General features: G+C 40.0%; 1 protein-coding gene and 2 pseudogenes across 3 annotated transcripts; all 3 read left to right on the top strand.

The window, feature by feature from the left end:
• Window positions 1–71,663: 71,663 nt before the first annotated feature.
• Window positions 71,664–88,942, top strand: LOC110566642 (serine/arginine-rich splicing factor 10-like; annotated as a pseudogene).
• A 35,488-nt stretch (window positions 88,943–124,430) lies between these two features.
• Window positions 124,431–125,419, top strand: LOC110561250 (AKT-interacting protein-like; annotated as a pseudogene).
• Window positions 125,420–156,460: 31,041 nt separating this feature from the next.
• Sphkap (SPHK1 interactor, AKAP domain containing) lies at window positions 156,461–286,226 on the top strand. 3 transcript variants are annotated; one of them, XM_021657576.2, is made up of 13 exons: window positions 156,461–156,876; window positions 181,099–181,177; window positions 193,337–193,436; window positions 212,813–212,920; window positions 249,199–249,258; window positions 251,542–251,676; window positions 259,155–259,410; window positions 260,398–264,139; window positions 274,220–274,405; window positions 276,181–276,267; window positions 278,420–278,472; window positions 278,566–278,750; window positions 284,384–286,226. In XM_021657576.2, exons 1-13 carry the CDS (start codon window positions 156,849–156,851, stop codon window positions 284,525–284,527), a joined length of 5,163 nt encoding a protein of 1,720 aa, XP_021513251.2. In that variant the 5' UTR covers window positions 156,461–156,848; the 3' UTR covers window positions 284,528–286,226. The 3 variants fall into 3 exon arrangements, with proteins under 3 accessions (XP_021513251.2, XP_021513252.2, XP_021513253.2); XM_021657577.2 differs by lacking the exon at window positions 181,099–181,177 and having other exon boundaries at window positions 156,462–156,876; XM_021657578.2 differs by lacking the exon at window positions 276,181–276,267 and having other exon boundaries at window positions 156,464–156,876.
• Window positions 286,227–288,358: the final 2,132 nt, after the last annotated feature.

Raw genomic sequence — 288,358 nt, 5'->3', positions numbered from 1 at the left:
TTCCTGGTGACTAAGGATGTTGAGCATTTCTTTAGATGTTTCTCCACCATTCAATAACCCTCTGTTGAGAATTTTCTGTTAAGTTCAGTATCCCATTTTTAACTGGGTTATTTGGTTTGTTGTAGTTTAATTTATTAAGTTCTTTACATATTTTGGCTATAACCCTCTGTCAAATGTAGGGTTGATGAAGATCTTTTGCTGGTTTGTAGGCTGTTGTTTTATTCTGTTGACAGTGCCTTTTGTTTTACAGAAGCTTTTCAGTTTCATGAGGTCCCATTTATTAATTGTTGATATTAGAGGCTGTGCTGTTGGTGTTCTGTTCAGGAAATTATCTCCTGTGCTAATGAGTTCAAGCTCTTCCCCACTTTTTCTTCCAACAGATTTACTGTGTCTGGTTTTATGCTGAGGTCTTTGATCCGCTTGGACTTCAGTTTAGTTTAGATAAATATGAATTTATTTGCATGTTTCTACATGTAGACAGTATTGTATGATTTTGGCTCCTCTGTCAAGTGTCTGTTGGTATGTGGGTGTATTTCTGGGTCTTTGTTTCTATTCCATTGATCTACCAGGCTGTTTCTATGCCAGTATCATGCAGTTGCAATATGGCATCTCCAGAATCCACTTATCCAGAGGCAACCAGTTCTGGTTCTCGTTTTTAAATGAAAATATACATTCATAAACTGTCTGACCAGTTTTGTAGTCAATAGGAATATGAGGCTAGAGGGCGTAGGATAGAATTCTGTCCTCCTTCTCAATGGTGTTGTGAACAAGACTATTAATGTCTCACCTAAGCATTTCTATTGTACCATATTACCAAGATATTTACACCAGAAATGTTGGGTACATCAATTGGAACAGAATAATTCAGTAGAGAAACATCCTCCTCACCTATGGCACATATTTTTTTATTTATTTTTATTTTATTTTATTTTTAATTAATTTTCAGTTTTATTTTTTATTTTTTTTTCAATGCAGTTTATTCAGGAACATTGAACAATCCTCGGACCCCGGGGAAAGCCAGCCCACAGCTTAAATAGCCTCTGGGTAGCCAACCCAGGCATGCCACGGGGGCAATGCAGATAGGTCCACATACATGGAAGCAAGCCAGATCCTCGGCCTTAGCCAAATGTGGAATTGTTCATGACAGAGAGCACTCACCATCGGGAAGGTGGAAGGCGGAAACCAGCTCCATCTTTAAGGCATAGCATTCCGCAGCTCTCTACAGTTCCCCCTTTTTGTTTTAGACGCATCAGGCAAGAGTAGAGGTCTGATCTCTGATATTAGAAATAAATTGGGATTTTATTTTTAATATTATTTAGCCCACTCCCTCATTCTCTCCCAATCCTACCCTCCCTCATCTCCTCCCTCTCCCTTTCCAAGTCCACTGATAGGGGAGGTCCTCTTCCCCTTCCATCTGACTCTAGCTTATCAGGTTTCTTCAGGACTGGCTGCAATGTCCTCCTCTGTGGCCTAGCAAGGCTGCTCCTCCCTCCGGGGGTGGGGTGGAAAAATAGACAGCCATTAAGTTCCTGTCAGAAATAGTCCCTGTTCCCTTTACTAGGGGAACCACTTGGATACTGGGCTACCATGGGCAACATCTGAGCAGGGGTTCTAGGTTATATCCATACATGGTCCTTGGTTGGAGTATCAGTCCCATAAAAGACCCCTGTGCCCAGATATATTTGGTCCTTGTGGAGCTCCTGTCTTCTCCAGGTCATACTAACTCTGCCTTCTTTCATTTGATTCCCTGAACTCTGCCAAAGATTTGGTCATGAGTCTCAGCATCTGCTTTGATTCACTGCTAGGTAGAGTCTTTCAGAGGCCCTCTGTGGTAGGCTCCTGTCTTCTTACTTGTTCTCTCCTATTTCCAATGTCCATCCCATTTGTCTTTCTAAGTGAAGATTGAGCATCTTACCCTGGGTCCTCTTTTCTTGTTTATCTTCTTTAGGTGTACAGATTTCAGTACGTTTATCCTATCTTATAGGTCTAGTACCCACTTATAAGTGAGTGTATACTGTCTGTGTTTTTCTGCTTCTGGGATACATCACTCAGGATGATCTTTTCTAGATCCCACCATTTTGCCTGCAAATTTCATGATTTCCTTGTTTTTAATTGCTGAGTAGTATTCCGTTGTGTAAAAGTACCACAATTTCTGTATCCATTCCTCCATTGATGGACATCTGGGTTTTTTACAGGTTCTGGCTATTACAGATAAAACTGCTACAAACATGGTTGAGCAAATGTCCTTGTTATGTACTTGAAAATATTTTGGATATATGCCTAGGAGTGGTATAGCTGGATCTTGAGGAAGCACTATCCCTAGTTTTCTGAGAAAGCACCAGATTGATTTCCAAAGTGGTTGTACAAATTTACATTCCCACCAGCAATGGAGGAGGGTTCCCCTTTCTCTACAACCTCTCCAGCATATGATATCACTTGAGTTTTTTATCTTAGCCATGGGTATAAGGTGAAATCTCAGGGTTGTTTTGATTTGCATCTCTCTGATGGCTAAGGACATTGAGAATCTCTTTAAGTGCTCTCTGCCATTCTATATTCCTCTACAGAGAATTGTCTGTTCAGCTCCATACCCCATTTTTTTTAATTGGATTGCTTTATTTGTTGCTTTTAAACTTCTTTAGTTCTTTATATATTCTGGATATCAGCCCTCTGTCAGATATAGGATAGGTGAAGATCCTTTCCCAGTCTGTAGGCTGTTGTTTTGTTCTGACGACAGTGTCTAACATACTACAATATTCAGTGTTTATTTGAAAGCTTTTAACATCATATGTTTCCAGAAACAGGAAAGTGAAAGGAAAATTAAAAGCACGCAACCAGGACATGCAGCAATGCAGTAATGAAGAGGAATCACGGATGGCTTTCCAGTAGGAGATGAAGGTGTGGTGTCTGTGTGCTCATATGTCCCAGGCACTATCCTTTCAGTTCTGCAATGCTGGTGCCAATATGTGAAATCTTTAGTATCATTTTTTTTTTGTTTACTCTTTCCTCAAAAAAAAAAAAAGAATTATATCCCATGCTATGTCACCCATATAAAGCAACATTTAAAAGTTCATGTCTATATTCCTCTCTGCAACTGTGAAGATAATTTGAAAGATAGGCATTTTCTTTTAAAGTGAAATGGAAAAATTCAAACAAAAGTTGTTTGGATTTATTAGTGTGAGGTGAAGCACAAGTTTTTTAGATTAAATTTTAAATTTTTTATATTAGTTACAGTTTATTTGCTTTGTGTTCCACTTGTAGCTCCCTCCTTCATTCTCTCCCAACCATACCCTCTCTCCTCCCTGCCCCTCTCTAAGTCCACTGATAGGGGAGGTCCTCCTCCCCTTCAAACTGACCCTAGCTTATCAGGTCTCCTCAGAACTGGCTGCAAAGCCCTCCTCTGTGGCCTGGCAAGGCTGCTCCTCCTTGGGGGGTTGGGGGGTGGGTAGTGTTAAAGACCCAGCCATTGAGTTCCTGTCAGAAACAGCCCCTGTTCCCCTTACTAGGGAACCCACTTGGATACTGAGCTGCCATGGGCTACATCTGAGCAGGGGTTCTAAGTTATATCCATACATGGTCCTTGGTTGGAGATCCCTGTGCCCAGTTAAAGATCAACAAATCAAGCAATCCAATTAAAAAATAGGATACGGAGCTAAACAGAGAAGTCTCTGTAGAAGAACAAGCTTAACACATTGAAACCTTTGCTGCCTCCATCATCCCGCCAGCTCAGCAAACCTTTCTTTGTGTGGTTTTAGTCCTTCTTTTTTCATTTTTTAAAATGTATTACAATTTATTCACTTTGTATCCCAGCTCTAGCCCCCTCCCAATCCTACCCATCATCCCTCTTCTCCTCCAATTCCCCTCCCCAAGTCCACTGATAGGGGAGGTCCTCCTCCCCTTCCATCTGACCCTAGCCTATCAGATCTCATCAGAACTGGCTGTATTATCTTCCTCTGTGGTCTGGTAAGGCTCCTCCCCCCTTAGGGGGAGTTGATCAAAGAGTCAGCCACTGAATTCATGTCAGAGACAGTCCCTGTTCCCATTATGATGGAACCCACTGGGAGACTGAGCTGCCATGGGCTACATTTGTGCAAGGGTTCTAGGTTATCTCTATTCATAGTCTTTATTTGTAATATCAGTCTCAGAAAAGACACCTTGGCCTAGCATTTTTGGTTCTGTTTGTTCTCCTGTCCCCTCCAGGTCTTTCATCTCCCTCTTCTTTCATAATGTTCCCTGCACTCTGCCTAAATTTTGGCTGAGTCACAGCATCTGCTTTAATACCCTGCTGGACAGAGTCTTTTAGAGGTCTTCTGTGGTAGGCTTCTGTCCTGTTCCCTGTTTTCTCCCTCTTCCAATGTCTCTCCCATTTGCCTTTCTGAATGAGGATTGAGCATCTTACCCAGGGTCCTCTATCTCTCAGCAGACATTTTAAGTTGGAGATATAGTAGCATACACCCAATAAACCAGCGGTAAGTTAAGATTATACCAGGCTTTCATAAAACTCTTGTAGATGAGAATCCCAGTTTCCCTAAGGGGATTTAGGCTAAAGGATGCAGCTGGGCAACCCTCTTCTGTCTCAATCTGAAGCTAACATAAAGTTTTCTGCAACAGAACCCTAACTTCTATTTTCTCATTTGGGACCAATGTCTTTTTGGGTACTTTACTTACATGACACCATTGTTTCTAGTTTAACTTTAACTTTTTAATCCATATTAGACTTGTCCCCTCTGAGATAGATGTCCATTGAACCTGTGTCAGAAATTATCAAAACTTTATTTTTTTTTCAGTTACTTCTATGTTCCTATCCACTGTCTTGTGCCTTGAGCTTTTCAGCAGTAGTTTGGTGAATGTTCATTTTAGTTCCCTCCCACTTGGTGTCCAGGGACTTAGCATGCTTGTCTATCAGTTCCCATTCTATCTCAGCTTCATAACAGGCTCCGGCTTTGTCTCGAAGCTTTCTGTCTTCACCCACTGAGTTCTTTTGTGGGCACTAATATCGGCATCATTGCCACAAAGCTTATGTTAAGTATTTGTAATATTCAAGACATGATACTCTGCCCTCAGACCAATGCAGATACACCAATAGTTATGCCAACTTGTATTGAGCTAAGACAAATTTGTCTTAGGTAGGTAGAAGGAAGTAAAAGTGTTCAGGATGAGAAAAGCATGCTGGCACTGTGAGGATCAGGGACTCCTAACCCTTAAAAATTCTGTCCTCATTGCTATCTTGTCACATGATCTCATCACTCAGTTGTCACCCTGAGCTCCACTCACCTAGAACACAGAGCACACACACACACACATCAATCTGGAGGGCTTTCCATCAAATGGCTTTCCATCCCTCTAGCCTCTCCTCACTTGCATTTCACAAGATTCCCTGGTGCTACCCACATCCTGAAAAAGGCCATGGACACTGCTATTTTTGATTCTGAGCAGGAAAGAGTCCTTTCTGTTTATTTTTGTAAGATTTCATTCAGTAAGTAAATGACCCTTTAATAGTGTTTAGATTTCTTTCCTTTAAAAAATTCATCTCATTCTTACCTTCTTATAAACTCTAGATTGTCACACCACACTATGGTCCCATCACACAGAGCAGATGGCCCCTTGTAGCAGTCTGTGCGCTTTCTTGCCCTGACACATGTCAGTTCATATTTGAGTTTGCCATGCTGCTTGGGTGAGAGCAGTGCTACATTCCGAAGATTGCTAAGTTCGAGTGGCCACACAGCAGTGTGCTGGTATATTTTGCGGAACCTTAGAGTGAACATATGCAAATACATCTATACATTTCAAGTGCACACACATATGCTGGTATCACACTCATGCACACACATACAGGACACACAAACAATCACATATACATATGTACCTCACATGCACACACACACCATTTTACACAGCTTTCACATAAAAACCCATCATATAAACATGTATGTTATATTCACACACCATCACACACTTGCTGTTATACACACACACACACACACACACACACACACACTTTTCCAAAAACCTCAAGTTGTATTTGTTACCAGTTTTTACATTTCATCTACTGTGATTACTATTTCAAGAAACATAGTTTTAATGTTTTTTCTTTCTGCCTGGCATGTATGATCCTTCATTATTTTGAATTTTCTCAGTTTATAGACAAATAAAACTAGCTATTCTAAAAGTCAATTGATACTATATTTCTGTAACTAATAATGTAAAATAAAAGCAGGTAGGCTAAAATTACTAAAATGCCCGAGTTTAGAGCAGATTTTATATTTTCTGCTCATATTTGCTACAACCATCCATTAGTTGGGTTCCCTGGGAACAATCTTGTTTGCTATTTTCTTACAAAAGAGCACAAGGGTGGGGGGGTCTTTTTCTTCCTTCTGATCCTAGTCTGTTAGGTCTCATCAGGAGTGGCTGCATTGTCTTCCTCTGTGGCCTGGTAAAACTGCTCAGGGGCAGGTGATCAAAGAGCAGGCCAATCAGTTCATGTCAGAAGCAGTCCCTGTTCCCATTACTATGGAACCCACTTGGACACTGAAATCCATGGGCTACATCTGTGCAGGGGTTCTAGGTTATCTCCATGCATGGTACTTGGTTGGAGTATGAGTCTCAGGAAAGACCCCTGTGCTCAAATTTTTTGGTTCTGTTGCTCTCCTTGTGGACCTCCTGTCCTCTCCAGATCTTACTATTATTTCCCACTTCTTTCATAAGATTCCCTGCATTCTGCCCAAAGTTTGGTCATAGTCTCAGCATCTGCTTTGATAGTCTGCAGGGCAGAGCCTTTCAGAGGCCCTCTGTGGGAGGCTCCTATCAGTGGACTGGGGAGGGGCATGTGTGGAGAAGGGGGAGGAAGGGAGGGATTGGGAGGGGAGGAGGGAGGGAGGGAACTAGAGGGGAGATACAAAGTAAATAAAGTATAATTAAAAATAAAATTAAATTTAAAAAAGAGGTTAAAGTGTACTGTGAAGATGTATCTGTAACTTGGGGATGGTATCCATAATTCCTTTTTAGGACGTCAGTTCTCAGGCTGGGCTTTCCACTTGTCTGTTGACCAAGCGCTCTAAATGCTCAAAGGACTATTCCAAACCCTTTCCCCACCCTTGGAACCTGCTGACTCCTGTGCTTTCTGTGCGCAGATCACATCTTGTGAGAGTCCCTTCCTTCCATTTACCTTAGACTAAAATATTGAGATAAGGAAAGTAGTAGAAATCAGGTCTGGCTTTAGCTTCCTTACCCCCTCCCACTGCACCCCTTCCCTGTCTTCTCTTCCCATCGCTTCCCCTTCTGTGTGGTACAGGAAAACAAATGGTGTGAGCACACGCAGTAAGCAACTATGAAAGGAGACTTTTGCTGAGTTACAAAGCCACTGACACAGAACAGTAAGATGGGGTACCACAGCCCATTTGTAGATTAACAAGAAAGACAATTGAAGTGGTCAATCCCCAGACATAGTTGAAATATTTAAACTGTTACACTAGCAAAGGCCTGCATTTGTATCTTTCTGCTTCTTTAAGTTCTACAGTGGATTCTAGCACTTAAAAATGATGCAAGAATTAAACCTTGTAACAGTTTTCAAGGTAGTTAATAAACTGTTTTATGTCCTTGTTATGTAAAAAACAAAAACAAAACAAAAGAGCACAAGGAAGCCTGAGGATTGATTAGCAGTAAAACAAAATGAAAAGAAAAAAAAAAGCCATGTAGGTAAGAAACTGTTAAATTGGCTATATGTACCATAAACCTCAGAAAATAAACAGTCTAACACTAGGGGCCCAGACCACACAAACAGGAAGCACATACTGTGACTTTACCAGTTCAGTCTTCTGCTGGCAATTGCTGTGCACCAAGGCCCCTGGAGCAGGCAGGGAGGGTAGGAAATATACCTTCCTTTTCTTTCTGTCTTCTGATGTTAAATATAATCTTGCTTTTTTTTTTTTACAAGAGATTCAAATCTTATGACTCAGGGTGTCTGTTTTCTTGACTCTCATGAAAGGTTGTGAAGAGCAGAAAGAGAGAAATTTTTCATCTGAGCACAGAACACATCTGACAGCCTCCTGAGCTGCACCTCTGTCCCCGCAGTGCAACTCTGAGGCCTGGCTGAGGTTTCCCAACGTGTTTTCACCCTGAGGGGAACATGCTCAGGAAAAGAAAACAAATGGACAGGGAGAACAGAGGTGGGAAACTTTGCATTGGGAAAGGGAAAGGTCAGAAGAAAATGCTAACTCTTTGTGAAGAATTGACATTCTAACCGGAAATAAATTCACTTTCTTCTCTGATGGCACCATGCCCTCTCCATGGGCACCTATGGATAATAAGGGGTTTTGAAGCATTGGGAGAACTTTCTTAGACATAGCAGTTATTTTTGTGTCACACGTTGTGTAAAATGTTCATGTATCAATGATGTGTAATTCAGAGAGTAAATGTGCTTTAAGACATGACCAACAATTTTTTTTAAATCCACATAAATAAAGTTTGATGGAGAAAAATATTATAAAATTTAAATATTTAAAGTACGAGGTGTTCCATTGTATAAAAATACCACAATTTCTGTACCCATTCCACCGTTGATGGACATCTGGGTTGTTTCCAGGTTCTGGCTATTACAAATAGAGCTGCTATAAACATGGTTGAGCAAGTGTCCTTTTTGTGTACTTGAACAAACTTTGGGTATATACCTAGCAGTGGTATAGCTGGGTCTGGAGGAAGCACTATTCCTATTTGTCTTAGAAAGCGCCAGATAGCTTTCCAGAGTGGTTGTACCAGTTTACATTCCCACCAGCAGTGGAGGAGGGTTCCCCTTTCTCCACAACCTCTCCAGCATGTGTTATTGCTTGAGTTTTTCATCTTGGCCATTCTGTTGGGTGTAAGGTGATATCTCAGGGTCGTTTTGATTTGCATTTCCCTGATGGCTAATGAGGATGAGCATTTCTTTAAGTGTTTTTCTGCCATTCGATATTCCTCTGTCCAGAATTCTCTGTTTAGCTCTGTTCCCCATTTTTTAATTGGATTACTTGGATTGCTGCTTTTCAGCTTCTTTAGTTCTTTGTATATACTGGATATTAGTCCTCTGTCAGATAAAGGGTTAGTGAAGATTCTTTCCCAATCTGTAGGCAGTCGTTTTGTTTTGATGACGGTATCCTTTGCTTTACAGAAACTTTTCAGTTTCATAAGGTCCCATTTATTGATTGTTGTTCTTAGAGCCTGTGCTGTTGGTGTTCTGTTCAGGAAGTTGTCTCCTGTGCCAATGAGTTCTAGGCTGTTCCCCACTTTTTTTTCCAATTGATTTAGGGTATCTGGTTTTATGTTGAGGTCCTTGATCCACTTTGACTTTAGTTTTGTGCCAATGAGTTCTAGGCTGTTCCCCACTTTTTTTTCCAATTGATTTAGGGTATCTGGTTTTATGTTGAGGTCCTTGATCCACTTTGACTTTAGTTTTGTGCAGGGTGATAAATATGGATCTATTTTCATTTTTCTGCATGTAGACATCCAGTTGGTCCAGCACCATTTGTTGAAGATGCTGTCTTTTTTCCATTGAATGGATTTGGCTTCTTTGTCAAATATCGAGTATTCATAGGTGTGTGGATTTATTTCTGGGTCTTCTATGCGGTTCCATTGATCCTCCTTTCTGTTTCTATGCCAATATCATGCAGTTTTTATTACTGTTGCCCTGTAGTACAGCTTGAGATCAGGAATGGAGATACCTCCAGATGATCTGTTGTTGTACAGGATCGTTTTGGACAGCAATCAAAAAGGAAGAAATCATGAAATTTGCAGGCAAATGGTGGGATCTAGAAAAGATCATTCTGAGTGAAATATCCCAGAAGGAGAAAGACAAACATGGGATAGACTCACTTATATAGACCTATAAGATCTGATAAACATAATGAAATCTATACACCTATAAACGATAATCAATTGAGTGGACATGGGGTGAGATGATCAATCCTCGTTTAGAAAGACAGATGGGATGTGCATTGAACGTATGACAGGAGTCTACTGAGCGCATCTGAAAGACTCTAACTAGCAGTGTTTTCAAAACAAAGACTCGTGACCAAACCTTTGGCAGAGTACAGGGAATCATAAGAAAGAAGGGGAGTTAGTCTGATGGGGAAAGGATAGGAGCTCCACAAGGACCAAATATATCTGGGCACAGGGTCTTTTCTGAGACTGACATTCAACCAAGGACCATGTATGGATATAACCTAGAACCACTCAGATGTAGCCTGTGGTAGCTCAGTAACCAATTGGTTTCCCAAAGTGAGGGGAACAAGGACTATTTCTAACAGGAACTCAAGGACTGGCTCTTTGGTCTCCCCCCCCCCCGAAGGGAGGAGCAGTCCTGTTAGGCCACAGAGGAGGGCTTTGCAGCCAGTCCTGAAGATACCTGATAAAACAGGATCAGATGAATGGGGAGGAGGTCCCCCCTATCAGTGGACTTGGAAAGGGGCACGGTGGAGATAAGGGAGGGAGGGAGGGCCTGGGAGGGAATGAGGGATCGGGACACGGCTGGGATACAGAGTTAATAAAATGTAACTGATAAAAAAATAAAAAAAATAAAGTACGAGGTGAATTTTAATGTTAAAAATATATTAACAAAATGCAATGTATGAGCTAAAATATTGAAAAATAAGTTCAAGCGACTAATTCTCACTAATCTCTAATGGATTTTAATGAGCCTTTTTTTTTTTTTTAAGATCACACTACCTTTTAGCTAAGTCTCCTATCTGGGTTTGTTTGTTTGTTTTGTTTTGAGAGGGGGTTTCTCTGTGTAGCCCTGGCTGTCTTGGAGTGTCTTCTGTAGACGAGAGTGGCCTTGAACTCACAGAAATCTCACTGTCTCTGCCTCCCAAGCTACGGGATCACCAGCAGGCACCACCATCACCCAGTTGCTCTGCCTCGTTTCTATGAGATTCCTTTTCTCTAAGTGAAAACTTATCCTAATTATAAAGATTGAGGCAAATCTTCAAAACTTCACACACTTACTGAGAACAAGGAAAGAGAGACACAAAACCACTCTCTGGTTTGGTAATTCTCCCCAAACTGTTAACTTAGAAGTCATAATTTTTAAATTAAAAGAGTCATACCAGTCCATCAGTGTCTCCCCTGTAGCATACCGTCACATATATATGGGATGTGTCGACGTTCATCAGAAGAATTCCCATATTAAGGTGGAAAGCGACTGAGACCATTGAGCAGACAAACATGCTGCTCACCCAAAGTGGCCATCTTGGAACTAGCTACAGCACTGACTCTCCACATACACAAGAGCTGTAGTGACCATGGGGGAAAATGGCTGCATTCACTGTCAACACGAATCTTTCAGGTGAGACAAAAGGCAGTACATCCCATTACGCACCTAGAAGTTCTTACTGATACACTTAACTACATTATATATATATTTTTTCCCTTAAAGACAACCTTTGATCTAGAACTCATAGTAGCATTCTTGGTCTCAGGACCTGGCTTAATGCAGTCAGGAAGCATAAGAATAGCGTAACCATGAGAAAGCCGAAGTAATGTGGGGGGAGTGGAAAAAAGAACACACATATAGTCTCATCCTGTTGCCCACTTACTCCTAATGCATCCCAAAGGGAGAGCAGTCCATCGGTGGGGATTTTCCCATTGCCAACCTCACAGTGAGACTGAGCACACTCATGAAGGCATGGTAATTACCATATTTTTAAACAGTAAATGTTCTAATTGACTCTATCCAACTTTTTCTTCAAGAAAGATTTTTCATTATCAACTATTGGACATTATGGGCCATGCAGTACGTTCTTTGGTATGATGAAAAAGGATTCAGTGGTCCAAATTTGTTCAGCATCTTCTATTCTGTACCTTTTACAGTGCTCAGATTTTTAAAATCTATTCCTGGTCATGAATCTATAGTAAGACTGTGTCAGGATCCACACCTGCCTTTTGATAGCTCTGACTGCCAGCCCAAATTGCCAGTTATATGAAAAGCCTTGCCTGCTCAATTTTCCCCATAGTTGTTTGCAATCCCCACCTCTTTCACTGGAAAATATAACACTATTTTATGAACATTTTCCTTTGTCATATGCAAGAGAAATATGTTGAGATTCAGCGCATATAAGCTTTGCTGTAGCTACTTCCAAGATAGAGACCGTGGGTAAGAAGGATATTTGTTAAATGATCTCATTCCCTTTCCTCTCTTGAATGGAAGTTCTTCTGATGAGCATTGACTCATATTACTGTGACAGATTTTATAAGACCCCATGATCTGTGGTCCATTTAAGAATCTAAAGAATATAACAATTTTTCTACTACCCTTTGGTCTGATTGCAAGGCTCATCAACTGATTATTGACTACCAGGCCAAAAACAAATATAAGGACCACTGGCAATAGGGTTTGATTTCCTGATATTCAATCTGATTTGCTTTTTAAAATTTTTTCTTCTTTCTGAGTGGTATCTTCCCAAATAAGATAGTCAAGTGTTCCATTTTTATGAAAGTATCTGTGTCAGCAGATCTGTCAAACAAATGTTAAGAAGAAATGACAATTCCAAGACCTACCAACCAATTAGCTAATTGCTAATTATATTTTGAAAAAAAGTGTTGAGTTATATAAGACTAAGGGTATTGTTTTTGCTAGCCTAGTGATTATCTTGACGGACAGATGAGAGAGAAAGATTAGTGAATGTGTGTTTCTGTTTTCCATTAGCTTTTCTCTGCCTCTCCCCTTGCAGATGGAATAAGAGATGAAGCATTTACAGTCAAGCCTGGCATGTATCATCCCCTTAGAAGCTTACATGCTGTTTTATAAATGAGGAATTGAAGGATAGGGATAACATAACAGTTACTTCATGCAGAAGCTTAGAAATATGAGCATTCATTCTGAGCTTTTCTCAGGACTGGGCACTGCTTGGGGCTGTTTCCTGCAATGTGATTATTTAATGTCCTTACAGGTGAGCTGATGAACTATTGAAGCATTTAAGACATAGACTTCCGACTGTAAGACTAAAATGAGAGTAGAGGGACTCCATCGTTGGCCACCTGTGTTGTCGTTAGAAGGTTGTACAACTGTCAACAGCATCCTCCATGCTGGAATGTTGCTGGTTTGATTATGTATACATACCCACAACTGTTTAGAGTTCATGGTCTTGTCATGCCTAGAAGATATTATTTCACCTAGTCCTCCAAGACGTCGGTTCCTATAACCTTTCTATACTCTTGTCTGTGTGGGTCCTTGAGAGTTGGGAGGAGGGGGTATGATACAGATGTTCCATTTGTGGTTGAACATTTCACAGATATTTATTTATGCACTATGACCAGTTGTGATTTTTCTAGTTAAGCATTAGCCACTGCGCAAAAAAAACACATCTCTGATAAAATCTGGGGGATGCACTAACCTGTGGATTAGACATACGGATTTGGAGAATCACTTAACTCTTATGTCCGTTCGGTAAAATAATAGGTGGTTTATGCTTGTGACCTCTGCGCTCTCCAGTGACAGGATCTTGGCCAAAGTAATAGTATAGGAACACACCTCTCCTGTAGAGGAGGCCTTAAATTCAATCATGGAGTAGCTGGTTACCTCTGTAATGTTCATGTCACTGTTTCACTTGCCCACAGGCATATCTTACCACCCTGCCTCTACCCTACATCCCAGCCTTTCTGTCAACTTCAAATTCCATTTCATTATCACCCGTTATTTACCCTTTACCCTCTCTGTCACTTGTGTTCTAATAGTCTCCCTCCTCTAAGATATTTTTTTTCCCTTTTCCATCACTGACTTCCTTTTCTCCTGAGTTCTAACAGGTATTTAAGACAAAAACACCAATATGAAGATCCAGTGCTAGGATCCATATGTAAGTGAGAACATGCAGAATTGGTCTTTCTGGGTGTGGGTACTCAGCCTACTGTTTTCCAATTCTACCCATTTACCTACAGATTTCATAATATTCATTCACGGCTTCTGGGGGAGAGATAGCCTGTTTTCTTTAAATATCTTGTCACTGGTAGATCAACCATGCCGTGTGGATGGTGCCACACCCATGAGTATCTGGGCAGCATAAGTCAGACTAAGAGATTTATAAAAAGAAAAAGAGTACACAAAGAAAGGATGGAGTAGTTGGATGAGAACAGGGCATGAATACATCAAAATATTGTGTGTAGGTATGAAATTCTCAAAGAATTACTAACAAATTTTTTAAGTTACTTACTACTTCTCTGCATCATTTTCCTCAGTTATAGAATAAGACTTGTCTGTATCTATTTCATTCATATTATCATCCATATTTTCATCTTATCATTCGTATTGATACAGTATAGATATCATATGCCCAACACAAACATTGTTTAACTGATTGAGCTATATAGCATTTATCGAAAATACAATACTGACAAATTCTAAAGCCATGTTAAAACTGCTCCTAACCACCCACAAACACTAATCACAGTTTGCAAACCTCTGTTGTAGCTCTTGGTACATTTTGGCTAAATCAATAACTTTAAGTGAGTTTGTTCTCAGATGCGTAAGTTGCACACAGGCCTCAAGGTAATGCCCGTGGTTTGTGTTGTAAGCAATATGCCAACGGTGTCTAATACAGTGCTGAACTGAATAACACAGATGCTCACAGCATCTTTGTCCAACCTTAATATTCCACAGCTAAAGAAGGAAAGATGAGGAAAGCTAAGTGACAGGAAAGCTAAGGGACACTTAATGTCTACCACAGAAAATGTTAAGAAACCAAAGTTGTGACATGTTAGCCAGTCTCAGTGCTGATATCTGCATCTATTTCATTCACAGAATGAAATGTGAGGATGGTGTGAGGGTAGTGAAGCTACACAGAATCCCACACTCAGAAGGGCACTTTTTCTTTAAATAACTCAAGGGTTGCTTTATTGAGATTCCTAATATTTTAAAATTTGTTTTCAATCTGTGTCTGCGTGTGTTTTGCTTGCATACGTGTGTAGTGTGTATCCTGTCTGGTGTCAACATGCCTGTCTTGTGTCAGCAGAGGTCAGAGCAGCACATCTTATCCCATGCAACTGGACTTAGAGATAGTTTTGAGCTACTATGTGGCCTCCCTATGAGATAGAGATCAGAGATAGAGAACTGATTCAACAAAACCCAAGAGCTTGTGCATCTGTCTCGTTCTTCTACATTGTGCTCTTTACTGAATTACAATCACCACAAAGTCTGAATTCCTTAAACATCTGATAAATTTATCCTGAAGTGTGACAGGGATGACCTGGGCTTTTGCTTGACCATTGGTCCTAGTATTAATTTATTATTTTGGGGGGTTCATATCATAAGGGCACTCATGCTTTTAAGATGTGAAAATATCAAAATGGATCAGAATGGAGAGATGCTGGGGTACCAAGTACTGACTCTAGAATCATCACTCTATGGCAGAAATGGACATTTGAGGCAACTCATTGTGTATAAAGCCTCCTTTAAAGCCAGCATTTCAGTCAGCCTTCTGCAACTGTGATGAATACTGTTAAGCTGACTTCCAAAGAGAAAATGTTACCTTGATTCACAGTTGTGGAGTTTTGAGGTCCATTGATTTTTAAGCCTCTGGCAACACAGCACATCATGCTCTGGAGACTGAGTTAAAGCAAAGACGCTCACACAGAGATAAGAAAGTGAAGGTCCTGCTGTCCTCTTTAAGAACACACCTAAAATAAGCAGAATGCCTCCCACCTCTTACAGTTTCCAGAACCTCGCAATGGTACCAGGCTGGGAGGACTTTACTAGCATAGGTCATGTGAGAAGTTTCACAACCATACTGCAGCATTCAGGGTTATCTCTCGGGAAGTTTAGGGTACCAGTTTCTCTTCCCGGAGCTTAGAAGAGTCTGTGTGTATTTGGTTGACTTAGTGGGAGGCAGCATTCAGATATCGGAAGCCTGGGCACTCTCTTAACTCTCTAAAATACCAGTGATGTTTTATGGAAGGAGATGCATGGAAAACAGAATAGAATTACATGGGAGGTTTAGAGGCTAAGGCAATGGCTGAAAGATGCTCCAAGTTTTATGTACAAAAACGATATTATTTATGATCAAAACCCTGTGATTTCAAGTGTGGCCTCAGGTGTCTGATGAAAGCAATCATGCTGTCAATTCACTGTGGAGCCAGAACTGCTAATGTAATTCAAGAGCAATACAACTGTCACTCAGCCCAACTTTCCCCTGCCAATTCCCTCAAGATGAATGCTGTTATCGTTCGAAGATCTGACAGGAGGGAGCTGAAGCCTTTCCTCCCTGTTTCTGTAGAATAGGCCTAAACCTAACAGTGCATTGATATGGAGGGATTTTTCCCAAGGCAAAATTCTCAAATCTTGTTTAAAAGCTTGCTTTATACAATTGCACAGTGCCCAAGACCACCTACATAATTTGCACGACCACCTGTGTAATTTGCAGGGGACAATGCAAAGAAAAATATAATTCTTATTTAAAACATCTCTGTGTTCACCTTTGACTACACTGCTATTATTTTCATCTTACCTACTTCTGTATCTGACCCCCTCTCTTCAAGACTTACAGAGAACCTTACCCCCATGTTGTGTTCTGCCTTGGGTGGGAAATATACCACCACAGACTTGTGTGTTTGAACACTCACTTCCTCACCTGGGGAAGTTTTGGAGTTTCTGGAGCCTTTCAGACATTAGCCATGCTGGCAAGCATCAGGCTATAGGGCAGATTTATGGGTCATTCTCTACTTGAGTTCCACTGAAATTTCTGCTTCCTAGTAGCCTGCTGTGTCATATACCCACCCACTTTAAGATCCCACCTCTGCAAAACTGGTGTGCCTTCCTCTACCAATTATGAACTGTCCCCCATGAACCATGAATCTGAATAAATAGCCCCCTCCTCGGACTTTTACCAGTAGATATTTTGTAACAGTAGCCATAAAAACAAGAAAAGTAACTAGTAAGACCTCTAGGCTTTACCTAGAAATCAGGTAGATGCTTCAAAAGACACTTCTCTGTCACATATACCCTGTGTTTCTGTGAAGCATAAACCTGAGCCTTACTCTCTAAATGGAATCTGAGCTTACTAAATGTTTAAAACACACAGATGAGTAGAGAAATAGACATTGTAGATGATAAAATCTTACTTTGAGCTCTATGCGGGTGAGACCATAGCTACTTGCAGACAGGGCCTCGAGCTTTTGGGAGCAGCACAGGGAGGATTATATATGCCAAGGAGAAATGAAATATCTCATTTTATGGTTTCATAAGATGTTTCAGCTTATGAATGTTCTCGGTTTTATATGCTGCAAAGCACACAGCTTTACTGATGGCCCCCTCCAAAGACATGACTGTAAAATGTCTGTGTGGCTCAGACAGTCTCTGTGGGGGCAAGTGTCTTGCTCCTAGGATGAAGTGGTATGTATTACTTTTATGTATGCCATAAAAATAAATCCCAGAGCCTCATGAGCTCAGAATATACCAGGTCAACTCACACAAAGGCTCCAGCAGACAGAGTCTTTGTGTCTGCAGTACTTTCTCTGCTGATGTGTGTTTCAAGGAGTTATCAATAGGACTTTAATTAATTTTCTATCATCCTCCCAGTCTCACTTTTTAACTATCTTCTTTTTATATTGAAAAAAGTAACAGTAATTACTTCCAAAACTTTCTACCAATAAAACCAATATCATTTTTTTAAGTTAGAGGTATCTTACTGAGTGATAACAGTTGTTTAGAGCAAACATACTCTTTCACATTTCAGTCAGTCTAATTTTCTTCCAGATCTTTCCTAAAGGATTAATTATACCAAATACAGCCCATTTGCAAGTTTAATCCATCAGCTTTTTCCTCTTAGTACAATGATGGTAAAAATGATGAAAAAATATAATATATTTTTTACATTGCTTCACATTGAAGGGTTATATGAAACATACTTCTAGGCTTTGAATATCAAATTCCAATGACTCAAGGTAAAAGGAAATTATAGTTAGTGAAAATATGGTGGCTGTACCATACATTCCTGTTACCACTAAAACAATAGTTGTATATGGAGGGCCAGGAGTCTTCTTGATAGGCCTCCCTTCCCAGAACAGGATCATTACAGAACGCAGCAGCACAGCTTAGAACATGTTTTCTGTCTTACCCTTTTATGCCTCCTTTATTCACTGAAATGTCACTTGTTAAGATTTAGGCATACAGTGCAGTGTTTAGTCATAAGTGAATGCCTATATTATACCCTTCACCAAGGCTCAAGGACCATTTTGCATAAGATGAGGCAGAAAGATGATTGGGGAGAACCAGAATGAAACACTGTCTTCTGGACATAAAAAAGATTGTTGCTTTCATGAACTCTCAGTGACTGTCGTTGGCCATACAAGACCTACTAAAGATCGAACCAGTCAAATTTATAACACAGAAAGAAAGAAGATCATGAGCCCCAACTCCTCAATGAAGAAGCTGTGGACAGCTAATGGCTTCTAGAGAGACACAGTCCTGGTAGGTGGAACAAACCTACCAGATGGCCCCACACCCATGAATATATGGGCAGCACAAAGTGGACTCAGTAGGTTATTTTCAAAATTATTTTAAAGCAGGCACAAAGTTACATGCACCCTAACAAGCTTTGTCAGGTACATGGATGATTCAGTCATTTGCATGTGTATTGATAACTGAAAGGGTTAGACTAACTTTGTAACCTGTATGTCTTCTAAAGCTTTGAGTTTTAGTTTCATGTTAAGCTAAAGCCTCTTAGTATCTTTCCAGAGAATGGAGAAATGTGACCCTATCTGTGGGGACAGATATTAAAAAGGGGGGCAAGCAAGCAATGACCTTCACTCAGCAAAAAGAATGACCAGACCCTTGTCTTAAAGATTGTGTTTCTTAGCAACGAACCCAGACGGCCTCAATCCTCCTTCTGAGTAGCTCCTGACCTCCAGCCAAAGGATGAGCTAACCACCCCCACCTTCAATTGCAGCTGCATCCACACTTAGCAGGACTGGCCAAGCTTGAGCACCTAAGACTAACCAATCATCTTACTTTATAGCTTCCTCATCCAATCCTAAATTGCCAAGACTGCAACTTCAAATCTCCCGCAATCTTTCTTTTAAAAACCTAAAGGCCTTTGTCTCCCGGTGCCAGTCTTTGCTGACCAGCAGGGGTGACCCCGTTGTGCAATGGTTAATAAACCTCTTGCTTTTGCAACGAGTCTTGGTCTGGGGGAGTTTCTGGGAAGGGCGCGATTGAACTCCTGAGCTGTGAGACCCCAGGTCTTACAATGACTACCGATACATGGTAAATTGTTACACAGAAAACTTGATAAAACCCCACAAGGAGTTTGTGCCCGGCATAGCAGGATCATCTAACGAGCGCCTCACGGGGCTTCAGTGGACGTGCCACGGTCTGCATCCCAGGCTGTAGGCTCAGCTGGGAGAGGGCCAGCTTCGGAGCTTGGAGAGGACTTTCGTGGACCCTGTTTCCTGCCGTTTTAGGGAGGAGGGCTGTGACTCTTTCCTAGCGATTGACTTGGGGCTTCCATCACATCCCAGAGGTGTTATCACCCCCTTAGCACGTGAGTCCCTCAACATGGCCCTCCCTCTGTGGACCCAGCAAAGGAGAGCCTCCACAGTGAAGGTGCCAACAGGATGGAACCTTCCTGACTTGGTGTCATCACAGCCGTGTACACTGGCTCCTTTATTGTTGCTGTGGCAAAATACTCTGCCAAAAATCAAGTTGAGAAAGAAAAGGTTTATGTTTGTTTGTCTTACAGTTCCAAAAGGGAGTATCATGGTGGGAAGGCATGGTGGCAGGAAAGAAGGGCCCAGGCAGCTGTGCTGCCGTGACAGGCTTCCTAAGATACTGTAGGCCCGAGTTTCTGTTTCCTGGTAAAGTTCCCACAGTTGCTTAGGTCATGTTTTGTAAGACCTGGGGTCTCACAGCTCAGGAGTTCAATCGCGCCCTTCCCAGAAACTCCCCCAGACCAAGACTCGTTGCAAAAGCAAGAGGTTTATTAACCATTGTACAACGGGGTCACCCCTGCTGGTCAGCAAAGAGTGGCACCGGGAGACAAAGGCCTTTAGGTTTTTAAAAGAAAAATTGCGGGAAATTTGAAGTTTAAGTTTTGGCAATTTAGGATTGGATGAGGAAGCTATAAAGTAAGATGATTGGTTAGGCTTAGATGCTCAAGCTTGGCCAGTCCTGCCAAGTGTGGATGCAGCTGCAATTTAAGGTGGGGGTGGTTAGCTCATCCTTGAAGATTAGGGGCTGCGGACTCTTGGCTGGAGGTCAAAAGCTAATCAGAAGAAGTCTAGGTTCGTTGCTAAGAAACGCTGTCTCAAGGACAAGGGTGTGGTCCTTCTTTTGCTGAGTGAAGGTCATTACTTGCTTGCCCTTTTTTTATATCTGTCCTCACGGATAGGGTCACATTTCTTTACTCTCTGGAAAGGTACTAAGAGGCTTTAGCTTAACCTGGACCTAAAACTCAAAACTATAGGCTTTAGAAGACATATAGGTTACAAAGTTAGCCTAACCCTTTCAGTTTCTATTTCTCAGAACATGGAACTGTACAATAGCTCCATAACCTCCCTCAAAATGAGAAACAATAGTCTAGTCACTGCCTTGAAAAGTCCCCAAGCACTTGACCAAGAGCTGCACACTTTCTGTTAGCAACCTTTGTTACCTGGGCACACCTTGTTTCTTAGTCACTCCCTGAAGTCCCCCACCCCACCCCCTAGATCAGCACCAACCAGTTAGTTTAGGACAAACTTGCTTCAGCTAAATCGCACCAATCATGTAACGGAAAGTCCTGTTCCTTGCTTAAACCATAATAAAAACCCAGCTTTGCAGCTACTTGGGGCTCCTTTCCTAATTCACTGTGTTGGGCAGTGGGGAGCCCTAGCTTAAGCCCATAATAAAGGCTCTTTGTTCTTGCATAACTGCTTGGTCCCCTGGTAGTCTTTTGGGTCTTTATGATCTGGGAATAACAGGATCAGGAGGCAGGCTTGGCAGTCAGGAAACCTACTGATACATTATACTCCCATAAGGAAGAAGAGGGTGGAAAAACAGGAAGTAGGGCCAAGCTGTAAAACTTCAAGGCATGCCCAATGCCTTAACCGCTCTGCCTTCACACTCCCCCTCACAGTGGACTAGTTGAAGGGAACAGGGGGGAGGAAAGAGGGAGGGTGGGACTGGGAGGAGCTGAGGGAGGGGGCTTCAATCGGGATATGTAATTAATAAATTGTAAAAAAAACCATAAAATTAACAAAAAAGGATTGCAAATTAAAACGTGTGTGATATCATCACACACCTACTTAAAAAAAAAAACTTCAAAGTGACACTACTTCCTTTAGTAAATTGCCTCCTCCTAAAACCTCAACACCCTTCTGAAACACTGCTACCAGCTGCAACAAAATACTCAAATAGCCACCCTGGGGGGATATTTTCTCATGCAAACCACCACAGCTTCTTCACCTTTGCTGTCTTTGTTGGATGGACACCGACTGGAGGAAGCAGGCAGGTCGGAAGCCAGTCATGAGTCTGTCTACAACCGCTCAGTTGCTGCAGGGATTGTTCTGCAATACCTCTTTCATGGCTTGCTTTCTATTCATTGATTTGTTTCTTCCAGTCTTCTTGTCAATCATTTGGGACTCACTGGGAAACGTTTAGTTGTTCTTAATCTTTCCTATTGTTTTGTTGGCTCTCTTCCCTTGATTTTCTTTTTAAAGCTTTTATTCCGGATGCTAAAATGTGCATCCTTAATTATCATAGTCTACCTAGAAGAGTTAACTATTATACAAATGAGGCATGAATCACTTAACCCCACACATATATTTCTTGCTATCAGTAAGATATTTTCCTATATTATAAACTGCACATTTCATTGTTTCACATCAAAAAGCCAGAGTCTCTTACAGAAATTGTTAAATGTATTTTAGACTTTTATGTGCATGCGTTATTGTCTTTGGCTCTTTAGTCTTCTCTCAACATTAGGCTTCTAGAAACATTTCCTTCCAGATGAAAGAATTTGCTGTGGCACTTACTGTAGGGCACATCGAACGGAGACAAACTATTTCACGTCTTTACTGAAATGTTGTTTCCTTTATTCTCAGTTTTAGGGGATAATTTTACAGGCTCCACCATTCTAGTTGTATTTATTTTATAGCAAGTTAAAGCCTTGATTCCATTGTTTTCTGGGGTCTATTGTTCCTGAGGAGGAACATTTTTTTTTTCTGTTCCACTGAGTACATTTCCTTATTGTATCAGCTATTTTAAATGTGTTTCTTTTATCTCCAGTTTTCAGCAGCTCATGTGGCTAGCGTGACTGTGACTGTCTTTCTATTTATTCTGGTGGCTCTGTGTCTTGATGTATGTTGTCAATTTTGTATAATCCCTAGGCACTATCTTTTCAAATATTGCCTTTCTACTCTTCTTTTTCTCTTTTTCATTTTGGAACTCCCATTGCTCGTGGGTTAAACCGCTTGCTATTTTTACACAAATCTCATTGTGTGTTGTTTTTCAGTCCTCCATTTTGACTCATCCTGTTTCAGTCGGATAATTTGTTTTGTCCTTCTGTCCACTGATTGCACATACAGGATGCAATCTGTCTTTAAGTCCACTTATTGAATTTCATGCTTCATGATTTTTACAGTTTCAGTACTAGACATGAGAAGCCCTCAGTCAAAGAAAGCTGGAGGTTGGAGAGGCAGCCCTGCCAAGGGAAGAGCATGCCAATTGGCTGTCAGTGCCAAAAGATCAGCCCTTAAAACATACATGTAAGTAGCACTATATGTATCGAATAAGTTATACTTAAGAATATATATGTACTTACACACACACACACACACACAAATAAACACACACCTACACACACATGTAGTGTGTGTAATAGCAGTGAAGAAAGAAAGAGCATAGATTTGAAGGAGAATGGGGAATTGTTATATAGCAAGGATTGGAGGGAGGAGGAGGAAGGGAAGAGTGTTCTGATTAAATTATAATCTCAAAACATTTAGTATAAAAGGAGAATCAAATAATATGAAATAAAAAGAAATGTGTTTTCCCATGGCTATTTAGAACAACCTTACTATTAGTTATTTCTCTCTCCACCACCTCTTCTGCTATACTCTCCCATTCCTCTCCACACTTAAACCTCGATTCAACTTAACCTACAGGAGATCTTGCATCCCAAAAAACAAAGCTAAACCATTTTAGGTTTCAACAACAATAATGTGAGGGACTTTTAAGTTTAGTTTTTCAATTAATTTTTATTTAAACATTTTGCACACGCATATACTACATTTTAATCAGATCAACCTTGCCTCCGAATCTTCCCTAATTGCACCCATACTTTCCCTTCTCACCTCCATATATATAAAGACCTGAGTCAACATATAGCTTCTTGTATGTCCATAGGCATAGGACCCTGTGCTGGGCATGTCCAGGCTCTGAAGGGCCACATCACTGAAAACAATGAGTTCTCTTTCCCCTGGTACCCTTCAATTGTCAACATGTCCTCTGATGATCCTGGGATTTTGGTTAGGTCAGTCTTGCACAGGTCTTTTACATGGAAGTCACATATCTTGTGAGTTCATGTTAACAGTGGTCCTATTATGCCCAGAAAGCATCGCTCACTGCTGACATTAACTGCTTCTGGCTCTTAGTCTTTCTAGACCTTTTACCTTCAGAGGAGGATGTGATTCGAAAGCATAATTCGTTTACTTCATTAGAAGATCTTTTTAAAAAACAGCTCTGGGAGAGTGAGTGAGGCAACTTGTACAGTCTTTTTATGTGTATTATTCTTCAAATCAAGAAAGAGATATAAAAAGAAATACATGCCCAAGAACCATTCACTGAGGACTATCACAGATAAACCTATTAAGTAAAGACTAATGCTGTCCTATTCATTACACTGTTTCCCTGACTTTTGCCGTCATGCTAAGTTCAGAATGAGCATAACATTTTATACCGTGTCTATGTACATGTGACCCCTCCTTAAAAGAATCATTAATCTTGTGGGGACATTCCATCCTTCTGAAACACATTTTTTTTTTCCTGGGAAAGTTAGATTTAATTTGCGCTTTTCACTTTACAGTGCCTTTTGTCAAAGATCATAATTATCTGTAAGTTTGATAAACTTCTGTACCTAGAGGAAAAAAAAAACTAATGAATATGAAGAACCAAAATGGATAAACAGAATTGAAGCTGTTAAAAATCAATGAAAACGGCACGTGCCTTAGCCAGTCTTGCAGGGTTCCCCACTTCAAGCTTTCATTTGATCATAGTTACTAAGAGACAAAACAGTGGGTTGCTTTGGGACTTTTTCAGACCCCTTAGTCTTAGCTAGTTCTTCCTTCATTTTAAAAGATTATGAATAAACTGAACAGTGGCAGAACATTTGTTTTTCATGTGTGAGGTATAAGGTTTAATTTTCCCTCACTACAAGCAAATAACCCCCAAATAATTGAAAGAAAGGAAGGAAGGAAGGAAGGAAGAAAGGAAGGAAGGAAGAAAGAAAGAAGCCTCCTTTTAGAGACTGAAAGTGGTCAAATTGGAAAAAAAATTAATAAAGCAAGATGAATAGCAAATTCAAGTACATGGACACAGGCTGATTTTGACAGATTCATTTCAAAGTCTCCAGAGGAAAAAGTGCTATCTCGGACCGGGGTGGGGAGGAGGATAAATTCTCACTAGAAAACAGCAAAGTCGATAAACATTACAAGAAGCTGAATGTTTTCCTAATGGTCTGTATGTAAATCCTAATAAATTTGATGGGATGTAAGTATTTCTATCCGCATGTTTTGGCTGAGAAACTAATTTCAGAATATAAAAAGCAACTTAACCAAAGTTATACACTTGATAAGGGGTAGAGTCAGACCTACAAGAATTTTATGACTGTCAAATTTTATATCTTAACTCTTACTTCAATGATTTGCCAAGGTTCAACTGATTATTTTCCACAAGGATGCACAGTAACCTTTTTCTTCTTCTTTTTTTTTTAACGTCTAAATGATTCAATATTTGTTTTTGTATTTACATCTTTGTTGGCAGAAATAATTGAATTATGTGATACTACAGCTACAGGACCATTGGTGTTCTCCTTATAAATTTTATTCTTGAAGCAACATGATGCATCAGTTCAAAATTTTTCTCTATTCTGAAACGTAGAAGAAAAAAAGACCATTTTCAATTAATCCTAGCATCCCCTGTTCTCTTCTGATAAGATTGTAATGAAAATGTACCCCTCTATTCCACAGAAATTCTCCCAGGAACATCTATTCTACCAAAGACATCAAGAACATTCTGTTAAAAAAAATGCTTAGAGGAAAATTTGAAGTTCTAATAGAAAATGATGTAAGAACGTTTCAAAGAAAGACACATTCTGTTCTTCGTAATAAGAAGCAAACACCGAACTCCATACAACCTAACTATGTATCTAAGACTCATTTGTGTCTCTTGGCTGTCATGTTAACGAGACATTTAGCTGTCATGTTAACGAGACATTTAGCTTTCATGGACACTTAGATACCAAGCAGTATCTTTGGCTTCACGTTTATTTCCATCTCTGCATCCCTCTTTCTCTCTCACACACACTCATAGTATATTGTATGTGGAGAATTCTATAAAGGTTCCAGAGGTGTTTGGAACCCCAGGTTTATGTGATGATCTTGATATGGTCTGAAAGTCTCCATACTTAGTCTGCTGATGAAGAGACTCATTTATTGTCTGTCTTAAAATATTTTAAGATATGACATTTAATTTTTTTCTACCCACAAATAAGAAAATGTAATAACCACATACAAGTATTGTAGTTGTATGTAATAAAAAAAATAGAAATTTTGTTTTTTTAAGTTTATTTTCATATTGTAGCCCATTGCAGCTCAGTATCCAAGTGGGTTCTCTAGTAATGAGAAGAGGGACTGTCTCTGACATGAACTCAGTGGCAGGCTCTTTGATCATCTCCCCCTGAGGAGAGAACAGACTTACCAGGCCACAGAGGAGGACAATGCAGCCAGTTCTGATGAGATCTGATAAGCTAGGGTCAGAGGGAAGGGGAAGAGGACCTCCCCTATCGGTGGACTTGGAGAGGGGCATGGGAGGAGATGAGGGAGGGAGGGTAGGATTGGGAGTGAATGAGGAAGGGGTTACAGCTGGAATACAAAGTGAATAAACTGTAATTAATATAAAAATAAAAATTTAATTAAAAAATGTCAAGGCACCATACTGTAGTCTTTAAGGTTCAGGGCTTTGCTTTGCTCTCTCCCTGCTGGAGGGAGCAGGTGGGCACATAAGACCCAAGAAGTAATGAAACATGCAAGTCTTGGAAAATAAACCAACCACCCCTAAGTCTCAGGAAGCTTCTAGAACACCTAAGATGTATAGAGCCTCAACCCAATGTTAGAGAGACAATGACAACATTGAGAAGAGACAGCTTTCGTGGGTTGTCACCTGCGCTAGGTTGGGCTTTTCATCTTTGAGTCCTTCATGTTCTTGTTAAGTAACCACCCACTCAACAGCTTGTAAGTAGCCTCAATAAAATCACTAGTTCACCAACCAAGATCTGAATGAAGTGATTGCTTCAGCTTGTCACTGGAGCCTTATTTGAGATGATAGCACTATTGTCACATGTCTCCAAGAGGTTTAACACAGCACAACAAGTTTGAGTGTTGCTCGCTGTCTTAATTTCTCTAATAATTACAGGTACTGAGAGAAACATTTTAATCAGCTGGCTAGAAACTCTTTGACCTGAGACATTTTCTTAAGTAACTTTGCCACAGACAAGATGCAAATCAGGCTGCCTCTGTTCTTCCCCCTTCAGAAGCCATATGCTGCTCACTACAGAAATGCTCTGGGGAGTGTCTGGGGGAATCTTGGCAGTCTCCTACATATGCTCTGTCATAAGACCAATACCCTTTCTTCTTACCATTCCTTGCTCCTCTGGCTCACAGTTGTGTTCCCAGATTTATGTCACACGAGCTTCGGGACTGTTCAATGGACCTGATTTTGCCTGAAGAATTATTATTGTTTCCATTTGCGTCATTATGAAATACCTGTGAAGTACCTACAAATTATACATGCTGACATAATAGGAAATGCCTTCAGTCCACTGGCTCTTTCATTTTGGTGATAGGCATTAGTTACATGATAAAGTCTTTTCACCCCAGAAAGTATCTTCTCTAAATTAGACAAAGAAAAGTTGTATATTCAAGTGAGCATTAAACAATATTGGGGTCCACTGCACATCCAATTGGTTAAAGAGGTGCCAGAACCTAAAGAAATCTAATCCTTTGGTACAGGCAGACAGACGGACTGTTACATGCATGTCATCAAGATGAACAAGACTCATTCCTCAAGTAAGGGGACTTGGCAGCATCGCTGGCCATGTATGGCTCATCTCAAATTCCTTTAATACTCAAACTAGCTGTCCATGTGTACAGGTTTTTATCAAAAGGATAAAAGTAAATTCCTGACCTCCAAATTGCTCTGACGGTCTTACATTGTTACGCCAGGCTCATATGGATAACCTGACCCTCTCTATATATTAAGAACCAATACCAATATTAACCAATATTAACTTCTGCTTAGACTTCATACTTATTTCAAGGGGACTAGCTTTGTATTTAACTGCATAACTAGAGACGGGGTCCTTGGGATGCAATTCATCCATTTGTTTTTTTCTTAATTTTTTTTTCCTTGCGCTCACCTTCAAGCTCACAATTCTAACACAGATAAGTCTTCATCTCTGCAGTGGGCAGTTCAGTGCCAGGCTAGCCCAGTAGTTATGGCCATGCAATACTCATTCAGCTATTCTTTTTATCAAATATATCTTGAGTTGCTAAATATGTAGCAGCAAACATAATAAATGAACATTTCTTCATGGAACTTACAGCTCAGCGTACACATTTATAGCTAATGTTTTCACAGGTTTTTTTGTAAATTTTGAATTTAATCATTGAATATTCCATATGTGTATACAATATGTCTTGATCGTATCCTGCATTTCTCCAAACCCCCTGCAGAACTTCCTTGTCACATCTCCTCCATGTTCCATGCCCTCTGGTTGTTGTTTATTTGTTTGCTTGTTATTTTTGTTGTTGAGCAAGGGTCTCAATATGAAGCCCTGATTGGCCTGAAATTCTGAAGTTCCAGGCTGGCCTCAAACTCAGAGAGACAAACTCTTTTTCCTAGGTGCTGGGCTTTAAAGGTATGTGCCATCAAACTGAGATCTTATCCAGTGCTAGCTCCTGCATGCTGCGGTACTGACCTGCCGGTGGTCAAGATGTGTCCAGTGGAGTAACAGCAGCAAGAAAATTTGAATGTTGGTTTGCTAAGAATCTAAAATCCTAGCAAGCTTTGAGATAATGATTGCAAATGGAGTCAAAACCGTGTTCATTCTTGCTTCTTACCTCTCTTAGTCATTATCTCACTAGGAAGAACAGAAATAAAAAAAAAATCTTCCTCTCTACAAAACTGCATTTTTCTTAAGCCTAGTTTGTTTTTGTTTTTCTTAGAATCTACTTCTCGTAGATTTTTTACTGGTAAAAATACTATACGTTAAAAAAATAATTTGGCCTTTCAGATATGCAACAAGGATACAGCAAATTCTTGTGCAAATAGCAACAACTTCTAAGAGTTCTCTCTCTGTTTCTCCCTCTCTCTTTCTGTTGGAGTGGAATGATTGAAGGATATATATATATATATATATATTCTGCATTGTTTTGTTGTAAGGGCCCTGATATGAATCCAGAATAACTTTCCATTTGACTCTCAGCTGTCATTCTTCTTTGTTAAAATAAGACCATAAGCATCTCACAAGGTTGGCATGCCCACAAAAAACAAACAAACAAACAAACAAAAAAAAAAAAACACACTCTGTGGATAGTCACATGACTCTTCTGTGCAAGAAAGGAAGGAGACTACATGTACTCTCTTCATTATCTGTATCTGGATTAAAAAAAATACATTTGCACACATCGCCAAAGAGTGCAACACAGTCAGCTTCTGTCTTCCTGTACACAGCAGGGAGACAGTTTCCCAGACACAATTTTCTATCCTTACCCCAAGCACAAAGCCCTTGGGGTCTGGCTCTCTAGCTGCCTGTGCATATGAAATACACAGAAAGGATTCATCCTCAGATCCAGAAAGGCTGCTGCACAATTATACAACCTTTGTGTGCAGTTCTAAATGTGAAGCAAAAAGAAATAGCTTTTGCCAACTGGACTTGTATCGTTACTTTCAGTCACTGAGTTCTGGTATTTGTTCAAGTAAAATAAACCAACCTGGATCTCCTCGCTCTGTAAGGTAAACTCCACCAGAGAAGACACGTGCACAGCAATGACAGGAAACAGATGTGAGCTGAGAGCTGTGAAGGTTAAAGTGGAAACAAAATGCCCGGGGAAAGTGAAGATGTGTCTGATGACTTAGGAGACGATGCCCCAAACAGGTTCTGTGAAGGCCGCAGCAAGGTTGTGCATGCTTAAATTATAGATTCATAAAGTTCAATGACTGTAAAGATGGGGTTTATTTATTTTCTTTTATTATTTTATTTTATTTTGGTTTTCTTTTGAGACAGGATTTCTCTGGGTAGCCTTGTTGGCCCTGGATTCCCTTTGTAGAGCACAGTGGCCTCAAACTCACAGAGATCCTCCTGCCTCTGCCTCCTGAGTGCTGGGATTACAGGCTTGCACCACCATCTATAGCTGAGATGAGCCTTTTCAATCTTAGGTTAGTGGCCACAGACATAACAGCGCTTTGTGTGCTGGTACAGCCCATGGACCACAGTTGGCACAGTGGTTAACTGTTTATCCACTCCAAAACACACAGACAGCACATAGCAACTTGGCCAGATCTCATTTGAAATGTTGCTATGAATATAAGGTGTGTTTTAGCCGAGAGGAATATTTAAATCAGAGTTTGGAGTGAAGCGGGTCACCTTTAGTGTTGTGGGTGGGCCTCATCTCCTCAGCTTTAGGAAGAATAAAAAGGCATAGCAATTAGCCGCTGAAAAAGTTGGCGCTGGACACTCTAGAGTCGTGTGCACGCCACTATGGTTATTAATTGCAGAACATCAGTAAAATGTAAGAATTCTCGCAACAAAGAAATTCACTAATTTCATTTTGCTAAATAATTCCAAGTAGTAAACATTGAATTGATCTAATGTTCTTAACAGCAGAAACCCAGCATCCTGAGAGTTCCTTCCAGATGTTTTTAGACATATTGTAGTCTATTTTCCTTTTATTTTTTTCATTGTTTTAGAAGAGGAAACATAAGCACAGCTTAAAAGCCAACTACGAGTGTAAGTTCCTAATGTTTTCATATCATGCTACACATTTTTTTCTCTCATATATGCATAAGCCCAGACTTTGTGTAGGCTGAGAAATCACGCCTACAAGATTTTCTGAATTCCCTCACTGACCTGCTTTCTTGCCCAGATGAATATGGTTAGACGAGGAAAATAAGCCAGTGCTCTAAGAATTATTTAACACGTCTGAGCTTGAACTTACATGAATATAGAAGTAAGAAAATGCCTTCTAAACTTTTTAATTAAATTTTTATTTTTTATGTTAACTACATTTTATTCACTTTGTATCCCAGCTGTAGCCCTCCCTCTTATTCCCTGCCAGTCCCACCCTTCCTCCCTCATCTCCTCCCATGCCTAGCTCCAAATCCACTGATAGAGGAGGTCTCTCTCCCCTTCCATCTGACCCTAGCTTATCAGGAGAGGACAGGAGCTCCACAAGGAGAGCAACAGAACAAAAAATTCTTGGCACAGGGGTCTTTTATGAGACTGATACTCCAACTAAGGACCACTCATGGAGATGGCCTGGAACCCCTGCTCAGATGTAGCCCATGGCAGCTCAGTATCCAAGTGTGTACCCTAGTAAGGAGAACAGGAAATGTCTCTTACATGAACTCAGTGGCTGGCTCTTTGATCACCTCCCCCTGAATGGGGAGCAGCCTTGCCAGGCCACAGAGGAAGACAATGCAGCCAGTCCTGATGAGACCTTTTAACTTTAATGTAAGTGGCGATAAAATCATTGACTAACAACAAAAAGTATTAATATATTATAAAGATTTGTTACATGTTTATTAGTAGGATATATATATATATATATATATATATATATATATATAATGCTTAACACATACAAAATTTCCCTCAGTATTCCCTTTTTTTCTATAGTGTACAGAAAAGATTAGCTATTCTTAAATTTCTCATCTAAAAGTGCAAATAGTTGAGTACATTTTTGTGAGTATGAATAATTTGCCTTCCTCTAATTCTGTACACTGTGTGCATGCTTGGTGCTTGAAAAGGCCAGACAAGGACATCAGCTCCCTTGGAACTGGAGTTACAGATGGTTGTGAGCTAACATGTTTGGGGAATGGACCCTAGGTCCTCTGAAGATCAGTACTCTTTACCAAAGAGCCATCTTTCCAGCCTCTTAAATACAAATTTAAGGCACTGTCTGCCCAGCCTTTCCATCCGTAGTAGAAGCAGTGTGATATCAAGTGCCTAAGCTTGAAATCATATCTCTATGTTTACATGATCTTCTTTCAGGATCATTTATTTTCACAGATAGCAATATTGATATCATTTGCAACAGACAAGTTCTCAGAGGAAAGAATTTCCTCAATTCTGTAGTTAATTTCAGACCAGAGATCAAACCCAATCCCAGGCTGGCTTTGTCCAGAGGATTGTCTTCACAAAGGATGACATATCCGGATCCTTGCTGCTTGCATTGGTGATGATGGTAGATAACACAGGTCTGAGTTTCCAAACAGGAAATTAGATGGATGGTGGGAGATGAGAAAGGCTGGGCATGACAAGCTCACATGTCAACTATTACACAAAAGGTTAACATGCTTCTGGATACCTTCCATATTGGTACACTTCCAAAAATTAAATTATAATAAGCTGAAGCAACTCCAAGCTCCACACACAGGAGTTCCTCCTTCATTGCCCACCCACTCTTCCTAAACTGTGTCATACACAAACTCATACAAGTTAATAAGTTCAACCTTTGGGATTTCTCAGTGAGTCATCGCTGGTTATGTACAAGGCAGCCTGGCTTGCTGTGAACACATACACACAACGGGAGCAGAACTCGCAGTCTGCTCAGATACTGACTTTAAAAAATATATTGGATGGCAGAAGCCACCTCACAGAGAAAAGAGAAGTTGTATGACAGTTTTAAAAATCCAAACTGGAGCCAGGTGGTGGTGGGTCACGTCTTTAATCTCAGCGCTCAGGGGCCAGAGGCAGATGGATCTCTGAGTTTGAGGCCAGCTTGGTCTCCAAAGTGAGTTACAGGACAGTCAGGTCTACACAGAGAAATGTTGTCTTGGAAAAAAAAAAGTAATAATAAGTAAAAAATAAAATAAAAATACAAACTGAAAATTCATGTTTTTTGTTGTGCTCTTAGTCTCTTAGTTATGTCTCACAGCCAACACACACAGTTCTCAGTTTCCCATATATACAAGAGGCTCCATGAAGAGGAGGCGTCTCAGTGGAGTGTAAACTGATATATGCTTGGATTTTGAGAGAAACTTGCTTTCCATATTAATCCCTCTGATTCCCTGTCTGGACTTCTCGAAGCCACTGTAAACCTGATGCTGTGGCCCTGGAGTAACAATCCCTCTCATCTAGCCATTCTTGGTAGAGTCCTTGGGAAAACTCCAGGTAACTGGAGGTCAGTAAACTGGTAAAAATCACGAGTCCTGGAGTCTAATTTCTTTAGACTATATCTCTAAGCCTCCCAGCTGTGACATTCATCAGTGATTTATACTCTCATTTCTTTAGTTTTGCAAAGTGAAAAACGGAGACATATGATTATCTAATGAAGTAATAGTGTGTTTATTTACACTCTAAAATTTTGATTTTAAGTGCTGACAAGGAGGTGACATCCATCAGCACACTTGGTGAGAATAGATCTGTTAGTTGGCTACTTTAATTAAGCCTATGACAGTGTATCCTGAAAGGATGGGGCACTGTAAATGTGAGCAGCAAACACCCCTAGAAGGAGAGGAATCAGAGCTCTGAACAGCTGGCCACATGTGTATCACAACCTAAGGTATATACACTAAAAAGAAAACACCTCTCTGGGGTTTGTGGCAGTTATACTTGGTTTGGGGGCAAATGCTGTCACTGAGGAGAAACAGAACTAGATGAAAAGTTGAGATTCTAAGGCATGACAATGCACAGGAAAGTGAGTAATCACTACAGACACAGTCTGCCCTTAAATTATTGGAGAAGTCATAAGACACATACGTACAGAAAAATAAAAAAATAAAAAAACAACAACTCATAGAAAAATTGCTCTGAAAGAAAAAAAAACAGAAAGTAAATGCTAATTGAATAATACCTAATTAGAGTCTTATGTGTTCTTATGTTAGTGAAACAAAACTGGGTTTGTGTCCAATACTGAAGGGGTTAGAATTTTAATAGATATTTCTCTCTTTATAAGTTTGAAGAAAAAACCACATATTAGTAAATTTCAGAGAGATAGTGGCTATGTCTCATTTCTTTGAATTGCACATTACAAAAATATTCTCTTTGCTGGAAGAAAGCCTTCCTGTCACTTAGAACTTTCCACATGTGATATTGATGGTTAGATAATGACAATAAGTCACAGTCCCTAGAGATGAAAAATTGAACACTAATAACATGCAGAAAATGAATATGCTAGACTCCTTATTGCAGATCACATAGGTGCTACAACAGTCAGACAGAATATCAAATGGTGAAAGTAGTATTTGTAGATATGCAAATATGGATAAATTCATATATTTTCATTAATTTATTCATTTTACACATCAGTCCTTGCCCCCTCCCTTGTCTCCTCCCGGTCCTACCCTCCCTCTTTCTTCCCCCCATCCCTGCCCACTAGTCCTCAGAAAAGAGGAGCCCTCCTCCCTTACCAACTGACCCCAGACTATCAATTCTCATCAGGACTGCCTACATCCTCTTCCTCTGTAGCCTGGCAGTGGGAAGTGATCAAAGAGTGGGCAACAGAGGCCATGTCAGAGACAGCCCCGTGCCCCCCTTACTAGGAAGCCTAATGAAGACTGGGTTGTCTATTGGATACATCTGGGTAGGAGGCCAGGGTCCTCTCTACACATGTTGACCTCAAATTTAATTTCTGGAACTAAAAACTTATAATAAAAACCTAAAAAAAACCCAAAACTTTAATAATTGACAGGTGTAGTGAGAGAAAGAGAGTTAGTGAACTGGAAAGCACAGATATAGTCGTGTCTAGAGCTACCATGACAAATTGCAAAGTGCCACAAACCTAGAGCTAAGCAATAGCAGCTTATCTTCTCAAAGTTTTAGGGCCTTGGCTTCCAAGATCAAAGTATTGATAGGTTTGGATTCAGCTGAGCCTCTTTCCTTGTCTTGCAGATAGCCTCATTTCCCTGCTCTTTTCTCTGGATACAGGCATCCTTGGTATCTCTGTGAGTTGATACCTCTTCTGATAAAAGGCTGCAACTCAGATTGTGGTATAGGCAATAATGACTCATTTTTGTCCTTTTTTTTTTCTTACTCCTTTAATTTTTTTTGAAGTTATAATTCATAATCCCCTCCCCCCTTTTTTTCTTTCCTTCTTCCAAGTCTTCCTATATACCCCTTCTTACTTTCTTTTAAATTCATGGTCTATTTTTCTTTCATTGTGTTATCAGCTAAGGCTCGGGAAGCTGGGGTGGAAAGATGGTAACAGTCAGAGGATCAGGGAGTTTATGATGAGATTGTTTCTCCTACTAATTCCAGAAGCTATACCCATCAAGCCTCCCTGACATAAAGCCCAAACATGAGCCAAACAAGGTCAATAGCAATAGATATGCTAGAGTGGATTAAAGATCATGAGTCCTCAACCCTACTGTTCTGTCCTGTTGACTGAATCATACCTCTACTCATTAGAAAAAGCCTTTTCCTCTCCTCCATCATACATGTTTTGAAAGCATTATAGCTTACATGATGGCTGCCTTTGTGAGCACTGACTGACAGGTTATGATGGTATTTCTGGGATACTGGGATATTCTCTTTGAGTATCAGGGCTTTGATGAGAGGGATGTGTTTGCTCTGTGAAAGATTACTTTCTCATAAGTATGCACTGTATACTTCAACAATGTTTTCTCAAGGTTTGGATTCAGACAAATAGTTTTGTAAGAGTCTTCACTGCTGGCTTTCATAGGACGCATAGCATTGAATATTTCCTCAATGAGAACATTGATAATGCTGCTAACATCCATAGCTCTGGCATGTTGTCCTATGAATAAGGTAGATAGGATCCACAATGCCATGCTTAGAACAAAGCCCAGGGCCCACATGCTCTACCTAATGCAGAGCTCACAGTGTTGATGCAATTGATGCGATCTATATTTGACAGTCTCTTTCACTTAATGTTCCCTTTTGGTTTTGGATAAGGAAGGCCATAGGACAAATATTTCCCTTCAGGTGCCATTTGAGAAGATGTGGTCTCTGCCTCTGTTCTTTCATTCTGTTTCCAAAATGGTTTTTGGTGAGCCTGGTTCTCTTATGCCAAGTAGTTGCCCACAACTGGGAAAACTCCAGTGCTATAGCCAGAATCAAGAGATTTCCACCAATGAAACTGCATCAATATCTTAGAATGTCTGGTAACTTACAAAGACGGAGTTCAAATCCTCAGAAGTCAATTGTTGTAACATTTACTAAATTGTGTGTTAAGGAACGGGCACAGCAACCAGTTAGGGAACAGCATCAAATTTAGAAAAGAGAAACCTCACAAGACATGTATGTGGTGTGGACATGGCGACCACTAATGTAAATTTGTGGCTTTTTAATGAGTTTCCACAGCCTTGCCCCCAAGGAAAGACATGATGCTGGGTAGTTTAGCTTTCATGGCTTGATCATTTGTTATGTTTGTTCAGGGTGTAAAAATGCCACACTGGGCAAAAAGCTGGCTTGGGCTGAAATTTGGCATCAAGGGTGACACCAGCTGCTCCTTGTAAAGCCGTGTGGGGCAGCTTCAAACTTAGCAGAGACACAGCTTTCCTTGGAAACACAGCATTTCTGTGGGTGGCTGCTATGGGAACGGGCCTAACAATACATGCAGCCTGGCCACCAACTTCTGGGAGCGTTTTCCAAAAACATTTTCCAAAACTGAGGTTTTCAGCCATAGCTATAAAGTAAGGGGACCTAGAAACTAGAGTAGCAAGAACCATAGGAGGCTCAGGCTAGAGATTGGCAGTTATTTACAGGATGAGGAGAGTCCACTCAGTTCCAGAGCACAGCCAAGTTCAAGGTCAGTAGGTGGAAATCACAACCCTGCAAGTCAGTGTTAGCTTTTATTTATCTTTTCTCTAAGTCACAGATACTTTCATTGGAAACAGATGAGCTGCAACAAAGTGACACTCAGTGTGTGTGGACCACCTGGTGAGGTGGGGGAGGGAGAATGGGCATCAGGGCTGGTGCAAGACCAGACCTCATCAACACTGGGCACCGTTTTAGAGCTTGACTGTATAGGCCCAATATAAAATACAAAACTAAACTCTGCGGTCCAGCTGTCCTGTCTGCGGCTGACTGTCGGTGCAGAGCAGCCATTTTTAAGTGTTAGCTTTCAAAGTAGCAGAAAGATGAAATTGGAACAGATGGGTGGTTGAAAAAGAATGGAAAGCTCTCATTGGATAGTTGTGTTTTGTATAAAATTGTGACCAGTAGTGTGCCATTGTGCAACATGAGATCATCAAAGTGTCACATTGTCACAGCTGGTACTCAGGCACTAAACTAAACCCTGTCACTTAGCATCCACTCCCCATGTACTGTGACAAGGACAGCCCAGGTATGTGTTCTGAAGGTGTTTTTTTTCCCCACTGTGAGATAATGACCCAGTGATAGGTATTTGGATTCTGATGGCCACTCATATACAGTGATTACTGCTGGTCTACAAAATATGTTGAATCTCCAGGGAGTGACTTGGGTGCCACCGCAGGTAGGGAATTGCACTAAAATAAGACTCCTGGGTCCTCTTCAGTGTTTTCTTATCCTCCAGGTGAGTGCTCCCTTTAGCTCCTGCTGTATGGTGCCACTTGCACTAACACTATACGCAGATAACCCTCAACATCAGCCTGCTTTTGATCTTTTCATCTCCAACAATTTGAGTTGCCAGGAATGGTGTCACAAGCCTGTAATCACAACACTCTGAAGGCAGAGTCCAGAGACTCAGGAGTTCAAGGTTAATCTCAACTACATAAAGAGACTAAGGCCAGCAAGGGCTACAAGAGACTTTGTCTCAAAAAATAAAATAAAATAAAATAAAGCCCAAAACAACCAAATAACAACCAAAAAAAAAAAAAAAAACTTTGCAATTAACAAACCTCTTTAGTTTATAGAGTATCCGGTATGCTGTATTTTGTTTTAATAATATAAAATGAATTAAATTACCACTTACCCTCCAACGCTTGGTCCGTCAGACAAACCACCGTGTGCCTTTACTTTGTCGAGCAGCAGAGCTCCAGTTTTCCGTTTGTCACAGTTCAGGTGTGCAAAGTTGTGGCACTGGCTGACTGGTTATTGGTTATTGGTTACTGGTTACTGGTAAGGACTCTTTTTGTGACTTGTAAACAGCGGCCTTTTCACTCTTTTCTCACTTGGCAGAGAACTCTCTTGTCCTAAAGGCATCGGCCCAAAAGGTTAGACTACATTTTTATAACATCCCTTGACTTCTATTCCCTTCAAGGTCCTACTCCCAGCATAATCCCACAGGGGCTGGGAGCTTCAACATACAGGTAAGTAGAACCCAGTGCCTGAGGCCATCTAAGATCCTATAAAATCACTTCTCTATACTGGTAAGAGGCGCTTTCCTGGTTACACTTTCTGTCTGCTTACAAAACTGAGGGAGGGAACTTAATAGTTCTCTAAGCCAGGTATTGCCTTTAATAGCTATCAGAGGGCATATGAAAATAAAGAGTCTTGGAGCCAACAGAGAAGGAGAGAGAAAGAAAGAGAGAGAGAGAGAGTAAAATCAGTACACTATGATGGTGGTAGCTCATGGTGTATTTTCAAGAGTTCCAACAGTCTCACTCAGTATTAGTGCTTGGAGATTCATTGTTTTTAATGTTTTACTTTAAAACTGTGCATCAGTGTGAGTGTATGCCACATGTGTGCAGGTGCCCGTGGAAGTCAGAGAAAAGGTAATGAAAGCACAAACTCCATCTTTATTGTAGTTTTTCGTAAAGACCCATTTCACCCCAAGTGCAAGAAGATGTTTATTTTCCTCTGATGGTTTAGAGAAGTGATCGTGCGTGTAACATAAAGCAAGCTTGACCCATTTGCCAACTACAAATTACAAACATTTCAAATTAGTGGCCTACAAGAAAGGGAGTAATTGCTTTCCTGCTTTTGAAAATGCCAGCTTCATTTTTGTCATCATTTTATAATGTACAGACTATGCTCCAGGCTTGCCCAGTTCAGTTTCAGCATTGGTGCTTGGAGGTTGATTTTTTATAATGTCTTACTCTTAAATTACATATCAGTGTCAGTGTAGGCCACATGTATGGTGGTGCCTCTGGAAGTCAGTAGAGGGTGTTAGCTTCCCAGGAGTCGGCAATTACAGGTGGTTGTGAGTCACCCCCCTTAAGTAGGTGCAGAAAATTGAACTCAGGTCCTCTAAGAGAGCAGAAAGCCCTTTAAAACTGAGCAAGCTTCCGACCCTCGCCTGAGATTATTCAATATCATTACTTGGTTCATAGATGACATAAAATACAAGCTATTTGCTAGGGGCTACACAAGCTGAGAGAGGTCTGGTATTTTCACAAATGGAAGAGCCTTCCTTAGTCTTTAATCTTAGAAATCTCATCACAAAATTTAAGACACGTTCACAAATAAAGAGTATATGAACATATATTATTAACGTATATTACATATTATAAAATGGATATGAATTTTGCTGCTCTTTGAGTAGAAAATCTTTATCAGTCAACTACATGTGTTTTCTTTCCCCAGACAGCCACAACACTTTATCGTCTCTTGGGACACACTCAAGACTAATTATTTCCCTGAGAATCAGCATTTTCTTCACATAGATTCGACTAAGTCAGAAAAAATTAAAAATGGCTCCATTTTTACCATCAGTTTCTAATGTTTTCTTGACTCCAGTCAGTGGCTCTTAATTGACATTCCCAATGGTGTTTATCAGGGAAAACACAAAATTTAATTAGTTGAGATGATGAGTGACAGCTCGGGGTCTCCACAGAGTGTCCTGAGCATGTAGGTTTTTTTTTTTTCAAGGAAGAAAAGACTCAGTTTTTGTGACAGGCAGCACACTGCTTCCCAGGATGATCTACCAACTGTCTAAGGGAAGAAAACCAGCACAGGCTCTACTGTTACCTCGATCTGAGACTATTATCCAGCCCCAGTCAAGAAACAGACACAAGGCTGCATGAGCAGTCCATGCCATTCTCAGTCTCCACTTGGATTTCAGGTAGGATTCCTGTCAATTTCATCATAAATGGAACTCCAAGTTATGACTTTCTAAGTGTTATTATTTTTTAGTCTTTAGTTGTTCATTTTCCCTTTGCAATTTCCAAAGCTAAAATCACACGTAGTTTTGAAAGCTTACAAAGACAGGAGAATCACAAGGGATACAAGAAGACTCACAGAATTAGACTGAAATTTTTCTTAAGAACCAGAAGTGCTTTCAACACGAAGACACACAGGCAACAAAGGAAGGAATATAGAAGGCAGATAAAATCATCAGTATGGATATTCCTTTCTTTTCAGCTTTTCAAAAAAAAAAAAAAAAAGTCTGATCAGCTGAAAGGTCCTGAGGCGTTTGAAGTCATTCTCTTCTGGCTTTCAAGAGGCCTGCAGAGACTGTAGCTCAGTTGTGCCCCTAGAAAGTAATGTGTGCTATTACAGCCTTGTAGATAAAATGGACTGAGAAGTCAGATTATCTTTAGTGATTCTCCGCTTCTATATTTTTGAACTATGCAAACTACCTGCCCCATACTTCAGATTTCTCAGTTATTACCTTGAAGCAGTTCATACATATCTTTCTTCAACAGTGTCGTGACTACTCCTCTGTTGGGAAGTAACAAGTGATTCAGAAAACAAGCTATGTGAACAAGGACACTCACACACACATACACACACAAGCATGTGTGTCCATGCTCACATATTTGTGTACTCTTAAAAGATTTTTGAAAGGATGCTCAACAAACTGTCGATGCTGGCAGCACGAAGGGTTTGGGATAGGAGGTGGTTTTTAATTATTATGAACTTTTAAAAGCTGAACTGTTGTGAATGTTTGAAGTGAATCAAAAAGTCATAATGCCAGCTGAGCACGGTGGTGCCTGCCTGTAATCCCAGCACTTAGGGAGGCAGAGGCAGGTGTATCTCTGTGAGTTTGAGGCCAGCCTGATCTACAAAGCAAGTGCAGGTAACCAGGGCTACACAGAGAAAACCCTGTCTCAAAAAATCAAAAATGAAAAAACCAAAACAGAAAACAAATATCATGATGCCCAAGGTAAAAGAATACCACTGACTGCCGAGTCCTACATGGCTTGGTCTTAGAAACCTGGCCAGCGCAGTAAAGAAATGAATAAAGGGTAAACACACAGACACACAGACACACAGACAGAAATGCCGGGGTGAGGTGGACCATGCCTGGCATGATGGTGTGGCACCAGCAACACAGAAACCCGGAACCTCAGCACATTTAGTTATATACAGTACAGTGGGAGGCATTTTAGTCTCAGTAGGAGGTGTCTGTAGCAGAGCCTATAAATGTCCCGGCCTATAAATCGTCCAGGAGTAGCGAGTACCTGCTAGGTTTTGCACACACTGCTAAGTTTGCAATTGGACCAGAGGAAGGATTTATCATCCCTCTTAAGCCCAGGGGAAGGAGCTTTGAAGATTCTCTGGGAGTCTGAAGCACTGATCCTCGACATGCCAGTGTCTGTGTCAGACAATACACATTCATTCAGGACTTCCTTGACTTCCACAACTGACTTCTTTCATGACATGAGCCCCTTCCCCACACGCTTCTTAGAATAAGACAAATGGCCTATAACCACTTGGGTGGGTCATAAACGCCAGAGGAGAAACGAATATGATTATCATGGTAAAGCGACATACGATTAAAATAATTCCTAATGACTTATATTATCATGCCTGTAGAACAGTGTGCCTCTCAAATCCTCATCGGGAAAGCTTATTTTTCAGAGGACAGCCAACATGGAGACCCTACATGGACAACATGCAGAGAATAATAGACTGTGAAGTCATATCTGTCATAGGCCACCACCACCGGGTCTCAGGGAACTGTGAGGACAAGGGAAAGGAAAAATCACAAGAGCCAGAAGTAGAGGATGAACTCAAACAAATGATGATTTCTTGACACAGCAGGGCAGCTGCGCAGATGCATTCACAGAAATTGCGACAGCAAGCGCAAGACTTGGGTCGGGTCAAGCCACAAGTCCCAGCGTGGAGGAAGACGGCAGACATATTGTCCCACCATCATCTGAAGCAGTCAATGTCTAATAGATACCAAGGGAGGGACAGCCAACTTCATTTAATGGCGTGGCTTCTGGTAGACCAATCACTGTCCAGGGAAGGCCCCATTTCTAAGAGGAGTTGAACAACACAAACTGGACTGGGTCGGGAGAAATGAAGAAAAACCGAAGTCGGGCGGGTGGAAAGGTAAGAGCAGCTATCATGGTTATGGAAGGAGTTGGCCTTGATGAAAATACATTGTATGATAGTCTCAAAAAACTGACAAAACTGTTATTAAGATGACAACAATAAAAGTGACCCCCTTGTTCATTGAAATGATATATTTAGTTGCCAGTTTCTTGCATTTTATAGGGTGTTTACAAACTGGCAAGAATAAAGTGAATTAATTGAGAAGTAAATTTGAAAACTTGTGAAGGAAAAAATTTTCACGAAATAACAGCAAACAAATGTCAGTGAAGGTGGCTGACATCACAGATACAGGGAACAGTTGATCAGATGTCAATCTGAGAAAAGAGAGCGGACCTGAAGGAGAAGGTAATCAATGCTTTAAAATGAGACCTTTTAAATATCAAAGGAAAAGAAAAGTTCTCTGGAGAAATGATTCAATCCTTAAATATATATTAGTAACATCTATTCATGGGATGCTTGGCCTTGGAGAGAAATACAAAAAGTTTCATCCTGTTAAATAACTGTAAGTTAAGTAACTGTTAAAAAAAAAACAAAAAACAAAAAACAAAAAACAAAAAAACAGTGCAATTAGAATGTAACAGGCCCCCAGACCTTAGCACTACTGACTGTATGATGGAAGTGCCATTAGGACCATAAAACTCAGCATGTGCATAGCACCACCTGCCAAAATGAAAACAAAGACCTAATCCTCCAAAGTCCATAGTCCTGGGAAAGTCTCTAAATGTACTAACTTTGAATTTTAGCTTCTATAGTTCCACTTCTGCATAACTCTTCTTGTTAAATAAAATATGTCAACCCTGAACATGGTTTTTGTGCTTAGAAGCTCACCGTGAGAAACGATCCATGCTACAGGGGATCCAGAACAGCCAATGTAGTTACTGTCTGGCTAATAAAGATTTCTTATTGGGTTAAAGCCATGCCTGAGGAAGCTTCTCAAGTGGCTATTATATAACATATTATTATATTTTTATTAAATATAAGACATTCAAACAAATAATTCACATCACATACTATAGAATTATCAATTTAAAAATATAACACAAATTTAAATTTCATAGAAAGGATGAAAATTGTTATTCTATACATCTTGTGCAATATTTGCATGGGACATACTTAATGCCAGAGTTATTATGACATACAAATATAACTGGATGTCTTACATATTTGCTAAATCTGGCAGTCTTGATACAATAATAAGCTAGTTCTAAATTTAGTCAGTTTTGTTTGTATCGTTTGCCTATGACCAATTGTCTTGGGAAATTAAGAACTTTCTAATACTCCTCTGTATAACCCAAAGTTTTAATAATAGGTATTACACTTACACTCAGAGATGATGGTTCCTCAAAGCAAATAACAAAATATCATAACTAGTGAAGAATGCCTGAAGCCTATAGGGAATTAATCCAATTATAAACACAATATGTTCAAAAGGAAAGAGACAATTTGAGGGGGAAGCAAACTCCTTTCATTGCATTGTTGTTATGGTTTCAGGGAGTGTTTTGGGTTGACATGCTTTTAAACTTATAAAACGTGACTGTGTTTTCACATAGTGATAAACTGAGAGGGAGAGAATATGAAGGCCGATGAAGGTCAACAGTAAGTGAGCATAAGCAAGAAGTAAAATTGTACAGATCAGCGTAGATAAAGGTTGTGTGTGAGAACTGATTTTTGAAAGCCTGAAGAAAAATGATATGAAGAGAGTAAAGGGTGTTTGTTGCTGTGCTTAGGTAGGAATCCCATGTGAGAGCTAATGTTGTCGGCTTGCAGGATCCACAGGAGACAACGCTCTGGGAATGTCTGGGAAGGGGATTCTAGATTGGATTGATTGAGGTGGGCAGGCCACTGTAAGTGTGCGTGGCGCTGCACCGAAGGCTGAGGTCCTGGAGTGAAAACAGACTGAGCGTGCACATCCTTCTCTGTTTCCTAAGTGATGGCGACAAGATGCCAGCTGTTCCTACTCACCTGTCCCCCTGCCATGATGCACTGCGCCCTCAAGCTAGAGGCTACTTGAGGCTTTTCTTTAAGTTGTCACCCCTGGCCCCCAGTAGCCTCACGCCAGGCCCATTGTGTGGTTCCCTCAGTGGTGCTCTAGTGTGTAACACTAAGTAAGAGTCTTGTAGAAAACAATAGCTTTCTTTTGTCAACTTGGGCTGTGTTTTCCCAGCCAGGAAAACATATTTTGTAAGCAACACCAATAAATGTGTTGATGCCTATGGATGCTATAATACAGCTTCTATAAAAGACTTCGGGATTGAAATTCAAGACACATATTTGACAATGGAAGTAAAATCTCAAGAATGAGGGTTTTATGGACTTACATCATTTGAGCAACTTTCTACAATTTAATTTTTTCATTTACTTTGTACTTTCCCATGTCAAATTGATTTCAATTAATTGAAAAAAAAATGCATTTTTTCTATGTATACTTTAATGAGCTACCATTAGGTAAGACATTGACTAGAAGAAGGGGAAATGATCCACCTGTATCTTAATGATCATTGCTCCATTCAGGCATTGATTACATGAATTGCCAATATTCCCATTTGTATATTGGATTTGGCTTGTCTTTTGAAGTGTCATGAAGAAAGAATAACTTTAAACAGATTTCAATAATATTGTTTACTATCTTTTAAAAGCGTAACATGTTAAGGACAGAGTATAGAAGAGATTTGTTTCTTAAGCTGGTACTAATATGTTTCCTGTGATCAGGAACCCATTTGCAAGCCACAGCTAAGACACAATGCCCACAGAACCACCAATGACTTGGGCTTTCTTCTATGCTTTGCTGTCTGAACACATGTCCCAGACACCAGCATCAACAGATATTTCTTCTTCTTTGGTGAAGCATGGAGCTTCAAGCTATGTCAGGCCATACAGTAAAAAGCAGGCAACGTGCAACCCCTCGTAGGCCAGAATATGCCTCACCAGAAGCATGTTTATCACTTGGTCCAAAGTCAAAATTCATTCCTATGAGAGAAGCGGTAACCATGGAGACTGTGAGCAATGTCCCCACATGAAGTACTAAAGCCATAACATACTGCACAAGTTTCTCATTATGGAATTCCAAAAGCCAAGGGTCAACACAAACCTGTTGACTGTGGAAGGGAGCAGGGGAACTCATGATTTAAGCTGTGTCCTCAGCAGCTTCTAAACATATGTGCTTATATATGTGGACTTACACATGAAATTAGTATTTATTTCAAGCTGGATATACAGACTGTGAGCAAGTCAAATATTATCTCAGCTCTGTTTTTACTCATATGAAATAAAAACTAGTTGTATAGTGAGATTTATTACCTTCTTGCTTAAAAATCAATGACTCATGAGTGTTAGGTCCAAGAATCGCTGAAGGAAGACCCTCAGACTTAGGTAGTATGGAAAAGCAAGGAGCCTTTATTTTGTAGACATTTCCAAAATGCAGAGGCCACCATTCCATAGAAGGGTGACCAGGAAGTGAGCAGGCAGGCTCAATTTAAGGACAGTTATGTGATTTCCCTAGCATGATTAGGTTATCTTTACATTGATTGGCTGAGGCTGAGGTGGATACTGGGGAACTCATGATTGGTTCTGCAGTTGGGCGACTTCATGGAGTATTCAGGTAACAAAAGTGTACCCAGGCAAAAAAGAGTGCCCAGGTAACAAAGTATCATTTTGACTAGCTAGACAAATTGCTTCTAACTGACATTTAATTTGATTGATCAAGTCCTTGGGGATTTTACTAAATTATTGTTTCTGTTTTTCAGGGAGGTTATTAAGTTATTGTATCTGGATTCCATGAATGTGGTTTCCTGTTCTGAGGAATAGAAACTCAGGCCTGTTCAATCTGAAGCCAGTTTTGAAGCCTGTCATGGAGTCAGACTGGCTTATTAAAATTCATCCTCCTTATGAGAGCCTTAAGAGTTACCTAAATATCCATTCTGTGGAGGATACTGTTGGAGTAAGAATTTTATTTTTCATCTGTTGCACCATGCCTAGGGTAATTTGTTGTATTCTACCACACAAATTAGTTTTTCAGACATTTTAAGTTAGCAAAAAGTAGAACTATTTCTTCATGGATATTTGACTTTTAGATGACCCTGCACCCCAAGGAAACACTGAAAGGGGAATTGACTGAAACTGTGCATATCAGCTCTAGTGCTACATTTTTAATAGTATTTAAAGCTTTAGAGGAAAAAGACACAGGCGTTGGAAGTAGAAAAAAATGGTTTGCCAGACATGGTGGTACTTGTTTTCAATCCCAGCACTCAGGAGGGAGAGGCAAGCAGATCTTTGAGTGTTTGTGACCAGTGTGGTCTACACAGTAAGTTCCAGAATAACCAGAGCTACATAGTAAAAGACCCTCTCTCAAGAAAAGGGAGGAGGAAGAAAGAAAAGAAAGGAGAGGGGGAAAGAAAGAGAGAAAGAAAGATGACAACCACACCAAGTAGAAAAGCATTGCTAGGTAGGAAGTTCTTCTTTAAGTAGATACACACGTGCGCATGCACACATGATACATGCTTGTGTATATGTGCACGTGTGTGTATGCATGTGTCACATCGCCATCTTTTTATGAAACACTCCTCTCTTTACTGTTACATTTCCATTTTTTTATGTTGAGGCTGGCCCAACTAATATTCTTTTTTAATTCATTTATTTTTTATTCATTACAATTTATTCACTTTGTACCCCAGCTGTAGCCCCTTCCCTCATCTCCACCCAATCCCATACTCCCTCCTTCATCTCCACCCATGCCCCTCCCCAAGTCGACTGATAGGGGAGGTCCTAGTCTATCAGGTCTAATCAAGATTGGCTTCCTCTGTGGCCTGGTAAGGTTGCTCTCCCTTCAGGGGGAGGTGATCAAAGAGCCAGCCACTGAGTTCATGCCAGAGATATCCTCTGTTCACCTTACTAGGGACACTGAACTGCCATGGGCTAATCTGTGCAGGGGTTCTAGGTTATCTCCATGCATGATCCTTGGTTGGAGTATGAGTCTCCTCAGAAAAGACCCCTGGGTCCAGATATTTTGATCCTGTTGCTCTCCTTGTGGAGCTCTTGTCCCCTCTAGGTCTTTCTATCTCCCCCTTCTTTCATAAGATTCCCTGCACTCTATCCAAAGTTTGGCTATGAGTCTCAGCATCTGCTTTGATACCCTGCAGGGTAGAGTCTTTCAGAGGTCCTCTTTGGTAGGCTCCTGTCTGTTCCCTGTTTTCTCCCTCTTCTTGCCTTTCTGAATGACGATTGAGCATCTTAACCAGCAGCCTCCTTCTGGCTTAGCTTCTTTAGGTGTACAGATTTTAGTATGTTTATTCTATATTATATGTCTAATATCCACTCATAAGTGAGTATATCCATGTGTGTCTTTCTGCTTCTGGGATACTTCACTCAGGATGATCTCTAGTTCCCAGTATTTGCCCCAAAATTTTATGATTTCCTTGTTTTTAATTGCTGAGTTGTATTTCATTGTGTAAATGTACCATAATTTCTGTATCCATTCCTTTGTTGAGGGACATTTGGGTCATTTCCAGATTCTGGCTATTACAAATAAAGCTGCTATGAACATGGTTGAGCAAATGTCCTTATTGTATACTTGAAAATATTTTGGATATATGCCTAGGAGTGGTATAGCTGGATCTTGAGGAAGCAGCAGTCCTGAATGCCTGGAAAAGCGCCAGATTGATTTCCAAAGTGGTTGTACAAGTTTACATTCCCACCAGCAGTGGAGGAGGGTTTCCCTTTCTCTACATCCTCTCCAGCATGTGTTGTCACTTGAGTTTTTGATCTTAGCCATTCTGATGGGTGTTAGGTGAAACCTCAGAATCGTTTTGATTTGCATTTCCCTGATGACTAAGGATGTTGAACATTTCTTTAAGTGTTTCTCTGCCATTTGTTATTCCTCTATTAAGAATTCTCTTTAGCTCTGTACTCCATTTTTTAATCAGATTACTTGATTTGTTGCTTTTTAATTTCTTGAGTTCTTTATATATTCTAGAGATGAGCCCTCTGTCAGATATAGGGTTGGTGAAGACCCTTTCCCAGTCTGTAGGTTGTCATTTTGTTCTGATGACAGTGTCTACTTTGCTCTGTTACATTTCTATGTCCCTATTTAAGCAAAATATCTTTTAGTACAGTAATCTGTTTATAGTTCCTGTCTCCACATGGTTCGTTTCATTTTCTCCTGAGTGCACTCTACTTAACCTTTAATTATAATTCCCCAGTAAAGCTAACTTGCTTAAAGTTATTAATGTTATATATTACTAAATCTAGTGATTCCCATTGCCTGTGTTTTTCAAAACCTAGTAATTATATATACAATAAAAAAGCCTCAAAACATATTCTAGTTGTCAAACAGTATGGAAATATGTATACCTTGACAGATCTACAATAATAAATAAATAAGTTCATAGTTATCCTGATAAAATTTTAAAATTACTACCCTTAGTAAGAAGGAGCTAAAGTAGAAAAAGTAAAAGCAAAAAATGTTATTAATATTTTGAACACCACCATTAAAAAAATGTACTGTAGAGGAAGTCTAATGCAGCAACATGGTTGCTCTGATTATGCCCAAAGATCTAGATCTGTGTGATGTAGCTAGAATGCAGACACATCCTTCCTGCACACTTTTAATCCCAAACACTGAAAGTAAAGTTAGTTGGTAGAAGGTAGCATTGATATTTAAAAGTGATGTCTAGCTGAGAGACAAAGTGACAAATCAGAGAAATATTTGACAGAATAGAATATGCCCAACTCTCACAAGAAGAAAGAGGAAAGAGAGAGAGAGCTGCACAGACAGAGGAAGGAGGCATTTTACTGGCAGAGTTTAACAGAGACAGGTTGAAGATGGAACAAACTAGACACAGGTGAAGACAGAATGAGAGAGAATAAGAAGGAGCCAGAAGATTAGAACAGACTGCTAGCAGTAGTTTGAGACCAAGCAGAGCAATTCAATCAGAAGCTAAGAGAAGCCAGTTTGAATCAGTCAACTTGAGTAAGAGCAGTTGAGTTTAACCACTCAACCAGGGTTCAGAAAAGAGCTAGAGAGGGCGAGCTTATTGAGCAGTAATTCTCAGAGATCAAAACATTCTAGGCCTAGATTAGATTGTTCAGAGGCTAGAACTTCCCAGGACTAGGCTCAGGTTAGGAAACAGAATTTTCAATTACTGGTTGAGATTATATACTATGAAATATCCACTGTTTCCAAGTATACAAAGAACATTTACTGAATCATGTATGATCTATTCAAGAGAGAAAAGCTTAAACCCTGGAAATAATTATAATAATTCTGAGTGTGCTTCTGACTGAGGAAAACAACAGCAAAATGATACTTTTATCAGAAATTTTTATCTAGGGAGCTACTGATTGTAAGAATTAATCAAATAGAATCTAGGAATGATTTCACATAAATATTTATAAAGGAATATCTAGCAAATGTGTAGATGGATCTATACATTGGTTTTAAAAGAAATATGATTAGTGCATAATTAGAGAAAAATAAGGCATAAAAAATCCCAATTACATAGGCCATCTCAAGAATTTAGAAAAGGAAATAAGTTAGGGGCTGGAGAGTTGGATCAGTGATCAAGACCACTGGATGTTCTTTCAGAGGATATGAGTTCAATTCCCAGCATCCACATGGAGGCTCACAACTTTCTGCAACTCTAGTTGCAAAGAATTCAATGTTCTCTTCTTGCCTCTTTGGGCACTAGCCACACAGACACAGATATTCATGCAGAAAAATACTCATACACATAAAATCATTAAATACTTTAAAAAAGTAAATCTAAAGTATGTAGACATAACAAAAGCAGAAACTAGTGAGGCAAACTGAGGCAAATGCATTTTCTGTACACAGGCAAAAAGAATAATGTTAAGTTATTTGCAGGAAAGGGGATGTTGTAAGAGATTGTTATAGCAACCCAAGTCTTAGAAAGACAGGAATCATGTTTTCTATCATTTTGTGACTCTAAGGTTTCAATCATATCGATAGATAAAACTACATGTTTGTACACACACACACACAAAGAGAGAGAGAGAGAGAGAGAGAGAGAGAGAGAGAGAGAGAGAGAGAGAGAGAAAGGGAGTGAGAGAGGGAGGGAGAATGAGAAAGGAGAAGGCAAACTCTCTAGAGGACCAAAAAAAAAAAAAAAACTAATAAGGAGGGTCGTGGCTATGGGGGGTATGTGCTCAGAGAATACTTAAATCTCTGATTACGTTTTCCAACACTAGTCGTTATTATGATTGCCAAGTTATTTACCGTCAAGTGATTTAATCAAGTTGGCACCCACTGACACATCCATTTCTGCCATTCAATTTCAGTCTGCTTTAAATAAACAACTGGGGAAAACTATGGGATTGCCTTTAATTTAAAAGCCTTTAGCCAGCACCAAAGACATCATTGAGACCCTGAGAGTTTTCCAGCTGTGTGAGTACTGAAATAAAAATCTGCTTGCAGTTGCTTTTGGTAAGAAATGAAGGTTTTTATATCTTTGAAAGAACTGTCGAGGATTTTCCAAGTCAATGCTTCTAACAAGTTTTCTTCCTCTTTTGGTAACTGTTCTTGTCCAAGAGGTAAATGAAGGCACTCTTCTGTGTCCTTTTCCACTAACAACTAAATACTTGGATTGGTGTCACTATATAAATGTCATAGATGTAAGTTGTGAGGAAAAAAACTATCTGTTTGTCTTCTATGTATGAAATATTTTACCTGCATCACTGTCCATAGTAAAGCTGACAAGCTGTTTAATCAAAGATCATGTGATGAAGCATGCCAGTTTAGATATCAACAATTTCATTGTTTTATCTATAAAGTCAAACAGCATATAGTCGCTACAGGCTGTGAAGAACATATTTTTTATTTAAAGAATAGACTATTCCTCTGTAAAATATACCAAGAGTCTTGCCCATCTCTGAACCCTGTAAGAAATGGTAAGGGTTAGGTATGCCCATTGGAGAAATAGTGCAATACATGTTATTGGGGAAACAAACATCTGTCTGTCTGTTTGGACTTATGATACATTCCATAGGAAGAAACTTGTGCCTGGTACTACAAACAGTCTTTGCCAGACGGGAGAGAGGCATTGCACACATGAACTCAAAATCATCCATTATAGCATGCACAATGCCTGCATGAGCTCAAACCAGCTCTGAAACCAGCACAGATGAGGTAGCACCTCCTAAGGTCCTACACTCTAATAACTAAGGTACTGTTTGGCAATTGATCCTGGATGGAGGAGGAAGGATTTGAAAGGTTCTGGAGATTAAAAATAACTGATTTTGAGGCCCGCATTCACATTTTAGAGGGTACTTTGAGTGCTTTTAAGATGAACTTGCAATTTCACTTTTGTTTAAACTAATACTCGCCCAGAACTTACAACATGTCCAATATAAGATTTCTTAGGTCCCATATTTCCCTCCACAAAGCTCCACAGACCAAAGAGCAAGACAGATGTACAAAAAATAATAATAATAATTACTGCAGTATTTTATGAAGGTTGGCAGTGAAATGAGATCAGAGGGAAAATTCACTTTTACAGAAGAAAAAATAAAAAACAGCAAAATTTCTCCAGACGGAGTGAAAACTCATTTTAGCCTTAAGGATTAAACAAAGTTCAGTATGTGAATAGTTGGAGGGTGAGTGAGAGTGATAGCAACGCCAACCCAAAGCATGCGGATAGAGGGTAGAGAGCACTGATGGATGGAGACCAGCTATAAAAGTAAGACATTCCACTCTCTCTGAGGGGCCAAAACTTGGAAAGATGTATCAGAGCAGATGCTGAGCTGATAACCAAATTTTGGGCAGCGTGCAGGGAATCTTATGAAAGAACGAGGGATGGTAAGACCTGGAGGGGACAGGAGCTCCACAAGGAGAGCAACAGAACCAAAAAATCTGTGCACGGGGGTCATTTCTGAGACTAATACTCCAACTAAGGACCATTCATGGAGATAACCTAGAACCCCTGCACAGATGTAACCCACGGCAGCTCAGTGTCCAAGTGGTTACCCTAATAAGGGGAACAGAGACTCTCTCTGACATGAACTCAGTAGCTGGCTCTTTGATCACCTCCCCCTGAAGGGGGGACAGAGTTACCAGGCCACAGAGGAAGACAACGCAGCCACTCCTGATGAGACCTGATGGGCTAGGGTCCGATGGAAGGGGAAGAGGACCTCCCCATCAGTGGACTTGGGGAGGGGAATGGGAGGAGATGAGAGAGGGAGGGAGGGGTTGGAAGGAAATGAGGGAGGGGGCTATAGCTGGGATACAAAGTGAATAAACTAATATAAAAAATAAAAATTAAAAAAATTGAAAAGAAATCATACTATTACAAAACCTTCACATTCGTCTTTTCAATATTGATTGAATTAAATCAGTGTGTGTGTGTGTGTACTCATTTTATGTGGTACGCAGAATAATGACTCCCAAGGATATCTACATCTGAATTCTTAAAACATTTTTCTATGGCTAAAATGACACTCCAGATGTGACTTATAATCTTGAACCAGTGGGTACCAGCTCAGGTAACCCATTTGGGTCTAATGTAATTGCAGAGATCCTGATTAATAAAAGGAGATTTAAAGTATACAGTATTAGACTGAAGCCTTGTGAAAAAGATCTCTAAAGCTGCTACCTTAGAAGATGCAGGATGGAGCACAGCTCCCATGGAATTCAGAAGGTCTACAGAAGCTGGGAAGCAGAAGATCCTGGAAGCCATTTCTGACCTCCTGGACCCTGGAATAATAATAATAATAAACCTAGGTTCTTTCATGACCCTAAGTATCTTCTAATTTGTTTCAACCATAATGAAAAAAAGAACATAATCTATGACCGAGCAAGCTACAGAGGAAAACAAATCTTAGTGGTTAAAAAAAAATAGTGAGACTCATTGAAAGATGCTTGCAGTGTTGCCTTTTGCAAACATGTAAAGAAATCTTTAAGCAGCTTACAGGTTGGGGCAGTTTAATTTTCTCCCAGTTGATCTTATGTATTGTGTCCCTCAGGACCCATTTAGCCTTCACATTTGAAAGTCAAGGTTCCTGGGATTCTCCTGACTGCAATACTAAAAATAAAAACAAAACCAAACAAAAACTGAAAATCTTGTGTGGATGTTTTCTTCATTTGTTGATGGTGAGTCTCCCGGAGCCTGCTGGCATTCTGCAATCACCATAGCAAGCTGAAATGAAGTATGAAATAACTCTGAGAGGCTGGCCAGCTGTGTTCACTTGGTCAGGAAGGGGAAGAAATTGAACCACTGTTTCCCATGAATCCAAATATAAACACTGCCATGAAAAGGCAGCTGCTGCCTGCTTTTGAAGTGGGTACACTGAAGTAAGGACATTCTAATATAAGATAATGTATGCCCTGTAAATGCTACCTATTTTACAATGCAACTCACAGTCTAATTTTGTCTAATGACTAGACAAAGATTACATTACCACATGATGCTAGTACCTGAACTTAAGTAAAATCCTTCACCTTTCTCACATATTTGAAGATAAGAGAAGGGGAAGAGTTATTCAACCAGAAACCAGCATGGAGCTGTTTTTTTTCTCTTGCAGAACACTGATAATTTCGTCCCAGGGTTCAGAGGACCCCAGTGTTATTCGTATAGCTGAGAGCAACACTGTCTCATTCCAGCTCAATCTGGGTTGCACATTAGATTTTCCCTTGGGAATTGTTTTGACCTGTGGACTCATAATCTGAGTTGTTCTTCTTGATCCACTAACCTCTGAACACTAGTTAATTTGCCATGTCTACTTCACTGCATTAAGAGACTTTTCAGATATCTGGTAAAGCATCATTTATTACTACATCCGTGAGGGTTTAGAGGAAGACATTGGCTTAATCAGTGATTAAGTTTGATGCTTCATGTTGATTATCAAGTTAATCAGATCTAGATTCATCTAGAGGACAGGTTTTGCTCATGCCTGTGAGAGAGTATCTAGATGTACCTAAAGAGGTAGGAAGACCCACCTTCACTGTGGAAGGACAGCACCATTCCAAGGTCTGGATTCCTGGACTACATAAAAGGAAAAAGCTACTTAAGCACCATCATTCATCTCTCTCCATGGCTGCAAGGTGACCAACAGGCTCCTGCTACCATGTCTTCCTTCTTTGGGGACCCACTGGACCATCATATCCACAAACTGCCACCCAAAACAAACCGTTCTTTCCTGAAACTATTTCTTCTTGGGTATTTTGCCACAGCAAGGAGAAAAGTGAGCGATACAATGGGCATAAGGCAGATCTGTCCTCATCTCGTGCCAGCACATACCATCCCATCTGCAGAGGAACAGGACAAGGCAGCGGGAGAGCCTTTGTCCTCTTGACCTTCCGAATCTGGAGGACAATGCGTTGCCATGTCTTGAACTGGACCTCTGAGTTGTTTAGTCTCCTGAGTTTATGTGTCAGCTCCTCTTTGACCCCAGGTCTCAGGCTGTTAGCCGATGACTGGCCGTAGCTCCACCATTGCCCTCTAGTCTAAAGTACTTCAATTATGCAATGTTATTTGCTTCTCTAGTTGTTCATCTTGCAGATGATCTAACCAGGGAATTCCTTGGTCTCTGAATTCACAGGAGCAAATAATCCTCATAAATCTCTTCTCATACACATCTGTATTTATCTGAGCAACTGCAAATAATACAGTTAAAGACAAACTTGTATAGCAGGGGTAACAAGTGTCAGGGCAAACTTACCTAAAATGACAACATGAAGGTTCTTTGCAAAGATGTGCACATTGTATCTCTTACAGCGTCTTATGAAATGTCATGTAATCCACTTCCCAGGGGTCTCATCATTGGGCTTGACAAGAGCTGACACCTTAAAAGAAATTTACTATGAATTGTTTCTCGATCTTCTTGTTCCCAACTGTCATAATTTCCTACTCAGTATCAGGATCTTTTTAATGCCTTATTTCTAGTTTCCTAAGTTTGGCAGACTTTATTATTATTATAAATAGTATTAATATATATTAAATAATGATTGTTGAAAAAAATAACAGCAGCAACAACAAACAATAGGAAGAGAATCAGTGAGTGATTGAGATATAGTAAATGGAAACTTATTAACATGAAAGGGGGACCATGATCAAAGTTCAGTGGTAGTCTTAAAAGACTTACAGTATACCAAATTATACTGTTACTTGTGTCCAGAAACTAACATTCAGTCATTATTTCTGAGCTCATCACAGTTGTGTCTATTTCTTTTTTATTATCATTTATTGCAAGTTATTCAATTTGTATGCTGGCTGTGGCCCCCACCCTCTTCCCCTCCCAATCCTACCTTCCCTCCATCTTTTCCTACCATACCCCTCCCCTAGTCTACTGATAGTGGAGGTCCTCCTCCCCTTCTATTTGACCCTAGCCTATCAGGTCTCATCAGGACTGGTTGCATTGTCTTCCTCTGTGGCCTGGCAAGGCTGCACCCCCAGGGGGTGGTGATTAGAGAGCTTACCAGTGAGTCTATTTCTTAATTGCTGAAAAGTTCTACTAAGAACATGAGAGGAGTCAAGATTTTCCTCCTACAGACCTAGACTCTCCAACCTGAGCTGGAAAGTCTGGTCAGTGATTACTACATCCGAAAACCTACGGCTGACACCAGTGGCTTTTGACTCAGCTACACAGAACACAGCTTTGTAGGTTTGCTTTACCTAAGAGATTTCACCAATGCAGGTGCCAGTTTTCATCTCAACCCAATTAAATCCTCATGCCAGTGTAGATCTCAAACATGGTGTTAGCTAGGTGTTCCAGAATTGCCCTGACATGCCTTGGTCCTCCTAGGAGAGTTCAGGGAGCAACCATGCTGGAAATTCTTTGAGCTCAGCACCATTTCATGACTTGTTGAGAAGCAATTACAGATCAAAACAGGGAGTGGATTTTGTCCCAGCCTACAGCAGAGTATAAGCTGTGTGTCTCAATCCATTTTGCCCTTCTCCTTGGCAGTTTACTTAAAGTTACTCTAACACTTAGCAGTAAAAATCTGGACCCCAAATAAAGTGTGATATTTGAAATTTAAAATGGGTCCTGTCACAGAGAAAGGTCATGAGTAAATAATTGCTTAAATCAGAATAGTGCCAAACTTTGAGCTAGATGTGTCAATAAAGTTGATGAGCTGTAATTATGCAGAGATCACAAGGAGATCTGTGCCAAAGCTATACAAGAAGTGTTTTGTTCTGCCCTGATCAGCTTTATTTCTATAAAACTTAATTTGTATTTAAATCAAGGATGTAATTAAAAAAAAAAAACACAAAGCCTGAATTAAATGGTCTGAGAGTAAGGGCCACATCAAGGCTTGTGCAGTGACACAGCTGAAGGACATGAATAAGCCTGGGCATATCTGATGCTAATCTCTGCTTCTACTCATCAAATAACTATAGTTTCCTATTAAAGTAGACAGCTCTAGATGCTGAAATAAAAAAGAATTCACAGTTGTTTATTTTAGTTGAAGGTTCAGAAATTAATTTATCCAAAGGCACATAGTTTTGTTTTAGTCAAACCATCTGCTCAGAATCCTTCGGAGAAAAGCATGCACACTCAAGCACCTGTAATTATGGAATCTCTTTAGTTGTGTGGAGATTGCCCTGGAGGGCAGCAAGTTTAGGGTGATTTCTTTATCCTTTAATGTCATTCTAGTGTTAATCTGTTCTATATGGATGATCTGCTTGTTGCCAGTGTGGATGTCTCTCTAGTTACCTGGCTGTTTGTAAAATCACATTAAAACATAACGATAACAGGACTATTATAAAGAAAGGAAAATAAGAACGGGATGTATCCAGATCTCTTAAAGGTGGAGTAGTCCATTGGTCTGTGGCTCACAAGGCTTGTCGCAATGTGCCAGGCTTTACTGAAAATTCTTAAATATTGTTTTTTCATTAAGCAGTATTTCTTATGCATACTAGCTTTCAGTTCTTCCTATTGTATGGTGTCTGTCCATATTAACCTGCGAAAGAAGGAATCGTGAGCTCAGAAAGCAGTCCTCCAAATCATGCTGTGATATGCAAGCCCATTGCTCATGAAGTTTATCCTCAGGACCACAGGTGCTCATTTCTCTGGAAATATGTTGCTTTCTAGAACTCTGACTGCATCATGATATTTCTACCAATATCATCTAGGAGTCAAATCCCCTCCTTGTGCTAGGAGCAGCAAATGGGAGGTGTGATAGAATCTTTGCTCTGCTGGGAAGGTCCACAGATGGTGACACTCAACACCACAATGGCCACCATCAGTCAATACTACTTCAATCCAAAGGCAAGTTGATTTAGTGAATGGAAATATTCAACTCAGTGGGAATTTCAGAAATGCTTTGCTTTAGCATAGTTTATGCCTATACTTAGACATCACTTGTTTACATTAAACATGTGTTTAAATGTATCTCATTTTTGTCTGTGCTCTTCTCATGCTAATTTGTGCTTTACGAAGAATGTTTTCCTGCATAGACTGGAACTTAGAACCTAACTGTCAAATAGTATTGGAAGCCAGCCTCCATGTCTAAAGATGAAATGTGGCCGTGAATGATGCATTTACTTTCTTTCACACTCTTCTCATAAGAGAAATTTGTTTTTGGTGCTTATGGAAGTACTATAGACAGCAACTTTGAAATATAATGAAATTAGTTTTCTTTTTATGTTAGGATAGAATTGCCCTCAAGCCCTCTAGACTACAGAGAAATACTTTTCCTGCATCCCTAAAACTAAATAATTTCTAAAAGTGCCTTCTCTAAAAAAATAATATGATAGAAAATGATTACAAAAAAATCATCACTAAAAATGAGGTCATCATATCTGGCTGCAGCAGGTGGTGTCTTTGTTTGGCTTTAAAACTTTAGCTTGTTTTCTAATTTTGTGAAGAAAGCTATAAATTGTTCTTGGCATATATATTTAAATTTAAATCAGAAGTTTAAGCAAATATGGCCATTGACTTTAAATTATCTTCTCTGACATTTTCCATTATGTTATAGAGAAGTGAACTATTATGTTTTATATATGTTATTTATCTGTCTAGTTGTAAAAAGATTCTACACATTTTTTCTTTAAATAAATATGACTGAAGATTAGGAAAATAAAAATAAACAATTATCCTTTAAAACATTTTTAGGGTATCTTGTATATTTTACTTTTTCATCTTTCTAATCTTCTGGTCCATTATATTTAATATTAGGAGTGACCTGGTATCATTAAGTTCATATTTTACAAAGTATTTCTCACAGCTGAGTTAAAACATACTAAAATTAGAATTATGTTTGGTACATGCAAACATGTTTTCATTGCTTCCCTTTTTCTCCCCATAATGATAGTACCAAACTTGAATGTTAAGCTGCTGCTTGAATTTGGATGGGATCATCTACATCCTTGAAACACCAACACATATTGAATTGCTCTTTTGATGTGGCTGAGCAATAAATCCTTATTCCAAGATACTCAACACATTGATCAGATTTAAAGACTAGGTGACAATGGAATGACAAATTCATAAATAACACTTAAGCGATAACAGTACCAAAATATTTTAATACCTGTAGACTTCCAATTAGCTTAGTTTTTCCAATGAACTATTTCATCAGAAACTAAAAGAGTGCACTCCCATTATTGTTTTTTAATACATGAAATCCCAGGCTCGGGGTGGTTAATGGTTTGTGCCTGAAGCTATCACATTAGTGAGAGATGGGCACGGTCAGGACTAGCACTCATTACCTTTGAACACTGGTCTGTATCCTTTCTCAAACTTCCAGGGGGATAATAAATGACCAAGATATGAGAAAAAGAGAATAAATAACTGTTTGCCTTGTAGAGAGACCAGCTTCTATCCACTGTGTAAGGAAATGAGGGAAACATCTTCTACTATACAAGCTTTAATACTGGAGCCTTCGTGTTCTGAGTAGAGCTTCCGTGTCACTCAATTCTAGGGATCTACATTTTAGACAGTATACACCCTGACAACAATAACCAAAGGCACCAAAGATAAAATTTACAGAGTCACCACTTGGAAAGTCTCTTCTCAGGAAAGTCTTTTTCAAGGCTCCCTCCCCAAAATGACTCCCATTCTACTCCAAACACCACAGCACTCAGCACTTATAAGATCCTCTTGAAAACAGCTGTTTGCTTTTTGCTGACTCAACTAAAACTGCATACACCCCCCCCCACACACACACACAAAAAAAAATGGTTGCTTATCTGCTAAAACAAACATCTCAGTCACACTTCCTGCACTAACTGGAGAAGTTTTTATGAAGCCTAAAGTTGAGGAGCTATTGGCTGCTGGTGGATTGTTTAAGATCCCAGATGATGACCCTACATCATCTATGCACATATAGATAACACTAACTGGAATCCGTGGGTTACAAGGGAGGGAGAGACAGAGATGGAGAGACACAGGCAGAGGCAGAGACAGAGGTTACAAAGAGCTGTGGTTATAGGGTCTGTGAGGAATTGGAGGAGGCAAAAGGAGATACATATAGTAGAAAGCATTGTGTATATTTATAAAATTCTCAAAGAATGAGAAAATTATAGTTTTTAAGGGTTTTCAGATAACTTAATGGGCAGCTAAGTTAAATAACTACCAGAAGGTTCATAATTCATCACTTACATTTAAGCAATGTTTTGGAGAAATTTTGTGCTTTCTTTTTTTACTTTTAATTTTTATTAATTACAATTTATTACTTTGTATCCCCCTTGTAGCTCCCTCTCTCTTCCCCTCCCAAACCCACCCTTCCTCCCTCTTCTCCACCCATGTCCCTTCCCCAGTCCACTGATAGGAAAGGTCTTCCTCCCCTTCCTTCTGATTCTGGTCTATCAGGTCACATCAGGACTGGCTGCATTATCTTCCTCTGTGGCCTGGTAAGGCTGCTCACCCCTCAAGGGGAAGGTGATTAAAGAGCCAGCCACTGAGTTCATGTCAGAGAGAGTCCCTGTTCCCCTTACTAGGGAACACACTTGAACACTGAGCTGCCATAGGCTACATCTGTGCAGGGGTTCTAGGTTATTCTCCATGCATGATCCTGGGTTGGAGTATCAGTCTCAGAAAAGGTTCCTGGGCCCAGATCTTTTGGTTCTGTTGCTCTCCTTGTGGAGCTCCTGTCCCCATGTGAGTGCTGTGGAGAGTTCTTTGTATCAGAAGTCAAAAGTCTTCTACTCCTAGAGACAAAGTTCCTATTTTTCTTCTTTGATTGATTGATTTTGTTATTTGAACTCAGAATACTGGTTCCTCCTACACTCTCTTATCTCCTCCCCCATCCTATCTAACTTCCCCAGGATCAAGAGTTCTGGTTTGGTTCTGTGACTCATTTAATCTAGTCCTTTTGTGTGACCACTGGCTTGAAACCATCCACTGGGAGATGGCAGGGTCATTGGTGGGTCCAGAACTAAACACAACGATTTCCTTCCTCCTTGAAATGATCAGGAGCCAACAGTACAGTAATGTAGCAAAGGTACAAAATTGTTACATGTGTTCTTTACTTCCATGTTTCAAAAAAAACAAAACCTTGCCTCACTCCTGTATTCTTTGAGTTTTGACTTAGATAACCTCTGCTTCTTAGCATAATTGCCCTTTTGATTCACCTATTTCTTCCCATATCTACAACAGTCATTTACAGTAAATTGCACAAAACTATTTACTGAGCCAATATTTGGTGTTTGCATTATTGTACCATGCAGATATATTAAAAAACCAAGACACTAATTCCTAATTTATTTGCATTTCTAAATTGTTTTTGTAGTGATTAACAATTGCCTGTTTTAGTTACATATCTTTATATGTGTATGTATTTTGTGTACATATAATACACATATCTTATATATAAATACATATATATTTCTGCTGAATTGGTTGCAAATTTAGCAGCTCACACTTAAAACCTATTTTATAGTGTTAAATGTTTAAAACTTATAACCAAGCAAATAAGATAAGTATTATGTTCCTCTATTTGTGGGAGACAAGCCCCTCCTTTCCCAAGATCATCCTTGTCATGTGTATTTGCTTTCTCATGTCTGCTCTACAAGAATGCATGAGCACACATCGTCCTGAGAATGTTCTTGGACTTCACCTGTGTTATATCTCTGTGTCTTTTCCTATCCTTGTTTATCTCCATCTTTTGGTGTATTGTTCTACCAGTTTCTAGAAAAAAATAGAAAACCTGAATATTTTTATTATACCTTTAGATTTTTTTGTTGATCATTTGGATTGATGTAGACTTCTAAGTTAGAATTATTTTTTCCATTTTGAGACTTTGCTTTCTTGCTTTTTGTTCACATTACTGTTTGAGCCTGATGTTCTCAGGTGCCCAGTTTTATGAAGTTATTGATATTTTTTCTATCTCCCTCAGAATATTATCTGGAATCTGAAAGTTCTTCCTACGAGTTTATGCATTTCCACTAGTTTAGACATTTCATGGGAAATTAATCATTGATATGCATGAATGTCCAAAGCTCTTCAACACCACTCCAAAATTCTAGTGTCATTGTCTGGGTAGTGTTGGGACAGCATTTTTCAACACCTTGGAAAAGTACATTGAATAGTCAGTGTTGAGAGGTAATTCTCTAGATCATTTGTTATCAAATACTCTGTCATCTGACTGAAATCCACCTTGACTCAGGAGATATGGAGAGGAGCTCAAGAGCCCTAGTAAGTGGTCTGACAGTTCTGCTGGTATTGCTCTGTTGGCTGGGGACCCATCCTGAGAGGGCACTCTGCTCCTGAGGAAAGCTGTACCTTGGCTCCAGAACTTCATGAATCACAGCCTGTTTTTGTTTTTGAGGGGGGTGGAATATTTCTTGAATGAGTTTTATGCTTGTGAAAGTTTAAGAAACTGTTCTGGGGGAGGGGGCTGGAAAGATGGCTAAGTGGTTAAGAGCATTATCTTCTCTTCCAAAGGACCCAGGCAGCACACACATGGCAGCCAATTCCAAGGGATTTGACACCTTCACACTAACAAACATAAAATAAAATTAATTAAAAAAAAAAGAAAGAAACTTTTCTGAAAGGCCTTCCATGAGAATGAAGATATGGTTCAGAGTCCGATAGACTCTCAACACAGTAATTGATTTGTTTTCTTTCAGTTCATGTGATAAACATCATTAGCAACAGCAACTTGAGGAGAAAAGGCTTTGCTTTATCTAACAGGTAATAGTCCATCTTCAGAGGACACCAAGGCAGGAGCCTTACATGAGGAATCTGGAGCAGAAACTATGAAGCAGCACTGTTTACTGGCTCACATTCTGCTACCTTTCTTATGTAGGCTTGGCCAACTGGTGTGAGGATGATATTACTGACAGTAAGCTGAGCCCTCGCAAATCAATCTGAAATTAAGAAAATGCCCCCACGGACATAGTTTCTGGCCAATCTGATGACAGCATTCTTCAGTTGCAGTCCACTCTTCCCACGTGTGTCAATTTTGCAACTAAGATTAGCCAGCACTGCAATGCATTTAAATTGTGAAATGGAACTTATTTCCCAGCCTGATTAAAAGACACATGTAATCCAACAGTAGGAAGCAGAGTATGAGGTGGAGTAGTGAGTGGTACATGAAGCTCTCTCCTGCTCAGTTTTGCTGTACAGGAAGTTCTAAATACCATGGGTGTTGACTGAAGTGATGGTGAAGATCGTATTGGAGCATATGACATCTGGATGATTCAATTGATTGACACTCCATGGTTGCACAGAAAACTTCCAGAATTTCAACTAGCGTCTCTAGGCACAGATACTAGCTGCTCTACCGTATGTCTGGTTCCCTTGTGGCTGCATTTTCTTTGTAAGTTCATGGTTATTTTCTCCATGGGCTTGAAGCTTTCTGTATGTCTATTGTGACGATGATTGGGGAATCTAGATTACTTATAACTTATATAAACAAGTACCTTGAACCAGTCTAATGACTTGATGCATAAAGTTGTCAAACACAAAAACCAAGTTCTATGTCTCACTCTGAGGAGGGACAGCATCCCCAAAGACACCGGGACGGTGTCTCACCTCACTGTACTCACATACCTGCTTTCTATATGTTTCTCTCCAAAACTCATCCAGAACTCTACCTAAAAACTTTTTATAAATGCTAAGCTTGTTCTATGCAATAAAACACATTTGCTTGAATTTGTTTACATAATACACACACTTAAAGGAAAGATGATGTAAAATGACTTTTGAGTTGTCCATATACAGTCACAAAAAAAGTGAGAAAAACAAACCATTGGGAAATAATTTTCTTTTCTCCTTAACCTCATTAGGTTTATGTGGCTTCGGAGACACCAGTGAAATTGCAGTCGCTGCTTCTCAAATGGTCCATCTGTTCCTGCTGTTCATTCTCCTACTTGAAGGCTGAATCCTTTGGCTTCCCAATTAGTCTCAGTGCCCAACTGTGATGATGGCAGAGGGAGTGGTAGAAGGAAGCATGTGGAACCAAGAAATGGTGATTGGCTCTCATGAAAATATGTCTAGTAGGAAATGCAAAGACAGGGAGAAGCAAAATTATAGCCAACATTGCTGGAGCACTGCAATTATCCCAAACTACATTTGAGTGTCTCGACTTCCAGAGGTTACTTTTCTGTGTACACATTTTTTTTTATTCTGTTTATGGCATCTGAATACATGGACCTTGTTTAAAAAAAATAGAATGGAAGGAGGCTGTCCGTGTTTTCTATCTGTTGCTGTGATTTAGACAGACTAAATAAAAGCTGCTTAAGGTAGAAAGGGCTGATTTAGCTACCAGTTCCAATTTCAGTCCATCATTGTGGGAAGTCAAGACAGGAGCTTCAAAGAGCTAGTCACATCACATCCACAGTCAAGAGCCAGGAGAAAAATGAGTGCACGCATGCTATTTGCTTGCCTGTGCTCAGATTGACCTTTCCATTCTTATACAACTCAGGGCCCTCGCCTAGAGCATAGTGACACCCACAGCGGGCTGAGTCTTCCCACATGAATGAACTTTATTAAGAAAACACATCTACAGAAATACCCAGAGGCCAGTTCAATGCTGATAACCCCTCATTGAGATTCTCTTTCCTGGCAACTCTAGGCTGTGTCAAGTTGATAATTAAAACTGATCGTCACAGGGGCTAAGATTTACTGTGTGCTCGCTATGAGTCAGAGATGATACACGCATTTTTGTTTCAACCACATCAAAAATTCTAAGCAAAATAATCAAAATTTCATGGGTAGCTAAGAGGGAGAGTTGGGATACAACACAAAATATGATTTTGTTGCTTATGCTCTTTATACTACCTAGATTCCATAGAAAAAAATCTAATTGCAATTTTAGGCCGAATATCACTTTGAATTAGTTTCCTCCTACATATAACACATCTAATAGTTATTACTACCATATAGACCAATTATGATGTTTATGTAATACAATGAATTTGGACTATTAAGCATATCAAATTGGTCTTCTTAAAAGAAAAAAAAAACACTAACCAAGAAATATGGTTAAAAGAAACTTAGAGCAGAGCATGAGCAGGCTAAATCATTGTAAGATATGACATACCAAAATTTAATGATCAGTATAAAATTGATCAGACCATATGGAGATCCTGTGGAAGGAAAACTCCTCTACGGGTTGTGAGAAATTCTAGTTTCTTCTCAATATACATGTGAGTGAATTGATCACATAATTAACCGGAAACATCACCTATGAGAAACAAAGCATAGACGTGACACCACAAAAGCATTCCCTTTGTCTCATATCTTCACTGTGTCCTTCAGTCCGTGCTCTGTTGGAGGCTAGTGTTTCTTTGATACAATAGTGCATACGTGTTATCTAAAATATTTGCTGGTTATAAAAACTCTTAACCCCTGTGTTTAGTTGAATGTACGCTGATCTACATGGTTTCAAATTACATATATTGTGTATATTATTGATATCCTTAACTCCACCCACAGACTTTATTAGCCATAGCTACATTAGCACATTGAGCCATCTGAGATACAGCATTTGCCTCATGGTTTTAATGTGATTTACTTGCATTTCCAGTCTCCAACCATAAACTACTGAAGAATACACTATGGGTAGAATATTTAAAATTTTTTGTCTTGTGCATGGATCATTACTAAAAGTATTCATTGAATAACTATGTGCTAATGATTCCAAGAACTATGTATTACATGCCTGTGCACAGATAATTGAATTCTCCTTTGAGAATCAAACTATTGAATCACTACAAAACAAGACTCAAGATTAATCAGATAAAATATTTCCTTCTGACAAGGGCAAGAATATGGACATTCTTCAATCTTAATAAATGTAAAATTATTCAACTGTCTGATCTAACACACACATTGTTCTAGGCAACAGTGAGTTTTACTTATCCACAGCTTGTGTTTTATTCATCTAGGTTTTACCTATCCACAGCACTCTCGTGTGATTCTTGCCTATATTAAATATGTCAAAGTGCTAGTGCCAAACATAGAAGTTTATTTAGATTTAATGAAATTGACAAGATGCTTGAAAAATACAGTTTTCCCCACTTTTCCAGTTGAGCGTTTCGTAGTAAGATTTTTTTTTTTTTTTTTGCTTTGCTATTGTTCATTTAGTGTTAGTCATTTTGAAAATTTAATGAATTTTGATTCGGTTGTACTCAGAATCGTTTTTTTAGCAGGGATGTGGCCCCCGGTGGGTTCTCCTGCTCCAGCGGATGGCCCCACACAAGCACATACAGGCAGCACTAACTGAGCTCAATGGCTTTGGAAAGGTTACAACAAGTTGGGGATGCATGCGGTGGTAGGGCTCTTGGAAGACGTGGGGAATAGTACTATAAACATGCATAAATTCCCAAGGAATAAATTAAAATATATTTTCAAAAATACAGTGATATTTAAAGGCAGCATCTGTAACTTAAATCCCTTTAAAATTTATAGACTGCATACTATGAAAGTTAGTCAGCCGTTGCTCTGCCCTCTCTTGAACATTGATGGACAGTCAGCATATTAATAACCTCATTTAATAGATCTATTCTGTGAATAGATAATATGATTACACATTTGTGGTGCTTCACATTTCACTGTGTTTGTAATTATATGAGCATTTGCATACACAAAATGCTACTGACTGGAATAATTTTTTTGATATCTAGTTGTTTATGATTTATGATGGCAGCTTGGATTTAAAGTTTAGTTTAAAATATAATTCTGCCCATTGCCTTGGTTGCAAGCACATTTATTTTATTGACATTTTTTATTACAGCTGTTTTCATGTAACGCGGCATTGGTAACAGAGAGGAAATAAATGCTGATGGAGTGCTGACCACATTTTTATTATCTTGCCATGTAAAGAAAAATACAAAAAGAAGGGGGGGGGAGGGGGAAAGTTGCCTGAAATTATACCTTGCCTTGGGTAACAAACATTCTGTGTTTAATAGTATGGCTTAAGCCTTCTCATTCCTCACTTTCCTCCCAGTACAGGGAAAACATAATGTGTGTCACATGAAACTTCACTTTTCCCCAAGACTGTTCTCTGCCAGTGGCACACCCACAAAGCAGATGCCCAAGAGAACACTCGCTGCTACATTCTGTAACTAAATCCTCCCCCTAGGGAAATCCTCTTCTAGGGCTGCTGTGTACAAAGAAATAAGCTGTTGTTCACCAGTTATCATTTAACAGACTAGAGGATGGGTCTAGCTTTATTTAATTGTACACCTTTAAAGTGGGAAGACAATCCTCTCTTTTAGGTATTTTAGTTCTCTTAATATCTTTCAGAAAATAGCACCCTATATACTGATTCACTTCCAGTCCAGGTTTTAGGTGCATTTAAGGTGAGACAGCCATATGTCAGGAAGGCATATTTGGAGAAAAGAAATGGCAGCTGTCAGTCATAAGCAAGAGTCCAGTTACTCAGCAGTCAGTTGCACGGATCCCAGTTAAACCTCTCATTTTATCTCTTTCAGCTTCCTCAGTTTCTCTCACCACCCCCTTTACAGTTTGTAAAAATTCTTGTTTTGTTGTTGCTGTTTATTGTTTGATTTTTTTTTTTTTTTGAGACAGGATTTCTCTGTGCAGCCTTGGCTGTCCTGGACTTGCTTTATAGAGCAGGCTGGCTTTGAACTCACAGAGATCTGCCTGCCTCTGCCTCTGCTAGTGCTGGGGTTACAGGCATGCACCATCGCATAGCAACAGTAGACATTCTTTTTTTTTATTTTTATTTTATTTTATTTTTTTTATCAGTTACATTTTATTAACTCTGTATCCCAGCCGTGTCCCGATCCCTCATTCCCTCCCAGTCCCTCCCTCCTTCCCTCCCTCATCTCCACCGTGCCCCTTTCCAAGTCCACTGATGGGGGGGACCTCCTCCCCATTCATCTGATCCTGTTTTATCAGGTATCTTCAGGACTGGCTGCAAAGCCCTCCTCTGTGGCCTAACAGGACTGCTCCTCCCTTCGGGGGTGGGGAGACCAAAGAGCCAGTCATCGAGTTCCTGTTAGAAATAGTCCCTGTTCCCCTCACTTTGGGAAACCAATTGGTTACTGAGCTACCACAGGCTACCTCTGAGTGGAGGTTCTAGGTTATATCCATACATGGTCCTTGGTTGAATGTCAGTCTCAGAAAAGACCCTGTGCCCAGATATATTTGGTCCTTGTGGAGCTCCTATCCTTTCCCCATCAGACTAACTCCCCTTCTTTCTTATGATTCCCTGTACTCTGCCAAAGGTTTGGTCATGAGTCTTTGCTTTGAAAACACTGCTAGAAAGACAAACATGGGATATACTCACTTATATAGACCTATAAGATATGATAAACATAATGAAATCTATACACCTAAAAAAGATAATCAATTGAGCGGACATGGGGTAAGATGATCAATCCTCGTTTAGAAAGACAGATGGGATGTGCATTGAACGTATGACAGGAGTCTACTGAGCGCATCTGAAAGACTCTAACCAGTAGACATTCTTAATCCTGAATCTCGAGGCTTTCTGTCTGGAGCTCTCTTCCCTCAGTATCTGTAGTAGCACTACTGCTCTTCACCAATGTTTAGTTCAAATGAACCCCAAAAGTCAAAATACATGACCCATCAAAATCTAGAGATCTTACTGTAACATTAGCCTCACTAGATTAAAGGTATTTGAGGGCCTTAGCATATTTAATCTTCCTTTCCATTTCTGTAGGTAAATAAGCATATCTGTCTTTATATACACACATTTACAGATCTATACTGTACAGATATATAAACGCACACAAATAAGATTTAAAATTTGCACAATTCATGCCACTATTAAACACTGCCTTTAAATGAATTCTAATTTATTTCCCTCAAAGCTGAAATGATTAGAAAGTTATAAAATTTCTTTGTATGTTAGCTTCTGTTTTTCACATAATTAAAGAGGTTTGTTTTATAAGGGCTGCTTCTAAATGACATATAAATTGCATTTTTTAAACAGATTTTATTATTTAAGTGTATGTCTTCAGCGATTTAAAATTAAATAAATCACTAGTAGAATCTGTGGGTGTCTGGTACTAAAAGTGACATATAAATTTCTTCTGTGAAGAAAGAGATGTCAAGGGAACATGTCCTCCCAGAATGGTCGTTGTAGCTAATAGGATCCACAGCTAGGTAAAGCTAATACTTGCTTTTCTCCTCTGGTAGCAGGCAGAGCACCTCCCAGTACTATGAGAGTTAGCTGGTCGGGACAAAAGCCCCAGCTCAGTACCAGGGTGACTTCTCCATGTTCTATGACTCAAGGATGAGGTATCTTCAGCAACAGCACATACAGCTAAAATGAAATGACAAGCTACAAAAGACGATGACTGGAGTTGTTGGATGTGCCTCCCTTCTTTTTTACATACAGCTGACAGTGACCAGAGTGGAGTTGCTATTGTATTAGGATAATATAATATTAGGATAATATAATAGCAAAACACATAATAGCATCACTGTGGAGAAACTGTAGACATCTTCCCTTTGATTTTCAGTTTGTTCACGTGAATGATGCTTTTGGTATTGGATTGTCAGAGGACACGACATGTGCTGAGGCCTTTAGACGGTTTCTTGCGCTCTTAGTTTTCTAGCTCTTGCTGTGAGAACAACATGCCACATTTATGCTTTGGCCCAAGAAAGATAGCAGACACATTGAACTGTCTCTGATGACCCCAAACATAGCTTGAGTTCAACCTAGACTGTCCTGCTTCCAGATGACACACAGATGTCACAGTGGGAAGCTGTCTAATAACATTTTGGAGGTCATCTGTGGAAGAGGATGACTATTAAAGTGATCCAGAACTTCTATTCCTAAACTGACCAGCAGAAAGTGCTTATGGTCTGTGCTATGCAAACACTATTTGAGTCCATGTTTCCAGGAAGTCTGCTCTGTATTGTTAAAGCTGCATGGCAGCATCATCTTTTGAGAGGACATCCACAGCACATCTTCATTGTTTCAGGATTCCGCCTACGTCTTGGGAATGAGACCTCATTACCGGACTCAGGGAGCTTGGTGATAATCATGGGGCTTGTGCGTAATTGAAAGTGGTGGACCAAAATCACAGCAATGGAAAACAACACACCAAATCATTAGCACACACATTGGAACAAGACACCACACTCATTTGACAAACAGTAAAAACATGTCTAGAACTTAGCTCAGGCTCTGACCCCTGGCTTTTTGGCCTATGCGGAAACCAGCCCACAGAGAGCTCCTCCTCAGGTCAACACAATGATTAATGGAGTTGTGTCCATGGAAGTTAGTTCTCTAGAAGACCTCTTTTCTTCAGAACACAGCTAAAATGCCAAGAAGAAACTCTTTCAGAGCTTCTGAACAAACAAGATAGTTGCCATAACTTTCATGTACCAAACTTCACATATTTCACTTATAATAGTTACTATGAGACTTCCCAGCCACCCAGAGAGCACTTGAAAAATTTTCACAGCAGATCCTAGTGTAGTCAGTGAGTGTGGTTCCAGATAATGGTGAGTGTAAGCACAGCTTACATGTGAACACAAAATGGAGATAAATGTGGCCTATAGATCCACAGAAAGTGTGTGGTTTCAGAGAAAAACCCAAGTCTATGACATATAGGACCAAGGCTTGGGTGGAGGAGGGGAAGAAAACTAACTCTTACAAAGGTGACCTTACAAATGCATTTGGAAGATACAAGATCTTGTAACCAGCATTTCTTTTCCCTCTTTGCTGTTTCACAGTGTTTTTCATCATCAACTTGACTATGTAATTTCTGACAAGGTCCCACCTCTGTTTCCTAAACCACTGCTCCTTTGAAGGCCACTGTTGTCATGCCCTTAACTTCTCACTCTGGGAGCCACCTGTACTTTTTCTTCTCAGAGTAAATGCTGCCTCCAGGGAGAATGAGAATAACAGCTTACTTTGTGGAGTTATGTTGAAGTGAGATGTCATACACATAAAAATTCCATTCCAGTACTGACATCTAGAATGGGTGAACAAAGCAAATTAAGTGTGTCTGAATGTCAAGATTCCTGAGCATGATTTTTCATGTAAGATTTAAGTAAAGTGAGTTCCCCAAATATTAAAATGTTTCTCCATCAAAATGTAACAATTATCACCTTTCATGTTGAAACTATCAAGGACCTTGAAGTTAGGCTTCAAGTAAGGAAACAAATCACTATTTTCAATTTGTCTAGTAAATAATGTTTTCCGAAATGGACATCATCTTTTTTGAATTTTTATTATTATCATTTATTCAATTTGTATCTCAGCTGTAGCCCCTCCTTTGTCTTCTCCCAATCCAACCCTCCCTCTTCTCCTCCTATGTCCTTCCCCTAGTCCACTGATAGGGGAGGTCCTCTTACCCTTCTATTTGACCATAGCATATAAGGTATCATCAGGGACTGGTTGCATTGTCTTCATCTGTGGCCTGGCAAGGCTAAACCCCCCTCAGGGGGAGGTGATCAAAGAGCCAGCCACTGAGTTCATGTAAGAAATGGTCCCTATTCCTCTTACTAGGGACCCCACTTGGAGACTGAGTCTATGGGCTACATGTGAGCTGGGGTTTTAGGTCCTCTTCATTCATTGTCCTTGGTTGGGGTGTCATTCTCTTCAGGGCCCCCAGGGCTCAGTTTTTTTTTTCTCTGTTGGCCTCCCTTTGGAGCTCCTGTCCCCTCCAGGTCTTTCTATCTCCCCTTCTTTCCTAAGATTCCCTGAACTCTGCCCAGTTTGGCTATGAGTCTCAGCATCTGCTTCGATACCTACATCAGTAGAGTCTTTCAGAAGCCATCTGTGGTAGGCTTCTGTCCTGTCTTCTCCTGTTTCCCATATCTAAATGTTCCCCCAAACCCCTCAACTGAGGGGGAAAGAAATGTTTGTTGTAGATTTTCTCACTTGAGCTACAGGCTCTGTGGGCTGATTTGTTTCATCATCTCAACTCTATTGACCTTCACACACATCAAAAGACTCAATCAGAGAAATGAAAGATGCCATTCACAGTTCATAAGAAGGCAAGTTGTGACAGATGCAGCGGCATCCTGCTTTCCTGAGCAATGGCCTGGTCCGACTGAGGATCTCTGCCCTGTAATTACTATGTCCTTTTAGGCATGATTGTAACCACAACAGATTTGTCATCTCTAGCAATAATCTGTGTTTTGTTCAGAAGACAAAACGGTTTGCTTGTTTCACAGCTAATGCATCCTTTGTGCTTTCTTTTCATTTGCCAGATGATCAAAACAATTTTTTTTTCTGCAGTTGTTTCTGTTAGCAGACATCAAGAGCAGTTTTCAAAGTTATTTTTTTAAGTAGTTCATAGCAGGAGGATTTAAAGGACTGTAATCTATTCCACAGTCACTAAGGAGTAAACTTTCCTTCTGAAAGGAGATGTTTTCTAGGTCAGGGATGCATTTGAAATGCCAGCACAGAGGTGGACATTGCAGCCAGTCCTGAAGAAACCTTCTAAGCTAGGGTCAGATGGAAGGGGAGGAGACCTCCCCTATCCATGGACTTGGAAAGGGGCAGGGAGGAGATGAGGGATGGGATTGGGAGGGAATGAGGGAGCAGGCTACAGATGGGATACAAAGTTAATAAACTGTAACTAATATTTTAAAAAAATAAAAAATAAAATAAAATAAAGAAATGCCAGCAATGAAGCTGTGGCTGTAACACAGAGGGATAGTACTCACTGGACATGCACAGGAACCTGGACTATTTCTAAGGCTGTGATAATGGAAACGGTGATGGTGATACTGGTGGTGGTGGCAGTGGTGGTGACAATGACAATGATAAATACAGCTAAGGTAAGAAAATTGCAATCCACTGTCTGATCTTCCAACATAAGGATGTCCTTGCCTCAGACTCTTCATCAGGCACCGAGAGCTTCTTGACTCAATTTATAAGACACAGACTGAAATTTCTAAGTACCGAATGTTTGCTACCAGAAGCTCCCCTACAATATGTGTCAGTTTCATCTCTTTGTGTCAAAATGAAGTTCAGATTTACAGACTGCAACATCTCAAGGGGCTGTCTACACACAACCCATCTGGGGAAGTGTGAGATGGCTGTGCTTCTGCAAAAGCTCCCTTCCCAAACCTCAAGTTTCTCAAGCCGCGCTCACCTTTATCATGCCACTTAATTATGACTTCATTCCTGCTCTCTGCATCTCCCTTTTGTCATTTATAAATTGCTTACTGAGTATAATTAGAAACTAATTATAGAGCAATTATTTCCCTTCTACAGGAAAACACAGAATTTAAGCTAATTGTCATACTATGGTTTCAAAACAATTGTCCTTACCTTCTTGTAACACACACACACACACACACACACACACACACACACTGCTACACAAGCACACAGATACCATACATATACACACATAGACCACAATGATTTATTTTCTCTCTCTGTCTTTCTGTCTCTCCTTGTTTCTGTGTCTCTCTTGCTACCCCTTCATCTGTCTCTGTCTCTCTGTCTGTGCCTGCTGTCCTTCGAAGGTGGAGGACTATTAAAGTCACCTCTATTTGGGTCACTTCTCTTTGCCATGGTAATTATATTCCAGTGTCCTGCCAGCTTCAGGTCCATCTCAAGATTGCAATTCTGCATAGGCATATGGAAGATACATATATGTATATGTATGTGTATATATATGTTTCCTACAAATTTCTGATTCCTTGTTGCTTATTACCCACTAAATGTTTTTGTCTTTATGAATAAAATGCTGCTTACCATATATTGGGTCAAAAGTCTTCAAATATTTTCTATAATGATTATGGGAAAAGTTTTTTAAGGTATGAAAGAATAGGTACTTTGATTAATATAGGATGTCCGAAAATCAATGCAAAAATCTGAAACGCTGGGCTTAATTTTTAACAGCGTATTATTTTAAAGCTTTGGTAGAATACATACTTTGAAAAGCTGAATTAATGGGGCCATGAGCTACTCTACATGAATCAACATACCTGTATCTACTTTGTTATATTTCCTTGCCCCTTACTAACATAGCATGTTACCACTTTAAAGAATGTTTATTGCATTCACATTTCTTTTGCTATCTGATGGCATGTAGCTTTTTGAGTGTTGTTTTTTTTTCTTTTCTGCTTTGTAGCTATGTCTACTAATTTTATTGAGATATTTTCTGTATTTTGTCATATTGGTATAGCAGAATTATTTTATTTTGACATCAAATGTGAATTAGTCAGTCAAACTGACAAAAAAAAGAGGTCTTAAATTTCTAAATTTTACATTGCTTTTTTATGCTTCAGCTCTGTCACAGAAATTCCTTGCTTGAACTACTCTATAGGAGTCCCAATAAAGCCAGACTGAGCTGGAGCCTTAAGCCCTACGGAAAGTGCTGGGCACAGTTTCTCGACTTTCTTTTTACCTCATATTCTACTATGAACCCCAGGACTGATTCCACTTTGGCCATAATTACACAGGGTCTTCATTTTAATCTTACCTGGTACGCACTTACATCAACTATGCCGGAGCAGATAGCTGAAGTAGCTGCCCACACACTATCTCTTGTAGCTCATGTGTGTCACTGCCCTGCAGTTCTTCATTAATGCTCCTCTCATTTTGAAATCTCTCTAACACCATGCTCCCTCCAGTACCAGATCTTGTCCATCCTGCTCACATTTCATCCTCACTGTTTCTTTCAGTGTGATCAGCTACTAATATTCACTGACGATATAAAACGAAGAAATGAGGGCTGGCAGGTTTCTACCATCTAAAACCAAAGCTGATTATGGCAATTGGTATTGAGTCTCTATGCTGCCACTGGGTCTCACATGTAGCTGGAAAACCGGCTGACATTTCAGCTACAGTTAGCACACTTTTAGGTGGCCTGTTTGTGGGTGGATTGACAAACATCCTATATATTCAACCAGTTTTCTCTACAGCATCTATAATCCTGATGCAAGACCCGAACAGTCATTGAAAATTGTCTTGAAATCCTATCAAGACCTACAAGAGACTCATAGCTCTAATGCGCCGAACAATTAGAACCATCTTGGGACAACTATTGAAGACCTCTTTAACTTGTAACTCTATAGTAATGCCCTTAGGAGCCAGTGACGTGTCCCAGAAGCAACAGTCATCTTGTTTTTTTTTTTCCTAGTTGTTGTTATTGTTGTTTCTTTCAAACAATATGCCCATAGTCCTCACATCTGGAATTAACTTCTGTAGTAATTTTTATTCCTCAAAACCAGGTATTTTTCTCTTTAGACATGTTTGCCTTAGACAAAGAGAAGGCTTTTGTTGAGTTTATGTATCAAGATTGTCTCAATAAAATAATAGATGTTTCATTGAAATCAGAATTTTAATTCCCAATAAACTGTCTCATATCTTGTCATTGGCTCACTAACAACTTGGATACTGCTTATGAAGCAAATCTCATCTTGCTGTGTTAGGCTTCCCAAACGTCAAAACCAAGTTTGCCAATGCCTTGGACTCTGGTCCCTAATGGGATATTTTTCCCCTCAGCTTAATAACCGTTTAGGCCCAAGATTTGGAAACATGGAGTTTTTCATTCTGCATCCGTGTTTGTTTTCATTTTCCCCATCTACAGCACAATTTTCTTTCCCTCGAATCTTCTGAGACTCCATTAAAATCACCAGCATACCCCATTCATCTTACAAATGGCAGTTTAGCTGGTTGTTCAGTCAAAACTGTGAAGTGCTTTAGTATAATAGCAGTAGTGGGAACTGACTTGTATTTTTAAGTACAGTAGCATATCCAGCAAGCCTAGAGCAAACAGAAACTGTGGTTACAGCAGGTATCCATCTCCTCTTATGTGCAGCAGGAAGTGTAGTTTTCATTTAGCAGGCAGACACACACACACACACACACACAGCACATTTGTGCTGGGGAAATACTGTTCTTGTTGGCTCTGCTTAGTTTTAGAATATGCCCTGAGTCTGCACAGGTAACTCCCCTTTCCTGACAACATTACAGAGTGCAAATGGGAAAACTCAGGAGATTTTGCTAACACATGTAGATGTATCAATGGCATGTGCACAGCCCTCCCGTGTTTTGTTTTTAGTAGTGGGAAATGGAGCAGTGTGCTGAGCTCCCAAGCCTGCCTTCCTGAGCATAGCAGAAGATGGTCATCCTTCTCTCTGCTGTATAGATACCATCTCCTCATACCACCCTTCGCACTAGCTGTTAAACGTTGTGAGACCTCCCTGTAAACTAATGCCTCTTAGACCCCTAACCACCCTTGATATATGATGATTGATCCATCATTGATGAAAAATCTTGCTATAATTATGCAATCTTGGTTTTCTTTGGGGGACGTGTCTAGGTGTCCAGGTCTCTAGGTGTTTCAGTCTCTGTGAGCCCCCATGGACCCAGGTTAGTTTACTCTGTAGGTCTTCTTGTGGTGTCCTTGACCCCTCCAGCTCCCACAATTCTTTCCCCTGACCGCACTCTTCCACAAGACTCCATGAGCTCCAGCCATTGTTCGGCTGTGGGTGTCTCAGCATTGGCATCTGTTTCCATGAGCTGCTAATGGAGCCTCCCAGAAGACGGTTATACTAGGCTCCTCTCTGCAAGCATAGCAAAGCATCTTTTATCAAGATTTGGCTCTCTCCCATGAGGTGGGTCTCAGGTTGGGCCAGTCATTGGTTTGCCATTCTTTCAAGCTCCATTCCCTCTTCATCCCAACACTTCCTATAATCAGGACAAACTCTGGGTACAAGGTTTTATGGGTGAATTGGTGCCCTCCCTTTACTGAAAATCACATCTGACTAAAGGAGGTGGCAACTTCAGGCTCTATGTCCCCCCCCACACCCCTGACTAGGAATCTCGGTCAGGGTCACCCCCTGTAGACTTCTGGGGGCCTGCCCTGTCTCAGAGATGCTCCCCCATGATTCCTATTCTCTCTCTCTCTCTCTCTCTCTCTCTCTCTCTCTCTCTCTCTCATTCTCTCTATGTCTCTTTATCTTTCTGTCTTCCTCTCTTTCTATCTCTTTCTCTCTCTCTCTCTTTCTCTCTCTCTCGTCTTCTCTGTCTTAGGATTTAAGCTTTTGGCTATTGCTCCAGTGCCTGCCTGCTTGTTCACATACTTTCTGCCATGATAGTCACGTGGCTAACCCTCTGAACCTATAAGCAAGCTCCCACTTAAATGCTTTCTAATCATGGTGTCTCTTCACAGCAATAGAATACTAACTAAGATAGCTTCCAACACTAGCCAGCAATAGCAAGTTCTAACATTCCAAGTCTTGGTTGGGACAGCTAAGCAGAAGAAAATTGCACTCAGACAGAGTCCAAATCCTTGTATATTCATGTGATGACACATGAAAGCCATTTTAAATTATAGTTATAGACACACACCTCTACTTCAAGAGACAAATATCGGCAGGAAATTTAAAACAGGGCCAAAGAGAAGAATAATTCTTTGAAAATTTTCAGTATTCTGTATACAGACAAGTAAAAAATAGTAAAATTGAAAATATAATAATAAAAAATCCAAGCAGAGAAGATAAAGGTACAGAGAAAGGAGAAAGGAGAATGATTCAACCCTAGGTGATAACATTGTTCTCCTGAGCACAGGCATAATTGTAGGGCTTTCTCAAGTTTCCATCTGACATCATAATTGATGCCTTGTACACAGTTCTAAGGCAAGATGAAACAATGAATATAGATCACAAATGAATAAACAAAATGATACTCTTTTCTGAAAAGATAATTGTATTGAAAATTTCCAAACGACTTAGGATCTTATAATAAATGAATTCGGTAAGATCGTGAAATGCAATATCAATACAGAAAATGATACATACTTCTCTACAGTTCGATACTTAAATTTGAAATTAAAATTCCACCTTAAATAGTACATAAAATATAGAACATTACATAGACATAAATATATAGATTCAAACAATGTGTACAGACAGTGTACCAAAAACTAGAAATCACTGACAGTCAGTAAAGAGTAAAGAAAGTGGATCTTGTACCACACCAGCTGGGAAAACCCTTATCTATGTAGTTCTCTGATCCTAAGTTAGGAGGCAGAGAACTTCTAGAATGGGAAAGCTTCCCAGAATTCCTTTCACATACTGACGGTTAAGTTATTTCCATAACTCTTACACATTCCAAATCTAACTTAACTGCATTATTCTCTAGAGGAAGGTGGCATAATAACATAAGGAGGACATAGAAAATGTGAAGTCATTTTTCAACGAAATCAAGCACTGAAAAATATTGAGAGAAACAGAACCAGTTTTTCATTAGTGTCATGTATAAGAAGAAAAGACTCCCATACATATATTGACAATAGTTGCCATTTCCTTTTGTAGGCTTACAAGCTTAAAATGTCAAGTACATGGAACTCAAATCTGAGCAGGAAATACTCAAATAATAAATATTTAAATTATGAGATCAGTATTAATGAGCAATGTTAAATTAACATATAAAATATAGACTTTTGACTAAACAATGAAAGTTACAACATGACTTGAATGCAGTTAAATTGAAAATTATTGTAAAGAATTTTGTGGCTACCATGTGTATTTTTATTAATTTACTGAAAGAAAAATGAATAATAAAACAAGAATGACCTTATTTTGTTATAGAGATTTACTTGGCTTTCTCAAATCACATTTGTGTCTAAGATTTGAGTTTCACTGTGATTGTTAGCAATAATAAATTAATTTTGCTTTCATTCTTTTATATATATGTACATATATATACACACACACAGAGATTTATATAATATATTGCATAAAGACTGATATGATGGAGTAAAATTTAACACTGATTTTTCTCAGTCACCGTTTCTATGGAAACATGGCTGCTGACAGAAACATAAAATCTGAATCTCCTTGCAATGACATTGGTATAATTTTCCCATCTTTTTTTCCTGACACACAGAATAGCCCTGTTCACGTGAAGGTCTACAAAATTACAGCTTCACAATCCAAACTAATGGTTCATTTAGAAGTCATCTACTTTCTAATTTAAGACAAACTCAATTTTTATTAAAGTTAATTTACTTCAAATTTCTCCTTGAAAACCATTAAATCAAACATAATATAATGCATATCAATTATAATCTGTGAATAAATTCTAGACTTCTAACAGCCTGGTATGCTTACAGAGGGTGCTCAGTATTCAATTTTAAAGTTAAAGATTTAAATGGTAAATGCTTAATATAGTCCTCAGGGTTGTATAAAAGAGCTCATCGATTTTAAAGCAGAAGTTGATAATAGCTTGAAATAAAATATCAAAACTGGATCTAAAGGGATACGTTAAACCAATGGCTATTGAGTATGTCCAAGAAATAATTTCATTAAATGTTTGAGTGCTTAGTCATTGTAAATGGCACACATCAAATAAATGTTAACTATCCAAACTCAACAAATTGTTTACAGTAATGGAAGGTTGGAGAGCTGGTTCAGAGGTCAAACATGAGGACTTGAGTTTGGTTCCCTGACACTTGTATAAAAAGCCAAACTCAAGGGCACATGCGTGTTACCCAACAATGGGGGGGGGTGCGGGGAGTCTGGAAACAGGCAGATGCCAGGGGTCTGCTGGCCACTGAATTTAGCTGAAATGGGGAGTAACAGATTCATTGTTTAGATACGGTGTACATTCTCACTCCCTTTTAGAAGGCCTGCAAATTATATGGGGTTGCAATTAAGGTTGTGGTCTCTGGAATCAACAGATATTTGGGGAGAATGGCCCCATCACGTGCCTCTGGGACCTTAATCCATAGAGAGGACACAACAGTGGGGTCTGAGGAGTTTGGGCAGAAAACCCTATGGCTTTCCATAAGCAGGAGAGGAGCTATTGTGAGGCTTTCATTTATTTGCCTTCCTACGTAGTTCACACTGTCAATGATTCTACCATATGCTGAGCGGCAGTGCACAGCTAGTACATATCTGTCATCTGTGCAATGATCTAGCTTAGATGCTATGAGCATCATCTATCTCTGATATACTCTGTTGCAAAGAAGAAAGACAACTGGTACCACTGGATGCTCCAGCAAGGTTGATCAACAATGCTTTCATGGAATCTGGAATTCAATCACCCCTACTTCCTTAATTCAATTGGTCTTTATAGACTATATAGAGTGAACTGATGTACTACAGGGATCATATAAAATCTTAATAAAAAATTGCATCACAGGCCAGCTCAATGCTCAATGGATAAAGGGACTTGGCACCAAGCCTGACAACCTAGGTTTGATTCCTGGGACATAAGGGAAAGAGAAGACTCCTATTAGCTGTCCTCAGTTGTTCTCCACATATGCACATGTGGATACACACACACACACACAAACACACGTGTGGGCACGAGTAAACACGCACAAGTGCATGCATGCAAAAAACATACATAGAAAGAAAACAGCCTCTCAGTGTAAGAGTTATATAAATACCCATATTGGCATGGAGAGACTTCTCTTTATACGTAATGATCATATTGGTTTGTTTCAGCATCTGTCACAAACAATGCACAATGGATAATTAATAAACACTGGTATTAACTCACAAATTTTTGGGAGCTGGGAAGAATCAGAGCGTGACGAGGCTAATTCCTCTTATACAGCACTGCCTGTGTCTTCTTCTGTTTTAAAAGTAAGCAAGATCCTCTCATTATCTTTTATAAGGTCACTAACATTAGCCACCTCCAAAAGACACCGTTGTGTAGTATGATCATTTTACGGTCTTGTTTCCACATATTACTTTCTGAGCACAGTAGTCATTTTATATATATGACCTATTTTTCTGTTTACTTACAATCTGGATAATAAAAAGCGAGTACAGGATTATACTGAACAGGGCTTTCTGGATATAAGGAAGACCACATCCAATGCTGTGCACTCTGTCCCATATTTACTGGTGTGGATGAACTGTATTATAGCTTCAATGTTGTGAGCAAGGAGGAAAAAGGAGCTAGATTAATATCAGAAACCTAAGTGGAGCAATTTCTCATACAAAGGTTGGAAAGTATGTGTGTGTGTGTGTGTGTGTGTATGAACTTCTTCACGTAATAAGAAACAATGAGGTAAAGGCATACTGTACTTGAGATAAAAGATGTCAAACATCTCACGCAGTGTAAGAGTCAAGCCCCAGCACATTGCTCACATTAAAAACTGAACACCATACCCTGTACCAATATATATTCTCCATTTAAAAAGACCAAATTTTGTATGCTATGATAGAAACTTTAAAAAATTAAAAAAGTGGAATGAACTAGATAAATAGGTAAATAGATACGTAGGCAGATACCTAGGTAGACAGACAGGCAGGCAGGCAGGCACACAGACAGATGGGCATTTCTATGGAATTACAATCTCGAAAACAAAATGAAGAGTGAAGAAAGCTAGTTAGATGATCCTGAAGTGTACAATTCAAGCAGAATTTTACTTACAACCTCAGTAACATGACACATCTACTTTCAAAAGTGCCTTTGATTAATATTTATCAACTTAAGTTCGATCTAGAACTTGAATTAGCTCAAGCACAATCTTACAAGTCAAACATGTAAAATATTTAAATGAGAAGATTAGATCTTTTCATGAATACATGGAGTATGAAATTCAAATTCTCTTGTCATCCCCAAATCACTTTAAAATTTAGTATAATTACAATACATCTTTCAACCCCTTGTCACACATTTATAGGCAACTACAAAGTTTATGTTGGAAATATAAAATGAATCCATAGGATATGCATGAAGACAAATTATTGAACCATTTTAAAGACCTACTAAACACACTTTTTGTCTGAGTCCAGGATAGAGTTACTAATACCTGAATTTTTTTTCCACCAAATGAGCTTGAGTTCTGCATCTACTAAGCTACCATTTTCATTTCCAATCTTTCATGTCATCATTTAACACTTAAAAATGTGTTATGTCATGCCGTATTGACAGGCTTATTGTATTTAATGGCCACATGTTTTCAACAAAAAAAGTGAGGTTGCACACTGGGTGGTTTTAGTGATTCTTGAGGTCACATCATCCCTTGTTTCCACAATGCTGTGAAGATCTATGAACTAGCATAAGTCCTTCAGTGGGATGTCATCCTGAAACTTTCCCTCTTGCTTGGTTTCCACCTTGCTCACTTCCTTTGTCAGACATTTTATGGACAGAAAGCTCCAAAATTCCAATCAGAGCTGTGAACGCTGACACTAGATGAGAACACCCCACTTCAAGCAACCCACACCACAGAGCAATGGGGCGTGCCTGGCGGCCAACATCTCATTGCCTCAGAGGAGATATGCTTTTTAAATTTATTTGTTATTAATTTATTTGTTATTTATCTTATTTATTCACTTTGTATCCCAGCTGTAGGACCCTCCCTTGTCCCCTCCCAATCTTGCCCTTCCTCCCTCTTCTCCTCCCATGCCCCTTTCCCGTCCACTGATAGAGGAGGTCCTCCTCCCTTCCATCTGATCCTAGCCTATCAGGTCTCATCAGGACTGGATGCATTGTCTTCCTCTGTGGCCTGGTAAGGCTGCTCCCTCGGGGGGAGATGATCAAAGAGCCAGCCCCCGAGTTCGCATTATAGTCAGCCTTGTTCCCTTCATTAGGGAACCCATTTGAGACCAGTTAAGAAGACATAATTTCATGAGTACACCAACAGAATAACTAAAGCCAACATGTCAGTCAGAAGGATGTGAACATCCAGCAAAGGCTTATTAAATTTGGCCTCTTCCAAAGTTCTGAATTTTATCCTTCTTACACTTTAAACTTACTACTTCACAATCTTTCCTTAGTTTGCCCAACATATGGATTAAAATCTAAAATAGCAGCTTATTTTCTGCTGTTTCTATGTTAGAAAGTCTCAGTAGGTGTTAAAAATCTGCATTTGCATTTTCTTCACCAACAATTTGAGATTATTTCTCCGCACTTCTCTGCTGGCAAACAAATTCAGTGTGATAAAATATTCCTGGTTATTAATGCCCTCTGTATTCCAAGTTGGCCCAAATAAAGGTTGTTTTCTTTTCCACTTGTATCAGACATATGTGGAAGGGCCTGCCTGACCGTGGATGGTAAAAATTGAACTTACATCTCCATCTGCTTATCATGAAAAGTATCCAAGCACTTCTGACCAACGCCATCGGGCCATGTCGCTCAGAATGAATTTCCAGGAAAGACTCGAGGACAAGAACAGTGTGCAGACTCTGAGAAGAGAACTGGGAGTTGCTCTTGAATGGCACCCGTAGAAACTTAAATGACCCGTGTAGAAGCTAATAGACTTGCTGCTGACATCTGAGTGCTAGCCAGCTCTGTGTAGACTGTGGAGCTGGGACAGAATTCAGTGTTACCTAAAATCACGAAAATGCGGTTGGACCTTTGTACCTCTTCATCAATGGAGAAGCTGATCAAGAACTCCTCCTGGCAGAGGTAGTTCTTACCTCTACATTTTTTGTAGACACAAAATTGTGCTCAGCCATGACATATCCAGATCTTTATGTGGGAAGGAAGTGTGGACTGCAGCCCTAAAGAAGAGAGCTCACATTCCATGCAGACTTCTGGAAAAAAGTTAGTTCCCAAGTGTGCTCTTAGCTTCTGTCCTGTGAGTTCACTAGTCACATGAGACTCAACAACCACAGAAGGAGATATGAAGCCAAACAACTATTTTCAGTGCTAAGAGCAACTGTTAAAATGGTAGAATTTATGTGTTGGTTATAGGATAAAAATTATAGAGGAGATGAAATCAACACTCTCAAATTATTTCTGAATGAAGATGTTGAAATTTCACAGTTATTTTTCTTTAGGTATTCTAAAACACAACTCTGCTGAGTAAAATAAATAATAAATCAAAATGAGCCAACCACACTTAGGCCTGTTATGGCCTGAAGAAAGAGTGAGAAGGGAGAAGGGGAAGAATGGAAGGAGAGCTAGAGTGTGTAGAATGGGAGAAAGGAAAAATTAAGGTAAAATAAGAATTTTATAAGGTAAAAAATAAATTAAAATTCATTACCAATAAACCTGTAGTTTAAAACCTGTAAAAGAACCCTGTTAGAAATAAGGTGTTTCTCAGTAGTTATCCTAGTTTGTGATATCTTCCTGTGATGGAACACTGGCAAAAATCAACTTGGAGAGGAAAGGATTTTATTTATGTTTCCACATGACAGCCTATCATCATGGGAAGCTATGTCAGGAACTTCAGGCAGGAAATCGAGGCAGGAACTAAAGAAGAGACCACAGAGAAAGAGTATTAACTGGATGGCTCTTCATGGCTTGCCTAGCTACCTTTCTGATACAACCCAGGACTTCCTGCCTAGGGCTGACACCACCTGCAGTGAGCTGGACCATCAATTACCAAAACCAATTACCAAACAAGGAAATATCCCACAGGACAATGTGATGAAGACAGTTCCTTGATTGTGGTTCCCTCTTCTCAGACTTGTCTAGGTTTGTGCCAAAACCTTACAAAAGTTAACCAGAACAGTAAAAATATGTCTCTACATAAACAAGCATAATAAAATGATATTACTTAATCTCTATTAATTAAACAAATTTTGGAAGCAAACAAAATATATTGTGAGAGTTACAACATTTGTAAAAGCAAAACGTCTGGTGACAAAAAGAATCCAGGTATGATGAGGAGAGAGAGCAACATCTGATATTTCTGTTACACGTGTTAGGAGGATCACACAGCTTGAAGGGAGACTGTGTGAGCTGAGTAGAAGCCATTACGAGCCCTGAAGTTGTCAGGTAAATTGGTACGAATGCAGTTATGTGCAGGAAGTTCACTGTAGGTGAGACTGAATTCCAAACACCAGTTCCTCTCATTGAACGCACTGATACAGCAGGTCAGAAGGATCGCTGTTGTTCCAGAATGGGTGTATTTGACCCTAATTAGGCATTAAGATTTACCAGCCTGTAAATTCCATGATTCCTGTCACTGGTAATAAAAATTCTGTCAAACAGACGTTGTTCCGTGTGATGGCGGAAGCAATTGTTTCCATGGTAACGTTGTGGTGAGCCTGCGACCCATGCCTTCTGCATCTGTGGGAGGGGGCGTGTTATTAGGCTCTGTAATCCAGCCTATCTGAGTTGAGCTTTGGGACAGTGTTGCATCTGTCAGGGGCGCTCTGTCAGCATAACTAAGCTGCACTTGTGCTACCCGGTGGTCTTGAGTGATGGGAATTGCACAGACAGAATTTCTGTGGAGTTGCTCCCAGGGAGTCTGCAGAAGTTACTGGAGAAAGAACTCACTTGAGAGGTACCTGTCTGTGTTGTCCCTACTGAGATTTCTTTGGAAGGTGGACTCATTGCTTTTTCACATGCTAGCTGAGAAAATTCCACCTGAACCAGGAGGAAATCTCGCTTTCCCAGCAGTGCTAACCTAGCATCTCGAAGAAACCTCAAATCTTGCCAACTACAGTATCACCCAACAATATATTGCAGAGTGTTTTTAGAGATGAGAGGAAATAAATTGGCAGTTGGTACTTAGGGTCCCTCCTATCTCTGACCATGACATCTCTAGACTGAGATGTACAAGATCAGTGTTATTTGAAGGTACATATTTTTTTAACAGAAAAACAATGTTGTGGTACAACAGTTCTCTATTAAGATCCTTGAAGTCAAGATATCAGGACATTTTGCTCTGGTGACCAGAACTTGTGACATAATTAAAGAATTGAGGTCATGGACTCTCAGCCCATATTGCCTTTCCTATAAAATGTGGTTCTTGGTGAGTTAGGTGTTCTGAGTCCTTATATGGCAGTGCTGGCACAAAATTTATGTCTATGGAAAGAGTATTACTGCCTGGAAGATGCTACAGTTTCTGATAAAGGTGAAAAGCGCCTCTTCTGGCCTGGAGCTCTCTACCAAAAGCTTTGTTTCATTAAGAGATAGGAACCCAAGAGTATTCCTTGTTAGAGCAAACAACTGAATCAGTGGAGGTTGCTAGATCAAGGTGGGTGATTAGGAGTGTCAACCATAGCCCTTATTTCTGCTATGATGGATGTTCTGTATGTGCCTACCATGTCACCATTAAGGCCACCAACAACAGAAACCAGACAGTTTTTCCAAGGGAATGATCTTATCCACTTGGTTATTTTGATCACCAATCACAGTTGGTGTTATGTTCTACGTAAAAATACACAATGCAAAAATTTCCACTTTGTACATGTACGTCACCGAGCATTGAACCTAGAGCCTTGTACTATAGAAATATGGGATAGTTGTGTTAAAGATTAGGGTAAAACAATAAACTAATTAAGTCAGGGTTGTAGTTGAGACTAGATTACTTTCCCAATATTTTTTTCCTCAAGAATACTGGTTCTAGATAGTTTGTATATACCCTTATGTAAACCTAGCACAATCATGATTTTGTTGTTGTTGTTGTTCGAAATTTACACCAAGCAACACTGTTTTTCTCTATCTGTTTTTCACCTATATTAAAGAAACGTAAGAATAGTAACCTTACTCTATGATGCTGCTTTGAAATCCAGGCTTCTTATGTAATTGAAATTGTGCAAAATACTTGGGGTTAGTAAATACTTCTTGAAGGGAGAGAATACACATGTGTACACAAACACACAGTATGGAATGTCTGGCTGGCTATTATAGTTTTTATTGTTGCATAATAAGCCATCATAAACTTCAGTAACAACAATGAAAGTTTATTAGTTTCAACCGTGGTTTTGTCCTTTGGCTGGGCTCAACAGGGCAGTTTTGGGTTCTCTATTTCACGAAGTTTTAATTACATACTGATGAAATTGTCATTATATGAAAGCCAGTCAAGTGTTGAGTTTGTATGAAGAGTTCGCATTGCTAGCAGCATCCAATAGATGAGTTTGGGAACTTAGCTATATGTACAGTGCTTTGTTTTGTGTTGTTGTTGTTTTTTTTTCGTTGTTGTTATCTTAAGGAACCTAACTTCTGAAATCAGGGCAGATGAATTCCCAAGGTGAGTATGCCATCAACAAGTTTTGCAGAAAGCAGGAGACTAAGCCTATCAGTTTTGCTAGGTTTAGGTTGTGCAAAAGCTACTTAGTGTCACTTCCCTCCATTCTGCTACTTAATTGAGAGGACTGCCAGCTCTTGGGGAGTGTAAGGGAATCAGAACTGTGAAGCCATCTTTGGAATGCGCTCAGCAACCATACAATCTGTGGCAATGAAAATTACTCTACAATGAGTTTACTTTATGCATAAAGCATAATATTTATGACATTTGTAACATGTGTTAGCAGAGAAAGACTTTTGTAGATAAGGTGCAACCATATGAAATTGTCAGATTCTCGCCAATCAATATGAAGCACCGCTATGTAAGTAGAAAAATTTTATAGGTCTTTGAGACCTACAGGTTGGTTTTCATCTTAGTGAAGACTGATATTTAAATATTCTGATTTTCCAATGCTTCTTGAAACAGACAACGTCTTGAAATGCTTATGAGAAAGGAAGGGGAATCTGTGGGTTGAGCAAAACACTCTATGAACACAGAAGAGGGAAGAATGGTCTTCATAGTAAGAATAGATTAGATTATCGAGAAAAAGAATACTATGGTTAAGACAGAGCTTTGGTTGCAGAACAGAACTTAAGTCTCAGTTCTGTGTACTCTGAGGTACAAGGGAGGGGGGAGATAGAAAGACCTGGAGGGGACAGGAGCTCCACAAGGGGAGCAACAGAACCAAGAAATCTGGGCTCAGGGGTCTTTTCTGAGATCGATATTCCAACCAAGGACCAGGCATGGAGATAACCTAGAACCCCTGTACAGATGTAACTCATGGCAGCTCAGTGTCAAAGTGGGTTTCCTAGTAATGGGAACATAGACTGTCTCTGACATGAACTCAGTGGCTGACTCTTTGACCACCCCAGGCCTCTTGTCAGACCACAGAGGAGGACAATGCAGCCAGTCCTGATGAGACCTGGTAGTCTAGGGTCAGAGGGAAGGGGAGGAGGACTTCCTCTATCAGTGGATTTGGAGATGGGCATGGGAGGAGATGAGGGAGGGAGGGTGGGATTGGGAAAGAATGAGGGAGGGGGCTACAGTTGAGACACAAAGTGAGCAAAATGTAATTAATAAAAATTAAACTAAAAAAAGAAAAAACAAAATAAAAACAGACATTCGTTTCATCATTACTTCTGCTAAGTAATAAAGGACAGTGTTTTTCTTATTTATTAGTTCCAACATTGCACTCTAGAAAATATGGAGTAGCTTGTGGCTTGTAAGAATGTAGCCACGTGAGCAGTCCAGTGTTGGGCACACTATGTGTATATTTTAAAGCTGTTTCTTTCTGAAAACCACAGAGATTGGAGTTCTATATTTAGAAAGGTTAGAATAAGTGATGCTTGCTTGGATGTGTTTCTCTAGACTTCTAGCTGCAAAGATTTTAAAACTGGCAACAATTACATCCTTGCCTTTTGTCACCTAGAATGAATGTGTTGGTGAAGACATGTAAGCCTGTCTTTGTACTGATCTATTTTCTTTTACTTTCCAATTTTTTAGTACTTACAATGGTACTCATGAGTGCTTTATGTATATTGGTAATTAAACAGATTTAGTTAATTCAAGAACTTTTAAATAATACTATTCATCATTATCACGTTGTACTCGAGAAATATTTTCTTCCAAATAAAGAAGAATTACACTGCTAAAAGAGGAATAACCCAAATCAATCTGGAATATTTTAATCACTATGCGTTATTTTCTTCTATGTCACTAAATTACCTTAGGAATTTGCACTGCTTTTCTACCCCATTCCTCCTCTGTCAGCCCTTAGCATTCTTAAGCAGATATCTGACCTTACAGTGAGACAGAAATAGCATTTGTTATAGCTGTGCATGGCCTGTTTTCATGCCAAGGATGATTTCTTAGCTGTTTGATAGTAACTGAATTTCACTTCTTACTGATTGAACTGAATAAATGTTTGTGTGGTAAACTTTCCTTTAGTTTGAAATATGGATTAATAACTTTTATCTGTGTAACAAGATTGTTCTCAGCACATAGTAGACCAATAACTTTAACAAGGTCCTATCCTTGGAAAATTTGTTACAGGGTTAATAAATGAAATCTGACAGAGCCTTGAGCTTAGCTCTGGCTTCAGTTGAAATGGGTCAGCAAAGTCTGATGGAGAAAGATGCTGGTTGTGACCAGTACTGTGAAAAAATAAATAAATAACTGCCCCCAAAGTTACTACAGCTATAATAATAATAATGATACTGTAGACATATTAGAAGTGGAAATTTAGGCTACATATGAAGAAATACATTTCATTACTTATGTGCAATAAGCCACTGCGCCTTGCTTTTATGGTTTTTGAAAAGTTCACACAACTACAACAAAGCATTGCAATCATTTCAACAACAGAGACATGGACACTAGGAAAGTGGAATGAGAAAGCGAGGCAGTAGTAGAAGGTCTCCCTTTCTGGCGGTGAGAGAGTAACTGTGTGTTAAAAAATGAAAATAAAAACCGGTGAGTGGCTATGAGCTGCTGCCGGAGCTGCGGGAGGTTTGCTGGAGCCTGTTAGTGCGGCTGGCCCAGAGTCCTGCTGCCACCATGCCCCGCTACCTGCCTCCCCCACCCCAACACATGCCTGTTCATCAGGAACGAGGCCAATGACACCAGGTCTGAAGATTTACGTCAGGGATTTGGTCATTATGGTCCAAGAGTAGATGGTTACGTTCCCCTTGACTGGTACACTCGACGTCCACAAGCTTGGATTGGATATGTTCAGTCTGAACATGTTGGTGATGCTGAAGATGCTTTACGTAATTTGGACAGAAAATGGATTAGTGGGCGTCAAACTGAAATACAGTCCGCGCACAGGGATCAGAAGGCACCAAATCAAATGAAAACCAAGGAACGGAGGAATGTATTCAGCTCTTCGCGATATGAATGATTCTGACAAGTTCTCGGAGCCGAAGTTATGAGAGCGGGAGATCAAGGAGTCTCTCTTTTGATTATCACTACAGGAACTCGTACAGTCCTAGAAACAGTAGACCGACTGGAAGACCACGGCATAGCTGAAGCCAGTCTGACAAGGATAGAGCCAACTGCAGCTGGACCGCCCAGCACAGTTCTATTTACTACAGTTCAAGAAAGGTCTGAAAGCAGAATAAAGAACCAAAGAAGGGCAGTTCAAGAGACCAAAGGGTGGGCGGGCTGAAGGAGCTGCAGTATGAATACCGTAAGAATATTTTGACTCTGGTCTGAAAAGATAAAAGAGTTATCAAAACTACATGGAATAATTGAAGTCCCTTCAAGTTTGAAAGTAAGCGTTTTAGGACAAATAAAAGGAAATTCAACTTTGTACGAACAGGCTTATATTGACTCAAGGGTTGCAGACCCATGGTAAGTTACTGGTAACTAGGATGCCCGAATATCAAGGAAGAGAGCCATAGTCTCTACCAGTCTCCGTTTATCTGCCTCAAACTAAATTGGATGGTAAAGGTATGGTCCAACACATAGTTTTTCTTGGTTATCTCCTAAAAGTCAACTCCACGTTTGCCAATGTTGGCAGGTCTCGCCTTTGTTTGTTCCGCTGCCAGTGTTTTCTGCTTACCTGTTTGTTTTGCTGGCATCTGAGGTTATTTGTATACCACATGCAGTTTCCATCTAACCACTCCTTCCCAGTGGTTAATTCCCCATATCCTGGCCATCCACTCATGACAGCCCGTCTCTTCACCTCTCGACTAGACAGTATGTTCAACAGATACTTATTGAATCCCTTACTGTGGGCAAAACCTACTGGATAATTGGTGAGAAGAACAGATAATAATTTAGTTAAATACCTACTGTGAATCATACATTCTAGTGAATCATCTTGAGGTTTGTTATGGTGATATTTCGTACCATTCATATCCTAATGCAACTATAAGACCCAATATACTATCAAAAAAGTAATGTTATTGTTCTCTGCCATTTAAAAGTATCTAGTATTTGTTATATCCCATTGCTACAAATAATGAAGAAAACCTGTGCTAAGCTGATTTGTTGTGCAGTGATTAACAAACTAGAGTAATATTAAGTTGTTAACTCTTTGGCTCAGTCAAATAAATAGATAAATCCCCCCAAATAACAGGTATTTACCTTTGCATTAAAGCAGGCCCTGGGTGCTAGAATTAGATTACTGAGAGGCAGACAGCTGTGACCCCAATGGACTTAGTATATTCTGTATTGAAGAAAATGGTTACCAGATTAGACTTTTCAGTGATCTACTTGTACATTTTATAGGGGACATATTCTGTGTATTGTTAATAAATAACTTTATAGTGTCACAAAATGTTATGGATTCCTTAGTTCCTTATTATGATATGAAGCTTGTTGATCAAAACATTGATTCCACCACATTCGAATTTTTGTTGTATTTTTGCCACATACTTAAAACTATGTCAAAATCTGAAATTTGGAAAGAGTAGTAAGACTTTGACCATATTAAAAACATAGTAGGATTGATTACACATAAATGAAGGGAAAGGTAAAATGAAGGTTGTGTTAAGAAGAAAAGAAAAACTTTTCAGCCTTCCCAAACTCAAAAAGGCATCAGGTACCAGGTGAGAATTATAAATGTTGGCTGCGTTTTTCTTGCTGTTTTTATTTTGAATCAAGTTGGAAATGCTTTTACACTTTTATTTTCAAGGGCACAATAAAAATTGATAAGAACTGAATTTAGCATTTATTTCAAGATTAAAAATTACTAAATGTATTTTATGCCATTACATAACCGTTATCATTGGATTGGTTTTAAAGGCAGTGGCCCTGTGTATTTAACAATGTATGGGCACTTTGTAGGTGTTCTGTATTCTCCTTCCCCTCTCCATTTCCTTTCAAATTGAGCTTAAGGCCCTCCAGAGGAGAGAATTAATTTGTGTTCAAATGAGGCTTTCTGGTTTTTTTTTTTTTTTTTTTTTTTTTTATTGAATACATTGTTTTATTTACTATTTGGGTTTCTTTGCTTTGGGGAACCTTGTTCATTTACAAGTACAGACACAGTAATTTTAAGTGTAGTGAATTAGAAAGGGCCCCTGGGGTTTGGGTAGCTGTTGAGTTAGGTAGGGTAATTGTTTTAGTCTGTCTACTGTGGCTTCCGTGTATTATTAAAGGCTGTCAATATTACCAAGCACTTGCTGTGCCAAGCTGTATGTTTTCCAGATACTCCACTTAACCTTAAGTCACTCGCAGGAAATGAGGACTTATCCTATTTTTAAAATGAGAAAATTGTCTTCTGCAGAATACCCACTGTGGACAGGAATTTTTGCATGCATGCCTTCTAACTTTACTAGGTTAGAAGTAGATTAAGTATATTCCAGGATTTATAGGTTGTTGGAGCTTGGTCACTCAGGACTTGATTTCTTTTGGGTCTTCATTGTATTGTTTTTGTTTGCTTGTTTGTTTTTTACCATATTCGTAAAAAAATACTGTGATTAAAGACTATAACTTCAGCAATAGCCAGAAATCAGGAGCGTCATCAGAGTCATTAGGGTGTCCCAGGAGGGAAATGTTCTCAATTTTCAATGATGACCTGACAGAATTACATAACTTACTTGTCTCCAACTATTGGTTTCATCAAGGTACTCTATTTATCATGGAAGAACACTCTCTTCTCTTGGGTGTTTTCCTGTCTCTTCTTCCATTTGTGTTAGTTATTATTGTTTGTGTATTTACAAAGCTGGTTCACCATTCACCCTGTGTTAAAAGTGTAGTTGTTGGATTTTACTTCTGTTGCTTTTCTTGTTTTGATTTTTTGTGGAGTTGGTGAGGATAAGAACTTGAGGCATGTAAATTGTTGTTAGTAATAGTAGTTTGTAAAGAAGTAAAGGCCTTTGTAATCCAGGCTTGGTTGTTTGTTTGTTTGCAGATCACATTTCTTTAAATGTTGGAGAGTAAAATAAACTTGTTTAGGAGCTCTTAAAAAAATAAAATTAAATTAAAACTTCACGTTCTGGTAATGCTGCTTCCCCCTCAGAGGGAAGTAATTAAAGAGCAGGCCAATCAGTTCATGTCAGAGACAATCCCTTCTCCTATTACAGTGGAACCCACTTGGATACTGAACTGCCATGGGCTACATCTGTGCAGGGGTCTTAGGTTATCTCCATGCATACAGAAGAAGACAATGCAGCCACTCCTGATGAGACCTAATGGACTAGGATCAGAAGGGAGGAAAAGAAGTCCTCCCCTATCAGTGGGCTTGGGGAGGGGCTTGCATGCAGAAGGTGGAGGAAGGGAGGGATTGGGAAGGGAGGAGGGAGGGAACCACAGGGGGGATACAAAGTGAATAAATTATAATTAATAAAGAAAAAAAATGTACCACTTAAAAAAATAAACAAAGTGTTGCATAAAAAACACCCTCACATTCTTGTCTGTGTGTGTGTGTGTGTATGTGTTTGTTGTGTATCACAAATGTCTAAAGTTATTTGGCTGTGATCAAAATTATGGCATTTGTTTTTATATGTATGCTTGTTTTGCCTGCGTCTATGGCTGTCTGCGTATGTCTATGCTATGTCTGCTCTCAGAGGCCAGAAAAGGTCATCAGAGTCCCTGGGACTGGAGTTCCAAACAGTGGTAAGCCATCAGTGTGTCTGGAAACTGAACCTGGTCCTATGGAAGTTCAGCAAGAACCCTTAACCACTGAGCCATCTCTCCAGTTCCAGCACTAAGTTTCTGAAGACAAAAAATAGGTGCTGTGGAGCTCCACTTCCATTCTGGCTTCCTTGCTCACACGTTTTTTATAATTAATAAAAGAAAGCAGAAAATGAGGGAAAAAACAAGAAGAGCTATCATAGAAATCAGATGGAAAACCTGAAAAATGCTATGATAGAAATTAAATGGGAAGTGAGCTACATCAGTGCGGGATAATCCTCCTTGAGCTGCCAAAACACAACAGTTCCATGATGCTACTCCAACTGTAGAATAAAAATCTGAAAGAACCAAATCCTAAGGGTCGTTTTATTTATTTTTTATTTAACAATTATTCTATTTTATTTTTTAAATATTAGTTTACAGTTCATCAACTTTGTATCCCAGCAGTAGCCCGCTCCCTCATTCCCTCCCAGTTCCACTCTCCCTCCCTCATCTCCTTCCTCCTCCTTTCCACGTCCACAGAGAGGGGAGGTCCTCCTCCCCTTCCATCTGACCCTAGCCTATCAGGTCTCTTCAGGACTGGCTGCACTGTCCTAAGGGTCATTTTAAATCTGGGCACAGCTTTGCACACCTATATTTCTAGCTCCAGAGAGGTGGAGGCAGGACGAGTTCAAGGCCTGCCTGGGCTTCACCACAGTTTTCTGTCTCTAATAAAGTAATGGATAAATACTTACTTAAATGCACAAATAAAAATACAATGGAAACCATTTAGGCACTTTAACACAATATTTTTTTTTAAATGGCAGTATATGATAATTCATGCCTGGCAAGGTCAGCCAAGGCTATATTAAGATACTATATCTTATTATGTTAAAAAAAAAGATACTATGTCTTTTTTAAGTGCATTTTTATTTTTGGTCTAAAGGCAATACTTGTTATTCTTGCACTTAGGATACAGGGAGATAGGGTGTTCAAAACCAGCCTTAGCTACGTGGAAAAGTTTTTCTCAGAAAAAGACAAGCAAAAGAAAGAAAATGCCTCAAATTAGCCTTCAGAAGATGGTTCAAGGCCTTCTGGTGTTGGTCTCCTTGGTTTGCCTGTGGTATATATGCAAGATTAGAGTCTCACAACAGCATAATGCAGCCATGATCATTCAGGCCTTTACAGCCATTGAAGCAGGACAGTCTCCCCAAGCATGGTTGGCTACCATAAAAAGCTAAAATGTTACGCTCAGGATGCGAGGCTAAGCACTGCACTCAGGGTCAGCCGCTTTCGACCCAGAGAAGAGCATGTCTGATTGCATGCCGGTTGATGCCCCAGGTCCCGCCTCTGAGAAAAAGGTATCAAACGGGTCTGATGCTCTTTGGGTGGATGACACCTAAATGAACATCAGTACAAAGTCCCAATTTATTTCTAATATCAGAGATCAGACCTCTACTCTTGCCTGATGTGTCTAAAACAAAAAGGGGGAACTGTAGAGAGCTGTGTAATGCCGCGCCTGAAAGATGGAGCTGGTTTCCACCTTCCACCTTCCTGATGGTGAGTGCTCTCTGTCACGAACAATTCCACATTTGGCTAAGGCCGAGGATCTGGCTTGCTTCCATGTATGTGGACCTATCTGCATTGCCCATGTGGCACGCTGAGGTTGGCTACCCAGAGGCTATTTAAGCTGTGGGCTGGCTTTCCCCAGGGCCAGATGATTGTTCAAGGTTCCTGAATAAACTGCATTGAAAAAAAATAAATAAATAAAATAAAGATGTGCCAGAAGTTCAAAAAAAAAAAAAGATGGTTAAAAATAAGAAGATTATAGATAAAGGCCATTAAGTGACAACTAACCAAAGTTGTCTGGACTGTATAATTAATAATTATACTCCCCTGCTGGACTGAAAGAAAATATAGCAAAGACAAGGATATTTTACAAACCAAGGGGTGAAACATCAGGATCCAACTTGCTCAAACCTCCACACACCTACACAAAATTCCCCAACAAGTGAGATGGTTCTGTAAACTCATTGGAGATAGCTTGTACACATTCACCTAAGCTTTATTGTGATCGAGTGAAAGAAATCAGCTATGGAAGGGCCTGCTTGTAGCACCGTTTCAAGTGCTAGTTGCCATATCATGAGGACATTAAGGAGCCACCAAACATCCTCTGGGCATAGACAGTAAAGTGTGAGAACCTTGCTGTAGCTCAGGAAAGCCCAGCTGCCAGCAGATGACCGGAAATCCTCAGCTTGTACGTGACAGAAATGAAGTTCTTCTAAGGTCAAGTTCAGTGCTTAAATTCTAAACTGAAAGTTTTGTTCGTTTCCTGTTTGCCTAAGTTTTTGAATTTGCAGCCTTGTGGAGTCGGGGTAACATGGGTCGTGGACAGTTGAAATGTCTTTCACAAAACTAAGTTCAGGTGCACTATTCAAAACTACTGAGGGGATCCAATGAGTCCTATATATACAGAATATATGTTTGGTTGAGAAAAGAAATGGTGGAGGTGTTTTTTCTTTTTCTTTTTCTTTTTCTAGTCTAGATGGCAAAGGTTAAATCTACAAAATATATTTGCTGATCATCAGTTCCATTTGTGTCTTTGTCCACATTCTGCTGATAGAACAAAATGCCAGAAACTGGAATTTTATAAGGAGCCAAAGCTTGTTCCTCACAGTTTTCCACGGGAAGCCCCTAGCAAAGGTGTCATTGGCTGGTATGAGCCTGCCTCCTGCTCTATACATGAACACCACTCTCTCTGTCCTTGCATAGTAGACAGGGTAAGGTCCTTCTGTGGGACTCCTGTTTCACAAGGACATTTATTTTATTCTTAAAGACTTTATCTCCAGTTCCTAATCCTCTACTGGCATCTCTACCAGCTGATAACACCACAATAAAGATTAGGCCTAAATTTAAGATCTTGATGGAGACATTAGATTCATGCCACAAGAGTTCAGAGGACAGACAGCACAAGATCTCATGGGGATGTCTGATGTAGAAAAATAAAGCATGCCCAATATTTGAATACCTTTCTTGAAAGTTCTTTAAACAAATGCCACTCAATAGGGAGGTTTTTATTAAGAACGTGCCCTGTGCGCAATGTTTGCATAAGTTGTGGGTAGGCAGGTTCTTGAAGTGATAAATTATTCAAATCTGTTCGGAGAATGGTCATATGCTAGCCTCCCCATAAGATGGTGGATGCATAGTGGCAGAAACGTTCGTTAATCTGCTACTAGAAACTCATGTTTCCAAAAATGCCTGATGCTGAAATACATGCTTAAAATAGCTTGTTGGAAAATTATGTAAACGTCTGTTTCTAGCTACACAGGTCAGTAAAGGAGACAAGGTATGGTTTACTTACTTCCTGTTAATGGTGTCATTAGAATGCATTTAGAACCATTGAAAATACATTTTGTGTGGTCTCATGTTCCTGCAGTTCAAAGGTGTTAAAGTTATGATATTACCAGAGCCGTGCTCCTTCTAGAACACTTAGGGGATTCATTTCCTTACTCTGCTACAGATAAGCAAGTAACTTAGGACCTCCTTACCTTCACAATATTCTTAGGTCATGTCTGCGACATCTCCATATTAACACATTTACAACTTTAGGAGTTTCTTATCTGTATTATTTACAGACAAGACATATGTCATTAACCTACGCAACCTGGTAAATTCTTCACACACTGGAGGCACAGATAACAATGCCAAACACGAATCAGGAGGTTATACGGGAGGTGCTCATGAGACTTTAGCATCGAGAAAGAACTTGTCAAATGCACACATCTTCTGCAGCCTTACAGCTTTGGCTTGATAAGCCCTCTGGGAGAACATCTTGCCAATGATTTAAGACAGAAAATGCATCTCAGGCCTTACCATTTCTAGCCAATACACGACTCCATTCTCAGGAAGTATTTGTTAGATCAGCATCAGAATCTACCCTGTCTTGCTTCCTTCCTCTCCCCCTTCACGGACTTGTCTACTCTTAACTTCATGCTCAAACCAGCAAAATGTTATTACAGCAACAGTCCCCATCTGACAACCAGTCTTCATGAGAGTTAGAAACAGAAGGTAAAGATTATGAATCAGGGAACAATCTGGAAGAATTTTACAGAGAGGGGTATTATACTTCTATTCATAGATCATAGGAAGGACTTTCAGTGAGAGACCCAAGAATGAGTTACAAAAGCATTAAGTACTTTTGAAGAATTACGTCTTTCTAAAATGCTCTATTGAAGAAAGCCACTAGCATAACAACTGTCAACTAGGTCAAGACCTCCTAGAAAAGGGGACTTATTCTTAAGTCTAAACCTGCCAGTTTTACTGTCTGTATGAGCGGTGTGTGTGTGTGTGTGTGTGTGTGTGTGTATTCACAATGATCAGGTTCAGGTGTACAGGCAGAAGCATGTATGTGCTCACATATGGAGGCCAAAGTTTGGCATTGGATGTCTTAATTGTTCTCCATTACAGTCCTTGAGGCACACTCTCACTGGAACTTTCTCAGCTAATGCAGTAGCTGGCTTTTCCTCGGGAGTCTCATCTCTGCCTCCTAAGCACCACAATACAGACCAACCAAGCCTGCCTGGTTTTTGAATGGGTGTCAGGCATCTAAACTTCTGTTCTCGTGCCTACCCAGCCAATGCTTTTCCCACCAAGCTACTTCTCCAGAGCCCTACTTTTTGTGTTCACAACAAAACTTCATCATATTCGTTAATTGGAAAAGAAAGTATAGATTAAACATTTTAGGCAAAAATGAAGCAACCTTTCTTGGCTGTTGTTGCCTTGAGTAGCACAGATAATGTTACATCCTTTGAGCTTCCTTTCTTATTTATTCTGAGAGTAAGCCACATCCTTAACAAACTATTAAGGCACAAATAAAATGGGACCTTACTCATTTATTTGTCTATCTCTTACTTATCTAAGACTATGGTTAATCTAATCAGTGAGCATTTATTTAATTTTGAAGGAAAAAGGTTTGTTTTAAAACTACATTTATAAATATTACTTCCAAATTTAAATTTTAGCTTCAGGGTAACATTATAGTTGTGGAAAAAAAACTGACATTTCGATTGTGTACTCTCATACCCAAGGATTATTTTTCAATATTATATTTTAAATTGACATGTTCCTTGCATACATATGATGGCTTGTGTGTGTGTGTGTGTGTGTGTAAAGCATGGTGTCCTCTACTTTTCTTTAATTATTTTATCATAATGTCAGATTTTAATATTTTATCTCCAATTCTAAGCAAACTCTAGTGTCTCCTAAAGTATATAATTCTTATCCCATCCCTATATTCTTTTCTAGTAGGAAAGAAATGGAATACAATGATGGAAAGTAGGTTCAGGGAGTTGCAGCTTTTATTTTATTTTAACCTTAAAAACAAGCTTGAAATTTGCTCTGCAAATGGATAAATTGAGTCCCAAAATAGTAACACACTTGTGCTGACAGATGGAGGTGTGGAGAGCGAAGAATATGCCTGGCAACTGCTGCCCGAGGCTTTTCCATCTGTCACTAGGTCCCTGTGATGCCCGTGCACTCAAAATTACCTGGTCCACTAATGGGCAGTGGTTCATGTTTCCACCATTCATTTTACTGGGAGGTGGGCTAAACCTCTCATAAGGATTTGTGAAGTTATGGGAATGGGAAATATAATCAGAGTCTGCATCTATGGCACTAAAATATTTTCATTAAAAAATAATCACCTTTCTTTTTTTATTCTAGATAATATACAAAGGACAAAGGAGGGATGATGATAAGAAAAATGGCAGGGAGAAAGAGAAGAAGAAAAAGGGAAGAGGGAAACCATCTACTCATGGGTATTTTTTAAAAGCATTTTCTTTTAAAAAAATGTTTATCTCTCTCCCCCTCAACTGAATAACAGTAAAAAAAAAGCCACTTAAACAATAAAAAAAAATCAAATTCGCTGTTCCTATTTTGTAGGTCACTTAGCTAATGTGATCTCAGGATCTATGACCACACCACTGGGTTTGAACCTAAGCCTCCTGACACCAACCGAACCTTTTAAGCCTCAATTTCTCAGCGTTAAATGAGACTTAATGATCATGGTTACGTCAGTGTTTGATGGGTGGTAAGCCACTGAATATGCACGAGGCTCTTAGAGATGTGCCTCTTACAAGATCACTGCTGATCAGCATCTTGCTAGACATTGAGCCACAGGATACCAACATGAATTTGCATGGGACCACCATGCGGACTAAAGCATAGTAAGAATGCAAGATGGGTTTCTTTTCTCCTTGAATTCAGGTAGGTTTGCCATGACCAAAGCAGATCATCTGTACCCAGACTTACCTCTTTGATCACAGTCCACAGCTTGGGCACAGTGCTTAAGACAATTGTATTTTTAACAGAAAGTCTGTTATGTTTTGGAATCAAGACTGAAGTCATTTTTCCTGTCCTGAACTTTATTATGAGATGTGAATGTCCATTTCTGGATTTGTAAGCAAAACCTCCCTTCATAGAGTCCTGTCTTTGTTTACTTGGTATTCACACACACACACATAAGCACGTGTGTGTGTTTCATATGCAAAATGTAAGTAATGTTTTAACTTATATAATTTGAAGACCAAAGAATAAAGCAACACCTAGGTTCAATGAATAGGAAAAAAAATGGGTTTTTAAATTTCACACCTAGAATTTTTTAAATTGAATGAGTAGGTAGTAGAAAAACTGTCCTGTTCATAGATATCTTGTTTACATACATATAAGTCAATACGTCAGCAGCTTGGTTAGCTTGACTCTGGTCAGGCACCCACTGCTCTCCTGCTTTTCTTTTATGAAATAGACCTGCTCAACAGAAAGTCACAAAATGTCTGGACTGATTTTAATTCCAACTGTAGTACATCAGGTAACATTCAAAATGTTGATCTTATTTAACAGTTTCCATAGTCAGTACTATGTGCCCAAACAGTAGCAACACACTGACCTGGACTTGATATGATAGATATTTTTTAGAGGGTGGGTACAGAGTGATATCTTTTTTCACATTCTTTCTTATCTCTTCAAAGCCCTGAGTACTTCAGATTCCAGAGTACTGCTATTCCAAGTTGAAGTTTGATTTCCCATCTTCATTCAGACCTTGACACCAAGATGGAGAGTGCATGTGTGAGAAATAATTGCTACCTCTTAGGATAAAATCATTGAGAATATAAAAACAATGACTCATTTCTCATTGTTCTCACTTCATTATGACCTCAGTTCCCTTGAAGAGTATTAAGTCAATAGACATCACTTGCATTGGAAACCTCAAACAAGCAAGCATAGCATAGCCAGGAGATTTAGCCATGGGTTTCAGTTTCTCTTTCTATTTGTTGCTTTCTATAAAAAGAAGAAGAATTCTCTGCATCAGGCAGGAAATTTCTAGATGTGTTAAGGCACTCGAGCATAAAGCGTAGGAAGAAGACAGAATCCTCCATGTGCTGAGCACAATGAAAAAGCTAAGGCTAAGGAGACACTTAATTGTAAATGTGTTGTTTTTATAATCCACCTGTGGCTGAGTGGCAATGGGAAAATATAATCAATAAAGTGATAAAGCTCTTTCTGGGTAGCCCTGACATGCTGCCCACTGTGTTGACTATTTTTCTGTTGCTGTGATAAAACACCATGACCAAGGAAACTTATGAAAGAAAGTTTATTGTGAGCTATGTGTCTGAACTAGTAAAAGCCCATCATGGAAAAAAAGCATGGCAGCAAGTAGTAGGATTGGTGGCAGGAGCAGGACTCGACAGGCCACATATTTAGCAGCAAATGTGAAGCACAGAGAGCAAGTGAAGATATGAACTCTTAAAGCCCATCCCCAGTGATACACTTCTTCCAACAAGGCTGCATCTCCTATTCCTCCCAAAGCAGCATCACTACTGGAAAACAAACATTCAAATGTCTGAGCCTGTGGAGGACATTCCTCATAGAAACCATAATACCCACTGACATCTCAATTTCCAGGTCTCCTCTAAACCCCGAAGTGTTACTGATCCCCAACCCTAGTACTTGGAGTCTAAGGCTAAATAGCCAGAATACATCAAAGTATGAATTTAGAGGTGAGAATGGAAACTTTACCTATTTTGTAAAAGCCATTCCATTCAGTGGTCTCTCTGATACCATTCTTGGTTGGCTGAAATAACTTTAAAAAAAACAAGTGACAATATTGCATGTTGGAGAACTACTTCAACAATATCTTGGCTACAAGAAGAACCTGCTTCCCTTCATGTGTGAAGTGTGTACTGACTCCCATATGTCGTGCTCTGTTCCCTGGTTATTTGAATTTTGCTGAACCAGCTATACTCTGTCACTTGATTGCCATAAGAACAAAGGTTCACCCTTGTCAGGATGCTGTCCAGGGCCTCCCTAGGCTTCTAGCTTGAGGGCTCACAACTAAAGGACCACCAAGGGGTTAGCTTATCCTTCTCCAGCAATGACTTTGTTTTCTAGCCAAAGAAACTAACCAGCTGTGTGTTGTCTTATATACATCTTTCTTTCTGTTTATTTCACATTGCCTTGAATCTTCTGAAAAAATTTTCTATAAGAACATTTTCTTGTTTTAAAGGCATATCAGTTGATAAAATACTTCCCATGTAAATATGAAGACTTGAATTTGCTCCCTAGAACTAACTTCAAAAGCTAGGATGAGAGATGCTTTGGTAAATCTTAGAACTAAAGAGGCAGAGAGACGTGGGTCCCTAGGGCTCCATGCCTAGGACAGTCTAACTTCTTGCATGTTCTAAGTCAATGAGACATCCTGTTTCCATAAAGAAGGTGATGGCTCCTGAGGAATGGCATCTGAGGCTGACCACTGGGCTCATGTGAGTATACACATGTGTGCATACTCACACACATCCACATGAACTCATGTGTGCACACACACATCCATGCACACATAATCACACATATACACACAAAACTAAATTACAAAAAACTTATTTTGGTAAATAATATAAATCACCTACAGTACTCTGACTCTTTCTTGTGCACATAACACAAACATGTTCATACAAATTTTTATTCATAAATATTTTATTTTTTTATTAACCTTTAATCAGCGAATAAGAAAATGAAACCACTAGAAGCAACTGACTAATTTAATGAACTCCCTGACTTGAGGTGGGTATCCTTATTGTCTAGCTGTTGCATAAACACACAAATCTAGGACATAAAGAGCATTGAAGATCGTATCCATTTAACAACAGTTTGTGTAGACTTCAGCCTTCCTGCTGTGAAATCGTTGCATGTCCCCGATGTTCAAGAAGGATGGCACTTAAAGGGTTAACAAGGCCCTATAAGCTGAGCAGCTTCTTGTGCACATCACGATCACGATCGTGTTCTAACGCGGAAGTCTTAAGAAAAGGAAGGGCATGAAAGTGTATGTCCAGTTCTCTGTTTGTGACCAGGACTCCTGGATGATTCTGGAACAAAGAAAGTGTGTGGGTGTGGACCCAGAAGAGAGAGGTGAGGCACCTGCCCACCCTTCTAAATAAGCCCCCTGTCCTCTTGCTGACTTTCTGTTTACACCTGTGTGAGGGCTTGCCGGTGAAAGCTGGCTGGCTGAGGAGCCCACACCTGCATATCAAGTAGACAGCCTTACAGCGCTTTTTCCACGCTTACCAGGAGAGAAGGCGCAAGATCAGTGCGCTCTAGATACCGAGCTCAGAAAGCCATTAGGCCTCGAGCCCACTTTAATACAGAACTAACCTGCTTTTCCAGAGGGAGAGGGGAAAGAAGCCTGCACGCTCATCCTCTTTGTTGGAATTATTGTAGGAGCCTCTGTCGTGCAGGCTCATAACGCTGCCTTCTGAAGTCAGACAACAGACAGTTCCTGAAAGACTGTCATTTTTAATAAACGGTTTTAGAAATAGTCTTTGTTTCTGTGTCCAGGATACATAAATATTTATGTATACTGTCTTTTGAGGTGGGGGCAGGGGTGGGGGTGAGGGGGTCCTCTCCTCTCCATGCTCGCTGATTGGAGCCTCACAGGCTTGTACTGTTCCTTCTTTCCTTCTCTCCTTTCTCTGCCTTTCTCCCTTACTATTAAATTTCCTTTCAAAGCTTTGCCTTTTGGGCAGCAAGGAAAGCTTCCAGCCCCAGCAGGTGAAGCGAGGTAAGCAGGCAGACACACTGTAGATGTCAGAAACATCTGAAAAAGGCAGCTGGGAACACCAGGGATAAATTGTTCCTATTTCACAGTCTCTCTCAGCCCAGAACTGTTGATATTTCTTGCTCAATAAAGCTTTCTTTGCCACACTGAATCAAGTCTCAAAACAGCCTCAACTCAGGGGTAGATGTGAAGAAGATAAAGGCAGCAATTTTTCTTTCCAACACCATTAACTCACCTTTCCAAAACAGGTGATAGTAAGTAGCTACAGCTATCTGTCTCTTTCTAGTCAGAGAAATCTTAAATTTAATCTTAAAAAACAGTTTCATTTCCCCCTGAATTCGAAAGATTCATTACATTAAACAAGTAGTTGTCTCTGTAGTTAAAGCCATAAATATCCAGATTCTATAAAGGTTTGAGTTGGATGCTATGACTTTTAAATCAGGCGCCCATAAGGCTATGCTGTATGGAAATATAAGCATATTCTCTTCTCTTCATATTTTCCTGTATATGAATTATTCATAAGTAAAAAATATGACATGTATTTTCCAGCATGAACGCAGAGGGAACTGTATCGTGATCCACAGAATTTGCATTTTAACAAATATCTTGGTATTTCAAAGGGGTAATAAGAAAAGCATAATGATTTTAACATGTTTTATTTTTAAATCAAATACTGTAAGAATGCCTGGACAGTCCATCACTGTAACAGATGCCCAGAGGAAATTAGTTTTTCATATTAAAAAGGGGGCTCAGACAAACTGTTAAGAACCACAGCAGAGCTCTACTTGTTGAGTTGAAAAGAACAGAAATAAATATTCTATCTAAATCCCATGCCAGTCGTTAAGCCACATTCGTCTTCCCTGAGTTGCATTTTTGGTTGTGGTTCCTGTGTGACTACTGATTGAAGGTCATATTTTACAGAGTACCACTCCTCCCCAATGCCTAGATAACCTTCCTCAGTAGACCTGCAGCTGTGCCTGCCTCAGTGCCTGAGGTAATTCTCACGCAGAAGATCCCTAGACCAAGAACACAGTGGAAGACCTCGTGACTCTAGTGATGAGGTCACAAGCAAGAAGAGGACAGAAATAAAACCACCCCATTTTTGTTAAGCTTAACTAGGTCATCCCTGGAGGTTAGCACAGATGGCCAATGCACCCCAAAGCAGGGTGAGGAATACTCATCGTTGGCAAGCTCTCTGTTGGCTGCAGGACAAAAGTGCCATCAGCACTGGAATGGATAAGGGCTCAGGATGGGGGAGTGCATCACTTAGAAATGTCCCCGAGAGATGACATCTCAGTGTAGTATGTGACTGGGCATAGGGTTCCTTAGAAGCCATTCTTATACCTGGGTTGCTTAAAGCGACAAATACAAAGAAATCACTACAAACCATGCTACCCAACAAGCCATCCCGAGCCAATTAAATGCACTCCCACCTCAGTTCACTTTATCAGGGCTCTTAAATGCCCATAGTCAATTTCAACAACCTAAGGCACTATGGAGGCTACAACAATGGAGAAGTTGCATAGTGATCTCCAGTAATCATAATCAAGTGTGGTTAAAACATCTTACATTTCAAGTATGTAATGACCTAAACTTATTATTGGGGTTCTACTGAGAAGAAAAAAAAATGAAAACCATGGATACAGATAACCCATTGAAGGCATTTTGCCCTAATGATGTGAACAAAGGAAATGAACGAGGAGGCATACAGGTATTTACTCTGATTTTAATTTTATTATTATCTTATGTGTAGTAATGATTTGCCTGCATGTTTGCTCACCTACAGAGGCTAGAAGGAGGTATTATATTTCCCAGTAACTGGAGCTACAGATGGTTATAAAGGCTAGGAGTCAAACATGAATCCTCTAGAAAATTATCTCGAGCTTTTAACAACTGAGCCATCTCTCCTTCTCAGCTATTTTTTTTTTTGCTTTGCTTTTTAGTAAAAGATAGTACATATGTATGGTGACTAAGACAATCAAATAAAGATTATTTATATCACTGAGAATATAAATAACATTTGTAAAGAATAGTTGCAGGGAATGGGCCCATTTGTTGGCCAGAGGTACTAGGAACCCAGGAAATGAACAGAAGTCTTGTTCTTGCATAAAAGCCTAAAACTATATAATCTACACTTTAACCATAGAATATCACATATATTAAAATACTAGATATTCACTTATGATGATTAATAAATGGGATCAATGTGATATAGTATATCCAGGTGAGTGACAGTTGAATGAGAGAACAGATGAAAGATCATTGTCTAGAAAAATGTGTGCACGTGTAAAGGGAGGAGTTGATTAGGAAAGTTGAAGTCTTGCTTGGAAGCAGTGTTGCCTATTTGAACATTATGATGATAAATTTAAGTAGAGAAAATTGTAATTATTGTATGTTTTTTTTTTTTTATCAGACTTTGTAGTGAGTTGGTTCAAAGACTGGAGGAATTGAATATAATATGTGCCCAAATCTTCTGTGTAAGTTTAGTGAAGACAGACAAGAAGGGAGCAAGTACTCTATCCCAGGACAAGACTATGATGGTGGCTTATGGGGTCTGGTCTGGACAGAGAGGACGTGAGAGACACAAAGGAGAGAGGAAAGGTGGCACAGTTGGTGGACTGGAGGACTGGGTGTCCGTGAAGATGTACTTGTCTGTCCTAAAAATTCATGAGGTCATGTTTGGAGGGTTAAAAAGGAAATGATGAAAGTGTGGGAATGAGGTCATCTAGAAAATGACAATAGGACTGAACAGTCAAGTCAGGATGGGTGAACATACTGTAAGGACATTAAGTCAATGAGACCTGAGACAATATTCGGAATATTATGATCATTGTAATTCCTTCTTAAAGAAATGAAGAAGTCATTCAAAAATATCCTAGAAGACCAAAGGGAAAAGAACGGGCCAAATGCTAAAATACGATGATTTCAGAGAAGTTACTAAGAGTTGTACAAACCCATGCTCAATGAAAATGCCTCACGTGTTGTAACACAGCAATAGTTTTTAGTTCATTCTCCTTCCAGTGATCTGATCAGCACTTTTACAGGATGCAGGTACAGTCCAGAGCTTCTCACCATACCAATTGCACATATGTATGGAGATGCAAAATATTTTTGTTCATGGTGGAGCAGGTAGGAGCAACAGTTCTGAATTCTGATAAGGTTATACCTGCTCAGTTGTGCTCAATTTGGAAAGATTAATGTTAATACTGAATGAAATAGTTAATAATTCTACATTAGTTATGTGTATGATTTATACATGTAGTTAATATTTACAATTATAAAATAGAGACAGATAGATGATGGATATACATAAATAGGTAGATAGATAGATAGATGTGATAGGTTTATAAGATGATAAAAAGGAAGAAACAAAGAGAGAGAGATGATAGACATAGATAAATATAGAGAGATGATATAGATGACGGATGCTACATGGTTTATAAGTGATAGAAAAATAAGAGATGATAAGTGATAAATGATAGATGGTAGATAGATAAATAGATTGATGATTGCTAGATTATAGTAACATAACTTATAGCTGACAAATATTGTACAAACTAATGGATAACAGATAAATACACACACACACATATATATATATACAGAAAATGCAAGATGATTAGTAAATTATAGATATCTATAATAGATTATAGATATTTGTAGAATACTTTGCTGAACTGTTACCTCTGCATTGGAAGTTCCCTTGGACATTTATTCTCAAACAGTGAATAAAGAGAAGTTGTAGGTACCTCAGAATACCTCCGGAATGCCTATAGCATCGTTATAGGAAATATGAAGCCTTCAAGGAGATTCTGGCCTTCTTCAGGGAGCCTCAAGTATAAATGGCACATTGGAAGAATATTTGATCAAGTATAAATGGCACATTGGAAGAATATTTGGTGAGACAATTAAAAGACATTTATAATGAATCAGTGAGAGTTTGAGTTTGTTTACTGTTTCTGTTTACTGCCAAATGGCTTGTGCGGTAGTTTGAATGACAATGGTCCCATAGGCTTATACATTTGAATACTTGGTCCCCAGTTGGTGGAACTGATTGAGAAAAAATAATGGGTTTGACCTGGTTGGAGGAGGTATGTCACTGGGGGCAGGCTTCGAATTTTCAAAAACCCACACTCTTCTATCATCTCTCTGCCTCCTCCTTGTGTGTGAAGAAGCAAGCTCTCTGCTACTGCTCCATCATCACACCTGCCTGCCTGCTTCCATGCTCCCCAGCATGACGGTCACGGACTCTAACCCTCTGAAGCTTTCTGCCCCAAGTAGAGTTGGTTATGGTGTCTCATCATCCCAACAGAAAAGAAACTAAGACAACTTGTCAAAATATAAGAGCGAGAGTGTCATTGTATCAAAGAAATTATGTGGGTGGGAAGTGTTGTGAGTTCTGTCTATTCTTCTGCTCAGACCTTGAAAGAATAAATGTTGATGCTGTCTGTTATGCTCAATGAAAGTAAAAATCTACCCTATTTTAGAATAAAAGTATAAAAGAATAAAAGTTATAGAAGACTAAAAGTAAAATCTATCCAATTTTAGTTAACTCCCAATCACTTTCTAACTACATCTGTAACACTTAGGTATGTCCTACGTATTGATACAAAGTTTTCCCTGAAGGTTAGTCAAAAAGGGTAATCTCTTGGGAATCTGGACCAGACTCCTGAGTATGAAAACAGTCAGTGATGAAAACACATACTCTAACATTAGGCACTTCTCAGTTACCCACTGCAGTAACCCTGTGTGATCTTGGGCTGAAGTGCTTATAAAATGCTTAACACTTTGACCTAGAAGAAAAACTTTTCATGAATAACTTTTGGTGGTAGCAAACTATAACAAATGAGAGCCTGACTTTGTAAGGCATAATGGTTAGGCTAATGGTTTCTAGAATTGAATTATCAGGGCGCAAATCTTAATTCTCCATTTATTTGAATCACAGAATATTGCAATTTTTATTATATTTTAAACTAACCTGCCAAAGTTACTTTGACTTTACCTAGTTTTAAAGGAATATATGAGTCATGACTCTAATTTAAAAATTATCTTCCAAGATGTGTAGACTTATTTGAGAAGATATAAATCAAGGCGTGCTTATTGAGTTAATTTGTAAAGGGCTTATGATCATAAAATCCTGATTTAAAAAAATACATTTAACAACTTTGAGCAAGTAATTTTTACCAAATGTGATTTTCTTTTCCAGGTGTCTTCGTCTTTAATGATGGGAGGAAAAGTCATCTAAACTACATAAACTAATTTTGTATGCAAAAAACACTTTTCTTTAATGTAAAAATGAAATGTGTGATAAGAAAAAATGTGTCAATTAAAATAATTGCTGTGGTGAGCATTCAGTAATCTTTTCTTTATTTGTATCAACAAGACAAAATGACTGAGTAATTTTTCTCTTGAAAACAGCTGAGTACAAAAATCTGCCTTTATTGTTCATCCTATTGACTTCTTTGGGAGCGTATTTTCTGGCTAAATCTGAAATAAAAAGTATAAGGATAATAGTATTTTGCTTCTATATTAGAAGCATTGGCCCTCAGGAATCACTCCATTTTCTACCCTTCAGTTTTCCCTAGTCTGAAATGGGACTGACTGTGGTCCTTCTACAGACTGTTCAAAAGACTTAAGTGGGAGTGTTACCTAGCTGGAGGAAGGGGCGGTGAGGGCCTATCTTTGAAGTGTATGCTTTGCCTCTGGTCCCTTCTACCTGTCTCTGCTTCCTAGCTTCTGTGAGGATAGCGTGACCTCTGCCCTGTCTGTCCCCATCATGCTTCTTTTCTGCCAGCAGCCTAAGAACAGCAGAGTAGCAAGTCATAAGCTGCAGCCTCTCAAGCCTCCAGTCATAATTCTGACCCCATAATTTGCTTATGTCAGACAAATTGTTCCAGTAACAAAATGACTAACACAATATGCTGTGACGAAATCTGCTTTTTCCATTTTTCATATTCTGTTTGCTTGGAATTACCCCTTTATTAATTGACATGTTTACCCATTTATGTGATATGCTGTGGTAATTTGATATATGTGGGCAATATGCTGATCAAATTTAGGTAATTAGTATTCTCATCCCCTTTAATATGTTCCCTCTCTTTTGGGCTATTTAACCATTTTGTTAGAATTTATTTTAATTTCTACAAAGTATTTTGAAAGGGTAGGAAAATGGCTTTGTATGGGCATAAAAATAGACAAGGTCATATTCTTTCTCATATGTCAAATCTAGGCAATAATATATGTATACATGTGTACACATGGGTATAGTAAAACATATAGAAAAAGTAACAAAGTCTAAATTTTAGGAGATACGGAAGGAATGAATGCAGGTAGTGAATACAAGTTAAGAAAGGAAATTTAGGATAATTGTTTTTCTGTTTCTCACTCTGTGATGGGATTTTTTGTGTTAGTACATAAAAACATATTTGATAGTGGAAATATAAACTTGACTGTGAAGTTCTGTAGCTTCTACACTAACTGTATAGAAGTTCACTGACTTGTATAGTTTTTGGGTCTGGTCGGTTTTGGTGTGTGAATATCTTTTATTGACAACATTTTTATAGTAACATTTAAAATAAATTTTAAACTATTTTAGTTAATTAACTAAAATCATATGGTGTGCAAATGGGCTGGACCTTTCATATCAGGAAGGCCTCTCATTCTGTTGGCCATCTTGGTCTGTAGGAGACTGCTGCGTGCCATGATCAGGCAGTCTTTTGTGAAATCAAACACTGCGTAGTCTGTCCATTCCACTCATCGGTATTTCTCCATGAGGACTGGACATCAGCCTCTGCAGTGACTTGTGCACAGCTATCTGCAGCTACTGTTGGGAAAAGTTCAAACGCTCATGAATCAGTTGGTAGGTAAAAGGACTATGGCACCCCACACTCTGCAAGGAAGCTGAGCGTGCAAAGGAACATACCGCCACACAGCTGCATCTCAAAATGACCACAGGGGCAAAAGCCGGTCCAGGAAGAGTTAACACAGTGTGATGCCATTTGTTATGGTCACCCAAAAAGACCATGTGCTGGGGCCTGGTCACCAGGCTGTGACACAACTGGTAAGTGACACGCCCTTTAGGATTTCAGACATAGCTGGGAAGAGGGGGCTCTCCTAGGATACATTTTGTTCCCTAATCCTTCTCTCTTGGCTCCATCCTGCTTTCTCTGTCACGGATGTTTAGCTGTGCCCGAAGCCTAAAAGGAATGGATCGAGAAACTCACAAATGGAAGACTCCAAAGTCTTGAACCATAATATTAATTCTTCCTTTATATTGATTTTTAAGTATTTTATAATGGCGACAGAAAGCTAATATTCAGTTACATAAATTTCTTTTAAAAAGCAAAGTATTCTTCAATCACTAAAAATTAAAAAAAAAAAAAAGAAATTCTGGACGTGGTGACCATGGAGAAATGGAGAAGTGAGATCATGATATCAGGGATAGTTATCAAATAGTTTGGTTTGGGCACTGACAAAGGACTAGGTTTATTCACTTTGTCTATAAAACAGAACTGTTGCATGAGTTTTTACAGATATCAAACTTTACTAACTGTACACTTTCAAAGCTCAAATTTTACTGTATGTCTTTGTATTTAACAAGCCATTTAGAAGCTAAAGGAGGAAACACTGCTTTGGGGGTTTATAGATTGCTTTGTCCTGGTATGGGTGTCTCGCTCCATACATGTGTTTGAATTTGGAACTACCAAGCATTCAAAATGATAACAAACAATAAAATATGCTGGACTAAGGGTATAATTTGCTGGCATGTTCCTGGCATGCATGGGATGGCGGGTTTGATCCTCAGCCATGGAAAGGAGAGCTTAGGGATGGCTGAATAGTAAAAGTGCACAAGCAAGAGTACTGAAGTTCTGATCGCCTGACCCCACGTTAGAGTGAGAAAGCGTGGTGGCTGCTCTGTCAGTCTAGCCTTAGAACATGGAAAAAGTTGATCCATGAAGCAAGCTGACTATTGAGACTAACCATATCAGAGAGCTCTGGATTTGACTGAGATACCCTGCCTCAAAAAGCAGTTGGCAAGCAATGGAGAAAGACTGTGTCTATCAACCTCCTCAGCAGCCAGATGCACACACATATGCAAACACACAAACACAAATACATGTATGCATGCATGCATGCACAAATACAGGCACATACACATCATCCACAAACACAAGGATAAGAATAAAGAGGATGTTGGGGAAAGGCATTTGCTTGTGGTCCTGGCACATGGAAGGCAAAAGTGGACTGGTCCAAGTTCAGGCCAGCCTTAGAGGGTAAACAGGTCTTGAGTTCAAGCATAACCAGAGAAAGATGAGACTCTGTCTCAGTAAAATAAACAACAAATAATAAGCATCAACAAATAAAAACAAGTAGCAAAACTAACAGTCTACTCAAGAAATAGCATGCTCAAGAGAACAATCATATTTATGTGATAAATGCCTTTTTTTGTGCACCTTAATAAGTAGTAAGATACAAAAGGGTCTTAAGGAGAATCTTCACTGAAGATATGCATACGGTCCTATCAGATTTGACATATGTCTGTGTAAACGATTTTCAAAGTCAGGGATATTTTTGAAACACAATTGAGTATCCTATCCATCAGAGCTTCAAAGTCTAAAGAAGCTTCCAATATTTCAAATAAAACAGATAAAGACAGAACAGAGCCTGAGGGATCCACCCAGCACGTTTCCATTTAGATCAGTCAGGACACAAAGCCAGTCTTTAGCCACAACGTTTTTGTTAGCTAAGACTGAAAAATATACCATTTAAAACCACACTACAAAAGCCCTGTGGAATGAGAGGTTTATGTAACTAAGGTAACTCAGTTTTCACCATGTAGCAGATATGTGTATAAGTGTGCCTGAATACTTATAATAATATGGCTGCTTTTATTTTGTTAAAATTGTGAAAGAGGTCAATGAAATTAAGAATTTAAAGCTTAAAAAATATTCAAAACTGATAATCTGTATTTTAAGGCTGGTGTGATCCCTACTTTGCCAAAATTGACTTTAAAAGGAAAATTATTCTGAGAATTTTTTTTTTTTAGATATTGATGTTGTTAACAGAAACTATCACAACAAATATTAATCTTGAGTTCCTCTAAAATAAGTAATAAGTGGAAAATCATGTTAACTTTTTGAGATCTCTATCCAAATTGGAAAGCATTTGTCCAACTGGGGACAGAATTAGGCTAACTTTTCATAAAAGCGTGTAGCTTAAAGTGACTATTGAGCTTATGAATTGACCCCATATACTCCCACTGAGTTTGTCACTAGCTTGTATGCTGCCTAAGTGATGTCAGTAGGTCAATTATCAGCAACACTGCCTTCCTCCCCAATGATCCATAAGTTTTTGCCTCATTACCCTGACATAGTGGGTCATCTCTTTCCATACCAGAATGAGTGCAGAGTATAGCACTACACAGCCATCTTCTTCATGCTTCAGCTCAATTAGGTTTCTCAAACAGTAGGGGCATAGTTCATGAGGTAAAACAGTTTTTAAGGTTTGTAGGATGGATATAGTGCAAATCAAGGCATCATGTGACCCTGTTCTACCAATTATCAGGTTTGTGCAAAAAGACTTCAGAAAAATATTCAGGCTTTGTGGGGCTGCTTCTTTTGACTCATGATAGCCCAGGACAATAGGAATCAAAGCGTAGACTAGCCACACAGATTAGACTTCTGGATCTATGTTTCCAATCCACTGAATATTCATCTTTAACTAGGACACAGGTGATTGCATTGCTTATCAAAGGACTAACATCTTTGTTAGTCGAATTCAATTCTTCACACTCTCTTTATCACCTTAATCTATTGACATCCACAGTTGGATATATTTTAATGGACACACTTGGCTATCTCAAAAGAAATTGAGTACTTTGAGTTCGAAAAAAATTAATGCAGTTGAAAACCATAGATGACAAAAGGGAGGGAGAGCCATTGTTCAGAGTTTAGTTTGAATGAGTTAAAAAGGGAACAGGATTTTTACTACAGCCCTGTTGAATTTACTCCAGGTGATTGTGAAATGGCTATAAAACAGAGCTAGGACTATGAGCAGGCTCAAGGATGAATATCAAGTGAATAACTGTGCAATAAAGGGGAGAAAAGTGAGACAGCATAGAATTATGTTCGCTTTGCTATTTAAAAATACCTTTATCGGACTAGGATCAGATGGAAGGGGAAGAGGACCTCCCCAATCAGTGGACTGGGGGAGGGAAATGGGTGGAGAAGAGGGAAGGAGGGTGAGGTTGGGAGGGGATGAGGGAGTGGGCTACAGTTGGGATACAAGGTGAATAAACAATTAATAAAAAATAAATAAAATTTAAACATGAGTTCAATGTGGTAATGTCTGGGCTTAGACTTATAATTTCCCATTTCCTATGCTATTCTGGAGGGTAATTTTGATTTTCATCTTTTATTTGTATTTATTATATTTCACCTTACTTTTAACTAGACATGTACCACAGATTCACATGAGCCAGTGTCAATGGGTACAAAAGAGATTGTTAGACCCCCTGTAGCTAGAAGTTACAGGCAGTTGTGAACTACCCAGCATTGGTGCTGAGAACCAAACTTGGATCCATTATGAGAGTAGTACACACCCTTAGTCACTGAGCATCTTTTCCTGCCCCTCACATTCATTTTTTATTACATAAAAGTATGTCTTCACCCAACCTCCAGTGTGAACAAAAGCTTAAACTGTAGCCCAGAATACACTATGACCTCCTGGTGGTGGTTCACGGTCCAGGAACCCCTGTTACCTGAGCTTTCACCTATTTGAGGTCTAATTTTCATCAGTGGCAAACTATGGCATAGAAATTGTTTCTTTCTTGTTTTGTTCAGCCCACTGAGTCAGTGGAATGAGAACAACAGGCACATTGGTATGGAGACATCCACAGAGACAAGGACAACCTAGCTGTGGACCCCCACCTACCAAAGAAAAATTACTTTCCTTACCCAACAGCCATCAGCGGCCAATACCTCCTTAGCTAGGAGTGTGGCTTTGGCAGCCTCCTACCCCGTGGATATGGAGCAGTTTAACTGGGGTGATCCTGTGTAGGGAACCATATCTATTGTGAATTGACACGCGCAGCAGTCCTGTCATGTCCAGAGTATAGCACTTCACAGCCATCTTCTTCATGCTTCCGCTCTTACCTTCTTTCTGCCTCTTATTTTTTGTTGTTCCCCAAGTCTTGATGGGGGGAAACAGGAGGTGATATAGGTGTGATGTAGTAAGTGATATAGGTTAGGCAGTCTGTCTTAATAGTCTGAACAGTATGAGTGTGCATATCAATCACTACCCACTGCCTAAAATGGCTTTTCCTGACCAAGATTGAGAGCAGAGCAAATGAGCAATTATGTTTTAGACTCTCCTACTTACAAAACAAATCATAATTGAATTATGTTAATATCAGAGGGAATCAGGTACATTCAGGATTTTATACCTATAGATGCCAGTTACTATCAACTGAAACCATTACAGAACAAATTTGATATATTTCACCAGCTAAATATATATGAATTAAGAATATTCATGGGTAACTTTACTTTTTCAGAAAGTAATATACTTCTCAGGAGACAACTAACCTAGTAGGCTCAAACTGCTTCCTTTAGAATGTTCGGATTTTAAGTTTGGGTTCTTGGCTAGTCCTTGGCTTGTCTTCCAAAGCTTTCTCTAACTGGCAAGATGGTTGTGCATAAGGAATGCTTGGAGATATGGAGCCTGAAGAGTCCACCTTCTATGGCCAGGTGGGGCCAGTGGAGGGAGGGGAATGCCAACCCATCTATAAAACCTTCGACCCAAATTTGTTCTTCCTACAAGTAGCACAGAGATTTAAAAAAATGGACATTAGATCAAGGGAATGGCCACCCAATGACTGGTCCAACTTGAGACCCACCCCATAGGAGAGAGCCAACTTCAGACACTGTTAATGATAATCTGCTATGATTGCATTCAGGAGCCTAGTATGAATATCTTCTGAGAGGCTTCATGATAGAAACAGATGCAGAGAAGCACGCCCAGACAATAGGCAGAGCTTCGGGAGTTTGGTGGAAGAGTGGAGGTAAGGATTGATGAAGCCAGAGGGATCAAGGATGCCCCAAGAAGACCTACAGAGTGAACTAACTTGGGCCCTTGGAGGCTCACAGAGACTGAATCAAAAAAATAAATAAATAAATAAATAAAAAGGAGCATGCATGGACTGGACCTAGAACCCCTCCCCTTCACATATGAAGCAGATGTGCAGCGGGTCAACATGTGGGTCTCCTAACAATGGGAGTGCCTACTGTCGCCTGCATTTGCATCTCTTTCCAGCTGGGCTGCCTTGCCTTGCCTCCATGGGAGAGGATGCTCCTAGTTGTGCTGTGACTTGCTGTGCCAGGGTGTGTTGGTACCCATGGGGCGGGGCTTTCTTTCTATGAGAAGAAGATGAGAGGAGGATTGGGAGGAGGGGAGCATGAGGGCGGGACTGGGAGGAGAAGAGGAAGGGGGATGCAAGCAGGCTGTAAAGTGATTAAATAACTTCATTAAAGGAAAAAACATCAAAAGAAGAAGAATGCTTCATGCTATGACTTATGATAGACAGCTTCATGGACATGGGATTTTGCTGGATGCTAAGTGGAGAGTATGGTGCTGGCTTGTAACCTTCTATAGGGAAGATATCTTATAGCAGATAGTGTATTTTGCCTACTAAGAGCGAATATGATCTATATGACCACACCCAGGAAGGAAGAAACATTGAGATCTAGGTGCCTGGTCCAGACTCCTCAGTGTGTTGCTTCTATTTGTCCAGCTGTGCATATTTGCAATGTTGATGTGATAAACTTCATGCATATGGCTCTATGCAGGTTCCCATGAGTCTCCCTAGCCAAGCGCTGAACAGATGGCATTAGATGCTCTCTGAAATGCTATTTAATTAGTATAAATTAAACACTAAAATTTATCTTTTGCAATCCCTCAACACTGTGGTAATGGAATTTTTTTTGTTCCCTATATTGTATATATTACTTCCTATTTAAGAATCTTCCATTACTACCCCTTCTCTTCAAAAATCCCAATTCCACTCAGGCCCTTAGCAATTGCCTAGCCCTCTGCATTTCAGTTCATTTGTTTCATTGCTCAGAGGCTTCCAAAGTTTCAGCCGAAGTAAGTCTGATGGTACAGAAAGGTTTTTTTCCTTGCTTGTCATTTATTTATTTATTTATTTATTTAATACCATTTATTCACTTGGTATCCCAGCTGTGACCCCCTCCCTCGTCCCCTCCCAATCTCATCCTCCCTCCTTCTCCTACATCCCTCTCCCAGTCCACTGATAGGAAAGTTCCTCCTCCCCTTCCATCTGACACTAGCCTATCAGGTCTCATCAGGACTGGCTGCATTGTCTTACTCTGTGGCGTGGTAAGGCTGCTCCCCCCTCAGGAGGAGGTGATCAAAGAGCCAGCTCCTGAGTTCATGTCACAGACAGTCCCTGTTCTCATTACTAGGAACCCTCTTGGACACTGAGCTGTCATGGGCTACATCTGTGCCCATGCATGGTTATCTCATGGTCCTTGTTTGGTGTATTAGTATCAGAAAAGACCCCTGGGCCCAGATTATTTTGGTTCTGTTGTTCTCCTTGTCTAGCTCCTGTTCCCTCAGGTCTTTCTATCTCCCCCTTCTCTCATAAGATTCCCTGCACTCTGCCAAAAGTTTGAATCTGAGCATCTGCTTTGATACCCTGCTGGGTAAAGTCTTCCACAGGCCCTGTAGTATACTCTTGTCCTGTTCCCTGTTTTCGCCCTTTTCCGATGTCTATCCTGTTTGCCTTTGTGAATGAGGATTAGGCATCTTACCCAGGGTCATCCTTCTTGATTAGCTTCTTTAGGTGTATAGATTTTAGTATGATTATCCTATATTATATACCTAATATTCACTTATCAGTAAGTATATAACGTGTGTCTTTCTGCTTCTGGGATACCTCACTCAGGGTGATCTTCTCTAGTTCCCACCATTTACCTGCACATTTCATGATTTCCTTGTTTTTTTTTTTTTCTGAGTAGATTTCCTCCAATATGGCATACAATATAAAACTACCTAGAAACATAGAATGAGACTTGCACTTGCCAAGAATATTCCATAAAGCAATAGCTAGTCCATGGGAGTCTATTGCCTATCTAAGCAAACGCCACATGACTTCAAAGAGCAGTTAGTCCTACAAGAGTATGGCAGCTTAAGACTGGCATCATTCATTTTTATGTGAAAAAAAAATGCATTGTGTCACTGGCTTAGATACAAATGCCTGTCACTGAAATGGCATAGTGTGGTAAGATGCCTGTCCTTCAGAGATAAAGTCAAAAGTCCTGGATGGATGGTCTTAAACAGTCAAGTGTTGAGAAAGCACTTGAAATGTAAGTATCTTTACAAGAAAATCTACTGGAACAAAATGCAAACACGAATTCAAGAGTAACACTAGTAAATGCAGTGCTCAGAAAAAGCCTCCGCTGTTGCTTTTAGGGATTGCTAAGGGCTAATACATCTGTTTTTCATTTCTGTGATCAACGTTTTTCCTCTTGTCATTGAATGTAAAATGATTAGGAATTATCCTTTGTCAGCTAGGTTTGGCGTCAGCACTCTCTTCCACTCTTTTTCTTTTCTCTCTCAAAAAACATTCAATTAAAATATAATTACATTGCTTTCCGCATCCCTTTTCTTCCTGCAATCCCGCCCACATGTACAAATAATATATAAATAAAATCTGTTCAGTCCATTTTTGTTCCTTGTGTGTATATAACTTCAGAGATGACCACTTTGTATTTGATAGTCAAATTAAGCAGCACATCTCTTGAAGAAATGGATTCTCCTCTCTCAGCTATCATTACTAGCCTGTAGCTCTATCTCAGGGTAGGAACTGTGAGATTTCCCTGTTCCATGTCAGCTTTTCTATTGTTATTGTTATTGTTCTTAAAGCATTTACTTTTATCATGACTGAAGAAGAGTGGGGAAAGCAGTTAATTATGTCATTCAGCAAAAGAAAAAAATGAGAATCATTATTTGTTTCTTTTTTTTTTTTTCCAATGCAGTTTATTCAGGAACATTGAACAATCCTCGGACCCCGGGGAAAGCCAGCCCACAGCTTAAATAGCCTCTGGGTAGCCAACCTCAGCGTGCCACGGGGGCAATGCAGATAGGTCCACATACATGGAAGCAAGCCAGATCCTCGGCCAGAGCCAAATGTGGAGTTGTTCGTGACAGAGAGCACTCACCATCGGGAAGGTGGAAGGCGGAAACCAGCTCCATCTTTAAGGCATAGCATTCCGCAGCTCTCTACAGTTCCCCCTTTTTGTTTTAGACGCATCAGGCAAGAGTAGAGGTCTGATCTCTGATATTAGAAATAAATTGGGACTTTGTACAGATGTTCATTTAGGTGTCATCCACCCAAAGAGCATCAGACCGTCCGATACCTTTTTCTCAGAGGCGGGACCTGGGGCATCAACCCGCATGCAATCAGACATGCTCTTCTCTGGGTCCGAAGCGGCTGACCCTGAGTGCAGTGCTTAGCCTCGCATCCTGAGCGTATCATTTTAGCTTTTTATGGTATCCAACCATGCTTGGGGAGAATGTCCTGCTTCAATGGCTGTAAAGGCCTGAATGATCATGGCTGCATCACACTGTTGTGAGACTCTAATCTTGCATATATACCACAGGCAAACCAAGGAGACCAACACCAGAAGGCCTGCTAACACTCCCATGCCCGCCCATTCCTTCCGATGATTCATGGCTGCAGCAATCCATGTTGATAATCCTGTGGCTAGTCCTGCGTCCACTCCGGTAGAATTTACTGTGACAATGGCCACTCTCAGCTGCTCCATCGTAGTATCGAATTCTCCAGTCCAATTACCTAAAATATAGCTCGACAATTGTTTAGACAGATTTGCAGCGCAGGAAAAATTCTCATGTTGTATGCTAGTGACACAAAGTCCAGCATACTTTCATTGACAGCCAGGTTGAGCGATTTGCCATAGGGTATCAATTTGCTCCTGCAAGAGGTCAATCCTCTGATTGAACACCATCAAGCTTCCTTTTAGTTGAGCATTAATTCCTTTATGTACAACTAAGGCATGAGCTACATTGGCTAAATGATTATTCAGGGTCTGAGCAATCTGTCCAGTATGACTCATGGCTAATGCCCTGGTGGTAGCTCCAACAGCCGTCAATGAGATGGTAGTAACAATGGTGGCTGTAGTTCCAAGATCCCTTTTCTGTCTGAAGAGAGTCATAGCGTGAGGGGCATCAATGGGCATAGGCACCCAGTGAGGCATTATTTGTTTCTTAAAAAAACAAAAAATAGCCTATTCTGAACAACAAACAGGAGTGCTTTGGAATAATATTTGTTTTCTTTATGATATAATTATCTAAAATTATAACAAAATAAAGGATGCTCTGCGATATATAGAGTATTTAAATGTTTTGTTAGTGCAATAGTTCATTGAATTGAAGTGTTATATTTGAAATGTCATATTTTCTGGTAATCTCTATGGATAGTATATAGCTTTCTTTGAAATTCTTCAGGGAATATATAAAAGTGACTAAGACAGAAGATACAATAACACAAGTAGAACCACTTCCCATAAGTCACTTGTGCTGCCCACATTACAAATATTAACATATTTACTATTCCAGGATGCTTCTCAGAGGTTATCTCTATTTATCTCATGTTATAGATAAGAAAACTCAAGTTCAGAAAGGTTAGCAATTCACATTGATAGAGTTTATTGATATAAAATATAGATTTAAACCAAGGTTGATATGTTTCAAAGCACTTGTTTTTGCTATTTTAGACTGTATTCATTCCGATGTTAACATATTACATTATCCAACACGAGTCCCTTTATAAAGGACGAACTTCTGATTCTGCCCTGTCCCTAATATTTACTTGGCTAATAAACACACATTATGCACTTTCTCTATGCTAGTTGCCAGGCAGTGGTTTGAGGATAGAGGATGGGAATTACAGTCTCTAGAAGTAGAGAGTATTTAATGGCAGGTGCAAGAAGGTAGGTGTAGGAGAAAAACACCTGTGAATGTAATTGCCCGAAGAGAAGCTGACAGCGGCTGCCAAAACCACATCTTAAAAAACGGTGAAAGGAACTCACAGGGCAAGGGAGTATGCTATGAATAATTATCACAATTTTGAATAAACACTAACCACCTGGAAAGACAAAAGTTGAAGAAGATAGAGTGCTAGAAAGGTTGGAAGTGAAGCATGGCTTGTCTCTTTATGAACTATGAAGATCTGAACAATCATCAACCCTTCCTGTGTTTGTCTCCTGAGCTAAAAACAATAAAAATATTAAGGCCATTTATTTCATAAAGCCAGAACAGTATACTTCTGTAAGCTGTTTTTTGTTTTTGTTTTTGTTTTGGTATATCCCTAAACCTCACATGTTGAAACCAATCACCAGTTATTAGCTGACGCTTTGCCCCATCCCTAAATAGCTGTAAGATACACCTGCCACTGTGATTAAAATTCAATGTATGGGTTATTTTAGAAGAGGAAAGTTAATGAACTGTATCATAGAGTTGATGGAGCTACCAGGACATAACAACAATAAAAATAAACTAAGATGAAGAAAATTAATGTAAGACTGAAGGAGGGTAAGAAGGAAGGTCTCAATATGTTCTGTGTTCAGAATAAGAAGATGAAGGCACAGTGTAAGAAATATCAATATGGCCATGAACAGCTTTGGATATAGCTAAAGACAGACCAACAGGTAGAAGATGCCTGCCAGATTAGGAGAGAGAGAACATGTTTTATTTCAAGACCTCTTTCTTAGTTCACAACTCCTGGCTGTCTTACTCAAGTTTCTCCAGAAAAATACAGTCAACAGGATATGTGTAGAGATTTAAAGAGATTCATTATGGGAATTGACTCACGTGTAAGAAGGCCAAGCAGTCCCACTGTATGATATGTGTACACTACATATTCGGGAACTCCATGGCATAATTCAGCCTGGGTCTGAAGTTCTGAAAGCCAAAGGATCCTGTGGTGCAGGGACTTTCCTGTTTAAGAACACAAGGAGAAAGATGCTTCAACTGAATGAGGCAGATAAATCCTACAAGAATTGTAGGACATCAACCCATATTAATACAGGAGACATTTCACAGTCTACCAAGTCAAAGGCTGATACCTTCAAAAAATGCTCTTGAAACACACTCAGAAATTATTCTTTCTGGGCACCCCGTGACCCAGGCAAACTTATAAATTAATCATTATGGCAGAGAAGTGCTTTATCCGGTTAGTAATTATGGCAGGAGGGTATTGGACTAGTTGGGTGTGGTAGCTCACTTCTTTAAACCCAGTAGTAGAGAGGCAAAAACAGGTGGATCTCTGTGGATTCCAGGCTGGCTTGGTCTACATAGTGAGAACTTGTCTTAAAACAAGGAAAGGAAGACATGGAGAGAGGAAGAAAGAGAGAGGGGGTCACTGGACATACTCAATAAAAAATCCATCTGTCTCTCTATTTCTCCAGATTGAAACTAACCTGTCTATAAAGCTGATCTCTCTGTCCAATGATATGAGGAAATGGGAATTCACATCCCTTGGAGGAATGATAAACGGGCACCATTGCATTAGAAAGCAACTCTGCCAGTATTAATATATTCTAGATGGGATAATGTAAGCTATTTACCTCTGCACCAGGAGTTCTCCTCTAGAATTAGATAAAATCTCACAGCAGTCTCTCACACATGAATAAAAATATTATATTAAGAACACTGATCACAACACTTGGGAAAACTCCCACAGGCCTATCAATAGGCATATGGTATAGCCATACAATAAAATGCTATGTGATATTAATATTCATTATATACATTGATTTGTATCAATATTTATAAAAATGTAAAAATGACACATTGAATTAAATATCATGCCATTAGCCAAATTTTGTTAAGATACTCTCCATATTTAAAGTTATATTTAGTTCATGGCTATGTACACATGTGATAAAAGTTATTAATTTGTACATAAAGGGCATCTTCATGACTGGGGTGATGATTGCTTCTGGAAATAGAGAAGGACCAGTTAATTTTGAAGTAGACTCATTTCCTCGTCTAAACATACTTCCCATTTCATCCTTGAAGGGAAGCCTTTCTGGTCCCACCCACCCTTATCTTCTACAATGGAATACAGGCACTCCTGGAGGCAGTCACACTTGCTTCTGCTCTCCCTCGTACCCTCTCCTACACATCTCTCCAGAGAGAAGCTGTTTAATACCAGGGGATGAATGCTTGCCTTCTCGCCCCAGCCTTCTGCTTCTGAAGGCTTCACCTGTGCCACATGCTTCTGACATGATTACCAGTGAGTGGTGGGGTGAGTCTGCTCAGGAGGGTAGAGAGATGGTAGGAAAACCTTTTGGCTCCTGGTCCAGTTTATCTCTGCTATCATTCCTTACATACAGTTTCATTGTTTCATTCCCTTCTTCTCGTTTGAATTCTTCAATTAGCTTTTCAGTACTTGGAATCAGAAAACCCCTAGCAGTGAGTCCTCTAAAACATCAAGATCACCTATGCTGAAAAGTACAGGATTTGCCATCCTAAATACATATCTAAGAGGGATTAAGATATAGTTAATAAGTATAATATTTTTATAACTTAATCATTAGTACATGAAATATTATATGATCAGTAATATTAAATATGCCAATCTCCATGTTAGTTTTTAATATTTCTAGATCTAGACAAACTTCAGTGGCAAACCACTGTGAACCTCATTGTGGGAGGTCACTAAGGGTAAACCACTTAAAAGAAAGTCACCGAAGTTGACTATCATGGAGTAATCTGGTCCCACATCTATTGAGCTTCTGTAGCAACGAAGCCTGAGATTTCACGCTTCTTTGAGTCCCAGCCTGTGGGGAAATCCCTGATTATGAAATAAAGGGCACTTGGGGTTTATCATTAAGTCACCAACAGCTCTTTGGGAAGCCAGTGGAAAGACAAACAGCTGCTCTTCTTTTCATGCATGTTAATCCCTCTTATGATGGCCTGAAAGCTCTTTCATAGAAGAGCACACATCAGGCCAAGTAATTTCATGTTAGAAAATAATTGGGTTTTATAATTCCCCTCTCTCGTTTAAGGCAACATAACACCCAGGAGGTGTTTGTGGGTCGCAGTATAGGCCCTGGCAATTTTGCGAGGGGGTTAAGATGCATTACAGGGCTTTCATTTTTAAACACCAGTATAAAGGGTGAAACAAAAAAAAAGAAAATATTCAAAATAACCATCGGTTTTGTGGAGATGCATACAAGGACTATTTTGTTGGTTTGCAGAGCATTCTGAGTCTCTAGACCCTTCCCATGTTAAAATGAAATGGGAAAACTGTTTTACGTGTAGTAATGTTTTCTCAAGTGCTAAAATAAAGTGTGTGTTAGATTTTCCTGGCAGTTGCAATTGCTAATTTTCTGTGCATCTAGAATGTGCTAACAGGTCAACCACAGCAACAATGAGTATGGATTTTTTTCCTTCAATATTCCAGCTTCTATAAAATTTCAACAGTAAACTTCTGTTTCACTCCTTTAAAGACAAAATGAGCAACACCCTTCATCACTTATCACAAGGGCTATTCCATCAGAAAGTGGAGGAGAAGCCATTGCCGTCATTGAGGCCGATGGGAGCCACTTCTGTAAACTGTATACAGATAGATCCTTCCTAGGCTTGTGCCACCTGGTTACCCTCTCCCAGTCACCTATTTCCCTTCCCATCTCTTCCGGCAGCTTTCATTGTCTCCTCAAGCATTTCACCTTCACCCTTCTTTACAAGCTCTGCACTTCTTGCTCCATCATTCATTCATTCATTCAACAAACATTCTAACATGCCGTTAGACATGTTCTGTGCTTCATGGAACACTAGCGCAGTCCCCAAGCACCCATGGTGTTAAGCAGTAGTTTTCTTGCCTGCCTGGTGCTATAAAATGTTGCCAGTGGGGCTGGAGACATGGCTAAGCAGTTAAGAGCAGCAGTTGACAACCGACCCTTACTCCAGTTCCAGGGGGATCCAGTACGCTCTTCTGGCCTCTGCAGCCACCAGGTACACACACAGTGTGCAAGCAAACATGCAGGCCACACGCTTATACACATAAAATAAAAACTAATAATTTTTTAAAACTTATCATTATAACCAGCTGAAAAAAATCTAAAAACACAAACTTACACAAACAGGTGTAGCAAAAAAAATGTTCACTCTAGGAAAAACATAGTGTCTGTCTAACACATCTACATTTCTGTGCTCTTTCTCTCCATGTCTGTGTTAGTTCTCAATTTCTATTTGAATTGTCTCCCTGTGGCCCTTTGATGATATGCACATTTTCTTGAAGATCAAGGCTTAGCTCCTCAGAAACTGTGATTCATAAGGAAGATGCAGCTTGTCCCTCCGCAACTATACATCAGACATAAGGCTAAGCTCTTTATCGTGCTTAACCAGATGCTTAGCTGGGTGATAAAAACCCTTAGAATATAGAAATCCATATATTTCTAATTGTTAGAATTAATGTTCATGGCTTACATAGCAGTAAGAAAACACTGAATAGCCTTGTAGAAATATCTTTGTCTCTTTGCCCTTGGACAGCGGGATAGATACATTTTGGGGTTTTGAGGCAGGGCCTCTATACAGCCCTGGCATTCCTGAAACTCACATTGCAAACCAGGCCGGCCTTAAACTCACTGAGATCCGCTAGGCCCTGTCTCCTGACTGCTGGGAGGATTAAAAGTGAGTGCCTCCAGCCCCTGGGTGAGGAATATTTTTAAACAAGTAAGTACTGACTTAAAAAAAATCAGTTCGCTTTGGTCCACAATAAGATGCCTCAAAGAAAATAAAAATACGGCAACAGGGGCCCGGCTGCACTATGGCCCCCGGTGGCGCTCGGCCTCCAGAGCTGCACAACAAGGTGTCCAGACAGCACGAATGCTTTGGACAGAAGAGGGATGGCATGACACTGAAGTTCTTTGTTTGGAGTTCGCATTAGGAACCCTTTTTGGAGCAGGCTCTGTGCGCAAACGAGCTGAAGGTGAAGAGAAAACATTAGCAGAGGATGTGAAAACACCAGCCCTGCACGAACTGAGCCTGAGAAACAGCTGCCTTCTACTCCCCCCACCAAAAAAACAACAACAAAAAAAAAACCCCAAAAAAACTCTGTCCCATGACAAAGCCTATACCGCCTGCCCCGGCAGGGCAGTAAACAAATGGCACCCGCCCTTCTTACGACCCACCCTTCTATCTGGAATAGTCTCTTCTTGCAGAATTCACAAGGGCAGTGAAGCAGGAGCTGCGGGGCATCTCTGTGCACCGTCTTATCGGCCTGCACCCGTGTGGTTCGGAGTGATATTTATACCTCAGAGGCTGTATCAGGTTTACGGCGGGTATTCCGTATAAATACGCAGATGGCGACTGTCCACGCTTGCTCTTGGACGTTCCCCTCTTCCACCCGCTAGCTGATCCCACCTCAGTGAACTGGATGTGAAGAGAGCAGCATTCTCAAAGCAGAGGCAGGTGTTGATGAACACAAGGAGAGTCTTCTGCAAGACGGACACAAGCCCCCTGAAGCCAGAGGCTGCAGGACTGTGTGGAAAAGACAGCTTTTCAAAGGTAAAGAGGTTGACAGTGTTTAAAAGTAGGTACTGCTCGTTTGTTTGACCAAGCGAAGACAGAAGAGCCCTACGCGGTTAGCTTTTCCCCATGGAACCCTTCTGTACGTGGTGAATGAAGCCAGAGAGAGGATGCTGACTCAGAAAAAGCCTGACAGACAGCCGGTTCATGCTGCTGGCCTGTCATGGAGAAAGCCTGGCCCAGAAGAGCCTTTCAGTGAAAGGAGAGCAAACAGCAGCAGCCTTAGCGATGGTGGCTGTGGTGTGCCATGCGCAGGTTCTATCAGCTGGTTACGCAGCCCCGCTTGAGTCATGCGTCACTTCTGTCCCGAACATCGGCCTGGATCTAGGTCAAGTACTCCAAATTTGGGGGGACCTTGAGGCTTGAGCATTTATCGGAGTACGGTAGAGGTGAGTTGTGTTTACTGAAACTAACGGAGCAGAGAGAAGTGCGCACTTTGGGAGAGTCTGCAGGTGGTGGCTTCAGCTGTACGCATGCTAGGCCCAGGGTGCGGAGCACAGACCCCAGAGTGCAGCGCTTTCAAGTAGAAGCCCGGCTTTCTGGCTTCAGCCTGCGGACGTGCCGTAAACGTCTCTCTCAGAAGCTTAAGGAAAGTAGGCAGAACCAGGATGCTTGTTCATAAGGGTGTTTGTTTGTTTGTTTGTTTGTTTAAGGCAAAGTACCCTATTTCTATGGCAGGGGAAAGAAAAAAATGTTCAAACGATTTCTATTGAAGTCTGGTATTTAAATGGCAAATGACCAATGTGTTAGGAGAGATGAAACAAACCAATAAATGATTGTCGTTTATGCAGGAAACCAATGCCCTTTTTCAACATAAGTAAACAGAGACTAATTTATAAGTGCTTTATTGAAAAATACACATATTTTCATTTAAAATTAGCTGTACCTAGAGAATTTTTGAGTACTTGCATAGCACTGCTCTAGTGGACAGCGCAAGGTGGTAGGTTTTAGCCTGTTTCCTTCAGAGCAGTATGACCTTACCTAGTAATTCTGTTTATAATGATCCAATTTACAATTTAATTTTCTCCTTAGGATTATTCATCCAATTTAAAAACAACTGGACAATAATGATTAATAAAGATATGTGTAGATATTCAAAAAATTAAATAAAAACATAAATTTTAGGCTATGTACACAGGTTAAGAATAATTATAAATTTAGAAATCATATATATTTATATATTCTATATATAAATATAATTACACAAATATGATTATATATTATATATAAGTATAAGATATGTGGTAATCTGGATTTAGCTTAGCTTTAGAATGATTACTTAGCACATTCAGGGTTCTAGTTTGGATTCCCAGAAGAGAAAACCATATAACACAGACTATATAAAGTATTCTAAAATTCCATTCTTAAAGCATAGATAATCCAACTGAAAAGAAAGAAAAACATACAAAAAAGTAATTCGGGGGATGAATCAATCCCACTTTGATAAGAAATAAATAAAAGGATGTGTGATGACATAAATTATGTGGGAGGGGCCTTTGATTCTTAGCTATATCCTCATATCACACAGATGGCAAATTTTTTTTTTCAGATGGCAAATTTTAAGACTGAAGATTGCAATTGGAAAAAAAATTACATTACCTTTCAAAGTTTAATAATCATACATCTGAGGCTCAGCAATTATACCTTAGGAGGTAGCCAATAAGAAGTTTGAGTAAAGACAGTATAACAAAAGAACTTTAAGTGAAGGACAGCAAGGGTATCCAAAATGAGATGTCAGTAACATTCATTTGTCACCGTAGCAAGCCTGGAGCCAGATTCTGTCTCTAGGTAGATCTAGGTTTCTTTAAAGAACAGTAAGTGAGCAAATTATTCACAATGTGGAAATGAGACAACTGTCACACTTAAAATTTATAACATGCAACGATTTCAAAATGTCAGAAAAATTAAAACAGGTTTTAAAAATGAGTATCAAATGATCAAAAGAGGACATAACTATTTCTTAAATACAATGTCTATCTAATCATAGTAAACGAGCAGAATCGAGGCAGCGTTTGCTTACATAGTGTAGATGGAGGAAGGACAGGTGAGAGAATTAGTAGATCGCATCAGCTATGGGAAGTGGTGTGCTTAAGAATGCTTACTGTGTTATTCCAAATGATTAAGTTAATGAAAGGGGTTCGTGAATTTATCAAGTGAAGAAACTGTGTCACGACTCTAGAATCTGCATTCCAACCATCCTGCCTCTCCGAACGAACACACAAAATCCACAGTATCTTTAGGACTAAGAGACTCTAAAACACTAGACAAAACAAAGAAATAGGAGATCGCAAACTAAAGAAGATGTAGGTAAATTGGGAAGGTTGTTTATAATTTTCTAAGGTAAATCAGATAGCGTTTTACCAGTCCTAGGCATATATCAGGATTTCTGACAGTCTCTGTCTATCTCTCTCTGTGTGTCTCTGTCTGTCTCTTTCTCTGTCTGTCTCTCTTCCTCTACTTCTCTCCCTCTATCTCTTCCTCACCCTGTTCCTCGCCCTCATCCTCTCACTCTTCATCTCAAAATCCAGCTCTATCTTGCTGTTTATATCTCTCTCATATTGAAGATGAACATAGAGCCTTCAGCACTATAGACAAGCACTTTCCCAGTCCTCTTTATACTTTGTATTTTAAGACATGACTTCACTAAGTTGTTCCAAATAGACTTGAAGTCGTGCTGTAGCTGAGGTCAGACTTAAACTCGTGTGGTGGCTGGGGCTGGCCTTGAACTTCTGATTTTTTTTTTTTTTTTTTTTTTGCCGCAGTCTTTCATTAATCTCATCTCATTAATCAGTATCATAACTGAGATTACAGGCTTGTGCCACCAGGCTTGACACACTACCTCTTTGAATCCTTGCTACTGGAAATGTGCATCTCCAGGATCCATGTAAAAGCTGGGCACACCATGTCTGTAATTCTAGTGCTTCTACATGTATGATGGAAGAAGAAACCCCGAATTTGGCAGCTGCCTAGGTAGCAGCATAGAACCCTAACTCCAACACGTGAAAAGAGAGGACTGACATGCAGCATTGTCCTCTAGCATTGGCAAACATACACACATATCACACACACACACACACACACACACACACACACACATACACGGCGGTGCAGGGAGAAAGAAGAGATTTAAAAATAAACACGTGCATACAAACACCATAGCCCATTACTTCTAAGTACATACTGAATCAGTCACATGTAAGAACTATTACTGTCCTATTTTATTTTTAATCTTGACATTAGTGAAATACAAACCTTTAAGTTTCTCTACTTATCTTCTTACCAAAAACTAATATGATGATTTAGTAGCACAAAATCCTGACATTAAAAAGATCAGCCTTTGAAGTGTTTTAAAGCATTTGCTTTCTGATTTGCAAGAGGAGAGCAGTTAATATAACAGTCGTATTTTCAACCGTTCCCTTGAATAATGATGAGTTGAGAAAGTCTTAATGTTAGTCCATTCAGGGAGAGCTGCCCTGATCTGCTGTGTCTTTTTCACCTAGTCCATGGTGACATGTCAGGCAGGCCTATAGCTTTCTGATAACTTTAATAATCTAATTTTGTGTCACTGCATCTTTCAGGCATAAATAGGTGTATTGGTCTACACTAAAGCTTCCTCTCCACCTCTCTAGCTCTATGCTGTCATCTACCCACAGCTACAAACTAACCTCATTTGTGGACAATTATGTGAGAAAAGGCATTGAGATACATTGTCCCAAGGATGCTAGCCATCTATCAAGTCAGGAGTTATGTAATAATAAACTCCATGAATACACACATACACACACATGCATGCCTGAGTACACACATACACCTACGCACACACATGCATGTATGCACACACACATGCAGCCACACACAGAGAGATTGATAAGTAGATATAAAGTTAATCAGTGAAAAATGTTATTGTTGTAACATCTAAACAATTGTTGACTTTTAATAATATACATGTATGTTTCAACTGAACATCGTTTTCATAGTTTCCCTTTAATCGATGCAGATTTTCTTTTCTGAAACCCTACCTGGGGAAACTTTGAGCCCTGGTGTAAACCATTTCAAAAAACCTGACCAGGGGAAAGACAAAGATGATGGCTTAGCATTCCCAGAGACAACATAAAGTCAATATCTCAGTGTTCTGATCATTGTCACCAAGACCAGGACGCTTGTTCTAAACCACCGAGTCAGACAACAGGCATTATCTATCATCCAGCCACGTCCTCTGAAGGCTCTGACAGATACAGTGCAAATGTATGATGAATTTCTCAGTGGGTGTAGTTTAGCAGAAAAATGTCAGAGATATTTAATGACCTTCCAAATCAGGTCTGGAGAAATAAAGGCCTAAATAATTATACAAATCCCCAAATTTGTTATAAAATTGAACAGTTAATTTCTGCCAACCTCATTATTATATGTAAGACTCCTATTAGCTATTTTTAGATTTATTGCTATGTGTGAAAGAGACACTGCATAATTAAAATGATTAAAGTGTGTTCTTCAATCAGACAGGAGCATGGGTAGGTGACATACAATTTAACGGCTACTGACAAATATAGATAAAGAATTCTACAAGGTAAACTTCTGTGTACAATGTGCAAATTCATTACTTTGATAGGCTACCACACTGGTGTAAAGTTTTTTTTAAGAATGTGACAATTTCTTCTTGTGTGTATTATTGTTCGTTTTAATTTCTACTAACTTTTTACAAGGTCAGCTACATGTAAAGTTCAAGAAGAGAAAAACATTCCCTAACTTCATTTCTTTTCTGCCATGATACATCTTCTCATTCTCATTTTTGAAATACAGCATATAGAATTGGAAGTGCTCCTGTCCAGATGTCAAGATATCAGCCATATCACAAGCAGAAGTATACCTGTTGTTTTGTGAATTACTCCTCCTTGCTCTTTCTGTATTCTCTTGCCCCTCTGCTTCTAGTTTCACCAGCAAGAGAAAAAGAGAATTAAAGGAAAAAAATGAAATTTCTTTTTCAACTACTTATGAAGCTAGTGGAGTCTGTATTGGATATTGAGTGATCTTTCAGTGGCATATGCCAAAAATATCCTTCTCTGTGGGATCCGTGGCTTGTTTTCCATTGTGTTCTCTGCACAATTTTCTGCCATACTCAAAGTGATTATATATATATATATATATATATATATATATATATATATATATATATATGACGTGTGTATACATATATATTACACACATACTCAACTGCCAATATAAATAGCTAAATAAATAACACAGTTATCAGGCTAGCAACATGACTCAACCTGTTTCCATTCTTACTAACTTGGTTGCCAATTCTGGTGAAGTAGGTTCAATTGCCAGATCCCACATGTTGGAAGGAGAGAATGAAATCATGCAGTTGACCTTTAACCATCACACATGAGTTGTTGTATGTGTATTTACACACACACACACACACACACACACACACACATACACAGACAAATAAATACTTTTTAAAAAAATTAAGGCTATCTAAAGTGCTTTTAGGATTTTTTTTACACAGCTTTAAAAATGGTAAATGTTTCTTAGGTAGATGACTGAAAAGAAAAGTTATTTTTCTTTTCAAATGTCCATGAGCTGTTTTTAAGCAGTCCGTTCTTTGACCTGGCCCGGAGGTATCTAGAGAATTTATCCTGATATCTCCTCAAATGCAACACACAACTGCATCTATGATTAGTTTCCAGCTCCATTTCCAATTGTTCAGTGTATAGCTTGACATATCTTTGGAAATGTTCTCTCTGGAGTATTTTGTAAAGGAGAAAGGGGCACTGTAGCTTCCTGGTTTGTGCACAGATTGCTAACACCTGCTTTACAGGTCAATGACGATGTGGATCAGTGAGGCATGTTTTCAGAAGCAGAGGGAACATAGGGACACACGCAGAGAGGCACTGGAGAGCTTTCGTGTTCCTTCCTTAGATGCCGGAGACTTTTACAGAAATGTCATTTCTTCCCGGTTGACTTCCTTTAGGTTACAGGAAGAATTTTCTGTCATAGGTCAGCTGGTTTGGCTCATAGAGGGCTTCTGTTTGACTGCTCTTGCTCAGGACTCTAATTCCCATTTTCACAGAGGCAAACCCAGCACAATGGCTTCCTAACTATAGGTCAGCAGTTGGACCCAATGCCTTCTCTCTGCAGGTTCACTTTCTTTACCTTTACACTCTGTTGTACTTGGTTTCCTCTTCCAAAATTGTCTGTTATTTGTGTCTACAGAGAAATGTAAGAGAGTGAGAGTGTGTGTTTATGTATGAAAGAGAGAGAGAGAGAGAGAGAGAGAGAGAGAGAGAGAGAGAGAGAGAACAACAGGGCTTGCCTTCCCTTAGGCAAAGAGTGATAAAAAGTCATCCAAGTAAATGGGCCACTTAGAAGTGTTGAAGAATTAGGCAGTTGGGGCAGGGAATGAAGAAAGAAGGAAAAGAATATGCAATTCAAAATACTTAGAAGAGGCTTAGCCTGCTGAGGAGCATGTAAATAGCTCTGGATCCTACCACAGAGATATTATTATATCCATGTTTGCTGCTATTCTATTCATAATTGCAAGGGAACAGAATCAACTTAGCTTCCTACCAACAGAACATGGATAATGAGGAAAACACTCTGTGTGCATGTGTGTGCTCATGTGTGTATGTGTGGTGTGTATGTGTGCCTGTGCATATGTATGTGTGTGTGCAGGTATGTATGTGTGTGTACATTTACGTGCACATGTGTATATGTGTGTATGTGCATGTGTAACTATGTGTGCTCATGTGTGCATGTGTGTGCACATTGCAAGTGTGTGTATGTGTGTGTGGTGTGTTTATGTGCGTGTATCTGTGTGTTCATGTGTGTATACGTATGTGTGTCTGTGGGAGGTTGTGTGCATTTATATATGTGTGTATGTATGGGTATGTGTGTGCATGTGTATATGTGTGTTCATATGCTGTGTGTGTGCATACATGTATGTGCATGTATATTCCTGTGAATGTGTGTATATGAGTGTCTCTGTGGGGTGGGGGTGCATTGGTGTTTCTCTGTGTATGTGGTGTATGTGTGTGTGTGTGTGTGTAAGAGTCTCTGGAAGCAGAATAGTTACTTTTGAGCATAGTGTCTACATGATGGAGGTGCTGAGTAAGTAGTTCAGGACCACAAGCTGTTCATGGTATCACACATGTATAATCCCATGCAGGAGGCAGACGCAGGAAGATTGCCACTGGGATGAATAACAACATACTCCCTCAAAAATCCAAGTAGAAAGAGAGTAGAGAAGGAAGAAGGACAGACGGAAGAAAGGAAAGGAGAACAAAAGAAAGGACAGGGTGGGAGTTGAGAAAAGGACAATTTCTACAGACTTTCTTGACTCTTCCTAGAGGACATGTAACTTGGAGAACTGACCTTGGTGCAATCGTATTGGTTTCAGACAAAAGGACATATGCAGATACTGAACCCACAGAGGATTGCATACACCAAGGAGCAGGTGTTTAAATGACCCCCTGCTCAGGCATTAGTTTGACCGAGGTTTTGCCAGCTCTGTAAGAGATGCACTATCTTCTTGCATGGTCTTTGGTTGGAATATCAGTCTTAGAAAAGACTCCTGGGCCCAGATTATATTGTTCTGTTGCTCTCCTTGTGGAGCTCCAGTCCCTTCCAGGTCTTTCTATCTCCCCTTTCTTTCATAAGATTCCCTCAGGGGTTGGTGGTGCAGTCTTACCAGGCCACAGAGGAAGACAATGCAGCCAGTCCTGATGAGACCTGATAGGTTAGGGTCAGATGGAAGGAGAGGAAGACCTCCCCTATCAGTGGACCGGGGGAGGGGCATGGGAGGAAAAGAGGGAGGAAGGGCAGGATTGGGAGGGGATACAGGAGGGAGCTACAGCTGGGATACAAAGTGAATAAACTGTAATTTTTTAAAAAAGAGACAATGCAGCCACTCCTGATGAGATCTGATAGACTAAGATCAGAAGGAAGGAGAGGAGGATCTCCCTTATCAGTGGACTTGGGGAGGGGCATGCGTGAAGAAGGGGGTGGGAGGGTGGGACCGGGAGGAGAGGAAGGAAGGGCTTATGGGGGATACAAAGTGAATAAAGTATAATTAATAAAAATAAAAATAAAAAAGAAGAAAAAAGAGAGATACACTGTAACGTGTCTCATCCACATTGACCCTCTCTTTCAGTCACAGAAACTGACTCCTAGCTTGGTCACTCATGGCCACTACAGACTGCAATTACTGTGTTTGCAATTACCTTTAAAAACATTTTATGAGGTTGAAAGAGCAGATTTCTGTTCTTTCCTCTAAAGATAATTCACAGGGTGTGTCTACCGCAGAAGATAATGGAAAAGAACATCTTATTGTGCGTGCTTTTATAGAATGCTTAGAGTTATGGAGAGAATTTGGACCATGCCAATCAAAATCTGTTTTTGCTTATCAACCAATGGGGGCAACTGGTCATTTCTTCTCCCTTCTATCTGGATACACAGACATTTGTGTAGATGTGTAGATTTTGTCATCTACACAAGATTGTACAGGCATGCCACTGCCTAGCTGGTGTGGGTAAACATCTGTGTAGAGTGTCAGTGAGCAAGCACATGTCTTTTAGCGACTGAGGATGAGGTAAGAAATCTGTTGTTGCTATCATGACCATCTGTGCTCAGCGTTAGTTCACCGGGATGCTCCTGACAAGCCTATTCATGTCAGTGGATGTATTAGGAACACCTGAAGTCACTATTAAGATCTGAAACTACTCAAGACAAAGGTGAATAATTTTGGATACTCCTGCCTCTTGGAGATCTGACCCGTGTATCATCCTCTTTTTCTTTAGTCAAGGTTGATGATCCGATGGTTTGCTGATAATTTATTTGCCAGAAAACAATGTATATCTGGCAATTTACAGCTTTCCCTCTGAAGCCATACCAGGCTGAGTTAGGGAATGAAAGCAGTTCACAAATAAATTGATAAATTAAAGCTAGAATTTGCTTTTGTGATCCCAATCAGGGCACTATGTCTTTGCTGGCCCATGGGTGGACCTGCACATCTACAGAAAATTGAACAACCTATGTGAAAATGCTTCCTAGCCAATGTTTATATTAACCAAGGGGGTCTGCCTCAGTAAATTGGGACAACTTCCCCATATCTCTCTCCCATTTTATCATATTATTTACAGACAAAAACTCCTGAATTTTGAAAAAAAAATTCCCTAGTTATTCAGGGCATGGTTGGAGGAATCAAATGTGATATACAAGACAAGAAAAAAAAAACAGAAATTTTATTGGCTAGAAGAGAAGTTTTTAGAAGTAGTTCACCTTTAAAAAGTGTGCAGTAGGTCAAAAGCTTCTCAAAACAAAACACACTTACAGATAGGATTGCAGATCTTTTAAGGAAAGGTGATTAGAAAGATTTCCCTGGCTTTCAGATGTGAATGAGTCTAGAAAATTTTAGGCAGCTTGTAAATTCACATGTAACATGAACAAACCAGAGCTACACCCTCCCCCATTGTCTTGTCCAATTCTTTCTACTGAGCTGGATTTCAGTGGAGAGCACACGGTTTCTTTCTTGGTTGGCTGAGAGCAAGCCTTTCACAAATAACTGTGCCTCTGTCCACTCTGGAAGAAATCCACCTACCTTTGGCATCCAAAAGTTGGAGAGAAATGAAAAAATGAGATGAGGATTCATGGCTATTCCTTGGCTGTTTCAGCCCCAGCACCAAATTCTGGGGGGGAAAAAAATCTTCAAATGCTCCTATCCTCATATGATCTTTACCAGATGAAGGAACCGAAGCATGAATTTCAACTCCTAGAATTGTCAGGTGTCAACTCCTTGAACTGCCTGAGTTAGTAGGGAACTGTGCTCACAAACAACTGAGTGATAGGATAAGTTCTTGTGGCAAGAATGAGATCAAACACGATAAAACCCGTCCTCCGACATGATAAAACTTAGTGACGACAACTGGAAAGTGAGGCCTTAATACAAAAGTGAGCGTGACCCCAAACCACAGCAAGCCTCTGTGTAGGGAAATGTGTGGAGCTGTGCACGGAGGACAAGAGCAGAACCAAATTTGTGGTTGAGAGAATGAGTATGCAGAACAGTGATATTTGGGTTACAATTCAAACAATAGATGCTACTTTTTTTTCCTTTTTTTAATTTTAATTTTATTTTTAATTACACTTTATTTACTTTGTATCCCACCTCTAGTTCCCTCCCTCCTCCTCTCCCAATCCCTCCCATTCTTCCCCTTCTCCACGCATGCCCCTCCCCAAGTCCACTGGTAGGGGAGGGTTTCTTTTTCTTCCTTCTGATCCTAGTCTGTTAGGTTTCATGGTGCAGGGACTCTGGTTCTAATGAGGATAGTATTGCAAAAAGAGAAAGCAACACATGCGCTGGCCTCAGGGTAGGAGGATCCATGATGACTTGTGCAGAGGAAGGTTGTTCAGGTTAGAGAGCAATGAGTTGTAAACCATGACGTCACTATGGGAGGAAGATGGGCCCATTCTTCCAGGGTTTTTACAGACTTAGGAAAATGTTTTCGTGCAATGGCAAGCATCTGAATCATTTTAAGTTGGAAAGTTATAAAATCAGCTTGGATATCCATCAAAGATGATGCAGATACTTGCTGAAGTATTTCAACATGTGTGAATGCATTTCACAAAGCCAAGAGCATTATTGAGATGCCAAGTATATATAACTATTACAAAAAAATTCACTTAGCTCATAAAGAAACAGTTATTAAAACACAGGAGTAGATAGTACATTTTCAAAAAATACCACAAATGATGGAAAACCATTGTAATTATTTACAAAGCTAGAGTTTTGGCTCTTAATAGTGCAGATGGTTAAAAGGTGTTACAAGAACTGTCAGAGCAGAGGCAAGCAGAAGCATTTCCTTACAAGCATTTTCTGGGTCATTAGGAGACATCCCTTGGGGAAACTGATGTCAGCAATTGTCATTTGCTGCACTACTTCTTGTTATTTTCTGTCAGTAATTCACCATATGACCTTGATTCCATAGTTTGAACTTCATGGAACCATTCCCATTAGAAAATAAAATATGATAGTAGCTGGTTGATTCTTGGTTCTTCCATTCAAAATGCATGCATCTGTTGTCCATAAAATTGTTACATATGAAAACCTGATGGAAAATCATGTATGTGCATATGCCCTTTTTATATTTGTTTTCTTATGAATTGAAGGTCACAATTACATATTCATGACCATCTTTGCACTGGGCCATTTGATGTGTCACTCATGTGGTGTTTTGTTTTGTTTTCAAAGACACATTGTTTTTAGCACAGTCACAAGGTCTTTTGTTTTTTAATCGTCTAGGAAACAGTTAAGTGATGACTCTGCAATTTACCAGAATAAAATCTTCACATGTTCTAGAAAACATTGGCTAGCTCCACTGAAATAAACTCACTGTCAGTCTCCAGGTTTACCATCAAAGACATCCTTAAGAGAGAAAGAAAGAAAGAAAAAAAGAAAGAAAGAAAGAAAGAAAGAAAGAAAGAAGAAAGAAAGAAAGAAAGAAAGAAAGAAAGAAAGAAAGAAAGAAAGAGAGAGAGAAAGAGGAAAGGAAGAAAGAAAGAAAGAAAGAAAGAAAGAAAGAAAGAAAGAAAGAAAGAAAGAAAGAAAGAAAGAAAGACTCTACCTAGCAGGGCATTAAAGCAGTTGTTGAGACTCATAGCCAAACTTTGGGCAGAGTACAGGGAATCTTATGAAAGAAGGGGGAGATAGAAAAACCTGGAGGGGACAGGAGCTCCACAAGGAGAGCAACAGAACCAAGAAATCTAGGCCCAGGGGTCTTTTCTGAGACTGATACTCCAACCAAGGACCATGCATGGAGATAACCTAGGACCCCTGCACAGATGTAGCCCATGGCAGGTCAGTGTCCAAGTGGGTACCCTAGTAAGGGGGACAGGGGGTCTCTGACATGAACTCAGTGGCTGATTCTTTGATCACATCCCCCTGAGGAGGGGCAGCCTTACTAGGCTACAGAGGAAGACAGTGAAGCCAGTATTTATGAGACCTGATAGGCTAGGGTCAGATGGAACAGGAGGAGGACCTCCTCTATCAGTGGACTGGGAGAGAGGTATGGGTGGAGAAGAAGGAGAGAGGGTGGAATTGGGAGGGGACTAGGGAAGGGACTACAGTTGGGATAAAGTGAATAAGTTGCAATAAATAAAAAAAAATAAAAATAACCTTAGTCTACTTAAATACGAGTTCCTTCCCTACCTCTTTAAGGGGGCTTTTTCTGAAGAAACATCCGAATTCATTATTTACCTTAAGACATCACATATTTGTAACTTCCTTGGATCAGGCTCAGCTGAACTTAGGAATTACTGAAACTGATATGGATAGCTATGAATAGACAGAGATGGGCTCAAGCTCCAGTTTTCATTTGCAAGTCTTCCTGATAGAGTGAGCTGAGTGCGGATGGCACTCAAGCTCTGCTAGAAGCAGTTGTAGTTCCTACAGAAACAAAGAGTTTCTGCAAGTAAATAAGAAGTAAATCCAAGAGAGCTGTGTCATCACAGGACATAAAGTCCTCAGCAAGAAAATATAATGATTCAGGAGTCCCAAACTCCTGCCTCCTTTGCAACAGACTCTGAGTAACACCTTTGGGGTAAAAGAAGCAATAGGAAATTAAAGTTATCTGACATGGATACAGCTGTCAATCAAATAATAAAAACGCTGAAGCTTTGGATTCAGGCAGAACTGCATTAGTTCAGCCACTTTGTAGTCCTGATAATTATAGGCAGTTATGTAATGTCACATCTGTAAAGTAAAGATCATAGATACATTCCAATGAACTATTAAATTTTACCAAGGAGTGTAGAGCTCATTTTTAAAACTCTACTTTATTTGGGGTAGTTACACCTCTACCTCTGTTACCCCAATATCCCAACCCCAGGTAGGAGCGAGGTTAGTGGGCAGAGTGGGCAAAGACCAGTTTACTTCTCCCAGCTGTTTAGGGTTGCTGGGTCTCTGGGGGATAGACCAATTCCTGTCAACAGCAGAGGCAGTCAGCAGTCTCCTCCAAGCTGCTGCATTGAAACGTTTCTCTCAGTCTGCTCCAAACCGCCACACCATCCTTCTCCAGCATCTCCAAACTGTCACTGCCGTATGCCTACACCGCAGTACACCGGGCGTTCTCTTTCTGGACTCCCATATTTATAGCCTCAGAACCTTAGACCACGCCCCTCTACTCAACACATTAGGAAGGCCTGTGCCAGCTGGCAAAAGCCACGCCCCACATGGGACAATTAACCTCTGTGGTCAAACTAAAGCCCAACTAAAATCCCGCACTTGGGATTAAAACAAAAACGTATTTACATAACATAACTGAGTTTACAAAAAAAAAATTGAAACTTCCATTACAAAGAAGTTATTAATAAAGCCAATAGTATAGTGAGTCCTGAACAAGTATCATATGCAAAAGGTCATGATGTTGTTAGAATTTTTTAACGGTGATAACATTTGTGCCCATCTGCAGGCCAATGGCAATACAATACATGTGATAATACCTACAATTAATAAATATTAATCAATATATAAATTATTATGCTATAGCAGGAAACCAAAACCATTTTTAGATGTATAAAGAAAAAAATTCTTCCTTTTAAATTACAGTTTTTATTTATTATGTGCATGTGTGTTGGCGTACATGTGATTAGAAGATATTTTGAAAGAATCTGTTTCCACGGTGTAGGCCCTGGGGATTGAACTAAGGCCAACAGACTCCAGCAAAAGTACCTTCACCCACAGAGTAAAGGTACTTCACTCTCCAAACCATCTCTCCAAACCAAAGATAGAAAATGTCTTTTAAGAAATCCACCAGTGAATTGTGAAATGGTAAACGTTGCTTAGTAAGAGTTTTCTTCTGCTGATTGGAGAAGTAGCCTGGTCTTCTTTGATGTCTAGCCTCTTCACATATTAATCTCATTTTCCAATGATTATCTGCTCATGTATAGAATGTAAAGCATATATGAAGAATCGGGGGCTGGAGAGATGGCTCAGCTGTTAAAGGCTCGGCTCACAACCATAAATAAAGAATTGGGGCCGTGAAGATAGCTCGAAGGATAAAACTTGAAGGGCTACTTCAATTGTTAGGACCATTGTTCATATTGTTCAAGGAGAGAACCAATACAAAGTGTCCTGTGTACACTCATATGCACTACCCCCCCACACACTACATAATAATCTTTTAAAGAAGTGTAATACATTGTGTTGATACTTTGCTACAAATATTCCCATTTAAAAAGTCCTCGGTGCTAAGAATGAAATGGCAGTGTGTACTGTACCCATTAATTACTGACTATATAAAATAATTTACAATGTCAAGAGGTAAACAAACCAGGTATAGTGGTACTCAAAAATCAGAAAAATCGTAAGTTTGAGGTCAGCATGGAACATGTGCTCTTCCCACATACCTTAAAAATCATCCTTATTTATCTACAACTAAAACCAAACTTACTTTGAGACATTTGTTAATTGCAGCCAACAAGCTATCAATATGGTAGAAAACTTAAAACCCACACAGGCTAGTTGATGCATAATTAACATACAATGTCCAGCTGATAAATACGCATATATGCATACAGAGAATGCTTCTGTCTGTGCAAGCTGAGTTCTTAGTTAAAAGAAAATAGTTTTTCTGGCAGTGCAAGTTTTCAAAGGCAAGAATCCAAGCACCATCTGGGACTTCTGGCTTATCGCTCATAGTTAACATAATTACATAGGTGAGACCAAAAATCTGTACAATATGGTACTGAATTTCTCATAACTGTGTTCTTAAAACTCTTCATGTCTGTAGAAATGAGAACTCTATCCTCAAATGTCATATGAGAGTATAATGTGTGCTCATGCTGAGTCTGATTTCATGAAGGATATGAATCTCAGTCCATCTATAAGGAGTGCACAGAAATATTTGTGATTGCGCACAAATGGTCTTTAACTTGAGAATTCTAATAAAAGGAAAAACAATATTTACCACTTACACATTTCCAAGTAACTGTATTTCCTGCTTTGGGAACAATCCTGAGATGCAGATGTCATCTAAAAGGAAAAGAACCCGAGCACAGGAACTAAAGCTACCAAGTGTTCCCTAAAGTGCATAACTGTTGGGCTGTGGGTCTGCACAATCTCCTGAGGGCTATACCTCCCAGTTCTCCAGTTTCCCTACTACAAACTGTTTTTCTCATGATGAAATAATTATATATTTTATTTAGAAAAATCCATTTCACATACTTCTCATATGTTACATTACTGGTTTCTGTTTTAATGACAAAGACTTACTTTGTTGTACTTTTTCTGGGAATGAAGTTTGGTTTTCTGTTATCTTCAAACTATCACTAGGTATCTTATTTTACTCAGGGTCCTCCTTCTTGCTTAGTTTCTTTAGGTGTACAGATTTTAGTATGATTATCCTATATTATATGTCTAATATCCACTTATAAGTGAGTGCATACCATGTGTGTATACAGTGCTTCTGAGACTGATATTCTAACCAAGAACCATTCATGGACATAACCTAGAACCCCTACACAGACGTAGCCCATGGCATCTCAGTGTCCAAGTAGGTTCCCTAGTAAGGGGAACAGGGGCTGTCTCTGACATGAACTGATTGGCCTGCTCTTTGATCACCTCCCTCTGGGGAGGTGCAGCCTTACCAAGCCACAGAGGAAGACAAAGACAATGCATCCAGTCCTGATGAGACTAGGATCAGATGGAAGGGGAGGAGGACCTCCCCTATCAGTGGACTAGAGAGAGGTATGGGTGGAGAAAAGGGAGGGAGGGTGAAATTGGGAGGCGGCTACAGTTGGGATACAAAGTGAAGAAACTGTAATTAATAATAAAAAAAATCTCAGCACATTCCCAATTAACTTCCAGGCATTTTTATGATGAATGATCAACCAGCCTGAAGACCATTGCACACATAAAGAAAAATTTGTAGCCATGCAAGGTTACAGCAATATTACCTTGAAATATATTGGGTTTTCATATGTTTATAGTCTCAAAATAATCAGAAGTAAGATCAAGGGATCAGAATCTATTCTGAATTGGGTACTGCTGTTTCTGAGATGGGAATATAAGTAAAATTTATTTTCTTAGTCTCTTGGGGGTTTGGTTTAAAAAAAAGTCTTAAACTGGTTGCATAAGAGAGACAGGAATATAAAATATCTTGGTATAACTCTAAACAAGCAAGTGAAATACCTGTATGACAAGGACCTCAAGTCTTAGAAGAAAGAAATTAAAGAAGATTTTAGAAGATGGAAAGGTCTCCCATGCTCATAGATCAGTAGGATTAACATGGTAAAAATGACCATCATAACAAAGGCCACCTAAAGATTAAATGCAATCCCCATCAAAATGCCAACACAATTCTTCACAGACCTGGAAAGAACATCCATCAACTTCATATAGAAAAATAAAAGGCCCAGGATAGCAAAACCAATTCTGTACAATAAAAGAATTCACGGTATCAGCATCCCTGATTTCAAGATATACTACAAAGCAATAGTAACAAAAACTGCATGGTATTGGCATAGAAACAGTCAGGTTGAACAACAGAACAGAATTGAAGACCCAGAAATAAACCCACACTCCAATAGGCACTTGCTTTTTGACAAAGAAGCCAAAACCATACAATGGAAAAAAGAAAGTATCTTCAACAAATGGAGCTGGTCTAACTACATGTAGAAAAATACAAATAGACCCATATTTATCATCCTGTACAAAACTCGAGTACAAGTGGATCAATGACTTTGACATAAAAACAAATACTCTAAATATATTAGAAGACAAAGTGGGGAAGAGCCTTGACCTCATTGGCACAGGAGACAACTTCCTGAACAGAACACCAACAGCACAGGCTCTGATATCAACAGTTAATAAATGGGACCTCATGAAACTGAAAAGCTCTGTAAGGCAAAGGACACTGTCAAGAGGACAAAATAGCAGCCTACAGATTGGGAAAAGATCTTCACCAACCCTATATTAGAGAAAGGGCTAATATCCAAAAACATACGAAGAACTTAAGAAATTAAACACCAACAAATCAAATAATCCAATAAAAGCGGGTTTCAGAGCTAAACGGAGAATTCACAACACAGCAATCTTGAATGGCTGTGAAGCACTTAAATGCTCAATGTCTTTAGTCATCAGAACAAATGCAAACAACTAAGATTCCATCTTACATCTATTAGAATGGCTAAGATGAAAACCTCAAGTGACAACACACGCTGGCAAGGAAGTTGAGAAAAGAGGACACTCTACTGCTGGTGAGAGTACAAAATTGTACAACCTCTCTGAAAATCAATATGAAGCTTTCTCGGAAAAGTACGAAAAGTTTTATCTCAGGACCCAACTATATCCCTCCTGGGCATATACCTAAAAGATGCTCCACCATCCAACAAAGACACTTGCTCCGCTATGTTCATAGTGGCTTTATTCATAATAGCCAGAAACTGGAAATAATCTAGATGTCTCTCAACTGAGGAATGGATAAAGAAATTGTGGTACATTTACACAGTGGAATACTACTCAGCTATTAAAAACAAGGAAACCATGAAAATTGCAGGCAAATTGATGGAACTAGAAAAGATCATCCTAAGTGAGGTAACCCAGACCCAGAAAGATACACATGATATGTACTCACTTATAAGCAGATATTAGATCTATAGTACAGGGTAATCATACTACAGTCCACAGACCCAGAGAAGCTAGGTAACAAGGAGGGTCCAAGGGAGGGTGCTGGAATATCACTCAGAATGGGAAATAGAATAGATAGCAGAAGTGAATGAAGAGAGGGAACTGAGCAGGAGATGGAATGGGGAGAGAAACTAGGGTGGGGTTCAGATGTGGGGAGACCTGGAGTGGGAGGCGAAAGGGCTGGGAACAAGAAGGGAAATGGGGGGAGTGACTCTCTTTGACAAGCTAGAGGCCTGCCACAGGGTAGACTCCTGGGAGGATGTGGGTGTGGTTCTAGCTGAGACTCATAACAGGGGCAGACATGGAGACTGACATGACCTCCTCCTAGTGAGGCAGGACTAGTGGAGGGGGGGAACAGCAACCCATGCACAAAACCTTTGATCCAAAAGTTACCCTGCCTACAAGAAGTGCACAGCTAAAAAGGGAACAGATTGAGGTAATGTCCAACAATGATTGACCCAACCTGAGACCCACCCGCGGTGGAGAGCCAGGCCCTGACATGACTAATGATGTTCTGCTCTGCTTGCAGATAGGATCCTAACATGACTGTCATCTGGGAGGCTCCACAGAGCATCAGAACAAGACAGATGCTGGGACTTGCAGGCAAGCATGGGGAGGAACTCGGAGATCCTGTGGAAGTGTTGGGGGGAAGATGTAAGGACCTGAAGAGGACAGGAACCCCACAAGAAGACCAACGGAGAGAACTAACGCAGACCCACAGGGGTTTACAGAGAATGAGACATAAGTAAGGCGCATGCGTATTCTCGACCTAGGTCCTCTGCACATATGTGGCCGATGGGCAGCTTGGTCTTCATGTGAGTTTCCTGGTAAATGGAGAGGCAGGAGCTGCTTCTATCATGGACTCTATTGCCTGCTTTTAGAGCACTTACCCTTGGCAGGGCTGCCTTGCCTGGCCTCAGTGGATGAGGATATCCTCAGTCCTGATGTGACTTGATATGCTTAGGAGGGTTAATACTGAGATGAGTTTTTCTTTGGGGGGGAAGGGGAGAGGGAAAGGGGAAGACAAGGGGGGCTTGGAGGAGAGGAGGGAGGGGGTACCTTGGGATGTAAAGTAAATAAACTTAAATTTTTTAAAAAATGTTAATTTTTGTTAAAAGAGAGATACAAGAATTCAATTCTCATTCTTCTGAGGCTAGAAAAGATCAAGACAGTGGGGTATTAAGGATATAGTACGGACTTACCTCTTGGTTCCGAAGCAGTCCTCTTGTATCCTGCCATGGTGAGGTGGTAGCATGTGGCCAATAAGAACACTAAGCTATCATGAAAGTTTTACCTTCGTGACCTCACCACTGCCCAAAGGCCACAGCCCCCTAATGCTCTCATGTTAGGAGTTAGGATTTCAATGAAAGAGGTTGTGCTGGCTACAACATTCAGACCAAAGAAACCAGACGGTAAGTGCTAAGCTGAGAGTGGGTTAGCAATGTTACCCCTGAAATGACAGGTCTGGAGCATCACAGATTATAAACAAACAAACAAGCAAACAAAAGCCAGTCATTGAAGAAGGCACGCTGCATGGACCACAGGAAACCATGTTTCTGTCCCTGACTTCATCTCTATTCATTCTTGCTCCAAATAAATACACTGAAATTTTCATTCTCAGCCCAAAAGGAAGGTTTCTTTGGATCAAGCAAATCTGCTCTTTCCATTTTAATTCTGATTCTTGAGGGTTTAGACTATTCACTCCTATTATGGCTTCCATGTTTTATTTACAAGCACGATTCACGCCCCTTACAATTCCTTTCAGGGAAAAAAATACAGAAAGTTCTTGTGAGGGCATTGTTACCTGATAGCAATGAGCAAAAACTCGAATTTCAATCAGGAAACAATCATATTTGTCTGGTATCAATTACTTAAGCTGCCTGTTTGCATCACTGAGTCACAAAGCTTTTTATCTTAGATTATATTTGTGTGAGCTACATGGCTCAAACATTTCAATCCAAACAAATTGCCAGCTTGGTCCGCTGAAAATTCCAAATATTCCAAACTTGTGATGTACAGCAGCAGATTATAGGAAAGCTGTAGGAGGTGATACTTCATCTACCCAGGAGAGATAGGAAGGCTCAAGAGCTGCTCTGGAACATTTGGTCAGTAACTCACACGTGAACATCTTGGAAAGCACAGCCCGGGTCCAGATCTGGTGCTTCATGCATGTCACTGCACATCCCAAACCTCGGACCTTCTACAACTATATGGTGCGGAATGCCTGGAAGACCTCTACTCTGCGTTCGTGTTCAGAGGCGATGGACAGATGGCAACCTCCTTTCTGCACCTGTGCCTTGCAATAAGTACTGATTGGTTTTAGATTCAATTTACTCTTTGTGAATTCTGGACAGATTCTAATGGACTTCTCCTCCATGGCATTTGGACAAACATGTCCACTAGGAATATAGCACCACAAACAGTAACACAAATGTATGTTTTCCACGCAAAAGGAAAGCTACAATTGCTTTCCTCTGCATACTGAACCAATTTACTTTCCATCTTTTTTATTGGTGTTTCATATGTAAAGTGAATTCTCACTGAGGAGGTTTCAGGAATAAATAAGGGACAACACTCTTATACCCAAACTAGGCATCTAACCGGGTTGCTGACAGGAAGTCTCATTCTTTAATTTCGATATTCAGAACTAGAAAAGCAATGCTTACCATCAGTTTATATTGCAAACCCAGCCTTATCTTTTCCTGACACTATAGTTCGCATTGTATGTCCATGCATATTGCAGTCAAAACAACTGCACATTTGTTCACAAAACTTGCTTATCATTTAGGTTCCTGTTTCAGAACTCCTTGTCCTTTCCAGCTTTAAAAGGCTGCACCTCAGGACTCTATGCAAGGTATTATCACTCTGAAATCTTTCATTTATTTGTGGATTTCAGAAACAATTCCAGATGCCAATCCAAAGAAAACATTAATACCCAGAATCATTGTATCTTCAAAAGCATACTCAGAATCAGACCATTCAAAAACATTCTAATCCATAGTCAAAAGCAGAATTCAAATCTTAATGTTTTCAATCCTGGTTGTATTTTTTTCTCATGCTCTATTATGTTAGTAGAATTTCTAAAGTCAGTCATAGAATTCTATTTTCTATAGCATTTTTTCTTATCATAAGAATTCAAAATAGAGTAGGAGAATTTTTCCAAACCTTATAAAGTCTGGTTTTGGTAGTAAACAAATATTTTTTAGAAGTTACAAATATTAATTATTTAGGACATTACATGAAGCTCCTTCAGGTATGAATAGCAAAAAGTTTGCTGCCACAGAGGCAAGTGTTTAAGCCAGCAAATATTGAACATCAAAAAATTTGTATTGAATAATAAGATAGCCTCAGTTATCAAAGTTGTGATACATAGGAGATATTTATTAAAATACATTGTGTTCTGGATTGTTAGACATAGTAATTATCAGCAAGAATTTTAATACTAGATTTAGCTCATTAGCTTTATAAGTTTATTCTCCTCAACAAAGTTATTCATTTGTGTAGCTCCCTTTCTGCATACACAAGCATGCGTGTGCTTGCATACAGATGCAGAAGGAAGGTGGTGAGCTGCCTGATTGCTACATGGTTTCAAGATTCAGGCTCCATCCATAAGGCTGGAGAGCTCATATATTAGACAGCATGGAACAAAAATAGGTAGAAAAAAAGACCGTGAATGGCAAGCGCTCTGATGGTGGCAGGGTCTTGAGTCCCTCCTTTCCTTTGTATTAACTACCACCAGAGGGACTGAGGCTTTGACACTATACCACCAGCAACACAAATCTAGGTTTCTCTGTGAAGCGCCTGAAGCCAGAGCAAGGAATACATCTAGTAAATGGATGATGTGCCTTTGGGATTCCTCTAGGCAATGGAAGGTCTGTTAGTGGGGGCAACATTATCCCTTCCCAGAAATTCTAAAAGTACCTGAGCTGTGGGGGAAAAGTACTTTTAACCCAAATTTAATTACATATTTTTTAATTACAAGAAATTCTGTGCAAATACTCTCCTGTTTTAGACCGAAAAAGTGATCCTCTAATTTTGTCTTCTAATCCTAATGACCTTTGAAAACATCACTGTGTGTATATAATAAGGCAAAAGGACTCCCTGTGTATGGTTAATTGAGAGTCCTTGAGATGGAAAGACAATTCTAGACTACATTGTCAGGCTCAAAATGTAACTATCGGGTTTGTATCAAAGGGGCCTCAGAAGAAAAAAAAATAATAATAATAATGCAGAGACAGAGGCAGCAACTGGAGTTCTGTGGTCTCAGCCAGGCAGACATGAGTGTATAGAACAGAAATAACGTGCTGTCTTGAAGCCTCTAGAAAGAGCAAGCCCTAGTCACTAAAGTTAACTTAAGGATGCTCAGACCAGAATCTGACCTTCAAAACTGTCCATTTGTGCCGTTTTAGGCCACCAAGTTTGCGGTAGTTTGTTATAGCAGCAGTAGAAAGCTAATACACTTCCCCTGTATATGTAGGTGTTTTATGGTGCCAGATAGCTCCTCTTGTACCCCTGTCCCGCCAGCCCACAGCCTGGAACACCGAGCGATTATTTTTACCTGTTGAAAACTCTGACCTCCTGAAGCTACCCTGTACTGAACCGTGGGAATAGTCAGCAAACAGGTTTAAGGCGGAGACGATGCGCTCGCATCTGCGCCTGCCTGCGAGGTGGTGACTGGGGTAGGAAGAGAATGGCGCGCTTCAAGTAAGGAATAACGGAAAAAAAAACCATCAGGCGTATCTGTCGGACTAACCCACACGGTTCACGGTGCTACGCGAACATACGTGGCTGCACAGCTGGTATTTTTTATTAAATATTAAAAGAGTGTAAAACAAACAGCACTTATAAGATTGAAAAGGGATTATTTTAGAATTAATTTATAATTGTGGAATAAGCATGAATATTTAATATTTAAATTCAACTATAGGGCTGAAAGAGTTCTGCCAGAACATTTTTCAGTTCATTATAGAAACTATGACTCTCATTAAAGGAATGAATTATAAGAGTGTAACTTATTCCTTCCATTTGAGCCAGCCCTTTTATGTCTGGAATAGCAGTTTTAAAAATAACAACCGTGCCACACTTTTAAATCCAATTTGTTTCCGAAGTTTCTCCCAGCTCCCACTTTTTCTCAGTACATCATTGCAAACTGTGCATTCATCAACATACATATTGACAATTGTCAGAAGTGTCGTCATGAGGCACATGGGAGGCCCCTGGCTGAAAAGGCGCTCAGGCCCATTCTCAGACAAACAAAACTTCACAACAAAATAAAATCCAATGCGCCCAGTACTTTCTGGGTGCTGCAAGTCCAGTAGAGGGGGGTGTTTGTCTCCTCTCTTTGCAGTAGACTGCATTTTCACATCACAAGCATGTTCTGTGGACTTGTGTGGTCCTTGGGGTTTGTACATTTGTTTGGTAGGAATAAATAAAGGACTACTGTGAACATGACGTCTCGCTAGAAGTTGTAAGGGTGTATGGAGAAAGCCTTTAAAGACAGACTACATGTTCAGCGCATGCATCACCTGTTTGCCAAGCAGAATATACACAGCTACAGCTTTGGGGCAAGACAAGAACACTCACCGTCTAGGTCCGGCTTTCCGCCGTGGCTCTTAAGCAATTCGCTCCTCCTGCCCGTTTTATGTTTCTAAAATGTGCTGCGGAAAAAGCTTTTTGAGATTTGCTATAGGCATTGCAGATGCCCATGGAGATTTTACGCATTAGGCTTGTCTCAGCGATGTTTACAGGGTGCCATTTTTGGAAACAGTGTCCAAATATTTGCTAGTCTTTATGAAATTTGAGCACCCCTGGAACTAACAGACATGGTTCCAGGGCTCAGGCTCATGTTCAAATAGGATATGCATTATGCTAAGTCAGCTGTTTTGAAATCTATGCAGTAACAGAATATCTCCGCAGTGGAGTTTATCAAAGACATGGGTAAGAGAGAAGACCAGTAAGAGACTACCCAGATAAGAATGACTACAGCTGGTCTTCCTGGTGGTGCCTTCCAATCTCACGGCTACCCTTAATTTTACAGGGACTATGTTCATTTCAATATTTCAATACACACTGCATCTCTCCTGTTACTCAACTATGCTAATGTGCTTAGAGTTACAGAGGTCATTTTCTTACACTTGCTTGTACAGGAGGATTGTTATCACTCATGCTTGCTCAGAAACATGGTTTCTCACGGTTGCTCAGAAACCACCCCTATCTAGTACTTCATGCAGTTTCTAGAGCTGTCATAGATGCTTGGGTCTGATGCTTCAGAATTCTCACAGGATGGCTCCTCAGATGTGTTCCGGAAATCAGAACCAAACCTTCTCCTTATTATTTTGAGACCACATTTAAGTAACAGCACATGGTGCCCTGGTAGGCCCCGAGGAGCTCAGATCTTGACAGTTGCCATCTGGCACCAGCTACCTGACTGCACCCTCTTCCTGCTTTTGTAATTGGTACATACCACATTTTGGAGAACAGTGTCACAAAAGCCACAGTTAAAGACTGTGACAAAGCTGAGCAAAAGAAGTCTGAAACTTTCATCAGAGGGGGCTACCGCTGGGATACAAAGTGAATAAATTGTAATAAGTAAGAACTAATTAATCAATTAAATTAAAAATAAAAAGGTCATTTCACGATGCCATATTGTCTGCTAGCTTGTTTGAAAAAGAATTTTCCCAATTGTTTAATATGCTGCACATGACCTTAAAAAGAAATCTGTAATTATTAGGGGCTTTTTAAACTTCATTGTTCGTTTCCAGTGGCATGTGCTGTGATCACTGGGAAATCTCAGAAAGTTCTACTTTGTTCTGTAAATGAATGCTGAGTCACAATAACTGGCAATTTTTAGGATCTTGAACGTACGTAGACATTTCCCTCGTCTCTTGGCAAGTTTTAGAGCCTATGCGTGACGTGTAAATTATAGACTGAGCCACTTCCCACGGACTCGTTTCTTGCTCAATTCTTTAACTTTTCCTTGTTCTTTTCCTTCTTTTTTCAGGAGGAAATATATACCATCCTTGTCAGATAGCTTGGCAGAAAAGAAACCATTATTAGTGTTCTATTAAGCACTGTCATAGCAGACCAAATGTCTCACCGTGTGTGCAAGGTGGGGAGGGCAAGACACTACTGTGATGCTTCTTAGGTGTGTCCTTAGTGCATTGGGGAATTGTAAAGGGCAAGCTGGAGCCTGCCAAATCCCCCAAAATGAAGAAAGGAACACTGCCATTATGAAGACAATGCCTCCATCCTTTGGGTACTACCCTGAAGCCCCAAGGTCATCATCTCATTGGAAGCTTTTCCAGTCACTCTTCCACATTTCATCTGGCTGTTGGCCAAGGACTTCTGCTAAGCCTTTAAAGTTCCTCTGGTCTGTTATGGGTTAAGTGTCTCTTTGTTAATACTATTTTATGTATTCTTTGAAATGGTCATATATGTATGTGTGTGTATATATAACACACACATTATCTATCTATCTATCTATCTGTCTGTCTGTCTGTCTGTCTGTCTATCTATCTATCTATCTATCTATCTATCTATCTATCTATCTGTCTATCTATCTATCTATCATATATCTTTCTTGATCACATCTATCCTGACCCTAGCTATAATTACTGTGTTATAGGTAATCATACAGTCTAGCATCACCTTGGTCTAATTAAGCCTTTGAGCCTAGGCAATGTCTTTGCTAACCCCTGTCACCACCCAGTGTGTACATCAGCAACAATGACTAATGAATGTCATGACATAATCAGCAGGAACAATGGGTTGAATACTTATGTCCTCCTAAACTCAATGTTGAAATCTAACCAGCATTATGAGAGTATTGGAAGACAAGGCTGTTTGGAGTTGACTAAAGATTTCTCATGAAGTTTCCTTATAAAAGAGGACTCAGAGTAGGGCATAGAGGTGTGTGCCTGTAACTTTAACACTTAGGAGGCTGAAGCAGAAAGAGTGTAAGTTCAAAATCATCTCTTATACCATATGAGAGAAAAAGTACCAACTATCAAGTAAGAAATGGGCTCACACTTAGACATAGACTGTGACAGTGTCTTGGCTATGAAGAAAAATAACTACAACTGTGAGAAATAAATGTTATTCCTTGTAGAGCTGTGATGTTCTGTGATAGCAACCCAAACAAACTGGAACAAGGGTATTTTGGAAATGATGAGACGAAATGAAAGTAGTCAAGTTTAATATTTTAGACTCTTCTAAGAAGAGAGATGTGAGCCCAGACACAATCAGGAGGTCATCTTCATAAATGGCTCACATCTCTGAAGAAATATTCTGGCATGTCACTCTCCCAGCTGGAGATGTGGGGGACCTCTCCCTCTCCCCACTAAGACTGACTATGGCAGGCAGAATTACAGTTATCTAGAGGTGTTCATGGTATGATTCACCCAAAACTGTGGATGTGTTACCTTACACAGTTAGAGAGACTCTGGAGATGTGATGAGGTGAAAAACTCTGAGATGTGATCACTCTGGGCTTTCCAGATGTTTTGATCGACCTCATGAGTCCTTGAAAGTCGAAAGGAGGACAGGAGTGTATGCCGGACAAATGGTATGCAAGAAGTATGTGGCTCACCATTGCTGGTTATGAAGGTGAACTGCCAAGAAATGCAGCAAATCCTAGAAGCGGAGAATGTCACCAAGTTTGAAGCCAGCAAGAATATGAGGACCTCAGCCTTACAAACACGAGGACCCACGTTCTGCCAATAAGACTGAGTGACCATTTGCTTCTCTAGAGTCTTCAGAAAGGAAAGTAGCCTGAGAACTCCTTGAGCTTAGCCTGTTAAGAAACAGATTTGTCTGGCTTCCAGACTGTGAAATTTTAAATTCTCCGATGCTTTATGCTAATGAAGTTCTGATAGGGTGTGTGTGTTTTGGAAAGGCTTATGCACGCATGCATGAAAGTCACATTGGTTGTCTTCCTCTGTCGTTCTGAACCTCGTTTCTAGTTTTCAGACAGGGTTTCTCATTCATTTTGGAGCTCACGGATTCAGAAAGACAAGGTGGCTACAAGGCTCCAGTGATGGTCACATCTCTCCCCTCCCTGTACTAGGACGGTATTTCTAGGCCACCATATGTATCTTTTCATGTGGGCATTGGGATCAGAACTCAGTTTGAGTGTTGGCTTGTTTGCACTTTTCTGCCTGAGTTATCTTTGATAATTGTTAATGACAGCAATAAAAAACCAACATAGTGATCCTCAAAAGTTTAGATGAAAAAAATCCAATAGTGTGAAAAAAGAAAAAAAGTAAAATCAGTGTCCTTGTGTCCTGGTGGAGTTTGAATACAAACATCACACTCTAGGCTTCTAAGGTCTAGACACCTGTAGAATAAAGAAACAATGTGGACCATTTATGAATCCAGTTTCAAGGAATCTTTTCTCTCTAGAAACATGTTCTAAAATTATTTTATTCAAAACAGAATATTTCATTAGTGGCAAGATTATGCTGGCACATCTGTTTATCCAATTCTGTCTACAAGGAGTTTACATCAGTCTGTCTTTTCCCCTTTCTCTCTCCCTCTCTTTCTCTGTCTCTCTCTCCCCTCTCTCTGTCTCTGTCTCTCTCTCTGTCCCTGTCTCTTTCTCTGTCTGTCTCTCTCACACAAATGTGTGTGTTTGTGTGTGTGTATCTTTGTGTGTTTGTGGGGGAGATAGAGACAGCTATTTATGTCTATAAAATATTATCTCTATATTTACATATGCATTTCTATACACGCACATACACACACAGAAATAGATACGTATATATAGCCTTCCTTCTTCTTATCTCTATGTTCACACTGGACTTTGATCTTTAGAAGGATGCTCCCTTTTTTCTTTAATTAAGAAAGTAAAAACAGAGAGAAGGGTCTATGTTTTTTTGGTAGGTTCTCTGCTGTTTACGTCATGCAATACACTAGCTGACAATATGACAACAAAATTAGGGGTTAGAAAGATGATTCAGTGGTTAAGAATATTTGCTTCTCCTTAAAAGAACCTAAATTCAGTTCCCAGCACCCATACTGAATGGCTCACAACTCCCTGTAACGCTAGTTGTTGGGAATCTAGTGTCATCTTCTGGCCTCCCCAGGTACGTGCCTGCATGTGGTACACATAAACACATGTATGTGCTCCAAGCTTCTTCGGAGTGATTGCCACATTCCACATTCCTGCGGTAATGGATGACTGATAATAGACTCTTTTTTTTTTTTCAATGCAGTTTATTCAGGAACATTGAACAATCCTCGGACCCTGGGGAAAGCCAGCCCACAGCCCAAACAGCCCCTGGGTAGCCAACCCAGGCGTGCCACGGGGGCAATGCAGATAGGTCCACATACATGGAAGCAAGCCAGATCCTCAGCCTTAGCCAAATGTGGAATTGTTCATGACAGAGAGCACTCACCATCGGGAAGGTGGAAGGCGGAAACCAGCTCCATCTTTAAGGCACAGCATTCCGCAGCTCTCTACAGTTCCCCCTTTTTGCCTTAGACGCATCAGGCAAGAGTAGAGGTCCGATCTCTGATATTAGAAATAAATTGGGACTTTGTACAGATGTTCATTTAGGTGTCATCCACCCAAAGAGCATCAGACCCGTCCGATACCTTTTTCTCAGAGGCGGGACCTGGGGCACCAACCCGCATGCAATCAGACATGCTCTTCTCTGGGTCCAAAGCGGCTGACCCTGAGTGCAGTGCTTAGCCTCGCATCCTGAGCGCATCATTTTAGCTTTTTATGGTATCCAACCATGCTTGGGGAGAATGTCCCGCTTCAATGGCTGTAAAGGCCTGAATGATGATAATAGACTCTTAATTAATCAACGGTTGGTTTGTTTCTCTTTTCCATTCCATCATTCTGATAGGTATACAGTAACATATAATGGTTTCAGCCTGCGTTTTTCTGATAGACGATAGTGCAGATCTTTTATTGTGAATTTATTTTTATATCACTTAAGTCCTTATTCATGAGTTTGTCTGCATTCGATTTTTAACAAGTTTTAAAAACGTTTTACTCTTTTACCAAATATCGTGTTTGCAAACATATTCTCCCAAACAACTTATCTTTAAATCTTTTCACTGGATATTTCTCAGATCAAATAATACATGGGTTTAACAAATTTTCTTTTTTTAGACTGTACTTTTGGTGTAAAATATAAGACTTTTGCTTAGTCTTAGAGCTCATGTTTTATAATAAAAGTGTTTGAGTTTTGTTTCCAATGTTTAATTACAATCTATAATCCACTATAAGGTGTGTTTTATATAGTGACAGTCTCTCTCTCTCTCTCTCTCTCTCTGTCTCTCTCCGTCTCTCTCTCACGGGTGTCCAGATTGCAGCATTATTTGCAGAGGAGGCTAGAAGAGGGCAGCTTATTTTTCTTCCTTTGAGTTGCTCTGCAACATATTTGTGCCACATATGTAATGATTTTTTTAATTTGTTTTACTGATTTTGCATCCATGATTCCACCTAGTATGTGCCTAGAATTACTCTAAGATGGAGTATTATAGACTAATTTCTATTCCACCTTGATTTTCTAACAGTTTTATTTCATTTTTTTTAGATTTTCTGGCTCTCTTCCATTTCCATATACATTTTATAATAATCTTGTTGGTATCTGTAAAATGGCCTTGCAGATAGGAAATATGTCAAATCTAGTATGAGTTTGAGGAGATCTGATATCTTTACTGTACTGAGTTTTCAAGTCCTGCCACAGCAGGTCCATGTAACTGTCCATAGTCTCTGATTTCTTCCATTAGAACCCATTAGAATCTTGTCCCTTTCAGGCACCAGTCCTGTATGTGTTTTATTAGATATTAGTAGGCTGAGTATTTCTTTGTTTTGCTTTTGAGTAAATTTAAGTGATACTTTAACTCAATGTCCATATGGTCATTATGAGTATACAAAAATAATATTTTACATTTTTCCCTTTTTAATTTATTTTTTATTTATTACAATTTATTCCCTTTGTATCCCAGCTGTAGCTGCCTCCCTCACCCCTCCCAATCTCTCCCTCCCTCCCTCTTCTCCCATGCCCTTCCCACTAGTCCACTGATAGGGGAGGTCCTTCTCCCCTTCCATTGACCCTGGCCTATCAGGTCTGTTTGCATTGTCTTCCTCTGTGGCCTGGTAAAGCTCTCCCCACCCCACTCCCCAGCTACTTTTACCATTTCTGTCATCTCAGTTGGGAGTTCTACTCACTGCTTTGTGTAATTTTTTCTTTGGTTTGAAATCTTTCTGGTTGTTAGCCTGATGAATAATTTCCTCAGAAAGCCTGATGGTAATGCAGGTAATGTGTCTGAAGGCTGAGTCTTAAGTGATTGTTTGCTTCAGCCAGCTTCCTGCAGGTCAAAGCAGGCAGGGCAATGCTGCCCTATGATTGCCAATGAATCAACCCTTAGGCTCCCAGATTACTTCCGGAAGGGGGAGCCTTTCTCATCTCTGCCTTTCAAAGTTGGGACAGAAAGCTCTGTTCTGGCCTCACTGACATCACCCTGGCTATGACTGCAGAGATGGGCATCAAAGCTATCACATGACTTCACTACTCCTCGAAATTGCCATCATGGTTCCACTGACCTGAAGGTAGGGGGCTGAGCACAGGTTGCTAAGGGCTGTAGGAGCCAAAATTCTCCCGACCTACTTTGCCCTCATCGCCTCTATGTGTGGTGTTTGTGTGGCTAGTTAGGAGAACCCACTGTTGGCGTCTGATTGTGAAAATGTCCATTTCACAGGTACTGTGCTCAGAGTGGACAAGAGGAGGGCAATGCTGCTTCTTTCTGGAGGGTATGGAAGTCCTGCTCCACACTTAGTCTTTGCTGCACTATCTGGTCCAAGGAATGACTTGCAACCTTCCCAGCCAGCATCCTGGAATGTGAACTTCCCCTTAGCCTCTGATGCTACAATTCAGAGTGGGATTTTTCTCTTCTAACATTCTGCCATCGTGAAGCATCTGTACATTTTCTGCCTGGCTAGGCTCTCTCTGTCATTTGGCTAGAGGCCCCACTCCCACTCCCACCATATTTTTGTGGGTCCAGGTCCCTAGTTGGTCTCCATGTTAGTGCCAGACTTTTTTGCTATATACAATTCATAATATAGAAAGCCCTAGCTTTGCTTGCAAAAGGCAAAAGGGAAATTTTATTTATTCCATTTTCCCATTCCTGGAAGTCCTGAGGTTTTCATTTTTAGTTTGCTTTTCAATTAGAAAAGAAAGGGCAGAATGCCCTATGCCCTCATGTTAACAGACAGTTGCTACCACTGGTATCCTGATTTCATTCTCCCTTAAAAATAAAGGCTGTTTCTGCTCCAGGAAATGCTGAGTAGACCAATAGAGCATCAGAGACGCTTGCCTTTAGGTTCTGAAAGCTGCCTCAGAAGGACGGCCACTGTCACGAGTTCTGAGACCTTTTTTTGATCCTAGGGTCTAACAGGTGAGAGATGGCAGAGTGCCATTTAAGGAAAATGAGTTGGGGAAGATGGGAGAGAACTGAAACAGAGCAGGATACCTACAAGAAAGCAAAAAATCTGGGTGCATTGACACAAGTCCACACATGCACCTCCTGTTTTGTTATAGAGGACGAACAGAAAGGCTTCCAGGGGGAGTGTGCACCACTGTGGGGGACAGGGGGAAGCTGGAACCGCCAGAAGTGAGCCTGTGAATGCCGCCAAGTGGGTGAACAAGTTCAGGGCTGAGACCTGGTGTTCACCACCGAGGTCGAGGGGCGGGGACTGAACTAAGGGGAGGGGAGTGAGCAGGGAGCAACAGTGAAATGCTCTGTAGTCAGTCTCCGAGAAAGGAGACCTGAGAGGAAGGTGGGAATTAGGCTGAAGGATCGCTTCTACCTATCTCCAAGATCTGAGCAGACCGCAGGAGGCGCCACCAGGACGTCTCTGCAGCGCTTGGTGGCCAGGGAGGAGCGAGCGTCAATCTCTGCTGCTGGTCTCAACCAGCCACCGCTGCTCCCGCCTGCACGTCTCTGTCCCCAGCGCAGGGCGCTTGGCTTCTTAGCCTTCCCCTGCGCTGTCAGCTTTTCTCTACCCTTGATCAACCATGGATGTCAACTGCCTGCTTTCTGTGCAAAGGTAAGACTCGCTTCCTCATCTGCCTAATGCGATGTTCCTCAAACTCCGCTGGGCACTGGAGATCACAGGCAAAGTTGCTCCATCTTTGTTCTGCTAGAGATTCCCATGGAAAAGTCGGGCGCCAGCACCACTGAGCCTTAGGATCAGCCCTCAGGGGACCTTGGTCCCTCTTAGCTACCCCACTGGGCTGACAGCTGGGTGGGGCCTGTGTGCTGGAAGTGCCAGATGGAGGCCAGCCAGGTGCCTGCCTCTAAGGTTGGGGGGATTAAGGTCTCCTCTCTCCAGCGAGGTACCGGGAACCGGACTTTTAACTGTGTTCCCTGAAGCAGTTTTGTGCCTCAGCGCGGAACGGTTTCCTAGGTGGGAAACAGAGACCTGAGGGATCAAGACCAAAGTCAGTTTATCTCCAGTTCTATTGATCTTGACCTGGATTAGTGTTTGGGGTTTGGGGGTTAGCTACAGTGTCCTGTAGGATGGGGTGGGGGGAGGCGAGACCTCTTAGGTCTTTCTCTGACACCTAACCTGAGCCCACCTGTGATCCTGGGCAGAGGAGACCTCGTAAGTCCTTTAGAATCTCTGAAGCACTCCCCAATTCCACCTAGTACCTGAGTCCCCTTCCTAGACAGGTAAGTGCAGCCACCTGAGGGATCTGGTTACAGTGTTTTGTTTGGTCGGTCTCCTCCTGTTTCCCTTCCCATTGCTTCTGCTCTCCTCAGGCTCCACTGGAGGATTCAAAAGCCTGTAATTTTTGTTCTTCTCCTTATAAGTCTCTTGGGGTTGAATTGGGGCTGTGGCTCAGTGCCGCCCAGCTGAGCAGGTAACAGTGAGCCCTTTGTGCTATGCCCAGCATGGGGCTGAGCATTCACAGTTCACACCTAGAGCTCCTGGCGAGTTGAGTGCAACAACCTGGGGTGTCTGTTGTCAACCATCTCAGTCCCACTTTTCATCTTTCAGGGCTCAGGGGCGATCTTGTATGCTTACTTCCTATCCCCACCTCAGCCCCAACCAACCAAACACAGCTGTAGTGTAGCTATCAGCTGACACTACCAGGCACTGAAGTAAGTACTTGTGGCTCAGATTCTTGGATTGCATTGGAACACAGCAAGACCCAACACTCACAGACTAAGGGTCACACACCTTAGCCCAAGACAGGGTGGGAGCTGGGATAGAGAGAAAGGTACAGGGGTTACATACCGCCCTTCAGAGGATCAGAGCCTGCTGTCCACAAACATGAGTGTTTATGCTGTGGGATAGAATCGGCCTTCCCAGCTTGCCATCCTTAACACAGCTCTGCAGACTTAAAGGCCTGTGAGTTTTCTGCAGAGTGCCTAGGGCACCTCTTAAGTGAGTCTAACTCTCTGGCTCACCCAGGAGCAAATGACAGACTCTCTCTATTCCAGCCTAATGTCTGAGAAAGGAAGTAGGTGCAATGGGAGGGGAGACTTTAAAAGCTTAAACATAGCCAATATTGTTGAATCTAGGTAAAAGTATAACACGTTTTAAAAGCAGAGTTTGTTAGCGCTTTACTGTTTACGACTTGGAGAAATGGTCCTTAGAAGTGACAGGTTGAGGGCTGGGGTGCAGCTCACTTAGAGAGCCTGTGGTGCTTAAGTCCAGTTCTCAGTTCTCCACCTCACTCCCACAAACCAAAACGGTGAACTAAGTAGTCACAGCATTCAAAACAAACAAACACAACAACAACAACAAAACAAGATCTTTTCATAATGAATCGTATACTTTAAATCGTCATGACTGTGGTTCAGTCATGACTCAGTTTCCTTCTAACACTGGAACGCTTCCTAATATATTAGAAATACACCATTCCAATAATTTATTAAGATCTTTTCTAGTGTAGTACCAAAAAGTGGTTTCATAAAGAGTAAACTAGTTAGAGACCCATATCTGAATCTTAATAACATATTTCCAGAAATAAGCCCCACTTACTCACCAAGAAACTCATTTCCTCTAAGTCAGCGTCCTTATTCACTCTATTTTAGTGCAAGTAAAGATTAGAGCCTTTCATAAGATTTTGTGGGAGGCCATACGAATTAACTTTTCATAGATATGTAAAACAAAATTAGGGTTTGAGTTGACACCTGTATGCCCTGTATTAACCACAGGACTTGTTTCTGTAAGCTTGAATTTGAAGATCTGATAATTTGATATTGTACACAAGTGTTTTTGAGAATATGGCAAGATGATGAAGTAACAAAATTATTACTGGTCAAGAATGCATTGTACAAATCTGAGACATTCTTTCTATCTACTTAAGTGAACGATTAAGATACCATCATTTCTTTTAAGCAAGATAAAATAATTCAGACATCTATGCACAGAGAATGCACAGAGAAAACATGATTTGGGAACACAGTGAGTTAATTATTGGATACTTTGTGCTGTTGGTACTTTTTACTTTCTTGGTGATTTCAGTTAAAACAGAATATAAAGGGATAGTAATCAAGCAATACTCTGTGGTGAGTGATGTCAAAACAGAATTTGCATAATGATTCGGTAACTATAAAACATGTACTTTTAACAAAGAAAATGTTGGCAGTTCTGTGACTTAGTATATTCCGTTAACCTTGTATTTGAAAAGGTTTCACTTTGACTATGAAGCTTTTAATTTTCAAACGTGTAATAAGTTGTATGAAGTGCATTTCAGATTTCTTTAAAAAAATCACTGCATATAGAAGCCAAGCATGTTGTCAGCTAGGGACAGAGCTCATTTATGGAGCCATGCATGCATGAAGCCCTAAGCCTAGTACTCAGTTTCAAGAGGAACTTCATCCTCCAAGAGAGAAAATAAGCAGTAGGGAAATCAATACCCTCACAGCAGATGTATTATAAGCCCAGAATTCATGTTCTTTTCTGGCTAGTAGTCTGGTAGAAATAAAATGTTTCAAAATACAAAGGTTTTTGGTTTGGCTTGGTTTATTTTCACAGCTAAAGGTTTGGGGAACATTCTTATTCTTCACCTACCTGTTTTTTGAAGTTTATTTGATTTGCTAAATCATATAAGTGTTTAGAGGGAAAAAAAAAGAATCAATATTCTTTCCCAAGTGTTTTCTGCACCACACTTATTTCTGTATTATGGTTAGCCTTTACACACGTAAGCTAATATTGTTTACTTGAGTAACTGTATGCACAGCAATCGTGTTTAGACTTTATTGTCATCCCATAGAGTAAATTATTTGATCATCACATCCTTGGGAGTTAATTATAACAAACATTCTACTTCCTAGCAAAAACTCTGAAGCCCAAGAAAATTAAATAAGGCAAAGATTGAATGTAGAAATCCTTATAAATAACATCGGGAACACCTCACAGTTCTTCTGTATTCAAATTAGTTTTTTTTATATTGACCATAAACTCATACTTTTTTTTTTTTTAAGAAAAGAGAAGAAATGCTAGCATAGCTTTAATGCTAACATCATTGTCGGACAGGTGGGGGCAGCCTAAATGCAAGATGATCTTTGAAGAAGCAAGCTTTGAAAATACCTTTAAAAAAATTACAAGCAAAACATTTTTTTATCTACATCATAATTGAGCTAGGATTCAAAGGTGAAGAATTATTCTGTTTCCAAATGCTTACATTTTTAGACTTTATAGAATTTTTCTTTTTGATTTGGTTGGCTTTCTGGATTCTGTTTTGATCATATTTTTTAATATGGGCCTATGGAAACCAAATGTTCATTTTGATATATGTGTGGATATATATATATATATATATATATATCAATAATATATATATATTATTGATTTCATTGTCCTGTAATTTTATTTAATGTAGCCTTAAGCTTAATTTAGCAACATATCACTCATATTGTTATGACCCAGGAGGAAAAACTATTTTTAATGTACAAAACAACTCCAAATTGTATACTAAATTAAAGTTGCCCATCAATATATTTTCAATGAATGTTTATAGGTTTTCAAATTCATATAGAAAGAGAAATGCAGAGGCATAGCTTTATTTCTGTGTCCTCTTTACCAATGAGCCTAAGGAAGCCCTTGCCTCTACTCTCTGAATGGTAAGAGGGCAGGGGTAAGGGTCACTTATGTGCAGCCCTGACTGTTAGGTGAAGCTTTCCCTTGAGTGCAACATTCTCTCCCCGAATCCAGCACTGAACTGCATCCATACCCCTGGGTTCATAAAAGCCAGGGTGCTTCCACTCCAGAAGTAACTTCCTATAGAAAGAGAAACTAAGAGTTAGGAATCTAGAAGAATGTACAAGATTCAAGATGTTGACAGCGCTTTTGAAAAATGGGCACATGGCAAAGAAACAGGAATTGTCAAAGCGATTTCTAATCAAAACACCTTTATAAATACTCATGAGGTCCACCATTAACATTTCACTGTAATGGCAACTTTTATGGGCACGTGGCCTCCATTCTGTGGTTCCATTTTAAAATATGTATGTATCAATTGTTAAATAACCACCCTGTAAGTAATTATCAGATTAGAGAGCTTCTTGTTGGCTAACATTACCCAGCTGAATGCCCTTTGTCAGTGGGAAAGTTATCTCTACATGGAGTTTTAGGACAGAAAGAAGAAATGGTGGTGCATTTGATATTAGAATGTTTATGCCCTTTTCAGGAATTAACATTAGTCATTGTCTATGTAAGGAGCCCATCGGCACCTCTTGGATTTTCTGACATGTCCAGGGAGTATACTGGTCATCCGGGTCCTTTTTGATTATAACCTTCTACACCGTCACACCTTCTATTACATCAGTGATTGTCAATTAGGCACTATATGAATGAATGTGTAACTCCCTTGTGAGAATAAAAGAAAAAAAAGCATGTGAAAGAACCAAAACAATAATTCTATTTAAAAAAAAAAAAAGGTGAGTTTGAAGGAAGGGTTGGTTTCTCTTTAAGATTCCCCATAGGTGAAGAGAAACATGTTTATAAAAAGGACTTCAAAAGGTTACTTTTTGGTACATAGAGTAACACAGCACCTAAGAGCACAGCCCTGCCTCCTAGCTATCTGTTAAATACCTGGAAGCAAGACTTCTATGAACTCTGTGATTATGTTCATCATGTGACCTAAGGAATAACAGCAGCTTTTGTGAGATGAGCTGAGACAGCCTTGTGTGCAAAGAATGAGGAACAGTGAGTCCCTGTTTTGTGATTTCCTTGGGGTCATACCTAAAAACAAACAAACAACAAAAACAACAAGAAAACCTCCAGGTGTGACTGTTCGGTCTTCTTTAACTGATATTTGTAAGATACTCTCGATGCTCTCCTGGCTTATCTTTTTCTAATCGATCTCTTCATATTTAAAGTTGCTTGCTGGAGACGGGGTGTCAGGACCTACCTTTTAAAACCTCATTTGATAATCCCTATTCACGCAACTAGCTGATTCACGGACATGAACATGGCGCATGGGCTAGGCTGAAGTCTACCATCCAGTCAGGGACTTTCTATTTGTACAATCCGCCCTCCTTTTAAATCTAGTTTTCTTTCTGTCTGCCTTTTTTGAGTTTAGTTGGAAAGTGTTTCTAACTCCATGCTAGCTCCTCCAGTGATTAACTGTTTACATTTTGCTAGAGCAAAAGTTGATACTACAGTTTAGAATGCATATCTTTAATTCATCAGAATCTACTTTCAAATTATAATGTATCACCTCACATCCAGTGCAAAGTTTTAACTGTACATTCAACTTCTCTCTTGTAATATTTTAGCCTTAAACATGACATAAGCACTCTGCTTCTGTATTTATATTAATTCACCTACTTTAGAATACTCAGAAACAAGAAACGTTTGATGCTTTTTCATTCACTTCTGAAGTTTTTGATATTTTGCTTGTATAGAATTGGGCTTCTGCCTATGTTACATTGCTTCTGTTCAAAAAAGTTCCTTCAATAGTTCCTGTGGATGAGGGCCTGTCAGCAAGGAATGTTCCACTGTACTCATCTCATAAACCTTATTTCTCCTTGACTTGCTGAAACACACTCTTGATAAGTATACAGTTCAAGGTTGAATGCTATTTTTGAGTAGTTTTGGGATTAGTGTGAAAAGTAAAGGTTTCCCTGTGGCATTTTCTTTCATATTTTGTTCTTCTTGGTCCATCTCCTCCACTCCACTCTTCAAACACCCACGCGTCTTCTGCTGGTCCACTTCTTCCCTTTCCATGTCTGGCTTTTTTGGTTCCCTCTCCTTTAAAAACCTCACCTCTCATGATCCCCTTTCTAGTTTCACCACCTATATTTCCCCACATGCAAGTAAATGCATGTGTATATATAAGTAAATCTAAGAGCCATGTGTAAAAGAAATCATGTATCTTTTTTGCTCCTTTCTGAATGTAGTAGTCATTTTAGGTAATGATTCCTGGTTCCATCTATTTTCCTGATTTTTCATCATTTTATTTGCCCTGTGGATGAATAAAATACAACTGTTGTTACGTTTACTGCATTCTCTTCTCTATCCACTCATTGGTTGGTAAACATCCCACTGGTTCCCACTTTTAATTTATTGTGACTAATGCCGCAAAATATATGCAAGTGTCTCCCAGAAGAATAAGTGAATCATAGGGTAGTCTTTTTTTTTTTTTAGAAATCTTCATAAGGCTTTCTAGAGTGGCTACAGAAGCTTACAATCCTGCCAGCAGTACACAAGGGCTGATCATTTCCCACATCTTCATCAGCATTTGTTGTTATTTTCTGGGTGTTAGACATTCTAACCAGGGTAGGATGAAATCTTGAAATAGTTTTCATCTCCATTTTTGGCAACTAGAGATGTTGAACATTTTAAAATCTTTGTTAGCCATTTGTGTTGTTTTTTTTCTTTTGAAAACTGTTGAGTTTACTAGCTCATTCATCGGTTGGAAAATTTGTTTTTCTGTATTTAAGTTTTGTAGTTTTTTATATATTTAGACATTAAAAACTAAGATCAGAAGGAAGGAGAGGAGGACCTCCCTTATCAGTGGACTTGGGGAGGGGCATGCGCAAAGAAGGGGGAGGGAGAAGGGGAAGATGGGACCCAGAGGGGAGGAGGGAGGGGCTTATGGGGGGATACAAAGTGAATAAAGTGTAATTAATTAAAAAAAGAATAAAAAAAGAAAAGAATTCATCTAGATCATTAAAAAAAAACACATATTTACTACTTTCTCAGGACTCCAATGGAGTCAATTCCTATAAAGTGAATAGTTTTTCACTTCATGAGAAATGTTAAGTTTTAATAAATATCTTTTATCATCAAAAAAATAAAACATATCTTCTGTATATAGACAAAGATCTTTCTACTAGTCTGTAAGCACCCTGTTCGTTCTGGTGTTCGTTCCTTTGCTGTGAACAAGTTTTAAATTTAGTTTAATCTAATTGGTCTATTATTGTCAAAATTATTTATGTGCTGAGAGTCTTTTTCAAAAAGCTTTTGTCTGTGATTATATTGACTTTTTTTTAAGGTTCCTGCTAGCAGTTTCCACATTTCAGGTCTTATATACAAATCCCTTTTATTAAACATATTTAATAAAGATCAATAATAATATAAAATAAATAGTAAAGTTAATATTAAAATAAATATTATTTTCATTTTCGTGTTGTATGTGTCTGTGTCTGAATGTGTCTATACACACCATGTGAATGCATGTGCCTGCGAAAGTTAGAAGAGGGTGTCAGATACCCTGGAACAAGTTATAGACAGATGCAGGTACTGGGAACCCAACCTGGATCCTCTGCAAGGACAGCCAGTGCTCTCCACCTCAGAACCACCTCTTGTGCCCTGAAGGCGTGCTCTGAACGAGATGAGATTTCTGAATAGAGTTTGGTCTTCCTGTGTGTGCAGATCTAGTAACCATCTCTTGAGGATGTTGTGCTTTTTCAAATGCATTTTTGTTGTTTGTGTTAAAAATTAGATTATAGCTATATATGTGTGTTTTCCCAGTAACATTTTTTTTGAAGATGTTGACCTGGTTCCAATGTGTTTTTATAATTTCACCAAAAATAAAAAATAAAAAATAAAAATAATGAGGCCGTTGTATCTGTGTGGGCTTATTTCTTGGTTATCTATTCTGTTCCATTGGTCTACATCTCTTGTTTTGTGCCTGATCAAGAAGCCTTTGTCACCATGACAATACTGTATGATCTGAAGTCAAGTATCTAGATACCTGCAGCATTATTATTTCTGATTATTATTTCTGATTATGATTGTTCTGGCTTTGGGGGAAGATTCCCATGTGTTTCCACATAAATTTTAATTTATGAATCTTAAGGCTTCCAAAATTTTCTAGTTCTCTGAAGACTATCATTAGAAATATATATATATATATATATATATATATATATATATGGAAACCTCTTTAGTAATGTACTATTTTCACAATATTAAGTCTACTAACTTCACAATTCAATGAGACAGAAAGGTCTTTCTGTCTTTTAGAATATTCAAGATGTTTTTTCTTCATTCCCTTAAAGTTTTTTGATTTAGAGGTCTTTTATCTCCTTGGTTATATTTATTAGCAGTTTTCTTATTTTTATTTCTTTTTTATTTTTATTTTTTGGTTTTTTGGTTTATCAAGAGAGGGTTTCTCTGTGTAGTCTTGGCTGTCTTGGACTTTCTTTGTAGACTAGGTTGGCTTCAAACTCCCAGAGATCCTCCTGCCTCTGCCTCCTTGAGTGCTGGGATTACAGGCTTGTGTTACCCTGTCCAGCTTTCATGGCAAGTTTGTCACTGGCGTGCAGAAAAGCTACTAAGTTTTGTATATTAAGATTATGTTCTGCTACTTGCTGACAGAATTCAGCAAAGATTTAACAGTTTTCTTGTGGAGGATTTTTGTTTGTTTGTTTGTTTTTTAAGAATAGGATTGTATCAGCTGCAAGTAGGGATCCATTTCTTCCTTTCCTATTTGTATCCCTTTTAATTTTCTCTTGTATTGTTGTTCTAGCTAAGATGTTAGTGCTACGCTGAATGAGTGGAGAAAATAAGAATCTTTGTCTTGTTCAGTCTTTCTTTATTTAATAGAATGTTGACTGCAGGTTTGTCCATTATTATATTGAGATATGTTCCTTCTATTTTATATTTTTGAGATAATTTTCTTGAATGGATTTTTAAATTATCAACTGTGTTTTTTTTCTGTATATATATTAAGAAAACCATATTGCTTCTATCCGTAAGTCTGTTTATGTGGCGTATTATACGAATGATTTGCAAATGTTAAACTAAGTAGATGGTGATGATGAGTATCCGCCATCCTCATCATGATTATTATATATCTCATCTCTTCCTAAAGAATGCTTCTAGTGACTGCCAGGTAGAGGTCTTCCTTGTCTCTTCTGATTAGTTTCTTTATCAGATGTGAGAATAGCCTTCCTCATTCATATCCACCTGCCATTTGTTCAGTACATTGGTGGGTTTATACCCTTTAACTCTATGTTTGCCAATCAGATGTGTTTCTTGGAGACAGCAGATAGTTGAAGCTTTGTTTTAATTCAGTCAGCTAGTCTGTATTTTTTAAATGCCAAGTTAAGCCTATTTGCATTTATTAAAGTTCTTATTGAGACGAGTTTGCTATTTTCAACTATTTTGTTTTCTTCTTATTGTTGCTCTCAGTTGAAATGCTCTTTACTTACTTACTTCCGTGCTAGTGTCAGAAGTTTGTTGGTTTACTGTGTGGACATGTTAAGTTTCTTCCGTGTTCTTCTCTGCTCATCTCTGGACAGCATATCTAGTCCTTTGTTGTATATCTCTATCTGGGTCAATCTCTCTCTATTTTGCTGTTCTCATCACAGCATTATTAATTTCCATGCCATCTATCTTTTGTTCCTTCTTACCTTTAAGATTTTCTTTGCCTTGTTTAGAGAAATTTGAATATAATGAGCCAAGGAGTGATATGGCAAAATCCATATTATATTAGCCTGTCTTATGTTCTCTAAACTTCTTGGATTTATGACTTGGTGTCAATTATTGATTTAGAAAACAGTCAAAATGATTTATGTTAACCTATTTCCTACCTTGCTCTGTTTCTTACTTTTCCTCCAACTTCAACTTTTCCTTAGCTTAGTTGAATCAACTGGTGATTGGCAAAGACCAATATTTTACTTACCTAGCATTCACATTTGTTTTCATCATGTGATTTTCATATGAGTTTGCATACTGTCCACTTGGTCCACCATATCCATTCCAATCAGAGTCACTGTTTTATTTTCAACAGTTTCAACACTTCTGTTCTACTTGGATATGGTTCTGCTGATTGCTTTTATCCCTTGGAAATATTGTTTTCAATTGTTTGGCATAGCTCAGAATGTCAGTTCTCCCCCCAGGTCAGAGGTTAATAGTTGACCAGGGGAAAATAGTTTTAGGTCTTCAGTGCTGGTATAACAAAGAGATATCGTATATCGTGGTGGGGAAGGCAGAGGGGAAGGAGGATGAAATGGTTGGTCATGTTGAATCAACAGTCAGGAAGCAGATAGTGGGCAGGGAATATGTCCAGGCTCTTAAATCTCAAGGCCTGCCCTGAGCTATCTCTAACTTCTGAAGGTTCCACAAACTTCCAGAACAGCTCCACCAGCTGAATACCAACTGTTCAAATATATGAATCTATAAAATATATTTCACATCCAAATTATAGCAGCCTCCTTTTATCCCTTTCATTTTAAAGTTACAACAAAGAGCCAATTTATTGAAATAGTTACTTAGAAGACTCATGGTTTCAAATATTCAAATTAGTTCAAAAATATAAATTGCACCGCTTTTCAAAACAAGTAGTGTTTAAAATAATACTTAGCTTTTTACCTCACAGTTCTGTGGTTCTGAAGCCTAGTGTGTATCTTGGAATGACAGGAAGTGTTAACAGGACACATTCTTTTCAGGAGGTTGTCCTAAAGGAACTGTGACCTTCTGACGTCTATAGGCTGCTGTATTTTTAGCCCCCTAGATACCTTCTCCATCTGAAAAGCTAGTAGTTCATGTATGTGGGTGTCATATCACATCCCTCTGACTCTTGACCTCTGTCTTCTGGCCTTCCTCTCTGCCTCCCTCTTATACTATTAATAATACTGTACCCTAAATAACCCAGCATAATCTTTCTATGTTAAGGCCATCTGATTAATCCCATTTTAAACTTCAATGCTGCTTTGCCTTAAAGTGTAAGACAGTCAAGGCTTCTGAGGATTAGTCACCCAGTGTCTCAGGAGGATCACTGTTGTGCCTGCCACAGACAGTAAACTAGAATTTGACACTTGAAACACTATCAGAAATTATTTCTTCACTTGCCTTTTCTCTTTCTCCCTCATTCTTTCTTCTGTTGTCACTGAGTGAAAGGGGAGAGGCATCACCTTTAGTTCTTCTAATATAACAAATAAGTCAATAAGAGTAGTAGAGCTCAAATAGCCAATCAATTCTCAAAGACTACTCAAGTCTATCCAAGGAGCTCTGCCAAATTCCTTCCTTGAGAAACATTCACTAAAGAGGTCTTGTTGCTGCTTAGCAGCTCATTATACTATTAACAGTACTGTACCTTAGATAACCCAGCATAATCTTTCTACATTAAGGCCAGCTGATTAATCCCATCTTGAACTTTCATGCTGCTTTGCCTTAGAATATAACATGGTCACAGCTTCCAAGGATTAGTCACCAAGCTGTCTGCCTAAGTTGAGGGCATTATTATTCTTGAGTTTCTTTTTGATACAAGATATAACCATATGCTTATACTTTTGTCTAATTCCGTATTTTAGAAAAATAATGATATTAAACCCTAAATCACACATTTACTGCATGTAGCCTGTGCTGTGGTTGAAAGAACGCTGGTTTGATAAAACTATTTACAATTTCACTAGCACAATACTTGAGAGCAGAGCTAGGTAAGGAGAGTGCTAAAAATCACCAGATCCCCAGGTCTATTCTGGAGTAGTAACTTTAAAAGACCTTTCTTCTTTTTTTTTCTTTTTCTTTTTCTTTTTCTTTTTAGCTTCAATATATAAATAGATATCTGGAAGCACTGGAAACAGATAAGCATGAAGTTGGTCATTATTTCACAAAAAATAGAGAAGACAACCAAGAGGATTCTTCTACAAGGTGTCAGTTGACATATTACTACACTCTCAATGCTTGTAGAAAGGAAAGTGCTGAGCTTGCCTACACCTGTGAATACTACTTATTTTAGACAGGTATAGCTGTGCATTATCTTCATCTCCACAATTTAAGAGGAAGGGGAGGAAGGGAGGAGGGGGAGGAAAGGTAGAAAGACAGGGGAAAAACAATTTGAGAATGTCCAAACGTGGGATTGCCTGGCGTGTTCCACCAAACTGAAACATTTGTTCCTGGATGGAAGAGGAGGCTCACAAATTTGAAGCAGTAACAGGACTTGAACAGCATCCACCATGTCCTAGAAAGTACTGCCTTGGAAGATTCCTGAGACCCTCTACCCAACAGCATAAAATGTAGAACAGTGCTGGGGTGGAGACTGTGAGCAGCCAAACCACGGAAATAAGTTTGTTCAGACTGTCAAGTTGTCTGTAAACTGAGGAGAGAGCTCCGGGTTTGTAGGCATCAACACCTGTGCTTGGGTGCCCGGGCTTTCTGGTGACATAGCTGCTTTCCAGTTACCCCTGTTCCTTGTAAGTACTCCAGTCACTCATACTCCTGTTAGTGACCCAATGAGAAACACACTAGTTGACCAATTTCCACATTGGGTGCACCATTACTTTGTCCATAGTCTTTCTTCTTCCTGGGGTGATTGGATATGTGTGTGTGTGTGGTGTATGCATTCATGTGTGTGTGTGTGTGTATGTGTGTGTGTGAGTGTGTGCATGTGTGTGTGTGCTGCATCTCTCCAGGAAGACTGCCATATCCTATGTCTGTAAGGTAGGGAATGCATCTTTACCTCTTAAGAAAGGGCTGTTGTGACTCTGAAACTTATTGTAAAACCTCGCCTACTGTCTATAACTGGATCTTCCTGCGGTGGCTGCTGATTCCCAGATGCTCCCTGGCATGCAACTGTCGCTGTTCACTTGGAAAGTGGGACATGAAGATCTGCTTCATTTGGAGCACGGTGCTTAGTGACTCAGCTTCTTCAGGAACAAGAAGTGTCTTTCTTGGGTTTTACTACCTCCTCACGACGCTTTCTCTAAGTAGGGCTGGCTTCCCTACCAATCTCTGTGCTCTTGCAATCTCATCACCTCTTGGAGTCAATTCAGTTTAGCAATATGCATCACATGTGTGCTCTAAGCTTCCTGTGGTTGATACTAACAGTAAATAATTAACTTCATCAAATGCTTCCCACTAAATATTGGCAGCTTTGAATGAATGCACAAATAAAATTTAATAAAAATGGCTAAGCCGATACTCCTGTTCAAGTTGAAATTGAGATAAAACTTATTATTATAGAGTCATGGATAAAGGTCCAATTGATGGGACTTATGAGTATAATTCAAATATAAAAGAGACTTTCCTACAAATTATCACCTGTATCATGAAGTCAGCAGTATTCTCCTGTTTAGTATTTTTAATTTTAATGCAGCTATAATAGAACAGCAAGCACTCAAGATACTTCTTGTTCTGGGGTCCACTTCTTTAGAGACAGATGACAGCAGCCTAAGTTGAGGATTGACTCTAGACTGCACAAGGTTGGTTCATAGAGAAGAATATGAGCAGACTACAACTACTTGACCAAAATTGAAAGCAAGTGAATTCCTAGAAATTTCTAAATATTTTCTATCTTCTGTTGACTTCTTCAAGGCCACCATTGTTGCTCATGAGTTATATTTCTGAAGGAATATGAGTTAAAACCCTATCAGCATTTCTATTTTCAGTACCATAGCTGTAACCCAAGTTAGCAAGGCATTTTATCTGATTATAAAATTCTTAACACAGAAGCATGGAACCCGCTTGGTAAGACCACTCAATAAAACATGGCAATCAAGAGCACTTTGAAAACATGGCTTGATGGCATGTGCATCTGTACTTCAGAAAAAAAAAAAAAAAACTCTCAAAAGGTCATTATGGCTCATGGATGAAGAAATGTGTGTGTCACTGATGATAAATTCAACAACTAAATTTCTAAAGCAAACATCATTGTTTCTAGACTAAGCCAGCTCAGTGTCCTCCCATGCTGGTCAGTAATGTGGATCCCAAGCATCAGAGCTGCAGAAGAATATCTTTTCTCCTTTGGAAGCTTGTATGGTCCTTTCTGGCACCACTGAAAGCTAGTCCTCAGGGAGGAGTCATCCTGCTTGGAGCCTCCGGGCCCAGTTTCTGAAGTGTTGGTGTCTTCAGCAATAGGGACTACCTCTGAGAGGCAACCAGAGGTACTAGGTAGTCCATAATGGTCTGAGAGTCTCTTGTGCAAACCTGGACAACAACTCAAAAGAGAGAGCTCATGCCTGGCGTTAGGATTTTTTTAGATGGTCTTTAACTCTTGGAGGGCATATCATCAGCCTAGATGAGAAAATTTCATGTAAACTCTAGATGTGTATTTAGAGACAGAGTACAGAAAGCAGTGGTTCTCAATGTTTCTGATATTGTAACCCTTTAATACAGCTCTTTATGCTGTGGTGACCCCAAGCATAAAATTGTTTTCGTTGTTACTTCATAACTGGACTTTTGCTACTGTTATTGATTGTAATGGATTGCATAGGTATGCCTTCTGATGGTTCTAGGCAACTCCTGTGAAAGGGTCATTCAACCCACAAAAGGGTCATAGCCCACAGGTTGAGAGCTGCTGATTTAAAGACTATTGTATAGAGAAATAAGTTGTATCGATGTAGCAAAAATAGCATAACAGCATACTCTTCAGTTTCCTGTATTGAGAAATAAGGATGGAAAGGAAGGGAGGAAGCCCCTGGGAGCTATTGACCAAAAAAAAAAAAAAAAAATCTTAGTTTGTCTCTCAAAGCAAATAACCTTTAACATAGGCTATTTCCTGATGGTGGATAGTCCAAGAACTCTAATTTCCTGTAGGAATGTCTTTAGAATTTCTTTTCTAATTTGTGATTCAGTCTCTGAACTTTCGAGCAATGAATCATTTCGAAAGTCTCTTGGCAGTTTACACATCAGAGCTGTCTTCTTCAAGGGCCAAGGAGATATCTCTTTGAAATATAAACATACCAGAGAGAGAGAGAGAGAGAGACAGAGAAAGAGACAGAGAGAGAGAGAGACAGAGACAAAGAGAGACAGAGAGAAAGATGCTAGTGTGCATCTCTGAGTGAACTGGGAAAGCAGGAAGCTGGTATTGGTGGGTGTCTGATACCAAGGTGTAAAACTATATCAGCTCACTGATGTGTAAGAAAATGTGCTTCCCCTCTATGTGAGGCTCCTGAGCAAGCCCTCCACTCGGTACCCCTGTTATTGAGAGACTCTCCTGACCGGTTCAGAGTCTAGACTTCGTTCAGGTCTCCTTCCCCATTTCAATGCCTTAAATAACGTTTACTCTTTGTTTCATCCCTCCCCACAGTCTTTATTTCACGTTTTACTCTTGTCTTTCTCACCTAGGACAGAGGAGGATGGGTTGAATTTTTACAAGGATAATGAAAATGCAAAGAAGGGGGTGGAAAGCAAATTGTCCTTAGCAAAACTGCCAAGTTTTCACAATGTCTAAGATAAAGTGGGAAAGGTTCGGAAGGTAACTCCAACTTATCTTTGGCTTGGGGCCTCTGGGGTTGCTTTTAATGACAAAATGAAATTGAACTAAAATTCCTGGGGGTAGGGGAGAAGAACACAGATCAGGAAAAAATAAGCTGAATTTCAATAGATACCAAAAAAAAATGCATATGGATGACCAGCAGCTGTGGTTGAATTCTATAGCTCATGTGGAAGTAGTGTGAGTGGAAAAGTGATTCTGATCTGGAAGTATCAGAGAGACGAAATTCTTTAGAATACTGAATACATCAGAATAGTGCTGTCATTTCCCCGCTCCAAACTCTATTCTTACTTAATTTTGAACCTTCTTTTTTCCCCTTTTCTTCTGTAGGTGTTCCTTCTTTTGTTGATTGTGTGGACTTGGCAAGAGAATTCAGCTGCCCCGACTTTGACCTTTCACCTTCCCTTATCTGTACCCTAAAACTTACTTCTAGTTCTGCCCGCTCTTGGCCACTTTAATGGCTTGCACACTGGTCTCTTGTAGAATAAAAGCAAAGAGACAGTGCTGAAAACAAGAAGTGAATTCCAGCTGCAATTACTTATGTGTGTGTGTGTGTGTGTGTGTGTGTGTATGTCTCTGTATGTGGTGTGCCTCTATATGTGTGTGTGTATCTGTGTATGTCTCTGTGTATGTGGTGTGCTTCTGTATGTGTGTGTATGTGGTGGGTAGTGTGTGTGTGTGTGTCTGTTTGTGGTGTGTGTGTATGTCTATATGTGTGTGGTATGTGTGGTGTGTGTGTGTGTGTGTGTGTGTGGTGTATGTGTCTGTCTGTCTATGTCTGTCTGCGTGTGTTTGGTGTGTCTCTCTGTGTGAGCATCTGGTGTGTTTGTGCATGTATGTGTTTGTGTGTCTGTGTGTACTTTCACATGTCCTGCAGAGGTCGGAAAAAGAGAAAAGCAGGTGAAAACAGTAGACAGTTGGAGCGGTGGGTGGGAGTTGTTTAGATACATGGTCAACCCTGCTCAGCAGTGCTGATTAAATTCTTTAGTAATTGTCCTGTAATACACACGTCTGTGTGTGTTACTCACCCAACTGCAGACTTCCTGGCCTTTTGCAGGCATATCTATCATAATTAGCTACACCAGATTTGATGTGCTCCTGTGCTCCTGGCATTTCCACGTTGGTCTTCAGCACCATGCAGCAGGCCATACAACTATGCTTAATACAAAACCCAGCTCTAATTAAGATTTGAAGCCTAGTTTCCTTGCCGTTGCTCTTCTCCTTTTAAAATCACAATTACTCAACTCAGACAAGATCTCCACCGCCTGGTTGTGGCCACCTGAATTATTTGTGAAAATATTCAGTGTCTGATTTCTTAATTTTTTTCTGGCGCTCTGCAGTGATAGCTTTTATAGCAACTGTTAAACAAGCAGACTCCAGTAACACCCTTTAGACTTCAGTGCTTACTCCCTAAAATGTTATCACCTTTCATTCCAAAGCAACAGCACCTGCGTTCGACCAGTGGACTTAGAATTCCATTGAAAGCAATTTCTATTTAAAAACAAAAATAGGATAGGTGACTAGCAGCAGCTTCTCCATTGCTAATTATCCAGCTGCTTCATCCTGTTCTCACCATCTAGACTCTGCCTTGTTCATTTCCATTTTACTAGTTTTGTTTGTGGCTGTGAGTGAAGGACTTATATATATTCAGATATCTATATATGTGTGTGTATATATATATATTCAATCTCAGAATACTTGAGTTGTGTTTTCATGATATACAGTGCATACAAGTTTTACCTTTAGAGCTGGATGGTAGTCTAGAATGGGCAGTGGGGGGCGGGGGCAGAGGGGAGAAGATAAAGGATGGTGGTTCCTGGGTTTAAGGTGATATTCTACAGGGCCTGCCAAGATGTTTCAGGGATTAAGAGCAGTGCTGCTCTTCCAGAAGTCCTGAGTTCAATTCCTAGCAACCACATGATGGCTCATGACCATCTATAAAAGGATTTAATGCCCTTTTCTAGCATGCAGGTTTACAATCATATATATTTTTTTAAAAAGTGGTATCCTATGACTTTTTAGGTGAATCGAACACCTTGCATGTATCCCTGAATGTTTCCTGCCTGGATTCTTTTTTTAAACTCATTTATTTTTTTTATTAATTACAATTTATTCATTTAGTATCCCAACTGTAGTCCCCTTCCTCCCTCCCTCCCTCTTCTCCTCCTATGCCCCTCCCCAAGTCCACTGATAGGGGCAGTCTTCTCCCCCTTCCATCTGATCCTAGCCTATCAGGTCTCATCAGGACTTCCAGCACCCTCTTCTGTGGCTTGGCAAGGCCACCCCAACAGGGAGAAGTGATCAAAGAGCAGGCTCTCAGAGACAGACCCTGCTCCCCTTACTAGGAAACCCTCATGGAGATTGGGCTGCCTAATGGCTACATCTGAGCAGGGTGTCTAGGTCCTCTCCATGTGTGGTCCTTGGTTGGTGCATCAGTCTCTACAGACCCTGGACCCAGAATTGTTGGCTTTGTTAGTCTCCTGGTGGAGCTCCTGACCCCTCTGCATCCTTCAATCCCCCGCTCTTCCATAAGACTCTCTGCACTCTACCCAAAGTTTGGCTTTGGTTCTCATTATCTGCTTCGATCCCCTGTCCTTTCAGAGGACATTTATGATAGGCTTCGTCCTGTTTCCTCACTTCAACCATGTCCTCTGTCAATTCTATTTGCCCATCTGGATGAGAATTGAGCATCCTCCCTAGGGTCCTCCAGGCCTGTGATATCCAGTATCATACAAATTCATGAGACCAGAGTTGGTTTTCTTTGTTTGCAAAGGAAACACCCTGCACAATACGTGGCTGCTATTGACTGCTAGGTGAAGGATAAAGGCTAAGATGTCTGCATGATTTTCTGATTGTTCAGAAGGATTATGTTTTTCTGCTTACTGTGCTGGAAATATGACCAATGGACCTGCTAACGAATTGTTAGATGGAAGTTTCTCTTTGATTGGATGGTTCACAAAAAAGCAAGTGTGCCTGGAATTTCTAGAAGATTCCATCATAGAGAATGAGCAGCTGTGAACTAGCAACATGAGGGTCTTGGATACAAAGCCACGGTAGCTTATCATTGTTCTACCTCAAATTCACATTGAAGCAGTAAGCACATAATAGAAAAAGGAGCCATGGAGCAAACACACAGGAAGGAGCCATCAGGAAATCTAAATTCAGTAAAACACCCTCCTGGCTCCTGTGTCAGTCAGCCTTGTGATGCAATAACAAATGCCTGAGATAAACAAGAAAGGGGAAAAGCAAGAAAATAAAGAAAAAGATGGTGTACACACAGTCTTAAGGTATCTTTCTATTATTGGTTGAACCCACTGTTGGAGACTGCGTCTCCAAATTACAGCCAAAAAAGCACGTGTTCCTCATTGACGAAAGACACTCTGCAGTCTACTTGAAGGAAACACCTTCAGGACTTAAAAATTGCTACTGTGCCAACTTCTAAATGTCACATGGCCTCTTCCATAGCATCAGTCTAGCGACCACGCCTTTAAATTCTAAAGACCCAGACCATAGCAGCATCTGTGTCTGGGTCTTATAATCGGATCACCGCTATAGTTGAGATACACGTGTTGGGTTTTGGGGAAACCAGTGCAGGCTGGGGGAAAGCTAACATGTCAGTTAGTACTCTCGTCTCAAAGCAGGCGAAGAAGAAAGCATCCTGTTGTTTTAGGTGGCACATCTTAACTTAAACAATCCTTCCCAAGGGAGGACATTTCTCACCACAGTGCTCTCCTATGTAGGACACTTCCATTCCACTCTGCCTCGAAACTGGCTAATAAACCCACAACCTGCTGTTTCCTCCCTGAGCCTCAGTGAAGGAGGACTCTACAGTCTGCGACTCCATTCCTCCTCCTGCACAAGCCACATGGAAGCTCCCTTTGTTTACAAATATAATTTGCAATAAATACAGACTTTAGGGGATTTCTCTTGGAAGTCTGTGATGGCTCTCTTGCATATTTCATAAACAGGAAAGCAAGTGTGTTAAGGTGCTAAGCAGGGAGAGACAGAGACGCTTTACATAACTGTTGTGGCTGGGTGTGCTCACTTTCTGCTCTCAGCTCATTTCTTCCCAGCAGCATTTAATGAGGCAGCAACATAAACCTGCTGTGCCAATGGCGCTATTGTCCTAATAATGAGGAAACATGCTCCTCTCTCAGCCTTGGTAAAATTCCGTACTCTGCTTTCTCCAGGGAAGATGAAATGCAGTCTCCAAGAATAGCTCAAGGTTTCCTAAACCTTGACTGTTTGGGAGTTTATAAAGTTATAAAAAACTAACATGGACATTTAGATCTTGCATATTTTGGGGTCTCTTTAGAGAGCACCTTTCTTCTGTTTATATGATTTATACTGGGCATAATAATTGTCTATTAATTGGGGCTCTTATAGCAGCATAAGAGCCTGTATGTCAGTAACTTTTTTCTCCTTATCTACATTTTGAAAGTAAAGGAGACAAACTTGGTCAGCTCATCTCTTGGAAACAGGACCCCTGAATGAATGGCAAGCGTATTCACTGCTTACCTCCAGATGGAGGGGGTAGGCCTGTCTTAGGGCCTCGATCTCATCTTCTAAAAGAAAGCATGGTAGTGTTGCAGACACAATAAGAAAACTGTGCCAGGGAGCCCTCAATAATTGACAGTAAGTGAATTGAATACCTACAATTTAATACCACAATAATGGCTGGTGGTACTCAGGGAGTGGCCTTGTTACGAGGAATAAATGTGCTCAAAAAGAAGGAAGGTTACTGACTCTTTCTTAAAGGTGTTCAGAGATGGGTTAAATAGTAAACCTTCTAAGTCAGTTTTTAAATGCCTTATCCCCATGTGTAAAAATATAAATTTAGTAATATTTCACTTCTGAAAGGTGATACCCAATAGAAAGTTAGAATTTCTATTTAAGATTATTTTTTTCTTTCAGATACACAATAAGAAGACTAATTAGATACTAAGATAAAGACATTCTTTACACTTGAGAATGTTTAAACTGCCGATTTTGCTCCCACACGGTTTTGGAGAGGTGGAAAATACAGATATACTTTTCCCCGTGTCAGCTCTGTGCACTCAGACACTAGAGCTGAGGACAAAAATGCGGATTTGTGCTTTGTCCCTTTATCAACAGGTTAGCTTGTTTGTTTTTAGGTAATTGAACTCATGTTCGATTAAGAAAGGAGATATTTTATTTCCCACAATTTTTTTATACATTGTGGTAAAATTTGATGGTTTTAAGTTGCTCTCAAACCAAATGTGAGAGTAGGGTCATAGAAAAGTCAACACCTCTGCTTCCTTCTCCAGCACAGAACCTCTGTGAGTGTAAAAATGCTTTGTGCGAAAAGCTATTTTGATCCTGCATTCTGTGTCAAAGACATATCACTGCCCTCTGGTAAAGTCAAACCTATGAACTCAATGATGAGGTAGTGCCTTACTGAATTTTTAACACCAAAAAATTAGATTCAACAAGACTATGAATAAATTCTCATCATGTATTTCTTTTTCTTGGATATAGTCACATACTTGAAGGGACAATATTTCTCTGAAGCATGCCTGCTTTATTTTGTTTATTTATTTATTTTTTTATTCTTCTCTAGTGTATGACATTTTCTCATGTATTACATTTCTTGTCCATTGCCTCCCCCAGTCTCTCTCACCACCTCCCCTCTCCCCGAGATCCATCCCCCCTCTGTGTCTCCCCTCAGAAGAAAAACCTGCCCCCCCCCGCTCAGGGACCTCAAACAAACAGCATAACAAAGTAAAAGAAGACCTGGCACAGACCACATCAAGGCTGGATGAGGCAACCCAGTAGGAGAAGAAAGGTCCCACAAGCCGGCAGATGAGTTAGAGACAGTGCCCGCTCCCACTGTTAGAAGTCCCACAGGAACACCAAGCTGCTCAGCCATAACATACGTGCAGAGGTCCCACGTCAGACCCCTGCAGGCTCCCTGCTTCCCCGAACCCCCCATGAATGCCAGGCACCCAGAACTGCCTGCTTTATCTTACGTGAAAAAATGAAATATGCTGTGTGCTGCGTATATAAGCAAGGTATACTTTGAAAGCTCAAATCAGTTATTTGTTGTTGTTTTTTTTTGTTTGTTGTTTGTTTTTCAATGCAGTCTATTCAGGAACCTTGAACAATCATATGACCCTGGGTAAAGCCAGCCCATAGCTTAAATAGCCTCTGGGTAGCCAATCCCAGCGTGCCACGTGGGCAATGCAGATAGGTCCACATACACGGAAGCAAGCCAGATCCTCAGCCTTAGCCAAATATGGAGTTGTTTGTGACAGAGAGCACTCACCATCGGGAAGATGGAAGGCGGAAACCAGCTCCATCTTTAAGCAGCATTTATTTGTTTTTAAGGAAAGATTCAGAGGATTGTTTGAAAAGGCGCACGTGTGAAAACCTAAACTGGCCAGGGGTGGTGGAGCACACCCTTCATCACAGCACTCACGAGGCAGAGGCAGGGGGATTTCCGTGAGTTCTAGGACAGCCTGCTCTACAAGCAAGGCCAGGACAGCCAGGGCTGTGTTACACAGAGAAACCTTATCTCGAAAAACTAAATAAAAAGTTTTAAAAATCTAAACTGTGAGTTTGTTTGTTTGTTTGTTTGTTTATTTATTTATTTATTGCCAACAAGCTTCATGTAAAATGGGAATGAACTGACTTCTCAGAATCGACAGGAAAGTTGAGAGTTCCCAGATTACAAACTGAAATCTGAACTACCCCAGCTCCAAAACTTTTGAGTACTGACAAACCACCAGCAGGGAATGCTCTATGTGTGACCTCGTGTGACAGTTGCAGACGAGATTCGGGGAAAACCGAAAATACTGCATAACATGACCTTCACGCCATATGTATTAGGTCTAAACAGATCAAAGAAACCCTGGTTTAGATCTGGGGCCTATCTCCAAGAAAAGTCATTAGGTGTATGCAAGTCTTCCTACCCCTCCAAAACATCTAAAGGCCCAAATATTTCTGATCCTAAGCACTTCTGATAGCGGGTACTTTATAATAGCGAACCTTGCTGCAGACGTCACTGCCTTTGCTGCAGCTTATTGCTATGCTGTGAAGTTACTGTATCTTTAAGCTGGAGAATTACTATTGCCTTCTTAATTGTACCACTCTTACCTCTGAGAAACTGTTCTGCCAACAGGCTAGCTCTTTCTTCTTTGTTCTCCTCTGTTCACAAATATTCCTCAGTATCCCTTATCCTACCCACATTTTTCTCAACCTTACAGCCCACTGGCACTACTGTTCTTTCTAGCTGCACCCTTTCTGACACTATCAGCTAACTGGTAAATGCCTGTGGATTTTAGCTCTAGTTTTACATTTTTAAAAATTCATCAGTGAATGTTTTTCCTGAAAATGACTAAAATTACTAATACTTTTTAGAATTATGTTATTTCACATGTATGAATGTTTTTGCCTGTGTGTATAGGCGACATATTACTTGCCTGCTGCTTGTGCAGGTCCTAAAAGGGTGTTGACTATCTGGAATTGGAGTTATAAATGGTTGCGAGGCACCATGTGGGTGCTAGGAGCCAAACCCAAGTCCTCTGAAGAGAATCAAGTACCGTTGATGGGCCCTCTTTGTAGCATCTGTTAATAAGGATTTTAAACAGAACAGAACAGACAGCATGAAGGGGATTTACTAACAAGTATCCTCAGACTTAAAACACATTTAAAATATCTTTTTAAAAGAGGGTCAGTTAAAAAACAAGTGACCTTAGATGTTTTTTTAGATTAGATTTATGGCCACTCTCATCAAAGCAAACAGTTGATATTTTCAATGTGTCAAAAAAAAAAAAAAAAAGACTGACTGCTAGTATAGAATCCTGTGCTCTGTGAAAATATCCTGCAAGAGTAAATGAAGGTTTTTTTTATCTGGCCAAAGATGACCATTCCTCCATTCTCCTCCCTCTCTGCTCCACACCAGAGTTTTCTGGCTGTGAGGTCTCTGGCATGGCCCTGATAGCTTCACTCACAAGATAAGATTGCCATGTATTCTAATGAGTTGCTAGTGGCTATGAGACAATAAGATAAACATTATGTTACTGATAGTTTCCTCTTCACCTTCAGCTTAGCTGGACAGACACTCCTAGCCTTATATATTAGCCCTTCATAGCTGTAGTAACATCATCATACTGAGATTTAAAGTAATAGATTATTGCTTTGTACTCCAAAAGTAACTTGAGCTTGCACACATTCATTATATAGAAACCTTAGTTACAAATCTTTCAAAGGAAAAAGGTCCAAACTGATATATTGCCATATTATTCTCTTAAAATATCATCAGAAAAAAAACGCATAAAATGAATTGGGAAGGCCCAAAACCCTTAGGTGAAAAATAAAAACTATTTTTTTGATGCATGAAAGGTGTATAGAGCAGTCACAAATACAAATCCATTGTGACCCAAGTCAAATTCCAACTCAGATGGCATACAGGCAAATGCAGACTTTGCTGAATTTTAAAATATTTGTTAGAATCCACCATTGAGCTGCTGTTGTGCAAACGCTGGCATGCTGTGAATCTCTTTCCTCTGAAATGATACTAAAACTTCTTTCTTTTTTTCCCCCCATCCTCTGTTCTCTGGCTTCCTCTCCAAATCCGCTGGTGTGTCTAACCCCTTTATGGTGGGTGTGCTCCTCTCCATCAGCCATGTGGGTAGTTGAACCAAACTCTGCTACCTGCCTTTCTGCGGCCCTGCCTGCCAAGAGACACTGCCAGGAATCCAGGTTGGTTGTGGGGGCTGGGGTCCAGGGAATTATAATGCCAAGTCACGATCAGGGTGGTCTTCGTAACCCCAGTACCCATGCGGCCCCAGGATACATGGCTGAATATTTTGACCCTAACATTCTATATTTACTGGTTGATGGCACAGCTGTGGCAATACAAATAATGGCATGCACCTGGCCTCTTACTGTCACATTCAACCCCTGTGTTCTGTCTCTTCAGCTTCCCGCCCTCTTCCAGCTTAAAAGGCTCTAAGGCACTGAGTAGATATTTAATGTCTCCTATGTTCCATCTCTTCAGTGTCTTCCTGCCTTTTGCAAGCTTAAAGGGTTCCAAGGTATTAGGAGGTATTCCACTCTCATGATCAGACAGGTGGTCAAAATTTACTTGGGCGGAACTCTGTGTCACCAAACTTAAAATCAGGTTTGTGTTCTACCGCATTTTCATGGAAGTCCAGACCTCCCAACCTGATGACAACCATCACGGTCACCTCCCATATTACTCTGTACTCCCAGTCTGCCATGGTTTTCTTTACACTGAAAAGCTCAGTAAGACAGAAGATCCTATTAAAAACAGTTGTTATGCAGCAGAAAACCATAGGAGGACAGCTGGGAGTCCAGGGAAGATCATGGACCAGGAGACAGGGTCTTCTAGATTCAGCCTATTGAGCCGCTATCTGAACAAAGGCTGACTCTGTGACTCAGTACCCTTTTGCATGTAACAAGCCAGTAGCACCTGCCCTGCAGTAATAGCAAGACGATGAAGTAGAACCAGTAAAAGTCCTGTCACAAGGAGAACAGGTACTCAGTGAAGTGGTTTATTTTTCGCTGAGGTTGCCTTCCTTTTGTTAACAATGGATATTATAAAATGACTGACATCAAACCCAGTTATCAGAGGTTAATGACCTCAACAGGGTTAAATATTCTCAAGGTCAAAGCAACAAAACCCTGTTAGGAGCTGAATTCAAGTTTTTAAACTCCCACTAATGCCTTAATGCTCTATCCTCCACAAAGAAGAAATGCTGAAATCTGACTTAATGAAATGAACTGTGAGTCTTCTTTTGTAGAAGATTTTTAAAGTGTGGATATTTTTACACTTTATTCCGCCACTCTTAAAAGCATCAAATACCGAAAATAGGACTCACAGGCATTTTGTATGAGCTAAAATAAGTAAACAAAATTTTAAAATGTAAATGTTTCATCTGGAGTTCATGCGGATTATTTCCATGTATCTGAAACATTCACTGGCCCTTGTATTTTAGGAGGATTGGTTTTCACATTAATAAAACGAAACTGAAATTAAGGCTTTATTATTAATATTTGACCTGCTTGAAGATTCATTGAAAGGCCCTGAATATGTTGTCATTACTGAATCTATCACCTTTATGTTAGGATGGCTAGTAAGGAGCACTGTTTGTCTTTTGTGGAGTCTCAGAGTGAGTCAAGTATTCTGTCCATATTCAAAGCTATCATACATTGAAAGATAATATATGGCGATTATAAGTTATTTCCATTTTAGTTGTGAGCCTCTCTTAGGTACAAATGTGGTACCTTAAATGGAGGGTGGCATGTGTCCGTGTTGATAGGTAAAGATATATTGATTGAGTCAGTCATGATTTCTGTATGGATAATTTTGTCCCAGAGAAGGAAAAATGATCAATTTTTTCCTAGCTATATAAGAAGCTGCCCAGATAAGTTGCAAAGCCCTCTGTTAGAGGCCTCATCTACATGCAAACAGTGTTTCAAAGTTCTTCATCCCAAAATGCAGTGCAAATTAAGGAACAATCTGAGAACACATAGCTTTATAAACTTGAAATCTGTGGGTAGGTAGTATGGAGTTGAATAGAAATAACACAGGGAAATTTCAAGGCTTTGAAAGTACTGCACACAACACTATAATAGATGCATGTCATTCTTCCAGATCCATGGAATTTACATGAAGTGTGACACCTAGTGCAGACGGCGGACTTGGGGTGATAATAATACACCTTTCAGGGAGGTTTGCCACTGTAACAAGAGTACCGGCCTAATAGAGCATGTTGGTGACGGTGTGTGGAGGAGGCCAGAGGCCTACTGAACTCTTTGTACCTCACTCTCAAACATGCTGGAACCTGAAGCAATCCAGATAAATAAAATTATTTAGGAAATAAAGTAAAACAAAAACTTTTCCAGTTCAAAAGCATAAACAGAAAAGAAAAAATCTAAGGGAAGAAAATATGAGATGAAAAATATGTCTGGGATACTTGTTCTCTGGAGTCAAGTAATAAAATACTTTAGGCCAATTCATACAAAAAAAAATGAGTACAGTGGGCTCACTGCTTTAATAGAGTCTCACATTCACCAATTACTGTCTGGTATAGGCTGATTTACCTTCCCCCACTCCCGGCATTTTTCTAGTTATACTCCTTATGCTTTCAAGTATTGGCAGTGAATTCAACTGCGTTGAGCAATATGACTACTAATCTTTGTGTGTATATTCTTCTTGCTGATCTTGCTGATCTATCCCTCCTGTATTTTAAGTTTATTTTCCTATTTCTACTTTTTTTTTTGACATTTAACAAACTGTGCTTTTTAAAGTTACTAAACCAAAGTGCATTTCTAAGGAGGGAGTTGAGCTTCCTGAGCTTTGAGGAAGTAACCCATAACTGCAATAACAGGAATATTTTTCAAAGAAAATCACCAAACACCAATATGCATGCCCAAGTCTAAGTGCAGAAATGCCCACCCAAGGTTATTCCCGTGCATATTCTTAGGTTCTGTTCTAAGTCATTCCAAAGTGCCATTATAATGCTTTCCAGCAACCTTTCTACAGACTGTAGCTATTTTTATAAAACATTCTCATGTACCCCACAAAGAGTTCAGCTAAAGTCCTGAGCTCATTAGGACAGTGAATGAAAAAATGATGCCATTAGGATTGGTAACCTTACATAGCACAACGCACCCAGCAGTTTCCGAGAGCTTCGGCTCCTCTTCTCTCTGTTCACGGTGAATCAGTATGGGGACACTCAGAGTTTAACTTTATTCTGCTACTCATTGACATAAACAACTGTGATAGAATCCAGGAGTCTCAGAAGGAAGATGCAAGAGAGGCAAGATGCAGATTCACAGACACTTACTTGGGATAACAGGTTTCTCCCCAGCAACAGTGATGCTTCTGCTGTTAGACATGCTTTCTGGCCTACGGCAGGGCTTGCTGGCTTTTCTGGATCCCCTGTTTTGTCCAGCCACATCATTCAGCTCATTTTTTACCACAGTAAATGTATTGTCTGTCGTAGGGCCTATGAGATTTCACCACAAAAAAGCAAAAAGAAGTAGTTTACATCAGAAATCTCATTACATTTGTGAGGCAAATGTTATTTACTAATCAGAGAATTCATCAGAATTGTGAACACATTGTGCCTTTCTAATTTTTTTCTTGAGATGGTTTGTTTCCAAATATATTCTTATCACCCATTTCAAACAGAGATCCTTCTCTGGCCCTGAAACAATAGATGAAAAATATCCAGGAAACACGGCGAGAACAAGAAAGAAAACACACAAGACCATTTCCCTATGCAACTACTATGCTTCTGTATGATACTGTACACGTATTTATTCTTCAACTAATTGATTTGATGTATAGTTACTGAGTCCTGCTATACTTCAGACATCACTCCTGGGCTGAGAATCATACATCATAAGAACCCAACAAAGGTAACCATATTTATATAGTTTGTAGCCTTCAATGGAAGAAAGGCATATAATGAATAATTAGATGGGAAATAAATGCATTGTATAAGGTGTTTGTACACTTAGGACAGTGTAGGAAAAAGTCAAGCCAGAGATAAGGATACTAAGGAACAATTACAGTAGTCAGAGTGGTCAGAGAAGTCTCCATGAGAATGTGGAAAGGACCTGAAGCAGGCAGTAACCTGAGCTCTCTAGGCAGAGCACATGTCCAGTGGCAAAATACACAGTAATGGTGTCTAGACTCTTCTAAAATGAGCAAGAAGCTTGATGTGTCCAGAGTGCCAGAGGGGCACATTCTAAAAGATACAAAGTCACAGACATGGCATATAGTCCAAATGCATAGAACTTTGTAGTCTGTGACAAGGACATACAGGCTCTAAGATCTACAATTAATAAATGGGGCCCCTTGAAACTGAAGAACTTGTGTAAAGCAAAGAATACTATCAATAGAACAAAAGGGCAGTCTACAGATTGGGAAAAGATCTCCACCAATCCTACATGCAACAAAGGACTAATATCCAGAATTCTACCAGAACTGAAATGTAGAGCTATAGTGAGTTTCTAAGCACAGAAATGGCCTGACCTGTACTGTGTTTGGAAAAAAAAAAAAATCCCCGTGTTAATAGTTACAGGAAAGTTTATTTGGGGCTTGTGGTTCCAAAGGGTTAGAGAGCTTGACCATCACAGCAGGGAGTACAGCACAAGGTGGACATGGTCCTGAGGCCAGCAGCTGAGAGCTAACATCTCGGTCCACAAACAGGAAACACTGATAGCGAGCCGACTACAAATGTCTTTTTAAACCTCAAAAGCCAACCTCAATGACATACTCCTTCTAGCAAGGGTAAACCTCCAAATCCAACCCAAACAGTCACTAACTGGAGACTAAGTGTTCAAAGGCCAAGACTAATGGGGGCCACCTCAGTCAAACTACCACACATTGGTAAGAGGCAAGAATGTGTTAAATTTAGGAAAAACTTATTCAAATGGTTTTACAGGAAAGCTCTGATTATAAACAATATGTAAATACATACTGTTTCTATCCATGGCATAGTGTAATAGTTTTCCTATTTTGAATTATCAAAATAAAAAAATGTATTTTTTTATTTTGAATTATCAAAATAAAAAAATGTATTTTTTTCCTTAGCTACTGGCAAATATTTCTTAAAACCTATACTCCAGATTTAAAATCCCTAGATGCATCAGAATGGTCCACTATTCCATATTCTCCACCAACACACTTCTTGTCATTCCTCCTCTGCTCCCCACGTAGCTCAGCCCACCCTGTGCTTTCTCTCAAGTCCTGTTACCCCCTTTCGGTTGTGAGACATGCCTCTCATGCTAAATGAAGCAGAAATTCAAAAGCTTTTCTTCCACGATCTCTGGAAGAAAGATACTGTCAAGAAAATATATTGGGGTAAACAGGAACACAAAATGAAAAGGTTCAAGCTACCTTAGAAAAATAATAGTTACATACTCATTGAAATAATCTTTTTGACTGTTTTTTTTTCCAGTTGATGTAGCATTCTTTTTGTGTAAAACAACTTCTTCCTTGTAGAAACTATTTTTTTTTTTAAATTCAGGTTTTCACCACCTAATAAATGTTATTGGAATATATGAAGTTTGGTTTATTATAATTATTTTTCCATATTGATAGACAAACCATTGTGTGCCTAAACATTTTTTAATAGTCTTAGACTTATTAAGTTCTCTTGTGCTCTTTGGACTGCCGAAGACCTTTGGGAGTCTTCAATTTATGGCATCATGATAATGCTTATCAACCTCCCTCAATACTGAAAGGTCTCTTGTGAATATTTTTGAAAACCCAGGTCTAAATACAAAACTTTATAATACTCAACTTCCTATCTACAAAGCAGGCATAACTAAGCAAAACATACCACAGAGTTCAAATGCTAAAATATTAAGCACTGGCAACTTTGGGGGAAGTTAATGGTGTTTGGAAGAATGCCTAACCCAGACAGTCTCTTGCCAAGGTAGTTTGGTAGAAGTACTGAGCAGGAGGAAGCTGAGGTGATGCCCATAAAATGCTTTCTAAGTTTATCTGATGCAGCTGAATGAAGACACATACATAATATATCTTATCTTTGTAGTTGAAACACTTTTTATTAAAAAAGAAACATTTGTTAGAGTTATAGTTACTATAGTATTCCTATAGTAAGCATCCAATGCCATTCCTGTATAAATACTTAGTCATGAAAAAATAGATTAGCAATAGTAATGTAAACTTACTATCTTAATGCTATTACCTCATGTTTTCATACATATCATTGGTAGCACATGTGTTCAGAAAGACGACTCCCCACCACCACCACCATAGCCCTAGTTAACCCAAAAAGAAAAGCCAGAAAGGTCTTGATATTTTCTAGCTGGATCCCTTTTCTGAGCAAGGTTATACAGTTTTCAAATTAAGATCTTGACAAAGCATGAGATTGTGAAGCAACATTAAAAAAAATGAAATGTAAAAATCTGCACAGTATTGATTAAAGATATGTTTATATTGTCGATCATCACTCCTTAGTAGAAATAGTATAAGTTTGCAAAGTCCAGGATCTCACATGCAGAACCTGCTTTCCAAACGCTCTTTGTCACCATGCACCATCCACAACAGTGTGAGAAAGCAGAACCTTTTTTCGTGTATGAACAGACACTGTTGGTTGTCTTTCCTATTGTAATCCAGTCATTTTGCCTAGTAGCTAATTAAGATGTATTCCCAGACTATGTACAGACAGAGCTGATGGATTTTGAGATCTCCAAATAAAGAGCTTTAATTATACATTATTCAACACAACTTTTAATATGAAAGACTTCAATACAAGTAGTCCTGAAAACAGAGAAATTACTAGCTGTTGGCTCTACAAATTATATTTCAAAGGAAGTAACAAGACTATAATCACGCCTTTGTTCTTTATCTGCTACTTAATCGCTGAGATTCAATTAGAGCAGAGCCAATTTGTGGCCATTATCTCTGCCAAGAAGAACCAACGTTTTATGATTAATAATGAACGACCCATTGTGGCATCTTATTTTCAACACCAAGACTACACAAAGATGGTACCCAGGCTTGAGTCTGCAACAACACCCTATGTGATGCCATGACAAAATGATAGAAAAAAGTCATCAACTGTTTTTTTAATGTATATAGGGATGACCTTCATTCTTGGATAATGTATCACAGTGTTATAATATTGTTTATACTTTCTTTGAAGTATACTAGTGAGAGCAGATAGTAAGGTGTTTGATTTTTGCTTGCCTCTATTAGCACTTCTATTGTTATTATTCTACCAGTGTGTGGTATCAAAGGTCTACACTTTATTCTTCAGTTGTTTGAAAATCTTTCAACATTGAAACAGGATACATTTAAAAAAAAAATGATCTCCAAATATGTTCAAGGTTGACTAATTGGTTCCTCTGATAAACTTACTAAAGTCTTACAGCTCATGAGGACTCAATAGGCCTTTCAACCAGAGCTGAATTGATGAATAATTTATTTTGCATGGATACCCTGTGGGGCAGCAGGGGGGAGGGTGTACATATGGGCACAAAATTAAAATAAAAAGGACGCAAAATCTTGCCTTGTTGATAAAACTAGAAAATGCCATGTAAAATAGATTTGGTTTTGTGCCGGAAATCTATTAAAGTTGGCCAAGTAAATTTTATGTAAGCCATTATAATAGGTGCAAGTGATATCAGATCTGGACTTATCACTAAATATACTAAGGGGGAAATGATAGACAAGAGTCAGGATGGGAGTTAATTCTCAATACCACCTTCCTCTAGCTTGGATCTATGTTGTATACATAAACTACAAATTAGTAGTATTCAAGTGAGAACTTTTTCTTTTAATTTTTATGTTTTCTTTCAAAATTTAAGAAGTCTGATCAGTATTCATGTATTAGATTCTCAGAGGAAATAAATTTTAAATTGAAAATGAGAAGATACCTGAGGCTTGAGCACCAACTCTATGGGTTACAGCTCTGCTGCTATTGCGGAGAACCTGAGTTTAGCACCCAGCATCTGCTCTGACAGCTAAGTCTGCAACTCCAACTCCAGGGGATGCAATGCCCATTCTGACCTCTCAGGCATCTGCACTCACAGGCACATAACCCACACAGACATACGAATGTGTACACACCATAGCAAGTTTATATCTTAGGCAGGAGGGAATGGAAAAAAAAAGAGAGAGAGAGAGAGGATGAAAGGCTCACCGAACAGGGAAGTAGTAGGAAGATACACCCAGGCTAAGGGGGTCTGTGAAAATGAATTGAATGACCTTGCTAAACACAGGGCAAGGATAGCAACGAGGGTGAGGAGATGAGAGAGTTGGTCATTCATACCCAGTGTAGGAGACTTCTTGCTCAACCGTGGTGGGGAAGTTTATTGTTAATCTAAGACTCAGTAGGCCAAGGTCCAGGCATAGCTAAAAATGGTGCTCACAAAAGTCAGACTAAAACTTTATCCAAGACAAGAACCAAGACTTAGTCAAGAGATGGCTCAGGAGATAAAAGCAAGAGACGGTAACACCTCATGTGAGTTGTAGTACAAGTTTGTTTTTAAAAGATTGACCTGAATGCCTTACCTGCACATTTAGCAGGTAAATGAATCCCTTTGGATGAACATAAATTAAGGACACTCAGTAGCACAATCTTTCACTTTGAGCTGTGCAAACACATTTTATTTTAAAGTCCTCTAAATAATCCACAGCGATCATAGCACTTTCTTAAGTTGATATTAATGAGAGTATCTCAATTGCTCACTCAAGAACTCTTCAGATGGATCTGAGAATTTTCTCCCAGTGTTGAGATGAGAGGATTTAGTATAGAGCTTGACAAGGGCTGAGACAACCAGACAGCAAATGATAATTACAACATTTTCCAAAAATCGTCCTCTAAGTGGAGAGAACTCAAGAGCAAATCTTATTTTTCACAATCTACTGCAAGTGTTTAGCAACAATAACAGTGGGGTCTATTTTTTTTTTTTTCCTTAGCACTATCCTGGGAAACACTTTAAATTATCTTCTCAGATAGGGCTTATCCTACCATCTGTCACTGCTGCCGAAAATTAAACAGTGAATGCAAACACATGTTTGTGTCTAATCTTTTGAGGTTAACTGATTTCCCAGAATGATGGGAACAAATGACCTCAGCAATCGCTTGCCAACTAGCATTGTTCTGGGTCCTCTGCGGTTACTGCTCTTTAAAAACTCTTGTTGTAAAAGGAGAGGCAGAGAAATACTAAACACAAATTGGCCTTCTTGGGAAGCGCTGAAGCAGATGTGGCTAGAGATGCTCCTGGGACCCAGAGGACAGTGAGTATTTCACTTTGTAGACAGAGGTGGGAAGAGTAAGGAGTGTCAATGTGTCAGTGTGTCCATGGGGATTTGGAAGGATGTTGAAGAGGACTGTGGTCTCCACATTGGGGAGAAGGGAGGAAGGAAGAACCTGAAGTCATTTATAAACCGAGAAACAATTGATACAGGAAGAATTATTAAGAGGAGGAAAATTAGAAAGAGTGTTCCCAAATGTGAAACATCATGTACAAAAGATGATAGCAGATTAGAATGTGCATCACTTACCATGAGAGGCAAGTTCTTTTCAGATATTAGTGTGCATGGAAGTCAGTTGACTTTAACGTCTCTTTTTTTCCTTCAATGCTTATAAGGAAGAACCCAGATTCCTCATTTCTAATGAGCTCCAGATCCATTCAACTGGTGCTGGTTTCTGGAACAAGTTCTCAGTAGGGGTACATAGAAAAGGCTACCAGTGGAATACTTGCCTCTGGGGAAATCATAGGACCCTAAACGCTGGCCTACTCCTTCACCCCACATGAGTCAGTGACAGAGGCAGTGCAGTTGCCCCTGAACACTTCTTTTGCTCACAAGTGACATTTTATTTTATTGTAAAGAAGGTTGCTTGATAGAAGACGAGCTTTACATCACTACTTTACATCATGTTTTGCATTTATATTTTCTGTCCCACTTTATCTTCCTTCTCATTGAAACAGATTTTGTAGCTTCCACATAAAAACTGGCTTGAAAGGATAGCCTGAATAAATATTGCCAACACTTGTCAAAATCAAAGGACGATATCCCAGGAAAGGATTTATAGGCTTCCCCCTTAGAGAAATTTAGAGTACGGTAATGCGTGTCTTCACAGCGATTCTTTTCATGTCAACTTGAGCTCATATTCACACATGTTTGAGCTCCAGGTCCACCACCATCTTGCCTTATCCTGCAGCAGCCAAAGTCTTACCCCCATGGAGACTAAAAACAGAATCTTTCCCAAGACTCAACTTTCTCCTCTCTAACACAAAGGCCATGGAACAGATGGAGCCAATTGTAAAGTCACCTGCTGGAAATCCACGCCGATATAACATGGTTTTAAAAGGCAGACCTTTCTATATTTTGTTGTAGATATTAGATATCATCGAAGCCCTGTCTTTGGTGATTTGGGAGAGGAGGGGTTATATCTGCTTTTAATTTTGGTGTGGTGAAGTTACATAATGCTTGCCATTATGTAGCGCACTCACTACACTGACTTTATGCCTATGATGCCATTCTATTTCCTCATTTAATTCTGACAACAGGAACTAAATATATATGCATGTACATAGTTACTTGTTGCTTCTATAGTCCTAACTGGGCAAATGGAATAAGCCTTGTAGACAAGTAACAAAACTTCAATTCCTGTGTGCATCTTTATATCCAACTAGTGTGTCAAAAAAGAGACACACTATTACCAAGAAATTTATGGGCAGAGTTTCTATTTCTTCCTTTTAATAGATATATGAACAATCTAAAGCTTTTGAGCACTATGCCAGGCTTTCCACAGCCCAGTATTACACCCTTGGTGGGCAGCTCTAAGTTTCAAGGCTTAAATTGCACTTTTCACTTTCCTACCATCTGCACCTAAGTCCTAATGGTTGGTACAAGTTACAAGGGATCTGCTAGCGCACCAAGCTAATTGTGGGTACAATAGCAACTGGAGACAGAGGTTTCTTCCAGAATTTCTGCCCCCAGGGCTTGAGTGACTCTTAAAAAGAATAATGCATTATTTTCTGCATTAACAAACCAGTAATTGTGGGCCAAGATTAACTAGGTTATGGTCTTGTCTATCACGTGTTAACAATTTAACCTATATTCCTCCATATTACCCTTGTTTCTTCCATGACTATTATTTTCTTTTCTTCCCCTTCCTTAAGCAAGAAAAAAATGGGTATTTCCCTTTCCTTATATTGAATTTGTTGTCCTCAGGGCATCAAGTACTCAGAAAGTAATGTATGAGAAGTTTGAACTCTATAGAAACTTTTCTAGGTCCTATGATGTGTCACAAAACACCATCATTTACTGCAATTTTTGAAATGCCAACAGACTAAAGTCATACCCTGATCTCACAAAACTAATCTGTAATCTGAAGCTTAAGAGTAGGGTACTATTAGGACTATGCTGTTTGTTGAACTGATTTAACTGTTTTTTAAGAAAAGATATCTACGTCTCAGAAATTTTCATATGAAGTCATTAGATAATGTTTCAAAAGAAACTCTTTAATAAATTATGCATATGTAATGGCCAACAGTCATGGTCAAGCACATGACTTAAGACATGAGGATGTCTTCAGATTCCAACTTGTCATATTTTCAGAAGGAAAATAATATTTAGAAATGCGTATAAAAATTCACAGGTCTTTATAGCATTTATAGGGACCTTGATTTTCAACTTTAATGAAGAGCAATTTTTAAAAAAAAATAAAGCCTTCAATTTATCACTTCTTAAAAATACAGCAATAATTTTAAATCTTTAAAAATATTTGTGCAGTTCTGAACACAGACAAACGTAGCAAGGCTTGATACAGATGTAGCTCCAATTTTTGGAAACAGAAACACAGAGGGACACTCTACCACCGGAGATGGTAAGGGGTTAACTGGCCCCTGATGAGCTTATATATATATATATATATATATATATATATATATTTTTTTTTTTTTTTTTTTTTTTGCTGATATCATAGCATGCTACACTCCTGGTTTAAATTACTTTTTGCCTTCATTTTGAAAAACTGAGATGAGTGTTTTATGATGCATTGGTTGGGCAGAGCTGAATTAATGTGACAAGTGAGAAGGCTTTATTTGGTTTTAAAAACTGCTTAAGAAAAGCGGTTAGCATTGTTAATAGTCAGACAGATGGGACTGTGTCCCATTTAAGTACTGTGGGAAGCAATGGCTTGCAGCTTTCTGTTCATATTTCCAATTCACAAAGTGAACGGAACAAGGAAAGGCCAGTTTGAGCAGGCCTGGGAGTTTGAGTGCGGTCAGGATAGGTGGCTTTGGTGTCATGCCATGCCTGATTCCCTCCGCATTTCTAAGTAGAGAGATGACTCACGGGACTGTCTTCCCTGTCTTTTGTGTTTGCGGCACATGCAGCAACGTGGAGTCACCCCTGATGCATGAAGTTTCAGAGCCACAGCAGAGCAGCGGCAGCGTGGCAGACAGCCTGGCTGGCTCCATCACGGCCTGTAAGAAGGTAACCCTTCCTCATGATACTTTCTTCCTGCCAGGGGAACAGCACCTCAGCTTGGCCTTTCAAGCATGTTTCCTTATGTAGAGACAACCAGAAAAACAACCAAAAGACCCACCTTTTGCTTTCCCTAGTATGTCATTAATGACCATTTTTGATGCAGTTCCTAGAAATGGTTGAATGACTGAACAATTCCCAAAGTCCCAACTGGAGAATGATAAGCATCCATTGCCCATGAAACCCAATTCCACCTGTTCTCCGAGACTTTGGCCCAAAGGTAGCCATAGAAAGACACACCTGGACAGTTTTCCCAGTAGGCTTGACCTGCTAATTTGAACTATGTCATCTCGAAGAAAACTCTATGACTGTCAAAGGGTAGAGGATGGCTTCCCAGTGAGTGGGCTGTGCCTGGCTTAGAAGCAAAGCTGAATTTCTTAAAAATCTTGGCTAGACATCTGCAATCTTGCTTGCATAATACTTGCAGAAAATAATTGTTTGTGCAACATAAAGTAATCCAATTTAACTGCCCTATTTTTTCTGTCAATACAACTAAGGCTCAAAACTTAAAGCAAAAATCTATGATCCTGAGCCCCCAATTAATATTTTGTCATTATTTAATGCTGATTTGTGAAGGACAGTGAGTGCTTCTCATTCAAACTCAGAGAATGCCACAGTGGGCTATTTCATTATAGCAATATATATATTTTAATTATACAAACATATGTATGTATAAGTTAAGACAAATTATTTTACTAAGTATATTATTTACATACTATTTATATGTTATATACAGTAAATATATTCATATTTGTTTATATATTACATATATATCAAGTTGTTGAGTACTGTGTCCATGAAATCAGCTTATTTATGTAACTTTTTTATAAATCGATAGTTTTAAAGTATAAAACAATTAACAGACATATATACTAGAAAACAAATTCAGTATAGAAAAGAAACAGTAACAGTAACCACAGTTATTCCAGTGCATTTTCATGCTATGTGTACCAGTTTTCCCTAGCTGAGACAAAACAACTAAGATTTACTTCAGGTCATGGTGTCAAAGGTCTATGGTCTCTTGATCCTGATGTTTTTGTGTTTGTAATGAGTTAAAACAATGCTGTAGAAACACGTGAGAGTTAACTCAAGTTTCCTATATCCCCATCAGGAGCAAACCTCTAATGACCAAACTCCCTCCCATACTCCAGCTAAACATTCTGTGTCTTCTCAGTGGTACCACAGGCTTGGGACAAAGTATCTAATTGTAGATAGCCTTTGTGATCCATTTAATATGAAGTCTAACTCATGTATTCATGCAAAACCAAATACATAACAGACCTGTCTAATAAAGACCTCTTAATAAGATGTATTATAGTTTTTCTTGTTATAAATTATCTATGGTGTATGATACTGAGGTGATACAACTCAAAATTATTTTGAGCTTTTTACAGGAGTAGTAAGCTTCCACCTTTAAACCTTAGGTACGTTTCTGAGTCAATAACTTTAAATCATGCAGTACTCCCCAGATGCTATTTATTTCACAAAGCCGGTGAATATTTAAGGCATTCTAATTTCTAAGGCACATACATTCCTGTTGGTGAGAGTCTATGTGGTCCTTGAAAGGACTGAAACCACAATAGCTGGATCTGTCAGCTAGCTCCTCATTCATTGTGAGTAGTGTGATTTGCAGCAAATGACTAGCTCTGGATGCCTCCATTTCCTTATCTGAAACATGAAGATAATAATATTACCTACCTCAAAGGAGTGAGACAAGATCAGGATGAGGCAACAGACATGAAGTGCCGAGAACAATGTCTGGCATATTGTAAGCACCCAAAAGAAAGATTATCCACTACTAATGTTATTAGACAGGGTAATTTTATCAAACAGTGTATAGCACCAGAAAAATAACTTAATAATGAGAAAGTAATTCATAATGTTATCTTGGTTAAAGCCATTTGTATGGTGGGGAAATGTGGTCATGTTCTTTTCTGTTTTAAAAACTCATGTCTGGAAGCTACTGGATTGACACTTTCTAGAAGCTGGGAGTTTACACAAAAAAAAAAATTAAAACTCTTCAGGAGCAGTGAGGAGAGCCTTAGTAATATAGCAATTTTTGACTAATTGGCTATAGCTAGATAATGCTTCAATTAAAACAATCCAACCCAAAACTCAATTCTGAAGGATTTTATCATTCTATACATATAATATTTCTGCATAGCTATGTGAATAGATTATATATTTATATACTTATAAAATTTAAAAGTTTTAAATATAGCCTCATTGATTCTATAATTGTTTCTGAACAGTTGTTAGTAAGTTTAATCATAAAATTACCTTTTATTACGGACCCAAAGTGATCAACCTTAGGCAATGTCTTGAGGCTCAACTTAAATATGTTTTTAGGTCTTGAAGGTAGACACAAAGATGGATCATGAACTTCCCTTAACAGAAAAATTTGTGATCTAGTTTAACAGATAATTCTGCTTTCTCATGTAGAAAGTAAAGCAAGAATTCACAAGTTAATTATAGTCATATCTCAAGACAGTCTAAAGGAGGTGAAAAAGACATCTTCCCTGAAAGCTTTGTTTTCTAAGAGAGATAGGAAGGAAATGGATCCAGATGGGAGGGGAAGTGGGAAGGGACTGAGAGGCGTGGAGGGGGGAGAAATCTGTACTCAGGATATATTATGTGAGAGAAAATTTTATTTTCAATACAAGGCAGAAAAATAAGAAGGAGGAGCAGTAAGAGGTAAGAGAAGCCAGGAGGCAGAAGTTGCTATAGGAAATACATCTGACTCAGGGGCACTTACAGTGTACTCAGGTCCAGTGAGTGCATGGCAGAGCTCTGAACCTGTGCACAGAGTGTCCAGTGGTATGCTGCTTCATAGCCAAGACCCCTGTGTACCTTCTATGTTTAAGAATTTTAAAAATGAACTGAAACCATATATATTGGATTCTTCACTTGACTTGTTTTGGTTTTTAAGTTAAGTTTTAAAATATTCATTAAATATATATTTGATCATAATCTTCCACCTCCCCCAACTCTGACAAGGTTTTGTTTTTAAATATAGGCTTTGGCCAATAAATTCATACCTCTATGCTTATTAAAAAAAGGCATTTAATGAGTAAGCTATCACCCTGCCCCTTGCCTCTGCTTTCAAGATCTAGGAAGGTTACCAGATAAATTCATATAAGATGCTAGTTACTACATAGCTAGATATAGCATTGACAAAGTCCTTCTGCTGCTGCTGCTGCTGCTGCTGCTGCTGCTGGTGGTGGTGGTGGTGGTGGTGGTGGTACAATCTCCCTTTCTCTTAACAGACATTGATAATGAAGCTTATGGTGCCTGGACACAGACTTAAACATTTACTGAGCGCAGGGCATCAAAGCAGCTCTGTCTGCCCATCCTAGTGGGAATGTGTTGCTAAGTCACCTGAATGCCTCTCTAATTTAGTGAATGTGAAGATATAGGATAAGTTGAGATTCTCAAAATCGTGCATGTTAAATGTTGGGAATGGGAGAAAGTGTTATTATTCTCTTCCAGTGACCCTGGAACAGCTTCTCTCATAGGTGCTGCCTAATGCCCCCCTTATTGTAAATCCTTACATAATAAACAGAACCAGCTTTGCTATGCTGATCTGCAAAGATTTCCTACTACACAACATAAGTTATTATAATTTTATATTCATTGAACTTTGAGTGAAAAATTTCTACTGTATTTTTATAAGATCAGAATCTGTTATCTCAAAGCATGGAACCAGGCAACTATCTGAAGGAGGAATCCACTCAAACACTTTAGCTAGATCCTCTGAGCACTCGGACTCCATCCCAGGCTTTTCTTCTTGGTGTGTGATGTCAGGCTGTTGGGTGGATCTCATGTGGTTTTCTTCTGTGTTGAATACTCTTACATTTTCTTCTCCCTTGAAAGCATTGCACTTTATTTCATAGTCCCACAATAGGGAAGCATTCTCAGCCCCTTGCTCTATTTCGTGAGCCAAAGATTTACTATTTGAGATAGAGTGGAACCAAGTTTCTAAAAAAAAAAAAAAAACAACAGGAAGAAAGAATGTTCAGAGAAAACTCAACAGTCCAAATGTCTTTCTGCCACTCTGGCCTCATGTCCACCTCTCCCCATCGGGATAGCATGGCTCTTTGTTCGCTGAACTGGACTAGAGGAAGGGAAGCTTAGCCAAGGGCGGGTAGGTACAGGTAGGATCTTGGTTGACATGGTGAATTCTTGGGCAAAGAACACATTACCTGGAATATCTTTGGAGAACTGCTTCATTTTGGGGGAGGTGGGTACTTATGCCCCTGGGGAGATGGCAAGCATCTCTGTGGCAAGGTTTGTGTAGCCATGTACAATTCTGCCCAGGACAGGGGTGTTGGAAGATAATTCATCTGCATACTCAGGGGCTAGGGGTTTGGGGGTGACCTTATAATGTCAAATAAGGAGTGAAGCATGATAACTGTCAAGGAAATAAATACTTATGAGGGTTGGTGATGGAGCAGCTGACTTCATAGTGCCATGTTGAGAGGGAGAAGGGAGCTAACTCCTACTGTTCTCATCTGAGACATCCCAGGTTGAAGCTCTTCTCCATCCTCCCTCAGTAATTCTGGGCCATGATGGTCCTACATCGTTCTCTTTTCATCTCATGTTAATCCTCTTTACACTCGGAGTCATCAAAGTCAGCAGACAGAGAACACTTCAGGTGCCTAGAGACACAATGTGATCTTCCCATGGCATCTGATTGTACCTCTTTGAAGTTTCAAGCATCCTTTCCTGTGACTGACCCTTAAAGTGGCTTAAGTGTGCTTCAAACATACCTGAGGAGTGACAGAGCAGATGCCTCTTGATGTTTCATTTCATTCTGTAAAATATTCTTTCATCTAAACCCAAATCTTTTTGAGAACATGCAATTAACAACAGCAATTCAGTTAATAAGTAGAGGCACACACACTCATGATCCAACCCATGTCTCTAAGGACAGAACTGTTTAAAGCAAAATCCCCAGCATTGATTCCAAGAAGCTAAGCGATTTTACTGAGCCGGACAGTTATATAGTCACATCATGGTGAATGGTTAGGGTGTTCTATATTAGTATTAACTCTTTCCATTCAGATATGGAATAATTAAGGAATGAGAGGATGAATAAAATAAGAAATAACAAGCAGAGTGAGAGGACAGAAGACCTGTAGAGAAAAGAGAGACTGAGAGTGGGAGTATCTCTGTGACAAGTTGGAGACCTAGGTCAGGGTAGGCTCCAAGGAGGATATAAGGGGGACTCAAGCAGAGACTCCTAGTAGCAGAGGCCATACAGACTGAAGAGGACACCCTCTAACTACACTGGTCTCCTAGCAGAGGGAGGGGAACACCAACACACTCAAAAAAGAAAACAAAACAAAAAAACAACTTTGACCCAAAATTTACCCTGCCTACAAGATGTGCAGGGATACATAGAGCAGACAGAGCAGAGATTGAGGGAATACCCAACCAAAGCCTGGGCCAACCAAAGACCCACCCTATGAGAGAGTGCCAATCCTTTGAAGGATACTCTGCTAAACTTGCAGACTGGAGCCTGACAGAATTGTCCTCCAAGAGGCACTACCCAGCAGTGCCTCAAAACAGTTGCTGAGATTCACAGCCGAACATGAAGCTGTGACTCTCAGTATTGGGCATAGGGGGTCTTGGGGAATAGTGGGAGGAAAGAGAAAAGGACCTGGAGGTGACAGGAGCACCACAAAAAGACCAACAGAGCCAGCTAACCAGGGCCCAGCGGGGCTTTGCTGAGTCTGAAGCATCAACCAAAGACCATGCATGAACTGGACCTAGGTCCCCTACAAAGATGTAGCAGATGGGCATAGTAGGCTTCATATGGGTCCTCTAGTAAGGGAAGTGGGACTTGCCAGCCTTTTGGTCACTTCCCTCTGGTGGGGCTGCCTTGCCAGGCTCTGTGATCCTGAAGCACACTAGTGGTCCTCACGTCCAACATCAGAGGCAAAACAATGGCCTCATCACTCTTTGGACAAGTGGCTTGATGCTCTATTTTATATCCATTTTACAGCAGCAAAGAAATGGAAACTTAGTGAGGGGTAGTATAATAGAGATAGTACTCAGCGGCTAAGAGCACTGGCGGCCTTTCCGGAGGACCTGAGTTCAGCTCCCAGCTCCTACACGGCCTCTCACAACTATGTGTAACACCAGTCCTAGGGGATCTGATGCCCTCTTCTGGACTCCACTGGCATTGCAAGCACCTGGCGCATAGACTTGCACAGGCAGAACACAGACATGAAAACAATAAAATAAAATAATAAGTAATATGTGGACACTTTTTAAAAGAAAAGAAAGAGAAAGTTATCATATTAAAATGACTTTTAAAGACAGCTAAGTTAGAAAGTCTAAAGGTAAGTGTTTGGAGCCAAAGATGCCTAGACTCTGGGATGTCAGGAGGGGTCATTTCAGGGAGTAGAGTAAGTGGAGTGCAGAGAGATAGAGCCTGTGTAGGAGCAGTGGAAAGGGAGAAGGAAGGGCCATGATGGAACATGTACTGAAGTCAAGGCCAGTAAAGCTGCATGGCAATGAAGGTCACGCAGAAGATGACCTCTGAGTATTCAGGCCAAGACATCTGGAGCGGTGGTACAGTTGTGACCCTTCAGAGGGGTGTGGAAGGCAGTGAGGGGAAGGAAAAGTTAACCATGAGTCCAGGTTCAGTGTGGTTGTACGTGAAGAGCAAACACCAGCCTTCCCTCTAAGAAGTTTCACCGTCTGCCTAAGGAACCTTCCACACATCCAGAGCCACTTCATATAGAGGAGGGTTCAGGGTTGCAAGGAGGACAAAATGCAAATAGTGAAAGCTTCCAGCAGGGAGTCATTTCCTCTGCTGTCAGTGAAAGCAGGTCAGGATGCTAAATGTATCCTCTTCGGGCTGTAGAGTTCACCCTGAACCAGAGAGAAGAGGCTGCCTCTCCCCCGCCACCAGGTTATTCTTTGGGAAATATTAACCTGGGGACCTTTAGTGGGACAGTTTACCCAAGGCTATCAATTGAAGCTTAATTTTCAATAAGATTGTGATTTACCTCTGTATCCCGAAGGTTGACATAATGGAGGACTACTTTTATGGGCTCCTCACCCCTTTTCCTCCAGTAATTTTGCTACCCAGTGACTAAGAGTGGACATGCTGGTCTAAGTTTTGACTGTCTTTTCTGCTGTTTGAACAGCCCTGAAAGGATCTTGCAGGGTTCTTTCGTTCTTTTAAACCAAAAAAGTGGGACTCTGGAAACCCAAAATAGCTTAGAATATTTTGCGAAAATTGAGCGATACTATGCTTTTGGAAATAAATCTCTCCTTTTGAGTACTTGCAATTACCATAAACTTTCTTTAAACTGTAAACTAAATATATCTACCCAGGAATGGAAGAGGTCTCGAGTTTTGAAAACACAATCTGGCACCTGCAGCTCGCTTTATCTCTTTGGGTACTTAGAGGAGGACCTCCCACCCTGCTCACTGTCACCAGCATCAGTCTCTTTTCTCTCCGTCCTATATCTAAAATCCTTTTCACTTCAGAAGTCTACAGTGGGCTCTCCTCTCTCCCCAGACAAAGCTGACAGCATATGTCTTTTCTTATTTTACACAAGGTTTTGGTCACAGTGCCTGGTTTCCCATTCTGCCAATTAAAAAAAAAAAAAGGATATAGTTGATATATTAAGCTCAGCTTTGGCTCAGGCGTCTCTCTGAAAGAGTCTAGCCATTTGTGGGCCCACATTTGCTAGGCCAGTGCATGTTGGCCCAGGTTAGCATGCAAAGTGGCTAAGCTATGTACTTGGAGTAATTAACAACACACCCTTCGTCCAGGAAGCATTTCCATTTTTCACTCAGATACTTACATTTTTATGTGACACGTGTCAGAGAAGAATGTTGTTAAGTCAGTGTGTCCCATACTTCTTCGCTAGCAACATGCTTAATTCGGCCAACTACTGATACTAAAAGCATTTCATAAATAAGTACTCTCTTGTTACAAGAAATAATTTAGACGAGGCCGGAAATCAGTCTGTTAACTATACTGTGCGATTATGCCCTTCCCATTCCCCCTCTTCACAAGGAGCAGAGTGCGTTGGTTTCTCCACCCATAGTACCTTCCACCCAGTGTTTTCCACCTCTTCCCCCTTGATGATGAAGAACTGTTTCGTTCTAAATACTAAAAGAATTCCTTTCTTTGGATGTACTTTTCTAATAATCAGAACATAGTTGAGTCTTGTCAGGTGTTAATAGCACAAGAATTCAAGAATCTTAAAAAGAATTACAAGGTATATACCATGAATAATCGTTACTTCGTTACTTATGCACTAGAATCTGATTCTCTCCCATGAAAGGAGGCTAACACACAAGAGCCCAGTTATCCAGTTAAATTATCACTGAAAGGAAAACGCTACCGTGACACTTGGTTAGATCCAATGTGAAAGGTTTTTCAATGCCACTTTCTCTTCTAGACAATAATTTTCTTTGTGCCATTGTTTCTGATCAGTAGTCTGGTGTGTATTAAACAGATTGTATGCAATAATGGAATAATAATGGAAAAGTGTTTTGTCTAAGAGTAGAAAACAGACGATTCCAAAAGGAAAGTCAGCAAAGGCATAGATTAAATCAACAGAAACTTATGTATTAAATTGAGTAAAACCCTCTGAATTCTAGACCTGTGTGTATGCATATGTGTGCTAGACTTTTAAGCTATTATAAACTTAATTCAATAAATAGCCAATTCACTGAGTAAACATTCCAAAATTATAATAAAATATTTAAGAAAAACAAATCTTAGCATGCTTTCAGATATTGAAAATTCTCTGTCCCAGTTTAGCTACAGATGTTTTCTTATCAAAAGATGAAAGGCTCTTTTTCTACTTGTGGGAAATTTCATTCCCATCAAGTCCCTCTCCCAGCCATTATAGGCTCTTTGCTGTCTTTCAAATGCATACTCCTGCTCTGAACCTCTGTTGTGCTCTTGACCTCTCCCTGGGCCCCTGCTCTTTCCTAGGATGGGAGTGTGACTGACACCTTGCTTCATTCAGATCCCCATTCAATGTTGTCTTTACAGCCTTCAAAATTCTTTTAGCATAGTGTTAGAGAAGTCTGCCAAGATATCCTTTCCAAAATAGCATCTTACTTTTTTAAGCCGTCATCTGGTATAGATTTTTCCTGTGGTTTCTGTTATCTGACACACATGTTTATCAGTTATTCCTTTGATCTTGCCACAATAGAATGAAATAAGACTCTGCATGTATTGCTGTTCTTGTTTTGCCCACTGATTCTTCAGTGAAATAAGCAATGCCTAGTAAGAAAATAGCAAGGGTATAACAAGAAGCTGAGTAGGTAAAAGTTCGTAAAAACTTAGCATGAATGGCATATTATTCTCTTACAGTGGCACTGAGAAGTTAATCTCAAATATGGAGCCTAGTAAACATTTAAAATATCTTATTAATGATTCATTACTTCATAATTCAACATATGTATATATTGAATTTGTTGACTCTCTCATTATTTATTTTGTCTCTTCTGCCACTCTTAACCACCTCCTTCCTAAAAGTCCTTTCCACAAACTCATGCCCTTCTGTTTTCTTCCTTACTTGATCAAGGCTACCTGTGTGACCAAGGATTAGGGCTATCTATTGGAAGGTTTCACCAGTGTGTAAACAAATGAAAGCAATGATCACCTCTCTTCTTCACCACTATCAATACCTCAGTGGTGAGGCATAGGGGCCTCATGAGTCCCTAATTAATCCATGCCTGACTGCAGTCATACCCATTCTTGTGCAGACCCAATACAGACTACAGCAGCTGTGGTGAGTTCACAATTGCAGTGGAAAATGGTATTGTACAGCCTGTCTCTGTATGTTCTGGCTCTTACACGCTTTCTATCACTTCTTCTTGATTGTTTCCTGGACCTTAATGTAGCTGGTACAATTGCCTTGTTTAGAGATGAACACTCAACCTTCACTTATTCTCAGCATCTTGAGCAGCCTTGTGTATCTTCATTCATCACCATTCACTGGAAAGAGAAGATGTTCTGATTGATGCTGGGAGTGGCATTTATCTATTGGCATAAACACAAATACTGAGGCCAGTAAGAGGGCTCAATGGGTAAAAGCATTTACTTCTAAGCATGATGATGAACTGAATTTTATCTCTGCAACTCTATGCTTGAAAAAAATAAATAAATAACTTAATTTCATCAAGTTGTCCTCTGACCATAGCAAACACACACACACACACACACATACACACACAAACACACAAATAGATAAGTAGGTAGATAGATAGATAGATAGATAGATAGATAGATAGATAGATAGATAGATAATTGAATAAATAAATCTTCAAAGTAAATATTTAGGTCAAGTCCAGTGGCAAGTGCCTGTGATCCCAGCACTCGGGGAGGCAGAGGCAGAAGGATCTTTGTGAATCTGAGACCAGTCTGGTCTGCAAATAAAGTCCAGGACAGCCTCACAGAGAAACTGCTTCAAAACAAACAAACAAATAGACAAAAATTTAGACGTCAAATGACATTATTTCGGCATGACTCAGCTTTCTTGTAGGGCCTATCACTCACCCATCCCACAGACCTTTGACAGTATTTACCATGCCCGCTGTTGATATTATCATGTGGTCTTGAGTTCACAGAATAGATGGTTGCTCCTATAGCAGTTGTGCCACTACTGGGCAAGTCTGCACATCTTACATGGCAGGTTGGTATTGTGATGTGTAGGATTCAGAGTGGCTGAGTAAAACTATTAACTCTTTTTCTCCCTCAGAAGTTTGCATAGAACTCTAAGCACTGTGAAAGCTAGGGAGGGCGTTTTCAGTTCACAACCATCTTAACTTCTCCATCACAAAAACTATTTTTTTTCATTTAACCATATTCCAATGCTCCTTTTTTAATTATATGCCTCCATAAATAATGAAGGTCAGTTTTATACTATGTGAAATGTGTCACACAAAGAGCAAACCATAACATGCCCATTAAAAGCTTCGCTAATATTTAATGTATGAAAGAAAAGTGAACTTTGTAGAGCAGACTGTGAAAATAGAAATGGGAAGAGAGGTGTTTCAGCTGGCACAGAATTAGCAAGCCAAGAAAACTGGGAGAGTTAACATCACTTCTGGACCAGGAGTCAAATTTCCTTTAGAGTTTCAACTGGGGAGGAATGGGGTTTGTATATAGACACAAAAAGTTTAAAATGACGACAGCACACCCAAGTGTAATAACCAGCCATTAGAAATGTAAAAAGCAGGCTCCTGAGAAAGGTCAAAACTGAAGCAGGAAAGAAGAGCTTGTCATTCTTCCAAGTGATAATTAAAGCCCTATGTGGCCCTGGGCTCTGCAAAGAGAATGATTGATAGGAGTAGAAAAAGCAGTATTCCTTAAAAAAAAATATTCATGAGCAAAGGAGGGAAAGTCAGTCCAAAGAGAGAGAGGCAGTCTACCCCAGCCTCCCAAATATCCCTAAGACAGCTCAAATTCACCTTGCAACACACTCACCAGACACAAGAGCCTTTACTTCCTGTCGAACTCCAGGTAAAATGAACCATTTCATTTTTGGAATATTTGGCTGGGATTGACATCCCTCAAAGCACCTCTTCTTCCTTCATCACATTCCAAAGATGCAGTTGGCTTTTATTTTATTTTATTTATTTTATTTTACCACAAGGTCTCACCTCAACTAGGCTTGCCTTGCATGTCTGATCCTCTTACATCCGCCCCCTACTGCTGAGAATATGGCTCTATGTCAGGCCTCTTCATGATAATTTTCCCAGAGTCCCACAGCAAATGACCTCAATGGACTGACTGTTGGCTGGAGAGGGCAGGGAAGGAAGATAAAAATAAGAATGGCATACCACAAATGAAGGAAGACAGCCTGTCAGACACTGGAGACACCCAGGCAATGTCGACAGAACACATACCCTATAAATTCCCCTGCCTTCGTCTACTGATAAGAGCCATGTTATCAGGCCACCGCCTATTCTATCAGGTGATCATGATTTTGTAAACACCTTTTTACTTGGTCCCTAGAACAACTCTCTCAAGTGGTATCGCTATCATGGAACGATACAAGAACTAACTCACACAAGTCCATCAAGTTGTCCAATCATATTCAGTGAGATGTGGAGGTGGAATTTTCAGTCCTTCCTCCGGATCTCAGAAGCTAAAAGGTTAGCATCTTCAGCAACCCAAGCGACCAGCCAAAGAAGCATCCTTCTGCAACAATAGGACTGAGTCTAATTTCTAACAGTCAGTTTGCCCCTCTCTGTCTCATTCCAAAACTAAGGGCCTTCATCTTGATTCTGCCTGTTGAAGTGAAAGTAAGTGCACCATGGAGCAAAAGGATCCTTTTGCCTTATTCAGGACACTCTGGAAATTTTCAGATGAGTCTCACCATTATCGTTTTAAACTTGGAACTGCACAGCACACAGCACGTTCATTATTAGCACTCCGTCTGAAATAAGCAAGCCGGGAAACCAAAAATAGCAGATAACTAAATGAGCCGTGGAGAACCTGGTGAGCGTCTCTCTTTTCCCACTCAGAAATGACTCCCTCAGCAGGAAGCTATATTCATAAAGCTTCAAACACATTAAATGCTCAAGCGCATGCCTTTTCTCAAGCACTACTTGTAGTCCTTTGTCCAAACCACTAGACAAAAAGCAGGTTAAAATTGCTTGACACACCAGGCTAAGTAGTTTACTGAAGCATATTTATATTCCTTCCATGTTCCTTTATCAGAGTCTTCTAAAAAACAAAACTATTTCTCATATTATGTATATACGTAAGTACCAGGTTATGTACATACTGTGTACCATGCATGTGTATGTATGTATATGTGTATGCTCCTGTAGGGGTCAGAAGTCAGTGTTGTTGGATCTCTTGGAACTATAGTTACAGACGGTTGTGAGCCACTCAGTACCGGTGCTGAGAACTGAACCCAGGTTCTCTGCAAGAGCAGCCAATGCTCTTAGTCTCAAAGCTACTTCTCCAGCTCCTTTTGTTGTTGTTTTGTTTTGTAGTCTCGAAACAGGGTTTCACTGTGTATCTCTGGCTATCCTAGAACCCACTCTAGAGGCTGGCCTCAAATTCAAGGTTTCTACTGCTTCCCAAATTCTGGGATTAAAGGTATGCACAACCATTGCCTCCTGGCTCCTCCTCCCTCCCCTCTTTCTCCTTCTCCCCCTCCTCTTCTTGTTCTTCTCCTTCATCTTCTCCTCCTCCTCCTTTTTCTCCTCTTCCTGCTCCCCCTCCCCCTGCTCCTCCTTCTCTTCTCGTCTGCTGCCTTCTGTTGGACTACTAACATATGGAAAAGGGGTTAGGAAGTGTGAAGTGTGAAGGGTAAGATTACATGGAGCTTGGCACAAGGGTCATGCTTACCTCAGATAGCCTGATATAATGAATTTACCCAGGGAAACTGGGGCCAGAATCTAGGAAAGAACAAGAGTTAGCTGACAGAGAATCAGGACTGGAACTCAACTTTCAAATCAGCCAGACTTGGGTCCTTAGATTAGGGCAGATGTCCTAAACGTGAGAGGCACAAGGTACCACTATCATACAAAGATTAAGGCTTGAGTCAAGGCCCTGATATCTGAGAGATAGGTGCTAATGCTGCTTCTATGCCAAACAAACAAATCATGGACCCCTGTGACCAAGAGCAGAGAAAATAATAACTGTTAAAGATGGCCACTGTTGGTTCCTTTAATATGACAGGAACTGTTTCATTGCATATGCATATGTTAGCTTCCCATTGCAATCCACAAGTCTGGAGATTTAATTGAAATAATATGCTCGAGCATTAGCTCAGAGTTCCCAATGAAGTATCATTTTGTTAATTATTAATGTTAATATAAGTAATTCTAATCAGGCTAGGCAAAAAGTTTGACACTCGAGCTTCAGGACTGCAGTTCAGATCTATAGCACCTGTGTAAATGGTAGGGGTGTGGCAGACAGCCTGTGATTCCAGCTTTAGAAGACAGAGAACATTCCCAGGAAAGCTGGCTAGTGAGACGCCATATTGGAGATCTCTGGGCTTGATTGAGAGAACATGCCTGCCTCAATGAAGAGTGAAAGAGCAATCAAGAATGAGCTCTGACATCAGTCTTAGGCCTTCATTATCATATGTAACCATGTACATAGTTACAAACACAGGCAAACCAACACACGTGTAAAAAATACATACATAAATACACACACACACATTGAAATGGGGGGATGGGGGCCAGAAACCATCAATAATTAGCACAAGGAACAGGCTGGATAGCTTCACACCAGACAGCGGCTTCCTCAGGTGTAGGAGTTTCTAGGTGGTAGGGGGCAAGTGGCTGGCTGACATGTGCCACTCCCCATCCATCATTTGAAAACGTGGCCACTTTGCACACACAGAAAGGGCCAAGGGAACTGCAATTCAACTTCTCCCCAGTCCTCAGGATGGCCTAGGAGAAAGATCTGTCAAATGCTAATGTGAAAATTGAAACAATTTGCTGTGACCACAATATGATATGCCTTTTTGTCAGTCAGAATCCCAACAGGCAAGTTCCACGGCCTAATTTTTGAAGAGTGAGCTCTGAAATGATGAGGAGATGATTCCGGTTAGGATGTTTATTGAGCTTCATTGTAAAGCAGGATTAGCCTTTGTGTTCATCTGGTGCCTGTGGTTTAAGCTCTGATGTTCCCAGGATGCAGAATTAATGAGTTTTTTGTTTCAATAATGGAGTTCTAAATCCTGAAGATCAAAGAAAGGCCAGGGACAAGCCTGTGGCACCAGTTGTCTAGTGATAACTGAAATTTGCTTCAAACCACGCTGTCTATGAAAATTACAATATCCTGTTATCACTAAGTGGATTAAACCAATTGTATCATTCATACCACAAAAGTTTCTCTTTCGTAAAGGAAAATGTTACCCAGGAATCTTAATGAGGAACATCTGACCATAAATTAAAGAACATAAAATGAGATTTTACTTTAAAAAAAAATTAGACAACAGGATAAGTTTTTGGAGACACTCCAGATGAGACCATTTTGGATACTTGGAAGGGAGCAGTGTTCAAGGAACTGACAAACAGACCTTGGTGCCCTCAAGACTAAATCCAAGGTCAAGTTCTTTGTGGAGCAGAAACCCCAAACCCCCAAACCATCTGAGCCTCAAGATCATTGTTGTCAATTGTACATTCTGGGAAGAACTTTCTCTATGTTCAAGTGAATTTTAAACAGCTCAATTCTCAGAATTTTCTAATCCTGCAGACAATACCAGCAGTAATTATCAACCCTACAAAATACACAATGAAAATTATACCTCAGACCAGAATATTTTCGAGAGAAAATTTGCCTCTACGTATCCTTAAGTCATTTCATTTTACCTTCCCTGCTTCCACCACTGTTCCTCAGTGGACCTTCTCCATGTTTCATCAGTCCTTTTTTTTTTTTTTTAAATCCCTTCTCATAGATGCAAAAGCTAAGAATCATAGTTTACATTACTTGGCCCAACTTGTCCTACTATTAATGGCCATGCTCACATTCCAAACAAGATTTTCAAGCTCCGTTCTATCTGAAAATAAAAATGAATGACAGTTTTACACAAGGGGGATGGGCTTAGAGATTTAGAGGCCTTTCTGCTCTAAGTAAAGTTAATCTGCGTTCTTGAATTTTTAAAATTAAAAAACATGTGATCCAAATAACTCAAAATTCTTTGGGAATCTACACTAAGTTAGATTTCTTTTATTTATCTGCTTATTTTTGAGTTTTTATTTTATTTTGTTTTGTTTCCTTGGGGAAATGCCCAAGGGGTGCATGCATGCGCCTGCACAGGTTCCCATGCACACATACATGTGAAGGCCACATGGTAACTCCAAGTGTTTTCACTATCAGGTGACACCTGTCCTCCCCTTGAGGAAGCCTGGCTTTTACATGTGGGTTCTGGGAACGAAACTCAGGTCCTCCTGCTTCTATAGCAAGCACTTTACTGACAGACCTATTTTTCTAGCACCTCCTTCCTTATGTCTAACATGGCTACTTTTAAGATGTTAAACACTTGATAACATATTCATTAAATAAATACATATTATTTTCAAATCAGTAAAACTTTTGAGTGATGAGAATATGGATTTACTTTGAATGTTTGCAAATATCTTCAAATTCTTTTTTTCTTTTCTCTTATTATTTATTCTTCTTTTGTACAATACATTCTGATGACAGTGTCCATTGCCCCTACTCCTCTTTAAGAGATAACAGCTCTCTCCATGGTGTTTCTATATTCAATCCTCTGAGCCACCACAAGTCACATTGTTTCTAGAAATGCAACTGAATACTCAGAGATAATGAACAGTAAAACAGCAAATGCCACATGTTAAAGTTATTTTTACAAAACTGTGTTTGTTTCTCTTAATCCAGCTATCACACAATCGATATGCTTTCATATTTTTAAATAATAAGCTTCACAACACAATAATTGAACAGTTATAATTCTATTATTAACTCTCTAAACTAATCTGGTTTCCTCCCACTATACATCCCAGAAATATTTGCACTTTGTAGCTTCCTGCTTAAGCTCCTTCTCTTGATCTCTCTTGGACCTCTCTGGTGGCTGAATCCCCTACTTCCTTCTCTAAATCCTCCTCCCCTGGCTAGCAGGAAGTCCAGCCCTATTCTCTTCCCTGCTCAGTGATTGGCAGTAAGCTGCTTTATTGGCATATTAGGGGACAATTGGGAAATACACAACATTGAGACAGAAGATTCTCAGAATAAGGGTTGAACCCAGATATGGGAAGGACAGAAATCAGCATTTGAATTATATAATAACCGTATGCCTATATCCATGTTAGCAGTGTTAGATAGCCTTTCCCTCTAAGAGGAGTGAGAAGCCCCACTGCCAGATTTGGTTACAGAAACAGCACCGAGTTCACCATTCAACCACCTGCTCGTGTGCAAGCTATCTCTTATGTTATTCCAAAAAAAAAAGATAACGATTCGTAATCCTTATGTAACAATAAATATTAAATAGGAAGATATACCCAAGTAAGATAACAGATCTGAGGCAAAAAAAAAAAAGCTACTGAATATTTTCAGAATTATATGTTAGCTCTATTCTATAATATATTTCTGTTTTATAGGATAAAAGAGACAATATTTTGTTGTAATTGAATTAGAATTCTATTTTAGAGGTCATTAACTGAGTTGATTAAATATAATCACAAATTAACAGGCATTCATCTTAAAGGAGAACCATTATAACGTTGGAAATCTTAAATGAGAAAAAAATGCATACACTATTTAGATAATTCATATATAAAACTGAGTCATGTGGTTACTTAAGAAATTGTATCTTCAAAATATTTGACTCTGAAAAATGATTCTTGTCTTTGCTTTTAAACCCAAGTCCAAAAAAAAATGCATTTATAAATCATATCTGGGTTTGTTGATTTGAGTATTGAATTTCTTCTTATTTTGGCATATTATTGCTAAATGGAAAAATTGTTTTACTAATGGTACTGTATTATTCATAATATTTTTAACAGCCTACTGCCTTTGGTGTTCTAGAAAATTTGTGCCCAATTTCATGACTATGTCAGTGCAATCAAAGAAATATAGAATCGGCAATGCACCAAAAATGAAAACATGAATTTGTAAAGTAAAAAAGTATTCACTTTTCTTGTATCTGTTGAGGTTTGCTTTGTGCCTGACTATATGGTCAATTTTTGAGAAGGTTCCATGAGGTGCTGAAAAGAAAGTATACGCTTTTGAGTTTGAGTGAAAAGTTCTGTAGACATATCTTAGGTCCATTTGATTTAGGACCTCTTTAAGTGCCATTATTTCCCCATTTAGCTCCTGTCTACACAATCTGTCCCTTGGTGAGAGTAGAATGTTGAAGTCTCCCACTTTTAAGGTGTTGGGATCAATGTGTGATTTAAGCTTTAATAATGTTTCATTTACAAATGCAGGTATTTGAGACATAGATGTTCAGCATTGTGAGAAATAGTGCTACCTCAAGATCCAGCTTATACGACTCCTAGGCATATATACAAAATATGCTCATGTATACAACAAGGACATTTGCTCAACCATGGTCATAGCAGCTTTATTCATAATAGCTAGGATCTGGAAAAAAAAACAGATGTCCCTCAACTGAGGGATGGATACAGAAATTGTGGTACATTTACATAGTAGAATACTACTTAGCAATTAAAAACAAGGAAATCATGAAATTTTCAGGCAAATTGTGGGAACTAGAAAAGATCATCCCAAGTGAGGTATCCCAGAAGCAGAAAGACACACATGGTATATACTCACTTATAAGTGGATATTAGTCAGATATATAGGATAAACATAGTAAAATCTGTACACCTAAAGAAGCTAAGCAAGAAGGAGGACCCTGGGTAAGTTGCTCAATACTCATTCCGAAAGGAAAATGGGATGAACATAGGAAGAGGGAGAAAACGGAGAACAGGAAGGAGCCTACCACAGAGGGCCTCTGAAAGACTCTACCCAGCAGGGTATCAAAGCAGATGCTGAGATTCATAGCCAAACTTTGGGCAGGGTGTAGGGAATCTTATGAAATAAGGGGTAGATAGAAAGACCTGGAGGAGACAGGAGCTCCACAAGGAATGCAACAGAACCAAAATATTTGGGCACAGGGGTCTTTTCTGAGACTGATACTCCAACCAAGGACCATGTATGGAGATAACCTAGAACCCCTGCACAGATGTAGCCCATGGCAGTTCAGTGTCCAAGTCGGTGCCCTAGTAAGGGGAACAGGGAGTGTCTCTGACATGAACTCAGTGGCTGGCTCTTTGATCACGTCCTTTTGAGGGTAGAGCAGCGTTACCAGGCTACAGAGGAAGACAATGCAGCCAGTCCTGATGAGACCTGGTAGGCTAGGATCAAATGGAAGAAGAGGAGGACCTCCCCTATCAGTAGACTGGGGGAGGGGCAAGGAAGGAGAAGAGGGAGTGGGATTGGGAGGGGACAAGGGAGGGGACTACAGCTGGGATAGAAAGTGAATAAGTTGCAATTATTAAAAATAAATGTAAAAAGTATTAGAATTTTTTAAGAGAACATTAACTATAAATGAAATTTCTATGCCCACTGGCAGGTAGGCATCACCCCAAATGTCAAGCACAAGTTGGTGTTTCTGGTGTCACATTTTATGAACAAAAAGGAGCATCAATAACAAGAGCAAGCCGGCTCGTGGCAGAGCGTTTTGTACTTTCTAATGCTGCTTTCATCCATCGAGCTTCTGCTTCCTCTTTTCCAGCTGCTTGGAGGAAATGGGGGAAGGGGACCACGTCTAGGGTTCTTCGCTTGTTTGGATAGAAAGCCGTGCTGAACAATGCTGACAGGCTTGTCTGTGTTCCCCCAGGTCCTTCGTAGCAATAGCTTGCTGGAGTCCACAGACTACTGGCTGCAGAACCAGAGGACACCTTGCCAGATTGGGTTTGTGGAAGACGAGTCTGAAAACTGTGCTTCTGTGAGTGTGTGGAACTCTGGGGGGCTGGGGAGGGGGAGTACGGTCTGAAAATGCAGGAAACCAGGGCATGTACCTAAGGCAAAAACTTCTTAAAAGCAAGGTTGGAAAAGTATCCTTTTAGAAATCCGTGAGTAGCTCATGAGGATAGACAGCACAATAACAGACAGCTCATAACATCGATGCTTCATTTAAATAGATGAACTAATATAATCACTCCCCTGAAAAGGGAAAAACTGTTATAAAAAAAATGACCCAGGCATATATTCAGAAATAGAATTGCAGTATACGAAGAAAAGTCTAAAAGCTCAATAGCTCTTTTGGATTCTTTCCAATATGTTTTACAACTCCCGTTAAAAGGTGTTTTCTGATAGAAAATTAGGTAAGAATTTTCCAGCATTCTTAGAGCTACAATTTTGAAATCTCCCTCAACCTAAGAAGTAAAAAGGCATGAATTTTAATGCACTGGGCTGTCTATGTAAAGCCTCTGTGAAGCAGGAAGTATGTTCATAGATAAACTGTGTAAGTCGTAGGCTTTAGAAGACGAGCACACACTGTAAAGCATTTGCAGAGCTCCTTCCCTGCGGGCGGTATGCCGCCCTGTGATTGAAATAGCCTAGCTCGCGGGGGTCATGAGAACAGGAACTAGGCAGTGTTTTCAAGTGGGGACAGACATGTATTCTCCTGGCTAAATTGAGAGCACCACCTCCTAGCTATTCCTAGGGGTAAGTTCTGTGCTGGCGTATCTGTTTCAAAAGAAAAGAAAAGAAAAATTACAGAAGGATGAAAATGGCATGGGTCACTTTTGATGGGTCCTGAGCAGAGCAGTTCTAGCAGGTGGCGCAAGGACCATTTCACAAGGAGGAGTGTTACGGCACTCCCGGCCCCAACATGCTTAATATACTCTCTATTTTTCGGAAAGGGAAGAGGACACAAGGACCCACCCCTAACCAAAAACCTATTTGCAGTAAGTACCTGCTGGGAAAGAGAAATCTACCTTCATGGCTATGAACCAAAAATGAATGTTAAGATCCCTATAGAAAACTAGTCTTTAGCTAATGTATCCTGTAGTCACTCTCTAATAAATTCTTTCCCTTTGAGCTTGGTGAGGTTCTAGGGTAGGGAGAAGATCAGGTGTGATGGTTTGACTCAAAATGGCCCCCATAGGCCTAGAGAGACAGTATTAGGAGGCGTGGCCTTGTTGGAGGAGGTGTGGCTTTGTTGGAGGAGGTGTGGCCTTGTTGGAGGAGGTGTGGCCTTGTTGGAGGAGGTGTGGCTACACTATGGTTGGGTTTTGAGGTAGCAAAAGCTCAAAGCCACAGCTAGTGGCTCCTTCCTCTTTCCTGCTGCCTGCTGATTGGGATGTGGTACTCTCAGCTCCTTCTCCAGCACCTTGTCTGCCTGGATGCTGCCATGCCACTTGCCATGATGACAACAGACTAAACCTCTGAAACTGTAAGCCAGCCATAATTAAATGTTTTCTTCTATAATAGTTGCCGTGGCCACGGCGTCTCATCACAGCGATAAAATCCTACCTAAGATACCAGGGTTCCTTATTTCTAAGAAAACTTCATAGCTACAGCTGAACTAGGGCATACTATAGACATATAGGGCTAGGAGAAGGAAATCTTGACAGAACAACCACAGGATGGAACTAAGCAGTCAAGGAAGAGTATTGAATTCTTTTTTCAAAACTGTTTCTCAGTTTGTCAGGGTGGAACAAGCCTATACTCCCAGCTACCGGGGAACTGATGTTCAGGGTTACCTGGGCTATAGAACAAACACCTTATCAAACAATGGGTAAAAAATCATTTTCTCATAACCCCATGAAAGTGTAATGTAAATGCCAGCAAGCACTGTGATTGATGCCTGTAATCCCAGGACTTGAGAAGCTAAAACAGGAGGATTATCAAGTGTTGTTAGCCAGTCTGGGCTACATAGGAAGTTCCCAAGCAGCCTGTTGGTAATATCCAATCTCAGAAGCCTCCCTGGGGGGAAAAAAGTGTAATTTAAAGGAAGATTTAAAATAGTTCCATTAAAAATAATCCCTTCATTAAAGTTTAATTTTAGAAAATCAGTATTATGAAACTATCCCTGGCTTAAAGTATTTACAGACAATCACAATAGACCCCCAAGGAACCTGTGGAGATTCTGTTTATTGCTCTGCCATATTTTTGTTATTCTGGAAGACACAACATTAAGTAGATTGCTGTTTTGGTTATTTTGTCCTTACTTCAATTAGTAGCTAATTTTATATCTAGAATAGATTGGTTTGGTGTAACTTGAAAAAAAATTGTTTTTTGAGGAAGGGCTTCAGGCTTGGAAATTATTGGAGTATTGTGTCCATGTATTGGTACAGGTTTTGTTTCTAAACTGCAAACTGTGAGGGTTAGTTATTTCTCCTTGATGTGTTTTATGTAACTAGTAGCACACACATTCTTATGAATTCTTTTAGGATGAACTATAAACAAGATGTCTTTTATCCCTCACTTCTTTGGTATGGAGCATAAAGATTTAAAACCAGTGTTGAACTTAGAGCCACAGAAAAACATTGTTATAGTTTGTTACTCTTTGAATGTAGAAAATCCCGGAAAGGCTACATATGGTTCCCAATGGTGGTACTCTTAAAAGGCAGTAGAAACCTTAGGACATGGCGCCTGTTTGGAGAATCACTGGGGGTATAGCCTTGAGGGACATATTCATTCTCTCCCTCTCCTTTTCCCTCTTCCTCTCCCCCCTCTCCCTCTCTTTCTCCTTCAGTCCCTCTCACCACTCTTTTCCTCCTCTCTTCTCTTCTTTCTCTTTCTCTTCCTCTTCTTTTCTGCTTCTCCCTATCCTCCTTACTTCCCTCTTCTCTCTTTCTCTTTACTGACCGCCCCCCCCCATACACACAGTATCTTCTTTTCCCCTGCCTACTGGGTCTTCTTCATCTAGAAACAGTGATGCCAAATGGCCATGACTCACATAGCCACTTCTGCTCGAACTCTAAGGCAAAATAAATCTTTCTGACCCTTAAAGCTCTTTTATCAGGTCCTTAGACACAGTGAGAAAAATCTGCCTGACACAGTTCAGGTCCTTCTGTACAATAGCATTCCTTTGTCACTGAGGAATCTTATAGAAAAGCAAGAAACATCAAATATTAGTGAAGGATGGCAGAGTAAAACACCTTCCCTCATGTTGAAGAAGAGACGTTTGCCTTAGGAAGAATCTTACTTAGTCTGGAGCATTGCTTCTGCAAGCAGCCTCTTGAAAGACAGAGGATGTGACTAGCTCTCAGCCCTCACCCACAGAAGTTTGTTGTTTTCTAGCCACATTCTTCTTCCTTCCTTCTCTCTGACATATTTCAGCTCTAATACGAAAACCCTTCATGAGTCCAGAAGAAAGGACCCTCTTGGAAAGCTTGCTTCTCAGACTAGCTCCCAGGATAGATAAAGTGACATAACTCTTGTTGAAGTGGAACACAAATCCTTTAACCTGTCTATGTGGCCTGGCCTCATCCTATGCATCTTCCCCATCAGGAAATTTAAAATTCAAAATTCCCAGAGGAAGCCTTTGGACTTTTAGAAAAACAAAATGACTGCTAAATATGTCTAAGCTGCCAGAAGCCAATGATTTATGAAAAACTGCTCTGCTGTAAAACATAACTGTGAAAGCTTATATATCTTTATATACCAGGCTTTAAATGACTATATAAGCACTTGGTAATAAGGGCTCCCTGTGTAATTGTAAATTAAAAATAGGTTGCAAACTACATTGGGCAAACACATCAAAATATCCAGTGTACAATCGAACTACATAATTAATAATAGTGTATTTTAATTGATATTTTCATTTGATGTATAGACTATAGCTGCTCCAGCCATGGAAAAGGCAGGTTGATAACTACGTGAGATGACAGAAATGTTCATGTGCTCTATTATCCTAATGATTTTGACATATATATCAGAAAATGTGTTCTAAGCCTTAAATAATTGATACAAAAGCAATAAATTAAACAAAACAAATTAATTCAAAGTAACACAAGAGTAAACAGAAAAACAACTAAAGCTATAAAATAGTGTGTATGCAATAATATTTTTTGAAGAATAGCTAAGAATAATTACACTGGTATTGTTTGGCTGGAGTTCCTGAGCTACAGGTAGTATTATTTACTACAAGTGAGGAGAGGTATCAAGAGAGGGAGAGCTGAGGGATGGAGGAAGGGGGACTAGATATTGGACGGTGGGGGATGATTGAATATCATTTATTCATTCTAGCAGAAATGACAGCTAGATATCTGGATATAGAAGCTAGAACTCTTGGCAAGGTGAGGGCTAGAGTCTTAAAAGTTATCAATAGGTATTGGAGGTCCATGGGGTGGGGGTGGCTATCAAGAGAAAGAAGCAGTTTACAAGGTATCTGGGACACTCAGAATACATGCATGGTTGATGACCTGCGTGCTGTAGCACCCCAGACACAGCAAGGGATTATTACTTTAGTCTGTAAGCCTGAAATTTAAAGGCATAAAATATTTTACAAATCTCAACATTTTGCCACTAAAAAAAGAAGTGGTTGGATGTGTAGATCTGGGCGTGCTTATACAGCCTGAGTGTTTACATCATTTATCAACTATTTTTAATTCGTTTTGACAGGACACATTATTAACATAGCTCAGAATAGCGACATGTTTCAAATGTTCAACACCTCCTCCCATTATCGCAATTTTTCTTTGAGGGAAAAGCCTATCAGTCAAGAAAAGCCAGCAATAATAAATAACTATTCTCATTAAAATCCCTCTAACACCTGAAGGTGTGACTACATCATTTTCTATTTCTCTTTAGAATTGTTTGTTTGTATCAACCTGTCTTACCTACTTAATTATTTTTGATATCCTAGGGGGAACGGTGAGAAGGAATAGTTGATTTTTTTAATCTTATATGCTCAAGGTTGAAAAACACAAATATTAGGAGGTTGATCTGGCTAACAAGTACTAAAAGGTATCTGATTTTTATTCCCAGGAGTATTAGTTACCTCTTTTGTGACAACAACAAGGTTTGCTTTAGAGGTTAATGGGGAAATGAGAGCATATTAAATATGGAAGCTGAATTTCTGCTCTTCAGTATCAGTTGCTATACATTTTAATAGACCAGAGGCAGCCTTCTGTCCGTTTGTCCATGGCCTATGTAATGCCATGGGGTTTAATCATCTAGAAGCATTTTGTGTACTTCCCAGAAGCACTTGCAGTAGCTGAACTGGGTGAGAGTTTTCCCTGTTACGCTGCACTTTTTGTTTGGTTTAATATAGCATCATTAAGTACAGAGTCTAAGGCAGCCCCCTCAGTTAGGGCAAGTTTATGGGTCACCTCTTAGTAGTCTTATAAAGTAAGAGATTTCACCTCTGGTACTGCTTAAACATTAAGCTGTGTAATGATTTGTTCCCATGGGCTGTCCTGTACATGGTAACATGTATACTAACTTCACTGTCCTCTACTCATTAGGTTCCAGCAGTAACACATCTCCAAGTTGTGACAAACAAAAATAACTCAGGACCTTATGGTGTCCCCTAGGTGTAGTGAGAAGATGGGGGAGAGGGAGTAAATGGGAGGGCAGGCCCAAATCTAGTTGGAAAGCATTTGTCCAAATTTTCTAAGGCTTTAACCTCCAATCACCCAATGGGGTGATTCACCCAAATCTGTGTTTTAGCTCCACATTGCACACCAGACTATCATAATCATGGAAGAGAAACAAAGGCTTCACTAATTTCCAGTGAATCCAGCCTCCCTGTCGCTGTAATTAAAAGCCATCTGTACCCAGGGGAGAAACTAGAAGGAAAGTGCCATGAGGCCGTCAACACAAGTTACGAGTACATCTCTAAAATCAAGATTAATTCAGGGCTGTTGCCTTTGCCATAAGTAGATTCCAATGCCACTGGGACATTGTAATTTCTATACATTTCCAGATGGACATATGACGTATGTATGTATTACCTGCTGCCGTTTACTAGGTGAGATACAGTTCTATGATAGAATTCTGAAAGCCACAGGAAAGTCCCCTAATCTTACAACCTGATGGACTCACTGGTATTGGCAGCCAGTCTGCTTCTTGTCTCCCTTTTTCGTAGGAGCTAAGATGAGCAAGCATGACGCTGCTTCTTGTCTTTAAATAGCAATGTTCCAGGCCCGTAATTTTCATGTAACACTGTCTAATCAGAACACAAGGCAACTCCTGGGTTAGGGTCAGCTGGTGGGGCTCTAGCTTTTACCATGGGCTACTATACAATCCCACAATGTTTTCCAGCTCAAAAGAAATGTTGTTACTAGGACCAGTGAACTTACCGATTCCCTCTCTTGTCACTTTATTTAACTTATCCAAGTTGTCACGACTATTTATCCAGATCACCTCTTCTTGGTACTCTCACTCCCGGGAGCTGCTGTAGAGAACAGTCTCACCTAACCTGGAGAATGGATGGTGGCGGACATAGACTATCCCAATTTACCTCTTTTATCCACGTGTATTTGTATTACATATACATAGGTAAATTGTATGCATATGTATTCCTGTTGAAGCCATTGTTCTGGTAAGTCTTCATGAAGACCCAACCAAGGAAGAACAATCTAAAAAATAAAAATGTGTCCACTAGGTGTATTTATACCCTAGTGTCTGGCTGAAAGACCCTCTGCATTTTCTTATCACATCTTGCCTTCCATGTAGCTCCATCCCCATTTACTTACCCCATGCCAGTTTCATTAGAATGCCTATTATCACTCAAATCTCTAGCCTGGACTGTCCTGGTACCTGCTTGCATTAATATAAACTGCTACAGACTTTTTGTGTCCAGAACATTTGTTACATTAATGCAAACAACAACAACAAAAAAACAACAACAACAACAACAAAAAACAACAGTCATTTCAACCTTTAAGGATTACTCAATCAGGCAGGGACAGAGACAGGCATTATTCATTCATGGTTTCAGAGTAATTTCCCAAAGAAAACACAACTGCACAACTGCAATTTCCTGTATTTCTTGTTTTACTGGGAACTGACTCAATTACTTCAATTTCTTACTCCTCAAAATCTCTGTTATCTTAAAAGATCATTCCTGATCAAAAAGAAAAAAAAACTAATCAGTGTTTTTTTTAATTATTTTGTACATATTTCTCCTCTATCCTTCTAAATACTTGTGTTTTCCCAACTTCTTGCAAGAAAAATTACAAAATGAAACCACTTGCTTTGAACTCATTTTCCTGTCAAACCAAATACTTTTGGAAAGCCAGGGAGAGCATACTCCCCATCATACTCTCCGCTATACTGACACATCTTCCTCACCCTTTTGTTGAAGTCTTCCTGATGTGTGTCACCAAATCCCATGGCATGACATGTTATCATTGCCTTCCTGACTTCACTCTTGACAGAGGTGGCTGAAATTTCACCCATACCCTCACTTCAGCCTCTGAAAAAAAACTATATTCTCCGTGATTTCAAAAACTACACTCTCTCATTCAGATTCCTCTCTTGCATCTAGAATTATTCCTTTGTACACTTCAAGATGGACTTTTGCCCCACCTCCACCCCAACCCTAGTACATGGTTTAGTGTTTCCTCAAGATCTATCTGGAAACTGGGTCTCTAGTCATTTGATGTTCTCTTTGACCCTATTTTATCCACACCTCATGGCTTCAATCCTGTCTTGCACTGATGATCACCATCTCTAAACTGAAGGATTATTTTCATTTGCCCATTAGATACACCCACCTGAATACCTCAAATATTATACAATTGAAGAGAAATATCCAATCAGACATGCCCTGTGGCTTGCATGATCCTTTCTCAAATTAATGTCCCAAGTGTTTCCATTTCTGATAGTTTTGTAATCTATTCATTTTCCCAAGTCAAAAGCCACAGAGTTGTAGTAATCTTCTCTTTCTCTGTTTCTCTTCTACCTAAATTGGTTATGAAAGCCATTTGACTTTTAAATTCTGTATTTATGACCTTTCAACCTAACTGTTGAAATTAAGAATTTAAATCAAGAATTAAAAGCAAACAGGGGAAACAAGCAATGAGATATCAGACCCAGATAGCTTTCCTCTTTAGAAATTCTACAGCAGCTAATTCCTAGATTTAATTTTCCTTTGTTACAAATAATTATATCCTCAGTTCCCCTCTGCCAGCTCCACAACATTTAATTCCTCGAGAGGATGATAAATTAGTTTAGCACCTAACTTAGGGCCAGGGCCCTGCATTTTAACCAAACTGGTTATTAATTCCAAAAGAATTGATTCACCATCTTTATCCTAATTTCTGCCATGCAGAAAGCCAGAGTCATGACAAAACACTTTGACAGCGGCACACTGGGAAACACATAATGTTTTCCAGAGGCTGGTGATAGGTGAGGTGGGACAGAGGAGTCCGTGTTAAGAAGGCAGGTAGAAGGATGGAGAGATAGCTCAGCAATTAAGAGCACTGGCTGCTAATGCTGAGGACCCTGTTGCTGCTCCTAGCACCCACAAGGTGGTTTTCAACCATTTATAACTCCAGTACCAAGGTATTTAATGTTCTCTTCTGGCCTCTGTGGGCACAAGACAGGCATATGGTACATGTAAACAAACACTTGTAAAATAACCCACCTTAAATAGAAAGGAAAGGCAAGCGTGGCACAGGAGTGTGTATCAGCATGTGAACACACATGCCATACCTCCTATGAGGAGGTTAGAGGATAACATGCATGAATTGGTTCTCTTCCACTATATGCATCCCAGGGATTGATCAGGCTTGGCGGTTGGTACCTTTTCAGGAAGAGCCTTCTCCCCAGCCTCGTAGCAGGCACATGTAATCCCAGCACTGAGGATGCAGAGAGGTGGATCTCTGAGGCTCACCGGCTAGCCAGCCTACCCTATCCTAACGGGCAGACTCTGGGTCATTAAAAAACACTATCTTTAAAAGAATGTAAGTTAGCATCCCTAATCCCTGAGCTTGTCCTCTGACCTCCACGTTCATGTACACAAATAATCATGCATTAATAGGTGCTCGTGCATGCAACAACACAGCTATGCCCAGACAGACATGCACACAGTGGGGAGGGAAGGAGACAGAGAATCAGAAGTTTCTAGATATTTAGCTTTTGAATTTTTTTTTCTGTGAATTTAAGAATGTCAACATTTGTACAGAAATTACTCCCAACTAGAGCTGTGAATACGGCTTAGTTGGTAGAATTGTTCCCCGAGGCCTTAGGTTTGATCTGTAGCACCACTTCAGATGCACATAGTGATACCCTCAGTTGAGATGTGGAAACAAGAGGATTGGAAGTTCAAGTTCATCTGTATGTGCCTTGCAAGTCAGAAGCCACCATGGGATGTTTGAGGCAGGAGTAAGAGAAGACAGCCTGAGGTGGGGGCAGGAAAATCTCATGGACCCCATCCTTAGACAAAGAACCACCATGGGGCAATTAAAAAATGCTGAGAAATGGAGTTTTCCCCAGAATTGAGCTCCCTAATTTGACATCCAATTCCAATTGGTCAGCCTAACTTATACATATACATATAAATATATATTATATGCACATATGTATAACAATAATAATCAAAGCAAAGAGGGATGAATTTGAGAGAGAATAAGGGACATGGGAGAGGTTGGAGGAAGCAAAAAGTGCAATTATTTTTGCTTATATGTTGTTTTCGGGCTTTGTGTTTTTACGGTATTTCTCTGTGTGTGAATGTGTGTCCCTACATCTACATGTGTTTCTTGTGCTTTTTCTTTGGCTCTTTTTTTTTTTTTCCTGTTTGTTTGCAGTGTTCTACTCTGGTTTATTTGTTTCCATTTTCTTGTTTTATTTTATATTTTTACATGACTGTTTTCTAATGACATAGAGAAGGAAAGGGTGCGATGGGTGGGGTAAGAGTTAGGAAGGATTTGGGAGGAGCTGGGAAATGGAAAGCCATGATTAGAATATATTATATGACAACATCTATGTACAATAAAACAAACTCTTTTGAGCTAAAATAACATTAAAAAATAAAAACATAGTAATTCCATCTAACCTGATTGATTTTAGAGAACTGACTGTGGGTGGGTTATGAAGTAGACTTACTTGAGGCACACGTTGTAAAATATGTAGGGCAGAGACACTATTGAGCGATAGGAATATTTTGCTTGACGTTTGAAGCAGGAAAATATCCAGGAGTGTGGCAATTATGGCGGGTTGGTGGTAGGAATAGGAAGGAGTGCTTGGAAACCCTGCTGAGAGGGAAGGCTGAGAGCATCAGGAAATGACAGCCTCCTCCACATAGCAATGGGCTCAGGTGACACCTCTGGCTGGTGGCCCACTGTGTTCTCATTCACACCTTCCCATCCAGCGCACACACAACCAGAAGTGCTGGCTGGATAGCATGAGGGTCTTTGTAGCAACGTCAAATACAACTTGGTTAGCCAACAGAGGTATCATTTGTTGAATGTCTGGGACACAAAAGTCCTGCCTGAAATAGTGTGCTTCGGCTCATCCGCAGGCCATTCAGTGAGGGAGTGAACAGGATTACCAGATTTGCCTGTTGCTCTTCAGCAGCCCCACTCTTACCAGTTCTCATATCTTTGACACTGTTCACCATGAATCCTTAGAGAAGCACGACAATATTCTTGAACTTACACCAGTATCTACCCCACAACATTTTTCAGGATGTCCCTAATGTTAACTCATGTCTAGATGCCAACGCTGAACCAATGAGAGTGCCTCTTTACAGCACCCAAGCCCTGTGGTCCATGCACAGAGCCTCTCTGAGCCAGCTGAAGCCAGGGAGATCCACTGCATGTCAGCCAACAGTCCTCACTGTGGGGTTCACTAGCTCCTGTAAGAACTTGGAAACACAGAGTGGGTGGGTGGATGGATGTGTGTGCAGGGGTATGTGTGCAGAGACGTGTCTTTCATCAGTTTTTTTTTAATCTATTCCATGACCTTGACCTTTTATCAGTTTCTTCAATTTGTCCATTATCTTCACCTAAGTACTAACAGGAGAAATGAATAAACACTGCAGTTTAAGGCTCTCTCAGAAGGCTTATAAGCATTGGCTAATAGGAAATGAGGGTGCTAGCCACTGATACTCAGCTGGCTTATCTCGGTGTGGACACTTCCTTCAAGTGAGCTAGAAAGAATGCCATCAGAGGCCTGGTGTTCTCCTATCACATACTTAGGATCATACCTCAGTTTTACAGGTAGAACATACACAGAGAAATGTCATTATCAGTTACTGGCATTCATGAATATATAATAACTGTCACATCTCTTGTTCGACGCTTTAGGGTATAAAGAACTCTGGCGAGTCTAGCTCCCGGTGACATACAGGAACTGTCATTGGGAAGCCTAGAATAAATGATTCACTCTTCCCTGAATACTGATGTCCATATTCCCTCACTCCAGAGTGAGTAAGAGGCCAGGAAGTCAGAGCTACAGGGGTGCAGTCTCTCCTTTTTAAAATTAGTTTTAGTAGAGTCTCTTAAATAAATGTTTGTCTGTACTTTGTGTGATCTTTAGATAATTCAGTAAGAATTAAAATGGTATTTTCATAAATTTTTGCTAACTCTTCCTTTGTTCCTGGAGATCTGGTCCTCAGAGCTCCACATATTCCCTTAACAGACCTGAAACTGAGTCCTTTCTCATACCTCATCCCACTTCGTGTCACCTGCCTGGTCCTTGCAGGTAGAGTTTGTGACATTCAGCTCTGTTGAAGGAACTGTTGAAATTATTTCATGAATAAAGCACTTAATGCGCCTGAGAAATAACATCTCATTTTTGTCTCAATCCAGCAACTGTGAAGCGAAGTGCAAATTTTTCAGGGGGAAAAAAAAAGCAGAAAAACAAAATGAAATTGGGGTTTCTAAAATATGGAGTTCAACTTCAGAACATTTACGTGTTGATAGTATTCTGAAAACATTGATCAGGTGCCATGCAAAGTGTGCACTAAAAGTCCCTGCTTACTACTGACTGCCTAACCGAGAAGGATGTAATTTCAAAATAAGCCCACAAAATGAACCGTGACGTGTTCCATTTGTTACTATGTGCATTGGCTTGCGATGTAGCGTTTAGCCGATGGTGCTTAGAGATTAAGAGCATTGCAGTGATGATCGGTACCGAGGACCTACGCTGACTCAGTCTTTGTGTCGTTAAACTGTAGAGGAGAACACACGGTCTATGTATGCCATTCCTGTATTGCAACGTAATCATGACCTCGACCTATAGGGAAAGAAAAAATGAGGCTTGTGTTCGTTAAACAGCCAGCACCTTTGTGTGTTTTGAACTAGAAAATAATGGATTGGTGTGTATTTACTAAAGGAACTTCACAGCAGTCTCTGTCTAATAACACTGATATATAACAGAAGGTAGAGGGTGCGCATGTAGGCTCAGGTGCACACACATGCGTGCGCACACACTGAAATTAACAATCAAAATCCTTCTCCACGAATTCCAAAATGGCTGGGAATATATGAGCTCAAAATACCTCTCCAAATTTAAGAGCCTTTACAAAGGCTTATTCATTGTTTTTGGCAATGTAGTATCGGAGGAGAATGAATTTAATTATTGAGAACATCATGTTTTGGCTACACATATATATGTATATGGATTGAGTCATTTTTCACCTGGCCTTCATTGTGGGTTCTGTTAACTCAGCAGATTGCTGCTGTCCTGAAACTCTATGAAAACACATTCTGTTAGATGACCTAAGAGGAAAACTGTATCTGGGTATATTTTTGGTTTACCTTGGCAATGTCAAAGAGAATCTGTCAATCAATATCACAGGCTCTTAGCTACTCAACTTTATTCACTGTTTTTCTTCTGTCAATCAGTTTGTCTGAGAAGATGCCTTTTTCCTGTCTAATCCAAACTTCACTCACCTCACAGCAAAATTTGCTTTGATTTAAAGCAATTATAAAGATTCCTATTCATATGCCAGGGCTCCAACATAGGGTTTAGTATTCTGAGAGAAAGTTCAATTGTGTTTTAGGTTAAGAAAGCACTTTCCTTTATTTCTTTCTTCAGAAAGTAGAAGTGTTTTTCATACAAGTCTTTGACTTGCTTGGTTAGGGTTACACCAAGGTACTTTATGTCCTTTGTGGCTATTGTGAAGGGTGTTGTTTCCCTAATCTCTTTCTCAGCCCTTTTGTCTTCTGTATACAGGAGGGCTTCTGATTTTTTTGAGTTAATTTTGTATCCAGCCACTTGGCTGAAGGTGTTTATCAGCTGTAAGAGTTTCCTGGTAGAATTTTTGGGGTCACTCATGTATACTATCATATCATCTGCAAATACTGATACTTTGACTTCTTTTCCAAACTGAGTCCCCTTGATCTCCTTTATTTGTCTCATTGCTCTAGCAAGGACTTCAAGAACTATGTTGAAGAGATATGGAGAGAGCAGGCAGCCTTGCCTTGTCCCTGATTTCAGTGGGATTGATTTAAGTTTCTCTTCATTTAGCTTGATGTTGGCTATAGATTTGCTGTATATTGCCTTTCCTATGTTTAGGTAAGTGCCTTGTATCTCTGATTTCTCCAGGACTTTAAACATAAATGAATGTTGGATTTTGTCAAGTGCTTTTTCAGCATCTAAAGAGATTATCATGTGGGTTTTTTTTTCTTTTAGTTTTTACTATACCACTCCTAGGCATATATCCAAAATATGCTCAAGTATACAACAAGGACATTTACACAACCATGTTCATAGCAGCTTTATTCATAATAGCTAGAATCTGGAAAAAAAAAACCCAAATGTCCTTCAACTGAGGGATGGATACAGAAATTGTGGTACATTTACACAATGGAATACTACTCAGCAATTAAAAACAAGGAAATCATGAAATTTGCAGGCAAATGGTGGGAACTAGAAAAGATCATCCCAAGTGAGGCATCCTAGAAGCAGATAGACACATATGGTATATTCTCACTTGTAAGTGGATATTAGACATATAATATAGGATAAACATACTAAAATCTGTACACCTAAAGAAGCTAAGCAAGTAGGAGGACCCTGGGTAAGTTTCTCAATCCTCATTCAGAAAGGCAAATGGGGTAGACATTGGAAGAAGGTAAAAACAAGAAAGGAGACAGGAGCCTACCACAGAGAGCCTCTAAAAGATTCTACCCAGTAGGGTTTTGAAGCAGATGCTGAGATTCATAGCCAAACTTTGGGCAGAGTGAAGGGAATCTCATGAAAGAAGCGGGAGATAGAAAGACCTGGAAGGGTCTTTTTTTTTATTTTACATATACCACTTGCAGAAGTTTGCCGTCATCTGTTCTAAAGCAAAGGCAGCACTTAGGAAAATAAACACCACTTCTCTGCATTGATGGTCTAGTTTGAAGAACACAGGGTTACATTTGAAAAACCTCTCAGAGCTTTTGCATTGTGTTGGGAAAACATCACTCTCTAGGCAAGTCTTTAGATGACTGATTTCTCATCTCAGCAATGCAATCATTGATTCACTGTTGCTTATATTGAAATTTTTAACAAAATGACCTTGTCATAATTAGTTCCCACATATTCTCCTTTCCCATTGTTTCACTTTAATGAAAATGGTTGTTGTAGCATTGCTATTAGCATCACCTCCTAGTGGACCCAGGCATCCTACTAGTGCCTTAGAGACCACAAGCTCCACAGCATCTTCCCTTACTTCTCCCTGATAACTAGACAGGTACACTGCTTCCCTTATTCCCTCGGAAGAGTAAGGTGAAGTCTTTTACAAGAGAGAATTTGGTTCCTGTGTGACTCTAGCTTCTTCTTCTTTTTTTTTTCCTTTTCTCAAGGCTGCAATTACTGATGGTATTTTTAGTCATGTAAACTCTAATTTGCCTTCCCACTTTACTACAACTGTGAATCACAAACTTCTAGAAATCACAAAAGCCACGGTGAGAAAGATTTCATAAATATCCTTACAGTACACAGAGGGATTCAGACACAGGCAACCTTATCAGAAGAGGAAAAACGAGACCTGAGTTATTCAAAACAAGGTGCATTCCCAAGTTGCTAGGACTCATACGTGAAGAAATGCTTCAGCAACGGAAAGCACCTACTTACTCTATGTTGTCACTAATTTTGAAAAATGGACACATCTACATGTACCAAAGGACAGAGTGTTAAAATATTACCACGTTTGCAGCAGCAGAGAATTGATATTAAAATCCCATCTTTGAGGCCCATGTTGTGGTGCTGCAGTACGGGGTCTGTTTCCTCCCACAGTGGACTCCTTTCTACTTTAAAAGACTGAATTATTCCCTAAGAACCATGCTGCCATTGTGGTACTAAGCCTCTATCCTCTGTGTGTCAAATAAAAACCTGTCTTGGCTTTGGAATAGAATGATCTCATTTTTCCCTGGTAACATTGATTATCTCATGCTGAACACAAACTTGATTGGCAAGAATACATAGTCATTAAAAGAAACAGGAAGATTACAAGGAGGGAGCGAAGTAGAGGGAGTGTGGGAAGAAAAGAGGGTAGCTTTATACAATAATATCAAGTTGTACCAAGGGCATCACTTCTGAAGACTTCAAATTAATTCTTATTAATTTTATTATAAATGGTAACATAGAGCACAACCCATGAATCTGAAATCACACTACTTATATGCATTACATGAGTTTTTTTTACTAACATATAATTTATTCTTGCATGTTATAGAAATTTTGCATTATATGTTTATTTTTAAATCTCAAAAACGCAACTCACTTGAGTGTAATTATGCTTGACTAAGAGATGCAGGGGTTCATAAAAAAAAAAAAAAAAAACTTTGAGGATAAACCTGCAGCAATTCATTCTTGTCTCCCTCCAGAGTGATTTTCATAAAACGAACATGAGTCTCCCTTGGTGTTACTGTTGTTGCTTTCTGCTTTGTATCTATGACCTGACCAGCTGTCTCTTTCCTACACTAACACAGGTCACTGATAATGATGCTTTCCTACCACAAACTTCTGGTCCAAGGTTTCTGACTTTGTTTGCTACCAAAAACGTCAAGTGATAAGAGTATGTGATGACATGACATTTACTGAAATCACTCACAGAGGAGTCGAAGCATGTAAACTTTCTTCCAACTTCCAACTTAATGCTTACATACTCACCTACACACATTCAATTATCACCTTTTAGACTGGCTCTTTCCATTATATAGAGGACGCTATGCCGGTTTGTGACCTCAAAGCACTTTAGTCCTGACTTCATAAAGTAGTAAGAATTGCCAGCTTTGTTCCAGGACAGTAATTTTCATGGGGTATTCCAGGAAGACAGAAATCTCCCTCACATTACGAGGAGGGAAATGTTTCTTGCTCTTCCATTAAGGAGCTATTAGATGCTAGGTCAGACATTCGAGGGAATTTTCTCTTCTTTAGGGTAATTAATTTTGACTAGATGCTCTTAAATTTCTTTTCCATGACTGGAAGCCTACAATTCTAGTCATTTAGACAGCACACTAAATTATCCAAGAATTTGGTAGTGTAAATCAACCTTTCACTCTGTTTTTAAATTCTGTGGATCAGGCATTCAGACACAAATTCCTGCTCCATACTGTCTGATATGAACCTGGAAGACTCCAAAGAAGACGTTTATAGGCATCAGCTTAACTACAGGGAAAGCTGGAGGAAAAGTCATCTGAATGCTTGCTCATTCATGTGTCTGGTTTCTGAGATTTCCAACAACTGGGCCTCCTCTGTCACTATGTGGCCTCTCCATGTGGCCATTGAGACACCAGGTCTTCAAGTGATCTAGACTTCTTACATGGTAGCTCAGTGTTTCCAAGAAATGTGGCCCAAATAAATGCTATGCTACATTAGGCCTACCTTAAGAAGTTATTTCTTCTAAAGACACAGCCCATATAGATAAAGATAAAAAAAAAAAAAAAAACACTGACCCTACATCTTGATGTACATTCCTAATACACAGCATAAGGTGTACATGAGGTCATAAATATTGGTGTCCGGTCCTAGGGAAAATGCAATACAATCTTTAGATGCAGTTTCTCAAGGTGCTTAGTTTAGTGCGGACAGAATTACTCTGCTATGGTTCTCTCTCACCTTCTTGAATGTCTACTATTGAAAACACTTGATAATGCTTGATTAAAAATATGAAGAACAACAGTTATAGTAAATAAACATAGATTTTTGTATTTGTAACATGTACCAGTTCATTTTTTTGTAGGCTGAGAAGTTTAGTTCATCTGTAAGATTGGGGACACAGGGAAGCCATTGTGTTGTTTCATGACCTGAGCTGAGAGTGTAGATCCAAGTGTGAGAACCAGAGGAACATCAGTTGGCAGAGATAAATGTTCTTTTCCTCTACCTTTTTCTTCTACCAGAGGCCTCTGTGGGTTGGATGGTGTTCACCCAAATTGTGGAGGGCCATAAGCTGGATTCTGCTCACTTACTTAAGGGCTAATATCTTGCAGAAGCACCTTGCAGACAGCCCTAGCTAGTAGAGCATGAGGTGGCCCAGTCAGGTTTATCCATAGCATTAACCATCATGCTGCTGCTGGCAGTGCTGAAGCATGTGATCCATCAAAGGTCTTTGGCTTCTAAGCTTGTGAAACCCCTTCCTAGGTTTTTTTTTAGGAATCAATTAGCTTTTATTTTCTTCATAACTAAAAAGCAGAAGCAAATAGACACTCTCTCTCCACATGACCTCTGTACTTGACCTGAACTGAGCCAATCACATCCTCCCATTCACAACAAAAGCACTAAGAGGGAGGAGCAGTACATAATCCAACTTAAGCAGACAATGCCATCAGTCTGTGGCTACAATCCAAGTCACAGCTGCCAGTGTGACAACAGCAATGGGGCCTGAGAAAACCTTCTGTAGCCTGAAATTGGCTTTTTGGCTCTTGTCTGTGTCTCAAGTTTTCATCAGCCATCCATCTTCCCTCTAGATGCTACTCAACAGCCATGCAATGCATCCCTTTTCAGTGATAGACAGACTTCACTTTGGTTATTTACAAATAAGAATATTACTAGTAATGATATTTTTATATAATAAACTTCTAACAATAAAATTAATGAACACTATTTAGGCATTTTGTGCCATGATGCTGCCTCTCTTCACTAGAGGGAGCAGAGGCTAGACTTGAACAGTAAAGAGCCCTTCTGAGAACCCATTTACAGTGCAAAATCAGGTCCTCAAAACTGATCACCACCATTTTAAAAGTAACTATTTCAGGAGATGGGTTGAGCAACTCTAGGGACCCAAATTTTTATACTTAGAGATAATGAAAAAGAAAAACTTCAAACCTCTCTTTGTAGAAAATAAAAGCATGCAAACATGGAAAAAAAAACTTTAAAAAAATGACATGAACATGGCAGATGTTTCAAAAAGGTAGAAAAGAGGGTGGAGAAGGCCAATGGTGGGAACAACCTTAAAACACTTTTAAAAGACTTTATGCCTTATATAACAGAAAAACTGAGGCTAAAGTTCATGATGGTTCACCAAGTTACAGAATACACTGATAAATGATACAATGCCAAATTAAGTGTGCATGGCTTGATTGACAAACACACCAGACTGAAAGTGAAGGCAGGAGGCCTTTCTGGGGAAGCACCCCCCGAATTGTGCTTCTTCTATGACGACAGCAAACATACAGGGGCTACTCGGATTTATCAGTTTCTTAGTCATCGTTATGTTACTGTGAAAAGACACCATGACCGTGGCAACTCTTATAAAAGAAAGCATTTAATTGGAGCTGGATAAAGGTTTCAGAACTTCAGTCCATTATAGTTTTTGCTGAGAGTTCTACACTGGAATCCACAGGCAGCAGGAAGAGAGAGCCACTGGGCTTGGCTTGGGCTTCTAACACCTCAAGGCCCACCTCCAGTGACATACTTCAACAAAGCCACACCACCTAATCCTTTTAAATAGCACCATTCTGTAAACATTCAAATACATGACCCTATGGGGAGCATTCTAATTCAAACCACCATAGTTACTGGTGTAGGTTTAGAGGAATATTATTTTTATACATGGGCACTGTGGTTTTAACTCTTCTGTCCTACTAAATAGGAAATTCAAATAGCTGTTAAACTGAAGTTACCAATGTACTCAATGTAAACCGGAAATTCTACTTTGGGGCTTAAACCCATGAAAATAGAAAGTTGGAATCTGCATATAGAAATGTTCATAGTAACAGTAGAAATAAACGGACCAACAAATCAGGCAACAAACCAGTTCCCATTAATAGCGAGCTGGACTGGAGAACTGATGCTACCTCAGAATATAACATAGAAAGCAGTATGTAGATAGATGGTAGATACCCAGATAGATAGATAGATAGATAGATAGATAGATAGATAGATAGATAGATAGCAAGAGAGAGATATGCTGGTATTGAGTACTACAGTAAGAAATGTCTAAAATGTACTAATATAACTAATGACATATATATTGTTTTATGAAGCATACAATGAACAAATCTCCCATACAAAGACACATAATATATGTATATATGATATGTTTCAAGAAAGAGGCATGGGAGGAAGAGAAAGTTTGCATGGAAATAGTGAAGGTAAAAAGCAGGTAAAATTAAATAGAAAAATACAAGTTTCGCCCACCCTTTCTTCAGAGAACTCACACACGGAGCTACCAATATGGCTCAGAGGTTAAAGTGCTGGCTGTTTTGCTACAGAGCCCACCTTCTAATCCTGATTACAGGCTTCTACAACTCCAGTTCTGGAAAATCTGATGCCTTCTTCTGGCCACCATGGGCACTGAAAACACAAGGTGCACAGAGATACACTTAAAATAAAAAATAAATCTTAAAAAGGAAATCTCACCCTTCTTTTTGTCATAGAAGAGGCAGAAAATTTTAGAGAGAGTCAAAGGCAAGTGGATATGATCCTAAAGTTACTTTAATATCTACATTAAGGAGAAATTCAAATCTGGTTTTTAAAAAGTGATGGCTGTGATTGTTCCATGATTTTACAGCCAGAGTCTAACAGATTTTCTTTTATTTGAAACCCATAAAAATATTAAAATCTAAATGAATAAAACATGATTTATCTGAACTGAGAAAAAGTTCGAAACTGAAAATACAAAGAACTTCCAAAGATAATTAAGAAAACCCTAAATTTAAATATTTCAAACAGTTGCAATATTAATGTCTATCAACTCTTAACCTACTTAGCTTGCTGGATAGCACTTAGAAACATCGAGCTCCAGCTGCTTGTGTGTAATTAACAGCTCAGTATTCCATTCTAATGACCATGGCTGTGAATAATTTGTGAATTCATATATACTTCTGAATACACAGCAGAACCCATTTTCCAAGAGAACTCTGACACTGGCATACAAATCAGAAAAAAACAAACACGTTCTTAAGGGCTTAAAAGCAATGCAGATCAATTGCTCACCATTCTGAACCTGAGGCCGCTGGTTAGATAATGTGTAACTTGTCTGTCTGGTCCACAGGCTCATGGCTGGCTAGGCCAGACCCCACGAGAGCCATGGTGACTTTAACAAAGCATAAAGTACTGTCCTTTGAATTTCATGCTCAGCTTATACAGTTTATTTTATGTTCTGTAAGCACAACTTATGATTTTTTTTTTACAATCAGTTTTCTTTCCCCTAAAAATATAAAACAAATCCACTTTCTGTGGATGTTTCTAGTAGGTATTGGTAATCAGCTGGGATCCAGCTAATTGTGCCTTCAGTGCTTGAACAAACAGAAGCTGAGAATGTTCCTGCCTTCCTGTCTTAGTTAGGGTTTCTGTCTAAAAACACCATGTTCATAAACTACAAGGTTTTATTACAGCTTAAACCTCTCAGGTCACACTGGAGTGTGTAGACAGGAACCTGGAGACATGCAGAGGCCATGAAGGAGTGCTGCTAACTAGCTTGGTCCTCGTGGCTTGCTCGTTCTGCTTCCCTATAGAACCCATGACCACCTGCCCATGCGCATCTCTGACCACAACAAGTGGGCTCCCAGCTCAATCAGCAAACAGTGCAGCTGCCCCAGGCCAGTCTGGTGAAAGAACTGTCTCAATTCAGGTTCCCACTTCCAAAATGATGCTATCTGGTGCTGAGTTACCACAAAAACTAGTTGGCCACAAGTGCTGCAGTCCTCTTTTGGTTTTTAATTTTTTTTTTTTTTTTTTTTTGTTATTTTGGCAGGATCTCACTTTGTAAATCCTGCCCTCAGCTATGTAGATCAGACTGGCCTCCAAATTACTGAGCTCCACCTGTCTTTGCCTCAGAGTATGAGGATTAAAGGTGTACCACCATGCCAGGCCAGCCTAGCCCTTTTTACAACCATGTTGAAACAGAAAAACAGAATGCCCCTCTAGGCTGCATTGTAGGACCAGCAGAGATGGTTACGGAATCTTAGCAGAGCTGTGGCTTACACACTTAAGGTCAGACCTGTGGAGCCGAGTGTCTAAATTACATGAAGACAGACTGTCCTGCATATGTTTAGCACTATAGAGCAGGACAAGTGACAAGGAAACCAGAAGTTATTTAATCCACAGAACAGAACATCAGAAATGCATTCATGGTCTCCTAAGCATCATCCCTGATTTATGCTTAAACAGATCCTTTAAAAAAAAAAAGTGATTTTTAAGAGATTAACTGCTCTGATAAATTTATACTCCAATGAGAATTTATTATGGATGAATGAATGTTCCTTTTGCTCCAAACACTCCTAACTACCTGAAAAATAAGGCCCCCTCTGCATGGAGACAGAAATGAATGTGATTTGTCACTGTCAAAGCTATGTGCACAGAAGCAGTGGTGCAGTAATTACAGCCCTGGTCGCAGGCTCCACTGCCCCTCACAGTTGGGCCTGGGAGACTCTGATCTTGGTTTTCTATGGAGGGCTGGCATGGCTTTGGGTCTGGAGATCCAAACAGCTTGACAGAGGGTAATTGGATCACCTTTTAAAAAGAGCTAAACCTCAAAGAGGCATGAATTACCGTGTTGTACAAACTGAATTACTGTGTGCCAAAGTGAGACCTGGGGAGAAAGGTGGGGACAAAGGGACTGACATGGCCAAAAAAGCATGTGCTCTGTGGTTGATGGTGGGGTCAGATGACCATAGGCACCGAGATAGCAGTTCACTGAACACTTGTCAATGCAGGTGAATTTCCATAGAATGAGCTACGTGCTGCTGAAAAACCAACGCTGGTTAAGAAACAAGCAGAGAGAGACAGACACATAGACAGAGAGACAGAGACAAAGAGAAGAGGCAGAGACAGAGAGGACAAAGACAAAGAGACAGAGATAGATGACAGACAGACACAGACAGAGACACAGAGAGACGGAGAGACAGAAAGAGACAGAGAAAGACAGAGACAGAGAAACAGAAAGAGAAATGGTTCTTCTTTAGTTCTCTAGTCATTAGAGAAGTTAGCTGCACCACAGCTTTCTGATTATTCTGAAGGGTTTTTTCTTTGTTGAAGGGTGCTAAGGTCATCTTTTAGTGCCCCTCTGAATCACTCACTTCAGACCTGGGCCATAGGAGCCTTCTGAACACAGGAAGCATTTAGAGCTTTGTCCCAATCCTCTCTTGCTTCTCATTTCGGTGGCTAGAACTCCTCTTTGTCGGTCCTCGTTCCTGCTGAGTAAACCGTTATCTTTATCCTAAAAGCTTCTGGAATTCCAGTGGGTGGCAGCATGTCCTAGACACTCATGCTACATCAGTCGGTGCTGATCCCTAGAGATGATTGTAGTAAGTTTGTGGAGTTCAGGGAAGGGGCTGCTCTCCTCAGTGGCAGACCCTAAGAGTTTCCTGAGGCAGCTGTGGTACAAGCCTTTCCCAAATACTTTCTCAATGGTGCCCTCTGATGTTTCTGAACACAAACATGTACACGCACACGCATACACACGCACATGCACACACACACAAAGCACATGCAAGCACTACCATCAAGCTTCATCCTCAGCAATGCCAGAGAGCGGTTCTTCATCAAGTTCACCCAGGATCAGCTCACTCTTTTCTGTCAGTGTTCCGTTTGACCTTAGGTCAATACTGGTATGCCCCTCTTTAAATGAATCCTGTTGAGTGTTTGGGAGCATCCGAGACATGACCCTCCTTTCAGCAAGCTCATATTATTCCAAGGAGATGTGTTAAAAGGATGTAAGGCTCCCGGGTCAGAGAGAGAAGGACTTTGGTCTCCTAGTGCAGAGCAGCCAGAGAATCAGCACAGTGGCATTTCTTCCCAAGAACCGAAGGGGTGTCACAGTTCATCCCTAAAATATTCATATAGTACCTTAGCATCCTAGGCAAGGAATATCCAGCTTTAAAAAATTCATCATTTCACAGGACCTGCCCTTTGCTGAAGGGATCGGAAGAGAATGGGCTTCATCCTTCAAGGCTAGAAACGCTGCTAGGAGCCAGGCCCGAAAGTGGCAGCCAGGAGCCTTACTGTTTTGTTTTAACCAAGAACTCACATGGGTGCTCACTGCTTTATACCTTATCAGTTTCTGTCTATCTTTGTCTGTGTCTGTGATTTAGAGTTCTGTCCTTTCCTCCTTATATTTTCTCATGATGTCATGCTCTAATTAATATCTGTGCCAGGAAATTCAAACTCAAACGCTTAACAGAAAAGGTCACAATGGAGCAGCAGCCACCTGCAGTGAATTAAGTAAGCATCTACCCCCATGCCATTCATTATGCTAAATAAAGAAAATATTTTATGTAACATGAACAAATACGGTAACATTTGAAGTCAAGTATTTAAAACTGTCTAGAATAAGTAATAAAACATCCTATATTAAGTACTCAGTTATGAAAATTTGATTGTCAACTAAAATGACCTGATTGTTTGTCTCCTCAGTCCTGATGGCGAGTTGAGTATGCTGTTACAGTGTGTAGTACCAACCTCAGCCATGGTCCCGTTGACAGGAAGGGATGTTTGCTTGTCTCTCTGTCCCTGACAGGAACAACCACAGTCAAGCCCAGCAGCTGCCAGCCTGGGTATACTTGTTCTGCTTCTGCTTAGAACATTCGAGACTTCTGATGGCCCAGACTTCTCCCTCTATTCTACTTCTTGTGATTCTGTTTTTCAGCCATCTTTTCCATTAACTCTTCCTTCCCAGTTACAATAAAAGAAGATGAGCAATCACATTCACTTACACATTAACATCAATTAAATTATATCTTTTTAAAATATTTTTATTATTAATTTAATCACTTTGTATCCCAACTTTAGCCCCCTCACTGGTCCCCTCTCAATCCCACCTTCCCTCCCTCTTCTCCACCCATTCCCCTTCCCCAGTCCACTGATAGAGGAGGTCCTCCTCCCCTTCCTTCTGACCATAGCCTATCAGGTCTCATCAGAACTGGCTGCATTGTCTTCCTCTGTGGCCTGGTAAGTCTGCTCCCGCCTCAAGGGGAGGTGATCAAAGAGCAGGCCAATCAGTTTATGTCAGAGACAGTCCCTGTTCCCCTTACTAGGGAACCCACTTGAAGACTGAGCTGCCATGGGCTACATCTGTGCAGGGATTCTAGGTTATCTCCACAAACGGTCCTTGGTTGGACCATTCATGGAGATAAATTATATCTTTAAGGCTGCCGTGTGGGGATGTTTTCCTCTGGACACTTGTAAGTTCTAGTATGTTAATACAGCATACTTGCATGTGGTGTGTAATGGTTGGCTTTAATGTCAACTTGCCACAGACTAAGTGTCCTGGCTGCCTTGACTGATGTGGGAAGACACACCCAGATTGTGGGCAGCACCTTTGGGTAGCAGCCCAGATACAAATGGCATCACAGAAAGTAGATCATCTCTCCTTGTACACACTTGGCTTGCCCTCTTCCATTGGGTTAATTTGTTCCTCCTCCTCCTCCTCCTCTTCCCCCTCTTCTCTGCTGCTGCTGCTTCTGATCCTGATGTCAGAGCCAGCATTTCCAAGCTTTGATCAGCTCTGATTGCAAACTATAGCACAGCAGCTCCTGGAAACTTCCAGGCTTCTGATTCTACGCTGCAGAACTACAGTACATAAAAACCAGGAACATAAAAATCACAGCCTCCTCGATGGAGGAGACATGATAAAACCCTTCTGTGATGTCTCCAAAAACTCATTCCACATGCCAGAATTAGTGAGAAGGGCACTAAGTAAAACCCACACGGTGATTCTGAAATGCACTGTTTTGGCAATAAAAAGCGTCCAGTCGGGATCAACACTTTTTATTGCCAAAACAATGCTATTTGTCCCCTACCTGGAATCTCTCTTCACCTTGATGATTCCCACTTATCTTATATATATTCTGAGCGTGTTCATGGTCCATGGTTGGGATGAACTAGCTAGAGTTCGGAGTGCTGATAAACACAGAATAGTTCAAGGTCAATGACTACCTTGACTGAGGACAGTGAGCATTAACTAGCATAACACAACATGCTGTATTCAGGAAAAAGATAAGATCTTTCTGTTCTCTTGTAGATACTAGAGTTGCCTGAACATCTACTGTCAGCCCTCTTCATGCTCTGGCCAGTCTCCCTTCCGGTATTGTGAATACACCATTAATGTACTCTCTTGTCACAAGCTTAATAAGTGCTATTTGTCCCCTACCTGGAATCTCTCTCCACCTTGATAGATCCCACTCATCTTATATATCATCTGCAATCACTTGGCAGTCTTTGTTCAAACTTTGCTTTCCTCTCATGCTTTCAGTCTAGTGTCCCCTGGCCCATGCTCCCGAAGAAAAGATTTATTTGTCATTGATTTCATAGTTGCTGCTGTCACAGAAATTCAGATTTTTTTCCCAAAGAAAGAATAAAACAATGCATAAAATTTAAATTTCCAAAATTCATGATGGAGTTTGAAGATTTGGCCCTTTCCTGACTCTTGACTGGCTTTGGGGGGTTTACAGCTTACTCTCCTTAGTAATAATAAGTTCATGTCATGTTATTTTGTCAGAAACAAATATAAACTAGATGCAGACAAACACTGTTCAATATTAATTTTCTAAGGCATGACTTAGGGTATGCTTTAACAGTGTGCTCAATGAAGACATTTGGAAACACTTGTACAGAACATTAGAACGCTCTGAGGGTGCTAAGGATGGGACTCAGAGTGTTAGATAAATGTGTGTTAGATAAATGCTAGACCAGTGAGTCACACTCTGACTGCTTCAGAACACCTCTGCTGTGTAGAGAACGTTAAAGAAAGAAGTATGAGATGAATTCTATTCAATCAATACTTTTAACCATGTCTCCCTAACTGTCTAGTAGAAAGGGAGTTGGCAAATGCAAATATTTGATATAACTTTTTCAGTCCTTTGAACAAGTCAGTGCTTTTGTTTTGTTTTGTTTTGTTTTTATCATGAGTGATTCCTTTTCCAGAATGGACATCACCCAAGAGAGTCTCAGAAATGCTATTACACCAACTCAATTCAACTATAAGCATGAATATGAATACACACTTCCATTTGAAGTAAAAATAAGCCATACATAATATAAAGGAAGTCCCCAGAAGCTTATAATGCAACTAAGCCAGCTTTTATTGATTGTATTTCTTGTTGTATTCTGTTTGCTCTGTTTTTCTGTAATTGCTGCTTTATCCACTTACTCATTAAACACATGGAAATTAAGACCTTAAGTTTCCAGTTTTAAGGCTTAGAGTTTAATGATCATTTGTTGAAAAAGCAAGCTACTTCTCATCACTTAGTCTAATAGTGTATTTTTAAAAGTTTTCATGAGTTCTATGAATACTCATGTTGGGAACAATCATTTGGAAACCCACCTTGGATTAAAAATAGAGAGGCCAAACAGAGTTGTTCTTAGCAGTCAAGTAAGTAGGGCTGAGATCCACTTTCTGGTGGCTTTTTCAATATAGTCAATCTCATAATTAAGTTCAGGGATTGTTTTCTCTAAATAAGTCCACACCTTCATTCACAATAACCCAAAAGACACATTTCCTGACTACATTTGGGGTCCCTCTTCCATACATTTTAGCTATTTGAATGTCAGCCTCACACACATCCTGAAAGTGCACAAGTTTTGATAAATAATTCCTAAGACTTTCCAGAGATATTATAGCTAAAAGTTGTTTGTTTGTCCAAAATATAAGGACATCAAGTTAGATATCCAATTTAAGTAAATTCTCTCTATCTTAGATTTAGTTTCATGGGCTGGGGATGTAGTTCAGTAAGTAGAATGCTTGTCTAGCATGAACAAAGTTCTGAGTTCAAGTCCTACAGCACTGCATTAACTGGTCATGTTGGCACACCTATAATCTTAGCACTAGGAAGATAAAGGCAAAAGAATCAGAAATTCAGGGTTCCTCTTCAGCTACGTAGTAAGTTCAAAGCCATCCTGTGCTTCCTGAGAACCTACCTCAAAATATAAGTTCACTCTCACTTATTTCCAGCAATGATGACTGTTTAAGTTGCCCTTCAACTTAGTCATGATTTATTTATTGACAGTATATCTTCTCAGAAATGAGCATTCAGGGAATTGTCATTGTACACACTTTATGGAGGGAATTTTTTCTTTTTGGTGTTTTATTTGTTTGTTTTGTTTGAGGTAGGGTTTCTCTGTGTAGCCTTGCCTGTTCTGGACTCACTTTGTAGATCAGGCTGGCCTCAAACTCACAGAGATGGTCTGCCTCTGCCTCCCCAAGTGCTGGGATTGAAGTTGTGTGCCACCGCACCTGGTTTGGAGGGCACTTTCAAAGACATAGATCATATAGCCTAATCTCATGATCTGCCCATCTCCTCTCTGCAGCTTTGGGGTTTTACAGACAGTCTGCCAGGCTTTTTCACAGGTGGAGGCTGGGGACTTGAACTCGAGTCTTCACACTTGCAGAGTTCTCTTACCCTGTGTCCTCATCCATCCTTCCTCCCCTTATTCATATATGCATAGTGCAAAATTTCAAATTGATTCCAAACAATCAGCTAAAACCCTTTACAAAAATTTATTTTTAAGCTACCAGTAAAGCTGATGCTATATATGGTTAGTTAAACTATCCCCCCCCTTTTTATAGAATTGCCTATACCTTTTGTTGACTATGTATCACATCACAAACTGCTCAAATAACTCGTTCAAAACATTTCAAAGGTATTTTTAAAATATTGACAACAAAAGGATGCAGAGATATCTGACAGCCCTGAGTTTAAAAAAAAAGTGTTTTGTATGATTACTGCAATTATTCTGAAGCAATAACTGTATACAAATGCAACATCATCCCAAAGAGTCAAGTGTGTCCCAGAATGGCTGACAACATGACAGCATGACAATCCTGATGGAAAAGTTTTCCTTTTAGTATCATCCACCCAAACCACTAATCAGAGAAAGTGTGCCATTTTGAGAAGATAAATTGGGTCCAGGGTCCTGCATCTAGCAGAAGTCTTTTGCTTGCAGGAAGAAAACTTTTTTTTTCCTTTGAAAGCATTGTAGGGATCAGCATTTTGATACTCAAATTAAGGGTTCTTGTCATAGTTCCCATGGGCAGATGGCTGCATTGTTCAAAGCAGCTGAAAGGAGCTGGTTTTCTTCAAAAATAAACCCTAAGTATATGTTTGGTCATAAACAACATTCAAGTGTCTAAATTTTAAAGGCAATTTGACATCCTGCTTCTTAATGAACTGTTCATAGGAACCATCTCTATAAAAACGAAAGGTGTTCGCTGACTTGAAGAGACAGGGAAACATTCCGAGCACAGAAGGTCAAAGATATCCCCTGGCTAAAATCCCTGCTGTCATGTCATCTAGCCTTCTGCCAGCGCTGCCAGTGCTTGGTGGGCACACAGCGGGGTGGCGCCTCTTTACGGTTGCATTTGCCTATCTGGGTGGTCTAAATTGTTGGCTGGAATGAATGCACAGCACCCTAGAACTCTCCACACATAATGTCAGTTTCATCCTGACAGCCAACACCCGTTCTTCTTATGTGTTCTCAATTAAATTCAAAGTTGTTCTTAATCTGACACATTACTAATTTTGTCTGACTTCATTTGCCATTTATCTCAAAGAAGTTGCTGTGCTCTGTAGTCCAATTAAATTTATTTTACATTGCAATATTTAGTAAATCTTAATGCCAACCCCTTCCTCGTATCAGGATTTTCTCTATACACACACACTAAATACACACTAGACAACAAACTTCGCAAGCACGGCTGTGTGAACCTGTAACCCCATTTCTGAGGCTGGAGCAGAGGTGGGGAAAGGGGAGTGGAAGACACAGGAGGGTCAGAACCAAGGTGCTTACTGGACACCAGCATAGCTGAAAATACTGGAAAAATGGGGAGGGGAAGGGTAAGTTCCAGGTTCACGAAAAGATCCAGTTTCATTGAGAAATGGCATAGAAAAATAGAAAGACAAGCAATGATGTATTCACCTACATGTACATGCACACATACATACACAGACACACACACACACACACACACACAAATTGAGACTGCTTGACTCAACAGTCTACATTACGAAACAGAGCAAAGAGTATATTGTCTAAGAACATTCACAGTATATGTAAGTGTATGTGTATATATATATATATATATATACATATATATATAGCTATGTGTAATTTAAACTAAAATATCCTTCAAAGTTGTATATATGTGTGTGTGTGTGTATATGTATAAAACTTTGATGAATATTTTAGTTTAAATTATTGAAGAGGTCAGATCACAGTATGACATAATTTTTCTGGCTGACACTTATTCCTACAGTTTTTGTGCTAACACTGACAAGTACGTAAGGACACGCTAAGAGACAAAGGAACAGCATGGGGATGTAATGTTAAGAATCCTAGCACAGAGGCAGCGGGGTGGATAGAGTCTAAGCTCCCGTGGGACAACAAGTTTCCATCTGCTTCAGCCAACTGCAAGAAGCAGACAGAACAAAGAGCTTGCCCAGACACAAGCAAATGCATTTTATGTGAAGAGAAAGAAGCTTGAGTCCAAAGCAAAACATTACTGCCTCTGATGTCTCCTCTTTACCAATTATTGCTCTCAGTATCTTGTTTTTATTGTTTGTTTGTTTGGCTGGCTGGTGTCTTTAGCAAATCTTCAGATGTAGAAGGAACCAGTTAGTTATTCTAAGTACTTTACATCATTGCTGGTTGCTGAATTAATGTTCCTCCAGTTAATTCTCCAAGAGGTCTCTACAGTTGCTCTCTGTCTTTGTCACAAAACAACTGCTGAGGCCCCTTTAGTTCATCACTTACATCAGAAGAGATGACCACGGCATGGTATCTGCCTCTTATGGCACACTTACCACCCGAGACAGGGCTTCCACTTCCCTCCCTTCCTCCCTTCCTCCTGCCCTCGCATTGGGCTGTATGATGGCTCAGCAGTTAAGAACACTTTCTTTCTCAGAAGACCAGAGTTTAGTTCCCATCACTCCCGTTAAGCCTAAAGATCCTGGAGTGGGAGATTAAACACCCTACCATGGCTTCCAGGGGCATCAGTATTTTCAGTTGTACACACACACACACACACTCACACATACATACATACATATATACATACATACATGAATAAATAAATAAATATTCATTTTGAAAATTCTCTAAGCAAACCTTATGAAAGAAGGGGGAAGAGCAAAAGACCTGGAGGGGACAGGAGCTCCAAAAGAAGACCAACAGGGCCATAAACACTGAGCCTTGGGGACACCAACCAAGGAAAATGCATGGAGAGGACCTAAAACCCTGGGTCAGATGTAGCCCATAGACTCAGTCTCCAAGTGGGATCTAGTAAGGAGAACGGGAACTTTCTCTGGCATGAACTCAATTGCAGGCTCTCTGATCACCTCCCCCTGAGGTAGGGGTGTAGCCTTGCCAGGCCACAGAGGAAGACAATGTAACCAGTCCTGATGAGACCTGATAGACTAGGGTCAGATGGAAGGGAAGGAGGACCACCCCTATCAGTGGACTTGGGAAGGGGCATGGGAGGAGATGAGGGATGGAGGGTGGGATTAGGGGGAGATGAGGGAGAGGGCCACAGCCTGGATACAAATTGAATAAATTGTACTAAATGATAAAAAAACTCCCTAAGCATCTTCTAAGTGCAGGACGCTATGATAACCACTGAAAACATGACTAAAGAGCAGTGTCTGGCTTGTGAGCACAACTGATAAAGGACAAAGGAAGACAGACTGTGTCCAAGGAAACAGAACCTCTATAAACACAAGCAGCTTTCCCCTGCTCCTTCCTGGGTTCATACTTGGACTTGCTCACTCAGGGAAGGAGATGAACCTGCACAGAAGTTGTACCCTCACGTCCACCAGCTGCTTATCTCCTGTATCCCCAAGCTCCCACACCATCACCACCACAAAATATTCTCCAGCCTGTGGAACTAGAGCCCCAAATCCTTCCACTTTCATGATTCACTCACACAGCACTAATCTCAAAATACCCCACACAGAATTTTATATTGTTTTACTCTTTTCACCAATTAATTTAATCATTTACATCCTGATCAGAACTTCCCCTCCCTCCTCTCCTCCTAGTCCCTCCCCTTCATCTCCCCTATGCCCCCTCGCTCTCTCCTCAGAGGAGTGGAGACCTCTCATGGTTATCAGCTGTCCTTGGCATATCAAGTTGCAGCAGGACTGGGCACATCTACAGAGAATAGGCAAGGCTGTCCAGTCAGGGGAAAGGGATCCAAAGGCAGCAACAGAGACGGCGACAGCCCCTGTTCCCGCTGTTGGAGGTCCCATGTGAGGACCAAGCTGTGCATCTGTTACATATGTATAAGGGACCTACATCAGTCCCGTGAATGCTCTCTGGTTGGTGGTTCAGTCTCTGTGAGCTCCGATAGGCCCAGGTTAGTTGAGTCAGGAGGTTTTCTGATCCAAATCATTTCATTACACCTTCTCACTGCTAAAAGTTTCCGTTACAAGCTCTTAGACATCAAGTAAGGAAATAGCTAATGCTAAGCCACAGGTCACTTTCAGCACTTGTGATGCAACAAGTGTAGGGTGAAATCTTGATTTCTTCTTCCATTCGACTCCTTTAAAGCGCTAAAAGGTGCTCAGACTCTTCACTATGTCAGAGGAAAGGACTTCTGCTCAGGAGTCCTATTTCTCTGGGCTTCACAGCTCTGGCTTCTCCTCCCCTGGTGCTTAATGCAGAGCCACTTGCCAGATCATTGCCCAGTGGATACAGAACATGGATGGACCACCCATTCATTACGTGAACGTTCCCCTTCACTCACTTCAAACCTGTCTCTCTTGGGATACCATTTGGGACTAGCCCAACACTCCCAACATCCTTCTTCACTACACATATCCTGTCACCTCTGCTTCGTCTTAAGAAAGTGTTCTTCCAGATACCTAACTCCATAAGAACAAGTAAGGTGCCTTATGTTGTCTGCCTTTTGAGCTCACAGACCAAAGACCATATTCCTCAAATGAGTCTCCTCTCAAAAATTCCTTCCTTCCTACCATTTCCCAACTTTTCTATGTAGAGATCTGTGCTGTCAGTCAGCATGGATGGATGACTGAATCGCAAGGAAATAACCTAAAGTCACAGGGAGTTAGACTGGTAAACAGCAATCCGATCACATGGACCATTTCAACAGGACACAGATGACTATAAAACTGTCATAGATGTACTTGCAAAGCTCTCTGGACACACAGAGGTCCTACTTCTAATGCCCGGGACTAGGGACAAGAAACATTCCCAAATGATTGTGTTGCAAATTTTTCAAAAGGCAGATATTTCCCCTGTGATTTCTATTCAGACTCTCACTGCATCACATTTTCCTCCTACACTGACCCCAGGCTTTTGTGAGCTCTGGCACTAGAGAAATTGGATAGAGTTGTGTTTACGAGATATACTCTACGTGACTTGGGGCCATTTCACATACACCTAAAGTAATGCTTGCCATCTGTGAGAAGGAATGGCTCCCAGAAATATTCCTAACATAGAAAGGGATAATTCCACCAAACGTTGTGACATGAAGGGTAACAGATCCGCCATCACAATCATGTTAGTACATTCTCTGCCTCTCAAAACTTCAAGCACAAAGCAGGAGAGAGCAGAGCTATCCTATGTAGGATTTCCAAGCCACCAGCCATGTAAAATGTAAATATGAAATTGGCCTTCCAGTGATGCACAGTCAACCCAAAGTTCTCTCTGGAAAAGAATGTACCCACTATCACAGCAACAGCATTCGTAAGTGAAACATGCATTTTTTTCTTTTATTCATCAGAATCTCACAGAAATTATTATTCCAAGTTCTTATGTTTATAAAGCACAAAATCATAACAACACTACAAGTATCAGAACTGTAATAATTCAAACATGAAAGAAATTGTGTGGCAGCTCCCCACTAGAATGGAAATTAAACCAAAAGAAACGGTGTAAGATTTAATAAATAAGAGTTGGGTAACTAAAAAATTTCACTTGACCACATAAAAACTGATTTATTTCTTTACTATCCAAGGAGAAGCTAAGATTCTAAATCTGTTGCCAAAAATTAAAAAAAAAAGAAGTGATTAAAGAATATACAATCAGAAATTAATGGAAAGGTGTTATGGAGGCATACTGGGTAGTTAATATACCATCTTTCTGGATGTTTTCAAATTTGAAAGGTTCTACTTTCTCCTAACCCCCTCTGTGTGTGTGAGTGTGTGTATGTATGTGCATGCACACACATGGGTTCAGGACAGCTTCAGGAGCTGTTCCTCACCTTCTGCTCTGAGACAGTCTGTTGTTTTCCCTCTAGCTGGACCATGACTATGGGGATTCTCCTGTCTAGTCTGCAATCTTGCCCTACAGCTATTACTTGGTTTCTGAGAATTTGAACACAAGCTTTATCACAAACTATGTACCCATTGAATCACCTTCCCAGTACATACCTTTAAGATTTATTAACATTTTATTTACAAAAAGAATATTTGTTTTTACATCTAGTAAAATCTTTTTGTTCTTTTTCTCAAAGAAATTATCCCCTGACAGTATTTGTATGTGTGTGTGTGTGTGTGTGTGTGTGTGTGTGTGTGTGTGTGTAGTACATATTAGGCTCTAACCACCAAGATGCAGAAACAAAAATTTTCCTTGCCAGTTATAAGGAGGTTATTAACATGTCATCAAAATTTTATATCGCAGCCTGCAGGAGATGAACGAGTTTGTCTCCTTTTAACTGTCTGTATTAAAGTCTGTATTAAAGGGCAGGTAATCACTGTCCTTGATGGCTTTCATTGGTCTCTATTGTGCCTTTTATTACTGTGATACTCGATAATAAGAGCTTTGGGATGTACAGGGGCAAGGTAATGGGGCTTTTTAAAGGTGAGTGGAGAATCATCACATTAGTTCAATGTCTGCAGTGCTGACTGGGTGGTATTAAAACCCCTGAGCGCTAATGGATATTGAGCCAGTTTTGCAAGGTCAACATTCCAACTACTGTGTGAATCCTCAAATGGTTCTAGATCATGAGCCACTTCTGACATCCATCTACTGTGCTTGCATTGCATTTTATCTGCAAAGGGACACATGCCCCCCGCGGCTCCCAGTTTTCCCATCAGGGTGTCCCAAGGAAACAGAGCTTGAAGAAAATGAAGGAACACCTCAAGGCCTTCTTTCTCTTCTTCAGTCTCAACAAGTACCTACTATACCACAGTAGGTAATCATGTGAACCTGTTGTTGGAGATTTTTGTGTGTTATTATTTGTCCTATGATTATTGCACTGGTATTATTTAACTCACTATCACAATCAAATAAGACACAGACACCGTTTAGATTTTATAATTGCCTTATTTACCTTGCGCTGGGCAGACATTCTACCTACACTGTCTTAATAACCTCATCATCCACCTCCCAGCCCCTATCCAGTGCCATTCATATTAACCATCCTCATATGGGCTGCCTTTCACCCATAATCTTATGAATACTTGCTTATAGTTGGTGTTTTTTCCATCCACGCCATCCTTGGAGTCCTTCCTCCCAGCCCACAAGGTTTCTTCTCTATGCTAACCCATGCTCCTTCCTTCTCTCTCCCCATTATTCTCTGGAATCCAAAGCCCTGGAACCTTAGCTCCACCTACACCATTCTGCACTGCCCAGGTTTTAAACCTTTAATAGGCAGGTTTTCACAACAAGGATAGGATCATCCAGGAAGTGACCAGATCTTGAGGGCAGTAATTAGCATCAAAATACAAGCATCAGACCAACCCCCAACATGAGCTCATGAAGCTTGGGGAAATCTCTCATCTGGAAGCAAAGTTGGAGTGATCTGCTTTATGCTCCAGCAGAGAATAAGCCACTCTAGCTTCTAAGACTTTCACTTACAGACTGTTGTTGTGTTTGGGTTATTTGATTATTGTTGTTATTTTGTTTGGAGGTTTGTTGTTGTTGTTATCTCAAAAGTAAAAGAGTTGATTCTGAGAAACTCTGACCTATACAAAACCACCTGAAATCGGAGGCTGCCCGAATCCTCAGGCATCTAAGGTCACACATCTTACTAAAATTCTGATGATGTTCTCTATTTTACATATTCAAATCTAGTAGTTAAGAATAAAGCATTTAGAGATTTTCAATGAACATAAAGCCTTATTCATGTCTTCTCATTTCATATAATCATTCTGTGACTTTATTTCTAACACATTCCTTTCTCCTAGCCTGGGTTATAGACAGATCTTTTCTCTGTTACTGGACAATGTGTTTCATCTCCAAATACTGCTCCCACTATCTGAACATCTACCTCATTTCTACTGAACAGAATCTTTCAAATTCCCATGAATCTGATGTACCTTCCTGAAATTTTTTTCTTAATCTTCCCTCCAATCCATCCCTTTGCTCATAGTATTTATCTATCTGGATGCTATGTTTGAAATTTGACATTTTACTTGGAACAAGCCATTTCATTGCTGCTTGAAAATAATATTTAATAATGTACCCATTAGTTTAAACTTACTGACTGAGGCATTTATCTATGGTGAACAACCAAAAAGCAATTTTTATAAAACTAGAAAGATTATAATAAACTCAAGTACCCAGTCAGGCAGAAACCCAGTAGGACACACACTAGTAGGAAAAATGGAGAAAGATACTCATGATTATAAGCAGAGGCTCAGAGCATTACAAGTATCTTTACTGTATTTCTTTTTCTTTTATATTTCATGAGAGTCTGAAGATTTTTGTGGTGACTTGAACGAAATCAGGAATTGTTTGACCATGTTGGCCTATAAATGAGGAAGGTATTTGCCATGACAGTTGAAACACATGAGAAGAGGGTTGGAAATCTGTGTAGGGGCCCAAAGTGACATGACAGTCTCTATGTCAAGCTATATAAAACTCCTAAGGCTTTAAAACTATTTATGTGACATTTTTAGTTTGATTTATTTTAGGTTTATTTTCCCCCCTATAAGGATGGATAGATTTTTCACATAGTTGACTGTTTTGCTTTTTGTTTTTTTCCAGGTCTGCTTTGTGAACCTGGATGTAAACAAGGATGTTTGCAGCACAGAACACTTGCAGCAGGTAACAGCTGGACCTGGGGCCCTCCAGGAGCCTGTGAAGAAGGCTGGACTCTGTCTGTGATGCTCTTCTGTAGAAGGGTAGATGGTGTCATCACTGACCTTTCCCTGACCTTGCCCTGCAGCTTTTCTTGCTGTTGTCCCATTACGTGTTTGAAAGTCACATTTCCCTGCCTACAGAACTGATCAAGAAGACATCTCCTCTTACCCAGCAGCATCCTACAGTGGATATTCACACCACAATCTGGCAAGCTTTTTCCAGCGTATCTTATAACCAAAGTGAAGGCAGCCAGCCCTTTCCTCTGGTCATTGGGATTACTCCTGCCCATTCTTTCCATCAAATTGCATCTGAACTGTGCACCCATCCATTGTCATACCCTTATTATGAGCTTGAACATCTTGCATCTCATGACAGCTAACTTCCAGCAAGGTCATCCAAAATCGATCCTGGTGTAAATCCTTGACTGCATTGAGCACTTACATGACTGTTCAGTTCTTTAGAGGCTGAGCATGCCTATGGTACAATGGAAAGAATCAAGTAATGTCACAGTTTATCATTGCACCCCCAAAGCTGAGAGTTTTGACCTCATTTGCCATAAAGATCATTTGCATGATCTTTAAAGTTGGATCATCACACAATATACAAATGCTTCTCTTAACTGATACTGGGTACTCAGTTATTCAGCACCCACTCACAGCATGCACAGAAATTGAGATTTCTGAGTGCTCCTATCATAGTTTTTTTTTGTAGTGTAGCTGAATGAAACTCCTCAACTTGTTATTCACAGGGGTTGCTCAGTACGAACTTTCACCCTCATATTTTCCTCTGTACGACACTAGAGATTTCAAAGGAAATTGTGCAAACAATTTTATTCAATGGAATAATAACATTGAATGATGTGCAGAATCCATCAGAAAAAGAACAGAGATGATGGAAGCATATTCCCATCATAGTAACTGAATAATTTATGGAGTGATTTAAGAGAGTTTCCAGTTATGGCTTAGCTCATATAAACTGATATGATCTTTGCAAGTTACTACCTTCTATGTCATAGGATATATACATGTATATACATATATATATACACACACATATATATAAGTAATTATGGCATATCAATCACATAGGGTTCAGTTAAGGATGAAATAAAATAAGATGTCACATATATAGGCTATACCCAAGTGCTTAGAATGTAGTCAAAGTCAAATCAATATTAGACATAATTTTATTATTGAGTTTATTGGAAGAGAATATTACTAGTAAGCAGTTTTTTTTATTCAAGTTTTAAGAGGAAAAATTTTTCCAAACTAGTGATTATTTTTATTGTGTAATAGTAATTGCCAAATGTTCACTTTGGAAAATTTAAAACCAAAGAAGTTTTTTTAAAAAATATATATTTTTTATTCCAATCTTGATTCTTCTTACATTATTGAATGATTTATTATTTTTATGTTCATTGGTGTTTTGCCTGCATGCATGTCTGTGTGAGGGTATCACATCACATGGACCTGGGTAACAGCCATATGTGAGCTGCCATGTGGGTGCTGGGCATTGAACTCAGGTCTTCTGGAAGAAGAGCCAGTGCCTGTAACCATTGAACCATCTCTCCAGCAACCTCTCCCCTACCTTAATTCTTATTATTTAATTTGAAACAGTTTTTTTCTTCATATTTCAATGATTTTTAATTTTTTTGAGATTATAATATAATTATATCATTTCCTACCTTTCCTCTCATTCTGACGTCTCCCACATAGATCCCCCTATTCTCATTCAAATTTATGATCTCTTTCTGTGTATGTGTATGTGTATATGTGTGTGTTTCAGGGCTGACCATTTGGTATTGGATAGTTGTGCTTTTTCCTGGAGAAGACCATTTCTCCTGCTCTCAGCAATCCTTAGTTGCCTGTAGTACAGCATCTGGAAGCTGAGGCCTCCTGAGCTTTCTGTACTCCATGCTAGCATATTTATTGCTGTCATCCTTGTTCGGGTCTTGCTTAGGCAGCCATGATAGTGAGACTTCATGGGTATACCTTCTCTGACATTTTTAGAAGAAATAATCTCACAGCAAACTTCTCGTTCCTCTGCCTCCCACAATTTTTCTTCCTTCCTCTTCAACAATGATGCCTGAGCCTTGGGTGCAGGAGTTGTGTTGTAGAGAAGTGTAGACTAAGCAGATTGTATATCTACAGCCTAAATCATAAATAATTTTCACAGATAAAACAGATTGGATGTGCTATTTTAGAAGTGCAAAGAAGTTCTCTGAACTAACAATGTCTTACCCCACAGAAACTGGTCAGCGTTTCACCAGACCTTCCAAAACTCATCAATTCCATGAATGTCCAACATCCAAAAGAAAATGAAATTGTCCTCCTGAGTGGGCTAGCCTCTGGAAACCTCCAGGCAGATTTTGATGTTTCACAGGTGAGGAACATAGTTCTTGAGCAACAGTTCACCAAGGGCAGTGGTACTCAACCTGTGGGTCGTGACCCCTTTAGCAAATATCTGTGTCTAAAAATATTTACATTATAATTTATAACTGGAGCAAAATCCACAGTTATAAAGTAGCAATAAAAATAATTTTATGGTTTGGGGGGTAGTCACCAGGACATGAGGAACTTAGTGGTAAATTTTTCATAGTCAGAGAGAGATGAGCCCAAACCAAACGTAGCACATGAGCCAACAATGATTCTGTATGTGATACTGAGCCAACAATGATTCTGTATGTGATACTGAGCTTTATCTCTGGTCATCCTTGAAAATATCAGAAGCCCAGAAAGCCGGACTTTACTCAGCCTGGACTTCAGAGACTTGGTACAGATCTTTATCTCATCTACTAGAATATTTTAATTGAGACATCAATTGAATAATACTTTTCATTAGTGAGGAATGAAGATTCCTGGGTGGGGAGGTATTAAGAAATGGATCTAAGTTCTAAGGACCTTTGTATTCTGCAAAATAATGATGATCAGAAAATAATTTCAAGTCTGAAATTTGTAGCTATTTCTACACCAGGCATGTTTTTCTTCTGTCTCTGTACCCAAGAATGAGTTTCTACTCGGTTAAAGGTTCTTTTTTCTTTTTTTAAATCTATGGAGGACTTTCTTAATATAGCAGAGTAAGACCCAAATAGTTCAGGAAGCCAAACCCCAAGTGGATAGCAAGCCCTGTTTACCAACCCTTGGCCTTTCCATGCATCTGCACACGTGTGCAATCCTTTTTGTCAATAAAACAAGAATCCCGTAGCACACAATAATTTGTATCTTGTCAGCCAGAGAAACAATATTCCTGAAGAGACACCATTTGGGATTTGAAGCTAAAGGATTTGGGTCTCTCTGAGCCTGCACTTACCCATCTATGAAGCAAAATACATTTATTTCTACTTTAAAACATCAACTTGAGAAATGAAATTGGTAAAAAAACACATTGTTCAAAACAAATGTTAGGGTTTTTCAGAAGAAAATAAGAGGACAAAATTGTAAGAAATCCTACAAAAAATGAAAACCATTTTTTCTCTCAAACATCCTCTTTAAGATAAGTTATTTTAGATTAAAATTGCAACATTTATAATAATAACCTCTTAAACAGTATCATAACTCAGTGCATAGGAAAGCTCTACTGCTTAGCAACCATCTAGTCTTGACTCTGAAGCTAACAAGGCTTATGCACTATAAATTTTACATGAATTCTGTATAAATCGTATGCTATGGTTTTAAATAAATATTGAAAACTTTATTCCTATCGACTTTATAATACTAGACCTTTTTTTTTTTTTTACTGATGTGCTCAGCTGTAAATAACATGGGCAGTTGCAGGTACTCTTGGGAGATCCCAATTTCCTTCTCATCCCTCCCTGATAATTGATACCGACATTGATTGGACCTGGCCTTGAATGGAACTTGGTAGACTCTGATTGACCTTAGTTATAATTCTTAATTAAACATGACCAAAAAATAGACTTAAGCACACAGAAAATGCACTGTCTCATTTAACTGAGCAAACACGGGGAGTACAAGAGATGAAAGGACTTGAACCATGTTGACAGGACATAGATTTTTCTTACAGCCCCTTTCCTGCTTTCTCTCTGTAGTCCATATTACCAGGTATAAGGAGACATTATCGTTTTGTGTTCAAGTTGACTAACACTGACATTTGAGGTAGTGCTCAAATGTCTTGTTGCGTTCTATTGGTTCTTGTGCACTATACATTTATTTTTTTAACCAGTATCATGGTCTGAGGAATGTACTGTTCTGATCGTTCAGGCAAGAGTCGTCCCTGGAGTCGGAGATGAACTCCCTGCACATGTCTCAAACAGATAAGTGAAGCAGAAAATTCTGCCTCACAGAGTATAAGGACAAAGATGTTCCATGAGATACGTGAGAGTAGAGTTACCCAGAACCTATCAAATATCACACAGTAAAGAGTGTTCAGAGTTAGTCATGGTTGCATGCCACTATAGTCTCAACTATCTGGGAGGCTGAGGCAGGAGGACCAGTAGAGGCCAAGAGTTTGAGACCAATCTGATAAGCACTCCATGTCAAAGAATATATAAAATGTTCCTTTTGTGTATCCTTTTACCTATGAGCTATCAGCCTGTGCCTGTGGGTTATATCACTTCCAGCTCACACTTCTTCTTTACTAGGCTCTCCATCACTTATCCTACATCACTTTACCTGTCTGCAGGCTCCCAAGGCTCCCAAAGCTGCTGAGTTATTTTTGTAGAAACACAGCACGTGTTTCAGTCAGCAAAGCAGAGGCAGCAACAATGGTGAACCCCATCTTGGCCATCTTAGCAAGTATTTACTTTTATAGATAGTCTTGGATGGCCTGCTTTGCCACCAATAAAATTGGTGGTCTATTAAGTAATCCATAAGTAAGCTGTGGAGACTGATAGAAACTGTGTACTGGATTAGCCAGGGAAGTCTGAATAAGTCATCTTTAGAGATGGCCTAACAATACATTGATGACCTGCTAAGTTCTAAGTACTTGGCCATGCTGGGGAATACAGTGGTGAACAAGTTCAGAATCTTGCTCTTAGAGAGATACCTTACAATTATTCACTGGTATCCTACTGTCTACGTGTTTTACTGAAAATGTATATATACATACAACCTCAGCAGTCCATGTATATACATCTCAAGGCACTCATGAACATGTTTAGTGAACATCCAAGAAAAGTAATAACAAAAAAGTTCAATAGCCAGTAGTTAAATAAAATATTGAGTAAAATTAGTTACTTTCTGTTCTTGTTTAATTTCTGTTGCTTTAATAAACACCGTGACGCAAAGCAACTTATGGAGGATAGTTTTAAGGTAATAGTCCATCACTGAGAGACATCAGGGCAGGAACTAAAACAGAAACCACAGAGAAATGCTACTCAGTATCTCATGCTCAGAAAGCTTTCTTTTTTTTATTTTTATTACAATTTAATCACTTTGTATCCCAGCTGTAACCCCCACTCTCATTCCCTCCCAATACCACACTTCTCCATCCCTCACCTCCACCCATACCCCTCCCCAAGTCCACTGATGGGGAAGGTCCTCCTCCCCTTCCCTCTGACCCTAGCCTATCAGGTCTCATCAGGACTGGCTGCATTGTCTTCCTCTGTGGCTTGTAAAGGCTGCTCCCCTCTCAGAGGGAAGTGATCAAAGAGCCAGCAACTGAGTTCATGTCAGAGACAGTCCATGTTCCCCTCAGAAAGCTTTCTTACACAGCCCATGTCTGCCTGTCCAGAAATGGTGCTGCTCATAATGGGTGAGAACCTCCCTCATCAGTCAATAGTCAAGACAACTTCGCACAAATACATATAAAGTTTGACTATACAGGCATATGTAGAAAAAGAGTATAGGACAAAAATTTGATCAAACTACTGCCTCAGTTTGATTGAGGCAGTTCTGGGGTGCCCTATTTCCACGTGACTCAAGCTTGTATCACATTGACAGTAAGAACTGACCAGGAAAGCTGAGTGTGGTGGTGCATACCTGTAATCCCAGCACTCAGGAAGGCAGAGGCAGGCAGAGCTCTGTGAGTTCATGGCCAGCCTGGTCTACAAAGCGAGTCCAGGACAGCCAGGGCTACACAGAGAAACCCTGTCACAAAAAATAAATAAATAAAATAAAATAAAAAACAAAAAGAGACAGAGAAAGAGAGAGTTGATCAGAACACTTGGCTATGAAGCAGATGTATTGGGAAGCTTATCAAATACAACAGTCTACTACCATGGCTGTCCTTACTATGAGATGAGCATGTAATTCACTGTACCCTCATGAGTTGGCCAAAACCTCACATAAGTCTTCTGTGAGTACTTCTTGTTTGAACTAGGAAAGCACAGGGATAAAGGACACATCTAGTGGACGATAAGCCTGAATTGCAGTGCAGGCTCTTCCACTGTGTGCTTGTCTAACCCTGAGAGGAAGAGTTGGCTTTTTCCCTTTTAAGCCTCTACTTTTTTGTCTCTAAAAGTGCCATAGAGCCACCAGGCTCAAAAATACATCAATTACATTGGAGTTAATAATATTTGGAAAATACCCTGTAAAGCAGTGGTTCTCATATGCCTTTGGGGATAGAATATCACATATTCAGCATATTAGATATTTACATTACTATTCATAAAAGTAGCAAAATTATAGCTATGAAGTAGCAATGAAATAACTTTATGGCTGGGTGTCACCACAACATGAGAACTGTAGTAAATGGTCATTGAATTAGGAAGGTTGACAACCACTGTGTAAAGTATTATAAAACCATGTGACATGTCTCTGTGTTGTAGGCTTTTTTTTTTTTCTTTACTTAGCTGCAACTCTTATATTATTTTTGTTTACTTTTTAAAAGACTGTTAGGAAACTACACTTTCAGCTGGGTATGGTGGCACACGCCTATCATCTTAGCACCCTGGGGAGGCAGAGGCAGGTGGATCTCTGTGAATTCAAGGCTAGTCTGGTCTACAAATAAGTGAGTCCAGGACAGCCAAGGCTACACAGAGAAACCTCGTCTCAGAAAAAAAAAATAGATTTTCTTCCTAAAATTCCAAAACTCTGTAACAGGGCACAATTAATAAAATCCATCTATCTGTCTACCTTGAGCTATTGCTGGTTCATATTGTTTTGTTAATATCTCTTGGGTTCCTGCTAGTGTTATAGTGCATATTTAATCTGAATAATATTAAGTAGCAAATAGGAAATTATCTTGACCCAGATCTATGACAACTCCACCTACATTACGCCTGGGAGACATTGTGTACTGCCTTTTATGGTAAGCGTCTGACTGCCCTGCTTTGCATCTCACAGTACTTTTCGTCTAATGGTCAAAGGATGTCTGGTGAGTTTCAGGTTAGCGTGCTATGTCTAAATGCAGAGGAAAGGAAATTAATTCAGAGAAAAGACAGAGTTTCTGTGCTTCGCCGCTTGGGAGATCACAGGGTTGTGGGTTTAGTACAAAGCAATATAGCGATGCATCGCCAAGTCCATGTGTGATCTCTGCGAGGTCCCTTGAGGAAGCATGTCAGGATTTAGTGGGTCTGTATTGAAGTCTGAAATTGTAAACTTCACAGGAGCATGCTTGGAAAAGGCTGAGACTCCCAGTCCATACTCCACACTTTGAAACACAAGGCTGTGCACCACCATCCTTGAAAAACAGTTCAGGTGGTGCACACCTTTGATCCCAGCACTTAGGGAGGCAGAGACAGACAGATTGCTCTGAGTTCACAACTAGCCTGGTTTACAAAGTGAGTCCAGGACAGCCAAGGCTACACAGAGAAACCCTGTCTCACTGTCTCAAAAAAAAAAAAAGAAAAGAAAGAAAGAAAGAAAGAAAAGGAAGGAAGGAAGGAAGGAAGGAAGGAAGGAAGGAAAACAGTTCAAATCACAAATGTACATCGTTAAATTCTATTCCTTCCTAGTAAGGGTTCCTGAACCCTTAGGAGAATAACTGACTTCTTCACAAAATCATTTTCCTACAATTGCTCTAGTTAGAATATTCAGTCAAATGTTGATATATACCATATATGGCATACAGATAAAGTACTTTCGGGAAACAGCATGTGGTGTCTGAGTGAGTCTATCCTATTACATGGCCTTGTGCTCCCTATTTATAAACACACAAGCAGAATCACAAGTCTTAAGTCACAAATTCTCTAGCATTAGACCCGATTGACACCAGCCACAGATGAGCATGGGATTGAGACATCATCTTTAAAAAACATAAAATATTTATCCTCAAACATTTCTAATTCCACTTAAGGTTTGAATTTCTCCCTTGCCCATTAGCTCCTATTTCCATTCGGAGATATTTCCCTTGAAATCTGCTATAAATCCACATGTTGTTGCTATTATAAAAAAACGAGCCCATGGGGGATAGGCCGTGCTTCAGTGGGTAGAGGAGGTACGTGTGGAAGTGTATTGGCCTGAGCTCAGCTCCCCAGCACCCAAGTGAAAGCCAATCATTTCAGCAATGCACCTCTCATCTCAGGGCTTGAGCGAGGGCACACAGCAGGGCCTGGGAGCTCGCTGGCCAGCTGCTCTAGCCAAAATGAAGGAAAGTTCCAGATTTAGGAGAGACCCCATCTCAAAAAAAAGTGGGGTGATAGAAAAAAGACACCCAGCATCAAACTCTAGCTCCACTTGAACAGGCAGAATGTCCAGACACTTGTGCACATATACATCTACCTACATATATACATACATGTATACATAGACATATGTATCCCACCCACTCTCACTCTCTCTCTCACACACACACACACACTGGGAACCACACACAGTCTTTTATTTTGGTGTGTGTGGGAGGGAGGGTACTTACCTGTCTGGGAGCAATTTAAACTTTTGCTGTCCTTGAGTGAAAATAGCATGAATAATGAAGACGAATCCTGACGAACAGCCAGATGGTCCCTAACTCTAAACCAGAGCAGGATTATCGTGTCTACCTGAGGCACCCATCTGTCATGCAGACCCTTCGTATGTTAGCGTATGTTCTTTCTGTATGTTAGTGCTGTAGAGAGCATGGAACCTCTTTCAGCAAGTGTCTTTATATTTCATGTTGACTCCTTCACCAATATGAAGGCTGATGATAGTTGAGAGAATATTCCACTACATATCCAAAGCACTGACAACTACCAAGAGAGTAAAGGATAATGTTCTGAGAATGGGTCCCTATTTAATCAAGAGAGATGGCCCAGAAGCCTGAGCGCCCCTTCTATATGTCTTCAGGAGCTGCTTCTTCCCAACACCAGGCTCTAGCCTTCTTCCTCCCCCTAGGCACTTAGCCCACAAAACATATTACTGTGATTTCTTTCCCATTTGACATGTAAATCTCTTTTTGAAGCCTCTATCCAGTTTTATAACCCACTATGATTTTTTGCAAGGATGTGAGAACCACGTCTTTGAAACCAGCATCCCTCTCTCAGTCTTTAGGTGAGAATGGGATCCTAATATCTGTGGACCATTGGCTCCAAGATATTTCACTTTAACCTGGTGTAAAACCAATTAGCAAACACAAATGTCTGAACATCCCCTTTGCCTTTTGTTTCGTTGCAAGGCTGGCCTGAGTCCTATGATCACTCCACTTATTTCGGTAATCTTCAATCAAATCTTCTTTGCCTGTTCAACTTTGAACAGTTCACTTTTTGCTTTCATGAGAGAAACTGCAAACATGATAGAGCTGGTTGATGTTGTGTTTTGTTTGTTTGTTTGTTTTCAAGTAAAACTTTTTCCTAGGTGCCCCTGTTCCAAAATCCTGTATGACGTTTTGTTTAAACAGTTTACCAGCAGGAGCTCTGAAGATATTTCAAATATTTTTAAGAGACCCGCTCCTTTTTACAGGAGAGGTTGGAAATAAGGAAATAGTCACCAACATTGTGTTTTACTGTCATTTTTTGAAAAAGTGCCTTCTCCTCTCCCTGCTTCTAGTGCCCTTGGCTGCCAGATATCTGCTTGGTCCAATGTGCAAGAGGGAACAGACCGAACAGTACCAACTGCATCATCTTTGAGATCAACAAGTTCTTAATTGGTCTGGAAGTGGGGCAGGAGCGCCAGCTCCACCTGGAGAGCAATGTTTTGAAGCTGGAGGATGACACAAACTGTTCCCTGTCTTCAATTGAAGAGGATTTCCTTACGGCCTCCGAGCATTTGGAAGAAGAAATCGAGGTGGAGGAATGCAGGAGTGGTAAGACATTGCTGATAAAACAAGTATGTCCCCCGACTTTAGTCACCCACCCAGGCTGCAACATTGTCGGTGGGAGAGTTAAGAAAAGTGTCTCTTACACTTTTGACTGATACATCACGGTTTTTACCTGCTGAGGTTTGATGAGTCAGTTGTAATAAGAGAACGCCAGTGAACATGCTGACTAATGTGTTTAAGACAGCTTTTAATGGTTGGATAGATACCGGCTCCCAAAAGACGCCTTAGGGATGCTGAGGGAAATCTGTGAATTATAAAGGGAAACCTTCCTACCTACCAAGAGGAAAGTTAGTTTCCATAAAACTTCCAGAAAAGCCGGTGTTATCAGCTGGAACCAAGTTGGACTGGCTTGAATTCAAATCCCAGAACTTGCTTTGAGAGACCTAAGACTTCTCTCTAATCTCTTTTAAGCCCTGGTTTCCAAAAGTGCTTATAGCAAGAGATGGTTGTGAGATTAGAAGGCAATGACCCAGGAAAGTGCTCAGCAGTCATTTACATCTACTGACTCATTAACAGAACCCAATGAACATGCTCCTCTTCCCACCTTAAACCCCACAGAGAGAAACTGCACAGGTGTTGCATTATTGCTGTGGCCAGACCTATGCAAACTTCAGTGCAAATCTTTACAACAAGGCTCCAACTGAAGTTCTTCTAACCCCCAACCCGTTCTTTCTCCCTTCCCTAAGACGCAATTTCCTGTGTCACTTACCCAGGAAAATTGATTCTTTCCCAAACACCTTCTCCTCCACTAACCTCTGTGTTTATGTACCACAGTAAAGGTGTTCTATAGGACAACATCCCATAGCAAAATTCAACATCCTTATCAGATTTATTTTAACTGAGGCAACAGCCACAGTATTATATTAAAGGGGAAGAGGAGAGCTATATGCAAATTAGAAACAATTGTCAGTTTTGGCCCGTTAGAATATGCTATCTGAAAAGTAACGATGGTCCTCAATTTCTCTTCACTAGGCTTTGAAACTATAAATGTGTCAGCAAGTGTACTGGAAAGTAAAAAGACAAAGGAAGCTACCCAGGAAGGATGGGATTATCACAAGGAGAAGTTGCATTGTGCTTTAGGGGAAAAACACATTAAAAAATACCGTATGCCTTCAATGAAAACAGAAGGATCAAGGGAAAGCATAGCAGAAAGCACAGCCTTGGCAAGCCTCAATCCTTCAGCCCGGTCACCTCGCTGGAAAAGCGAAGCAGCAGGGAACAAGCAGGCAGCCACCAACTACTCCTACCCTGAAAATATCAAAGAAGAAATAGAAGCATCTCAGATGCTGTATATACCTAGGGATGCTTATCTCTCAATGGTTAAGAAAGACGTACTTCCTTCGTGTGGTGCAGTCACTGAGCAGGGCAGCAAACCCACAGACCGTGATGCTGCTCAGACCCCTCTTGTCCCCATTCCAAATGGAGAAGCCACCACGGGAGAGTATGCTACAAACTTAGCGGAATCTGTAATGCAGGATGCCTTCATCAGACTGTCTCAGTCGCAGCCCACACTCCCCCAGGAACCCGCAGTCAGTTTCTCTGTGGGAAGTGCTCTGCTTCCCAGTGGATGTCGCACAAAAGACATGCTGGTCTCTCGTTCCTGGAACGAGCTCCCCAAAATTGTCATTGTGCAGAGCCCAGAGGGCAGCGATCCTGCCCCCGAACCAAGTGTCTCCTCTTGGTCCGACATGAACGCTTCTGTTGAAACCTCGGGCGTCTTTCCTCGAGAGGGCTCCGGCCGACCCACTCAGAGTACACTAGAGGTTGCTCTGGCTTGTGCCGCCACTGTGATTGGAACCATCTCCAGTCCACAGGCCACAGAAAGATTCACCATGGAGCAGGAATCCAGCTACGCCCAGAGAGGCAGCGGGGTCCAGCAAACTCAAAAGCCCCAAGGACTCATGGAACCTTCTATGACTGAATATTCCTTTCCATCAGCTCTGTGCGGAATGACACAGGTGGCAAGTGCTGTCGCTGTCTGTGGCCTAGGTGAAAGAGAAGATGTGACATGCTCTATAGCTCCAAGTGGCCTCTTGCCCACCTCTGGGGCTTCTGAAGAAATGTCCTCAGCTGTAAATTTAGAGACAGAGAGGGTCCTGGGACTGGGGAAGGAAGCCATTGCGGAAGCTCTGCTCAGGGAGGCTGCCCTGGTTTTATCAAGGCCTGACGCACACGGCAGCCTCGGAGACCTCTTGGAGTCCGTGAAAAGGAGAATCACAGAAACCACTTCCAAAACCCAGAGTCTGTGCGCAGAAAACGTCCGAAGGAACGAGCTGGCACACACCTTGTCCAATATCATCCTCAAGCATTCCATTGAGGAGCTCCACCCCACCGAGGAAAAACATCCTGGTAGAACCCTAGACGCCTTAATGGACAGGGCCAACCAGCTGCTCCACAGCGTCATCTGCTTCACGTTCAAGAAGATAAACCACGTGGCAGCACTCGGCGAACATTCCGCAGGCCTTTCTAAGGAGACCATCAACTGGACGGAGTCAGAGCCCCTCGGTTGCCAGTCATTTGATCGCACTGCTGGTCGAGCTCGGGCGAAAGCCTCAGCGTGCTCCGGCCGCCATCCTCTTGGCGATGTGCAGGGCACCAGCCTGGTCATCAGCGATCTTGCAGAGGATGCACCCCCTAGGCAAAATAAGGGTGGAGCAAGGCCATTCAACAACCCCAGTCTGCAGTCTGAACTCCCATGCAGTTACCGAGTGCTTGATGCCACGGCCAAGTCATTCCCTAAGGAAATGCGTCTGAAAGGAATTGTGGGAGAGGACACAAGGCCCCTTCACCGTCCGTGCGCTTATGAGGGCAATGAACAGAGAAGCCCTGCAGACCTAGGAAAACTGACAACAGGTGAGGGCTGCGGCGGCTCCCAGGAAGCGGAAGACAGCATTTTTCCAAACACCCAAGAGAAATACACCTGCGCCACACCCCAAACCCAAGAAGTTCAAGTTAACCTATCCTTGTTAGGGGATGACCTGGCGCTTCCTGATCAGTCTATCCTACAGGCAAAGCGGTCTGAGGTCTACTGCATCACAGACTTTGCCGAAGAATTGGCAGAGACTGTTGTCTCCATGGCAACCGAAATCGCAGCAATCTGCCTCGACAACTCCAATGGAAAACAGCCCTGGTTTTGTGCTTGGAAAAGAGGGAACGAGTTTCTGGTGACGCCTAACACATCCGGCCGTTCCTTGAAGAGGAAGAAGGAAAACTCAGGCGGAGGCGGCTGCGCTGTGAGGAAACACAAGCCACCTCGCCTCAGCGAAATCAAGAGAAAAGCGGATGAGCACCCTGAGCTGAAAGAGAAGCTGATGAACAGAGTCATGGATGAGTCTATGAACCTCGAAGACAACCCTGATTCCGTCAGTACCTTTGCAAACGAGGTGGCCGCCAAGATCATGAACTTAACAGAGTTCTCCATGGTGGATGGAGTGTGGCAAGCCCAGAGCTGTTACCGGAATCGACTTCTCGGTGGAGACAGGTGGAACCGACTGAAAGCCTCCAGCTGTGAAAGCATTCCCGAGGAGGACTCCGAAGCCCGGGTCTTTGTAAACAGCCTGGGTTTAATGAGTACCTTGAGCCAACCAGTTAGCAGGGCCAGCTCTGTCTCCAAACAGTCCAGCTGCGAGAGCATCACGGATGAGTTTTCCAGGTTCATGGTGAAACAGATGGAAAATGAAGGGAGGGGATTTGAGCTGCTGCTGGATTACTACGCTGGCAAAAATGCCAGCAGTATTCTGAGCTCAGCAATGCAGCAGGCGTGCATGAAAAACGAGCACCTCAATGTGAGACCGAGCTGCCCCTCTAAGCAGTCCAGCACAGAGAGCATAACAGAAGAGTTTTATAGGTACATGCTGAGGGACATTGCCAAGGAAAGCAAAGACGGCACCTCCTCCAGACGAAGCAGCCAGGACTGGGCCACGGGCTTGCTGTCTCCCTGCCCGCGATCCCCGCTGTGTCACAGACAGTCCTCTGTGCCTGACAGCAGGTCCCCATCCTCCAGGTTAACAGTAAATGCACCTGTCAAAGCCAACTCCTTAGATGGCTTTGCCCAGAACTGCCCTCAAGACTCCCTAAATGTCCAGCCAGTCAGTAGGGCTTCCTCATCTGGACTCTGCAAGTCAGACTCGTGCTTGTACCGCAGAAGTGGCACTGACCAGATCACAAACATGCTAATTCATGAAACATGGGCAAGCTCCATTGAGGCTCTCATGAGGAAGAACAAAATTATCGTGGATGATGACGAGGCTGCTGATGCCAGTCCTGGTCCTGTTTCTGGTGGCTCTCCTTTGCAAATAGAAAAGTGTGCAAACAGACTAGCCCTGAGCACAGGACACAGGGGGCCAACTCTGCTTGTGCAGGAATCTGTTGATTACCAGAGAAAGGATATCATTACTGAAGGCAACTGTTCCCCAGTGTCATCGCCAAGAAGAATAGCCCCTGTTACAAAACTCAGTGGTTTTGATCCTAGAAGAGAAACGTCTTCATGCCACAATGCCATCATTCTCAACAGCCCCAGGCAGGCCCTTTGTTCAAGGGATGTGCCTTTGATTCAGATAGAGACAGATCAGAAAGAGGAGTGCGTTCCAGAACCGGAGCCCCTCCTTCCCCAAAGCAGCTCCCCAGAGGAAGCAGAAGGGTGCCAACCCAAAGAAACCATCCCAGATGTTGCCAGAAGCGCAGACACAGCCCTGAGCACCTCGCAAAGCTGTCGGTGAGTTGATCACTTCTGAGAGACCAGATCGGGTGTGCTTCTCAGAGTCTATTCCTCGCTTAGTGTTATTCTCTTAGGAATACAGGGATGCTATCAATGCACAAACAGACATTAAGTGACCCCTGTGGGACCTAGTGTATGTGCAAAAAAGGAGGTGTTCCTCCCACCGTATCCACCGACATTTTCTCCATCTTTCCTAAGACGGGGCCTGCTGTAATTGTGGGTAACTACCATGGTCCCACATGTGGCCTCCGGTTTACTTTGTTTAGAATGCCTGATCTTCAGTCCTCATCCATGATCAATACTCCTCCTGGTCATCTTGTGGAATTTTATTTATATACCTATAATAAGTCTTGGCTCAAATGCTATATTTTTATTGCATGTCACTCAAATACAAAAAAAAAAAAAATTAAAAGGCAAAATCCCTCCATATCCAAAGGGATCAGGTCAGTGCCTTTAGTTAATGTTTCGCTTTGTCTCATGAATGATTACTATGAAAATATGAAAACAGTCAGAACCTGATAAAATTCTAGTACACGTTGCTGTTACCAGGAGAAATTTTTTCTTTTAGGCTATTTTGCAATTAACTGTGAACTGTTTGAACATTTCCTCCACATTTTAGATAACTGGGGCAATAATGCAATGGCACAGTTAACTATTTGGAATTCAAAATTGATTTTATACTATAATCGTGGCATAATAAAAGAGCTGCCTACTGCAAAAGAAAGGAGGAAGGGAAAGAAAGCATTCAGGCATGCAGGAAGGAAGAAAGGAAAGAAGGAAGGGAGGGTTGTGAATAACTTACATTTTGATTTCCAAAACAAATTGAATTACTTTATGTAACAGAAAAATAAAACACAATATAATGCTCCTCATTAAAGCAAGTACCGCATCTTTCCAATATATGCCTAAGAGTGGTATAGCCAGATCTTGAGGAAGCACTATTCCTAATTGTCTGAGAAAGCACCAGATTGATTTCCAAAGTGGTTGTACAAGTTTACATTCCTACCAGCAATGGAGGAGGGTTCCCTTCTCTTCACATCCTCTCCAGCATGTGTTGTCACTTGAGTTTTTGATCTTAGCCATTCTGATGGGTATAAGGTGAAACCTCAGGATCATTTTGATTTGCATTTCCCTGATGACTAATGATGTTGAGCATTTCTTTAAGTGTTTCTCTGCCATTCAATATTCCTCTATTGAGAATTCTCGTTTATCTCTGTACCCCATATTTTAATTGGATTACTTGGTTTGTTGGTGTTTAGCTTTTGAGCTCTTTAAATATTCTGGATATTAACCTTCTGTCAGATATAGGGTTGGCATATATCTGAAAGATGCCCAACCATATAACAAGAATATTTGCTCAGCTATGTTTATAGTAGCTTTATTCATAATAGCCAGAATCTGGAATTCCTCAATTGAGAAATGGTACAGATATTGTGGTACATTCACACAATGGAATACTACTCAACAATACAAAACAAGGAAATCATGAAATTTGCAGGCAAATGGATGGAACTAGAAAAGATCATCCTGAGTGAGGTATCCCAGAAGCAGAAAGACTCACATGATATATACTCACTTATAAGTGGATATTAGTCATATAATACTACTAAAATCTATAGTCCTAAAGAAGCTAAACAAGGAGGACCCTTGGGAAGATGCTTAATCTTCAGTCAGAAGGGTGAACAGAAGGGTGAACATCGGAAATAGGAACAGGGAACTGGACAGGAGCTTACCAAAGAGGGCCTCTGAAAGAATCTACCCAGCAGGGTATCTAAGCAGATCCTAAGGCTCATAGCCAAACTTTGAGCAGAGTGCAGGGAATCTTATAGAAGAAGGGGGAGATAGAAATTGCTGGGGTGGAGAGGAACTCCACAAGGAGAACAACAGAGCCGAAAATGCTGGGCCCAGGTGGACCTCCAGAGACTGATGAATCAACTGAGGAACATGGAGAGGATGTAGAGCCCCTGCTCAGATATAGCCCATGGGCAGCTCAGACTCCACGGGGCTTCCCTAGTAAGAAGAGCCAAGAACTGTCTCTGACATGGACTCAATGGATGGCTCTTTGATCACCTCCACTTGATGGGGAAGAAGCCTTACCAGGCCACAGAAGAAGCGAATGAAGCCAGTTCTGATGAGGCCTGATAAGCTAGAGAGAGGAGGACCTCCCCTATCAGTGGACTGGGGTGGGGCAAAGGGGGAGAAAAGGGAGGGAGGGTGGAACTGGGAAGAGATGAGAGAGTGGGCTACAGCCAGTATACAAAGTTAATAAATTGTAATAAATTTATCAGCAACAGTAATAATAATAATGATGATAATGATAATGCAAGTACCCCAACGGTTTGGTAGATTTTCAAATTATTCACAATGATTTTCAAACAAAGATAGCAATAATAAGCAATAAAATAAGTTTTTTTTTTTCATTTGAAAATAGTTAAATTTAAATAAATTTTAGTTTTAGAAACAGATTAATTTTTTTGGCATCTCTTCTCTGAGAAGGTCCCTTTTTTGTGTGCTTCTAAGAATCTCTGCTGAGACCCTGTGGCCACCAAGTGCCAACTCTTTCAGTGCATAATGTAACTGTCGCAGGGTTCTTAGTCTCTATGGAATTCTGGCTGGTGATTTTCAGGAGACTGCACTGCAAGCGGGTTGTAAATCCCAGGCAAGGTAAATACTTCCCTCAAGCTCCATAAGGACTTTCTTTCCTAACTTCTGCTTTCTGCTCAGCACTCACAAAAGGCCACTGAATCATTCCTTTATCTTTAGTCTATAATTAAAGTTCAGTGAAACAGAAAAAATATTCAAACTTTAGAAACACATAGATTGAGAAATCACCTGTGTAATCTTTTCAGAGATGTATGCCTACAGTTTAAAATATACAGAAAGGATATATGTATGTAAATATATATATATGTATATATATATATATATATAGAGAGAGAGAGAGAGAGAGAATAAATAAGTTGAACAGAGCTATTACTAAATGTCAACAGTTCTCTAAAATCTGGGATGCATTTGCCCCTGAGCAGAAGAGATCCATGCTGAGGTGCTAAAGCACCCCACTAGAGAGTTTCCTACATGGTGACAGCAGTAAACTGTCCAGCCAGACATAAGAACTTTCTGTTGGACAATGCTAAGAACTTTCCTTTCTAACTGGATAGCGCTCCAGAAGCACCAAAAGAGAAGAACAAAAACACCGGAACCAGAAGCGCAAAGCCAAGAGTAATGAAGCAGGCTGAGCAGACAAAGAAACAAGGTGTTATCAACAACCATTTGGCTATGGACAGCATTCTTCAAAGATTGTGCTAGAGGGGCTATAGAGAAATATATCAGAGCTAATGACACAAAATAGCCAACATGTAATTTTTCAGAATCGTTGTTGTTTGAAGCCCATGAAAAAGAGAAACACTGATTCTAGGTGCCTGACTTAAAGTGAGCAGGAGCCCAGAGATGTTTATTCAGTGAAGGTCACTGAATTAGGAAGCATTGTGAACTAATATTCAGCAAGCTTTAGGTTGCAGACACAATCAAGTAATGATTATCATGACACAATTTGAAGTTGAATGTTACTGATGTTATTCTAAAAACAGACACAACCTAGAAAAGTTGCAAAGACTTTCTGCTCTATATGAGTAAACCATAGCCGACTCGGATTCTTCTTCCATATAATCTCCCAAGCGTGCAACCTCTCACTTCAGGGTATGGATATATGATTCTGGTTTCCATCGAGTACAACAGAAAGGACGTAGAGCAGAAATTTAAGAGTTGACTCTAATTTTCAAAGTACAAAGACTGAAGATTGAATGTCATTTTTGTTTTATGGAGCAATACAAATAATCACCATATAACATGAGCTATGCTACCTTAAACCGTATTGGCTTGAACTACTTTCCTAAGCTCTTTCTTTTGGTTTATTCGCCCATAGGTAGGAATGATAATAATGATAATATAATATTCTTATAGTTTAAATGATTTGCATACAAAACTCTGAATGCAATGCTTTATCTATTATGAACATTCAATAAATCCACGTGGTTACCATTGCTGTTTATAATGTCATTTGGGTGAAGTTTTATGATGGCTTTTATTCAAGAGATGCCATTCTCCCCAAGGGGAAACCTGTCATGAACAATGTGATACTTTTATTGAAAAGAGAATCCCAGGATTGCCAAGCAGAAAAATTAGTCACAGCTCAGTTAAAATTTCTGAGCCCAGTGTTGCTATCATGGGATTTGACTTGCCAAAATAACTGGAAGCAGAACTCCATTCCCCACGGAAGAATTCAGCCCACTCTCCATGCAAGAGTAGGAACCTTGACACAGACAGTCTCGATGTGGTTTGGAGGTGGAGAAAGATTATGCCCCGAAGATATAAGACATTTTTAGGCTTTTCTCTGAGGGACATCTTCATGGTTCCTAAAAATATACTTAAAATTCAACACAATGAAATAAAAGCCATTTCTTACTTTTGATGACTTGACAAAAAAAAAAAAAAAAAAAAGTCACAACTGAGGCTCCATTGTGGAAATCATTCCTAAATGGAATTATTGACTTGTTAGTGTTATATTTTGAAGACATATAGACTATAGTTCTCAATTCTTTTAAGAAAAAAATACAAAAACAAAAACAAAAAACGTCTCCTCTTGGTGGCCAGCACTTTCTCCTAAACACTACATGACCTGCAGTGGGCACTAAAGAGTAATTAGTGAACTTTTGACACACTGATCCTAAGGAGGAGTGATAAACTGAATCCTGAGAAGTTACAGGATATCCCATGCATTGGCATAATCTGATGTTTTAGAAACATTGAACAGACCTGTTCAAAGAGAGTCAGCTAGCCTGTAACAAGTGAGAAAAAGTGGTTTAATTTAGAAGACAAAGTTTCTGGGCTGGAGAGATGGCTCAGCAGGTAAGAACATTTGCTGCTTTTGCAGAGGGCCTGGGTTTGAATCCCAGCATCCACAGGGGAATGGGGATCACAATAATCCACAACTCTACTTCCAAGGAATCCAATGCCTTCTTCTGGCCTCTGCAGCCAACAGACATGCACATGGTGTGTAGACATACCTGAAGACAACCATTCATATGCATAAAATAAGAATAAATTTATTTAGAAAAATAAATTACTTAAAAGAAAGAAAGGGTCTATTCAGTAGTTTCCGTAAGAATCAGGCATCTGTTGTGATGGTTTGCCTTCACTGTCAAGTTATCTGGATTTAGTCTCATACAGTACCCTTCTAGATATGTCTACCAAGCTGTTTCAATTGGTTTAGTTGAAGAGGAAAGATCCACCCTGAATATTAGTGGTACCATCACATGGGCTGTGGTTCCAGAATAAATAAAAAGAAAATGTGGAAGAATCCAGAGGACCGTGAGCATTCCCCTCGCTCTGCTTCCTAACTGTGGATGTAACGTGACCAGCTGCTGCAAGCTCCAGCTGCCATGTTTTCCCAACTGTGATGAACAATATCCTCACATCATGAACGTGAAGGAGTCCTTGAAAATTAAGTGGTTTCTGCCAACAGAATAAGATAAGCCAGAGACTATAAACATATTTCTAAAAGACACACCTGGTAAAGAAAAAATATCTCAAATGTTAACATTCAAAATGTTCTTATATGTTGGCAAACCTCTTAAAAACATGGGCTGTTCTAATAAAGGAGAATGACTTCATTGAAAAAAAGAAATCTTTCAAAATTCAGCAGTAAGAAAGTGAGCAACTTCTAAGCATTGAGCTAGCCAGAGAGGTCAAGGACACCACAAGAAAACCTACAGAATTAACTAACCTAGGTTCATAGGGGCTCACAGAGATTGAAACGCCAACCAAAGAGCTTGCATAGGACAGACCTCCTCTCCACCTATGTAACAGATGTGCAGCTTGGTCTTCATGTGAGTCCCCTAACAACTGGAACAGGGGTTGTCTCTGACTCTGATGCCTGCTTTTGGATTCCTTTCCCCTAACTGGGCTGCTGTGTCTAGCCTCAATAGGAGAAGACGCACCTAATCCTCCTGTATCATGATATGCCAAGGTGGTTGTCGTACGTACAAAGCCTGTCCTTCTCTGAAGAGAATGGGAGTGGGGGATGGGAAGAGGAGAGGTGAGAGAGGGTACTAGGTAGAGAAGAAGGGAAAGCTGTGATCAGGATTAAAGTTAATTAATTAATTAAAAATAAAATGAACAATTTATTAGAAAATAGACAAGGTTAAAGGGTTGAAGACTAGGTTCCCAAGTAGTAGGTATAATTGTTGGTAAAATATTTTATCACAAAGGTTTCATGTAATCTTTGTATCAATCTATGACTGGATTATTTGACCACATGATTGAGAGGTTATGTAAACTTAGAGGTGGAATCTAGTTGGAAGAAATAATTAGAAGTATCCATGGGGGCTATATCTTGTGTTTGTCTGTCTCTTTACCTCTTGTTTGTCATGAAGAGAGCTACTTTGCTCTACCACATGATACTATCATGATGGTCATCTTCACCATGTATGGACCCAGAAAGCAACATACAGGAATAGCCATGGCCTGAAACCTTTTAAACAATGATCTTAAATGAACCTTTCTTCCATTAATTGTTTCAGGTATTTGACACAGCGATAAAAAAAGCTGCACAACGCTCAGCTATCATATGTCATTAGGTAATTTCAAATTTAAACAATAGGATATCCTGAATATCTATTAAGATGAACAAAATCCAAACCACTGACAAAACCAATTCCCGGACAGAATACAGTATGTTACAAACTGTAAAATACTGTAAAATAGATGAGCAGTCTGGAATACAGTTGTCAGTTTCTTTCAAAACTAAGCAACTGATGCTCAAAAATAAACAAACAAATAAATAAATAAACACGCTGTGTGCAGGTCTTTAAATCAACTTTATTTCTAATTATGAAAACACAGAATTAACCACAATATCTTTTGTCTGAGTTACTTTTCTATTGATGCGACAAAACACTATGACCAAGAAAACTTATAAAAGAAAGCATTTAATTGTATTTGAGGCTTCAGGGCTTAAAGCCTATAATAGCAGAGCAAAGGCATGGCAAGCTACCAATGACTTCAAGACAGATACAGGAGCACAGAGATCCAAAAATAGCAACAGGGTGGTCCAATGTAAAACACAGCCTTCTCGTCTTGTTTGATAGTTCTTCAAAAGATATTATATTAAGTAGAAGTGGTTTTGTAAAACATTTTATGGTACATGAAAAACTAAAATATATGTCCCTTATGGCACAAAGCATAGGGAGAGGGGAAACAGAAGTATGTTGTTTACAGCCGTTACACAACATACATTTCATTACATGTCAGTTTTATAATGTAATGTGACAGTAAGTTACACGTTGAATATAAATATCAAAAGTCCTGCAATAACCACTAAAAATATTCAAAAATATAATTGTAAGTCAATAGTGGAGATAAAAATGAAATTCCAAAAATTGCTCAGTTAATTAAGAGGAATCTGGAGTCAGGGTGAAAAGAAACTAGGAACAGATGGGACAAATAGAAAACAAGATTATGTATTTTATCCCAGCCTTACTTACAGTCACATTAATTATCAATGATCTAAACACTTCAGTTAAAAGGCAGAGATTATCCTATTGCATAAAAATGCAAAATCCTAGCATAAGCTCTGTACATCTGAAATATAAAGATTCAAATGGGTCAAGAGTAAAAGAATGGAAAACAAAAGATATTTAAAAGGTCAAACAGCCCTCAGGATAAAAAGTCTTGCCAGGGATAATGATGTCTTTTAAGCTAATAGTTTCAATCCATCCAAAAGACAATCTTCCTGCATATAGAACCAACTAAGTAATAAAACACCAATTGATAACTTTTACAAACTAGAAGGAGGACTAGACAGAAAATTGTACTGCAAATTTAACATTCTTCTCTTAATAATTCATGAAAAAATAAAATATGTAATAAAATATGTCAGAAGCAACAGCAGGGAAACTTCCACACACAATGGGCAGAAATCACATAGTGAACTCAGAACATGATACACTACATGAAACTTCCACACACAACGGGCAGAAAGCACATAGTGAACTCGGAACGTGATACACTCCATGCAAGCCCTGCTCACACTCCACCATGACATAATCCCAGCACAGAATGGGGAAAGTGGACATGAAATCCCACCACTGGCTGAAGAGCTACTGGGGAGAGAGCTCTGATGTGACCATTAGTCAGCTGGTCACACACAAGGCAGTCACCACTCCCAAAACCAGCTGGGCAACAAACTGGACTCATGGGGAAAGAAAGGGAAAGAAAAAGAGGAAGACATCTCAAGTCCAGAGGGAGGCATGGAAAAGTGGAGAAGGAGGAAAGGGGGGAATGGGAGCAGAGGGATGAACATGTTCAAAATGCATTGTTTTAAATTCTCCAACACCTAATAAAATATCATTCAAAAGGCAGAAGGGCAAACATCCACAATCAACTCAATTTGTACAACTCAACGTCTATCACAACACCAAAGCATACATTTTTTTTCAGGCGTACTTAAAATATTTGTCAAGCTGTACCATGGGCCAAAATGCAAGTCAATAAATTTAAAAGAATTTAAAACATAGAATATGTTCTCTGGTCATGCTGGATTTAACCCAAAAGTTAATGATAAATGATGTATACAAAATCTCCCATAATAGCTAGAAATTATTATATTTAGATACCAGTAAATTATCTTTTGTTCGCAAGTGATGTTAGAATAAACTCTAAATTAAAAGTGTAAACGTGTTAAAATTTGTGATATGATGGTAATGCTACTTAGGGAAGACATCTACACTTTTCAAGTGTTTCTGGTTTGTTTTGTTTAATCGGAGCAGTTTATCTATCTTCAAAGTATCCATCTTAAAACACTAAAAAAGACCAGGCCTGATCCAAGTTTGATCTCCAGTACCCACCTGGTAGAAAGAAACCCACACCTGCACATTGTTCTCTGACCTCCACACCACTGCTGGGCACAGGCTCACCCACATATACAAGGTAAACAAATGCAATGAAAAAGTAAAAAGAATTAGCAAACTCAATTAAAAAATAGCTGAAAGTAAATGATCAAACTGGGAGTATATATCAGTGATTATAAAAAAATACAGGAAGAAAATTAATAAAAGTCAAATGCTTTTTTTTTATCCCAAAGATTGTTGAACACATGCATATGCATGTGTTTAACATTCAAATAAGTATATAAGATGTTCAAGCACCTGCTCTAATTTCTCCTTTCAAAGGGCTTTTTATGGTAATAATTAAGTGCTTGGCCCCTGCAAAGAGGGTTCTCACCAGCTATGTTCTTACGCTGCTACCTTCTACCTGTGTGTGGTGATTTCTGCTTTCCATTTATGACGGCGGCTTAAAATAAACATGGTTAGGATGTGTTAAAAGAAAATCTGACCTAAGGAAACCTTACAACGGTGATACAGATGGAACGTGGGCATGTGAGATAAAACCAGGAGGACTCTGAGCTTGTTTCCAACATGGAGATTGGACAGTTGACACTGACGAGGCTATGGTCCTCTGAAGCTCTTGTGGGAACTGAGGGGCTTGGCATGGAGGCTACCAGATGACATTCATCTGCACCACACAATTGAACATTATGAACCAATAAATAAGTAAAGCTATAAGATAAGCTTCTACCAAAGCAAACAAGAACTAGCACTCTGGGTAATCATTACTGGTTCTGAATTTCCATTATATGGCACAGATGTGAGGTTTGCTCTAAATAGAGCATGAAATTGAGATAAAACAAAATGTGCCGACAGACTTATTTGTTAACCTGGATATTCTACATCAGTCACTAGCACTCGGCTCCATTTTTAGCAAGAAATATCCTGGGGAGAATTTTTTTATAGTTTAATTGTGTATGTGTATGTGTGTGTGTGCATATATAACACATACACACATATATAGTATAATTCTATAGTATAATTTTTCTATAGTATACATTAATAAGGAATTGGGCACAAGGCTGCTTTTCGACTGGTGTGCGGAGACACAGGCTCATTGGTGCCCAATGTGGGCTCTGAGAATAGCTCCATGTTGCACCTTCTCTCTTTGCTAATAATATCTTGATGTCCCCAGTGACAGCCTTGAGACCAGAGAGGAATCAGAAGTGGATGTTTTGAAAGAAGCCCAACCCCCGGATGAGTCCCCGAACCCTCACAGCAGCAGTGAGGAGAGTACAGGCAGCTGGTCCCAGCTGGCCAATGAAGATGACAACCCAGATGATGCAAGTAGCTTTCTGCAGCTCAGCGAACGATCCATGAGGTACCTACTTCCCCTTCCCTTGGCTTCCTAAGGAAGTTGACATCAACAAAGATTTCCAACAACTCATGTCATGGTTCAGTACTATGTGCTGTTAATAGAACAGGAAAGAGAAAAGAGAAAGAAAGAAAGAAAGAAAGAAAGAAAGAAAGAAAGAAAGAAAGAAAGAAAGAAAGAAAGAAAGAAAGAAAGAAAGAAAGGAAAGAAAGAAAGAAAATGTGTGTGGTGGGGGAGGCCCCCAGTTGATGAAGGTCCCTGCCTATCCTGATTGAGCTAAAAACTATCTTAATATCTAGTTATGACTTGACCACCTTGCCCACATTTAATAGTTAGCTGTGATTTCTTCCTCAAATGTCACAGCAGGTATACTGTTAGTTTTCATGTAAGCTTGTGTTACACTACCTGGGTTTGAACTTTCTTTCTGATTCATTTACATTTCAGATGCAACACAGGCTGGGTTTATATGAAGCAAGTGTTTCCATGCTGTTGTACTGCTTGCCCTGACTTTTCCCTTCCTTTATCTCCTGTGCCCTCCTTATTGTTTCTGGAAAAGCTAGCATCTAGCTGTAACCGCTAGAGTGAGCTTCTCTGCCCAAAGTCTTTTGGAATCCAGGCCAAACAGACCAGAGACTGTCCAGAGAGGCTGGCTGGAAAGTGAGACTGAAATATCTTGGTGTGGATAAAAGATTTTTGAAAGTTCTATTTCTGACAGCACAATCTAAGAGTTAGGAACATTTTACATTAAGTAAGTGGTTTCAAATTTTAAATATTCCCACAAAATGTTATAAAATAGATACAAAGAAGCAAAGACAACTTGAATCTTTGGACTTTGAGTGTCAGGCTTCAGAGTGTTTCTTTCACCAGTGTCTTGCCTAAAACTCCAGACAAGAACTTTAAGATTGAAGAGTCTTCTCGGTGAGTCACATGAACATGAAGGAACAAAGCCCCATTGCATGACGCACGAGCAGGCACTATTGCCAAACCTTGCTCAGGAGAGGTATTGTTGGAAAATGCAGGAAGTATGAGAAGACTCAGTAAGTTTGAAACAAATTGGATAGGTTTTATTTCACAAGTACAGACAGAGTCTAAAAATCGTCTTGGCAGTACTGTTTCAGAGAGCATATTCTAGGCTCATAAGTAGGCCATATGTTAATTGCACAACTTACAATAATGATATCATACGCAATATTCTTTCTCTATGAGACACAAGGTATCACATTTCGCTCCTTTTCGGAGGCTGAAAGAACAAAGCCTTACCCAACTTTGTATTTGTAAATTCCATAGTCCTCCAGGAAAACAAGAAGTTAGATGTATGTTCTATGGAATCCTGTGGAATATCCCTAAGAATATTTCTCCATATAGCAAAGGGAGACCATGGGTCTCTGACTTCTTTCTAGATTCAAGAAGCAGGCAGAGAGGTGTTAGGGTGTTTACCCTAGTGACATTTTCAGAAGTATATTCACCCCTGTAAGCACATCAGTGTCAAGGAGTCAAGGATAAACACCCTCTCCCTAACCAGAATGAAGAAGTAAAGAGAAATGTTATTACCAGCTATGTATGACTCACTGGGTATCAGTAGTACTGTCATAATGTACTTGGATTCTACCTTCTGTCTGCCTTTAATTTGGTCAAACATCAATACGGATGCAGAAGGTCAGGCACAAACCTGCCGTGCCTTGGGGAACGACTAAGGACCCCTCCCTACAATGGAACATCAGTGTCAGCAGCGTGGCCAAGGGTGGAGACGGGCATTAATATGTAAACTTTTGCTTTGTCAGCAATGGCAACAGTAGTGCCACTAGCAGTCTTGGCATTATGGACCTGGACATTTATCAGGAAAGCATACCGTCTTCTCCCATGATTAAGTAAGTAGCCACGTGACTCAGTGACCAACAGCACCACTCCAATTCCATCTGGCAATCCATCGTGATCATAAAGGTCGTGCCCAGCCACCAGTTCATTCTGTCTGTTCCACTGTGCTTCCATGTCACTGGAGTGGAGGACTAAGGCCTAGAATACGCCCAAACCCATCACTACCTGCTTCCTTGATTTCAAACCTGTCCCTTACAATATAGTCATTGCAGATAAAGTTGACCAGTATTATCAGAAGCACATGTCATCTTACCTGATTTGATTTACAGAAACAACAAACAAACAAAACCATTGAATTGTACCATGGCTCCCGCAGGCAGAAGACTACTCAATAGCTTTTTCTATAGAACATGGGCATTTCAGCAAAATTAGATATGAGTGGCTTTTCCTTTGCTTGTGGACACTGGGGTTACCACAATGTATCTGATGTCATTGCTTGCCAGGAGAGAGATGTCATCACCATGCAGTAACTCTGGCCTTCTCAGAGAACAAAAGAAAGAGGTTCTTGGAAATGTACTACATAAAATGACACAGAACGGGAGGGCCACCTGAAGCCGTGGCTACTTCTAAAATTTGTGATTTTTCTGGAAAATTAACTGAATTGGTCATGATGACTTAGAATATAATTTGGGTATTCCAAACTAAAAAAGCTGTATTGGTCTAATGATGATTCCTAATGTATTTCTCTCTGGCTAACTGCAGATTAATTGATTTTATTTCACCACTGAATAAGCGTATTCTTCAGTGATTGAAGGTCCTCACAACCCTTCATTGTTTTAATACCTACAAGCAAACATGAACACACACATGAACTTTTTTAGGAGAAATTAAAACAAATTCAACAAAAAATTATTTGCAATAGATTAATATTTCTCCTTTGAAACACATTAATGTAGCATGTTCACCATCTTTTTTTTGTAATATGAAACTATGACTTCAAGCAAAGCTTGTGTTGAGGGAAAGCTAAGATCACTTCCATCCCATCATTACTTAGTATCAGAAATTGCACCTTTCCCTTGCACGGTTTATGTGCTACCTGCAAAGGGAGCAAGCAGAGTTGCTGAACCCTTAGGAAATTGACATCCCTGCAAATTAGATATGAATGGAAGATTGGATACACTCTTTCTCTCAACTGCAATGAAATTTACCTCACTAGTGGAATTTATCCATACAGTGGAATGCATTAGCCAGATCTTAGCAGCAACAGAGAACAGAAGAAAACAATCTATCCCCCCCCCCAAAAAACAGAAAGGAAAACAAAAAACATTTCTAAAATTTCTAAAAGCCTCATTCCTAATTTCTAGAAACTAGAAAAACAAAGGACATACACAGGCTTCCCCAGATGATTACTTATTTTCAGCTACCGAGTTATACGGCCTTATTTCAGAAGTTTTTACTGGGTCTCCCCGCTACATACAGGGGTCTATAATATGTACACACCATGCAAAAACAAACAAACAACAAAACCTCCAATAGTAAACATAACCCTGGCTAAGGAGAGGCTCAGTCAGGGTTATGAGATATTCATTGTGGGGAATCCGCAGCCTGTTCTACCTCCACCAAATAAAAACAATGGAAAAGAATAGATTCTACTATTGTGACATTCTGTCGTACTGTTTAAGTTTTACAGCTTGTTGACCGTCCTTATTCCAGCTCACAGAACAATCGACACGTAAAACGTATCTTCCTACTTTAAAACTCAAATGTACTTTGTTGTCACAGTACAGAGACATACACAGTGACAAAATGGAAAAATATGGTCCATTAAGAGACAGGTAAAATGGAGGAGAATAACTCTTCAAATTAAAGCTGGTTCCTTGAAATCTCTCTTTAGCTGTTCAGCCTTATGGAGGTTTGTGGAAAGGGAGTTCAAAAGAAAATAAAGATAAAATTCTCAGAATCTCCCCCACTGACTGTCCTAACTAATGCCATTCAAGATACATGGGACTTCTCTTTGGTGGTGGGAAACATTAATTACAGACCCAACCATTTTATGTACTACCCACTTGGATCTTCTTTGTTCTGTGAAAACCATAAGAATGAGTTCTAGATGTTTGTAGCTCAGAAAGACCCATCACATCATCTTCCATTACAGCTTATTCTTGCAAAGCATTACCAACCGTATACTGTTGTTTTCTCCCAAAGCGAATTAGTAGAAGAAAAGGAGATTCTTAAGGAACAGTCAGAAAGCGTAAAGGGTAAGCCAAGTTCCCATCCTTTTGACACACAATTGTGTGGTGTGGGGGTGTCCCTTTGGAAAGCAGAGTAAGGTTGTGGTTGTGTCTGTTCAGAACATGTCTCTGGGCTGCCAGGAAGAGCAGCCAGCCCCCAGAGGAGCCTGTTGGTGATCAACTTTGACCTGGAGCCAGGGTGCCCTGATGCTGAGCTTCGAGCCACGCTGCAGTGGATAGCCGCCTCAGAACTTGGGATCCCAACCATCTACTTTAAGAAATCTCAGGAGAGCAGAATTGAAAAGGTACCATGTTGTGTCTGTGCTTTTTACCTCGGCTGGAAACCCCGTGAATGCCTATTTAATCTGTAGGAACTTCAAGTGTTTAATGCTGATTTCTCTCAACCAAAAAACAAAATCTTGCAAATACTTTCAGGACCCCAGCTGTCACAGCCCATTCACCATCACCACTGCATTGACCTTCGGTCTCTTAAATAGTTGGCAGTAAAGAGAAAAGGAACTGAGGAAAGAGCAGCTTCTCAACATTTTGAAAAGTATTTTGTTATATTCCTAAACCCTGACTTTGCTACAAAACCCTCCTGAGTAATTCCTTAATTAAAAACTGTCTCTCAGTTAAATAACATTAGGATTGCAATGGGCAATTTCACTCTAACGTTCAGGGCCAAATATCCTGAGATAAGAAAGACCCTTATGTTCTTGCCTATGCTCTCTGAAACTAGAATAGTTTCAGAGTCTCTGGGACCCCAGGCAGTTGGATGGGCTGCTAGAGAGATCTTTCCCCACACCTTCTCCCACTTCCAGCTCTCTTCAGCCAGCAATTTGTTCTTCTTTTCATGTTCAAGTCCACCCAAGCCAGCTGGCGAAGTTGTCCTTCCTTTGTTGGCAAAGCCATAACTGGCTCACCAGCTGATAAACTCTCCAGTCAGTCTTTCCACCCCTAGTCTTCCCAGTGCAGAGGATGGACAAGGAGAGCATAATCCATGCATCACCCTGGACTCCTCCCACGTCATACCCAGTTCCAGGGGAGGGAATGGAGAACATTCTCAGGGGACAGTGTTCCCAGGTTCACATAAAGGGTTGGTTTTGTATCTCTAGCACTTCCCTGAATAAAAGCATCCCCTGGTGTACTTTCATGTGGTATGCTAATTAAACTGATAGTCATTTATACCACCTCCTTAAAGGGGCAGTCACTTTTCATGCATGTATGTCTAATAAATTCCCCATTGTTGCCGGGTGGTATTTTATTGATGCTATACGCAATCCACAGCTTAGTTTGGTATTTCTTTACATCTACCAGGTTTTCAATTGTAAAGCGAATGCCTGTCTTTGTTAATAACCGTTTCTGCGAAGTCAGAGGTTTCACTGCTGTTATCAGGAAAAACACTAGGTGACCTTTCACATATTCCTATCAGTTAGCTCAAGGGACTTACATATAAATGATGCAGTCTGGAGGACTGAGATTTCCAGGTTTTGTTCTGAGTCAATGAGGGCTTTCTGCATACCGTGGCTTTGATACAAATGGGCATCACCCTTGGTTGTCTGTGACTGGACTGGTTAAATAAAGAACACTTACATGACACTTGGACATTCTTTCCTCGGTAGTGAGGTCAGAGCCTCAATTCTATTTGTTTTCACTTAGACCAGTAGTTAAGTGGTCACGTTTAAGGGTGTGGGAAAGAGCAGTAAAGATAGGGTGCAAAATCAGCAATCATTACCTCCTCATCTCAGAGAAGAGAGACCCTCAGTTCAGAAAACGCACTTTCCACTGTCACTCAGAATCAAGCACATCCTTGAGTGAACACCCTATATCTTTTCGTTGCTGTTGTTCTGTGTTCGTTTGAAACAAGGTCTCATGTAGTCCAAACTGGCCTTGAATTCTCTGTGAGGCAGGTGATAACCTTGAACTTCTTTTAATTTTAATTATGCACATTGGGAGTGAGGTGGTCGTATGCACATGGGTGTCAGTGCTCCGAAAGGTCGGAAGAGAGTGTCTGACCCCATGGACTTACAGGGTATTGTGAGTTGCCCAATATGGGTAACAGGAACAGAACTTGGGCCCTCTGCAGTATGCTCTTCACTAGCGATCCATCCCTCCAGCACCAACCTTGAACTTCTGACCTTTATGCCTCAACCTCTCATGTGGTGGGATTATAATCATGTGCCAGCTTGTGTTGTTCTGGGAACTGATGCCTGGTTTCATGAATGTGAAACCAGGACACCTGCAACCGAGTTACATCCTCAGTCCAGAAACCTAAGTCTTTATTTCTGGGAATGCTGACCTAATTTTCTCAGCAATTAATTTAGTCAATATGTATCCAGTTATGATGGTCTCAGCTGACTAACCTTTCTGCTTTGTGAAAACAGGCCTGTGGCAAAGGGGAGGAGGGTGTCATGAGCAATAGCACAACTCATGTTTCATGGGAAAATTTGGCCTTGGACCTGGAAGGCCCTTAAGGACAGCAAAAGATGAATCCCATAAAAGGCAAATTCCAAGTACCCCAGATGCCCAGTGCATTGTCAGTTGTCTAATGATTCATGGTGCCTTTATTTCTGGGCCTCCCCATTCCTTTGTATTTTGTTTAATCATTAGAAGGCTACATGCCCTTGAATATCATACATTCAAAACATCCATCAAACATTCCTAGAGTACCTTCTCCATGCTGGTACTGTCTCAAGCTCCAGGGCTGAGGTAGCAAAAGAGACAAAAGTTCCTGCCATCTCAGAGCTTGCATTTCAGTTCCAGAAGCACCACCAATTGTCTCCAGAACACAGGAGAAGGGTATTGTTTGTAAACAGCCATCTGGAGATAGCACAGTGTGGATTCAGTAAGGAAATTAACATTCGTCTAGGAAGTTGGTGTCTAAGCCACACACATTCGCCACTCAAATGCATAGGTTCCTTCCATCCATTCAAAACCACTATGAAAGTCTATGAACTTTTCCAGGGGAAGGCTCCTGACACTTCTGACACCTGATAACCTCAAACAGTTCACAAAGGTAGTTCTCTACAACCTTGGCATCAGGTGAATTTAATCCAGTTAACTGAAAGCAAAATAAATAAAGTCATTAGCAAAATTTATAAAACCAATTTTTAACTGCTACTTTCCAAGGTTTATTGAGGGTTTTTTGTTTGTTTATTTTTTAAATGCAGATTTCATGGTTTTTGAGCTATCTTCCTTCTCTAAAAATTGAATGAGCCTCTGAGCTCTAATAAGCCAATGTCTGGCATCACATGGCATCCAGCTCAACTTTAAACTTCCCATGAGAAGCGTTTCCTTTCCTTGGAAGCAGTGTGTGAAAAGGAGCTTGCAGAAGGAGGACATAGACCCTTACCTTCCTGTGGAAGTGAGAGTTGGAGCAGAAATGGCTTCACCTCTAATTTCTTGTTCTAGTCTACAAACAAAGTGGTGGGAGGGGGAGATGAAAGGAAACACTGATGACATTGACTGTTGACTCAAGTCCCCTTCTGCATAAACACGAGGACAAACTCCAGCTAAAGTGCCAGCTGTAAACAAACACCTAAGAAAGAAAGAGGAAGGGGATGTACCGATTGGATCCTGAGGGGTTTTGTTTGTAAATTTAAAAAATGCATTAATTATTACATTAATCCTTTCATCAGAAATCTCAAATTAGGAAGTGTTAGAATCACCCCAGGAAGCCTTCCAAACCCAGAGCCTTAGCAGTTAGTTCAGAATCTCCACTGGAAGTAAGACCCAACCCCAGGCTCTGGTGGAGGTCTAGAATGCCAGGATCCAGCCCAAGTTCAGAATAAGAGTTTTATAGGCCATAATTTCGGGGACAGAGTAGGGACCCTCTCACTCTGCTTAATGAAGTCTGATTTCTGTCTTGGAGCAAAAGATGGTGACAGCTTTCAGTATGCATTGAATGCATAAAAAAAAAAAATCACAGAGCTTGCTGCAATTCCCATTATTGCAGTATGAGTTGTAAACTATCAAATCTACAAAATGCACCTGGGAATACAAAGGTCTGCTACCTAATGAGGTGTTTCTTCAGGTGAGTGTGCTGGCAATAAGCTGTCACAGAATATAGACGCTCTTAAGTTGTTTGTTGTTTGTTTTTAAGTCTACAGTCTGTGTTGTCTACAGAAAGAGAATTTAATTACTGATTGTGAAATGTCAGTACAGAATGGAATTTATTGTTGTTTGTTTGTTAGTAGAGCAGGCTAAAAATCCAAATCCCTGACATACGAAAGCCGATTATGACCATAACACAAGCAGGCTTAATGAAAGCTCTAGGGTCAATTTGCTAGATTGTAGCTCTAAAAATAGGACAATAAACTGGTCCTGGTGGTGGCAGCTTGTAAATCCTGGATACTGGGAGGTAGGGGAACTGAGGCAGGAAAACTGCCCCAGCTTGGTTCAGCTTGGACCACAGAGTTTATGGTGACCTCAAGCAATGTAGTGATTGTCTCAAAACACAAAGCTGAAAGAAGGTTGGAGATAAAACACATGAGTTCTCAAAAGCTTAATATCCAGGCTATGGATATCTGTCTATTCCTCAGACTTCAAGTAAGACCTAAGAAAGGTTAATGAATTGAATTATTCAGATGGGCTAGCCTCCTCCCCTCCCTTAATTCACATTGTCATTAATACCCTAAAGCCTCCTGTTTCCACTCTTGTTCTATCCAACACATGACCTGAGTTTATATACACACTAAAATGTAAGTAACAGTTGACATAATCATTCTTAGGTGTCTCCATAAACCAGCCACCGGGACCATTCGTTCCTTGGGTGGGGGGGGGAGCATTTGCATTATAAGCAAAGCCTCCCAGTAAAGGTTTCCCATCTGTCCCTAAAGTGTCAGGATCAGGCAGAGAAGGAACCAGACAGGGTGCAGAGGCATCCCAGACAACTAGTGATCGCTCTAAAACTACCACAGAGACACATGGAGCTACATAAGCTGGACTTCTATTGTCGTCATGAGTATAGAGGGGAGGTCACGATTACACCACCTTAGGGACGTGTGTGCCTGCTGCCAGTCATCACCACGTGATGAGAGACATGCCCTGTGACCATCTTCTATTTAGAAACTCGCTGCTGCCGATTCCCACTCCAGGACCTGTGGCCTTTAGCGATCTTCATAAAGTTTTATTTCAGTAGAGAGGAAGGAACAGTCATTTAGGTACGCATGTTTGTTTTTCTTCTTGATTATATGTGTGTAAACATGCTACCTAAAACTGAAGAATAATTTTAGTAGTGGGCTTATCTTCAATGATGTTGGATGTCTGCATGTATTTCTTGAGAAGTTAAAATGCACCTGACTCCCTTTACCCATCTATCCTTTCTGTCAGCAAATATTCATTGACTCTTTACTGCAGGCAAAGAAAACCATGGCTGAGATGGTGCCCTACTCTGGGGAGATCAGTAGCTTTAACAGAATGAACAGCTGCCTTCCTTTACAAGAACCTAAAACTCTTTAGGACAATATTTATGTTTACAGATACTTAAAATATTCCATTTTTTAATCTAGATGATTGCTTTATTTAGACTCTGCCAATAAAGAGTGAATAAAAAAAAAGAATTTAAAGACTCAGCCAAACTATGATCTTAGCGTTTTTAACAAATAACACTCTCCTTCTCATAAGATGCCACCAGATTCTTAGGGTACCCACTCAGTTGATATGCTGAGTAGAAAATCGTTCTCTCTGATCCTGACCCTAAAATGGAGAGAATTGTAAAGAACATTGGCACACACCGAGGTACTACCCATTGTCCCCAAATCTTATGAACAGAACCGCAAAATGGAAGGAATGTATTATCTGAAACGTCTTAAAAGGAAACCAACTGTCTTAAAAATGTCCCCGGAGACTCAGAGCCCCAGTCTTTGGAAGGGTTCTTCAATGAGATGCTGATGAGGACACTATGATGCGTGAGTCCTAACTCTGTGTCTTATTTTAGTTTCTAGATGTTGTGAAGCTTGTTCATCAGAAGCACTGGAAGGTGGGGGATATATTTCATGCTGTTGTCCAGTACTGCAAACTGCACGCGGAGCAGAAAGAGGGGACCCCAAGTCTCTTTGACTGGCTCCTGGAACTAGGATAAGCCAAGCGCACCCTTCAATGAATTTCCTTCCTCTGTCCCAGCTTAGGTTACAGTGGTTTGTGCTGAACACTCTGAACTTTCTCGATACACAGCATCCCATCAGCAGAACTATTTCAAAATCTGCTCCAGTATCATGTACAGGGAATAAGTCTGAAAGAATGTGAAATATGGCTCTGTCTTAATCAATATCACCATGAGCGTGTCCAAAGGGGCTTGTATGAGAACGGCTTCAAAAAGAGATACTTCAGTGAGGCCCAAATAGGAAAGTTTATAACAAGCCCATCCTCCAGAAAAGCTACACTCCCATATACATCACAAGACAGAGTGATCAATAATGTCTTCAGCTATGTGAATCAAACAGATACAAAGTTATCAGGTCACAGTAATTCTATAAATTATGCTAAAAACTTCATTGCACTTTGCTTAACGGGTACAGGGGTTGTCCACCCAAAGAAATACTTAGGATACAGTTAAAAGTTTCCATGCCTTTATGTGAAAGAGTTCCACTCTCGGACCACTATCGATGGATGCTAACATGCATGGACCCCACGTGAGATGATTTCATTTATTTGCAGAGAGGTTGACTTTCTAACTGTCCCTGAGCTCTTCAAAAAAAAAAAAAAAAAAAAAACTAATGTCATTCCATGGGGAAAGGGAAGCTCAAGGTCGCCTTTGTTCCTATCACTCACACTTATTACTTGGGTAAAATTATTATGGAAGCCTTGCCTAAAGGCAAACTTTCAAAAGTAAACGGTAAAATAAATAATGGTCTTTTGAGATAAAATAAGCTTATGTATCTGATTATATGAGAAATATAATTTTATTTTATTGTAAATTGTGGAGAGATTATCTATCTAATATATTAAGTTGTCTTAGAGCTTCATAAACCATGAAGCGATTGCTGTGTTGAGTTTGGGGGCATCATGAAGCTTGGTGGTTGATTGTACAATGAATGTGCTGATATCTGTATAGCCGATATGCTTCTCCAAAGATGTCTGTAATGATGGATGCAGGGTAATGTCCTTGTGCTTGATAAGGCCAGTTAGGAATGCAGACTTCCTAACATTAAAGTTAGAGAAATAGAAGCCTTTAATCCATTTTTTTAATTATATTAGAAATGTACTCCTTTGAAAAGTCAAAGTATCTATATGACCCTAAAAGTCTTCTTCCCTTCTATCTAAATATGCTACAGTCATTTTTATTTTCTCAATCAGAAATATGTTTAGTATGTATCTTCTGAAACACAATGCTTTTATTCTATTTTTAAAGCTTACAGAATAACTCTAAATGTGAATCAGGCCCCACATCATCAATGCCAGCATATCTGGTCTATCTATCATATCCTAAGACTCCAAAAAAAGCTTCCTAGCAAGCCATTGCCACCCCCCCCCGACAGGAATCTTCTTCAGACCTCAGCAGGCATTTATTATGAAGACAGTCCAGATTTAGGTGTATGTTCAATCTGTCGCATTAACCAGGTTTTGAAACCTAGCTATCATCTCTACTGAATTGTGCGTGTTTCTTTGTGCTAATATGTGGGCAATGAGATTTTTACTGTCTTAACAATCCCAGAATATTGTGTGTAAACTCTTGTTGTGCTTGAATAAATGTTTACTTATCCTCCAAAGCACAAATATTGGATGTAATCGTGTGTTGTACCTAATGTTGCAAAGTAATCAATAAATTTCTGTTGCAAAATTGTTGATCTGTCTTTTCTCCTAGGACACAGCACTTAAAGGGCTTTATGTAAAAACTGTAAAAAAGAAATAGTTACATTGTGAGTAGATGAAGATTAGTGTACCTTAGATAAGATTTTCTGTCCTGATTTCAATTTTTTATTAATACATGTTTAAGACAATTTGTCAGCATAGGGAATGTTCACCATAAACCATTGTTTCTCCACCTTGACACTGTTCACATTTGGAACAAGATAAATTTTTGATGTGGGATATTGGATGCGCATCTTGACCTCTCCCAATTAGATACTGATAATTGCCTCTTCCTGACTGTAGCAATCAAGGATGCCTCCTGATATTGCCAAATGACACTCAGGAAATAGTCAAGGCTGGTTAAAGACCAACCAGCGTAACAAATGAAGCACATGAACAGGACCTGAGCCCCACTAAGTAAATGAGGAGCCGAATCCTCTAGTCTAAGGAGTCTCAATAAGGACCAGAAAGCCAGGCATCCCCTATCCACAGCCCCTGGGGGCAACCTTTACACAAAATCATGGGGACCAGAGAAAGAGACATAAAACCAACATGGAGTCGATCATTTGAGTAAATAAGATGAATATATCAAAGTTATGGGAAAATGTATCCGAGTTTTTGGAATTCTAGAAAGAAATTGGAAGAGCATATGCAAATTAATCAGTAAAAGTTGTAGGCAATTGATTCACAAAACAGAACTATGAACATGCTTAGGCCTCAGAGATCTCTCCAGTCACATAGAGGATGTCATCAAATTATAGCAAACACTGGTCACTGCCACGTGGAGACATTAGTTGAAAGGGCTGTTGGAGAATGAATAGATAATTCAGCAGTGTAGACTCCTAAGTTTTTCAATAGTCAAACTGAAGGCAGTTTTCTTCAGTAAAGAGGAATAAACAGACTAGATGGGATGACACTCAAAGGATGACACTCAAAAGCATCATAACTAGACAATAGAACAGAATTTTTATTCCATCAGACAATTCTAAGGACACCAGGTCAAAGTGTAGGACCCAAGCTCAACAGAAGCTTGAATGAGAACCATGTTATTCCAGTTGATCAATGGATATTCTGGCTAATCATTTACGATAGAAAAAATACCAATTTGCAGAATCTCGTTCTGCTTTTGTTGGAGGTACCCAAGTGAGGTAGGGGCACCCATGAACTTTATTTGTGTCATATGGAGGAAGATGATTTCTGGCAATAAGTCCCATCTAATAACACAAATGTTTAGGGGGATGTCTCTGATCATGGTTATTGTCTAATGTTACAAGGCTCAGGCAAAGATCCTCTTGTTGGTATAAAAGACTAAACAAGTGTTATTGGCGAAACCATCATCCTTGACAATTTCTGACATCTGATGTCTTTCTTCCATAGAGTAGGACCATGTCATCATCTAATAAATGTACTCTTAGTGACTGTAGAGTATCAGACTCCGTGCTAAGTAGAACAAAAAACCTAAATCTCACCTAGAAACTAACTCATAGACCACGGGGTAGACAGACACATTAATATCATAAAACAATATGATCCTTGCTGCTACGTAACTCTCTGAGGATTAACAATTTAGAGGTCAGCTGGTGGAAGTATTTATCACTGCTTGATGAGATATTGGACCACTCTAAGGAGAAACCATGTGAACTTAGGTCCTTATGTTTGACAGAAGCCATTTAAAGAAAGGAGGTAGTAAGAACTTTTAAGGAATGAAAAGAATCCACTCAGAGAAAAAGTAAGATCACAAGCAACCATCTTAAGATGCTGTCTGAGGCAGAAGGAATTTGGTGGAATTATAATATCATGGTGAGCTAATGACTCGTAAGATTTGAAGCCAGGAATTGAAATTGAAGGCACATTTTAAGAAGATTTCTATCCATATTATATTCCTTTTGATCAAAGATGTAGAATCTGATGTGAATGTAAGAGAAATAACATGTGAATTTATTTGTGGTCCACTGAGTTACAGCTTCCATAGAATGATACTATTAAAGAATATGTTGGTTGTGAATAAAGGGATCACCACTGCCCTATAAGTGATTGCTCTTACATAATGATACACCGGAGGTCTCACATCGAGCCTCAGGCCCACAGTGCTGTAGGCCCTGAAGAACTTGGAAACTGTATG

The sequence above is a fragment of the Meriones unguiculatus genome, chromosome 15, assembly GCF_030254825.1.
Source record: "Meriones unguiculatus strain TT.TT164.6M chromosome 15, Bangor_MerUng_6.1, whole genome shotgun sequence".
Taxonomy (NCBI): Eukaryota; Metazoa; Chordata; class Mammalia; order Rodentia; family Muridae; genus Meriones; species Meriones unguiculatus.
This window is presented reverse-complemented; position numbering and strand designations above follow the sequence as displayed.

Excerpts from the sequence above, each read along its gene's own strand:
- Sphkap (XM_021657576.2), top strand. The coding sequence starts at position 156,849 with ATGTCAACTGCCTGCTTTCTGTGCAAAG. Across the intron at positions 193,437-212,812 it reads CCATCACGGCCTGTAAGAAG|GTCCTTCGTAGCAATAGCTT; the intron begins GTAACCCTTCCT and ends GTGTTCCCCCAG. Across the intron at positions 278,473-278,565 it reads ACAGTCAGAAAGCGTAAAGG|AACATGTCTCTGGGCTGCCA; the intron begins GTAAGCCAAGTT and ends GTGTCTGTTCAG.